Source organism: Hypanus sabinus, chromosome 2, assembly GCF_030144855.1.
Source record: "Hypanus sabinus isolate sHypSab1 chromosome 2, sHypSab1.hap1, whole genome shotgun sequence".
In the NCBI taxonomy this organism is placed as follows: domain Eukaryota; kingdom Metazoa; phylum Chordata; class Chondrichthyes; order Myliobatiformes; family Dasyatidae; genus Hypanus; species Hypanus sabinus.
In genome coordinates, this window is record NC_082707.1 from 156,981,652 (window position 1) to 157,225,444 (window position 243,793).

Here is a 243,793-nt window from a genome sequence, read left to right on the forward strand (position 1 = left end):
TCCGCTATCAATGCCAACATCTTTCCTGTAACACCATAGGATTTTATCTTATTAAGCAGCCTCATGTGTGGGACCTTAACAAATGCCTTCTGAAAATTCAAATAAATATCATCCACTGCCTCTCCTTTGTCCACTGTTTGTTACTTCCTTGAAGAACGCGAACAGATTTGTCAGGCAAGATTTCCGTTTACAGAAACCATGCTGACTTTGACTTATTTTATCATTTGTCTCCAAGTACCTTGAAACGTCATCTTTATTAATAGACTTCAAACATTCCCAGCTACTGAGGTTAGGCTAACTGGCCAATAATTTCCTTTCTTTTGCCTTCCTCCCTCCTTAAAGGGTGAAGTGATATTTGCAATCTTCCAGTCCTCTGGGAACATACCCGAATCAAGTGATTCTTAAAAGATCATGACAAATGCATTTGTTATCTCTTCAGCAACCTCTCCCAGGACACTAAGATGTAATCCTTCTGGTCCAGGTGACTTGTCTACCTTAAGACCTTGAGTTTGCCTCGCACTTTTTCCTCTTTGTAATAGCAATGACACTCACTCCTGCTCCCTGACACTCACAGACCTGAGGTACACTGCTAGTATCTTCCACAGTGAAGACAGATGAAGTACCCATTAAGGTTGTCTGCCATTTCTTTGTCCCCCATTACCACCTCACCAGCAGCATTTTCCAGTGGTCCAATATAAACGCTCACCTTCTTTTTGCTCTTTATATGACTAACAAAACTTTAGGTATCCTGCTTTATATTATTGCCATGCTTACCTTCATATTTCATCTTTTCCCTTCTTATAGCTTTTTTAGTTGTCTTTTGTTGGATTTTAAAAGCTTCCCAATCATCCAACTTCCCATTCACTTTTGCTGCCTTATATGCCATTTCCATGGCTCTTAGACAGTCTTTAACTTCCTTTGTCAGCCACGGTTGCCTACCTCTGCCATTTGAGAACTTCATCCTCTGTGGGACATATTTATCCTGTGCCTTGTGACCTATTTCTAGAAACTTCAGCTATCTCTGCTCTACTGTCAACCCTCCCCCAATATCCTCCCCCAATCCACCTGGGCAAGCTCCCCTCCCATTCCTCTGTAATTCCTTTTATTCCATTGTGATACAGATACATGCAAGTTATATTTATCCCTTTCAAATTCAATAATATTACGATCACTGCCTCCTAAGGGTTCCTTTACTTTAAACTCCCTAATAAGATCTGGGTTATTACTCAACACTCAATCTAAAATAGCCTTTCCCTGAGTGGGCTCAAGCACAAGCTGCTCTAAAAAGCCATCTCATAGACATTCAACAAGTTCCTTCTCTTGCGTTCTGACACCAACCCGATTTTCCCAATCCCCTTGCATATTAAAATCCCCTACTACAATTGTGTCATTATCCTTATTACATGCCCTTTCCAGCTCCCTTTGCAATCTCAATCGCACATCTTGGCTACTATGTGGAGGCCTATATATGACTTCCATAATGGAGTTTTTCCCTTTCAATTTCTTGACTCCACCCACAAAAATTTAACATTCTCTGACCCTATGTCATCTCTTGCTAAAGATGCAATTCCATCTGTTCCCAACAGAGCCACACCACCGCCTATGCCTTCTTGCCTATTATTTCAAACAAAGTATATCTTTTGTAGTTAAGCTCCCAATTATGGCTTTCTTTCAGCCAGAACTCAGTGATGCCTACAACATCATACCCACCAATCTCTAATTGCGTCACAAGTTCATCTACCTTATCCTGAATGTTACGCATTTTTTGAATACAACACCTTCAATCCTGCGTTCTTTGCTCTTTTGAATTTTGCCTCTTAGCTCTTTAATTAGAATTTAACTCTTAGCTCTGTCTGCATTTGTATCCAATCATTGGCTTGTCCTTCCTTACATTCATGTTACACCCATCATCTACTTGTAAACCTGCTGGCTCATCCTCAGCTCTGTCATCCTGGTTCCCATCCCCCTGCCATATTAGTTTAAACCACTCCCAACAGTTCTAGTAAATTTGCCCTCAAGAGTATTGGTTCCCCTTGGATTCAAGTACAACCTGTCCCTTTTGTACAGGTCCCACCTGCCCCAGAAGATGTCCCAATTATCCAGAATTCTGAATCCCTGCCCCCTGCTCTAATTCTTCAGCCACACATTTATCTGCTACCTCATTCTATTCTTATCCTCACTGTCACATGGCACAGGCAGCAATCCCAAGATTACTACACTTGAGGTCCTGCTTCTCAGCTTTCTTCCTTCCTAAATCCCTAAATACTTTTTCAGGACCTCCTCCCTTTTTCTTCCAATGTCATTGGCACCAATATGTACCACAACTTCTGGCTGTTCACCCTCTCTTTTCAGGATATTGTGGACGCATCCAGAAGCAACTCGGACCCTGGCACCTGTGCAGCAAATTACCATCTGTGTTTCGTTTTTGAGTCCACAGAATCACCTACCTGTCCCCTTGACTACAGAGTCCCCTATTACTGCTCTTTGTTATCTTCAGCTCTTATTTTAAAATAACTTTTTAAAAACCTTCCTAAATAGCCAAACTTACTAATCTCCCACTACCAGATCTGCATGTTTCCCATTGAAAAATATTTCATATAGGTTGTTTTCCAACAGCTTTTTAGTCTAACTACTCTATAAATTCCTGAATTTCCCTTCATCATGTTCTAGGCAAAACCTATGATAAAGGGCCTTGCAAAATCTTCCATTCTAAGGATTCCTGATCCCTGAAGCCCAAAACAGTGTAACAGTGAAATCAAAAAGGATATTGCAAATTGGAAAAAAATTGGCAAACAGATCTCAATGAAGACAATGTGAATCCACTTTGAACCTCAAAAGGAAATAAGAGTATATTTTCAATTGTGGTACTCTGCAGCAAGGACAAATGCAAAGAGATTGTTGGAGGGGTGTGGGTGGGGTAGGTGGATGATTATTAAGAGGTTAAGGTGTGGAATATTCATACAGATCACTGAGGTAGTCTGTTAGAGAAAATAAAGGCCCCAGTGCATAGGTCTGCTTTAAATCTAGAGCATTGAAGTGAAAGGTCGTAGAAGTTTTGCCACAATTTCACAACGTCCTGTTGGAGTATAGCTTGACTGCTGTCAGTTGCTCTTGGTTCCAAACCTTTGTGATGTTATATTGGCCTTGGATGATTTGAGACAGAGATTTATCACTATATTATTTGGACAGGAAGGGTTATAACTCAATTCATGAACTGGGATTGCATTCCATGAAATTTAAAAGCTGAGGATTAGTTTGAAGTTTTAGAGATATTACTAGGAGCCCCTGGGGTGGGTGCAGAAAAATAAAACTATTTCTTCTGGCCGAGGAGTATAATACAAGAGAATTAAGTCTAAAAATTAGAACCCAGCCTTCCAGAAGTGAAATCAGGGAGCATATCTTAGTGCAATAAATGGTAGATGTTTTGAACCAACAAATGAAATCGGTACTAGATCAATGATTAACTGGAAATCAGAAATTGTTAGACTTTTAAAAACCAATGTATTAAGGACTAGGAAGAGAAAGAGGTTTATAGGGAGTTAGGTGTGGTTGTTGCCATCAAGAATGAGCTGGTCCAGCACTGCAGAGATTTCCCCTGTAGAATGAGCAAACACCTCATACCCTCCAGCTCATTTATACAGAAGTAAAATGCTACATTCGTCAATGCATGTACCCCAACCCTGAAGTTTCCAACAATGCCAAGAAGGACTTTTTCCACCAACCTTGAAAATTCCTGGCAAAAAATGGAGAAACTAATCACCTTGTCTGATTTCAGTGCCAGAATGGGGAGGAACTCAATCCTCTAATAAAGTGTGATCAGCATGGAAAAAATATAGGAAAGAGCAATTCCAATAACATCCTTTTCTTGACAAAGTGCTTGGAGCTATGCTTGACATGATGAACATTTAATTTTGCCACACCCCATCAAAGTGCTGGCACCTGTTAGATCATGTTGTCTAAGTAAGGGACCTGTACTATGAATGACACTGTTGATTATTGGACTAACCACTGCCTAAACCATTTATTATTTCCATCAATATGGCCTCAAAAAGATCAGTTCAAATCTCTTAAAGGACCCAACAAAGGCACTCTTCTCAAACAGTGCTTCACAGACAACTCTGAAACCATCAAACCTGCAGTGTGACTGTAGTTTATTGGCTGCCATGAAGACTGCCATAATTGGCAACTGAGAAGACTCTAGACTTCTCTACCAAGAAGAACCATGTAGCACTCTCTACATATAGATCATTTTAACAGGATGAAGGACTTCCTTATTTCCTAAATATAATTTTACCAATTGGAACCTCCGATGTTTTTCCTTCGTCAGTTAATTTGAATTATTTGCCTGATATTTTCTTTGTTGAAAGAAATTTCTCTTTGCTTCTTTGCAGATTTTTTTCAATTAAGTTTTATCTTTAGTTTTACCCACAATCACTCCAAATTAATCATAGGAACATACAAATTCAGAACAAGTATATGTTAGTTGTCCCTTTAAGCCTGCTCCACTTTTAAATAATGATGAACTTTCTACAAGATAAAAACCAAACATCATGACACTTCACTTCCAAGTTAGCTGGATCGCTTTTATGCACACTTTGAAATGGAGAATAACACTACATCTATGCTAATCTCTGCAGCATCCAGTGACCCTGTGATTTCTGTCTCAGAGGTCGACGTCAGGAAATCTTTCATGAGGATGAACCCTTGCAAGGCATAAGGCCCTGATGGTGTACCTGGTAGGGCACTGAAAACCTATGCCAACCAACTGGTGGCAGTGGTCAAGGACATCTTCAATTTCTCACTGCTGCATTTGAAGGTTCCCACCTGCTGTAAAAGGCTGACTATCATACCAATGTCAAGAAAAGCAGGGTGAGCTACCTCAATGACCATTGCCCAGTGGCACTCACATCTACTGTGAGGAAGTGCTTTGAGAGGTTGATCTTAGACAGAATTAACTCCTGCCTAATCATGGAACTGCAAGTTCCCTATCGCCACAATAGGACTACAGCAGATGCAATCTCACTAGCTCTCTACTCAGCCTTAGATCACCTGGACAATAGCAAAACCCATGTCAGGCTGCTGTTTATTGATTACAGTTCAAGTTTATTGTCATTTAACTGAACGTATATACAACCAAATGAAGCTATGTTCCTCACCATCATGCAGCTCAGTGTTTAACACCATTATATCCTCACTACTAATCAATAAGCTCCAAATACTAAGCTCCTGTACATCCCTCTGTAACTGGATCCTTGATTTCTCATCAAGAGACCACAATCAGTGGGGATCGGGAATAACATCTCCTCATTGACAATCAACACTGGCGCACCTCAAGAATGGGTGCTTAGCCTATGGCTCTACTTCCTCTACACCTACGACTGTGTGGCCAGGCACAGCTCAAATACCATCAATAAATATGCCAACAACACAACTATGGTTGGCAGAATTTCAGATAGTGACAAGGAGGCATACGGCAGTGAGATAAATCTACTGAATGAGTGGTGTTGCATCAATGACCTTCCATTCAACGTCAGTAAGACCAAGGAAGTGATTTGGGACTTCAGGAAGGGGAAGTCAAGGGAACACACACTAGTCAGCATTGAGGGGTCAGAAGGTGAGCAGTTTCAAGTTCCTGGGTGTCAACAACTCTGATATTGATCTTATCCTAAGCCCAATATGTTGATGTAATTATAAATGCAGCATGACAGTGGCTATATTTCATTAGGAGTTTTGAGGAGACTTGGTATGTCAGCAAAGACTCAAACAAATTTCTACAGATGTACTGCGAAGAGCAACCTAACAGATACCATCACCATCTGGTATGGAGGGGCCACTGCACAGGACCAGAAAAAACTGCAGAAATATGTAACCTCAGCCAGCTCCATCTTCAAAAGGCAATGCATCAAAAAAAGTGGCAACACCATTAGAGATCCACATCAGTTAGGACATACCTTCTTCTCATTGCTCCCAGCAATGAGTACAGGAGCCTGATGACGCACAATCAATGTTTTAAAAACAGCTTCTTCCCCTCCGCCATCATATTTCTGAATGGACTCATGTATGCTTTTTGTTTTCTTCTTTCTTCTCTTTTTGCTGTGTGCGTGCTGAAATTTATAGTTTTTGTATTATTGGGTATTGCAATGTAGTGCTGCCACAAAACAGCTAATTTTGTGACATATTGACATATGCTAGTGATATTCAACCTGATTCTGATTAACTTAGTAAGTTTCCGATCTGCTTCTTACAGTACAGAACTTCACTACAGTATTCCTCTCACTTTGCCAATATATGCAAATCTGTCTAATTTCCATGATGCTTCTGAAACCAAGGTCATAACCCTGCACATGCTAGTTCGTTAAAATGAGGTTCACAGATGTCTGGCAAATTTCTGCTGCCATTTTTGCATTTTACTTACCATCTCAGACTAGTAAATGGTCTGGAGATTAAGTCTATTATAATCACATTAGGGAGAAACCTATGATTTAAAACTGCAGTTTTTACATTCATTACCAAATAAATCAAGCAGTGTTGCCATTGAAGAAGTTTATTTTAGTACTAAATTTTAATACCGTACTCAAAACCAAATCAGCTGTGGTCTTCAAGGAGGTTGATGAGCCAGATGGTGCAACTGGTGACTTCACAGGATCATTAGTTATTAAAATGGTTTAAATTTTTTACCACCATAATAAAGCTATTTTTTATTGTTCCAGACATCAGCAACAGGTAAAAGTAAATGAACTGAGCAGAATACTTCAATTCAGCATTTTAATTGAACTGAGACAAGGGGAGTAAACATATTTCTCACAGGCCCAAAATGCCTGTTGGCATAAAATATAGCCCCTAGGATCAGCGAGTTAGTTAGCTGAGCCATGACCACCTTTCAATATTTAACATCTCTAACTCCCAAACTCTCAGTCATATCCTCCTCAGACTGTCCAACAAACACCAGTGCACATTGACCAATAGACACCATGTACAGCATCTCCCCTGCCCTCTCCCTTTGATATCCAAACTCCTGACATTTTTCAGCACAGTCTGTCTGTTTGAAAGGGTATTGGGTGGGAAAACATCAAATAAATGTAAATGTACAATTCATTAAATTTGCAGAAAAGTGTTACTCTATCCTATATTCCCTGGCCTGCTTTCAACACCAACCTGCCTGAATACATTTATGAGGCAGTGCACATTATTTTGAACATTTGGCACTAATTTCTTTGACACAAAGATTTCAGTGCATGACTACAGAATCAAATTTTCTTCCATGTCAAAATGTCATCCGATTGGAATTTTTTGCTATAATCAGCTAACTAGCTGTATCTGTCAAATAACCTGTCCTCATACTGAAGTAGCATTGGCTAGTTGAGTATGAACAATGAAAGCGCCCTCAAATTTAACAGACTGCAAAGGGCAAACATGTGCAATTTCATACAGTCAATTTATATGAAATTGATTTGACCATATTATTTATGACTTTATTCTGAAGTGAGAGAGTTATGGCAGGGCATTTCATTGTTACTGCCAGCCTTTTCAAAATGGATATTCAGGGGGAGTGATAAATAAACTCTGATTCAATTTATAGTTTTAAAATATTGTTGTAAAAGCGAGACAATAATTATTGCTTAGTGCCAATGCCAATGAATGTGGGTATCAGTGGGCTGTAAATCCTAATAGGCAATGCTAGGGGAATTCTGCTGCAGTGCTCCATGCGTGCAATATAATCAAATATGGACATGGTTGGAAGTGCCACAGTAAAGTAATCTGCAGGCATCGCTGTTGGAAACTTACAGTGTGCCTTGTTGCTGAAGAAGGAACATGTGCAGAAACAGAATTTAGAGGAAAGGTGAAGGCTTGCTCCATTGTAAGTCTTTCTTTAAACTGCTTGCAGGGATGCAGTGAGGTGAACCAAGGAGCTCTCATTAGCCTTTATGCTAATTCCGATGTCTTCCTTCATTTTGAAAGTTCCCAATTCCCTGGTCCCACCTAGATTATCTTTGTCATGGACATAAAATTCCTCAGTCTGAGAGACTTTTGCTTCTTCTTTAAAGAGGACCAATGAATTTCCCTTCATCAATTCATTCATTCCTCTGGCTAAATTCATTCACACAGAACAGTACAGACCCTTTGGCCCATCATGTCTCTGCTAACCATGATACCACTGCAAACTAATCTTGCATGTGATCCATACCCCGTTATTTCCTGCCTGTTCTTGTCTCTGTCTACATACTCCTTAAGCTACTGTATCTACTTCCAGTACAACCCACGGCATCATTTTCCAGGCATCACTGTCTTTACATAAAAATACTTGCCTCGAAGTTCTGCTTTGAACTTACCACCACACCTTAAATGAATGCCCTCCAGTATTTGACATTCCCACTCGGAGAAAAAGATTCTGACATGTCTATGCCCTTCATAACGATAAACATTGTTATCATGGGTGACTAACTTCCCTAATATTGATTGGCACCTGATTAGTTCCAATGGTTTAGACAGGACAGAGTTTATTAAGTGTGTCCAGGATGGATTCCTGTCACAGTATGTTGACAGGCCGATTGGGGGAATGCCATACTAGATCTAGTATTAGGTAATGAACCAGGTCAGGTCACAGATCTCTCAGAGCGTGAGCATCTGGGGGACAGTGATCACTGCTCCCTGGCCTTTAGCATTATCATGGAAAAGGATAGAATCAGAGAGGACAGGAAAATTTTTAATTGGGGAAGGACAAATTAAGAGGCTATAAGGCTAGAACTTGCGGGTGTGAATTGGGATGATGTTTTTGCAGGGAAATGTACTATGGTCATGTGGTCGATGTTTAGGGATCTCTTGCAGGATGTTAGGGATAAATTTGTCCCGGTGAGGAAGATAAAGAATAGTAGGGTGAAGGAACCGTGGGTGACAAGTGAGGTGGAAAATCTAGTCAGGTGGAAGAAGGCAGCGTACATGAGGTTTAGGAAGCAAGGATCAGATGGGTCTATTGAGGAATATAGGGTAGCAAGAAAGGAGCAAAAGAAGGGGCTGAGGAGAGTAAGAAGGGGACAGGAGAAGACCTTGGTGAGTAGGGTAAAGGAAAACCCCAAGGAATTCTTCAATTATGTGAAGAACAAAAGGATGACAGGAGTGAAGGTAGGACCAATTAGAGATAAAAGTGGGAAGATGTGCCTGATGGCTGTGGAAGTGAGCGAGGTTCTCAATGAATACTTCTCTTCAGTATTCACCAATGAGAGGGAACTTGATGATGGTGAGGACAATATGAATGAGGTTGATGTTCTGGAGCATGTTGATATTAAGGGATTGGAGGTGTTGGAGTTGTTAAAATTCATTAGGATGGATAAGTCCCTGGGGTCTGATGGAATATTCCCCAGGCTGCTCCACGAGGAAAGGGAAGAGATTGCTGAGCCTCTGGCTAGGATCTTTATGTCCTCGTTGTCCACGGGAATGGTACTGGAGGATTGGAGTGAGGCGAATGTTATCCCCTTGATCAAAACAGGTAGTAGGGTTAGTCTGGGTAATTATAGACCAGTGAGCCTTATGTCTGTGGTGGGAAAGCTGTTGGAAAAGATTCTTAGAGATAGGATCTATGGGCATTTAGAGAATCATGGTCTGATCAGGGACAGTTATCATGGCTTTGTGAAGGGCAGATCGTGCCTAACAAGCCTGATAGAGTTCTTTGAGGTGACCAGGCATATAGATGAAGGCAGTGCAGTGGATGTGATCTGCATGGATTTTAGTACGGCATTTGACAAAGTTGCACATGATAGGCTTATTCAGAAAGTCAAAAGGCATGGGATCCAGGGAAGTTTGGCCAGGTGGATTCAGAATTGGCTTTCCTGCAGAAAGCAGAGGGTCATGGTGGAGGGAATACATTCGGATTTGAGGGTTGTGACTAGTGATGTTCCACAAGGATTGGTTCTGGGACCTCTACTTTTCGTGATTCTTATTAACGACCTGGATGTGGGGATAGAAGGGTGGGTTGGCAAGTTTGCAAATGTTGGTGGTGTTGTGGATAGTGTAGAGGATTGAAGATTGCAGAGAGACATTAATAGGATGCAGAAGTGGGCTGACAAGTGGCAGATGGCGTTCAACCTGGAGAAGTGTGAGGTAGTACACTTTGGAAGGACAAACTCCAAGGCAGAGTACAAAGTAAATGGCAGGATACTTGGTAGTGTGGAGGACCAGAGGGATCTGGGGGTACATGTCCACAGATTCCTGAAAGTTGCCTCACAGGTAGATAGGGTAATTAAGAAAGCTTATGGGGTGTTAGCTTTCATAAGTCGAGGGATAGAGTTGAAGAGTCGCGAGGTAATGATGCAGCTCTATAAAACTCTGGTTAGGCCACACTTGGAGTACTGTATCCGGTTCTGGTCACCTCACTATAGGAAGGATGTGGAAGCATTGGAAAGAGTACAGAGGAGATTTACCAGGATGCTGCCTGGTTTAGATTATGATCAGAAACTAAGGAAGCTAGGGCTTTACTCTTTGGAGAGAAGGAGGATGAGAGGAGACATGATAGAGATATACAAGGTATTAAGAGGAATAGACAGTGAGCAGCCAGTGCCTCTTCCCCAGGGCACCACTGCTCAATACAAGAGGACATGGCTTTAAGGTAAGGGGTGGGAAGTTCAAGGGGGATATTAGAGGAAGGTTTTTTACTCAGAGAGTGGTTGGTGTGTGGAATGCACTGCCTGAGTCAGTGGTGGAGGCAGATACATTAGTGAAATTTAAGAGACTACTATACAGATATATGGAGGAATTTAAGGTGGGGGGTTATATGGGAGGCAGGGTTTAAGGGTCAGCACAACTGTGGGCTGAAGGGCTGCACTGTGCTGTATTGTTCTATGTTCTATATAAAAAAATAAACTTCTGGAAGAAACCAGTTAGTCAAGCAGCATCTGTGGATGTGACACAAGAGACTGCAAATACTGCTCGATCTGCTGAGTTCTTCCAGCAATTTATATTTTTCTGTTGTAATTACCCTCCTTCCAATATAGCACTTTCAAACACGAATCAGACTTATACACAACAATCTTAAAATTTCCAGAATTATGTCTTTGTTCCCTAAGTGCTTAGCCCCCTGAAATTTAAATCCACTAACTAGGTTCATTCATCAACGTAATGTCTAGCATGATCCCATCCCTAGTTAGAATTTCTACACGTTGCTTTAAGAAACCCTCCTAGACACATAGAACACATTCTGCCCCATCTAAACTACTGGCACTAAGATAGTCCAGTCGAAACTGGAGAGGTTAAAATCTCCCAGTACAATAATCCAGCTGTTATGTAGACAAAAGAAACTGTTAGAAATATGGAGAAATAAGGAAAACATTTGAGGAACTCAATGGGTCAGGCAGCATCTATGGAAGGAAATGGACAATCAATGGTGTCTGTAATGGTGACAATATGGTAGTTCCATGTTTGGGACCATTCATCATGAAGGAGGAGAAATCCCAACCTGAAATATCAGTTGTTCATTTCCCTCCAGATTCTTCCTGACCTGCTGAGTTCCTCCAGCATTTAGTGTGTTAACCCCTGTTGTTATTCCATCTTTCCATGATCTACCTGCATGTTTGTTCCTCCAACTCCTACTGTAGAGCCTCATCATAATGATTGCACCTTTATTACTCCTGAACTCTATCCTCCTGGCCTCTATAAAGTGCTGTTTAGCGCAGTCATGACATGCTCCTTAAACAATAATGCGATTTCTCTGCTTGTTTTACATCCCTTTCTGTCATACCTGAAATATTTATACTCTGAAATTCTGAACTGCAATTCCTGCCCTTAACTCAAGTAAATTTTGGTAATGGCTACAATATGGTTGTTCCTATTCCAATCTAGGAACTAAGATCACCTGCTTTATCTGTTACACTTCTTGCGTTGCAATAAATATACTTCAGGCTTTCATTCCTGTCGTGTTCATTATTCTGTCCCTGCATGTTTTTTTTCCTATTAAACTCCATTGACTTAACCTCTACATTCTCCTCAATCACTCCGCCTGCTGACCTCCTGCACTGGTTCCTAGCTCTCAGAGATACTTGTTTAATCTCTCTTTTCTAGTAGCCCTAGAAAACCGCCCTGCAATTAAATTTGTGTCCCTTCAGTTTAGGTGCACCCTTATGCTTCTTGAACCGGTTCCACTTGCCCCAGAAGAGGTCCCAATGATCCACGTCTGAGATTCTCCCTTCTATGCCAGCTCTTAAACCATGTACTCATCTGTACTTACACTGAAAAAGCTCATTTTGCTGCATTCACCATCTCCAGATCAAAGATGTAACAATGAAACTTAAGTGCGCCCAAGTTATACCCTCTTTCTTTAAGCCATTTAAAGACTTTAAGCCACAGTGGAACACCTGGAACAGTCTGTTTCAGTCTTACTTGGGCCTTTCCCCAACTCTTTTTAAAGTACATCATTAATGGTATTGGTACTACTTCCTGCAATCATGCAAAACTTCAAATTGTTATTTTTGTTAGCCGGTTTCACCCCATTTCCACTTTCATATCAGTCACCTCAAAAATTTCCCCTCCCTCTCTGGCTCTCTTTACCACCCCTCTCAATAGACTGGAAAGCACCAAACATCCATCACAATCCCACTGTTCTCCACAGCAATCTCATCTTCCTATTCCATCTCCTTTAAGGATTCTCTTCTATTTGCACAGTTCTCCAAAGACAAAGTTGTGCAAGTCTTACTTATTATTTTGCTAGCTATCCTTTGGAGGAAGTACTGCTAGAATCATGAACAACCAGATTTCCTAAAGCTGCCAACAATATTTGCTGATGTCACATGATGATTTGCATTCATAGATCTAATCACTAATCAGGCATTCAATAGTCTCCACTGGATTATGACCACAGAGTTCAAGTGACAGAACTCAGCTGTCATTTCGACATCGGGCAAGTCTCAACATTGTTTTTTCTATCTTATTCCTAAACCTCATTCTTATCAAATACCTTATGGTGACTCCTGGCCCATTCTCAACTTTATCTGTGCTTTTCTTTGTTGCACTACTGCTTACCACTTTGTCCCCCTTTAAAAGTCTCTTGCATTTGAGTTTCATCTCATATAACAGGTTTCCCTTTTATATTTACTTTGCCAGTGGCTGCACATGGATCTGTGTCTTATGATGTAAATAACTGACCTGAAGAATTTGACATATCCTTCAAGCATCGCCTTTCAAATAGAATTAGCTTCAGTTCTAAAATGTTATATCTATCTTACATTTATTCTTAAAAGAGGCCCTAAGGGGTTCCTTCAAATGATTTTGCACAAGTCTTCTGGCTGCATTGTTTAAAGTTATTAAAAAGTCAACAGAAATGAAGAAAAACAAACTTCTCTTCTGACACTTGACAGAAGAGAATTATAGCCCATAGCTATAATGAGAACCCAGTTGAAGAATGAAAAGTTTAAACAAATCTGAATGGGATTTCGAGAGGCCCAAACAGGAACCATACTTGTTTCTTGTGTGCTTCATTCACATGAATTAGCTGTTCCAGTTAATTATGACTGATTAAGATAACCAATTTGGAGAATTATAGTCTTAAAAGACAAAACAAGCAGAAGGATCTCTTAAAGGAAGACTTACCACAATGATCAGGACAAATGAGAGTTGAACACAATAAATGTAAAGACCTTCAGAGAATTTCCTAAGCAATGTACACAAAACGCTAGCGGAACTCAGCAAGTCAGACAACATCTATGGAAATGAGTAAACAGTCAGTATTTTGGGCCAAGACCCTTCTTCAAGACTGGAAAGGAAGGGGGTAGATAGCAGAATAAAAAGATAGTGGGGGGAGGTGGGGAGGAGAAGGAGAATAGCTAGGTGATAGGTGAAGCTAGGTGGGTAGAATTTCCTGACTGTTCCCATCTCTGAATGTTGCTCAGTCACTCAGTTAATCAACATAGACCACAGCAGAACACTTAGCATTGGTTTCATAAGCCTGTTTTTTAAGTATGGGTTTCTTTTAGATCAACAATGAATACCAGTGCAGTTCTGAACTTTTACGCCATGAAGGAATTCACTCTAATCCTATTTCAAGCCACTACCAATGGCACTTGTCTTGGCAAACTTCAATCTGATCGTGTATCAAGTCACCAAAGTCTTGATTGCCAGGGGAATACAGTTGTCAAATTCTCCTGGAAAAAATGGTAAATAATACAAGACATTGAAGTTCTATTACCAAGTGCCAGATATTGTTCTGCCATACAATAGATAACAATAATTCCAGAGAAAATAGAATAACACAGCACGGAACAGGTTCATTAGGAGACCCAATCACACCTACATTTTCATCTCCAAATGCTCTAGAAATTAGCAAGTTCCACATTGATTTCCCTGTCCTCCATGTCGTTCTTGGTAAATACAATGCAAAGTACTCATTTAGGACTTCACTCATATGTTCTCTCCTTCATTCTGAGTGATCCTACCTGCTCCCTAGTTATCCTGTTGCTCTTGATGTATGTATAGAATACCTTGGAATTCATTTAATCATACTTGACAAGGACTTTTCAGGATCCCCCTAAGCTCTAATTTCCTTCTTGAGTTCCTTTCTAGCTTCTTTATAATTTCTAAGTCAGAGACCCTGTTTGATTTTACCTCTTAAACCTAACATACAATTCCTTTCTGTTCTTGACTAAATTCACCTCCTCTTTTGACTTCTAATGATCCCTTATCTTGCTATCCTTGTCCTCCGTTCTTACTGAAATATACATGTCCTGTACACTGTGCATTTGGTCTTTAAAAATCTTCCACATATCAGATGTGGACTTGCCCAAAAACAATTGTTCCCAATTAACTCTCACTAGTTCCAGCCCAATACTGTCGTAATATGGCCTGCTCAAATTTAATACTCTCCCACAAGGTCCATACTTACCCTTAGTTGCAGCAATTTTAAAACTTAAAGAGTTGTGATCTCTATTCCCTAATTGTTCTCCCACTGAAAGTGATCACCCAACACTTTGTCCACAATGGCTCCTCCTTTTGTTGGACTATATACGTGTTGATTTAAGAAACCCTTTTATATACACCTAACCACTTTTATATATACCTAACCAATACCATCTGAACCTCTTGCACAAAGGAGATCCTGGTCTACATTAGGGAAGTTGAAGTTACCCATACAGCAAACCCTGTTGTTTTATACCCATCCTAATCTGCCGGTATATCCATTCCTCTGCCTGTAGATGAGCCCTCCATTATATCCCCTCCAAGTACAGCTGTAATATTGTCCTTGATTAATAGTACAACACCCCAACCCTTTCTATCTCCATCTTTTCTAAAACAGCAAAACCCTGGATAATTGAGCATTATTCCTGTCCCTCTCTCAACTAAGTCTCTGTAATGACCACACCATCCTAGTTCCATATATTAATCCATGCTCTAGATTCATTACCCTTGCCTATAATAATCTAGCATCAAAATATACACACTTCAACCTGTTCATCCTTTTATAGTATATCTATTATCCTACTCCTGCTGGTTCTTACTGGTCATGACATCTATTTTCTTCTCAGTTCCTCTACTTTCTGAAGACCATGCTTTCATCCCATTAAGTTACAACAGAATAAAGCCCCAGCAACAACAGTGTGTCATTCTTTGGTCTTGGGTCATAATGCTAGCATCGTGTCTAGAAGTACACAAATTGGAAGAAAGGTTGCAGGGATACCATGGTAGATGGTTGGCTGGTTGGGTATCAGTGATAAACCACCAAATACAGATGCTGTCATTAGAAATCCATTGTCACTTGGAGGTGTCACAAGAAAAAGCAAAAAACTTGAATACAAGCTATTGTTTGCTTAGTTTTTTCCTTATTTTCCTAATACAGCTAGACCAAACCAATCATGAAGGCTATTGTGCAGTCTTGGCAGATGACAGAAGAGGAAGATATTATGATGACTAAAGCTGTTGTGCAGCCAGCACAAGTGGTACATCAATCATTTATCGACAGGTTTTTATCTAAAAGCTGCACTTGGAATGTTATAATTAACCATCCTATTGTCTCCTGTCTGCAATGGTCCAATCAACATACAGTTATTCTGTGTTTAAGTGGTTGAATTAATAATATAGAGTTTGACTTAATGATCCACAGCCCTGGCTCTCAACACAGCCTGCAAAGCTTAATTTCAGTTAACTAAATATTAAGAGTTTTCATGAAAATAGTTTTAGTAATTCTGATCATGAATTACAAGATTGTTTTAAAACCCATCTGATTCATTTGGTTATTTGGGAAAGGAAGTGTGCCTTCACCCAGTCTGGCCTTAACATGGTTCTTAAAGGTCGGCTGTAATAGCCCAGAAAGTTCCTCACTTTGAGCATAATGCTAAATTTTCTTAATATTAAAATTTAAAATATCACCTGGCATTAATCAAGGATACAAGCCCACTTAACAATATCTGAAGATAGATGTCCCACTGACCAGTCAAGCAAAAGTGTCTGGGAAGTTGGATGATTGGGAAGCTTTTAAAATCCAGAAAAAAAGGCAACTATAAAACTGTAAGGGGAAAGATGAAATATGAAGGCAGTCTAGCCAATAATATAAAGCAGGATACCAAAAGATTTTTTGGTTTATATAAAGGGTAAAAGGGAGGTGAGAGTTGATATTGGACCACTGGAAAACAATGCTGGTGAGGTAGTAATGGGGGATAAAGAAATGTCAGATGAACTTAATGGGTACTTTGCATCTGTCTTCACTGTAGAAGACACTAGCAGAGTACCTCAGGTCCATGAGTGTCGTGGAGCAGGAGAGAGTGTCATTGCCATTACAAAGGAAAAAGTGTAGGCAAACTCAAAAGGTCTTAAGATGAGTAAGTCACCTGGATCAGATGGACTACATACCAGAGTCCTGAGAGAGGTTGCTGAAGAGATAACAGGCGCATTGGTTATGATCTTCCAAGAATCACTCGATTCTGGCATGGTCCTGGAGGACTGGAAGTTTGCAAATGTCACTCCACTCATTAAGAAGGGAGGAAGGCAAAAGAAAGGAAATTATTGGCCAGTTAGCTGAACATCAGGGTTTGGGGAAGTGTTGGAGTCTATTACTAAGGATGAGGTTTTGAGATACTTGGAGACTAATGATGAAATAAGTCAAAGTCAGCATTGTTTCTGTAAATGGAAATCTTGCCTGACAAATCTGTTGGAGTTCTTCAAGGTAGTAACAAGCAGGGTAGAAAAAGGAGAGGCAGTGGATGTCATTAACTTGGATTTTCAGAAGGCATTTGATAAGGTGCCCCACATGAGGCTGCTTAACAAGATAAAATCCTATGGCATTACAGGAAAGACACTGGCAAGGAGAGTGGAATGACTGATAGGCGGGAGATAGCAAGTGGGAATAAAAGGGGCCTTTTCTGGTTGGCTGCATGGTGAGTAGTGGTGTTCCTCAGGGGTCAGTATTGGGACCGTTGCATTTCATATTGTTTGTCAGTGATTTGGATAATGGCTTTGTGACAAAGTTTGTGGATGATAGGTGGAGGAGCAGGTAATGCTGAAGAAGCAATGTGATTGGAAGAATGGGCAAAAAAGTGGCAGATGGAATACTGTTGGAAAATGTATGATAATGCATTTTTGTAAAAGGAACAATAGTGTGGAATATTTTCTAAATGGAGAGAAGGTTCAAACATCAGCAGTGCGGAGAGACTTAGGAGTCCTCATGCAAGACTCCCAGAAGGTTAATTTACAGGTTGAGTCTATAGAAAAGAAGGCAACCACAATGTTGGCATCTATTTCAAGGGGAATAGAATATAAAAGCAACGAGATAATGCTGAGCCTTTATAAGACACTGGTCAGGCTGCATTTGGAGTATTGTCCACAGTTTTGGACCCCATATCTCATAAAGAATGTGTTGTCATTGGAGAGACTCCAGAGGATGCTCAGGAGAATGATTCTGGGAATGAAGGGGTTAACATATGAGGAGCATTTGGCAGTTTTGGGTCTGTACTCACTGGAATTTAGGAGAATGCATGGGGATCTCATTGAAACCTACCAAATATTGAAAGGCCTAGATAAGGCAGATGTTGAGAGGATGTTTCCTCTGGGGGGGTATCCAGAACTAGAGGGCACAGCCTCAAAATTGAGGGTCAACCCTTTAGAACAGAGGTAAAGAAGATTTTTTTTAAAAGCCAGACAGTTGTAAATCTATGGAATGTTAAACCACAGGCCACTATGGAGGCCATCTGTAGGTATTTTTAAGGCAGAAGTTGATCATTTCCTGATCGATCAGAGATTAAGGATATGGCAAAAAGGCAAGTGTATGGGGTTAAATGGGATCTGGGATCAGCCATAATGAAATGGTGGAGCAGCCTTGATGGGCTGAATGGCCTAATTCTGCTCCTATGTCTTAAGGTCTAATAGTGTGATATAGTTATATTCACAGAACCTTGCTGACATTGTCCCAGACTACTCTGTTATCATTCCCAGGTATATTTTGTCCCACTTATAGGACAGAGGCAGCTTAACAATAGTATGTAGCCAGGAGGGGGTTACCTGCAAATTGAAAGTTTCCAAACCCTATCACTCAGGGTCAGACATACGCAAGGAAACCTTTGCTAATTGTTAGTCACACACAAAACTCAGCAGATCAGGCAGCATCTTTGGAAATTAGTAAATAGTCAATGTTTTCGGACTGAGACCCTTCTTCAGGACTGAGAAGGAAGGGGGAAGATGGCAGAATAAACAAGTGTGAGGGCAAGAAAGCAGGAAGCTAAAAGGTGAGAGGTGAAGCCAGGTGGGTGGGAAAGGTCAAGAACTGAAGAAGGAGGAATCTGATAGGACAGGAAAGTGGACCATGGGAGATAGGGAAGAAGGAGGGGCCCTCTTCCTAATTTGCAATTTGTTACCTGCCACCTCTGCCCTCCCCACCACACAGCTAATAAGAAGCTCCTCCATGTTGTCAATAACATAATGGAAGAAATGTAAGGAATAAGAACACAGAATATCAGGGCTTGGGAGGGGCATCATTGTTTTGTTTTAGATTGCCTGTAATGTCCATTATAGACTAAAGTTGCTCAGTGGTCCTGGCCTGGACTAGTCTGGCAGAACCTTGAAAGACAGATACCTTATTGAGTTTGTGATAAATGACAAGAGATGAACCTAGTTGATCTCACTCTCAACTATTAATAAAAAAGACTAACCGAAGCACAATCCATTGGGCACTTACGATACCCACCATCCCATTCTGTGGTAAAAGATTCAGTCCAAATCTGACAACTCCGAACTGGGAATCCGGGGGGTGCTGAGGTCTTTGTCACCAGCAGAAATGCAGGGGTCCACATTTTTCCATTTCATTGCCTAGAATATCTCAAATTCTATCGTTGCAGTCAAGCCAAGACATTGACGCAGTTTTTCAGCATAGACAGAGAATGTCTGGGAACAGCACCGAAGATAGATGAAAATGAAATGGTAAACTGGTAAGACTGACACATAAGAATACAAGCATGCAAAAGAGCAAAAGGCACAGGTTGACAATCCAGAAACAATCAATAGCTCAGAACCTGCACGTGAATAGTGACAATAAATTGAACAGCTAACAGAAAGAGGAGACTTTAAGAACGTCTTCATTCTCAACCATAGTGAAGCACAAAGGATGACCACATTCAACCAGATGTTCCACAAGGACGATAAGAGCATTTGAAGATCATGTTTAGAATCTGTAGTAAGCCCAAGAGCCTCCTGAGCCTGCTCTGAAACTGTGAGAGATAGTGACTGATCCTCTGTAAAGAGTAAGAGTAAGCAGCTTTAAATTCCTGAATGTCTTGAATTCATGGTCCAAGATAGATTCAGAATCTAGGTTAGTAAAATTGTTAGCTATGGAATTTTATGGTTTTAGTTGTTACATGTAGCTAATCCAACATGTTTTTGTGTAAATGGAACAGCTTGTGATTTTTGTGCACAAGCTTTGCAAAGTCACCTAATGTTATCTACACTTTGACCAATAATCAAAGCAAGTGTACCCATCCATCAATGAGTGTCAATAAATTCCCTTTGTAAACACACTGTGCCATCACCCCAAGTAGCTGTGTTAAATATCTGGGGAAGGTTCAGGGTAACTACATGACCTTTAGTCACAGAATTACACGTTAAATTCATTACAATTGGGTAGTTTTGAATCCAACAAGACATGTGGCTCACTGATTATGCTAATTACCTTACGGACAGAGACTTACTCAGCAGCTTCCATAGTCTTTCTCTGGAAATTATGTCAAAGGTTTTTATAATGTCAATGAATGTTCCAGGACCTTCTACATCGGTTAGGCTGTGAAATCACATTGATCCCCCTCCGGGCTGCACAAGGACAGCATTGTTTTTTTGAGCAATGTGCCATTCACAGAGTGACTGTAAATGAGGGAGTGTAATTTGATTTCGGTGACTGGGAGAAAGAAGACACCATGGCAACTGTCACAGTGAAAATTTTCTCCCTTTTTACTAATAATTGACATGAATAATGGCCACTGAGATCACTAGCAACAAATTGTTTTTACCCAAATCAGCTGCTTATCGTCAATTCACTGAATACTCCAACTTAAGCTATTACCACTTTTCATTTGAATTAGTAAAATCAAAGAAGCCGCAAAAAAAATTTCAAAAACTATCCATAATGCCTTTACTCTTGTTAGCTTTCAGTTCTTATCCTATTTTTATGATGTCTTCATACAACATTTACTGCTCATGTTTATCTCTAAAATGTTGTTGTATTTTGTGGTTCGAGTGATATATCAGACATTTTTCCTCTTGATATTTTCTACTACTTTCTAGTTCTGATAATAAGCTGTATTAGGTGGTCATTTCATTGAAGTTAAATTTGATATGCAAAATGTAAATGATTGCTTCCTGTATTCCTCAGAGCCAAACCTTTCATGCCAAGACAAAATGCTAACAATAGTGAGGGGTTTTGGCACAATACACAACCTAAATGTTGATGATGAAGAGACAGCAGTATATTTCCAAGTCAGGATAATGCACACTGGCGGAGGGGACTTTATTTATTCATTTAGTGATGCAGTGTGGAGTAGGCCCCTCCAGCCACACCACCTCAGCAACACCACAACCCCGGTTAACCCTAACCTAATCATGGGACAATTTACAATGGCTAGTTAACCTACTCAGTACATCTTTGGACTGTGGGAAGAAAGTGGAACACCCAGGGAAAACCCCGCACATTCCAAGGGGGGAGCATACAGAGACTCCCTACAGAATGGCGCCAGAATTGAACTTCGAATTCTAGAATGTTCTAAGCTGCAATAGAATCATCGTGACCGTTATTCTACTTGGACCAGGTGCCATTCCATTCTACTCACTGGTCCTCTCCTTCAAATGGTAGCAGGTTTAGAGCATGCTGTTGAGAAATTTTGGTGCTTCAGATTCATATTATTGTATTGTCCATACACACTAGGGTATAATGAAATTCCTAGCACGAGTGAGAGAGTAAACAGAATACATAGTAATCATAAATACAACAATCAATGCAGTGACAAGCTTAAACGCAGTGGAATAGTGCAAAATATAGCAGCGTAAACTAAGGCAGTGCAAACAGATGCTGAAGTGACAATAATGAAGTCCATAGAATTGAGGGTTTGAGACTACGACAGCACCAATCGGAAGGAGATGTCAAAGTGGTAGTTGTCTCAGGGGCCTAATTGCAATGGGGAAGAAGCTGTTCTTGAATTTGGTCACGCTGGCTTTTAAGCTGCTATATCTTTTCCCGGTAGGTAGAAGAAAGAAAAGGGAATAGTGAGGGCGACAGGTATCCTTGACAATACTGATAGACTTCCTAATGCAACATGCTGTGAAGATGGACTGGATGGAAGGATGTGACAGACAGCAGTGTTTATGACACTCAGTAGATTCCAGTGGTTTAAGCATTGCCGTACCAGGTTAAAATGCAAGATATCAGGATACTCTCTATAGCACATCCAGAGAAATTTGAGAAAATCCTCATGGACAGGCCAAATCTTTACTGATGTCTAAAAAAAGTACATCACCAGTCAGGAGAGCTGACTGGTAATATGGATTCCAAGAAGCCATTGACCATCTCTACAGTAACTACAATGATGAGGACGGGGTTGTGTTCAACCCTCCATCAACTACATAGACAGGATCTCCTGATGGCCACCCAATTTCAACTTTCCATTCCCATTCTGACATGTCTGTCCATGACCTCCTCTATTGCTACAATAAGGCCATACTCAAGGTGATGGAACAACACCTCATATTCCATCTGAGTACCCTTCAACCTGATGGCATTACCATTAATTTTTACCCTTTTCCCTTTCTCTCTTTCTCCACTTCCCATTCTGGTTCCCCCTTATCCCTTCTTTTCTCTTCACCAGCCCGGATCTTCCCTCTGATATTCCTCCTCTTTCCCTTTCTATCATGGTCCACTATCCTCTCCTCTTAGATTCCCACTTCTTCCTGGTTTCACCTATCACCTACCAGTCTTTACATCTTCCCCTCACATAACCTTTTTATTCTGGCTCCTGGCCCTTCCTTTCCATTCCTGATGAAGGGTCTCAGCACAAGACATTGACTATTTATTCCCCTCCATAGATGCTGCCCGATTTGCTGAGTTCCTCCAGCATTTTGGGTGTGTAGCTCAAGATTTTCAGCATCTGCAGAATCTTGTGTCTCTTTTGTCCTGCTGACACTAAGGGCCTGACATCAATGTACAAGGTTTGCGATCTCTTTCTTATACTCCATCTGAAATTGTTCTTGATTAGCCTACAACAATGATGTCATTGGCAAGCTTGAAGATGGAGTTCTATACTTGGGCAGACAGTCATGAGTATACAAGGAATAAAGCAGGGAACTGAGCCCAGAGCTCCAAGGAGCACTGGTGCTAATGGTCAGGGTGGATAAAGTGTTATGACCAACACTAGTGAATGGAGGTCTGGTCTGCATGAATGATACATTCAATACTCAGGATGCTTTACAGGAGAGGATTAATGAAAACAGAAGCTGATTAAACAGAGCTTATTGATTTATTGGAGCTGCACTCATCCAGGGAAGTGGAAAAAATGTCATTACACTCTTAATTGGCAAACAAGCACACAGGCAGCAAATATGTTGGACACAAATAGATTTAAAAGCTTTTCTGTGGTCATTTTCTGCAGTATGTTTAGGAAACCCTTAATTCTGACGTTCCTTCAAAATACCTAACAAACAAAAGAAAATCTCCAGATGCTGGAAATCTGAGCGACACACACAAAATGCTGGAGGAACTCAGCAGGCCAGGCAGCATCTATGGAAAAAAGCACAGTCGACGTTTCAGGCCGAGACCCTTCGGCAGGACTGGACAGAGAAAAGCTGAAAGGTGGGGGAAGGGAGAGAGAAACACCAAGCGATAGGTGAAACTTGGGGGAGGAGGGATGAAGCAAAGTGTTAGGAAGTTGATTGGTGAAAGAGACAGAAGGCCATGGAAGAAAGAAGAAAGGTGGGTGGTGGACGGATGAGCACCAGAGAGGGAGGCAATGGATGGGCAAGGAAATAACGAGAGAGAGACAAGGGGATGGGAAATGGTGAAGGGAGTTGGGGGGGGGGGGGGTAGAGGCATTACTGGAAGATCCACTGCTGGGATAAAGCCACACTAAGGTTGGAGGAACGACAAGTCTCCCCACATACTTTCTGGCAAACTGTAGCTGAGATTTTGAGATTTCATCTAAGTTTTTTCTCCAACAGCGGCTTTCTCTTTGTCACTCTCCAATAAAGCTGTGACTGGTGAAGCACCCAGGCAACAGTTGTTGCATGTGCAGTCTCGCCCTTCTCAGCCACCAAAGCTTGTAACTCCTCCAGAGTTGTCATGGGTCTCTTGGTGGCCTCCCTCACTAGTCCCCTTCTTGCACAGTCACTCACGTTTTTGAGGGCGGCCTGCTCTAGGGAGATTTACAGCTGTGCCATATTTTTCAATTTCTTGATGACTGATTTAACTGTATTCCAAGGGACTGGGAAATTTTCTGGTGTCCATCTCCTGAGTCGTGCTTTTCAATAACCCTTTCGTGGAGTTGCTTAGTGTTCTTTTGTCTTCATGGTGTAGTTTTTGCCAGGATACTGACTCACCAGCAGTTGGCCCATTCAGATACGAGTGTAGTTTTACTACAATCAATTGAAACACCTTGACTGCACACGGTGATCCAGAAACAGATATCCATTTAACTAATTATGTGACTTCTAAAACCAATTGGCTGCACTAGTGATGATTAATTAGGTGTGTCATATTTAAGAGGGTTGAATATTTATGCAATCAATTATTTTGTGTTTTATATTCGTAATTAATTTAGATCACTTTGTAGAGAACTATTTTCATTTTGACATTTAAAAAAAAGAGTATTTTTCTGTTGATCAGGGTCAAAAAGCCAAATTAAATCCACCATGTAAATCAATGTTGTAAAACAATAAAACATGAAAAATTTGGCGGGGGTGTGTGAATATTTTTAATAAGCACTATATGTGTACTTTGATAAATCTACTTTGGAGTTTTGTATATTTCACGCCTGCCACAAAACAACAAACTTAACCACATATGTCAGTGATAATAAACCAGATTCTGATTCTAATTCATTGTCCAACGCAAATGATTAAAGTTCACTGCTGTTATATTTGCAGTTGATTAAGATTTGTTCCTTGATCTAATATGAACTCCTGTATTTAACAGCTGTCACTTTCTGAGAAAATTGCTAGAGGCTTCAGTGCCTGGTGGGAAGCCTGTATAACTGTTCCCTAGTAGATATATTTCCCAGATCTCAGCCCTGCCTGCAATTGGGTGAATCCGAGCAGAAGATCAACAACTGTTCCCAGAATGTGCATCCACATGAGGTGAGGATAATCGGTTAAATCAGTAGTTTCATGTTTGGGGGTGCGGAGTGAGAAAGGGACACAGCACAGTATTACTCCCTGGGTTTTCCAACTAAGTGTGGCCAGCTGGCATTAAACTAGGCTCACATTGGCCAACAGCTAAGAAAATCTGCTTCCATCGGACCTTCTCAGTAGAAGGTTAGGGTTATGTTTTAAATGCACTATGGAGATGGCCATTGAAAGTTTACTTGGGAAATCATGGTTATTAGAATAGTTGTAATGGAGATAATAAAGAAAATTGTTATACCTTTTAAAAAAAGATCTGCAGGATAATGTTTGGCATGCACTCTGAATGCTTCATAGATGCCAGGTCTATCTCCCACAATTGCAACATAAATCATTTCACCCTAATGTGCAAGTCAATAACATTTTCTTTTAGCCTAATTATATGAAAGGTTGTGGCACAGACAATGTGTGTAAAACAGTCACATGTACACTCAGATTAAGAATTTGATTTATTATCACTGACATGTGAATGAAATTTGTTGTTTTGTAGCAGCCTTTCAATGCAAGTAAATAAAAATTTTAGGAAAACAAATAGTGTCAAAAAGAATATTGAGATAATGTTCATGGGTTCGGAGAGCCAATGACAGAGGTTAAGAAGCTGCCCTAAATTGTTGAGTATATGTCTTTAGATCCCTGTAGTTCTTTCCTAACAAGAAAAAGGCATGTCCTAGATGGTGAGATCTTTAAAAATGAATGCTATCTTTCTGAGGCAACACCTGTTGAATTTGTCCTCAGTGATGGGGAGGCCTTTACCTGTGATGGAGCTGGCTGAGGCTACAAACCTCTACATTGGCAATTCCATTCTAGGATGTAATGAAACCAGTCAGAATGCTCCCCACCATTCATCTATAGAGATTTGAGAGTCTTTGGTGAAATGACGAAGCAGAGCCACTGGCATGCCTCCATTATGATTGCATCAATGTGCTGGATCCAGGATAGATACTTTGAGGCATTGACATCTTGATGGATGTATATAACTGGTTTTGGTTTAGTACATTTGTGATGTATTTACATATTAGAACTGTATTGTTATGAACTTCTCTCTTGGTACTAAGGCAATGGGAATGAAGTCTAAATCTGGATTCATCCTATCATAATATTATAAATTTGACCATTTGTGTCTTTGTACAAGTATTTTCATTTTCTAAACTTTTGACTTCCTGCCTAGTACAATAATGACCAACAAAGTCTGAATTAATCACTGGTACTCACTGTTTGTTATACTCTGAAGGTATATGTCATAGCATAGGAAAGTTCCTCCCTTGAGATGGCAATGTTGCAAAAATATTGCAGAATGCATTTGTTTGGTACACAGAGTCCTTAAGCTCATTTGAAGAGTGCCAAAGCATGAAATATTTTAAGATAAATAGTGTTTTGTGCCAAGAAACATGAAAGAATTCCAGTTATTTTTTCCAAACCTCAAACTTTGAAGTTGCCTATCAATCTCATACATCATTCTGAAAAACTATTCTTATTTAGTTTCCACTCCCCATTTTGAATGAGTCCCTGCTCTGTTTTAGGCATTTTCGTTATACTCTCAAAGCACAGGCTGACATCTGTCACTCCTCCTATGACAATCAGTGAGAGCTGGAAGAAAATACCATGGTTGGATTTCATAGTCAAGCAGCTGCTCTCCAGTAGCGTGCCTCATGTGCATTCTCAGCTGACATCTGGAATTTATTGTGTGGAAGATGAAGACTGTTTTTGTTTTCTAATGTTACACTCTTCCCCAGGGAAGCAGTGTGAAGTAGTGGAAGGACTTAATTCAAGCAACCCCTTCATGTTGACACCACCTTTGGGCATTATGGTAGCATGGTTAAACCTTTACAACACAAAGCATTTCATTGGGTAGCATGACCTGTACAATGAGGAAAAGGCTAAGGATACCCACAGGCAGGAGGGCATAAAGAGATTGAGAATTTGATTAAATTGGTACCGTGAAGTATTATGGAAAAGTTGTTGGAGGCATTAATCCAAAGGACTATTTTTAGGTATGTTTTACTTTAGCTTTTTTTAAAAAACGTCTAATTTTCCATGGTTTTCATTTTTTTTCTTCAGTCTTTCTCTTCTTTTATCCTTGATGTGGCGATTCCTCAAATATAGGATACTGTTTATATTTCATCCCTTAGCCACAGAAGGCCAGTCAGGACTTGAGGCCACTTGACCACACAACACAGGAGAACCAAACCCAACCTAGTCCTCACCTAACATACAACGCAACCCTATCTGATCTATGCATTCAGCTAGCTTTCAGTTATAAGCCTTTAATTTATATGTTGCCAGTGGCTTACTTCAATACCCCAAGATGATTCATGGGAATATTATCACACAAAATTTCATCTGATAAAGTTATCTAAAAGGTAGGTTTTAAAAATCATGTGAAAGCAGAAAGGGTATCATACAGCACATATATGGACACCTTTGGCCCACTTCATCCACGTTGACTATGATGTCTATGTTAATACCATTTGCCCACGTTAGGTCTGTATCCACACATTTCCCTGTAAGAACCTGTCCAAACACCTTTTAAACATTTCAGTTTATCTGCCTCCATCACCTCAGCTCATTCCAGATATCCTCAACTCTGAGTGGAAGCTTACCCCTCTGATCTCCTTTCACCCCTCTCACCTTAAACCCATTTCCTTCAGTTCCAGATTCCCCCTGTCCTGGAAAAAAATATTCTATCTCTCCTAGCAACACACACACACAAAGTGCTGGAGGAACTAAGGAGGTCAGGCAGCATCTATGGAAAAGAGTAAACAGTCAATGTCTTGGGCCAAGTCCCTTCAACAGAACTGGTGAAAGGAAATTTCAACTCCTGCATGATTGGATATCAGACAAGCAGTCTGACAGCTTAGAAACTGTAGAGCAGCAGGAAAAGTGGCAAAATAGAGCAGGAATCACCTCCTGCTTGCCTGCAGAACCCAATGCAGTACAATTTAAAAATCTTTTGACAACAAAAGCGGTGAGACTAGGATCAAACTTTGAGAAGCACCAGTGGAAACAAAGTGAGAACACGAAGGACTGTCATTGTTTGTGATTATACTGCAGCTATAGGATGGATTAGAATAGAATGAAAAGAGATCAGTTGAATTGCTGAATAATAGTAGAAAATTTTTGGAGAGTGTTCTGGTGAATCATGTCAGGATTTACAAGCAGGTTAAGATGAACGAAGAGCAAGTTACCGATAATTACACTCACATTTCCAACTTTGGCAAGCAGCTTCTCTAATGTGAATTGAAAGCTAGAGTTTTAGGAGAACGAGTATGGATTTCAGAAGATAAGCAGACAGACATGAGGGTGATAATTTGAAAATATGGAGAGGTCAAAGTTAGTTTTCTGATAGGAATCTTGAAAGCAGATTTGTGAGAGGCCAGTACCTGATCAGTATCCCTATCAACAAGGGAGCTCATCGGGGAGCTGTATGGCCAGTTGTATAGAGAGATTAGGATCGAAGCAGAATGTAAAATGGTTGATGAAGATTGCATTGATACTGTACTTAATTCTATTTGCCTAGCTGAGTGGAGCAATTAAAGTTTGCACTTGATTTCCAGAGTACATTTTTATTACGAACAGATTTATTTAAGGCAATTTTAGGCCTCTGCTTTGAGTCGCTGCCTTCAGAAGGGCCGCTGTTTCGAGTGGCTTTCCTCAGAGGGGCCCCTAGTTCATGTCACGTCCCGCGGAGGAGCTGCTGGTTCAGTTCCCTGCCATCTCAGGGGTGCTGATGCTCCTGGAGACATTATTAAAATTCTGTGATTTATGGATTGAACTGTAGATCATATTGGCCTCTTTCAGTTCTATTTTTGTCACGTTCTGGCCCATTCTTTCTTGTTGCTGATTGGTGGGCTGGAGGTTTGGGTGATCTGTTAGTTTTTATGCGCGGGAGGGTTTGCAGGTGTTTGAGAGTTTCTGCTTTTTTATCTTTTCATGCGGGGTGGGGGGGGGGGAATAGATGCGTTTCTATCAAATACCTCTATGGTTTTCTGTATTCAATGACTATCTGGAAAATACACATTTCAGAGTTGTATTCTACATATATACGTTGATAATAAAATTAACCTTTGAACCTTTTAGTATTGTTTGGAGAAATCACTATTTGCATTTAAGCCAATGCCCTGATATATTTTATCTCCTAGTCATAGTCAATGTAACATCTAGTTTTTGGCTGCTAGAATCTTCATTCATTTTTCAGCTTCTGTCATACTGAGCAGATTTGTTTCGGTTAAGCCTTGGGAACTTTAGCATATTATTGGAAGTTAATCAGTAAAGGTATCTTTGGAGACATACATTCTGAAAAGCTCCAATTTAAAAATCAGTAAATTAATAAGATGGTTTTAATATTCACTGCTTTGAATAAACTTATTTATAAATTATTCACTTGTGACCTCAACATCACCAACCTCTCACATATCACCCATTCTTTAGATTTAATAGAATCAATTGACAAACTACTTAGGCGTACAAGGACTTGAAAACAAGTTCTAACATGCCTTAGCTGACATTCAGGAAATCGCTCAGCTAAGAATCTGTAACAGAATAAAAGATCAAAAGAATGTGTAAAATAATGTAAAGGTTCTGCATACAGACTCTGTATTTCAAATACAGTCTCCTAGGATCATAGACTGAAGTACGTGCTCTTAAAACTATCAAGAAAGAAGGAAGTGAGGGGCAAAGGCACTAGCTACTAAGGCAAGGGAAGAAGGAGAAAGGCGTTAACTATCAAGGCAAGAGATTTAATCATCAGATATTTTTAGAATTATTGGTAGATGTCAGGCAGTAGGACACTCGTCAATCTAGAACGTGGAGAATGATCAGCAGAAGAGTAATCCAGCAGATAGGAAATTAAAAGAAAATTAACAATTCATCACTTATTCTCTAGTATTATTTGAAAATGTCACTTTATTTTGAGTAAAACTGGTTTTCCTTCTCTCAAAACAATGGTGAGAAAAGTCCATGTGCACATTGGATCACATCAGAATTGTTCTGCACTGTATCAATAATAAAATTACTTTTAAAATCCATAACTTACTTTGAAAATATATTTAGTTCAGTTAAGCTCCCATATTTATTATAGTTTTCAGAGTTAATATCAAAGTCTATTGTTGTCAGATATTTAAACTACTGTTAGAAAAAGTGCATGTAGCAAATGTAAAATTTAATTGCTGACACATTATGCCATTTGTTAAACTTTTGATAAATGGGCATTACATCATTCAATAAGGATTATCTGAATATAATGGATGGAAATAATTACATTCCTCGTTACCAAGGGTAATACTTCAACATATTTAATGTCTAACCTTATCCAGCTCTTTCCTAATTACTGCATGCCAAAGGCATTTTTCAAGCATTTATGATTATTGCATACTTTGGTGTGGCATTAATTCTAACCAACCAGTGCAAAAATGGTGTCACTTCAGAAGAAACTGTAATGGAATGTGCTACAACTTCAGCTTCCAGTCACTTCTTTGTCAGCCCAAGGCTCATTTAACTAGAAACAGAGGTGGCAGCTCCTATGAGTAATTTTCCCTTCCTTGCCAACTTCCCACTAGGGAAAACACAAGTGCACGTAAACAGAAACTAACTTGATCCATGTTTGTGCCATGAATTTCCATAATGTTGTAACTTTATAAATGATGCTGTGATATTCGCATTATGCGTGAGCAAAAATACTTGAGCAGTGTTCCAAATCTGAGAGCTCATTTAAAAAAAGACACATTATTTATCCAGTGTATCAATCATTGTAAAAAGAGTCAGATTCACGAGGTGGGCAATTAGCACTCTGCGGTGGGAAGTATGGTGTAGTTTCCTCCTAGATTGTGATTGATTGACACTTGTAATTCCCCATCCCATCATGACAAGCAGCAAACATATGATGCAATGTGAAATAAACCACTGTTCTTCACCCCACACTCATTTCCCCTTGATAAAGTCCAACCATTCTCACTAAATTACATCTAGCAGCATTCCCACTTCACAGAGGCTACGTGTTAATTCAAAGATCGGGAGATGGGAAACTTACTAATTGTTGCAGTAAGTTGTTCTGTGTTGATGGATGTAGAAGTCAATCATATGTTTTTAGATTTTTCCATTTCAAACATGTTTCCCTAATACAAAGCCTGAATAAAATACTTCTGTGCTCTGATTTCAGTATAATTGTATGCAAATACAAGTTATTTGATACTTTCTATTAAAATTGAGCAGTAAAATAAGATTTCAAATGCATATTTCCATATTTCAAAGCCTAAAGGTATTTTATAATGTATAATAAGAAATGTTTTCTACCTGTAAAAACCTCTTAAATCTACCAGGAACAGTGAATTATTATCAATGTCTGTGCTCAGCCAAGGTGCTAAAAATTGGAAGAGTAGAATATTCTATGTGAAAGCAATGACTGACATTCTATTTTAGATAAGTCTTAAAGGATAAAACAGTCATAGATATTAGCAGGATTCATTAAAAATTGAAGTGACACTTGACCTTTACAAGGTCCGTTCCCAGTTAAGTGTTATAATAAAATAAATAAAAAGTTTAAGTTTTGTCTAATTACAAATTTTATGAAGCAATGCATCGTACAATGCAGTTTATCAATTTGCAATATGGCATTGAGAAATAGATTGCAGTGAATATATCCGCTCAAAGGATTTTAATTCTATGTGAATCATGCCAAGTAGTGTTCTCCCACCAAGCTCTTAAAATTGCTACCACTGCTATAAATAAAATTTGAAGTGTGGAAATTGTATTATGCTTTATATGATCCATAAACCATTCTGTGAGACAGTAGTATCTGAAATGCTGTTGATTGGCATAAGAATTTAGCTTTGAATCACCTAGTAATTCCAGCAGTAAGGCGCACTTTATAAAGTGTCAGCTGGCAAGAAACTGTATGAAGAAGCCTGGCAGAGAAGTACCACATCTTTTCAGCTGTCAATCACACATTGTCTTAACTCGTTGTTCAAAGCAATAAGCATTTTCTGAATAAAAAAATGTTAGATATGTAAAATGAAATGCTGTTCTCGTGGCAGTGATGAATTTTTAATCTGAAAAATTACAGTGATATAGCTTTTGTCACAGAAGACAAAAATAATTCACCAACCATTGTATCTAGTGCATTGTCAGATTGCATTACTTTCACCCAGCTGACTGATAGCTGTCCATGAATACTGAACTATATTCACAGATACTCAGAATCCTGGACTATTCAGCCTGTAACCTTTCAAAAGTGGTGCACAAGAAAAGCTACGTGACTGTGAGGTTCAGTTATTGATCAAATTTAAGGGATTTTGTTTGAACCTCAAGTAACATCTTTTGGTCAGGATGTCATCAGCAACAAAACTTTTTAATTATGTCGTAATCTGTAATTATTGAATTGACATGACATACTGAATAATGGCATGGCATAACATAACTCATACTGGAAGGAAGTTGCCCCATGAGTTCAATTAGTTTATCATGCTGTTTGTCTGACACGAGATGAAAATTCCCTAGATATTTTCTTCGATCCATTCATCTTAGCATCCTAACTGACCCTGAATAGCTTCAATTGCTGTATTCCTTCCATCAAGAAGACTGCTTAATTAACAACCTTCCTAACCGAGCCTGCCTCAAATCTTGGTTTAGACTGATTATATTCAGCTGCCCATAGAAATCCTCCTCAGTCGTATGCTTGCCTCCTGAAGACATGCAAGTCATGATCCTAAACATGTCTGTAAAACACAACAACTGTCAGTGAAGATGAGAGTCAAAAAAGACAGATATTTGTTTAACTATTCTCACCATGATGTTGCACATCACCTGTAAGATATTTAAGAACTAGCAAGAAACTGTAGCAATAGTGGGTTAAGCAATCTAGGACCAAACGTTGCCAAGCTACAGTAGGCATATAATGCTTGTGCTTGTAAGCTAAACTCAGAATCTAATTATTCATTGAAATGAAGACAAAGGCCTTCTAATGATCTGCTGCCATTGTTCAATGCTGCACCCCTACAGTAATGGTTCATGGCATATTTCCACGTGGAGTACTGTCGAAATTTACCGCGGCTGGGTCAGCCTTTGGTCAACTGAAGGAAAGGATGTCTGCAAATCAAGATCAACTACACAGCTCATGTTCCAGAAAGCAGGAGTGAGTTCTACCTCCAAGTGCTTCTGAAATCAGGATTTATTTCAATAGGCACTTCCAAGATATTGTTAGAATATCACTAATGCCATCTCCTCTTCATTCACCAGCAAAATAACCAATCAACATATATCCTTTACATTGCCAACATCCCTTAACTGCTGGCAATGGAATACCTCTTAGAAAGGCACACACAGGATAGAAAACGAAGGGTTGTGTGGGGTGGGGGTGGGGATCTTAGAGTAGGTTAAGAGCTCAGCACAATTTCATAGGCCAGAGGGCCTGTATTGTGCTGTAATGTTCTATGTTCCATCCCACTACTATGGCCTTCCCTCAGCCACTCTGTTGGACAGACCTTCATAGGCCCAGCACCAGACTTCTGAGACATTCTATTCCAAGCTCTGTCAAGGAAAGAGGTTATCAGGTGGAACAACCTTTTGACTCTTAGGCATCCTTGGTCAAAGTGGAGAAGAAGTGGTTGGCGTGGTACTGAGTCTATGTATCAGGAGCACAGAGACATCCAGAGCAAATAGTGAAAGAATAACACCCCCCACAAACTACCCAGATGCTCACTTCCAACCTCAACTACAAAGGAGCCCATTGGCCTTAACGGCCACATTAGATTCACATTAAGTCATACTAACCATGTGGGACTGCCAAAGACACATTAAGTCTTGTTCTTCCATTGCTCCAGAACCAATTCAGCAATCCTACTCTACAAAATTAAAATTATGATGATTATATTTAAATTCCTCCACAGCCTTGCACCAAACAATCTCCAGTCTTTAGATCTCCTAAATCTATACATTCTGCCAGTTCTTTACACAAAATTCTTTATCTTGGCAGCAGTCCCATCTGAATTCCTTTCCTAAACCTTTCCATTTTTCTATATCTCTCTTTCTTAAAACAATATTTTTCCAATCCTAATATATCCTGAAATGGTTTTCTTTTCTGACAACATTCCTTATCTTGAATGCTGAGTGACTGAACCTTCTTGACCAATGTCCCATGCGTGACCTTGGCAAATGACCTAGTAAAGTCCACGTAGACAACTTTCACTGCCATGTCTTCATCTACTTTCCTGGTACCTTAGAGCTATAGGGAGGTACCACACAAAAACAGGCCCTTTGGCCCATTTTGTTCATGCCAAAAGCATTTAACCTGCCTATTCCCACTGCCCTGCAGCAGGACCATAGCCCTCCTTATCCCTACCATCCATGTACAGCGCTTACAAACAGTTTTCACCCCAACTGGAAGTTTTCCTGTTTTACTGTTTATGACATTGAATCACTGTGGATTTAATTTGGCCTTTTTGACACTGATCAATCGAAAAGGATTATTTCATATCAAAGTGAAAACAGATCTCTACGAAGTGATCCAAATTGCTTACAAATATAAAACACACATACTCGATTGCATAATTACTTACCCCCTTCAAGTCAGTATTTAGTAGATGCACCTTTGGCAGCAATTACAGCCTTGAGACTGTGTGGATAGGTCTCCATCAGCTTTGTATATCCGGACACTACAATTATTACCCATTCTTCTTTACAAAACTGCTCAAGCTGTGTCTGATTGCATGGGGATCATAAGTGAAAACTTCTTTTCAAGTCCAGCCACAAATTTTCAATTGGAATGAGGTCTAGACTCTGACTTAGCCTTCGCAGGACATTAACTTGGTCATTTATAAGCCATTCCTATGTAGCTTTGCTTTATGCTTGGCATCATTGTTTTGCTGGAAAACAAGTTTTCTCCCAAGTCACCTTTCTTCTGCAGACTTCATTAGGGAATTCCAGAATTTCCCTGTATTTTGCTGCATATATTTTACCCTCTACTTTCACAAGCCTTCCAGGGCCTGCTGCAGTGAAGCATCCCCACAGCATAATGCAGCCGCCACCATGCTTCACGGTAGCAATGGTGCATTTCTGATGATGTGCGATGTTTGGATTATGCCAAACATAGTGTTTAGCCTGATGACCAAAAAGCTCAATTTTGATGTCATCAAGCCATGGAACCTTCTTCCAGCTGACTTCAGAGTCTCCGACATGACTTCTGACAGACTCTAGCTGAGATTTCATGGGTTTTTCAACAGTGGCTTTCTCTTTGCCACTCTCCCATAAAGCTGTGCCTGGTGAATCACCTGGGCAACAGTTGTATGCACCATGTCTCCCATCTCAACCACTGAAGCTTGTAACTCCTCCAGAGTTGGAATAGGTCTCTTGGTGACCTCCCTCACTAGTCCCCTTCTTGCACAGTCACTCAGTTTTTGAGGATGGCCTGCTCTAGGCAGATTTACAGCTGTGCCATATTCTTTCCATTTTTTGATGATTGATTTAACTGTACTCCAAAGGATAGAAAGTAACTTGGAAATTTTCTTGAATCCATCTCCTGACTTGTGTATTTCAATAACCCTTTCATGGAGTTGCTTGGAGTGTTCTTTTATCTTCATAATGTCATTCTTGCCAGGATACTGACTCACCAGCAGTTGGATTCCAGATACAGGTCTATTTTTACTACAATCAATTGGAACACTCTGACTGCACACGGTGATCTCCATTTAACCAATAATGTGATTTCTAAAACCAATTGGCTGCACCAGTGATGATTTGGTGTGTCACATTAAAGAGGGGTAAATACTTATGCAATCAATTATTTTATATTTGTAATTAATTTAGATCACTTTATGGAGCTCTGCTTTCACTTTGACACAAAAAGATCTTATTCTGCTGATTAGTGTCAAAAAAAGCCAAATTAAATCAACTGTGATTTAAGCAAAATGAACATGAAAACTTCTGGAGGATGGTAAATACTTTTTATAGCCACTGTACCTATCCATACTTCATTTGAACATTGAAATTGAGCTGTCATGCACCACCTGTGCTGGCAGCTCACTCCACATCAACCCTCTGAGTGAAGGAGTGTCCCCTCATGTTCTGCTTAAACTTATTAATATTCAACTTTAACCCATGACCTCCAGTTGTAGTCCCACCCAACCTCAGTGGAATGAACCTGCTTGCACTTACCCTATTTATACACCTCATAATTTCATCAAATCTCCTCTCAATCTTCTACATTCTAAGGAATAAAATCCTGACCTATTCAATATTTCCTTATCACTCAAGTCTTCCAGTCCTGGCAACATCATCGTAAATTTCTCTGTACTCCTTCAATCCTTTCCTGTAGGAAGGGGACCAAAACTGCACACAATACTCCAAATTAGGCCTCACCAACATCTTATACAACTTCAACATAGCATCTGATTTCCTGTGCTCATTACTTTGATTTATGAAGACCAATGTTCCAAGAGCTTTCCATACAACCTGTGATGCCACTTTTAATGAATTATGGACCTGTATTCCCAGATCTCTTTGTTCTACTACATTTCTCAATGTCGTACTTTTCACTGCAAAGGACTACCCTGATTGGCCCTACTGAAGTGTTACACCCGGCATTTGACTGCATTAGATTCCATCTGCTTTTTTTCACCCCATTTATCCAGCTGATGCAGATCCTTCTGCAAGCCATTGTAGACTTCCTCGCTATCAACTACACCCCCATTCTTGGCGTCATCTACAAATCTGCTGATCCAGTTAACCACATTATCATCCAGATTGTTGATATAGATGACAAACAACAACAATCCCTGTGGCACACCACTAGTCACAGGCCTCCAATCACTCTCTAGGTTCTCCACAAAGCCAAAGTCTAATCCAATTCACTACATCATCTTGAATGCCGAGTGGCTGAACTTTGGTGACTAGCCTCCCATGTGGGACCTTGTCAAATGCCTTACTAAAGTTAATGTAAACAACATCCACTGCCTTTCTGGTAACTCCCTCAAAAAACTCTGTAAGATTGGTTAGACATGACCTGCCATGCTGACAATCCCTAATCAGTCCATGTCTATCCAAATACTTGTATTTCCAGTCTTTCAGAATACCTTCCAATAACTTTCCCATGACAGATGTCAGGCTCACCAGCCGATAAAGACCAAGTACCCTGGGGTCAAAGCAACAACACACTGGAGAAACTCAGCAGGTCAGGCAGCATCCGTGGAAATGAGCGGTCAACGTTTCCGGCTGAGACCCTTCGTCAGGACGGAGGGTCTCGGCCCGAAACATTAACTGCTCATTTCCACAGATGCTGCCCGACCTGCTGAGTTCCTCCAGCGTGTTGTCACTGGCCTATAATTTCCCTGTTTGTTTTTAGACTTTCTCAAACAGCAGAACAACATTGGCTATCCTCCAATCCTCTGGTATCTTGTCTGTCATTAATAATGATGTACGTATCTTTGCTAGTGCCCCAGAAACTTCTGCGCTTGCCCTCCACAGGGTCCGAGGGAACACCGTCAGGCCCAGGGGAGTTTTCCTCTGGACAACAAACACCTATTCCACTGTAAACTGTATAAGGTCCGTGAAGTTGATGTTGCTTTTCCTCACTTCTACAGACTCAAAGTCTGTCTCCTGAGTAAATCCAGATGGAAAGAATTCATTTAAGATCGCCCCCCCCCCCCCCATCTCTTTTGGCTCCACGCATGGTTTATCATTCTGGTCTTCCAGAATACCAATTTTATCCTTTGCAACCCTTTTGCTTTTAAAATATCTGTAGAATCCCTTAGAATTCTCCTCACCTTGTCTGCTAGGGCAACCTCACACCTTTTAGTGCCCTCAATTTTTTTCTGAAGTGTTCTCTCGCATACTTAATACTCCATAAGATGCTGCCTGGCCTGCTGTGTTCCACCAGCATTTTGTGTGTGGTGTTTGAATTTCCAGCATCTGCAGATTTCCTCATGTTTACTCCATAAGGAGCTCATTTGTTCCTACCAAACTATACCTGCTATGCACTTCTTTTTCTTTTAACGAGAGCCTCAAAATCTCTTGAAAACCAAGATTCCCTATACTTCTTTATGTTTTATTCTGTCAGGTACCTATAAGCTTTGTATTCTCAAAATGTCACTTCTTAAGGCATCCCACTTACCAGGTACTCCTTTGCTAGAAAACTGCCAGTCCCAATCCACACTTGCCAGATCCTTTCTGATACCATCAAAATTGGCCATTCTCCAATTTAGAATCTCAAGCAGCAGACCAGACCTATCTTTTTTGCATATTTACTTTGAAACTAATGCCATTGTGGTCGCCAGGTGCAAAGTGTTTCCCTACACAAACTTCTGTCACCTGCCCTGTCTCATTCCCGAATAGCAGATCAAGTATTGTACGCTCTGTCACTGGGACTTCTACATACTTATTATGGAAACTTTCCTGAACACATTTGACAAACTCTATCCCATCCAGTCCTTTTACAATATGGGGGTCCCAGTCAATACGTGGAAAGTTAAAATCACCCACTATGACAATCTTACATTTCTTACAACAGTCTGCAATCTCGCTGCAAATTTGTTTCTCACTTGTTCCTTTAATATCAGCTCCCTGAACAAGAGACACAGCAGTTCCTCCATTTCCCAAGGAGATAGAGGAAAGCAAGGCTCCCCCCACACCCTCTGTCTTAAACGCATTTCATAGGAGCACCACTGAGAGCATTCTGGCAAGCTGCATCTTCACCTGGTTTGGGAGCAGACAAGCATCGGAGTGGAAGTCCCTACAACGGACTCTGAGAATGGCTGAGAGGATCATAGGGGTCTCTCCACAATCCATCGGGGACATTTATCAGGAGCACTGCACATGCAGGGTGTTTAGTATTAGTTGGTTCCCACCCATCCATCCAGCATCTTCCTTAACTTTCGTTCATCAGACAGGAGACTCCAATGCATGAAAACAAGACTGGTCAGAATGGGAAACAATTTCTTCCCTCAAGCCATTTGGCTTCTGAACTCCCTGCCACATCACATTCAAAGTATCACTGGTTAATCTGTTCTGTACCCTACAATATTTTTAATTTATGCACTTTAGTTTGTTTATTTACATGTAATCCATCTGCAGATTTCATCCTTACTGTCATAAGTTATTGTGTGTTATGTGTGTTGCATATACTACAGTGCTTTACACTCCAGTTTGGAGAGACGTTGTCTCATTTGACATTATACATGTGTATAGTGTTATGTACCCGTGACACGTGACAGTGGTGTACTTGTCATGTGACAGGTATTGAAGCTATACTGGACTTGAGGTAATGGTCTTATGATGGTGGAGTGACGTCATTTTCCCGCCAGTAGAGGTCATGTGGCAGGTTTTTTTTTACAGGGTATAAAAGGAGGACCCCTCCCTGTGAGGAGGGGCAGTTCGTGGCAGGATTTGCCATGTTGACTTCATGCCACTGCATGATTTAATGTTATGACGCAGTTTAGTTGAAGGATGAAGTTTTATTTAATGCCTAAAGTTTAAAAGGTCATTGCCAGCAGTTTCTATATAATACTGCTAGTTGAGAATCAGTGGAGAGTGAAGATCAGAGTTCGGGAGTTAAAAGATCGAGGAGAATCGATTTCAACGGTGCAACAGGTTCGACCTTGTTTGATCCTTATTTGAAAGGAATTTGTTGACTGTCCCCATGTTAATCCCTGTGAAATAGCAGAAAGGATTGGGAACAGTTTTGCAAAGGAAAGGTCAGTGCCTTTAAGTCGTTTCATTTGTCCATCCCTGTAAATTCTTCATGGGAAAAGTTCGATTTGGGAACCGAAGCAACACGACGTGAAAGAGAATCTAGATCATGTTAAAAAAGTCTCTCCCTTAAATGGACTGTAAGCATTTTTGAACTTTTGCAATACTACTTTGAAGAACTGTTTTTGCAACATCGCTTTAAGAACTGTTTAAGCTGCCGCACAGCAGCTGACTTCTGGTTACGTTAGTGATTTGTTTTCTTTTGGGGGGGTTTGTTTTCAGTGTTTAATAAACGTGTTGTTTGTTATAGAAACCCCTGCCTCACTCATATATTTATTGTTGTTTAAATCTGTAACAGTAGTTAAATGACAATAAACTTGACTTGACTTGACTCGAGTCAACTAAATCCCTCAGACTGTTTTATGGTCTGTAATACTGTTGCCGTAGTCATACCTTTCTTATTTCTCAGTTCCACCCATAACAACTAACTAGACGAGTTCTCCAGTCTGTCCTGATGGAGTACCGCTGTGACATTTTCCCTGACAAGTAACAGCACCTGTCCACCTTTAATCCTTCCTGCTCTGTTATGTCTAAAACAAAGGAACCCCAGAATATGGAGCTGCCAGTCCTGCCCCTCCTGCAACCAAGTCTTGCTTTTGGCTACAATGTCATAATTCCAGGTGCTGATCCATGCCCTGAGTGCATCTGCTTTTCCTACAACTCTTCATGCATTGAAATATTGTCCACTCATCCCCCCCATCCCTTCCCACCAATCTCCCTCCTGCCACTTATCCTTGTAAGCGGAACAAATGCTACACCTGCCCTTACACTTCCTCCCTCACCACCATTCAGGGCCCCAGACAGTCCTTCCAGGTGAGGCGACACTTCACCCGTGAGTCGGCTGGTGTGGTATACTGCATCCGGTGCTCCCGGTGTGGCCTTTTATATATTGGTGAGACCCGATGCAGACTGGGAGACCGTTTCACTGAACACCTACATTCTGTCTGCCAGAAAAAGCAGGATCTCCCAGTGGCCACACATTTTAATTCCACGTCCCATTCCCATTCTGATATGTCTATCCATGGCCCCCTCTACTGTCAAGATGAATCCACACTCAGGTTGGAGGAACAACACCTTATATACCAGCTGGGTAGCCTCCAACCTGATGGCATGAACATTGACTTCTCTAACTTCCGTTAATACCCCTCCTCACCTTCTTACCCCATCCCTGACATATTTAGTTGTTTGTTTTTTTTTCTCTCTCTCTGCCCATCACCCTGCCTGTTCTCCATCTCCCTCTGATGCTTCCCCCCTTCTTTCTCCCGAGGCCTCCCATCCCATTATCCTTTGTATCATGCTCTGTATCACTTTCACCAATCACCTTTCCAGCTCTTAGCTTCACCCCACCCCCTCCAGTCTTCTCCTATCATTTCGCATTTCCCCCTCTCCCCACTGCTTTCATATCTCTTAGTATCTCTCCTTTCAGTTAGTCCTGACGAAGGGTCTTGGCCCAAAACGTCGACAGTCCTTCTCCTACAGATGCTGCCTGGCCTGCTGTGTTCCACCAGCATTTTATGTGTCTTGTTTGAATTTCCAGCATCTTCAGATTTTCTCGTTTTTGCCCACTAGGATATTAGTCCTTCTCCAGTTCAGGTGCAAACAGTCCCTTCTGTACAGATCCCGCCTTCCCTGGAAGAAAGCCCAGTGATCCAAAAATCTTATGACCTCCCTCCTACACCAACTCCTCAGCCATGTGTTAAACTGCATAATCCTCCTATTTCTGGCCTCACTAACATGTGGTATGGGAAGCAATCCTGAGATCACAACCCTGGAGGCCCTGTCCTTTAACTTAGCGCCTAACTTCCCAATCTCCCTTTGCAGAACTTCATCACTTGCCCTACCCATGTCATTGGTACCTACATGGACCACGACCTCTGGCTGTTCACCCTCCCACTTGAGAACCCTAAGGACTCGATCTGAGATGACTTAGGCCCTAGCACCTGAGAGGTAACATACCATCTAGAAATCTCGATCTCATCTACAGAAACTCCTTTTCGTTCCCCTAACTAATGAATCCCCTATCACCACAGCCAGCCTCTTCTCCCCCTTCCCGCCTGAGTCTCAGAGCCAGACTCAGTGCTAAATGCTTGACGGATGTGACATTCCTCTGCTAGATCATACTCCCCAACAGTATTCAAAGTGGTATATCTGTTATTGAAGGGGATGGCCACAGGGATACTCTGCACTGACTTCTTCACCCCTTTCCCCTTCCTGACAGTCACCCAGTTTCCTGTGACCTGCACCTTGGGTGTAGTTACCTCTCTAAATGTCCTATCATCACCTCCTCAGTCTCCTGAATGATCCAGAGTTCATCCAGCTCCAACTCCAACTCCTTAACGTTGTATTAGAAGCTGCAGCTGGATGCTCTTCTCACAGTTGTAGTTGTCAGGGGTATTGGAAGTCTCCCTGCCTTTCCACAACCCACAAGAGGAGCATTCCACTATCCTATCGGGCATCTCTACAGTTCTATCTGAGCAAATGTAAAGAAGGAAGAACAATAAACTGTTATGAGGGGAACTCTACTTATAATTATTTTCCCTTCTCTCACTCAGCCCTCTTCCTTGCTGAAGCCTCAAAGATCCCCACTCTTACTCTGACCACTCTGACGATGCCACTCTGACAATGGCCACTCCGACGATGGCCACTCCGACGATGGCCACTCCGACAATGACCACTCCAACGATGGCCACTCCGACGATGGCCACTCCGACAATGACCACTCCGACAATGGCCACTCTGACAATGACCACTCTTACTCTGACCACTCCGTCGATGGCCACTCTGACAATGAACACTCTTACTCTGACCACTCCGACAATGACCACTCCGACAATGGCCACTCTGACAATGACCACTCTTACTCTGACCACTCCAACGATGGCCACTCTGACAATGACCACTCCAACGATGGCCACTCTGACGATGGCCACTCCGACGATGGCCACTCCGACGATGGCCACTCCGACAATGACCACTCTTACTCTGACCACTCTGACAATGACCACTCCGATGATGGCCACTCTTAATCTGACCACTCCGACAATGACCACTCTTACTCTGACCACTCCGACGATGGCCACTCTTAATCTGACCACTCCGACGATGGCCACTCCGACAATGACCACTCTGACAATGACCTCTCCGACAATAGCCACTCCGACGATGGCCACTCCGACAATGACCACTCTGACAATGACCTCTCCGACAATAGCCACTCCGACGATGGCCACTCCGACAATAGCCACTCCGACGATGGCCACTCTTAATCTGACCACTCCGACGATGGCCACTCCGACAATGGCCACTCCGACAATAGCCACTCCGACGATGGCCACTCCGACGATGGCCACTCTGACAATGACCACTCCGACGATGACCACTCTTACTCTGACCACTCCGACGATGACCACTCTTACTCTGACCACTCCGACGATGGCCACTCCGACAATAGCCACTCCGACAATGGCCACTCCGACAATGGCCACTCCGACAATAGCCACTCCGACGATGGCCACTCCGACGATGGCCACTCTGACAATGACCACTCCGACGATGACCACTCTTACTCTGACCACTCCGACGATGGCCACTCCGACGATGCCACTCCACTTGCCCTGCCTTACATTAACTTATTTTTGCCGATCAGTCCTGATCATATGGAATGCACTTCTAGTTTTTCCACGTGACAGTAATAAAATTGATTTCTGTGTAACAAAATGTGCTGGCAAAAAAAATATTTCTGGTATTTTTTTATTGGTAAATGGTGCAAGTGAGCTCAAATTCATTTAGAAAACAAATTAAAAATAATACTACATCTAGCTTAACTGTATTTGGGTAAAATATATTCATGTGACTGTCTTGATATTTAAATACCGTGTTAGAAAAGAATGTGAAATACTATATTTATCCCATTATGCCACCCGTCACATGAAAGAAGTGTCTGATAATGGTGGTTACATACTTCTACCCATCAAATGAAAATAGCTCAAGTTTGCCCCATATACATCCGAGAGTTTGGCACATATGTGTCTCATCCCTTGTTCCAAACATATAGTATCTCTATTATGAGCAACACACACAAAATGCTGGTGGAACTCATCAAGCCAGACACCATCTACGGAAAAAGTACAGTCAACGTTTCAGGCAAAGACCCTTTGGCAGGACGGGTTTGAACTCTTGTTTGCTCTCTATTGCAATTTCAGTTACAATCAAACTTCCTTTTGCTCTCAAAATGGCAACATCTGTGCCCAGGGGCTTTCCTTCATATTTCAAGAGGTAATCTGTCAACTACCATTATGTACTGCAGATAGCTTATTATGCTTGTATAAAGCAAGGATGGAGAAAAATAGTCCTCTAATAGCTAATTCCCCATAAATGAATGACTCATTTCTTAAAGACCTCCCGTTTACTTTAAAAGTGACATAAATGTTCCCCTGACAGCACTGAAAGCTCTGACAGTATGACCAGATAAAATATTATAAAAATAAAATAACAATGAAAGAGAATGGAAAGAAAAGAACGCCAGGAATTACCATTGAGCATAGTCCAGAGTTAATTATTTTCTTCAACACACAACTAATCTTCTCTTAATATGAGGCTTGTTTCATTTTGTTACTACTAGCATGTTGAGAAAGACAGAAACCATTCTTCAAAGTACTTTTGCAAAATAAATAATCATAGATTTTAAAATGTTATGTGCCTGTTATGTGCCAGGAATGCTGATTAATATATAAACATGCAATAAAATTATGTTGAGTCCAATTCAGCTTTTTTTTTGCCTGATATCTCAAGTATTGGTTTGAACTTTCTATCAGTTGTGTTGCTATTTCTGGTGGGAATTAATAGAAAGTTAAAAAAGTCGAATGTTTACAATTAAATAGTCTATCAAATATATTGTAGCAAATGAGTGCCAACCTGAGCACTCATTCAGGGCTTGCATACCTTACTCGTTGAAGGTGGGAATGTTTGGAGCAGTCTGAGCTGTGCGATCTACTTGGCACTTCTGATTGAAGATGCTTTCAAATACTCTGCAATTGTCTTTCGCACACTTAGCTAGCCCTGCCATCATTGACAATGAGTACTTTTAAGCCACCTCTTCTTGTTAGTTTAATTGTGCTCTATTCTTCACACCCGTATGAAGAAGGCTTGCTTCTGTTGTGAGAATATTTAGCTTTTTTACGTGCTGCTGTTTCTCTGTAGCAGGCATGCAATTCTGTGACTTCATAAGGTTGGTGTCTCATTTTTAAGTGTGCCCGAAGCTAATCTCCTGGCTAGACGACAATGGTAGAACGAACGATCTGGGGATCTGATGTTATAGGTCTTGGTTGAATACCATTTTAAGAGTGCCGATGGCTCTGGTCCCCTTGCGGATGCTTGATTTGAGCTGTTATATACAACTTGACTTTATCTAATTTGGCATGACTGCAGTGCATGAAGGAAATTACACGCTGGATACTTCTACCTCTAGTCAAGGACGGATGCACTCTGCAACATGCGGATTGGCAATGACGAGTGCGAGTGGACTTACCTCTCATACTGTCTGATGGCTGTGTCCTGCAGGAGTGAGGCCAATGGTCATATCATTCTTGGTAGTGGACATTAAAAGTGCCCCATTCAGACTACATTCTGTATGCTTGCTACTGTCATTGTTTCTTTCAAGTGTGTTCAACAGATATGATGTTTTACAGTTTGTAGAATGTATACTTTACACAGTGCTTAAATTTATGTATTGTCCCTAAATTCCACAACTATCACAAACAAATGAGCTGCAGCCTCCCTAAATGAGAAACATTCCTAATGCCTGTGGCAAAGCTGTATTAGACAATGCTCAGTTGTTTAAAATTGCTAACTTACACTTTGAGGCACAGTGGATAGAGTTTCTATAGTAACTGAGACAGTAGTAGAACTGTTCCTCTTCTCTTGAGAACATCTTTTGTCTGTTTATTTTCTGAAAAATATGTACAATAATTTGACTTTTGTTTGATTCTACTGTGGGAGGATATCTTGAAGCTCACAATCAAATATGACTTTTCAAATCATAACATTTCCCAGAATTCTTTTGGCATCATAGTCTTTTTGTACCTTATAATCTAAATATCGTAGAGTCACAGAACACTACAGCACAGAAACAGGACCTTTGGCCCATCTAGTCCATGCGGACCTATTAATCTGCCTAGTCCCATCAAACTGCACCGGGACCATAGCCCTCCAAACCCGTCCCATTCAAGTACCTATCCAATGTTCTCTTAAATATTGAAATCCAATCTGCATCTACCAATCCTGATGTCACTTGTTCCACACTCACATCATCCTCTGAGTGAAGAGGTTTCTCCTCACGTTCCCCTTAAACACTTCACCTTTCAACTTAACCCACGACTTCTAGTTCTAGTCTCATTGAAACTCAGTGGAAAAAGTTTGCTTGCATTTACCTTGTCAATACCCCTCACAATTTTGTATACTCTATCAAATCTCCCCTCATTCTTCTATGTTCTCAGAAATAAAGTCCTAACCTATTCAACCTTTTGTAATACTCAGGTACTAAAGTCCTGGCAACATTCTCTGCACTCTTTCAATCTTATTGACATCGCTCCTGTAGGTAGATGACAAAACCTACACACAATACATCTTCAACAACTTCAACATATCATCCCAACTCCTGCACTCAACACTTTTATCTATGAGGCCAATGTGCTAAAAAGCTTTCTTTAAGACCCTCAAAATCAGGCAAAACACAATTTTTCTGATACCTCCATGCCCAATGGAATGGAAGATTTTTTAAGAGATCCATCTTCTCCCTCCATGCCCAGTGGGAGCGGAACATGAGTTATAATTAGACACATAGAAACATAGAAAACCTACAGCACAATACAGGCCCTTCAGCCTACAAAGTTGTGTCGAACATGTTTCTACCTTAGAAATTAGTAGGCTTACCTATAGCCCTCTATTTTTCTAAGCTCCATGTACCTACCCAAAAGTCCCTTAAAAGACCCTATCGTATCCGCCTCCACCACTGTTGCCAGCAGCCCATTCCACACACTCACCACTCTCTGAGTAAAAGACTTACCCCTGACATCTCCTCTGTACCTACTCCCCAGCACCTTAAACCTGTGTCCTCTTGGGGCAACCATTCCAGCCCTGGGAAAAAGCCTCTGACTATCTACATGGTCAATGCCTCTCATCATCTTATACACCTCTATCAGGTCACCTCTCATCCTTTGTCGCTCCAAGGAGAAAAGGCCGAGTTCACTCAACCGATTCTCATACGGCATGCTTGTAAATCAACATCCTTGTAAACCTCCTCTGCACCCTTTCTATGGCTTCCACATCCTTCCTGTTGTGAGGTGACCAGAACTGAGCACAGTACTCCAAGTGGGTTCTGACCAGGGTCCTATATAGCTGCAACATTACCTCTCAGATCCTAAATTCAATTCCATAATTGATGAAGGCCAATACACCATACGCCTTCTTAACCAGAGTCAACCTGCGCAGCTGCTTTGAGAGTCCTATGGACTCAGACCCCACGTTCCCTCTGATCCTCCACACTGCCAAGAGTCTTACCATTAATATTATATTCTGCCATCATATTTGACCTGCCAAAAGGAACTACTTCACACTTATCTGGGTTGAACTCCATCTGCCACTTCTAAAGCCCAGTTTTGCATCCTATCAATATCCCACTGTAACCTTTGACAGCCCTCCACTCTGTCCACAACACCTCCAACCTTTGTATCATCAGCAAACTTACTAACTCATCCCTCCACTTCCTCATCCAGGTCATTTATAAAAATCACGCAGAGTAAGGGTCGCAGAACAGATCTCCGAGGCACTCCACTGGTCACCAGACTCCATACAGAATATGACCCGTTTACAACCACACTTTGCCTTCTGTGGGCAAGCCAGTTCTGGATCCACAAAGCAATGTCCCCTTGGATCCCATGCCTCCTTACTTTCTCAATAAGCCTTGCATGGGGTATCATATCAAATGCATTTCTGAAATCCATATACACTACATCTACTGTTCTTCCTTCATCAATGTGTTTAGTCACATCCTCAAAAAATTCGATCAGGTTCATAAGGCACGACCTCCCCTTGACAAAGCTATACTGACTATTCCTAATCATATTATACCTCTCCAAGTGTTCATAAATCCTGCCTCTCAGGATCTTTTCCATCAACTTAACAACCACTGAAGTAAGACTCACTGGTCTATAATTTACTGGGCTATCTCTACTCCCTTTCTTGAATAAAGGAACAATGTCCACAACCCTCCAATCCTTCGGAACCTCTCCCTTCCCCACTGATGCTGCAAAGATCATCACCAGAGGCTCAGCAATCTCCTCCCTCACCTCCCACAGTAGCCTGGGATACACGTCATCTGGTCCCAGCGACTTATCCAACTTGATGCTTTTCAAAAGCTCCAGCACATCCTCTTCCTTGATATCTACATGCTCAAGCTTTTCAGTCTGACAGTCATCATTACAATCACCAAGATCCTTTTCCATAGTGAATACTGAAGTAAAGTATTCATTAAGTACGTCTATTTCCTGCTATTTCCTCCAGTTCCATATATATTTTCCCACTGTCACACTGTCCCATTCTTTCACGTCTTATCCTCTTGCTCTTCACATATTTGTAGATTGCCTTGGGGTTTTCCTTAATCCTGCCCGCCAAAGCCTTCTCATAGCCCCTTCTGGCTCTCCTAATTTCCTGCTTAAGCTCCTTCCTATTAGCTTTATAATCTTCTAGATCTCTAACATTACCTAGCTCTCTGAATCTTTTGTAAGCTTTTCTTTTCTTCTTGACTAGATTTATTACAGCCTTTGTACACCACAGTTCCTGTATCTTACCATAACTTCCCTGTCTCATTGGAATGTAGCTATGCAGAACTCCACACAAATATCCCTTGAACATTTGCCACATTTGATCCGTACTTTTCCCTGAGAACATCTGTTTTCAATTTAAGCTTCCAATTTCCTGCCTGATAGCCTCATAATTCCCCTTACTCCAATTAAACGCTTTTCTAACTTTTCTGTTCCTATTTCTCTCCAATGCTATGGTAAAGGAGATAGAATTATGATCACTATCTCCAAAATGCTCTCCCACTAAGAGACCTGACACCTGGCCATGTTCATTTCCCAATACCAGATTAAGTACAGCCTCTCCTCTTGTGGGCTTATCTACATATTGTGTCAAGAAACCTTCCTGAACACACCTAACAAACTCCACCCCACCTAAAACCCTTGCTCTAGGGTGATGCCAATTGATATTTGGGAAATTAAAATATCCCATCATGACAATTTTGTTATTATTACACTTTTCCAGGATATCTGCTCCTTGATATCCCTGTTACTATTGGGCGGCCTATAAAACACACCCAGTAGTTATTGACCCCTTCCTGCTCCTAACCTCCACCCACAGAGACTCCATAGACAATCCCTCCATGACGTCCACCTTTTCAGCAGCCATGACACTATCTCTGATCAACAATGCCATGCTCCCACTTCTTTTGCCTCCCTCCCTGTCCTTTCTGACACATCTAAAACCCGGCACGTGAAGTAACCATTCCTGTCCCTGAGCCATCCAAGTCCCTGTAATGGCCACCACATCATATCTCCACTAATTATGATTTATAATTTAAATTTTTATTATATTTACTTCGATTTGCACTTCAGGGAGCGCCAAGCGCAGAAACAAATATCACTGTGATGATTGTACGCTCTAGTATCAATTGTTTGGTGACAATAAAGTATTTGTACTGTATTGCATTGATCCATGCTCTAAGCTCATCCGCTTTGTTCACAATACTCCTTGCGTTAAAATAAACACATCTCAAACCTTTGATCTGAGCGCATCCCTTCTCTATCACCTACCTATCCACCCTCTCGCACTGTCTACAAGCTTTCTCTGTTTGTGAGCCAACTTTCTCTTACTCAGTCTCTTCAGTTCAGTTCCCACCCCCAACAATTCTAGTTTAAACTCTCCCCAGCAGCCTTAGCAAACCTCCCCGCCAGGATATTGGTCCCCCTGGGATTCAAGTGCAACTCATCCTTTTTGTATGGGTCACACCTGCCCCAAAAGAAGTTCCAATGATCCAGAATTCTGAATCCCTGCTCCAATCCCTCAGCCATGCATTTATCCCCCACCTCATTCTATTCCTATTCTCACTGTCACGTGGCACAGGCAGTAATCCCGAGATTACTACCATTGCAGTCCTGCTTCTCAACTTCCTTCCTAACTCTCTGTACTCTTTTTTCAGGACCTCTTCTTTTTCCTACCTATGTCATTGATACCAATATGTGCCACAACCTCTGGCTGTTCTCCATCCCACTGCAGGATATCTTGGATGTGATCTGAAACATCCCAGACCCTGGCACTTGGGAGGCAAACTACCATCTGAGTTTCTTTCCTGCATCCACAGAATTTCCTGTCTGATCCCCTCACTATAGAGTCCCCTATCACTACTGCCTTCCTCTTCCTTTCCCTACCCTTCTGAGCCACAGGGCCCAGAAGGCACGGCCACTGTCGCTCCCCCCAGGTAGGCTGTCCCCCACCCAACAGTACTCAAACAGGAGTATTTATTGTCAAAGGGTACAACCAAAGGGGTGCTCTCTAGCACCTGACTCTTCCCCTTCCCCCTCCTAACCGTGACCCACCTGTCTGCCTCCCGTGGCCCTTGGGTGACCACCTGCCTGTAACTCCTCTCTATCACCTCCTCACTCTCCCTGGCCAGGCAAAGGTCATCGAGCTGCATCTCCAGTTCCCTAACACGGTCCATAAGGAGCTGCAGCTCGACACAACGGGTGCAGATATGGCCGTCTGGGAGGCTGGGAGACTCCAGGACCTCCCACATCTGACACTGAGCACAGAAAACTGGCCTCACACACATACTTCCTCCTTTCTGCAAGTAACACCGTTAAACCTACCTCGCCTCGTCCCGACTTAAATGGCCTTGTTCAAGTTCAAGTTCAATTGTCATTCCACTATACCTGCATACAGCCAAATGAAACAGCTCCGGGGCCAACAGTCACACACAACACAAGGCACATATAAGATATCAGTAAAATACAATTACAAAAAAATATATAGTCCAAGAGCCTGAGTCAATGAATGATGCAGAAATCTGCATTCAAACACAATGCAGCTTGTCTTCTGCCGAGCAAACACAAGCAGTTCTGACTCCACCTTGCACGCCGTACCACCATGCCAGCTGGACATAATTTTATAATGGCAAATTGAACACAACAGCTGATAGTAAGCAGGGAACAAATTAACATTCTGTATTTTTTTGCTGGACACCACAGTTCAATGAGGGCTATGCTGTCCCTCAACAGCACCACTGCAGGGTGTGCTGAGTACTCAAAGGATGCTATATTAAATGTAAGAAATAGGCTTCTATTTGACTGGCTTGTGGCCCAGGAGGAGTGTACCACACCAAGAAGATCAGGCTGTGCTATTGTAGAGGGAGCATCTGAGCTGAAAGTACAGATGGATAAGCCAGTTTTGATATAGACAGAGGAAGAGAGCTCTTGAAGTTATGGAAGTTGAAATTGATTAAGAAAGTGCAATATGCCCAGAAGGAAATGAAGTATGGTTGTTAGTTAACAGTGCAGGAGGCTGCAGATTGATTGGCCAAATTAGGAATGAAATGTAGAACATCACTGACAAGCAATAGGATCATCTCCCCGCCCCCTACACAACCTGAGCTGAATTTAGTGTCTGTTTGGGTACACTGTCCTAACAAGGTCCAACTTCAGCTTGAGGCACGTCAACTGTATAATTTCTTCAACACCTTATCTCCACAGCAATCCTGAACTCACCGTATCTGAAATATTCTATCTATCCTATCCATCCTTCCCACACCCTCTCTGTAAGTTAAAATAATTTCTAACAAGTCTGTTTAGTAACTTCTAGCAAGGAAACTACCTGCCCTTCCACCTATCATTGTATCATACATAAAGCCATCAATTACGTTAAGTCCATTCTTGACTCTCTTTTACTTGTTATATATCTGAAAAAACTGCTGGTACATTCTTTTATATTATTAGCTAGCTTACCTTCATATTTAATCATTTCTCTCATACTTTTTTTTTTAGTTCCTTTCTGTTGTTTTTTTTAAAAGCTTCCCAATCCTTTAACTTGTTACTAATTTTGGCAATATTATATGTTTTCTCTTTTGCTTTTATTCTCTCCTTGACTTCCCCTAGCAGCTACAGTTGCTTCATCCTCACTTTAGAATGCTTCTTCTTTGAGATTAACTAATCCTGCATCTTTTGATTCATTACCCAAAACTACAGCCATTGATGCTCTTTTATCATCCCTGCTAGTGACCCCTTCCAATCAACTTTGGCCAGCTCCTCTCTCATGCCTCTGTAGTTACACTTACTCAATTATAATACCAAATACATCTGATTTTAGCATCTCCCTCTGAAACTGCAGGTTAAGTTCTTTCATATTACCTCTTCTTCAACTTAAGCTCCCTTTCATTACACAGCACCAAATCCAGAATTCTCTTTTCCCTAGTGGGCTCAACCACAAATTGCCCTAAAAATCCATCTTATGGGCATTCTACAAGTTCCTTCTCCTGGTATCCAGCACCAATCTTATTTTCCCAATCTCCCTGCATACTGAAACCATCCATGATCATCACAACATTGCTCTTTTTACATGCCTTTTCTATCTCTCATTATAAACTGTATCCCACATCCTCACTGCTGTTCAGAGGCCTGGACATAAGTCCCATCACGTTCTTCTCACTCTTACAGTTTGTTAACTCTGCCCACAAGAATTCTACATTTTCAGATCCTATGTTATTTCTTTCTGGAGTTTTGATTTCATTTTCCTAATCAACAAAGCCAATCCGATCCCTCTTCCCACCTGCCTGTCCTTTCAATAAGGATGTATTTCACAGGCATACCGCAATAGCATAGCATAGCAGTGAGCACAACACTGTTACAGCTTGGGGCATCAGTGTTTGGAGTTCAGTTCTGACGTCATCTGTAAGGAGTCTTTTTGTCCTCCCTATGGAATGTAGGTACAGGAACCCTTAAGAGAAAGTGATCACAGTATGATAGAGTTCACCCTGAAATTTGAGAAGAAGAGGCTAAAGTCAGACGTATCAGTATTACAGTGGTGTAAAGGGATTTAAAGATGCACGAGAGAGGAACTGGCCAAAATTGATTGGGAAAGAACACTAGCTGGGTTGACAGCAAAGCAGCAATGGCTGGAATTTCTGGAAGCAATTCGGAAGGCGCAGCATATATACATCCCAAAGAGGAAGAAGTATTCTAAAGGCAAGCTGACACAACTATGACTAACAAGAGAAGTCAAAGCCAGCAAAAAAGCTAAAGAAGAGGCATATAAGACAGCAAAATTTGGTGGGAAGTTAGAGAATTGGGAAGCTTCTAAAAACCAACAGAAGGCAACTAAAAAAAGTCATTAAGAATGTAAAAGATGGAATACAAAGGTAAGCTAGCCAATAATATAAAAAGGGATATCAAAATTTTCTTCAGATATATAAAGTGTAAAAGAGAGAAGAGAGTGGCAATTGGAAAATGATGCTGGAGAGGTAGCAATGGGAGAACAAGGAAATGGTGGATGAACTGTGTAAGAGTTTAGCATCAATCTTCACTGTAGAAGACACTAGCAGTATGCCAGAAGTTCCAGAATGTCAGGGGGCAGACATGTGTGAAGTTGCCATCATTAAGGAAAAGATCCTTGGGAAGCTGAAAGGTCTGAAGGGAGATAAGTCTCCTGGATCAGAGGTGTCCACCCCAAGGTTCAGAAAAAGGTGGCTGAAGAGATTGTGGAGGCATTAGCAATGATCTTTCAAGAATCGATTAATTCTGGCATAATTGTGGAGGAATGGACTCATTCCACTCATCAAGAAGTGAGAGTAGCAGAAATTATAGGCCATTTAGTCTGACCTCAGTGGTTGGGAAGCTGTTGCTGGAGTCAATTGTTAACGATGTGGCTTCGGGGTACTTGTAGGCACATGATAAAATAGTCAGCATGGTTTCCTTAAGGGAAAATCTTGCCTGACAAATCTCTTTGAATTCTTTGAAGAAATAACAAGCAGGAAAGACAAAGGAGAACCTGTGGATGTTGTATACTTGGATTTTCCGAAGGCCTTTGACATGGTTCCACACACAAGGCTTCTTAGCAAGATAAGAAACTGTAGTATTACTGGAAAGATTCTAGCATGGATAAAGCAGTGGTTGATTGGAAAGAGGCAAAGAGTGAGAATAAAGGGAGCCTTTTCTGGTTGGCTGCCAGCAACTAGTGGTGTTACACAGGGGCCTGTGTTTGGACTGTTTCTTTTTTATGTTATATGTTAATGACTTGGATGATGGAATTGATGGTTTTGTGGCCAAGTTTTCAGGCGATATGAAGATAGGTGGAGGGACAGGTAGTTTTGAGGAAATAAGCTAATGAAGGACTTAGAGCAGGAGAAATGGCAAAGTAGCAGGTGGGATATAGTGTCTGGAAGTGTATGGTCATGCACTTTGGTAGAAAATATAAAAGGGTAGACTATTTTCAAAGTGGAGAAAAAACTCAAAGATCTAAGGTGCAAAGGCACTAAAGGCTAATTTGCAGGTTGAGACAGTGGTGGGGAAGCAAACGCAATGTTAGCATACTTTTCAAGAGGAATAGAATATAAAAGCAAAAATGTTATGTTGAAGTTTTATAAAGCCGTGGTGAGGCCTCGCTTGGAATGTTGTGAGTGGTTTGGGGCCCTTTAGCTAAGAAAGGATGTGCTGATAATGGAGAAGGTTCAAAGGAGGCTCGCAAAAGTGATTCCGAGATTGAAGACCGTTAGCTGGCTCTGGGCCTGTACTCACTGGAATTCAAAAGAATTGAAACCTATCAAATGTTGAAAAGAGTGGATGTGGAGAGGTTGTTTCCTATAGCAGGGGAGTCTAAGACCAGAAGACTCAGTCTCAGAATAGAGGGACACCCTTTTAGAATGGAAATGAGCTGGAATTTCTTTAGCCAGTGAGTGTTGAATCTGTGGAATTCATTATCATGGGCAGCTTCGAAGGCCAAGACATTGGGTATATTTAAGGCAGAGGATGATAAATTCTTGACTGGTCAGGGCATGAAGAGATACGGGGAGAAGGCAGGATATTGGGACTGAGAGGGTATGTGGATCAGCCATGATGAAAAACTGCTGATCGCGTGGGTATTCACACACTCTAGAGTTTACAGAGAAACATGTGAAAAACAAAAAAGTGAGCAGCAGTTCTGTGGGCGAAAATGCCTTGTTTTGATGAGAGAAGTCAGAAGAGGATGGCGAGACTAGTTCTTGTTGACAGGAAGGCAACAATAATTCAAATAACCACATATTCTAACAGTGTTGTGCAGAAGAGCACCACCAAATGCACAAAACGTCAAACCTTGAAGTGGCTGGGCTACAGCAGCAGAAGACCACGAACATATTAGGAAGTGCCTAATAAAGTGGCCACTGAGTGTAGAATTTCAGCAAAGTCATGTTGTCAACAATGGCATCAAGTAGATCTTGATCCCCCCTCCTCCCAGCAGCCCCCCATCATCTCTGTTCTGCCCCCTCTCCAATCTCATTCTGGTTCCATACCTCTCCCCTAATGGTTCCCATTTTCACCTCCTTTACTTATCAGAGTCCAGTACTGGTAGCCCTGTTTTGTTCCTGCAGTAATACCTTACAGTAACACTCACATCCCTCTACCTTGCTCCATCTGCCTCTCAACATTTGTCCCTCTCTCTTTGCATCTATCCAGCTGCCACTGTATCCCAGACCAAATCCTACAACTGTAGTCTCCATTATCACCTCAGCCCACAAAGCACCTTGGGTTTTCTCATCACTCCATTCGTTTTATACTGTCTATTTTGCCTCTTCGCTCTATCCTGATGCAGGATTTCAGCCTGAAACATTGGTTAGTACCTTTCCTCCTACAGATGCTTCTCGCACAAGTGCTGATCCTCCAGCAGACTAATTCTTTGCTCACACATGCTTTTTTGTGAGTATTGGACTACTGATTCTAGCAAATGAGAAACAATATATAGCGTGCCTAAAATTTTCAAATACACTGCTGGCAAGGAAGATTTTCTACTACGACCAAAGATTCAGAAGATTATCCAGCATTTGCTTGGATTACTTCAGTTCTGTAAATTTTAAAAATGCTTAAAAGGGAACTTTTGAATACCTTGTTAGTTCCAGAGCAATAAAATGACAATAATGAATTTCATAATTCATTAGGTAATTGTAGAAAATGCATCTCTATATTTGTCATTGTAAAATAACACTGAATAAGTGGAGAACATCACAATAAACTAAGGTAATTTTTTAAATCCTTTTTTGAAGTATACATCCTATCCTCTGAACCACCATTTTGAAATGCAAAGGACATATTATTGGAAATAATTAAGCGATAAATTTATATCCTCATCAAAATAAGCAACAAGTTTTGGAACTGAAATAAATGGAACAAAATGCAATGGACCCAAATAAGAAAAAGCTTATTTTAGATTTAGTCATGTGCAATTATGCAAGATTATTCTCCTGAGCGACCATGATAGGGAACTGGAGCTGCAGCTCGACGACCTTCGTCTGGTCGGGGAGAGTGAGGAGTTGATAGAGAGGAGTTACAGGCAGGTGATCACATCAGGGCCACGAGAGGCAGACAAGTGGATCACAGTTAGGAGGGGGAAGGAGAAGAGTCAGGTACTAGAGAGTACCCCAGTAGCTGTACACCTTGACAATAAGTACTCCTGTTTGAGTACTGTTGGGGGGGGGGGACAGACTACTAGGGGAAAGCAACAGTGGCCGTGCCTCTGGCACAGAGTCTGGCCCTGTGGCTCAGAAGGGTAGGGAAAGGAAGAGGAAGGTAGTAGTATTAGTGGACTTGATAGTTAGGGGTAGGATAGGCGATTCTGTGGACACAGTCATGAGACCCGGATGGTAGTTTGCTCCCTGGTGCCAGGCTCCAGGATGTTTCTGATCACGTCCGAGATATCTTGAAGTGGGAGGATGAGGAGCCAGAGGTTGTGGTACATATAGGTACCAATGACATCGGTAGGAAAAGGGAAGAGGTCCTGAAAGGAGAATATAGAGAGTTAGGAAGGGCGTTGAGAAGGACCGCAAGGGTAGTAATCTCGGGATTACTGCTGTTGCCATGCAACAGTGAGAGCAGGAATAGAATGAGGTGGAGGATAAATGCGTGGCTGAGGGATTGGAGCAAGGGGCAGGGATTCAAGTTTCTGGATCATTGGGACCTCTTTTGGGGCAGGTGTGACCTGTACAAAAAGGACAGGTTGCATTTGAATCCTAGGGGGACCAATATCCTGGTGAGGAGATTTGCTAAGGCCTCAGGGGAGGCTTTAAACCAGAATAGTTGGGGGGTGAGAATCAAATTGAAGAGTCTAGGAGAGAGGAGGTTAGTTCACAAATGAGAAAGCTAGTAGGCAGTGTGTGAGGGAGGATAGGCAGGTGATATTGAGAAGGAGAGCGCTCAGACTGAAGGTGTAGGGGAGAAGGAAGAAAAAGAAGAAAGGAAGTTGTTTGCACTGTTAGGGATAAACAGAGAGGAAGAGATGAAGAAGTTGTTAAATGCATTTATTTTAATGCTAGGAGCATTGTAAGAAAAGTGGATGAGCTTAGAGCATGGATTGATACCTGAAAATATGATGTTGTAGCTATTAGTGAAACATGGTTGCAGGAGGGGTGTGATTGGCAACTAAGTATTCCTGGATTTTGTTGCTTCAGGTGTGATAGAATCAGAGGGGCAAGAGGGGGAGGTGTTGCATTGCTGGTCAGTGAAAATATTACAGTGGTGCTTTGGCAGGATAGATTATAGGGCTCATCTAGGGAGACTATTTGGGTGGAATTGAGGAATGCGAAAGGTGTAGTAACACTTATAAGGGTGTACTATAGACCACCTAATGGGGAGTGAGAATTGGAGGAGCAAATTTGTAAGGAGACAGCAGATATTTGTAGTAAGCACAAGGTTGTGATTGTGGGAGATTTTAATTTTCCACACATAGACTGGGAAGCCCATACTGTAAAAGGGCTGGATGGTTTGCAGTTTGTAAAATGTGTGCAGGATCATTTTTTACAGCAATACATAGAGGTACCAACTAGAGAAGGGGCAGTGTTGGATTTCCTGTTAGGGAATGAAATAGGTCAGGTGACAGAGGTAAGTGTTGGGGTGCAATTCGGGTCCAGTGATAACTCTGCCATTAGTTTCAATATAATTCTGGACCCAGGGTTGAGATTTTTGATTGGAGAAAGGCTAACTTTGAGGAGATGCAAAAGGATTTAGAAGGAGTGGATTGGGACAATTTGTTTTATGGGAAGGATGTAATAGAGAAATGGAGGTTATTGAAAGGTGAAAATTTGAGGGTACAGAATCTTTATGTTCCTGTTAGGTTGAAAGGAAAGGTTAAAAGTTTGAGAGAGCCATGGTTTTCAAGGGATATTGGAAACTTGGTTCAGAAAAAGAGAGAGATCTACAATAAATATAGCCAGCATGGAGTAAATGAGGTTCTCAAGGAATATAAAGAACGTAAAAAGAATCTTAAGAAAGAAATTAGAAAAGCTAAAAGAAGATATGAGGTTGCTTTGGCAAGTAAGGTGTAAATAAATCCAAAGGGTTTCTACAGTTATATTAATAGCAAAAGGATAGTGAAGGATAAAATTGGTCCCTTAGGGAATCAGAGTGGACAGCTATGTATGGAGCCAAAAGAGATAGGGGAGATTTTGAACAATTTCTTTTCTTCAGTATTCACTAAGGAGAAGGATATTGAATTGTGTAAGGTAAGGGAAACAAGTAGGGAAGTTATGGAAACTATGATAATTAAAGAAGAGGAAGTACTGGCGCTTTTAAAGAGTATAAAAGTGGATAAGTCTCCAGATCCTGACAGGATATTCTCTAGGACCTTAAGGGAAGTTAGTGTGGAAATAACAGGGGTTCTGACAGAAATATTTCAAATGTCATTAGAAACGGGGATGGTGCCAGAGGATTGGCATTTTGCTCATGTGGTTCCATTGTTTAAAAAGGGTTCTAAGAGTACATCTAGCAATTATTGGCCTGCAAGTTTGACGTCAGTGGTGGAAAGTAATTAATGGAAATTAATTAATGGAAAGTATTCTTAGAGATGGTATATATAATTATCTGGATTGACAGTGTCTGATTAGGAACAGTCAACATGGATTTGTGCGTGGAAGGTCATGTTTGACAAATCTTATTGAATTTTTTGAAGAGGTTACTAGGAATGTTAACGAGGGTAAAGCAGTGGATGTTGTCTATATGGACTTCAGTAAGGCCTTTGACAAGGTTCCACAGGGAAGGTTAGTTAGGAAGGTTCAGTCGTTAGGTATTAATATTGAAGTAGTAAAATGGATTCAACAGTGGCTGGACGGGAGATGCCAGAGAGCAGTGGTGGATAACAGTTAGTCAGGTTGGAGGCTGGTGACTAGTGGTGTGCCTCAGGGATCTGTACTGGATCCAATGTTGTTTGTCATATACATTAATGATCTGGATGATAGGATGGTAAACTGGATTAGTAAGTATGCAGATGATACTAAGATAGGTGGCGTTGTGGATAATGAAGTAGGTTTTCAAAGCTTGCAGAAAGATTTAGGCCAGTTAGAAGAGTGGGCTGAAAGATGGCAGATGGAGTTTAATGCTGATAAGTGTGAGGTGCTACATTTTGGTAGGACTAATCAAAATAGGACATACATGGTAAATGGTAGGGCATTGAGGAATGCAGTAGAACAGAATGATCTAGGAATAATGGTGCATAGTTCCCTGAAGGTGGAGTCTCATGTGGATAGGGTGGTGAAGAAAGCTTTCGGTATGCTGGCCTTTATAAATCAGAGCATTGAGTATAGGAGTTGGGATGTAATGTTAAAATTGTACAAGGCATTGGTGAGGCCAAATTTGGAGCATTGTGTACAGTTCTGGTCATTGAATTATAGGAAAGATGTTAACAAAATAGAGAGTACAGAGGACATTTACTAGGATGTTAACTGGGTTTCAGCACCTAAGTTACAGCGAAAGGTTGAACAAGTTAGGTCTTTATTCTTTGGAGCATAGAAGGTTGAAGGGGGACTTGATAGAGGAATTTAAAATTATGAGGGCGATAGATAGAGTTGATGTGGATAGGCTTTTTCCATTGACAGTAAGGGAGATTCAAACAAGAGAACACGAGTTGGTCCCCTAATCTGAGGAAAGACATTCTTGCCATAGAAGGAGTACAAAGAAGGTTCACCAGATTGATTCCTGGACTTTCATATGAAGAAAGACTGGATCGACTAGGCTTATACTCACTGGAATTTAGAAGATTGAGGGGGGATCTTATTGAAACGTATAAAATTCTAAAGGGATTGGACAGGCTAGATGCAGGAAGATTGTTTCCTATGTTGGGGAAGTCCAGAATGCGGCGTCACAGTTTGAGGATAAAGAGGAAGCCTTTTAGGACCGAGATGAGGGAAAACTTCTTCACATAGAGAGTGATGAATCTGTGGAATTCTCTGACACAGAAAACAGCTGAGGCCGGTTCATTGGCTATTTTTAAGAGGAAGTTAGATATGGCCCTTGTGGCTAAAGGGATTGGGGGTATGGCGAGAAAGCAGGTACAGGGTTCTGAGTTGGATGACCAGCCATGATCATACTGAATGGCAGTGCAGGCTCGAAGGGCCGAATGACCTACTCCTGCACCTATTTTCTATGTTTCTATGAGTTGAGAGTAAAGGGGCAAAAGTTTAGGGGTAACACGAGGGGGAACTTCTTTACTCAGAGAGTGGTAGCTGTGTGGAATGAACTTCCGGTAGGCAGGTTCAATACTGTCATTTAAAAAAAAATTGTATAGGTATATGGACAGGAAAGGAAAGGAGGGTTATGTGCTGAGTGCAGGTCAGTGGGACTAGGTGAGAGTAAGTGTTTGGCATGGACTAGAAGGGCCGAGATGGCCTGTTTCCGTGCTGTAATTGTTATATGGTTATATAAAGGATCCTTGAAGAAAGATTGTTGATAATATGATAATCTGTCATTCTCAAAATTGATGTGAAATATTAAGTTTAAAACTTAGCAGTCTTAAGCTTAAATAAAGGAATCAGAGACAAGATAAATCAAGAAGTTAGTTAAAAATATGGCAGAGATTTAAAGTAATTTCCTGGTTCTCAATGAAAATGTATTTCACCGAGAAATAAAGCTCTGTTGAAAAATTGATTCATCCAAGAATTTTAAGGATGGCACGAGAGTGAAAAAAAATGCTTCCAGAGTGTGTTGGTGATCTCAAGGATTGGGAAATCTTTAGAAACAAGTTTAATTAAAGAATCATAGAGGAAATAGATTATGACAAATAATCAGCAAGAAATGTGATAGAAGGATTTAAGAGGCTCTCAGATAGGAACATGAATATGCAGAGAATGGAGGGATACAGACCACGTAGAAGTGGTAGGGATTAAGTGTCATTAGTTTAATTTGTTTGGCACAACATCATGGGTGAAAGGGCATGCTCCTATGAGAGACTGTTGTATGTTCTGAATACAAAACTGGATTGTAGGTGCTTCTAGTGTAAAGCATGCAGCCTAATTAATGCTTCTTCTATGAAATCTGAGCCAAGGAGATTAATATAGTGAATAATGAACTAGTTTAAAAGATATATACACATGTTGTATTTGTTATAAGTGTACTAAAAACAGTTGGTAGCTGAGGAGCAACAGAGTGAGAAAGTTGAAATGATTATAGGGAGTAGTTTGCCTAATATACTTTCTCTAACAGGGCCAGGGCTCATAAGTACCTTGTACTTCATGACCTATCTTCATGAATTACTGAGGAGGGGGATGCAGAGATAATGGATATCATCTTCCAAAGTTAATCAGTATCAAGTTTATTATCACTGTGACATGATATTTGTTAACTGAGCAGCAGCAGTTCAATGCAATACATAAACTAGCAGAGAGAAAATAATAAATTTAAAAAAATAAACAAATCAATTACATATATTGAATAGATTTTTAAAAATGTGCAAAAATATAATAATAAATAAAATAAAAATAAGTAAATCAATTACTGTATATGTATATTTAATAGATTAAAAACACAAGCAAAAACACAAATGCTGTATATTAAAAAAATGAGGTAGTGTCCAAAGATTCAACGTCCATTTAGGAATCGAATGGCAGAGGGGAAGAAGTTGTTCCTGAATTGCTGAGTGTGTGCCTTCAGGCTTCTGTACCTCCTACCAGATGGTAACAGAAAAGGGCATGCCCTGGGTGCTGGAGATCCCTAAAAATGGAAGCTGCCTTTCTGAGACACTGCTCCTTGAAGATTTTCTAGGCACTTTGTAGGCTAGTACCCAAGATAGAGCTGACTAGATTTACAACCTTCTGCAGCTTGATTCGGTCATGTACTGTAACCCCTCCATACCAGACAGTGATGCAGCCTGTCAGAATGCTCTCCATGGTACATCTATAGAAGTTTTTGTGTGACAAACCAAACCTCTTCAAACTAATGAAATCTAGCCACTGTCTTGCCTTCTTTATAGCTGCATTGATACGTTGGGACCAGAGTAGATCCTCAGAGATCTTGACACCCAGGAACTTGAAATTGCTCACTCTCTCCACTTCTGATCCCTCTATGAGGATTGGTTTGTGTTCCCTCGTCTTAACCTCCCTGAAGTCCACAATCAGCTCTTTCATCTTGCTGAGTGTGTGGTTATTGCCGCAACATTACTCAACTAGTAGGTATATCTCGCTCTTGTACGCACTCTCAACTCTGTTGAGCTACTATCAGAATCTGGTTTATTATCACCGGCATATGACTTGAAATTTGTTAACTTAGCAGCAGCAGTTAAATGCAATACATAAACTAGCAGAGAGAAAGAAAATAATAAATTTTTAAAAATAAACAAATCAATTACATATATTGAATAGATTTTTAAAAATGTGCAAAAACAGAAATACTGTGTATTTTAAAAAATGAGGTAGTGTCCAAAGATTCAATGTCCACCTAGGAATTGGATGACAGAGGGGAAGAAGCTGTTCCTGAATCGCTGAATGTGTTCCTTCAGGCTTCTGCACCTTCCAATGATAGTTGCATCATCAGCAAATTTATAGATGGCATTTGAGCTGTACTTAGCCACACAGTCATAGGTATAGAGCAGGGGTGGGCAAACTTTTTGACTTGTGGGCCACAAAGGGTTCTAAAATTTGACAGGGGGACCGGACCAGGAGCAGATGGACGGAGTGTTTTGGTAATACACCTCATAAGAGAAAATAAAATATCATGGCATATGTAGAAAACATGTGCTTTAATTTCAATTGAAAATGAACAAATGCATTACAACAAAATATCTGTCTTTGAAGTCCCACGGTATTTAGCTATTTATTGAAATGACTTTTAAAACACTGAAAATTAAATGAATAAAATACAGCTTTTTTTAATAGTAACAGTTATTATTTTAAAGCACTGAAAATTCTGTTATCCTTCAAGATATTATCATCATCACTCTCCTCCTGACTGTCTTTATTTCAAAAACGGTAGGAGATGCGGGTCTACTTGTCCTGCTCCTTCTTATTCAATTGTCCCCTATGCCAAAACTCAACAACGACCAGCACAAAGACAGAACACTGACAGCGCGCCAGTATGCAGAGCACGTTATTTGATCTGGAGCGCATTTTTTATTTTGAGAACGTACGTGCACCTGCGCACTACTCATGTCCATCACTTAACAGAAATGACATGTAACATGTAAGGCTTATTGAAAAAAATATTTTCAAATGCATTTTTTACATAACACAACAAAGAAACTTATTTTTAATTTCAGTGGGAACAGTGTTGTTGGTCTCCCTTTTTAGCCAGCGCATCAAAGTCTGGATTTAGTTTTGTTGTGGCGATTCTCAGGATGGATCTGAGGTGTTGGTCAGTTAACTTGGATCTGTGGCTGGCTTTGTTGATGTTCATGACGCTGAACGCCTGTTCACACAAATAGGTTGAGCCGAACAAAGATTAAAGCGCAAATGTGGAGTAATACGCTGCACCTCAATGTGTAGCGGTGTGCTACATGCAGCTCTAAAATTACGACACGGAGTCGGTAACTGCAGTCGAAGAAAAAAACTTTATTCGAAATCCCCAGCCTCACTTTTAAGCCTCCCTCAACCTGCCCCCCTGCGCAGAGGCTCCAAAGCTCTGTGCTCGCAAATCCCCGCAGGCTATCTCCCTTAGCCGGAACGCTGGCTAATTGTGAGCCGGTTCGGATGTGCCAGGAAATGGGTCGCCACAAATGTATATAGAGTGCGTCATCTATTGGGAAAACGCCAGAATTGTGGGGAAAAAACGTTAACAAGGTTTATTAATATAATTTCATCAAGTTCTGCAGGCCAGATTAAAAAGCTTAACGGGCCGCATATGGCCCGCGGGCCGTAGTTTGCCCATGCCTGGTATAGAGGGAGTAGAGAGGAGGGCTAAGCACACACCCCTGAGGTGTGCCAATGTTGACTGTCAGTGAGGAGGAGATATTATCACCAATCCACATAGATTGTGGTTTTCCAATTAAGAAGTCAAAGATCCAAATCCAGAGGGAGGTACAGAGGCCCAAGTTCTGTAGCTTATCGATCAGGACTGTGAGAATGATGGTGTTAAATCCTGAGCTATAGTCGAACAGCATCCTGATATGGATGTTTGAACTGTCCAGGTGATCTAAGGCCATTTGAAGAGCCATTGAGATTGCATCTGCTGTAGACCTATTGTGGTGATAGGGAAATTGCAGTGAATCCAGGTCCTTGCTGAGGCAGTTCATTCTAGCCATGACCAACCTCTCAAAGCACTTCATCACTTTAGATGTGTGTGCTACTGGACGATTGTCACTAAGACAACTTACAACTCTTCTTAGGCATTGGTAAAATTGCATTTTTTATAGTCCATATTAATGACTTAAACAGAGGAATGGAATTTAATGCATCAGATTTGCATGTGACACAAAAAATAAATGATAAACTGTGAAGAACACAATGAAATCAGCAAATGGATTTGAGCAGGTTTACTGAGTGAGTATAAAAATGGCAAATATTGTACAGTATGAGGAAGTTTGAGGTTAGATAGATACTTTTTTGATCTCAAAGGAAATTAGTGTCACAGTAGCATTACAAGTGCACAGATATAAATATTTGAAGCAAAGTAGAAAGAATAAAAAATAAGTTACCACAAACAGTCTAACAGGAGGGTGGTCATCACTTCAGTGGATAAAAGATTAAAAATTTAAATATTAATTAACTAGTATGAAGATATTGTACATTGATATTCAGAGAGACAATAAACATAAGAAGTTCGTATTCAAGTACAGCAAGATATCATCTATAAGGGAAATAAAGTGCAAGAATAAAAAATCTTGATACAGTTATACTAAGCGTTGGCACATCTGGAGTACTTTACACAGTTTTAGCTTTCTTATTTAAGGATGGATAGACTTACTTTTGAAGTGGTGCAGAAAGGTTTAATTGACTGATTTCTGGGATGAAGGATTTGACCAGTGAGGAAAGATGATGTTGTCTAAAGTTTAGAATAAGATATATTCACGAACCATGTAAGATTCTGCAATGCATTTACACCATTAGTTTATTCCAACAATATCTCCCAAACCTGCATAACTGAGTTCCCATGACATTGCAAAAATACTTTCACCCAAAGGACTGCAGCAATATAAAGAGATAGCTCAACAACATCTTCACAAGGTCAATTAAGAGACAATTAATGCTAGTTTTGCCAGTAATGACATATCCAAAAATATATACTTTTTAAAACTTGACACTTTTTTCACACTTGTTATCAAACCATATAAGTGATTCATTTCTAAAAATGAAGGAGGATCTGGTAATTATTATGCTTACCTACAAATGATGCCTACCCTGACGCCTCTAGCCCTAAGAAAAATATCTAACTACTTCTTGAATATACTTAATTAATTGTCAACTGCTTTCTGTGGTGGAGAATTTCACGTTTACTGTGCTATGAAGTATCTTCTTAACTCAGTCCTGTGTCTTACCTCATCTGTAGATTATCACCCTTGGTTCTGGACACACTGGCCAACTGGGACATTCTTCCTGCATCTGTGCAGTCCCATTAGAATTTTGCAGGTGTCTGAAATCCCCTTTCATTCTTTACAACTCTAGTGAAAATAATTCCAATCAACCCAATCTCTCCTTCTATTTTAGTGCTGCCTTCCAAGAATCAGTCTGGTGAAACTTAATTCATAGTAAACAAATCAGAAGGTGAACCCATAGTAAAGACGCCCTTCCATTAGAAAATCAAGGATGCACATAATAGTCATGGTGCAGTCTCACTAAGGCCACATATAATTGCAGCAAGACATTCTTGTTCATATACTCAAATTCTCTTGCTATGAAGCCCAGCACATAACACGTTCTTAACTGCCTGCAGCAGCAAGATGTTTACCATCAGCAACATGTGCACAAGGACTCCACCCCTTTTTCTAAATTACCACCATTCAGATAATAACCTGCCTTCCTCATATTTATCCTCATTATACTGCATGTCAAGTTTGCTCATTGCCTCAACTTGTCCAAATCAACCATGGAATTCATTCAATCCTTATCAAGGCTCAGCTTCCACCCAGCTTTGCGTCATCTACTAACTTGAAGGTATTTCACAATCTTCATCCAAATCATTGATATGTATCACAGATGGCTGGGATCTCAAAACTGATCCCAATGTTTCCTCACGATAACTACCTGCCATTCAAAAATGACTCATTATTCTTTCTATTTGTACCTTACGAATTTTCTATTCATATCAGCAACTTATCCCCAATCCCTTGTACTTTAATTTTGTACGTTGATCTCTTAAATAGGATGCCATAAAAATCTTTCCTGAAGTCCAAACATGTATGCCATATTTACTGATTCCGTCTCATCTTTTCTGCAAGCTATACCCTCAAAACATTCCAGAAGATATATCCTTCATGATTTCCATTTCACAAATCCACGTTGACATTGTCCGGACCTGTCATTCTTCTCTCAGTGTTCCGCTTGGACATATTTTATAATTGACTCCAGTATTTCCCTAAAACTAATATTTCTAACTGGTCCACAGTTCCTTGGTTTCATTTTACTTCCATTTTAAAAAAATATTGGAGTTATATTAGTTTCTTTCCAGTCCATTGGAGTAGTTCCAGGGTCTGAGGAATGATAGAAATGCCCACCAATATATCTATTGGTGGATATTTGGGCTACTTCTTTAAATATTCTGGGACATTGACTATTGAACCCTGATGATTTATTCGTCTTTGTCAAATTTTCCTTACACTATTACCCTCCAAATACTGATTTCATACAGCTCCTCCCTCTCACTGTGATTTCTGCTCACCTGAGAGATTATTTATATTCTTCTGCATGATGTATTTAATTAGTCTTCCATTTCTTTGCTCCCATACGTTCCCCTATTTCTGACTGTATTCAAAATATTTTTCTCTCAACATATCTATAGCATATATAAATACTTAAGTTTCACAAGAATCATCTGAGAATATTTGAATTGTTCTTGGTGTTGAGCAAAATTATCAGCAGGATAATAACATATGAAACTAAAATAATTTTGCTATTAGAAAAGTAGATTAATTTAAACAAAATGAAGGTTTCAGATGCAGAGGAGAGTGGTCAAAGAGATCTCATCAGAAAAGTACAAAATATTGAATTATGGGAGTGAATTTTTTAGCTTTAGTAATACATAGAACCACCATGAGACAGATAATGTCGTTCACTTTGATTCAAATTAAACAGCATGAGGAATATGTTTGATCTAATATAGCTATGGATAGATTTTCATTTTTAAGAATGGTATATGTGCAAACCAAAGTTGATATTTTCAAAGGATCAATTTTAACTTTTGTTGGTACTGTAAAACATTTAACAATCAAATCAGTCACCAAAAATCTTATCCTGTGAAATAAACAAACATGAGATTAAAAAAAAAGGCATGGCTGCTCAATTATTATTTTCTTGAGGCTATAACTGAAACTTAAAATTACTTTCACATTTTACCTTTGATAATCAAAGATAGGGAAAGGTTTGTCAATTTTGCTACTGTGTTTGCAAAAGTAATGTTTTCAGACATAACATTTTCAAAGTTATTCCTTCTCACTATTTAAGGAATATTATATTTCCCACAGCTGTGAACAGCATGAAGTTTTAAAATGTTAAAATCTCAATAGCTCTTACAACCTGCATCTTGTTTATTGCTAAGTATAAACACAATAATGCAACACACTAACCCAAATTAAAATAAAATATATGCAATTCATAAGTATTTCAGAAAATGCTTTTATTAGCATGTGATACATCACAACAAATCAGTTAGCAACTGAGGCACCAGCAAGAATTTTACTTATTTATATTTTAACTAGGGAATTTTCCATGGTGGATACTTTAAGAAGCAATATCCTGAAATTTTAATCAGAAAGCTCTTGATAAATTAACATTGATGTGACAATTGATAAAAATAATCAAAAGGTGACAAGAATCAAGAATCAGTCTGGTGAAACTTAATTCATAGTAAACAAATCAGAAGGTGAACCCATAGTAAAGACACTGACAATTGCAATTTTTAAATTTGTATTGTTCTTACAAGTAGGATTTGTTGCAGTTCATGTGGCAAGGTTAACATTTATGTTGAACACTGACAAATTCTATGTGAACTTTTTCAACAATTTTGCAAGAATCGATTATTTTGTAATACTTCCTCTGCAAGATTTATAATGGTATTGCTGAGTGCTCAATATTTCACTATAATACCTAGACATTCAGGGGTTAATCTTTCTATATGCTTAGTGTAATTAAATAAAGGTCAAGCTCAATAATCCCTTGTGTACTTCTATTTAACATGTTGTAACAGTTAAATTATATACAATCAGCAATGTTATAAATTGGGAGAGTGAATAGATTAATCTTTACTGATTTTCCATGAATGTATTTTCCACTGTTAGTGGAAAGTACCGATGGTAATTGCAGATTAAAGCACAAGTTCTTAAAGGGTAAAATCTTGTTACTTGACCTTTAGTCCAAACTAAGATTAGGAAAATGGCAATAATAATGCCACATTTAGAAGGACATGTTAATACTTAAGTCTCCAAATTATTCTGTACATAGTAAGCAAACTAAAAAATTATATCAGTTTGTATCAACAAGAAATCCATAATGGCCAGATATGCAAATTTGTTTCTTAACCACTAGGAAGTATCGCAAGCATAATACAGACCAAAACTAAGTTTTATACAGTACTGTGCAACATCTTAGGCACATGTAAAAAAATAATGAAAAGTTTCTAAATACCAAAAAATTTCTATAAAGAGCAGTAAAAAGTAAAAACCTAAATCAAATCAATATTTGGTGTGACCATCCTTTGCCTCAAAACTGCATCAATTCTCTTAGGTACACTGTCCTGCAGTTTTATAAGAAAATTGGCTGGTAGGATGTTCCAAGCATTTGGAAAACTTGCCGCAGTTCTTCTACAGACTTTGACTGCCTCGCTTGCTTCTGTTTTTCCAGATAATCCTCGATGATATTGAGATCAGGGCTCTGAGGAGGCCATGCCATCTGAAGCCACATAAAAAATCTAGGGTGCTTAAAACTATTGCACAGTACTGTAAATCAAGATAGCTTTCCATTCTTTCATGAGAGATTTTTGTTTAGTTTTGCTTTAAAAGCATATTTTGAATAGTATCCTTGTATAGATCTATCAAAAACACATCAAAGTAAATAGTCAAAGAAGAAGTAAATGCCTGTATTTGAAACCTGAATCAATGACCTTCGCTATTTACTATGGTAAATGTAATATTTACCAAGTTACATCTCAACTTTCATACATACTAAACTATGTGCTTTCCCCACAAGAATTACAAAATAACCCTGGAGAAATATTAGCAAACATTTCAATGAGTGGCTTAAAATGCTACATTTGCATTATAAATAAATAATTTAATTGTGATTCAGCTGTTGTACTATTTTAAATTTGGGATAACCTTTGCTTTACAGAAGTTGGAAAGATTTTGGAATATTATAACCTACCATCAAGGTATGCTTGCAACTCAAATTCTGTTCATAACCATGCTGCTCAATTGTATTATTCATTAAAAATTCTGTCATCGATACAGATACTTATGCAGGTATTTGTAGTTTGCTGTATTTAAAATGGATATAAAATAGAAGATGGGCAATTTAAGTAACTTGAACACCAGCAATTATTACTGCTATAAATAGTATTTGATGTCACGTTAAAGATATTACTACAAATTGTAAAAGGTAACTGGTAAAAAAATTCTTAATTGTTTCAGTTAAATTGTCACAATATTTCCCTGTGTAACTTTAAATGGGGTAAGACTTCACAGCTGATCCCTTCATTCAAAACTGAGAGTAATTTCATAGCATAATATTGCAAAGAATTTCAACAATAGTTTTCTAAAAGATTTTTTAAAGCTTGTAAAGAGTACTCTAATTGATAGAAAACACAAATCCACCTTGCCATTAATCTCTGTGCACTATTCAGCTTCTCAATATTTACTTATACACCTGAGAATTTAAACCAAATTACAGTGACTGCGCAGGTCATTACTAAACATTCCTACTGAAAGAAAACATTTTGAAATAATACTTTACTGCTAAGGTTACACAATAGCCATAAAATGATTTACAGCTTTATTTTGACAGGCCATTCAAGCATATAATGCAATATATTAAAACCATATAACTTATAAAACTATACAAAGGTCAAATTGTAGCAAAATAGGTTAGAACAATAGGATAACTTTTCTCTTTAGTTGTGGCTTTTCTGAATGACACCCCTAAAACCTGCACCCAAAAAAACAATTATTAATCACTATCTGCAATGCTGAAACTTTTATTTCTCCACCAAATTGATCACTGCCCTCCCATTACTCCCCCAAACCAGGGTACAGTGGAGATACAGCCACAATGGATTATTTTCACAGTATTTTCCAAAATGTCCTGCTTGTCCTCTTTCAATTGTTCATCAGTCAATTGGTCCCTGGAAAATTAGTTTAATGATGCCTTGTTCTCCATTCAGTTGAATAGCACAGAAAGGGCATGCTGCATGGAATGCATGAGTACCATGTGGCAATGGAATTTCTGACCAATATTTTGCTGTTTTTTCAGAGCACACATGTCCACACGGGCTAAATGTATGTGTCGGAGGACCAGCATCCACATAAAATCCTGCTTCACAACCTAGCCAAAGGGGTACGTAAGGACCCACAGTTCTGCACATGGGACATTCCCGCTCATTGGCTTCTGTATCACTGCGATGTCCCCAGTTGTGGTAACCATGGACATGTCCACAGCTGAGATAAGCCCAAGGCTGTTTCTCTTCCACAATGTCCTTACGATTAATGCTGGGAAATGCTAAGGTGTTAAGACCAACTGGGCACTGAGGTCTAGCGGCATTTATCTCCTGTCGAAGAGCCTCAATGTGTTTTTGGGTAGGAGTATGGAACAGGCCATCAGCTGTTCTCCACAGAAGTGTTGCTCCACAAAGATCAACAAGTGAACCATCCTGAAGAATATTGGTTTCAGTCTCCACCTAGGAAAATTATTAAAATGCAGTATCCATCAGAAATTCATTCATTATTATTTCACGTTAATATCTTATATACTGTATACCCGATGATCAGAGAGAAATAAATACAGTCTTGTTTTATGTCTTTCTACAGTTAAATGTAGATTTCAAGTGTGGAACTCTACACTAGACCAGTAAGATTCAAGAGTGACCAAGTGATATTGAGCAAGTCTATGTTCAAAGCTTCAAAGTGACAGCAAGTTATTATTGATTTCAATACTTCAGCAAAATCAAAAATTAGAGAGTATGTTACTGCTTAACATTATGAAATGACACTCAGCAGAAAACATTTATGAATGTCAAAAAATGACGAAACTTAGATGAGGCTGTCAAGCTCTGATGACAGAATAAGATGTCTTGCTCTAACTAGATTTACACCAGGATTTTCACTTGGCCAAGGAAATAATGAGAGAAATGGAGTTTGGCCACAAATCAACTATAACTTTAGTGAATGATTGAATAGGCTTAAGGGGATAATTTGCTTAAACCTGTCCCCATAAGCAGTAGATTGTGCTTTTATGTGGGACAGATCAGACTGACTGATTCCACTGACATCAAATGAATTCACCACAATGGACCATCCGCAGGTGACAAGCAAAATTGCAAGTGAATGAGATATTGAAGGCTGGAATCAATTCCTCTATGAGAAGAATTTAAAAAAAAACAAAGAACAGAACATTAATGAAATACTCAAATGATCAGTTATCATCTTTGTACTGAGAAGCAGAGTTAATCTTAAAGGACAGAATAGCAACAAAAGGTCATCTACCTAAGATATAAACATGAGAAAGTCTGCAGGTGCTGGAAGTCCAAAGCAAAACACACAAAATGCTTAAGCAGGTCAGGCAGTGTCTATAGAAATGAATAAACAGATGACACTGAGGGCTGAGACCCTTCTTCAGGACACAAGATGTTAACTTTGTTACACCCAAGGCTGTCTAACCAGTTGAGCACTTCCACATTTAATTTTTTGCTTTTATTTTGAACACTTAATGATCAGAGGGGGAAACTGAAGCTAATAAAGGATACACAAATGATTGCAGATTAAAAAAAATATGTTTTGCAGCATCTGTGGAGGCAACATTTTGGTCAATGCTTTGGGTCAGAACCCTGCATCAGATTGAGTGCAACCAGAAATGGTCAGTACACCAGAGTCAGAGGGAGGGGTGAAAATGAGCTCGATAAGCAATTGGTGGAACCAGGTGTAAGGTAGTGGGGGAGAGAGGTGTTGGGTTGATGAAGCCAGGTGGGGGAGAGGGAGCGTTGAGACAGAGGCTGGTAGGTGATCGGTGGAACCAGATAAGGGAGAGATGATGGGTAGGTGGAACCAATGAGGGAAGTGTAATGAGTCAAAGTAACCTTGGGAGCAGCCAATGATGCTTGCTTTCCAGAGGAAAGTGGTTCCAAGTTTCCCTTGCACAAGCAGCTTTGGGAGGGTTACAAGAATGTTTAACATTTGGAAGTACCTGTTCAAATTGTTAGGTGACAAATGTACTGGAAAAAAGTAACTTCAGAAGTGAGAGACAGTGTTTGGAGCAACAATTGTCAGTAAATAGCCCTTTTCTTTAGCATTTTATTACACAAAATAAATCTAAAGCTTAATATCAATAACTTACAAATGACAACATAAGGTGATGGAACAACATTAAGGTAATGCAGTAGTTTTAATGGACTACACCCCAGGGTTCTGAAAGAAATAGTTAAGGAGATTATGGAGGCATTAGAAGTGATCCTTCAAGAATCACTAGATGCTGGTGTGGATCCAGAGGACTGGAAAATGGCAAATATCATTCCACTCTTTAATACGTGAGGGAGGAAAAAGACAGGAAATTATAGGCCAGTTAGCCTGACTTCAGTGGTTGGAAAGATTTTGGAGCCCATTATACTTGCATGGCTAGAAGATTGGAAGACTGGCAGAAGGCAAAGACTGGTAACAAAGGGGGCCTTTTCTGGCTGGCTGCCAGTGACTAGTGGTGTACCATAGAAGTCAGTGTTGGGACTGTTTCTTTTCAAGTTATATATCAATAATTAGGATGATCGGATTGATGGCTTTGTGGCCAAGTTTGTGGACGATACAAAGATAGCTGGAGGGGCAGGTAGTGTTGAGAAAGCAGGCAGTCTTCAGGAGGGCAGATAGATTAGGAGAATGGGCAAAGAAGTTTTAGATTAATATACAGTACTTTCATGCACTTTGGTATAAGAAATAAAGGCATAACCTATTTTCTACACGGTAAGAAAATTCAGAAATCAGAGGTGCAAAGGGACCTGGGAGTCCTTGTGCAAGATTTCCTAAACTTTAAATTGCAGGCTGCGTCAGTGGTAAAGAAGGTGCATGCAATGTTAGCATTCACTTTTGAAGGACTAGAATATAAATACAAGGATATAATGCTGAAGCTTTAAAAAGGCATTGGCAAGACCAGACTTGTAATATAAAAGATATGCTGGCATTGGAGAGAGTCCAAAGGACATTGAGTTTGGGAATGAAAGGTGAAATACATTTGATGGCTTTGGGTCTGTACCTGCTGGCAGTTAGAAGAATATGGGGTGGGGAGAGATCTCATTGAAACCTATTGAATTTTGAAAGGCCTAGATTGAGTGGATGTGGGGAGGATGTTTCCCCTACTGTGGGAGTCAAGTACCATAGGCCACAGCATCACAATCTCTGTTTAAGGGACATCCCTTAAACAGAGATTAGGAGGAATTTGTTGTGCCAAAAGGTGGCGAATCTGGGCAATTCATTGCCACAGACAGCTGTGGAGGCTAAATGATTGGGTATATTTAAAACTAAGTTTGATAGGCTCTTGAATAGTAAGGGGGTCACAGATAATGGGGAGAAAGCAGGAGAATGGGACTGAGAGGGACAATAAATCAGCCATAATGAAATGGTACAGCAGACCTGATGGATCAAATGGCTCCTATGTCTTATGGTCTTATACCTTTAATGACCATTAAGAAAATTACATTTTCTTATTTAAAAATGTATAAATGTTTTATTCTAAACCTGAGACCTTTGTGATCTAGTTATAATCTTGATAGGGTATGTTCTGAAAAAGAAATCCTATTATGAACAATTGCTATAATAAGCCACCAAACAGAATCAACTCATTTGTAGAATTAAAGGGCATTGTCTTAAATGGCAGGGAAGTCCATGATAATACTGGTGTCACAAATTGTATTCAACAACAAATAGCAGCTGTCAAAGTTTAATTAAAACTACATTAACAAATATAAAATCTAATAAAGATGCATCATTTTGTGTTTCCTTCCTCCTTTGCCCCAGCTAAATGCATCAAATCTCAGGATATCAATGAAAATACAGAATTTAGTTTAGCTTATGCAGCTATCACTAAGAGTGTAACATATTTAATTATAAAATCGTATCAAGAACAACTGGATGTGAAAAAGTGTACAAGCTTAAGCTAAAATAACATGTTAAAAAGTACTGCAACTTTGTCATATTCCTATATGAAATATGATAAATATACTAGTCAATTTTTAATTAAAATATACTCATATATGCTACCTCTATCAATTTACAGAGACAGGAAGACCAAAAAGAGCTAGATTGTTCACCATCAAAATGTAAATCACAGGTTCCACTCGCAAGCAGCTTTGTGGAAAAAACATATTTGAAAGAAGTAAAAGACGTAGTTTCGTGAACTGTCAGCAGGACACCGCCGTTGGTCACATTGTTCACTGGCGTCATCTTGACTGAAATCAAGATTTTATCTTTTACCTTGATGAAAATTGGGCAGGTCAGTATTTTACCACTCATCATTAAATACCACCAAGAAACAAGTGGTAATGAATGAACTTCTTTCTTAAACTGCTGCTACCCTTCAAATTTTCTGCTTGAAAGTAGTATTAATGGGGCATTAATACTAATGGTCCAGCGGATCATTTCAGAGTGCACTTAAGAATCAACCACATGCAGTGGGCCTAAAGGCAAATACAGGCCAGAGTACATAAGGATGATAGACTGCTCCCCCCCCCCCCCCCTCCACTCCAAGAAACTTCGATGAACCAGATGAACTTTACTATAATCCTTATTTCTGTGGTCATCATTGCAAAATTAGTTGTCATTTTTTTCCAAATTCTAAATTACTGCCAGAATTGCCATACTGAGATTTAAACTTAAGTCTTCGTAATGTTACATAGTCACAGGCTTTTTGGCCCAACTTATCTGTGCTGACCAAGCTGCCTAACTGAGCTAGTCCCATTTACCGGAGAGTAGCCCATATCCCTCTAAGCCTTTCCTATCCACATATTCATTCAAAAATCCTTTAAGTATCATCCAGTACTCAAAATGTTCATCCAAGCCTCAGGATTACTAGATTGGTAGTCCCTGCTCCACCACAAAATCCTAGTTGCAGGAAAGTGAAAGGTTGAGAGAACAACAGGAATATTTGTGACAAAGAGTCTAGGCATAAAAAAATACAATATAATCTGTGATTTACTGGAAAACTCTGGTCCTTCCCAGTATTGACATTGCCTTTGTTCTTTCCATGTTTCACTCTCTGTGCAATTTAAAACATACTTGTTTGCTCATTTTTCTTAATTTCTGACTGACTGAGAAGTTCACTCTGCTCTGCATCTACAGGAGCCGATCCATAGTTCCAGTATTTAGAAATTTTATTTCACACCCATCAATATGCTTTTAATTATCAAAATGATTGAATAGATTGTCGGCTATGTTATTAAGTGTCAGATAGTCACTTTATAACATTCAAAACGCACTGTCTAGGTTTCACCAGGACTATCAGGCATTAAAACAATAAAGCCATTGTTTTAAATGGACCAAAGAAATAAATTTTCAAGTAGAGGCAAGGGTAACTGTCCTTGATATTACTGCTCTATTTGACCTACTGTGCGATAATGGATTCTTGTAAAACTGTAATTAATGGTTACTAGAAGGAAAACTTACTGCTGGCTAAATTCACAGCTATCCCAAAGATAAATAAATGTAATCTGTGGAGGCCAATCATCTCAGCCCCAAAATAGTATTGCAAGGTTCATCTCCTACTGCTTCAATTATAATCCACCTTCCATCATAAGGTCAGTCAAAATTGAAATGTCTGTAATGACTGCACAGAATTTGGTTTTATTCACAATTCATCAGAAAATGAGCTACAATGATTGTGCAAACAAGACCTGTACAAGATTCAGGTTTGGGCTGATAAGTGAAAAGTAACAGTCACAACACACTCCTACTGAACACTGACCATCTCCAAGAGGAGAGGTAATGGTTTTACCACATTATGATTCTGGAAGTATGGCTATTGAAAAATTAAGCTGATCATGCTTGATAATTTAACCTATGGGTGGGAATTGGGATGGGTGTCACTCATTCCGACCTTCCAAGTCCATCTTTAAGGTACAAAGGAGGAGCACGAAAAAATACTTACTATCTTTTTTAATGTAGAGATATAGCATGGCAAAAGGCTCTTCCAACTCAACTAGCCTGTGTCACCCAATTACACCCAGGTAACCAATTAACCTACTAACCTATGCATCTTTGGAAAGGGTTTCAGGAGGAAACCCATGCAGTCATGGGGAGAATGAACAAACCCCTTACAGACAGTGGTGGGATAGTGCTGTTCTAACTATATTCAAAGATGCTTTACAACATCCAGGACTGAGCAGCATGATTGCCACCCTACTCTCCATGTAAACAATCTCCTAATTTACCATAGATGTACTATGACTGCAGCACATAAAAAAAATAAAAGCACTGCAGCAACTCATCAAAGCTCCTTCATCATCATCTCCCAAATTCTCAACCCAATTTGCCTAGAAGGACAAAAATTGTAGGCGTGTGGGACCACCAGCTCCATGTTCTCCTCCAAGTTATACATCACACTAACTTGGGATATACCAAAAGTAGACACTTTATTCACTACCTCCTTTACTTGATAAAGTGGCCACTGGAAGTATGTCCATGGTCTTCCGCTGTTGTAGCTCATCCACTTTAAGGATTGACATGTGCGTTCCGAGATGCTCTTCTGCACACCACTGTTGTAACATGTGGTTACTTGAGTTACAGTCACCTTCCTGTCAGCTTAAAACAGTCTGGCCATTCTCCTCTACCTCTTTTATTAATAAAAAACATCCAGCGAGTGGCAGCTCAATGGGTGAAAACACCTCTCTCATTAACAAGGCATTTTCACCCTCAGAACTGCCACTCACAGGAAGGTTTTTTTTTGTTTTTCACACCATTCTTTGTAAACTCTAGAGACTGCTCTGTGTGAAAATCTCAGGAGATCAGCGGTTTCTGAGATAGTTGAACCACCTCGCCTGGCAGCAACAATCATTCCATAGTCAACATGAGTTAGATTACATTTCTTCCCCATTCTGACATTTAATTGAAACAACAACTGAAACTCTTAATCATGTCTGCTTTTTTTTTATGCATTGAGATGCTGCCAGGTGATTGGCTGATTAATGAGCATTAACAAGCAGGTGTACAGTTATCTCTAATAAAGTGACCATTGAGTGCATATTCTCATATGCTCATGATTAAATCAAAATCCTGGAACCTCTTACATTGAGAATTGTTGAAGAACTTCACCATGTTGGTGAAGTACTACCTACTTCAAACATCAGCCTTGACACAAATGCGTGAATAAATTTAGTATAACAAATGTGCAATGCAGCCTTTTATACACTCTGGTTGCCTAGAGAATTCATTTCTTATTATTACAACTGTGTACACCCAACCACAGGCCAATACCAAATGAAATTTGTGAGACCATCAATATCCATAAAATCACAAACCCAGAAGCTACTTTCATCATTGCTGGAGACTTTAACCAAGTATCGCTGACCAGAGCTTACCCAAAATTCTGCCAACACATCAAGTTATGCACACATTAAGTAAGCATACTCAACCACTGCTACTCTCCATTCCACAATGCCTACAAAGCTCTTCTCCGCCCTCTGCTTGGAAACTCTGACCATTCCTCTATCTTGCTCCTGCCCACCTACAGGCAGAAATTGATGCAGGAAGTGGGCATAATGAGAACTATCTATTACTGGTCCAACCAATCAGACTCAACATTACAAGACTGCTTCGATAGCATCACCTGCGAGGTATTTCATGCTAAAAACATCTCCAAATACACTGAGGTGGTCACAAGCTTTATTTAGAAGTGCACTGAAGACATTGCTCCCCAAAAATCGATCTAGGTCTACCCAAACAAGAAGTTCAATGCATGTTGCTTTCGGTGCAAGGGATAAAGCCAGAGACCAACAAGAGCTCAAGAGATGCCACTATGATTTACATAGAGCCATCAAGACGGCAAAACTGTAACACAGGGACAAAATCCAGTCACAACCCTGTGACAATGGCACACACAGCGTATGGCAAGGACTGTACACCATTGCGGATCTCAAGACGAAATGCAGTGGTACAATCAGCATTGCTGCCTTGCTCCCAGTCAAGCTAAATGTTTTTTTATGCTCGATTCGAGGTTAATAGGACTGAACCCCCAAGGAGAACTGCCGATGAGAGCTGCACCTCGGTTATCTCCAAGGCTGAGGTACGTAGAGCACTCCAACGTGTCAAAAGCCACAAGGCAGCAGGGTTGGACGGCATCCCAGGGCACGTCCTTAAAGTGTGTGCTGAACAGCTAGCTGGTGTGTTTATGGACATTTTTAATCTCTTCCTCTCCCAGTGTGTATTTCCTCCTGTTTCAAATCATCCATCATTGTCCCTATAATAAGAAAATCAAGGTAGCATGCCTGAACAATTGGCAGTCTGTCGCACTCACCTCATTATAAGCAAATGCTTTGAGAGGCTGGTTAAAGACTACATCTGCAGCATGCTACCACCCACACTGGACACCCTACAATTTGGCTACCGACAGAACCAGTCTAGCGATGACACCGCAGTCATAGCACTATACTCTGTCCTCCTTCACCTGGAGAAGAGGGATGTATATGTTAGAATGCTATTCTTGGACTACAGTTCAGCATTCAACACCACAATTCCCTCCAGACTTGACAGGAAATTCAGATTGTGCTCCCCAGGATTGTGTTCTGAGTCCCTTTCTCTATTCCCTTTACGCCATGACTGTACTGCCACACACAGCTCCAATCTGCTGATCAAATTTGCAGATGAAAAGACTTTGATTGGCCCTATTTCTAGTGGTATTGAGACAGCCTACAGAGGAGAGGTTGACACCCTGACACGGTGGTGCCAGGATAATAACCTCTCCCTCAATGTCCAAAAAACAAAAGAGCTGATTGTGGATTACAGGAGGTACGGAGACAACATCAATGTGTCTGCAGTTCAGAGGGTGAGTAGTTCCTTGGCATACGCATCACCAATGATCTCACATGAACTGTACACACTGGCTTTGTGACAAAAAAAGCATAACAGCGTCTCATCCACCTCAAGCGACTGAAGAACTTTAGCATGGGCCCCCCAATCCCTCAAGGCCTTCCACAGGGGCACCACTGAGAGCATACTGACCAGCTGTATCACCCCCTGGTATGGGAACTACACCGACCTTGATTGCTGGGTACTGCAGCGAGTGGTACAGACATCCCAGTGCACCTGCAGATGTGAACTTCCCTCCAGTAAAGGCATTCATAGCAACAGGTGCAGAAAGGCCTGGAAGATCGTTGGGGACACCAGTCACTCAACCATATACTGTTTCAGCTGTTTCCATTTGGAAAACTCTACCGCAGCATTAAAGCCAGGACCAACAGGTCATGGGACAGCTTTTTTCTCCAAGCCATTAGACTTTTAAATTCACATGTCTGTACAAAGCAACGGAATCATAACGCAAAGATCTTTACTCCATGTTGTGGGATGGATGTGAAATTTAAATAAATTCTATTCTATTTCCTCCTATTGGAATATACCTGATCTGGATTCTGCTTACCTCCTAGTCAAATATTGGCCTTTGCTGACATAAAGTTTTGAATACTTGCATTCCATTTAACATGACAGAGCCCCTCTCTAGCTCATTATGATTAGTTTTCATTGTGCAGAAATAAAAACATTAACTATTTTTAATCCTCTTATGTCTCATCTATATTGTAAATTTCATGTGGATTATGGATGTATCTTTACCTCGAAAAGATGAAAATTCAATCAGCATAATCTTTTCTTTTGGTTCCATATGGAAACTAAGACAGTGGTTAAATGGGGATGATTTTAAAAAGGAAGAAACCTTAGCCATCAAACTAACTGGCCAAACACTGCACAGCTAGTCTAATTAGTTGCACTAAGTGAAATTCAATGAATTGCAGCAGCACTGGCATGATTCATCTATTAAAGTGTTTTTTAATTACCTAAAAAGCAACTGCCAAAGAAATACAGGAGCTTATCATGGAGCTTTTAACGTTCCTGCTACCGTGTGAGTGGTGTCAAAATGGTTGTTGTGACACGTCTAGTGTGTAGTGTAGTGGGTAGTGCTTGTCACTCTCATTTTCAGCTTCCACTGCTGGCTAGCAGTCTCACGAAAAGGAGAACTGAATATGTAGGTCTCTCCCTGCCAGTACATAGCCTCTCCAACAGCAAACCTCTTGTATTGCCTCCTCGCTGGCGACATGCGGAAACTGAACTCCTTTCAGACTCAGGCTGAACTATAAAGGATGGGGAGGAGGTCTGGCCCCTGCACATGGAGCAGGCAGGCCCACTGGCGTGTGGGCATGTCCTGATGCTCATGAACCAGATTGCCAGCTATGGCTAAACAGCACAACTGCCTTGTGGGCAGCCTCAGGAGAAAACCTAGATAATAAATCCAGTGTGCAGCACCGAAGACAACTAGACGTAATTGAACATTCGTCTGGCAGCTCCTGCAGCCAAGCTGGTGCCAAACATATTGCTTCATAAGCTTTCCTTTGGACCACAAAGGGCCAAGAGGGGGATGTTTAGAACTGGGCAACGCAGGGTCTCCATACCTTCAGCCTAGGCTTGTGATAATTATGATGATCACCCAATGTTCTTCGAGAGACAGATGGATGCCAACCATCACCACCACTGTTTGAACAGTGAAGAAACACTTTGAATAGCCAACCTCCAACTCTGAGTTAATAGATTTCTTTTAGTTGCTAAGTTTTGATGACAACAAACTAAACTCACAAAAAATATTTTAATAAGGCTTAAAGAGAATAAACTGTCCGATTAAGGACGAGATTAAGTACTAAATTCTGATGAAATTGCTGCAGTAATTTCAAAGAATACCTAATCTAACGCAGCTACAAGAAAGAGCCCTCTGAGATTTCAATAAATCATCTTGAAGTTATAGTTTCTCAAGATAGCCTTATAAGGTGCTGGTTGAGAACTCTTAACATAAAAGGGATGACAACTGTTATACACAGCATGTCACATATTTCCCATGCATGTAATGTTAAAAGAGGCCATAATTCATATACGTGTTCTCCAAAAACAGAAACTTTATTAGGTTTGTTATGTCCACAGCATGATACTGAAAAAAATTGTATTCCTTTCTGTCAAAAACAAAATCTACATAAAGCTTAATAAAGTCTGAGGCTTGAAATCTTCCATATGCTCATTACAGAATGGTTTAAAGGGATTCTTAAAAAACTTCCAAATATGGTAGTGGCTTCCTGAATACATGCCATCCTTGACACCAGTGTTGTGTATACGATTCTAAATAAAACCTTTCTTTTTATTTAATTTGCCAAGTATTTTCAATGTATGTATAAAGTTCATAACTTGAATACTGTTTGCATTTATCATAAGTCTTTAAATACACCATGCTTAGCAAGTGTGCATGCTTTCTAAAATTTAAAGACCATGTTTACCTACCAATTTTCCTCTTTGCTGTGCAGATCTTGTTTCCCTTAGCGTATAGACATCCCCACAAACAGAAATTTCCCGCCATATTCCAGGGCTAGATTCTTCTGTAAATCCTCCCCTAGGATGCATTACTAATACTCCATTGGTTGTTAACCCATCCATATGGCCATCAGGATTTTTCCATTTTGCAGCTTTCTCCTATTGCAGTTAAGAACAGATTCAAAGAATAAAGATGTACAATATATACTCTTTAAAACAATTTGGCTTGAAGATAAATTTGTTTGCTGTATTGAAAATACGAACATTGAAAAGATTGAACCAGATTTATTTAAAAAGCTATTGAGTCAAAAAGCTGAAAAAAACTCCAAAAACAAAATATGACTGACAGAATATTGTTAATAATTAAATTGTTGAATCATGGTTACAAGTTTTCTAAAAGGACTTCAAAACTCTCCATGCAGCTGCCAGCATTTCTTAAGACCAAATAAATTTGGAAATTAAATAAGAATATACGAGTCCAAAACCTATTGGTTGAATGCCAAGAGCACTTTTCCAGCTATACTCTGCAATGACAAAGCAGGACTTCACTGATATACCCCAGCACCTACACCAGCAAATCTACTCTCAGATCCTGTGCTAGGTTAGACTTAGCATGGAATCCTTGAGCTTATTCACTTGAATTAGATTACATGGTTGCAAGGAAGAAAGGAAAGAGTAGGGCAAATTAATTTTATATTAATTATTTACATTTGCTTTATAATATTTTAATTATTTAAAAATGCTTAGCAAATTTTACGCCTGTTAAAATGCTCCTTTCATTAATCAATTTTAACTGTTCCTGAATGTCAATGAAAGTTCAAAGTAAATTTATTATCAAAATACGTATACAGTATGTCACCATATACAACCCTGAGGTTCATTTTGTGGGCATACTCAATAAATCCAATAACCATAATAGAATAAATGAAAGATCGCAACCAGCCAATGTGCAAAAGACAACAAACTGTGCAAATACAAAAGAAAGGAAAAAAGAAATGAGCACATCTACATGAAATGCTGCTGTAGGAAAGCAGCATCCATCATCAGAGACTTCCAGCACCCAGATCATGCTCAATTCTCACTGCTACCATCAGGTAGAAAGTACAAATGCCTCAGGACTCACACCACCACCAAGTTGAAGAACAGTTGCTCCCCTCAACCATCAGACTCTTGAATAAAAGAAGCTAACTACACTCACTTGCCTCATCGCTGAAATATTCTTACAACCAATGATCTCACTTTAAGGCCTTTTTATATCGTTATCTTGTGTTCTCATTATTTATTGCTATTTATTTATATTTATATTTGCACAGTTTGTTGCCTTTTGCACTCCGGCTGATTTTTCATTAATCCTGTTCTATAGATCTGCTGTGAATGCATATAGGAAAATGAATCTCAGGATTGTATAGGGTAACATATATGTACTTTGATAACAGAATTTACTTTGAACTTTAAATATGCAATAAATATCAAGAACATGAGATGAAGAATTCTTGAAAGTGAGTCCAGAAGTTGTGGGAACAGTACAGTGATGGGCCAAGTGAAGCTGAGTAAAGTTATCCCCTCTGGTTCAAAAGCTTGATGGTTAAGGGACAATAATTGTTCCTTAACCTGGTGGTGTGAGTCCTGAGGCTTCTGTTTCAGATGGCAGCAGCGAAAAAAGAGCATGGTCTGGATGGCGGGAGTCCTTGATAATGGATGCTGCTTTCCTGTGACTGTGCTCCATGCAGAAATGCTCAATGGTGCAGAGGGCTTTACCCATGATGGACTGGGCTATATCAACTACCTACAAGAATATACAGTCATGTACCCTAAGATTTCTCTAATGCTCAACACTGTACAGCATCCTATTACTTATCATATGTATACCAGTTTTTGCCTTCTTGGCAAGTCTATCACTGATTTTCAAAAGAATTCAGTGAGTGAAGGTAGGACTGTTTTGGCCCACACATGCCACATGATCAATTTGCTCCAATCCTTACTACTACTCAGGGATTCATCACTCATCTCCAGGACTACTTCAGCCAGCAAATACAGCTATTGAATCTGGGGAAGGTAAGTTTGTCAGAACAGCAAGCAACAAGTCTAACTGGTGACTCCCACTTCAGGTTCATTGTACTTTTGATTGCTAAACAAGATATAATAATACTCAAATTACACCTCCAAACTATCTAACACACTAAACTTGCTCTTCGAGCTTTTAATCTGCTTTTAGATTTAACAAAACTTGCACATGTACTTACACCAAGAAATATGTTTTTTGATGAATCAAATCCGGCAGCATAAATCCTAGCAGTAAATGGTGCATTTCTATCACAAACTATTCTACACGCAAATCTGGAGATGGTGCTCTGAGTGATTTGTGTCTCATCATTACTCTGGCAGCCAGAAACAGTGTCTGTCACCACGAAGTCAATGGGATTCTCTGTAGACCTTCCAATCTGAGAAGAAAGCAAATACAAATAATGCTATGGCATTGTTGATTATGCAAAGAGAAGTCATTGCTACATGTACACAAGTATTTTCAAAAAATTAAATATATTTTCTCTATTTAGCATACAGTATTATGTATTAATGAAAATTTAAATAAAATAGGGATTATAATTACCAGTTAGATAATATTGAACATTAAAATTCATAGTTAACTTTTAAAACTCTTAGATTTAGATTCTAATTAAGAACTATGAGTAAATTTTAACTCCAAGTCATTCTCCTCAATACATGCTATCTGTTTAGTGGGCACATTTTCATAAATGCAATATAAATGTATTTCAACAATAATTTCTCTCATTATAGAATACAAATTTACTCTGATTATCCATTTTTTTCTACAAATGTATAAATCAAACAAAATTATGACATCTTGCCAATATAGCCTAAAATTAAATTATTAGTTATTCCAACTTCAGTTAGTTATTGTCTTTAAATGCTTATTCAGTCATATTTCAATGATTTCTGCCCCATCATCCTTCCTCAGTTCCTTCCAGACTCCCACTGTTCTTCGTTTAAACATTTTTCAACATCTTTCCACTTTCTTTTGCCAGTTAATTTTCATCTGCTTTCCACAAGTTATACACTTCTCAAACAAACAAAATAGGTCCTTCATCTACATCATCTAGTCTTCAAAATTTCATTCACCTCAATTCATACTTTTTCAGCTTCTCTTGTTCCAAAGAAACAATTCATCCTATTCATTCTTCCTACATAACTTTAATTCTCTAGTCGTAGATAAATCCTCTTCTATCTCTTCTAGTTTACTCAGAGCTATTTCTAGTACTACTATATCCCCTCTTGTAGTCTGGCAACAAGAAATACTGTATACAATGTTATCACAGATAATTGACAACCTCAAACATCAGGAACTACAGTTTTCACATGGTTTCTGGACTACTCTGAAATCCACAATAATTTGCAAATATGAAGAGACTCTAGTTTTCTTAGCATCTCTACTGTAAAAGAACAGGGGCAACACACAAAATGCTGAAGGAACTCAGTGGGTCAGGCAGCTTCTATGGAGGAAAATGGACATTCGATGTTTTGGGTCAAGGCCCAAAGAAAGAAAGAAAAAAGAAGGGGAGAAAACTAGTGCAAAAAGTTCAGAGTGAAACAAGAGCTGGCAATGAAAAGTGGATGATAGACAGGTGAATGAGGGGAAGTGTGAAAGATGCAAGAAGCTGGGAGGTGATAGGTGGAAGTGACAAATGGCCGAAGAAGATGGGCTCTGATAGAAGAAGATGGTGAATTATGGAATAAAGTTAAGGTTGTGAAGAGGGAAACTGGGGAGAGGAATATGTGGGTTATGGGCCAATCGAGAGAATAGGTCAAGGGAAAACAGAAGGACTGATGGGGCCCAAGGACAAGGAAAAAAGGACAAAGGAAAGTAGTTACAGAAAGTTAGAGAAATCGATGTTTATGCCATCATCGTATGGGAGACCACTAAGGCAGAATATGAAGGAAGTGCTATTCCTTTAATCTCTGTCTAGCCTCAACTTGGCAGTAAAGTAGGGCATAAACAGACATGTAGGCTTGGGAATACAAAGTGAAATTAAAATGGCTGGTCACCAGAAAATCCTAGCTGTTACAGTGGATGGAGAGAAGGTGCTGGGTGAAGCATTCCCCTAATCTGTATCGAGTCTCACTGATGTGGAAGACATTGCACCCAGTGCAATGACATTAATGGATTCAAATGTGAAGTACTGCCTCATCTAAAAGGACTGTTGAGGCAGGAGGTGTTTTGGGGGGGGGGGTGGTGGTAAGTGTAATACTTAGTGTATTTCAGGGATAAGTGCTTAGAGGGGGGATCAGTGGGGAGAGACAAATGGATAAAGAAGTCACAAAGACAGTGATCTGCCCATCACCAACACATAATTCCCACCGGTTCCCCTCCTCATTTACTTCCCTTTACTCCATAACCCAGTGTCCTTTCCTATTAGATCCCATCTCTTACAGCCCTTTGTCATTTCCTTCTATCAACTTCCAGCTTCTTACCATTTCCACACTCCCTCCCTTAATTACCTACCATCCCCAATTCATCCAGATCAACCTATTATCTGCCAGATCTTGCCCCATCCCTTCTCACCACCTTATACCAGTTATCGCTCCTCTTTCTTTCCAGTCCGATGAAGGCTCTTGACCTGAACCACTGACTGTCATTTACCTCCATCACTAGCTTTCTCCAGCATTTAGGGAATTGCTCAAATTTTCAACATTTGTAGTCTCTTGTGTCTCTAGAACAGGAAATCCAAGAACAATTAAATTTGAAACGAAAGACTTTCTTGGATTGAAAGCTCCTTCATACCATGAAGCTCTAAGGTCAAAGTCCAATAGAAATAATAGATGGTGGATACCAGCCACTCACAGATAAATATAACCTGTGTAAATTTTTTCAATGTTTTAACACCATCTATTGCTCAAACACCAAAGGGCTAACCCCAAGACACAGATGAACACATAACGACAGACAACACTGCTGGAAGGATCATCTCAAAAGAACTTCTCAACTGTGATTCACTCCTTGACGTGAGCGTTTGCCTCCAGCACACAACAAAATATGTGGTCAAGCATGCTGACATCCCTGACTGACAAATGTGAATAGGCTATAAGCAAACTAAAACACAAAAAGTCTTGAAAGCAGATTGCATCATTACTGAAATTTTAAAACATTTTGGAGAAGAATATCAGTCACTAATTCACAGTCTCAATTCCCGTGCCTGAGAGTAAAATGCACATGTTACAGAACTGCACAGATGCTAGATTTGTGACTATTTTCAAGAAAGGAGACAAATCATATTGTAATATCTAGTTGTTTGTCACTACATCCTCCCAAAAGACAAAGGGTTACTCTCTTAATCACATTGAGTATTCTGTCAATCTAGAAGCATCATGGACATAATTTTCATAATGCATCAACTCCAAGAGAAATGTTGGTAGTGACATACAAAGGGCATCATTGACCTCATAGAAGCCTTAAAATCTATCCATAGAGAGAGAGTCTGCAGCATGCTTCTAAAATTTGGCTATCAATTGGAATTCATGTCCATCTTATATTTGCTTCACAATGGCATGTAAGACACCCTCTTAATCAAATAAGCCATATCACGCAGATGAAAAACACGATTGTATCATCACCCAACATTTTTCTCAGTCTTTTTCACTGAAGCACAGCTAACTTAGAGAACAGATAGGAAACTGTTCAAACTAGTCCAGAATCAAGGTCATCCTAACTTCAGCCACTGAACTGTAGCTCAGAGATGATATTTAAATTTGTGATTGTTGAGAGGCTAAGTTCCAAATAGTTTTCAAGTCATTCTTTCAAAAATTTGAAAGATAGTTTTCAAGTCATTTGTTGAAAATTTTTAAAGAATGGGCCTTGTACCTAACATACGTAAAATGAAGCTCCTCTACCAATCTGCCTTCAACAATAACGATCCACAACAAGACCTTGGAAAACATTCCAATAAATTGTGAACCACCTCTTGCATTGATGCATACTTTGGCCATCCGAGGAAGAATATTTGAAGATCAGGACCTCAAATTTGGCACAAAACTCATAATCTGTCTGGAAAGTGGGATTCCCTGCCCTCGTGTATGATTTTTAGACATGGACTACCTATATCAGGCAATTTAAAGCAGTGGAGAGGTATCATCTACACATTCCTCTGGATTTATTGACAGGATAAAAGAATGACTATTCATTTCCTTTCCCCGTGCTAAGGTCCTAATTGCATTCAGTAATTGCCTCTGATAGACTGGCCACGCTGCTTTCGTTCCTAATAACAGAGTCCTGAAACAAGCATTGTATTCTGAGTATCATCACTGCAAGAAATCACCGAGATCTAGGAAGAGATTCTCAAAGCCTCCTTGGAAAAGTATACTAAGCCCACCAACATGTCAAAATCACTGCCTCTTAACTACATGACTGGTCAAAATGGCAAAGGACATTCAGCGTGGCATCTACTGAGTCCATCTGGCACAAATAGAAAAAACACATTATTCCTTTAATTACACATCTGCACACACCATCAAGTAAATCCTGCTACACCTGAGGCAGAGTCTACAGGATCCTCATTCAACAATTCCTCTGCTCCTCTACCCATCAAGGTATCTGACCATTTATCATTTTATTCTTGTTAGCCTTTCTAATTGCATTATTTATCACTTCTCTATACTAAATTATATTTCATTCTTTGTGGCCACCTAACCAGTCACGATATTTTCTTTTAAACAGAACTAGCAACCGCTGTATTAATTTTAGTATCATTTGATATTTCTTCACCGCAATCCCCATTTTAAGCTACAGTCATTATTATATCACAAACACAAGGAACCAAGTACCATACACTTCAAAATCCCAATGCTAATGCTATAAATCTCTAAACTCCTTATAACTGTTATCCTTTGCTTTCTTCTACTGTGCTCATTGTTAATCAAACTTGATAATTTCCTTTTGATCCCCTGAACTTCTTTGGATCACTCCACCATTGAGGATTTTGTCAAATATCTTCCTAAAATTCATACGAACTATCAGTTGCACTTTGCTATTCATCTTCCTCTCTACCTCAAAATATTCTGTCATTAGTCAAACATAACCATTACTTAATAATTCCAAGTTTACTGTCCTTTTGTTAAGCTGTGTCTCTCTAACTGCTCATTTATACTGTTTCTGAGAAATGTTTCTAAGAATTTGTCCAACAATGTTGGGCTGACCAGCCTATAATTACTTCATTACTCCCTTATGAAATAACTGCACCATTTAAGCCATCTTCCAGACTTCCATCATATAACTAAAGAGGAATGGAAAATGATCATTAAAAGCTGTGTTATTTTCTCTATAGTTTCTTTTAAGAACTTGGCACTTTTCTACCTAACATTCTTTTCTCTCTCTTCTTTTCCAATACTTTATATTCTTTCTCTTAATTCTTCTCCCATGAAGACAGGTACAATTTCCCATTTTGGTATCTAACTGCATCTACTATTTCAATTGTTAGCCATTTTCAAGTATTATTAAAAACTTAGTATTGTCTTAATTTAATCTGCCAATGTATTTTTTTCAACGCACCACTTTGCCTTACTAATTTTCTTTTAGCTCACCTCTGCACTGTTTATAATACTCTAGGTTTTCTATAGTGCTTATCTTTTGATATTTGTCATGAGCTTTCTTTTTTTTCTATATCTTATTCTATTCTGTTTGTTCCCTGACATCAATAAGGTTTATGTTTTGGAGCACACTTCTTTAAATAAGAAATTATTGAGTCTGGGATATATCCATTCTACTGATAACCTATTTATTTTGAACCCTTAAAATCTCCTTCTCCTAACACTGATTTGCATTTTGAGAAAATCTGCAGATGCTGGAAACCCAAGCAACACACATACACACACGTCAGTCCAGATGAAGGATCTTGCTCTGAAATATCGATAGTTTATTCTTTTTCACAGATGCTGCCTCGCCAGCTGAGTTCCTCCAGCATTTTGTGTCTGGTGCCTTGATTTACTTCTAAGGCACTCTTTTGTTCTTTTTGCTAAATCTAATGTTAGGCTTGCGCTAAGTTAAAACCTTGGCTCACAGTCCACCTTTATCTTACTCACAAACTCTGCAAATCTAATTGGTTTATGATCATTGCCTACAAAACACTCTCCTCCCGATAACTTTATAATTGCCCAGGTTCATTCCTGAAAATTAAATTATTATATCCCTTTACCCCCCCTCCAACTCCACAAATCTAAGCATGCTTTATCTTGATAAAAAAGGTCTCCTCGATGGATATTAAGACCAACTCTACACCTTCTAAACCTTGTACTGTCACTGCTACTACCTCAGTTCACATTAGGAGTTGAAAGTTACAGTTCACAGAAAGCCATAAATTTTCTTATATTTCTCTACCTGATTGTTTGGGGCTATCAGCATCATAAATGGTTCCTCAGTTCAACCTATATGACGTTGATCTTCTAGCTCATCACCCTGTTCACAAATATACTACTATAAGTCTTCCCTTTTAATCACTCCAAAAACCTTGTAAGTGGAAATGCTGAGCTAACATTCTTGCCCAACCTTAGGTTGTATTTCAGAAATAGCCATATATCTCAGGTTACTACAGGAAGCAAGGAAAGAGATTGGTGCACCACTACCGATGATCTTTGTACCTTCATTGGCCACAGGAGTAGTACCAGAAAAGTGGATGATGGTAAATGTTATTTCTTTGTTCAAGAAAATTAATAAGAATAATCCTTGGAATTATAGACCAGTGAGTCATGCAGCAGTAGTGGTCAAACTAATGGAGATGATTTTTAGAGAAAGAGTTTACAAGCATTTGCAGAAGCATAGTCTGATTAAGGAGAGTCAGCATAACTTTGTGAGGGGTAAGTAGTGCCTCACAAGACTAACTGACCTTTTCAAGGAAGTGACAAAACAAATTGATGAAGGCAAAGCTGTGGATGTTGTGTATGTGAATTTTAGTAAAGTGTTCCACAAGGAACACCATGTTAGAACCTCATTAAGAAAGTCAGGAAGCACGGGATCCAGAGAAACCTGATTGTGTGGATTCTGAGTTGGCTTGGTTATAGAAAGCAAAGGACGGTAGTAGATGGAGAGTATTCTGCCTAGACGTTGATGACTAGTGGTGTTCTGCAGGGGTCTGTTCTGGGACCCCACTCTTCATGATTTTTAAAACATGAAAAGTGGCAAGGCAGCTCAGTAAGTTTGCAGGCAACATGAAGGTTAGTGGAGTTTGGATAGTATAGAAGGTTGTCGAAAGTTATAGTGGGATATTGACAGGCTGGAGATCTGGCAGATGAGGTTCAATCAAGAAAAGTGTGAAATGCTTCAGTTTCAAAGGTTGAAATTGATCAGAATCAGAATTAATATCACTGACATATGTCGTCAATAAGGTATAAATTACAATCAAGTTAACTTACATAAGTAGTACAATAAAAAGAGCCCAAAAATAGTGAGGTAGTGCTCATGGGTTGGTTCAGTTCATTAAGAAATCTGATGGCAAAGAAGAAGCTGTTCCTAAAACATTGGATGCAAGTTGATCAGCTGGTTAAGAAAGTGTATGGTTTGTTGGTCTTCATTCATTGGAGGAACTGAGTTCAAGAGCAGCAAGGTAATGTTGCAACTCTATAAAACCCCTGGTTACAACATACTTGGGATATTGTAGTTGTCCCATTTTCAGAAAGGACATGGAAGCTTTTGAGAGGGTGGAGAGGAGCTTTACCTCAACACTGCCCAGAGAGCTAGTCCAGGCAGCATGAGGATAGATTGACTGAGCTACAGCTTTTCTCTTTAGAGTGAAGGAGGATGAGGGGTGACTTGATAGAGGTGTACAAGATGTTAAGAGGCATAGATCAAGTGGATAGCCAGAGAAATTTTCCCAGAGCAGAACAGGCTAATACAAGGGGACAAAATTTTAAGACGATTGGACTAAAGTATAGGGGGGATGTCACAGGTAAGTATTTTACACAGAGATGGTTGAGTGTGTGGAACACCCTGCCAGGAATAGTGGTAGACCCAGGGTAACTTAATAAACTCTTAGATAGGCACATGGATGATAGAAAAATGTAGAACTCTGTACAAGGGAAGAATTACATCATAAAGTAGTTTAAAAGGTCGGCACATCATCATGGGCCAAAGGGTTCTGACTGTACTATAATCTTCTATGTTCTATTTATTGTTCTATTAACATAATCACTAGCCATTCTATTCTGGCACCAATGAGACAACATATGATTCATGAATTACATCCATTTAATATTGGAAATGGTGCATCAAAGATTCACAAGAATATCACCTGGTCTGGAGGACATGAATTATGGATGTAACAGTTGACAGATAACTTCACATAGGTTTATAAAATAATCTGGGGGGCATAGATACAGTGAATGGACTCAATCTTTATCCCAAGGTGAGAGAATCTGAAATTAAAAGGTAGGTGCTAACATGAGAGAGGAACAACTTAAAGGGGACTGGTGGGAAACAATTTCACATAGAGAGTGGTGGGTATATTAAGTGCTAGAGTCAGGTACATTTACAATATTTACAAAGCATGAATAGGAAAGATTTAGAAGGACATGGGCCAAATGCAGGCAAATGGGACCAGTTCGTCCTGATTCCATTCTGTATAACTCTATGATACATCCATGTTAAATGATCATCCCCTCTAATATGCCTGCATTACCCACCTGTTCTTCCTGGTTTAGCTAGTGAACACCTTTTTAATCAGAAGCTTAACCTGGGGAGACTACTTCCTGAAACTTAAGTATATATACTATAATGATACCAACCAGGCCAATACAGGAGAGTTACATATTAACAAATTTACAATCACTGTTCTTAATATTTTATTTGACAAGGGAGATGAAAGACTAATTTGCATACTAGAAAGATAAATGGACTTAAGTGTTTCTATAATAGAAACACTTAACTATATGATAGAAGTTGCACATCAACTCAAGAGCAAATGAATTCACCAAAATAAACTGAAGAGAATTTTCACTCTGTTGGATTACAACATAAAGTTTCCATACATTTGCTTTTAGGAATCTAATGATCATGTAAATTATCTTACTACAATATGTAATCTCACCTGAAACATGTCCATATCTTTGTCATGGGTATATTCTACCACCACAGTTTGGTTTCTGGATAATGTATATGAGATGCTATGTTGCCCTTTACAATTGATTACCTGTAAAACAGTAAACAGATAACGAGAATAACTTTCACTGAATTTGCCACTGGCTTTCAGCAGTGTGGGTACTGTAATAGTAATAAGCCATTATACACATTACTTTTGTAAATCCATATCATGAGCAAAAACTAAACAATTTTAGATGGTTTAAATTGCAAAATAAAAAGGGTATGTTAAATAAAATGTGCTTTCAATACATAAAAGCTCCCATGAAAAATGTTTAAAACTATTTATAATGTTCAAATACAACTGATCAAGAAGGACAGAGATTTTAACTAAAACACATCTTAAAGGCTTGAAATTACATTATACTTTCTGTATCACCTTGTTTCAACACCATTTCTTGTACATTTACTTTCTTCATTTTCAAAGCACAGATAAGTCACTTGACAACTTACATATTTTAATAAGCTGGAGTAGCTTTGTGGGAAATGATATATCTAATAACTTGATTGCTTCGTAAAGTTACTTATGAAATCAGATTCTATCGTTTTTCAAGGACGAAAAAATCTTAGTGAATATAAGTGGGAATAAAAAAGATCTTCAGCATGATATCTAATTATTGATCTACTTACCTGAGGGGATGATTTTCTTCATCTGCTCCTCTGATTTTTCTACCTATCAGATACCCTCATCATCTATTTGACCCATGCTCCATAGAAATCAGTCCCTCCTTTCCCAACTGCTCCTTATAAGTGAAAACCTTTCATTATTTAGTGTCATGGAGCAGTACAGCACAGAAACAGGCCCTTTGGCCCATCCAGTCCATGCCAAACGTAATGAAGCATCCTCTGTGTCTCAAGAACATTATTTAATTTTCCTACATTGTAGGTACAGGAAGTTCCCAGGTCACAACAGGTTCCATTCCAGTGAGTAGTTCATAACATGGAGTATCATCAAGTTGGTAGTGAACAAAAATAGTGTGTGGAAGAGGATCACAGAATATATGATGAGAGAGTGAGGGACATGGGAAGAATGCCCCCCCCCAGCCAGGCTCACTGACATAGTGAGAAAACATGGGTCAGATCAGTGCTCCCAGTTCTAAGCAGACGGAAATACCATATTCCCACCCAGCCAAAGATGCCTGCAGCTATGGAGCAGCCAGAAAATCCATCCCTATCCATCCTACCAGTCTCCTAAATGCTTGTTCGTATGTATGGGATGTCCAAATGTCAGGTATTCATAACTCTAGTGACAGCAATTACATTTTTAAAATACATAAAATTACACATTTTACCACAAAAAATAGGAAGGGACTATTTAGAAAATGGCAGAGTTCTAAAGGCTGTGCAGCAATACTGGAACTTGGAGTACAAGTAAAATAAGTAATTGAAAACACCAGGAAATGTTGAAAAAGTGATTACTAAAGCACAGTGAGTTCTGGACTCATAATAGGTGTGGAGTACGAAGGTACAGAGGCCACACTGAATTCAGTTGTACTCACTAGTCATTCAGAAGGACATGAAAGTCCTAGAGAGGGTACATTAGAGGTTTACTGCAATGGTTCTAGGGATGAAGGATTTCAGTTACAATGTTTTATTAGAATAGATGAAGAAAAATGATTTGGAACTAAGACTGATAGAATAGAGTAAATCAAAGCGGTAATAAAATAAGTGGATGGACATTTCATGGAAATAATCTGCTGGGCTACAGGAACAGAGCTGGTGTTGATAGACTATTTTACAAGAATACACTAAGTGTTTGATAGGGTAAATTGTTTTCCTTTTTCCACATAATGATTCTGTGAGAAAAGATTCTGAGAACTTCCACTTCAATGCACATCTCTGCACACCCACAGCTCTCATAACCCTCAGTTGTCATTGGTGGCTATTGCAGATTTATCAGTTTTCATATCACTGAAAATAAACTATGTTGCTTCTACCTTTGTTCTGTTCTCTCCCTCTACAATTTGGTCTAATAAACCATTAATCTTTCTTAGTTAATTATGTCTTGACCAACTATATGGCCATTTTCTGCAATATTTGCTTCACCATTTATAGTGCAGAATGTAAATAATTATTTCTCCATGTCAATAACTTTTCAATTCAAGCAAGACCAACTGTAAGCACTTTGTCCACCTGGATTTCTTCCCGGTACTCAGCTTTGTGAATTTCTCAAATAAGTACCATGGGATCTTTCTTCCAAGTTTTCAATACCCAAGCTCAGGTGTTAAACTACTTTTAAACCAAGTACATTTATATACTAATTCACATTTAGTTAGAGCACCTGCACTATAACTCCCGGCAATCATAGAATTATTTTTCACTTTCCATCAGATCAATTATTCAATTATGGATGTAATAGGAAAGCGACAAGGACAGGACAGTGTAACACTTTAATAAGACCTTAAAAAAATTGATGCAATGATGTAAAAATGTACAGGCTTGGTAAAAGCCTGACAAGCAGTTGATTTTGAACTCAAACCGAAAGGAAGAGTACAAAGTCTCACATTAATGAATATAGTCTGAATGACAAGCAGTAAAAGAAGAATAATAGAGCCAAGGTGCAGAAATGCTACCTACTTCAATTAAAGACTTAATTTGCCCAGTGCTGAGACACTTAAATTTTTTGTATGTTTCAGGCAATACAACCCAAAGGATCAATAATAATGTTGTACAGTATGATTAATGATAAACTATGCAGCCACTTTATTTGATATATTTGAGAAGCAGAATAAGGACAAACGAAGACAATGTTGTCACATATTTCCTTCCTACCTGGGGAATTGTGGTGTAAGGGAGATACACATCTGTTTTGAGCCTTTCTATTTCAAAAGTTACAATTGCTGAACGCATAATAGAGTAGCAAATCATTTTCCTAAACCAGCAAGGGAATTTAATCATGTAAATTATCCAGCGGCAAGCAACATGAGAATTATAATGAGGTGGGAATTCGCACAACAGTTTGCACTCTTTGGAAATTATCGATTTAATCTGACGGATCATTTTCATATTAAAGTCATAAAATGGTCCACTGAGAGAGGCAGTTTTCACCATAGTCAAGCATCAGTATCAGTAAATATGTACGTGTTGAGCCCTGTAGAACCCCTCTGGCCAATAACAATGCACCAGCAACAAAGGTTAAGAACTCCTGAGGCAGATGTGACAATATGTTTGATACTAAAGGAGCAGTATTGTTACAGATCAACAAATGTGTTCTCTTTATGAAAAATCCCACAAGCATTACCTTCAAGACTCTAAATAGTTATATGGTCTCCAACATACTTTACTTTTGTGAAAAAAAACTACATAGTTTTGAGCAGGGACATTTGGATTTCATACTTGCTGTAAAAGGATTGAGTATGTATGTGAAAAATAGCTCTCTTGTTAAAAATGAGTATTTATAATCAAATATATATAACCAGGCAACACTTAAAATGAGATCCACCAGAAGTTTTGTTATTCATAAAGTAGGTATACTTTTTATAGGAAGTATACTTATAGCATTAAAATCCACGATCTTTACAAGCCTTTGAACCAACTGAGTGTCCTTATTACTCAAGTTTAGAATGCCAGAAAAAGATATGCAAAAACAGTACTGTAACAGATTGCAATGAGGAAAAATAGGTGAAAAAATGCCATATCACCCTCACTCATCAAGAAACACATAATCACGACACCACAGGCCATTAAGCCCATCCTCTATGCCAACTGTGTGGCTAAGCACATCTCCAATGCCATACTTAAGTTTGGCCAAAGTGGCGTCACAACAACAAACACCTCTCAATGTCAGCAAGACCAAGGAGCTGATTATTGATTTCAGGAGGAGGAAACTGGAGGTTTATGGCGCAGTGCTCATCGGGGGAATCAGATGTGAAGAGGGTCAGTAATTTTAAATTCCTTGGTGTTATTATTTCAGAAAACATATCCTGGGCCCAGCATTTAAGTGCAATTACGAAGAAAGCACAGCAGCACCTTTACCTCCTTATCAGTTTGTGAAGATTCAGCATGATATTTAATATTTCGACGAACTTCTGTAGATGTGTGGAGGAGAATATATTGACTGGTTGTATCACAGCTTGGCATGGAAATACCAATGCCCTTGAATCAGAATAAATAGTTTAATTTAAAAAGTAATGAGGTAGTGTTCATGGGTTCAATGTCCATTCATAAATCAGATGGCAGAGGGGAAGGAAGAAGCTGTTCCAGAATCATTGGATGGAGAAACATAGAAAACCTACAGCACAATACAGGTCCTTCAGCCCACAATGCTATACCAAACATGTACTTACTTAGAAATTACCTACGGTTACCCATAGCCCTCTATTTTTCTAAGCTCCATGTAGCTATCCAGGAGTCTCTTAAAAGACCTTATCGTATCCGCCTCCACCACCACTGCCGGTATAGCCTATTCCACACACTCACCACTCTCTGCGTAAAAAACCTACCCCTGACATCTCCGCTGTAACTACTTCCAAGCACCTTAAAACTGTGTCCTCTCATGTTACCCATTTCAGCCCTGGGAAAAAGCCTCTGACTAACAACACGATCAAAGCCTCTCATCATCTTATACACCTCTATCAGGTCACCTCTCATCCTCCTCTGCTCCAAAGAAAAAAGGCTGAGTTCATTCAACCTATTCTCATAGGGCATGCTCCCCAATCCAGGCAACATCCTTGAAAATCTGCTCTGCACCCTTTCTATAGATTCCACATCCTTCCTATAGTGAGATGACCAGAAATGAGCTCAGTACTCCAAGTGGGGTCTGACCAGGGTCCTATATAGCTGTAACATTACCTCTCGGCTCTTAAACTCAATCCCACTGTTGACTCGGACCCTAAGATCCTTCTAATCCTCCACGTTGTCAAGAATCTTATCATTAATACTACATTCTGTCATCATAGTTGATCTATCAAAATGATCCACCTTACATCTGCCACTTCTCCACCCAATTTTGCATTCTACTGATGTCCCACTGTAACCTCTGACAGCCCTCCACACTATCCACAACACCCCCAACCTTTGTGTCATCATCAAATTTATTAACCCATCCCTCCAGTTCCTCATCCAGATCATTAATAAAAATCACGAAGAGGTCCCAAAACAGATCCCTGAGGCACACCACTGCAGAATATAACCTGTCTACAACCACTCTTTGCCTTCTGTGAGCAAGCCAATTTTTGATCCACAAAGCAAGGTCCCCTTGGATCCCATGCCTCCTTACTTTCACAATAAGCCTGGCATGGGGTACCTTATCAAATGCCTTGCTGAAATCCATATACACTACATCTACTACTCTAACTTCGTCAATGTGTTTAGCCACATCCTCAAAAAATTCAATCAGGCTCGTAAGGCACGACCTGCCTTTGACAAAGCCATGCTGACTATTCCTAATCATATTATGCCTCTCCAAATGTTCATTAATCCAGGCTCTCAGGATCTTTTCCATCAACTTACCAACCACTGAAGTAAGACTCACTGGACTATAATTTCCTGGGCTATCTGTACTCCCTTTCTTGAATAAGGTTACAACATCTACAACCCTCCAATCCTCCAGAACCTCTCCCGTCCTCATTGATGATGCAAAGATCATTGCCAGAGGCTTAGCAATCTCCTCCCTCACCTCCCACAGTAGCCTGGAGTACATCTCATCCAGTCCCAGAAACTTACCCAACTTGATGTTTTCTAAAAGCTCCAGCACATCCTCTTTCTTAATGTCCATACGCTCATGCTTTTCAGTCCACTGTAAGTCATCCCTGCAATCACCAAGATCCTTTTCCGTAGTGAATACTGAAGCAAAGTAATCATTAAGTACCTCTGCTATCTCCTCCAGTTGGTTCCATGCACACTTTTCCACTGTCAAACTTGATTGGTCCTATTCTATCACGTCTTATCCTCTTGCTATTCACATACTTGCAGAATGCCTTGGGGTTTTCCTTAATCCTGCCCAACAAGGCCTTCTTATGGCCCCTTCTGGCTCTCCTAATTTCATTCTTAAATTTCCTCCTGCTAGCCTTATAATCTTCTAGATCTCTATCATTACCTAGTTTTTGAACCTTTCCTAAGCTTTTCTTTTCTTTTTGACTAGATTTTCAACAGCCTTTGTAAACCATGGTTCCTGTACCCTACCATCCTTTCCCTGTCTCATTGCAACATACCTATGCTGACCACCACACAAATATCCCCTGAACATTTGCCACATTTCTGCCGTACATTTCCCTGAGAACATCTGTTCCCAATTTATGCTTCCAACTTCCTGCCTGATAGCTTCATATTTCCCCTTACTCCATTTAAACACTTTCCTAACTTGTCTGTTCCTATCCCTCTCCAATGCTATGGTAAAGGAGATAAAATTGTGATCACTATCTCCAAAATACTCTCTCACTGAGAGACTTCTATACCTCCTTCCTGATGGTAGCAATGAGAAGAATGCATGTTCAGGATGGTAGGGTGTTTTTAATGAGTTGTTGCCTCACTGCTGTTTGTGCATGTGAGGGGGGAGCTGGGGGGGGGGGGGGCTTTGGGGTTCTAACGTTTAACTGTCATTCATTCTTTGGGGCACTCCTCTGATTTCATAGATGTTTATGGAGAAAAAGAATTTCAGGACGTTGTATACATTTCTCTGACATTAAATGTACCTATTGAACCTACTAATGATGGACACTGTCTTTTTGAGGCATTACTCCTTGAAGATGTCTTGGATACTATCAAACTAGGGCCCATGATGGAGCTGACTAATTGTACAACTCTCTGCAGCTTACTTTGATGATATGCAGTAGATCTCCCCACCCCCAATACCAGATGGTAATGCAGCCTGTCACTTGAATGGAAGTATGGATGTATTCTTCATGGTGCCTGAATGGAAATTCCTTAAAATAGTAGATACATCCCAGTCCATCACGAATAAAGCCCACCCTTCCACTGAACACAACTATAGGGAGCGCTATTGCAGGAAAGTAGCATCCATCATCAGGGACCCACACCACCCAGGTCATGCTCACTTCTTGCTGCCACCATCAGAAAGAATGTACAGGAACCTTTGGATTCACACTACCAGGTTGAAGAACAGCTATTACCCTTAACCATCATTGCTGTTGAGCCAGTGGGAATAACTTCATTCGACTTCACTTGGCCCATTACTGACCTTTTCCTAAAACTTATAGATTCACTTTCAAGGACGCTTCATCTCATGTTCTTGCTATCTATGGCTTATTTATTTATTATTAATTTTTTGCTCTTTTGTATTTGCATAGTTTGTTGTATTTTTGCTCATTGGTTGTTTGCTGCCCTTTTGGGTACCGTCTTTCATTGCTTCTATTACGGTTCTTGGATTTACTAAGATGGCCCACAAGAAATGAATCTCAGGACTACATATGGTGACATATATGTACATTGAACTTTGAAAGACCAGTTCAATTGTCTCACTTGCCTGTTTTTTTCTCAAGACCTGTAATTGTTTTCTTTTCAAGTCTCCAACTCCCTTTTAAAATAACTATCAGAATCTATCTCCAATGTACTAAATGGCATCTTTTTCCCCTTGTTAGCATTACTGTTATTATTAAAACAGGGCCATTACTGGAATGGGACAAGAAAGATACAAATCAGTGGCAACTGGAAAGAGCAAATACAGCTTAAAGTGAAGGGGAAAATGTACTGTAACAAAAGAACAGTCTTTTGGAAGGAAAACAGTGCAGTTAAGGATAGTTCAATGTGATGGAGAACTATGACAAAATGCAACTTCAGCTTAGAGTAAATATGACAATAAGAATGCCAGCAGAAACTTTGAGACAACAGATCAGAACACCAGCTAGTGCTCTTTATGAGCTATAAAACAGCAACTGCTCATAATGAGACTAAATCTGAAGCAGACCTCACTGCAATATGGAATTTATCTTTTTAATGAAATTTATGTAGGAATTTTGACAATAAATGTTAACTCTGTTTCATTTTCCAAGGTGCTGCCTGATCTGCTGAGTGAGCAATTTCTGTTTGTAACAAATATTGCCTTGGTGGAGGAAATGATCCAAGAACTTTTTGTAGCTGTCATAGATGAAGCAATTAACTTGACTGATAATAGGCCAAACTACTGGAACTAGAGATCTAAATGAGTCTGGAAGTTGAGGCCCAAAGATCAAACCCATGATTGATGAGTCCTTGGGTTGATACACAGATGTTGGCAGAATCCAGAAGTAGCAGCCTGAAAATCAAAGACCGAAGCCAGCAAGCCCAAAAGGGTCAGGAGGACCGATTATCCCCCAGGTCACCAGGCAGTTGGAGGACTGGGTGTGCCCAGAGAACAGCGAAGTTCAAAGTTGGAGGCTCAATGTCTGTAAATCTAAGAGTCCAGGGCCAAAAACTGGAGGAATAGAGATGGCCTGTCCTGGGGTTGGAGGTCTGCCTGTCTGGGTGTGTGGGATAAATGGGCTTGCTTTGTTGGTGTCGTTATAGCTGCTTGTGTTGTTCTGCTGAACACTGTAGGCATGCTATATTGGTGCTAGAATACCCCCCAGCACTACCTTAGGTATGTAGTTATCATACACATTTCACTGTATGTTTTGATGTATATGTGATAAGTAATTCTGAATCTGAAATCATGCTGAATATACCTAGCAGTTCTCAAGGAACTATCAATAATTCCTATTAAACTAGATACCAACATCTTTACTTGACCAAATAGTATACAGAAAAAAAATGCACTTGCTCTGAAACATTTCAGAAATCACGTGAATCAGAAGGAAGTGCCTTAAAAATAACTTTGAAGTAATAAATTAAGGAGTCCCATATTTTAATCTGCTTATGTTGACAGTAAATTCACAATGAAGCAAATTTACTGAAACTGTTTTCACTATAAAAAATACACAAAATCTCAGTTCATTAATTGAAAACACAGCAGTTAACAATTCCTCATTGCCCAAGAGACACCATTAAACTAAAGTACTAAGAAGAAGCATCTCTACTGACACCTAAGATGTATTCTTCAATAAAATCAACAGACTGGAATTTGTGGTTGTCATTGTGGTGAACCTCTCAGAATTCATTACTTTGTGAAAGTGACTGCAGTGTGATGTAAAACAGAAACTCAGAAGCCAGTATTCCTCCAAGTGCACTGTTGCAGTCCTAATCATTAGATGTAGAATCAGCAATTTCAAAATTCAAAGTTCAGAATAAGTTTATTATCAAAGTACATATATGTCACCATATACTGCCCTTAAGATTCATTTTCTTGCAGGGACTTAAAGAAATACAGAAGTGTTGATGAAAAACTAAACTGACAACATTCAATGTGCAAAAGAGGACAAATCATGCCAATAATAAATGCAAAAAAAGTTTTAAAAAACTAAGAACATAAGTTGTACGGTCCTTGAAAGGGAGTCTATAGGTTGTGGAGTCAGTTCATCGTTAAATTGATTGTAGTTATCATGATTGAAGGATAATAGCCATGTGATGGTGTGAGACCTAAAGCTCCTATACCTCCTGCCCAATGTAGTAATGAGAAGAGAGCATGGTCTGGATGATGGGATTCCTTGATGATTGATGTTGCTTTCTTGTGGTAGTGCTCCTTGTAAACATGCTCGATAATAGGGAGGGCATTGCTTGTGATGGACTTAGCTGTGCCCATCATTTTTTGTAGACTTTTCCAGTACTGGGCATTGGTGTTTCCACACCACTCTGTGATGCAACCAGTTATGATACTCTCCACCCTGCATCTATATGATATGACTGTTAACATTTTATTCTCTACATTCTCTGTAAAAGCCAGTGAAAATGTTATAAACACTATGTTACACTTGTTGGCATATTGGGATATAATTACTGAGATAAAACAGAAAACGCTGGAAATATTTAGCAGGGCAGACAATATCTCTGAAGAAACAAATTATACCTTTCAAGTTATCGAAAGCAGTAAATATCAGAATAAAACAGCACAAAGTTACAGAGAAAGGCAGGAAAGGTAGAGACAATATGGATAATTCTTTGTATCAAAACTTGTCAGAAACCTCCTCATATCATTTTCCAGTGATGAGTGTTTACATGTTGCTTTTTGCTCCCAAGCAATATTTAAAGGTTTTATCATCATTTCTATTACTTTCCAGTTTCCTTTCATTTTCACATGATCCAACTTTTCCCTTTTCTTTCACAAGTTTTGATCAATATTTTGGGGAATAGCTTAGCAAACAGGACCTCCTGAGTAATGGAAGATGAAGCTCACGGAAATCTGTCTTTACCCAAATTCTCTCATAATTTTTTAAATGAGTGAAACAAGAGGACAGATCTCAGCAGATAGCTACATTTCCCTACAGAAATCACCAGCCCATCTCTTCATCCAGAGAGAATACTGTGGCCCATGGACGCCAAGTTAGTCATCTTCATTGAGTTAACTAACCCATGATAGGAAGGAATAGGTTGAAGTACTCAGACCTGGCAGCTGAGAGTAAGGAAACTGGCTGAAGGACCATCAGGTAGGATACCACGGCTTCATCAGCACATCAACGACAAGGTTACTCTGTGATATGGCAGTGAGGCTCAGGAGGGCCACCAGAAATTTGGCTGAAGAGGGAGAAAAGGGCAGCTTTTGGCTGTGGCTGAAGAGGAAGAACAGAAATTGGGGGACCGACTAACCCCATTGAAAGGTGCAGGGGTGGCAGGGAGACATCCCTGCCACTACTCCACCACCAGGAGATGTACCAGGGCTAAGGGAGTAAAACATCAATGAATGGTGGTCCCTGGTTGCTGATGACCTTGCAGCTGATCTAAGGGCACTGTTGGAGGTGCGACGGTCAGCAGTGCCAAGCTGGAAACAACATCTTCCTGTAAATCTCATTGAAAGAACTTTTCAAAATAGGAAAGTTAGTTACAGAAAAGCTTCACAGACTATGAAATAGGAGTACCAGTTATTTAATTCAAAACACAACCAGTCTTCAAAAAATGATATCATGTAACATCCCTACAGTAATCAAGCAGACTATATCCTTCTAAGAGGACCATTTAAGAAATATGACTTAGAAACTGACAATGTATTCTCTTCTAATGACACTTGTAAAATATTTCATTCAAACTAATGCAACACCCATTGATACTTTAAGGCCATTAAAACTTGCCACTGAATATTGGACATTGTGATTCGGTACCACATAATCACACAGAGGAAGGCAACAGATAACGACATCCATGTTAATCAACTCTCATTAAAATTATTTGTTTCTGACTTATGAAAGAATCTGTTTTCAAGAACAAAATCCTTATAACCCAGGAACTACCTTCATTTACTGTAAGCCCATTGAGTCCTATAGCTATCCTGACTACACTCCTCTCACTCTGCTGCTTCTAAGGGCTCCATTCTATTCTTCTAGCCCAGGCATGGGCAAACTACGACCCGCGGGCCATATGCGGCCCGTTAAGCTTTTTAATCCGGCCCGCAGAACTTGATGAAATTATATTAATAAACCTTGTTAACGTTTTTTCCCCGCAATTCTGGCGTTTTCCCAATAGATGACGCACTCTATATACATTGACCTTTGTTGAGGTACAGCGTATTACTCCACATTTGCGCTTTACTCTTTGTTCGGCTCGACCTATTTGTGTGAACAGGCATTCAGCGTCATGAACATCAACAAAGCCAGCCACAGATCCAAGTTAACTGACCAACACTCCAGATCCATCCTGAGAATCGCCACAACAAAACTAAAACTTTGATGCGCTGGCTAAAAAGGGAGACCAACAACACTGTTCCCACTGAAATTAAAAATAAGTTTCTTCGTTGTGTTATGTAAAAAATGCATTTGAAAATATTTTTTTTCAATAAGCCTTACATGTTACATGTCATTTCTGTTAAGTGATGGACATGAGTAGTGCGCAGGTGCACGTACGTTCTCAAAATAAAAAATGCGCTCCAGATCAAATAACGCGCTCTGCATACTGGCGCGCTGTCAGTGTTCTGTCTTTGTGCTGGTCGTTGTTGAGTTTTGGCACAGGAGACAATTGAATAAAAAGGAGCAGGACAAGTAGACCCGCATCTCCTACCGTTTTTGAAATAAAGACAGTCAGGAGGAGAGTGATGATGATAATATCTTGAAGGATAACAGAATTTTCAGTGCTTTAAAATAATAACTGTTACTATTAAAAAAGCTGTATTTTATTCATTTAATTTTCAGTGTTTTAAAAGTCATTTCAATAAATAGCTAAATACCATGGGACTTCAAAGACAGATATTTTGTTGAAATGCATTTGTTCATTTTCAATTGAAATTAAAGCACATGTTTTCTACATATCCCATGATATTTTATTTTCTCTTATGAGGTGTATTACCAAAACACTCCGTCCATCTGCTCCTGGTCCGGCCCCCCTGTCAAATTTTAGAACCCTTTGTGGCCCACAAGTCAAAAAGTTTGCCCACCCCTGTTCTAGCCTCTACCATACCAATTCTGACAATGTCACCATGACACAATCATGATAATGACATCTGTTGGCAGAATCTAGATGGTGACAAGGAGGCAAACAGGGGTGAGATAGATTGGGTGACTGAGTTGCGTCACAACAACAGCCTCACACTCAACATCAGCAAGACCAAGGAATTGACTGTGGACTATAGGAAGAGGAAGTCAAGAGAAAACATACCTTGGTCTGGTACGTGGTTTGGAAATGTTTAGAAAGGTGGTTCCCAATGTGGGCAGTGAAAGCTTCTAAGTGGATGAAAGAGATAAAGAGGGCAGTGGCGGGTGCTTGGCAGCAAGGGGGAGTAGCTGAGGGATTACAGTCTTAATTTAAGAAGTGAATCACTTATTATAAGCATTTAAATCTCAATGCCTCATAATTAATTACAATGATTACATATTCACCTCACCTCTTGTTAACCTACTGTTCTCTAAGACTCTGCTTTACCAGCACTTCACAACAAAACAGTGATGGTTTACATGCCTTATACATTTCATTGCTCTTTGTTAAATCTGGAAAGCCCTATACAATTGAAGAAGAACTGATTTTGCCAGTAGAAGTTCTGAGTACAGTTTTACACAAGTCACCAGACGAAATAATTAAAATGATTCCACTCAGTGACAATTCTGTTCAAAGCTGAATAGATGAAATGTCTGAGAATGCACGTTGTACAGCACACTTAGGACAACAGAATTTACTCTGCAATTGGATGAATCAACTTTGCCAAGGAACAAATCTTTGCTTCTTAGCTATGTTCACTTCATAACAGATGAAAGCATAGTTCAAGACTTACTTCAAGGGGACTAGAAATAAATGCAAAATCAATATTTCAGGTTGTTGAACAATTTTTCAAAGAGAAGAACATTTCACTCACCAGATGGGGCACCATCATTGACAAGGCGCTACCATAGGCTTATTACTTTCTTGAAAAAACCTGCACCTAACTGTGTAATTCAGACAACATCTTGTAAAAAACCTAAGTGATTGACTGCACAAATTATTAAATTCTGTTATCACAGCAGTAAAGAAAATCAGAAATCAGATGGCTCTCAAACTGAAACAGCCTGAGATGCTTTAAAATTCTTTGAAGACTCAACTGCTTCATTCAGTAATCAACTTAAGAATATGAAGCATGATATGGCTTATTTGTCAGAATTATTCAAGGTTTAATGAAATCAATGTTCATTTGCATGGAAATGGTGAGATATCAAAGTCAAATCAGTCATCTCCACATTTCTGTCCAAGTTAATCCTATTTAAGTGCAACATTGGCCTTCACAATCTTTTCCAATTTCCGAGCCTCTCTGAGTTGGATGCAAAAGAAAGAATACCAGATGACAATCTTCAAGTACATTGTGCCTACCTGGGTGTGGTGCATAAAGACGTGTCAGAGAGATTACAGGATCTTCTCATGATCCAAATTCCAGAATGGGTAATAAATCCATTCCTGAACACTTATAATAAGGAATTAACAGGAGAATGGAAGAATTGATCTTGCAACAAAATTACTTTGAGCTGAAACCACAGTTCAAAAAAATCATATCAAGACTTTTGCTTACAGAAAGAAATCTTTGAACACGACTGCACTGATAAAGGTCTAAGTATTCTTTACTGCCTTTCCAATGTCATATTTAGTGGAGAACAGTTTCAGTGCAGTCGCCAACTTCTCTCAAAGCAATGAAACAGACTGCAAATTACTGAACATGAGGATCTAAGACTCCTTCTGAGTGATATTCAGCCTAATGTTGAGAAGCTGATATCAGTGCACCAAACCCATCCATCTCATTCAAAGGTGTAAAAGCAATGCAGCAGTGAATAGTTGAACAACAAATGGATACTCTAAAATCATTGATGAAAATTGTTTTTACTGCAATTAAATAGATAAATAAATGTATTTGTAGTTTTAAATATGTTTGAACAATATTTGCAATTATTTGTCATTGCTTTGAATTTGCAGTTCCTATTTTCTTTCACTGTGTATTACAAATCAAAATTCTTATAGTTTTTATGTAATGGCTGGAAAAGGAGAGGGGGATGCTGGGGAAATGGTCTGGGAGCCAAGGGAGCAGTAACCCAAAAAGGTTTGGGAATCATTGGTTTAGAAGAACATGGGCCAAATGCAGGCAAATGGAACCAGCTTAATGGGCATCTTGATCGGCATGGATATGTTGGACTGATGGGCCTTCTTTTGTGCTGCATTGTTCGATGACAATACCCTTTCATTTTCCAGGGACCCATACAGATTTTCCAGGTGAAACAGTAATGGACCTCCTCCAACTAACAATAGCGAACACCATAAAGTGGCAGTCATATGGTGTCCTCTACGGCTTACAAATAGGTTTTATATCTAGCGGCAGGAATAACAAGCTCCTGTAAAGTGAGTTTAGGGAGTGAGGTGCTTAATTAAAAGACAAGGATGGTGATCATAGGATTGTTATTCATGTCACACACTATTGAAGCAAGAAGCCATATAGATGGAGCTTAGGAATAATTTGTCTGTCTTACTTGTTAGACTCCTTGCGTTAAAATAGATATGGCCCAGTCTCACATTCTTCTCATGTGCCTACTAGATTGAATTAATTTTCTTTCTATATTTGTCTCATTCCAAAATACACTCCTTCTCTGTATATCTATCCCCTGCCATATTATTTTAAAGCCTCCCCAACAACACTAGAAACGCCCACCTCTGAAACCGCAAGGATGTTGGACCAAATGCAGTTCAAATACAATCTGGCTTTTGCAGGTTCCAATTTCCCTACAAATGGTAACAGTAATCCAGAATTCTAAAGACCTTCCTTCTGCACCATCTCTTCAGCCAGGCACTTGCCCTTTTCCTATATTCACTAGCACATGGCACCAGAATAAGTCTCTGATCGAGGGAAAGTGAACAATCAGCATTAGTTGCCTCTTCAATGCAGCAGAGTGCATCCAACTATGATACTTAGCTTAGACTAGTCACTCAGTTTAAAATTACCTAAAGGCTAGAAAGTTCATTATGACAGTGACCATGACCTATATTACGAGACAATCTAGACACCGATGCAGATTTCTATAGCCACTAACATAGGAAAGACCTAACTTTTAATTATATTGATTTTCCAAGAGCTAGAGGTAAGAAAGTGGTTCCCTGCATGCTTTGAAAGATATGATCTAAGAACATATGATCATCATCTGATGGAGTCCTGGCTACTGTTTCCAACCTGCACAGAATAACAATGTTCCTGTGATTAACATTTTTAAAAACATAGCAGTTCAAATAAGAGATATGAGATTGCAAATGATGGAATGTGGAGCAACAAACAATCAGCTGGAAGAATTGTTCAGTTAAGCAGCATCTGTCAAAGGAAAGGAATCGCTGGTGTTTCAGGTCAAACACCAGCATCAGGACCAAAACTCATATAATTCAACATTCAAAAAATGCAATGCTTCACAAACTAATCTGTAGTATCTGAAAAATGTTTAAGTCAGCAGAAGGAAAAATAACTTAGGGAGAAGAAATAAGCTAATAATTAAAATGCAGCCAATGACTACATTTTAATTAATTATATTCCAATCAATCCACCTAACTACATACCTTAGAAGCCTGGGGAGTGGAAATAACATGCACTGTACTGGGCTTGACTCCATTAGCTCTTGATCGTTTAAAAAGTGCAAATCTGCTTTTCCTGCGACCCCTGTCTCCATTTGGAAGAGAACCGTTGTACCTGTGAATGAAACAGGTGTTACATATAAACTACCATTTATTGCATTTGCCAAAACTTAACCAATTGTACAATTGGAAAGAGTTATACTTAATAGGTTTGTTTCAATTGGTCAGGTAACAATTCATGCTATTGAAATGTAATAGAATACTCTAAAGAATATCCTCTTCACATCAGCATTATAAAATAATACTAAAAGCTGCATTTCCAAGGTATTGTTAAACAGCTGAATTTTACATTTACTTAAATACTGTTTCTTGTCATATAAGTGAATGACTTAAATTGGCTAAAGACTTGCAGCTGTGAATAGTGAGCCTCAACAGGAGGATGAAATGCTTTATCTTTTGCCTGAAGATGGTTAGACAAGTTAGTCATATCATTAATAATATATCTATGAAACCATTCCTTCATGTTAGCTAGTTAGTTACCACTGGTCTTCATGCCCTGCCTGATCTGCAGAACTTTAATATGATCCACTGGATCAATGGCTCTACACACAGTGTGCTGCTCAGTATGCATGTACTCCTGTACTGTAGCCTTACTGGGATGGCAACTCATCTACAGGTACTTCAAATGTGTTCCATAGATGATCAACACTGAAAAAGCATTGGTTTCTCTTTTGCAGCAGAATGTGGAATGTATCAGGCAGTGAAATAGATTTTCAGCATTGCTTATTGCAGCTCATTTATGTGCAAATTTAAGATGCTAGATCGGAGTATATCCTTTTGGCAAGATAACATAAGGTATTGCAAAAAGAGATGTCGTCATATGATGACAGCACTCGGCCGTCACAAGAGCTGTGTATTGGTTATTTCAGGCAAAACAGTTCTATATAGAGTTCACATAGATTTCTCCCCTTGTATTGATTTACCCTCAGCCTGCTCTATCTCCAGTCCAGTAGCACTTAAGATGACATATCATAGAACCTAATGTTTCAAGGATATTGCAAAAAAATTGATTAGCATCAATACATTCTTCCTTTTCCAAGATATAAAGTTTTAACATGTGTTAGGACATGTTCTGGAGTTCGGATAACAGCAGAAGATTAACTTCAGCAAACAATCTTTAGACCTGAATGAGAATCGTAGATTAAATTTAAAATACAAGACTGGACAACAGCTTCCTTAAACTGTGGACTCCAGTTAATTGAAAACCAGGCAATGCTGATTAACATTTATTTTGGGTATTTAGAGTGTGGGGTGATGAAGGAGGAGTAAAAATTATATGTAATCCAAAGGAAGCATTGTACATACACTGAAAATATAGAATTTTCCTTTGATCTTTAGCATGCAAAAGGTCATGTAACATTGGTTGAACAAGCCTCTTCCTCCGAAAGGGTTTCAATATGATGCCTGCTGCTCATTTTTGTTGAATAAAACACTACTGTATCCACTAGCTTCAGTGTCTCTCTGGAGATTATGTTCATATTAAAACAACATGGGGTTCAAAATGGCACAATAATTAATAATGCATTTGTCAATAGTTTGACACATTCGTGGTTTCAAACTGCACTATTAGAATGATCTAAAAATAATTTTGTATCACAACCAGTACCAAGGGGACAGTGTATCATCACCTGGAGTAAAAAGCTGATTTTGAGCCAGCCAGATCAGCTAATCACCTGGGTTACAAATAACTAGGCACAGAAGTTAACCAAAAAGGCAAAGATTCAGGAAAATCTTTCTGACTTTTCATCTGTGGCTAATGGCAATTCTATTCACAATCCCTTAACATACGAAGCAGCTCATACCTTAGTGAGGTAACACCTAGATAATGTTGGGTATGGGCTAAGAAGTGGAAAATGGCATTCTCAGCACAACAGTGCAAGATAATGATGAACAATCTATCCTTGACATTCAATGGATTACCATCGCTGAGTTGCCCTATCATTAATATTTAAGGATTACCACTGACCAGAAATCCAATCAGACCAACTATACAAATATTGTGGCTGTAAGAAACAGTCAGAAACTCAGTATTCTGCAGCAAGTGACTCACCTCAGTACAGCCCATGGCCTCTCTACCATCTACAAGGCACAAGTCAGAAGGATAATGGAATCTTTCCACTTGGCTGTATGGTTGCAGAACCAAACCTCTAAAGGCAGTCAATATCATTAAAGACAAATTAGGTCACATGACTGACCTAGACTGCATACATTCATTTTCTGCACCAGTGTGTATACTGTGTACCAGTGACAAAATGCACTGTTCTAATGACTGAGTTAAAGTCCTGATACAGTGTTTCAACACGAAATATTGACTATCCCTTTAGCTCCACAGATGCTGCTTGATCTGCAATAAGATGGTATGGACTGGATGGTGGGATTTTTGACAATTGATGTTATTTTCTTGAGTCAGTGCCTCATGTAGATTTTTATCAATGGTGGGGAGGGATATGTTGTGATTTACTGGGCTGAGTACACTACTATGCAGCTTCATGCATTCTTGTGCATTCAAGGTCTCATATACCAGATTAAACGAGTATCAATACTCTCTACCACAAGCTGCAATTTGGTGAGTCTCATCAGAACCCTCTCCAAAATGTCCACATCCTTCCTGTAATGTGGTCATCAGAACTGAACACTATACTCCAAATGTGGCCTGATGATAGCTTTATACAGCTGAAGATGTCTTCAAGGTGTTTCAAAAAGATGGCTCAAATTTACCCCAAGGACAATTAGGGATGGACAATAAACACTGACATTTCCAGTAACAAACATGGTGCATTAATACAGTTTAAGGTTGTGCATAGGGCTCATATGTCCAAGGATAAATTGGCTCATTTTTATTCCTATATAAATCCTATTTGTGACCGATGTCATTCTGAGATAGCGTCTTTAACTCATATGTTCTGGTCAAGTCCGCTTTTGAAAAAATATTGTAAAGACATTTTTGATATTATTTCTACGGTATTGAACATTGATTTACAACCTCATCCTATCACTGCAATTTTTGGTTTACCAATGATGGACTCACTCCATTTATCCTCTTCTGCTTGTCGAATGATTGCATTTCTTACATTAATGGCTAGAAGATCTATTTTGTTGAATTGGAAAGAAATTAATCCTCCTACTGTATTTCATTGGTTTTCTCAAACTATGTTATGTCTAAATTTAGAAAAAATTAGAAGTGTTGTATTTGATACTTCTATTAAATTTGAAAAGATATGGAGACCATTTATTCAATATTTTCATATGATGTAATATGACCCCGTTCCAAGCCTATTTGTTTTTCCAGTTTCGATTTTATATATGTTGAGAGGATCAGAGTTGACGACACTGATGATTTTGTATTGTTGTGAGATATTATAATCAGCCCTTTTTTTTCCATTTTTTCTTTTTTTCCCTTATTAGTTATTAGATTATTAGATTAGTTTTTTTGCATAATTTTTTTTCTTTTTCTTTTTTCTGTTTTTTTTAATATATATTATGATATACCTAGGTTTGCCTTGTTTATTTGTTACTTGTATCGTCCATGATTTGGGAATACTCAGTTACACTGTAACTATTGCTTATGTATTCTTTCATGTTCAATTGTAATGTGTATGTTTGTAATCCCATTATCTATGCATCAATTTTATTTTGTTGATATTAATAATAATAATAAGATTGAAAAAGAAAGTAACAAACAGATCCAGAAATTTAATTTTATAAACAGCCTCTATTCCTATTTAATGTCACTATATATAATCCTGGTTTCACAATTTTTGTTAGTTCAATAACTCTCTTAGTAGGAATATTTGGTTGCTTTGAAGCCTCTCACTAACCTATCGACCTCCCTACCACTAATGGACCAGACCACCAAAATCTATTAATTTGAGCAATACAATTTGACTCTGTCTCCCTCCTCCATAATCTCTTCCAACTCCCAACAGACCCATCTACATTCAGCTCAACTGTAATCTTGTGCTACAGATTTTTCTATCAAACGTTAGAGCTTCTAAGTTAAAAGTTTTGGATTCATTATTATATATTGAAAATTAAGCTGTGTGTTAGCTGGTACGACAAGTTAGACAGAATAGGATATTCAATGTATGAAAATATCAATTCCATAATATTTTAATAATAATCAAGACATTGTGGGCAGAGAAGGGCTTATAAAATAAAAGCAGAGGAATTAGCATTCCTCATAAGCTTCAACAAATGATTTTACATCTCCAAATGCAATATCTGGTATCCAGACAAAGCCAGATGATATTTTACTCAGAAATTAAGGAACGAGTCACACTAGTTTGGATGCAGATAAGGGAAAGACAGACTCTGGTGTCAATACAGTTGAGTTGGTTAGGTTGATAGTTAATATAGTCTTATCTTAAATAATTATCTAAATAGGGCTCTTGAGGGAAGCCAGATATAAGAAATATACAGTAACTATCCCTCATCAAGGAGGAGCCATTTGCTTCATTAAAGGGCTAGAGTTATTAGATTTGTGATGTAAAGCAGCATTTGCCAATCCCTTGAAATAAGTATTTAAGTGTGTGTGCAAAGGATTAAATTTAGCAGCTAATCAACAGCTCTACAATGTCAGTCCTTCACGTTACTCTTTGCTTAACAACTTGATTATCGTATGAAGATCTCAGAAGAAAACCACTGTTGTCACAGCTAATGCAAAGTCATCTCACTGTTTACTGCAATTAATCATGCATTAGTTAATGATTAATTAATAATTAATTACGGCATGATGAATTGCAGTAAACAGTAAAACGTCTCTATATCAGCCCCGGATATCTCAAGGGAACTAATCTGTTATGCACTGTATGGCTCTTTATACACCCCACCCCCAGAAGTTTCCATGTTTTGTTGTTCCAGTGGATTTAATTTGGTTTTTTTTTACTATAATCAACAGAAAAACATTATTTTGTGTCAAAGTGAAAGCAGATTAATTACAATATAAAATGCAAAATAATTGATTGCATAAGTATACACCCCCTTCGAGTCAGTAATTAGGAGATGCACTTTTGGCACTAATAACAGTGTGGATAAGCCTCCATCAACTTTGCACATCTGGACATTGCAATTTTCCACATTCTTATTTGTAAAACTGTTCAAGCTATTCAAGTCAGATGTATGGGGATCATGAGTGAACATTCCTTTTCAAGTCCAGCCACAAATTCTCAATTGGACTGAAGTCTGAGCTCTGACTTGGCTACTCCAGGACATAAACTTTGCTGTTTATAAGCTTTTCATGCGTATTTCAGCTTAAAACTTGTGGTCATTGTCTTGCTGGAAAACAAATCTTCTCCTAAATCACAGTTTTCTTGCAGGCTACATCAGGTTTTCCTCCAGCACTTCCCTGTATTTTGCTGCATTCATTTTACCCTCTACCTTCACAAGCCTTCCACAGCCTGCTGCGGTGAAGCATCCTCACAGCATGATGCAGCCATCACCATGTTTCACCAAAGGGATTGTGAGTTTTTGATGATGTGTGGTGTTCAGCTTATGCAATTAGTCTGATGGTCAAAAAGCTGGATTTTGCTTTCATCAGACTAAAGAACTTTCTTCCAGCTGACTTCAGAGTCTCCCACATGCCTTCTTGATAAACTCTAACCAAGAATTAATTTGAGTTTTTTCAACAATGGTTTTCTCTTTGCCACTCTCACATAAGTCTGTGACTGGTGAAGCACCCAAGCAACAGTTGTTTACACTGTCCCTCTCTTATCAGCCACTCAGGCTTGTCCTCCTCCAGAGTTGGCACACGTCTCTTGGTGACCACCCTCACTAGTCCCCTACTTGCATGGTCACTCAGTTTTTGAGGACAGCCTGCTCTAAACAAATTTACAGCTTTGCCATATTCTTTCCATTTCTTGATGGTTGACTTAACCGTATTCAAAGGGATAGTCAGTGACTTGGAAATTTTCTTGTATCCTTCTCCAGTCTTACACTTTTCAATAACCTTTTCACAGAGTTGCACCGAGTGTCCTTTTGTTTTCATGGTGTAGCTATTGCCAGGATACTGACTCACTGGCAGTTGGTCTTTCCAGATACAGGTGTATTTTCACTATAATCAATCGAAACACCCTGACTGCACACAGGTCTCCAAAAACAAATTACCGTCTTCCAGTATTTGGTCAAATGTCCTGCATAATTCTTCATCTCCCTCTAATCCTCCTACCAATTATATTGGATGATTACTTTCTAATTTTGACCCCTGGGCTAGGGAATATTAATTACCCTTCCATTTACTCTAACTAGGCATTTCATATTTTAATTCACCTAAACTCAGCCTCCCCTCTGCTTCTGTTCCAGAGAAGACAATTCCAACCTAACCAATCCAGGTATCATCCTTGTAAATCTCTTCTGCACCATCCCTGTGCAACTACATCTCTACTGCAGAGATGATCAGAAATACTAGCGATGTAGCTAGTATTGTACTCCTCTCTGGTACAACTTCCTGGTCTCATACAGTGGATTCCAGTTCATTTGGGCACATCACATCGGGACTAGTATACTTTGACCTAAATTAAGCAGCTGCTCAAATTAGCTGAAGTTTTATGGAAATATTGAAAAAGGTATAAAAGAGTCAAACCACTGTTTAAGTCAGTAACAAATTATGTAATTAAATTAAAACAAAACAAATTAGAACACCATCAATACCACTATAGTACTATAAAATTGTGTAAAATTCCTTGCAGCTATCGACAAATGAATTAATGCAGTGTACGCTGGCATGTTCTTTGATTGACTATAAGCTAACAAAATCAGCACAGACACTAGTGGAGATAATAGACCACTTTCATATAAATCCTTTCCATGATTGCATCTTGTAAATCTTCATTTTCATTGTAACATTCTAGATGACTCTTCGAATTTTTCATAGTTCCTAACTTGTTGAATTAGCAAAATTGTTTCATTTTCACTCCCACCCATTTCTGGCATCTTCTATGCCTGAATGCTTGACAGCAAGACAGTTCTGAATTGTCTCTCTGCTTATTTCTCACTAAGTATCTGCGACAAAAATCACTGCTTTTTGAACACAAACGCATGCAACTGGTGCTATTTAGAAACTGTTCGCTCTAAGCATGATGGAGTGTCTAACAAGCACACAGGAGCATGTGACTGATGTTAGTTAGAAAGTGTTCAGAAACACTCTCCTGTCCCAATTAAGTGCACCATGGCCCAATTAACTGGAAGCCACTGTATTCCACATTCTTGACTAATGAAGGAAAGAAATAAAGGGTTACCAATTTTCAGCTTCTAGTTTAACTACACATACTTAATGCCAGTTACATGGTACTGGTATTTTTACTGTCATTACAACCACAAAATCCAGCTCAATACTTCAAATGGGATCTAAACAATAAACTGTAAAGATATAATACTTTTTTAAAAACTCAATGACCCTCTTTACAAGGCAAATAACCTCATTAATTTGTTCTGCAACCTTCAAAATTTGGTCCACATCCAAAAATCTTTCTCCTATCATGTAAATTGTATTATCTCCATATTTTCCCTCTAAATTTCACGGAGTTGTGAGACAGTTCAATACCAACTTTAAAGAAAGAAAGAGGCTGAACATGTAATGATAAATGAAGGAAATGAACATAGAACGTAGAATAGTACAGCACAGTACAGGCCCTTCTGCCCACAATGTTGTGCTGACTCTTCAATCCTGCCTCCCATATATCCCCCCCACCTTAAATTCCTCCATATACCTGTCTAGTAGTCTCTTAAATTTCGCTAGTGTATCTGCCTCCACCACAGATTCAGGCAGTGCATTCCACGTACCAACCACTCTGAGTAAAAAACCTTCCTCTAATATCCCCCTTGAACTTCCCACCCCTTACCTTAAAGCCACGTCCTCTTGTATTTAGCAGTGGTGCCCTGGGGAAGAGGCGCTGGCTGTCCACTCTATCTATTCTTCTTAATATCTTCTATACCTCTATCGTGTCTCCTCTCATCCTCTTTCTCTCCAAAGAGTAAAAGAGTAAAGAGTAAAGCCCTAGCTGAGGTAGCAAACTTAGGCAATCCTAAAGGATTTTGATGAAAAATATAAATATAAATGAAATTAAAACAAACCTCCCAATTTATTGAAAGATCACATATGCAGTGATTAATACTGCCGTTCCAACTTTGTTCAATGGATGCTTTGGCAGTAACATCGCAAAATTCAGGAATGTTGTCAGTTTCTAGTTCAATTCGCATTTAAGAACAGCAGTGTGCTGGACTTTGCTCTGAGCCACAAACATCAAGAAACTGAGAAGACCTGTAGTTTCCCATAAACTTACTGTGGGGTTTTGCATAATGTGTTCCTGTCAAATAATCATCTTATATATACAACATTCTTAACGGGACATGACAGCAGTGACAAGCATGACACGGCAAGAAACTGCATATTTCCTTAACTTATCAAATTCAAGAATTATTAAATAATTGTGCAGTGTCTACATCAGGAACTGCCTGTTAGAATATCAATTATAAATCAACTACAGAAAGACATAGAGAAAAGAAAAACCAGCTTATAATAAAAGGAAAGAAAACATTTCTAATGATAAATAAAACACAAAGAGTAAAATAACTCTCCTCTTGTAGAAGTTAAATGTTAGTGTCAAAATCATTGTATTTAAGAAAAAGTTACTAAGACCTACTACTGTTAAAGAGGTTTAAAAAAATGACAAGCTAAGTCTGCATCTATGAAATAAGTGCAGAAACTTAACTTCTTCCGAAGTATCTGAATATTAAGCCAAGTAAGAAGATCACACTTCTGTGAACCTTTTGCAGGAATATAACATTTTGCATTTCTATTTCTAACTGTACATACATAATTGCAGAAAATTGCTGCCTGATTGAAACACAAAATACAATCCTTATCATTTCTCCAACTGAAAACTATGTTGTCAGTTCATCAAGAAATAAACGTTCTTGTTTGAAAATCATAATTAAAAATTGTACTGCCAAAAATATACAAGTAATACAAGACCTGACAAAAGTAGATGAAGCAACGCACACAAAATGCTGGAGGAACTCAGTAGGCCAGGCAGCATCTATGGAAAAGAGTACAGTTGATGTTTCAGGCCGAGACTCTTCAGCAATCCTGCTGAAGTTCCTCCAGCATTTTTTGTGTGTGAGTGTGTGTTTCTTGGATTTTCAGCATTTGCTGATTTTCCCTTGTTTGTGAAAAGTAGATTGAAAGTAGCTGCTTGTGGGCAAAACAATTAATTAGTCTTTTAAAAGGGGAACAGTGAGAGTTCAGGGCCAACATCTTTTATAAGTCTGAAAGATAAAGGCCGCAAACTTAGGCAATCCTAAATGATTAAGGATAATGATGAAAGATATAAATATAAATGAAGCATATGACAGATGCAGGTAACAAAAAAACAGGTTTTTCTTAAGGAATACAGACAGTGTAGGAGCGTACTTAAAAATAAAAGAAATTATCAGGGCAGAAAAGGGCTCTGAAGTATTATTGGCATACAGATTAAGAATAAACTCACAGAATTTGTAAGTGTATTGGAAGCTAAAGGGTAATCAGGAAAGATTAAGCCCTCTTATGGATCAGAGAGTCAATTTTTGCCTAGAGCCAGGTAATGTGGACAAAACTCCTAAATAAATACAACGGATTCCGGTTAATTAGGACACATTGAGCCCAGTACATTTTAGCCCAATTAACAGGCTGCCCCAATTAGCTAAAGTTTTATGGAAATAGTTAAAGGTATAAAAAAGACAAACAACCATTTAACTGAGAAACAAACTATGTATTTAAATAAAATACAAAATAAATTTAAAAACTACCAATACTACTATTACTTCCTAATAGTTATTAATGAAGGAATTCATTCAGTGTAAGCTGCCATGTTCTTTTGATTGACTAAATGAACAAAATCAATGGACTGCCTTCATACAATCCTTTCAACAATTGTATCCTCCAAATCTTCATTTTCATTGTAACATTCAGGATGATTGTCAATATGTTTAAATTCTTCATAGATTCTAACTTGTTGAAGTAGTGAAAGTGTTTCATTTTCATTCCTGGTCATTTCTGGCTTCACCATGCTTGAATGCTCGAAAATGCAGTGAACGGAACTGTTCTGAATTGCCTTCAGCTTATTTCTCACCAACCATCAGTGACAAAAATCACTGCTTTTTGAATACAAACACCCGTAACTAACACTATTTAAAATCTGTTTGCTCTAAGCACTGTGCAATGTCTAACAGCCACACAAGTCCACACAATTCATGCAACTGGTGTTCGGCAAAAGTCTACTGCCCCATTTAAGTGGCATAGTGTCCTAAATAAATAAAGGAAATTCCGGCTATTTTCTCAATTAGTTTTTGTTCTTTAAGAGTTGCTTCAATTAACCAATTTCCCAATTAACCAGAATCCACTGCACTTACATCAACATTCACCAGTAGAAAGAGACAATAGATGGAGACTTCAGGGAGAGAGACAGTGATAATATGGAGCATTTTAGCCTTATGGAGGGTGTTGGAATGCTGGACCCTTGATGTTTGTGACATACATCAATGACTTAAGGCATGCAGGAGTTTCAATTATTGCCAACCAATATAAACCTATTCAATGATCAATCTGACCTTTCCTTCATACACAGCCCGCAACTCTCCAATTTTCTTACATCCATGTGCCTATCTAAGAGTCTTTTAAGTATTCTTATTGTATCAGCCTCTACCACCCCCAGCAATGAATTCCAGGCACCCTCACTTCACTTCTGTGTAAACAAAGAATCTACCTTTGACACATTCCCCTACTCATCTTAAATGGATGTTCTCTGGTATTGGCCACTGCCATCCAAAGAAAAAGGTGCTGATTTTCTATTCTATCTATACCTTTCATAACTTTATTCACCTGTATCAAGTCGCCTCTGATCCTGTGTCGCTCCAAGAAGAAAAACTCTAGCTCTTTCAACCTCTCCTCTAATCCAAGTAGCATCCTGGTAAATTTCCTCTGTATCTGCTCTAAAGGGGAGGGTGCCTATGGCTATAATTTAACTTTGATCAGTTGAAAAGTTGGGTGGAGCAATAGCAAATGGAATTTAATCCTGACGAGACTGAAAAGATGCATTTTGAGAGGTAAACAAGAATCAAACATATACAGTAAAAGGGTGGGCCCTGAGGTGTTTTCATAAATGGAGAGACTTTGAGGTACAAGTCCACAAATCCCAGAAACTGGCGACAGATGTAGAAGGTATATAGGATGCTTGCCTTCACAGAAACATAGAAAACCTACAGCACCATACAGGTCCTTCAGCCCACAATGCTGTGCCAAACATGTACTTAATTTAGAAATTACCCAGGGTTACCCATATCCTTCTATTTTTCTAAGCCCCATGTACCTATCCAGGAATCTCTTAAAATACCCTATTGTAACTGCCTCCACCACCATCGCCAGCAGCCCATTCCATACACTCAACACTCTGCGTAAAAAAGCTAACCCTGACATCTCCTCTGTACCTACTTCCAAACACCTTAAAACTGTGCCCTCTCATGCTAGCCATTTCAGCTCTGGGAAAAAGCCTCTGACTATCCACACAATCAATGCCTCTCATTATCTTATACACCTCTATCAGGTCACCTCTTATCCTCCGTCACTCAAAGGAATAAAGGCCAAGTTCATTCAACCTATTCTCATTAAATATGCTCTCCAATCCAAGTAACATCCTTGTAAATCCCTCTGCACCTTTTCTGTGGTTTCCACATCCTTCCTATAGTGAGGTAACCAGAACTGAGCAGAGTACTCCAAGTGGGGTCTGACCAGGGTCCTATATAACTGCAACATTACCTCTCGGCTCCTAAACTCAATCCCACAATTGATAAAGACCAATGCACCACATGCCTTCTTAACCACAGAGTCAACCTACACAGCAGCTTTGAGTGTCTTATAGACTTGGACCCCAAGATCCCTCTGATTCTCCACACTGCCAAAAGTCTTACCATTAATACTATATTCTGCCAGCATATTTAACCTACCAAAATAAACTAGCTCACACTTACCTGGGTTGAACTTCATCTGCCACTTCTCAGCCCAGTTTTGCATCCTATCAGTGTCCCACTGTAACCTCTGACTGCCCTCCACACTATCCACAACACCTCCAACCTTTGTGTCATCAAATTTACTAACCCATCCCTCCACTTCCTCATCCAGGTCATTTATAAAAATCACAAAGAGAAGGGGTCCGAGAACAGATCCCTGAGGCACACCACTGGTCACCGACCTCCATGACCTCTCTATATGACCCGTCTGCAACCACTTTTTGCCTTCTGTGAGCATTGGCACACAAAATTAGAGTCGGGAGATCATGTTAAAACACTATAAATCATTAAGTCATATTTTGGAGCTTTGTATGCAGTTCTGGATGTCACACTATGGGAAGAATGTGATGGTGCTGGAGAGAATGCAGAAGAGATTCACCAGGAAATTGCCTGGATGACAACATTTCAGTTATAAAAAAGAAATTGGATTGGCTGTATTTGTTTTCTGTGGAGTCAAGGAAGCTGAGGAGCAACCTGAAAAAGATATACACAAATAAGAAGATAATGGTAATAAACATTTTCTTTTGTTGGGAGTGCCGAAGATAAGAGGTATCAGTTTAACGTGAAAGGTGGGAGGTTTCGACGGGATATGAGGGGCATTTTTTTCACACTGTGTGGCAGGAATCTGGACTGTGCTCCCAAAGGAGACAGTAGAGCAGATATAAAGATATAAAAGGCAGCAGACCTAATGTGGGTAAATGGGATTAGTGTGTATGGGTACAATTGAAGGCATGAATTTGTAACCAGAAGGGTCCCTTTCAGTGCAGTACAACTATGGGAATGCAATATATTAAAGCAGATCTCTGCATGTATGTGATAATTCACTAATATTCACTATATTGCACATTACAAAGAAAAATATTAACAAATTCTTAAGTAATATATGCAATCTATTACGTTGAGTACTCTCTAAAATCAAAGAATACTAATAATTTCAATTTCAATATCTAATTCTAGGAAAAAAGTTGCTATTATAAAGTTGTATGTTGATAGGCACAATACAACTATAGGTAATTATTCTGCATTGCAAGAATACAGTAATAATTGCATTGTATATAATTTTACTTTAAAGAAAATCTAAAATCATATTGAGAAGACCCAATTAATTTCATTACCTTTTAACTGGGGCCTTTTGTGAAATACATAATTTAAAAAAAATCAAAGTCAATTATAGTTTCAGTGACTTTACAAAAACCTTCTTAAACTGTCAATGGTAACTCCCATATAGTTATGAATAAAGAGTCACTCAAGAAATACAATGGAGAAGATGGAGAACTGTTAACAAGCATAGATTCCCATAATTTGAAACTCAATAATTAGTTCATTCTGAAGGACTCCAAATAAATCCCTAGTGTTTTATGAGTGATCATCAGAACTGAGGAAATAAACAATATAAAAGTTAAGAGAAAGTCCCTGAACTATAAAATAACAAAATAGACTATCCATGCAGAAAACTGCACAGTACATGCAATTTTAATTTTAAAACAGAAAAAATATTTGATATATACAACTACTTGTTTTTCACTTTTAAATGTGAAAATTATTGCTATTCCTAAAAGCTATTCACTCATGAAAGGAGGCTTATTTTAAATCAAGCTGTTGTCTTGAAATTTTGTAGATGCTAATTTGATGTCTTATAAAAAATGTCATTGTTAAAAGTGACCAAATGTTGCAATATAAATTAGTCTATTTTCAAACTACAGATCACTTAAGTGAGAAATAACCCAAAACAAAAAAAAACTTAATTAAGCTAATATAGTTTAAGATGTCCATAGATAGAATGACATGAGGGAAGCTCACAGACAGGGACAGATACAGATTAACTGGACAATACTGCAGAAAGTACAAAGAAAATCTTACCACAATAAAAATAAGAAAGATAACATGTTTAGCAAAAATGTAAATGGGGGGGGGGAAAGAGGATCAGAAACAGTAGGATATAGAGTACAAAATGACATGGAAAAGGGTAGCAAGGTGAAAGATGAGAAGCAACTATTGGATGGTGAGTGAATCATAGAAAATTTCAAAAATGGAAGGAGACAATTTAGCTTACCACATAGAGCTGGTTGTAAAGGGGCTACCCTCCTAATCTCAGCTTCTAGTTCATTGCCCTGTAGCTCCAGTTCTTCAAGTACAGCCAGGCACATTTTAAGTGTGGCATAGGGTGCTGTGGCAAAGTGTACGAGGGCATGTAGGAGTGTGAAGTGAAGACAGTGAACACAACAGGGAAAGTATAGGAATGCCTTGAGCAAGTGAGGAGATGGGGATGCAGTATTGTAAGGGCAATATAGAGGAGAAGAAGACACAAGGCAGAGGAATTATGGGGAGGTGGGATTATAGGAAAGGAGTGAGGAAAGGGGTCAGAGTTGAAGGCAGGTGGTGGAGAGAGAAGGGATGGAGAACAGAGGTTTCTGGTTGTAGGGAGAGTGAAGGGAAGAAACAGGCATGTGAAGATGGGAAAGTAAGAGAATGATGAGGTCTGGAAAAAGAGGATGTGGTGGGCAAGTAGATAAGAGAGAGGAACAGTAGCAGGGAAGAGAGGGTAAAGACAGGCAGAAGAAAGACAGCAAGAGCAGGTGCAGAGAGATAAAAAGTAAGAGCAAGAGTGTGGGTAGATAGATAGGAAGCAATACTACAAGAGTGAGGGAAAGAACAGTTAAAGAAGGAATGGGGTCAATGTGACTGCTCCAAGAGCTGGAATACAAATGACAGGCCAAATGATCTCCTTCAAAGTCATAATACGGACAAATAAGCAGAGAAAAGAAAGGGAGAATGGGTAACATGAGTGGGAAAGACTGGGCTGCTGGCTGTTAGGGTGATAAATGGAAAGTGAATAAGAGATAAGGAAGAAAGACCGAAGGAGAAAGAAATAGGAAAAAGGAAAAGAGAGAGACTGAATGGAAGAGTAAAAAAGGAAGACAAAGCAAAAATATGAGGGTGGAAGAATGAGTGGAAGAACAGGAGGGTGGGCAGGATAGAGGAGATGGTAGGAGAGGTCATGAGGAAGAGAGAGGATGGTGGAGTGGGAAGGTGGCAGGGGTTGAGCTGAAAGAGTGAGAGCTGTCAAATATTATATCATTGTGGGGAATGAGAATGAGGCAAAGAAACTGATAGAAAGCAACCAATTGAAGCTGGACAAAACAATTCTGAAGGAAAAAAGGTAACCACAACCAAAAAGGCACAGCTGCTCAAACAAAAAAGTGAGGACATGCGTAAACAAAAAGGAAAATATAGGAATTAGTTGTTTGCATATCCAGACAGTTTCAGACCATTAGACACAGGAGCAGAATTAGGCCATTCAGCGTATTGAGTCTGCTCCGCCATTCCATCATGGCTGATTTATTATCCCTCATAACCCCATTCTTTTGACTTCTCCCCATAACTTTTGACTCTCTGATTAATCAAGAACCTATGAAACTTCACTTTAAATATATCCAATAACTTAACATGCACAACCATCAATCAGTGGCAATGAATTCCACAGACTCAGCACCCTCTGGCTAAAGAAACTTTTCCTCATCTAAATGGATGTCCCTCAGTTTTGAGGCTGTTCCCTCTGGCTCTAGACTCCCCCACTATAAGAAACATCCTCTCCATATCCACTTTATTCTGACCTTTCAATGTTCGATAGGTTGCATTCTTCCAAACTCCCCTCATTCTTCCAAACTCCAGCATCTACAGGCTCGGAGGCATCAAATGTTCCTGATATGTTTCATATAACTGTTTCATTCCTGGGATCAATCTTGTGAACCTCCTCATGACCTTCTCCAATGCCAGCAGATCTTTTTTAAGGTATGCAGCCAAAAATTGCTCATAATACTAAAAAAAAATTTCTGACCAATGCTTATAAAGCCTCAGCATTACATCCTCACTTTTATATCCTAGTCCTCTTGAAATTTCCCCAACTTACCACTGGTTCAACCTGCAAGTTAACCTTTAGGGAATCCTATACGAGGATCCTTAAGTTCCTCCGCATCTCCAATTTTTGTATTTTCTTCCCATTTAGAAAATATTCCATGCCTTTACTCCTTCTGCCAAAGTGCACAACCATGCACTTCCCTACACTATATTCATCTGCCACCTCTTTGCCATGCCCCTAATCTGTCTAAGTCCTTCTGCAGACACCCTTCTCCCTTACTCGATGCTGCACGTATCTTTGTATCATCCACAAGATTGGCCATAAAGCCATCAATTCGATCATCAAAATTACTGACATACAAAGTGAAAAGAAGTAGCTCCAACACAGACCTCTGCGGCACACCACTAGTCATTGGCAGCCAACCAGAACATGCCCCCCCCCTTATTCCCACTCTTTGTCTATCTTCTATTCATGCTAGAACTTTTCCTGTAATACCATGATGGGTTGTTATCTTGTTAAGCAGCCTCGTGTGCAGAACCTTGTCAAAGGTCTTCTGAAAATCCAATATCCACTGACTCGCCTTTGTCTATCCAGCCTGTGACTTCATCAAAGAATTCCAATAGATTTATCAGACAAGATTTCTCCTTTAGAAAACCATGCTGACTTTGGCCTATTTTTCATTGCACCTCCAAGCACCAAAACTTCATCCTTAATAATCTTTCCAAACACTTAAGTCCAGCTAACTGCCCTATAATCTTCTTTCTTCTGTAAGAGTGGAGTCACATTTGCAATTTTCCAGACCACCAGAACCATCCAGAGTCTAGCAATTCTTGAATCATCATTACTAATGCCTCCCTCCACTATCTCTTCAGGTACCTCTCTTCCAGTATCCTGCAGTGTGGTCTATCTAGTCCAAGTGACTTATCTATCTTCAGGTTTTCAGCTTCCCAAGCACCTTCTCCTTAGTAATAGCAATGGCACTCACTCCTGCCCCCAGAATTTCTGGCATTCTGCTCGTATCTTCCACAATGAAGACTGACAGAAAATACTCATTAAGTTCCTCTGCCATTTCTTTGTTCAAGGGGTCTGATATCCACTCACGTCTCTCTTTCACTTGTTATACAGTATATCTGAAAAAAAGTGTTTGTATCCTCTTTTATATTATTGGCTAGCTTCTCTTTATATTTCTTTTCTCTCTTTATGCCTTTTTAGTTGTCATCTGTTGGTTTATGAAAACTTCCCAATCCTTCCCACTAATTTTTGATATATTATATGTCCTCTCTTTCGCCTTTACATTGTCTTTGACTTCCCTTGTCAGCCATAGTTGCTTCATGCTCCCTTTAAAGCATTTCTTCATTGCTGGGATGAAACACCAGCCATTGCTGTTCTGATGTCATCCCTGCTAGTGTCTCTTTCCAATCAGCTTTGATCAACTCCCAATTGCATGCCTAATTTCCTTTACTCCACTACAATACTGATACATCTGATTTTATCTTCTTCTCAAACTGCGGGGTGAATTCTATCACATAATGATCATTTCCTCCTAAGGGCTCCTTTACCATAAACTTCTCCAGGTCATTACATAACACCCAATCCAGAATTGCTGTTCCCCTAGTGGGCTCAACAATTTAAACAGGGGCATTCACCTCTGACAGGAAGAATCTTGACCCTAAACCAATCCACCACCACTGGTATTTGAGTGGAAGAGGGCAAATGCAGAACAAGTGAACCTGCTGAAGCGATGGAAAAGTGACAGACAAGTAGAAAATTAATGCGAGTTGGTGAGAGCATTTGAAAACAGCATTCGACACTCTGGCAGACGTAAAAAGAGCCCTGACACAGCCAGGCACAAACGGCAAACACTGAGCAGAGAAGCATGAACTGACCGAGCTGCGAGTGAAGCTTCACTGAGTGCAGGAAGCAGACAGACAGATAAAAGACTGGGGACAAAGTAAAAGTGTTGTAGACGGCACCTGCAGTCAGAGAGCAAATATTCCCCCCCCCCCCCCTATTAGAAAAGTGGAAGAGAGCACAGTGATGTGTTGGCGCAGGCACACAGGGAGACGCAGAGGAAGAGCAAGATGCAGTGATCCAGCCAGGAAACAGTAACAAACGGAGACTCCGGCTGAAGCCATGACCCCGATCTCCCCTCGCTCACCCCAGGACGATGAGTTCTCCGTACTTCACAGGATCCTTGGTGGGCGCGCTGTGATCTTCCTGACTTGATGAAAACATGAGTGGCGCTCGATTTTCCTCTTCCTCGTCGAGGTTCACCGTTCGCTACTGGCTGACAGTATCCACAGGCAGCTCATTAGTTTTATTCCTGCTGGTGTTGCCGCTGCTTTGGAGTTGTTCTGATTGTGTTTGTGCTCCACTCGCACCACTTTCCGCGTCTTCTCCGGGGTTCCGATCCGCGGAGCTCGTCAGCGCCGATCGGCCAAATGTTTCCTGTGCCGAGAAAGAAAGCGTCAACATTCAGATTAGTCAGCTGGGCGGGGGAGGGGCGGGGCGGGGCAGGGCTGGGGCTGGGTGGGAGGGCGGAGCCTCGCAGCTCCCGCAGAGCCGGGAGGCAAGCCCGAGGCCACAAAGACTTTCCCCGTCACCACTCGGCTCAGTGGCAGCCACGCAGTGTTAATAACACAGCTGGTCGTGACTTTCTTTCACGGGTGCTCTGCTCGCAGCGGCGGGGCGGGGAGAGAAAAAAGACCGAGCAGAACGCAATCCCTCCCCGCAGATGATTGTGAGTCTCGGCTCCCCGTCTGAGGGTGTTGTGTAAACAGAGCAGACGGGGCCGCTGCGGGAAGCGCGAGCGTGGCTGCGGCCAGGGCTGGTCGGCGGGAGGCCGCGTCCCTCGGGACCTGAGCGGGAGCCTTTGGGGGGGCGCGTCGGCAGCTGTCGGCTCCGCGCGCTCCGATTCGCCGCGGCAGATGTCGGCGCCCTGCCATCCCCTGCCACTGACTGTCGCCTGCTGCTGTCGCTGATGGTCAAAAGGAGCATAGATTTATATGTTAACGGCAAAGCTTACTGAACCTCGGTCCCGGAGCCATGCTGGCACTGCCAGACCCAGGGAAAACAAGGACTTCGCTGTTTCAAAACCTCTCCCATCAAGGCACGTCAGTAAAGCCACAGAAAGCACAATGTACCGGCTGTGGCACACGAAACTCTATTCACTGTTATTTAATCTTAATATTAGGGGGGTTTGGGACTTGTTAAAGGCATCCTCCACATACACAATGCTGATTAATTGGTTTAGTACGATTGCATAAATGATATGGTAATAAATCTTTTCTGGCATCATGGAATTATCGTTTCAAAGGATATGCCAGAGATTAAAAGAGACGGTATTAATGTTAAACAATGTAGACATTTTGTATTCTGTGAAAGCCTGAGGTTCAGCTGTTGCCAAACCACACAAAAAATGCTCACTTCGTAAGTTATGTGAGCCGAACACTGGAACTGTAAATGCTCCTCGACCTATCACGTATATTAAATGGTCCTTTTAATCTATTTTGAGGGTGAATTTCAAATAAGTTCATCAAACTGCAAAGACATAACGTTAGACATTAGTTGCCAAATCCTGACTTCCTTTTAAATTGTGAAGCTAATGTTGAAACGAGTAAAAAGGGAAGACAGAAATTTCGGAACTAGTGACTAAATGACAAGAGCTATCCGATTTCAAACGTGGGAAGGGAAGACGGGAAGAAATAAGGGGCTTTGGTGTTCTAGCCTAACGTCTTCTGGCCAAAATGTATGGCTAAAACTGTGGACTTTTACAAATAAAGTATGCTGTATTATGAGAAGGAAAGAAAATCCAATCTAGAGATAAAGATCTACGGAAAAATGATGAAACGATCTGGTAACCAGCTCACAATTGCATATCTACCGAAGTAGAGGTGCCGCAGGAGCTGGAAGAGGAGCTATGTGCCATTTGGTACTATCAGCAGTAGCCCTGGGGCTGTATCCAATTTTTAAGCCAAATTGGCAGACCTTACAGATGGTGTTGGAAGGCATACTTAAACCATAATTACCCTTACAATTGGCCTAGACAGTTGCTTGTCCTTTTTCATGGTGTTCTCTGTAAGCAAGATACAACCCTTCCTCAGGCAAAATCATCACCACATAGCCTCATTGTGAGCTGTCTTCCAACATGTGAAACTGATGCCCTACCTTGATTTTTTTTTGAGAGCATCTTTAAAACATTTCTTTTGGACTCCCTCTTTCTTTTATTCCATTCATATCAGGCATATGCACACAGTATCTACTCAGTTTATACAAGTTAATCAGGATTTTAGCACTGAAACAGTCACCATCTGTGAATTCATTGACATTAGTGTTGCAATAAGAAAACAGGAAATAAAACAGGAGTAGCAATATTTCCCACAGTGTCTCATTTATATATAAAAATCTATCCAAAATTATGTCAGTGATGCTTTGAAAAGTGTTCCAGTTGTTTTCTGTAGATCCCCAAGTCTCATAGCTATAGAGAAGAGTTAGGATTAATATTGCTTTGTAAACTAAAGGACTTGTATGCATTCTAATGTCATTGATATTGAACACAGTATGAAAAAGATTACCAAACAAAAGACTGGCATAATGGATATTGGATTAGTGAATCAAATTGAGACTGAAATATATGTTCAACCATGATATTATTGAATATCAGAGGTGGCATGACTAGTCAAATGGTGTACTCCTGCTTCTATATTCTGCCAAGTTAGACAGTTTCCAGTTTCTTATAATCAATGTAGAACTTCCCTGATGATTAACTACAAAGAAAGCTGCTGCAGAACTTTGCCATGGTGAAATGGCAGAACAGACTCCATGGGCCAAATGGCCCAATTCTGTTCCTATGTCTTATGGCTACGTCAATGTTGAGGGTTAGTGCAAGGCTGCTGTAAGCTGCAAAGGAGTAGTTAATGGCCATTTGCAGGTTCTCCTTCAAATGTGCAACTCAGTCACAATCATCTGCTTACAGGGTTGATTATTGTGCCTGATGTTCAGTTCTAAAAGGGAGGTGAGAAAGATTACCATCGTTGAATGCTAACCACCCCCCCAACCATGCCAGATAGTCTTGGATTAATATTTTCATTGCTGTTTGAAAAATGAAGAGGATGGCTGTAAAAGACTGGTATTATCATTTACTAACTTTATTGTTAGGATGGGCAGAGAAGCACAGCAGAATGCAACTGCTTAAGATGCACATTAGTTGCTGATTTATTTGTAGTAAGAAGACATCTCTGATTCTGTCTCCTTGATGAGCCATTCCTTCTATAATCATTGCAAGGTAGGAATTGCTGAGGAATGGTGGCATATTGGTTGGTACTGTCAATCAGCACAAACTGGCCCTATCCTTTTTATATTATTGTTCAAAGTAAATTTATTATCAAAGTACAGACAAGTCACTATATAGAACCCTGAGATTCATTTTCTTGCAGACACAGTAAATACCAGAAACACAAGAGTCAATTGAAGGCCATGCCCAATAGCGTGGACAACAACCAATGAGCAAAAAAGAAACACAAACTGCAAATGCAAAAAAAAAAGAAAATAAATAAGAAAGCAAGAAGTATCGGGATCATGAGATAAAGAGTCCTTGAAAAGTCCATTTCAGTGATGGAGCAAGTGAAGTTATCCCCTCTTGTTCAAGATCCTGATGGTTCAGGGGTAATAACTGTTACTGAACTTGGTTCTGGAGATCCTGAGGCTCCTGTACTTTCTTCCTGAAGGCTGTACTGGATCATTGAAATATTAAATTAATATGACACAAAAGCTTTATGAATTAATTTATTTCTCTGATACAGTCACTGACATGTCACATTGACAGAGTACTTTTAAATGTGAAGGTGAATTGCTGAATATGTAGAAATAAGCCATTGGTGCATCTGACTGGGAATGTTTTATTAGCAATAAGAATAGGAATATCCACTTAACATACTTGTAGAAAATATAAATAGCCTGTAAAATTTAGACCAGAGAAACACTATTATCCTGGTTGTTGCAATTGATCTGAAAATTCAGTACTTTCATTTGCATTACACAAATGATAGTAATTACATTATCGTACAACAAAACTATTTTTGTGCCGGGGAAGAATTAGTAACAATGCATTCTTTAAAGAATATCAGCAAGCCAGCCTTTGTTTTGTTTCATAAAGCTCAATGGTTTTATTTTTACAAATCATGGTAGTGTTACAACTTAAGAATGACAAGTAGAATATATTTGTAATAAAACATAACATTTCTCTATTGCATAAACATCACTAAAATAGTGATTTTTCCAACAGGACCAAAGTTACAAAATGCAAAATTAAATGAGAAGTGCTTATAATAAAAGTCTAATATAGCTGAACTTTCCTTACTATTTTTGCTGAATATGTAATCAGTATCTAAAATTTTCCTTACAATTTTTGCCAAACAGGATTTGCTGATAGTGATTACTTCCATGCAACTTGGAAGAAGAGGACAAGAAGCCTCCTAAGCTTGTCTGTTGCTGGGTCCTCAGGTGGCTGTAGAGGCATATCTGGGATCCATAATTTCTGGTGCAGTACTGTCAAGAGTAAATGGTAGCTGTGGTTGGTGGTTGAGTCTTTTGGTTTTTCATTCTCTCTTTTCACTGCTGCCGCTTGTTCTCTGCAGCACAGTGGAGATCACCCTCATGTAGTGCAGCTCCTTCTTGAACAGATTTCCTCCAGGTGCATCTACTGAGTGCTATGCCTTCCCAGTGTTTAGAGGTAATATTGAACTCCTTCCGATTGATTTTGATGCCATCTTTGAGGTGTTTCCTGATATAAAGCCAGCGAGAGAAAAAAAAATAGCAAAACCAGGTAATGTTAGAGACCTTACTGATCTTTACAACAGGATTCATTTAAATGAATCAATATTGATTCCATCCCACTGCCAGCCAAATTGACTGCCTGGTTGGCAGGAAAAACTAGCAATAGTAAGCAATTCAAAATTGGCATTTCTGTTCCTTCTGATGCACACACTTAAAACACATTGTTTTTAAACTTGGAAATAGATTAGAACTGCAGATGCTGGAAATCTGAAAAAAAGAAAATAAAATGCAGGAAACACTTAGCAAGTCAGAAAATACCTATGGAAAGAAAAACAGAATTCAGGTCAAAAACCCTTCATAGGGACTGGAAATAGAGAAAACAAGTTAATTTTATACAGGAAATTGAAGAGAAGGTCCAGGAAAGTTTTGAAACTTATCTGGACTTCTCCTGGTGGTCAGTTTGTTCCTCATGACCTCTTCATATGAAGTTGAGCAGGGTCAGGCAACAACATTATGGTTCTCCCGTTGTGTGGATAAAATGGACACAATACAGTGGCATCACAATCACGTATTAAGTTAGCCCACTCCTACTTTTAGCAGGATCCTCCTACAGGGCCTGTTTCGCCATTGTAAGTATCACACTGACTGAGAATGGAGTTGGATTTCTTCATTCTAATGCTTTAATAATAACTCCCACCATACCTGACCCATACCTGCTCAACTTTATAGGAAGTAGTTAATAGCAAATTAACCAAAAAATGCTGATTTTATTATTTCATTCACATTTGAAAGCTCTGGAGTTTGACCTGTAGCAGAAAATTGTTCAGGATTATAGCAGTTCTACTGTATATTAATTCTACACAGACCTATCATTTGATATATTCACTGTGAATTTAACTTTGGAACTGGAGTTGGTTTATTATTGTCACAAGATAGTGAAAAGTTTGTTTGCATACTGTTCATACAGATCACATTATTACATATGACATTGAGCTAGAACAAATTAAAACTATTAACGCAGAATGAAGTGCAACAGCAACAGAAAAAGTGCAGTGCAGGTAAACATTAAGGTGCAAGAACATAATGAGGTAAATTGTGAGGTCAAGTCTTATAACAGCAGGGTGGAAGCTGTCCTGGAAACTCGTGGTACACGCTTTCAGACTTTTGTATCTTTTGCATGATGGAAGAAGGAGAAGAGAGAATGTCTGGAGTAGGTGCAGTCCTTGATTATCCCAGCTGCTTTTCTGAGGCAGCAAGAGTAGACAGAGTCCACGGAGGGGAGGCCAGTTTCTGTGACGTGCTGAGCCATGTCCCCAACTCTCTGCCGTTTCTTGCAGTCACATGCAGAGCAGTTGCCATACAAAGCTCCTATGCATTCATATAGAATTCTTTCTATAGTGCACTGATCAAAATTGATAAGGGTCGACAGAGACCTGTAAAGTTTCTTCAGTGCCCCGAGGAAGTACAACCTTTGGTCAGATTTCTTGGCCATAGCATCTACATAGTTGGGCCAGGTCAGGCTATTGGTGATGTTCACTCCTGGGAACTTGCAGCTTTCAACTTCAACACTGTTGATGTAGATACAAGAATGTTCATATCCCCTTCCAGCAATCTATAGTCACCTCTCTCATTTTGTTAACATTGAGGAAAAAGGTTGTTGTCATGACACATTTTACTAGGTTCTCTCGCTGTTCTTTGAGATACGGCCCACTGCTGTGGTATTATTTATAAATTTGAAGTTAGAGCAGAATTTGGCCAGACAGTCATAAACGTACAGTGAGTAGACTAGGAGGATGAAAACATAAGCTTGGGGAGGGGGGCACCAGTGTTTGGAATAATTATGATTGAGGTGTTGCTGCTTATCCTCTCTGATTGCAGTTTGATGGTCAGGAATTCAAGGATCCTGTTGTAGAGGGAGGCATTGACTCCCAGGGTGCAGAGTTTGGTGATGAGTTTATCTTTTAGTCAGAGAAAATGAAGCTTTTCCAACTATTTCTGTGTTTCAATAAGTCATAAATGTTGCAGTAAGTCTTAAAATAATTATACAAGCACTGTATTTATTAACTATGCCATGGATGCGAAAGGAGGACGGTTGTGCATGGCTAGCAACCCAATCCCATAAAAACCTAGAGCTACAGAAACATAGGTAGAGGGTCCAGGTGGCCCATCCTTGGAAGAAGAAGGATCTTCCTCCTAGAAGATGGGCTACCTGGAACAATTTGAGGGACTCGCCCAGGAAAGAGGACTCCAATGAGCTGCTGTCAGTGGCCTATTAGTAAGGATGGTGGGCTAAAGAAGAAAAGGACTATTTATTAGACAATGTGCAAGCACTTGATTTTCCCTAAAGCACTTGATGTACCCTAAATTCACTTAACAGTTAATGGTTTTTACCAAAATTAAAGCTAATGACTTAATTGCAATCAGCTGAATGAATAAAACCAAACCTTGTTAAATTGCATTCAACTTACACAGAATGTAGAAATTAATGGTCCCTATTCCAAGGAAGAGCACACTACAGTTCTTAACTGTTGGTTCAGCATTTCACAAAAGTGATAATTTTTCTACATACTCCATTAGGTTTTATATGCTTTTGTACTAAGCAAACATTAGGTAGAGCAATATTTGCAAGATTTTGTTGGCAGAGACATCTTACTTTGGAGCTCATTAGAAGATCTTAAATGTCATTCTCAAAGGAAATCTGAGGTGAAGACAGAACTTTATAGGGTAGAATTACTACTGTGTTTTCATTAAATATTGCTTGTTATTTTTGATACAAAATCATCAGACATCTCAGCTTTGAATTTTTTCCCCAAATCAACACCATTTCACAATTGAAAAGGTTAGACTTAAATTATGAAAAAACAATCATGCATCTGAAGTACAAGCCATGACTTATTGGATGATATTTTGACTGGATAAAAATCTATTTACATCCTTCAACAAAAACAATAATACAGTAAAAATGAAATGACAACTTTCTGGCAGCAACAATTTAAAATTTTAGTTAAGGCAAAAAATGAAAGTCACAGGGAACCCCTGAAATGATAAGTCAATATACCACTGCTATTCTGAAAAGGCTGACTTCAACATCCAATGAAATATGAAGTTTTCAATGCCTACGAATATTAAAACAGGCAGGACAGATGTCTGGAGCTTGCTACTTCACGGTCACATTTTCTACATTACCACAGTGACATTTCAATAGTATTGCATTATCTTTAAAATGCTTACAAGTGTAATGGAAATTTAATTAATTTACAATCATATTTGGAATATAAAAATGATCATTGTTGTGTTCAGCTAACAGCATTCATTTTAGTTGCGCTTACTTTCAATGTCAATCCTCCCTCAATTGTTTTCTTCAGTTTGTATTTGACCTGAAGCCTGCAATTTTATTCATGTCGCATGTTTTTATCCATTTCATACTTTAAATTAAGGGCTTGTGAATTATAAAAGGTTATGCAATTGTGTTAACTAGGATAGTGCAATATGTTCTGACATGCTGAGTACTAACTACTCAAATTTCAGTGATTATGCATATCACTGGGTGAGGCACTACTTTGAAAAGAAAGAAAATATATTGGAGTGAGAATTTGTAATATTCTACCATTCTTTCTAGCAGAGTTCCAAATAACATAATTTTAAGCAAAGCTATAGTCCCTACTTTGTCAAGGACATGTCTAAAAAAACAGCTTTGGGGAACAACTTGGTTTAGAAAATGTCAAAAATATTTACCCTTCTGTTTATAGAAAATGACTTCCACCTCCCGAGTGGCCAGTTGTTCACCAACACGCTGCTCAATTCGATGACCTGGAGCAATGCAAGCTATTCATTTATGGCAGCCTTGCTTTGTTTGTCTTTCCAGCTGGCCTCATCATTGACCATCAGTAACACTTTAACTTCCCTTTCCCTTTTCCTTTTCTGCCTAGCTGTGATGTGTTCCAGTGTTATTCTAGCTTTCCCCAATCAAACTATTAATGGACTATTAATCAAATCCTTAATGGATTATAAAGAGTCTGAGGAAAATCCCAAGGGGTTTCACCTCTTCAAATGAAAAGTTATTTAAATTCTCAGCTGTTCTTTAAATTTTATATAATAATTATAAAATACCACACTTAAAGAAGTTGCACACTGCATTTCCTTCCCTAATTTTATCTGGTATTACTGACAGCTCCTGTATCCAGGATGTGTTCTATCGATATGAACCTGAGAGACGATGATTGAGAGTTTCTTTTAAGATAAGGAGGTCAATAGATACAGAACCAGGCAGGTAAATGCCGATTAGCTGCTCTTCTGTTCTGAATTAATTGAATGAATTAGGTTTAGGTGGCAAGGGAGGCAGGGTTGTTACCACTGGGCAAGGCATTGCACCTGCTTAGCGCCCCCCACCCTAAAATCAGGGTCACATGAATCCATGGGAGCAGGTGGTGCATATTACAAATCCTGGTTGTGCGACTACTGATGCCAGGCAGACAATACCTGAAGATTATTGATAATGGCTGGAGTCATGTCTTGTAAAGTCACTGCCCAGAAGGCAATGGCAAACCACTTCTGTAGAAAAATTTGGCGAGAACAATCACGGTCCTGAGACCATGATCGCCTACGTCATACGACACGGTTCATAATGATGATGATTATGATGAGGGTTAGAGTAAGTGAGGAAAGATTTAAGAGGGACACGAGCAGCAAGTTTTTCATGCAGAGGGTGATAATATTGTAGAATGAGCTGCCAGAGGAAGAGGTTGAGGCAGGTACCACGGCACCATTTCTGAAGTAGTTTGGATAGGTACAGAGAGAGCAAGTAAAAGCACATATAAAGAAAACTGATAATATGTGAGCAATGGTATAATTGGATCACCAGTGGCTGACGGCATGTAATAACTTCAGTTAATTCATTTTCCAGGCAGTCTTCATGAGTATAGCAGCAAATGCTTGAACTACTCTTGTGTGAGAAGGAAATCTAAATGAGCTATCCCTCATATACTTGTCACCTAGCAGATAACCAAATAGCAGACAGGTAATCTTATCCCCAAGGGACAAGTGATCCAGAGGAGGTGTGGAAAGGAAGTGGAAAAGAATTGGGAGCACAAACTAAATCAGATAGTGGGGGACGGAGGGCTACATTAAACAAAAATGTAGCACCAGCGCAAAGTTGTTGACGGCTAATACCGTGTAAAATAAGTATGAGCTGGTAATTTATTGTCCATTAGAAGAATGTATTGTTGGTTATAAAAATGTATGCACAGTAGGAAGAGCTCAGAAGACATTATAAATTAGTACCTGGAGAGCCCTAGATAATGACGTGCAGACAACCCAGGGAGCTGTTATGGCAGAAGGTAATCATGAGGAAAGGCGCTTTTTAATTGTTGCATTCTGTAACATTAATATCCATCCGATTACTTTGCATAAGTTATCGCTGCATTTTGAAGTTCTACAGACAGAGGAAAAGATGTATGTTCTTTTTCTTAGAAGGATTTCTTCTGGCACAGCCTCAGTAACTTCAAGACTATTGTCATGGTATTGTAATGTGAATTGAAAAAATAAGTGGGATTATTAATGCAAACTCTTGCAAAGAATTCTCCTCCTCAAACTTTTAAAAACAGTACTGGTACTCAAAGCCTACTAAACAAGGATGTCTTTGTAAATTAATGTAACAATGCAGGTTATTCAAAAGACATTTCATCTGTGCTCTAGTGCGGATATCTGTGTAAAAATACAACTGAATAAGTGAAAAGAGAACAATCATAGCTTTAGTGTTAGTGAGCTTATAGCTTTAGTATTAGTGAGCTTAGTTCAAAAGTAGCAGTTCATTGGCAGAAAGAGAGAATGGAATTTGTTTGAACTGAAACTATTTGGAAATGGGATTTAGCCCAGGAATCTGTACATGTTAAAATTACCCTGTATTAGAAAGGGCAATTTTAACATATACAGAGAAAATATTTACATCTACACTGATTTATCCTAGTTCTCAGAAGTGTTCCAAAATACTTCATAAGCAATTAAACAGCAATGAAATGAAAACCAGTTATTCTTGTTTTTTTTTGTTGGAATCTATCCCAAAATACTGAAGAAAGTAAAGGAGGAGATTGCTAGAAACTTGATGGAGATCTTTCTATCCTCTTTAGCCACAGGGGTGGTCCCAAATGATTGGAGAAAAGCCAATGTTGTTCCTTTGTTCAAAAAAATGCAGCGTGAACAAATTACAGGCCAGTGAGATTTATATCGGAGCTAGGGTAAATTTTGAAGGTTCGTAAAGGCAGGTTTTACTCACATTGAGAAAAATTCAAAGTTCAAGATGAATTTATTATCAAAGAACATATATGTCACCAATTATAACCCTGAGATTCATTTTCTTGCAGGCATACTCAATAAATCCTTGAAAGAATAATAACCATAATAGAATCAATGAAAGGCCACCCCAACATGGGTATTCAACTAGTGTGCAAAAGAGAACAAACTGTGAAAATAGGGGAAAAAATAGATAAATATGCAATAAATGTCTATAACATGAGATGAAGAATCCTTGAAACTGAGTCCATTTAAGCTGTGGGAGCATTTTGTTGATGGGGCAAGTGACTGAGTGAAGTTACCCCCTTTGGTTCAAGAGCTTATGGTTGAGGGGTAATAACTGTTCCTAAACCTGGTGGTGAGAGTCCTGAGACTTCTGTACCTTCTTCCTAATGGCAACAGCAAGAAGAGAGCATGTCATGGGAGTTGAAAGTCCTTATTATAGATGCTGCTCCCCAGCGAGATCATTTCATGTAGATGTACTCAACAGAGAGGAGGGCTTTACCTGTGACGGACTGGACTGTATCCACTACATTTTGTACGATTTTCCATGCAAGGGCATTGGTGTTTCCATACCAGGTCATAATGCAGCCAGTCTCTCCACCACACATCTATACAAGTTTGTCAAAGTTTTAAATGCCATGCCATTTCTTCGCAAACTCCTATGCAATTTGAGGCATTGCTGTGCTTTTTTCGTAATTGCACTTATGTGCTGGGTGGAGGGCAGGTCATCCAAAATAATAACACTTAGGTATTTGAAGTTGCTAACCCTCTTCTCCTCTGATTCTCAGATGCGGACTGGCTAGTGGACTTCTGGTTTCCTCCTCCTGAAGTCCACAATTAGCTTCTTGATCTTGCTAACATTGGAGTAAGATGTTGTCATTATGGCACCACTCAACCAGATTTCCAGTTCCCCTCCTATATGATTTTTCACCACCTTTGATTCGGCCAAGTTGTCAGCAAACTTGAATATGGCATTGGAGCTGTGCTTAGCTACACAGTCATAAGTGTAAAGCAATTACAGCAGGGGGCTAAGTATACAGTTTTATTCTGCGTTTGTGATGATGGAGATTGTGGAGGAGACGCTGTTGTCGACCTGAACTGACTACGGCTCGCAAGTGCGGAAATGGAGGATCCAATTGCACAAGGAGGTATTAAGGCCAAGCTCTTGAAGCTTATTGATCAGCTTAGAGGCGATGATGCTGTAGCAGAGCTGTAGTCAATAAAGTGCACCTTGATGTCGGCATCTTTGCTGGGTTGAGTGAAGAGCCAATGAGATGGCACCTGCTGTGGGCCTGTTGCTCCAGTAGGCAAACTAAAGAGAGTCCAAGTCACTTCTCAGGCAGGAATTGATATGCTTCATCACCAACCTCTCAAAAACACTTCACCACTGTGAATGTAAGTGCTGTTGGATGATAGTCATTGAGGCAGGTTACCACATTCTTCTTGGGCATTGGTATAACTGAAGCCTGCTTGAAGCAGTTGGGTATATCAGACTGCCAAAGTAAAAGGTTAAGAGACTCAATGAACACTTCTACCAGATGATCAGCACAAGTTTTTAGTTCTTGGCCAGGTACCCTCTCTCCACTGGATGTTTTTTGCAGGTTCACCCCCCTAAAGGCAGCTTGGACATCAGCCTGAAATCACAGGATCATCAGGGCCTGTGGGAGTTCATGATGGTGCCGCCACAGTTGAAGTGAGCATTAAAGACATTGAGCACATCTGGAAACAAAGCCTTGTTGTCACATATGTCCCTTGATTTAATTTTATACAAGGTGACAATATTTAAACTCTGCCACAACTGTCAAGCATACTTCACTGATTCAAGTTTAGTCCAGAATTGCCACTTCACCTATGAGATGGCTTTTCGGAGATCGTACCTGGACCTCTTGTAACTTTCTTGGTCACCAGACTTGAATACGTCTGATCTGGCCCTTAGCAGATTGCAGATCTCATGGTTCATCTCAGGCTTCTGGTTGGGGAAGACACTGATGACTTTGTGGGGATATACTTATCTACAACTGTTTTAATAAAGTACATGACAACCATAGTGCACTTATTCAGATTCACAGATGAGTCAAGCTCAGCCCAGTCCACCGACTCAAAGCAATCCTCTATCTCCTGTGACCACATCTTTATCCTAACCTCTAGAACTTTGCTCTTTTACCGCTGCCTATATGCAGGTATCCAAATGATCAGATTTACCAAACTACGGTCTGGGCATATTACGGTAGCCATTCCTCATCTTCATATAACAGTGCTCTAGTGTGTTGGGACCTCTGGTGCTAAAAGTTATATGCGATTGTAATTGGGCAGGGTTTTCTTCAAACAAGCCTGGTTGAAGACCTCGACTATGATTTGAAATCCAATGGGATAGACTGTTTCTAGTTTGGAGATGGCATCATGCAATATCTCAAGCACTTGATTACAGTCAGCTGCTGTCAGGATTATGGAGGAGAATTCGCCAGGTAAAAAACATGGACTTCTTAGGGAAAGTCAACATAGTTTTGTGCAGGGGAGGTCCTGTCTCACAAATTTGACTGAGTTTTTTAAGGAATGACAAAGATGGGACAGTGAACGTTATCTAAGAGACGTCAGTAATGCTTTTGACAGAAGCTCATGATAGACTCATCTAGAAAATTAAGTTACATGAGTTTACAAAATTAACAGTCATAGCAGGCAGAGGATAATAGAGGGCTGTTTCTCTGACTACAGGTCTGTGACCAGCAGTTTTCTGCAACTATCAATTTATGACATCTCTTATCTGTAATACATATTAATGATTTGGATGAAAATTTTGGTAGAATGATAAGCAAGTTTGCATATGACATGGAAATTGGTAGAGCTGTGGATAGCAGGGAAGGTTATCAAAAGGATACAACAGGATATACAGTGCCTATAAAAATATTCACCCTTCCCTTGGAAGCTTTCATGTTTTATTGCTTTACAACATTGAATCATGGTGGATTTAATTTGACTTATTTGACATTGATCAACAGAAAAGTCTCTTTTGTGTCAAATTGAAAAAACTTCTACAAATTGGCCTAAATTTATTACAATTATTAAACACAGAATAATTGATTACTTAATTACTCACCCCCTTCAAGTCAATATTTAATAGATACACCTTTAGCAGCAGTTGCAGCTTTGAGTCTGTGAATTTGACTTTGAATTTATTTAAATCTTACATCCATCCCACAATGTGAGGGAGTAAAAATCTTTGCATTATGACACCGTCGCAATGTACAGCCATGTGAAGTTATATGTCTAATGGCCTGTAGAAAGAAACCGTCCCATAGCCTGTTGGTCCTGGCTTTAATGCTGCAGTAGTGTTTGCCAGATGGAAGCAGCTGAAACAGTTTATGGTTGGGGTGACTGGTGTCCCCGGTGATCTTCCAGGCCTTATTTGTGCACCTGTTGCTACAAATTTCCTCAATGGAGGGAAGTTCACATCCGTAGATGCATTGGGCTGTTGGTTCCACTCTCTGCAGTGCTCAGCGACCAAAGTTGGTGCAGTTCCTGTACCAGGCGGTGATACAGCCAGTCAAGATGCTCTTGGTGGTGCCCCTGTAGAAGGTCTTGACAGTTTGGGGGCCAATGCCAAACTTCTTCAGTCGCCTGAGATGGAAGAGACGCTGTTCTGCTTTGATTTTGCCACAAAACCGGTGTGTACAGTCCAGCTGAGATCTTTGGAGACATGTATACCTAAGAACTTGGAACTACTCTCCCTCTCAAATGCAGTCCCATTGATGTTGATTGGGCCAAGCCCGTCTCAGTTTCTCTGTAATCCACAATCAGCTCCTTTGTTTTTTGGACATTGAGGAAGAGTTTGTTATCTTGGCACCACTGTGTCAGGGTGTCAACCTCTCCTCTACAGGCTGTCTCATCACTGCTGGAAATAAGGCTGATCAATGTTGTGTCATCTGCGAATTTGATCAGCACATTGAAGCCGCGTGTGGCAACACTGTTGTGGGTGTAAAGGGAGTAGAGGGGATTCAAGACACAACCCTAAGGGGTACCTGAGTTGAGGGTCAGGGGGCAAGGGTGCGGGAGCACATCCTTACCACCTGTTGGTGATGCATTAGGAAGACTAGGATCCAGCTACACAAGGTGGGATGCAGGCTGAGATCTCTGAGCTTCCTGTCAGTAAAGTCTGACTGATGAAGTACCCAGATAACGGTTGTATGCACACTCTCCCATCTCAACAAATGAAGCTTGTAACTCCTCCAGAGCTGTCATAGCTGTTTTGGTGGCCTTCCTCATTAGTCCCCTTCTTGCACGGTCACTCAGTTTTTTGAGGACGGCCTGCTCTAGGCAGATTTACAGCTGTGCCATATTCTTTCCATGTCCTGATGATCGACTTAACTATACGCCAGGGAATATTCAGTGACTTGGAAATTTTCTTGTATCCATCTCCTGACTTGTGCATTTCAATAATCTTTTCGTGAAGTTGCCTGGAGTGTCCTTTTGTCTTCGTGGTGTAGTTTTTGCCAAGAGACTGACTCACCTGCAGTTGGACCTTCTAGTTGTTTGTATTTTTACTACAATCAATTGAAACACCTTGACTGCACACAGGTAATCTCCAGTTAACTAATTACATGACTGATGAAACCAATTGGCTGCACCAGTGATGATTTGGTGTGTCATATTAAAGGAGGTGAATACTTATGCAATCAATTACTTTGTGTTTGATATCACCTTTTAGAGACCTCTTTTCAATTTGACACAAAAGAATCTTTTTCTGTTGATCAGTGTCAAAATGAGCCAAATTAAATCCACTGTGATTCAATGTCGTAAAACCATAAAACATGAATACTTTTTATAGGCACCCATAGATCATCTGGAAACCTGGATGCAGCAATAGCAGATAGCATGAGGTCAAGTGCAAGAGGAAAGGATACAGGAGCTTTCATGCACACAGGAATTTGGGGTGTACGTCAATAGTTTAGTGAAAGTGGCAATTCAAGTGGAAAGGGTAGTAAAGAATGCATATAGCATGCTCATCATCAGTCAGGGTGTTGGGTATAACAGTTGGGAAGTCATAATGCAGCTATATCAAAAAACTACTGTTCGGCCACATTCTGGAAAGATGTGGAGGCTTTGGGGAGTGTGTAGAACAGATTTTTCAGGATGTTAGAGATCTTTAGCTATGAGATTGGACAAGGTTGGTTTGTTTTTGCTAGATTGTTGTAGGCAGAGGTGAGACCTGATAATATATAAAACTATTAGAAGCATATATAGGATAGTCAAAAACTCCACCCCCCCCCCCCCCCAAAGTGGAGAGGTTAAATATCAGAGCTCAGAATTTTAAGGTGAGAAGGGGAAAGTTTAAATGTGTGAGACAAGGTTTGTTTTACTCAATTTTCTAAGGGCCTGGATCTGCTATCACTGGAAGCTGATATGATAGCAACATTTAAGAAGCATTTAGACAAACGTAATGAAAAGAGATTAAAGGGATCAGACCTTGTGCAGGGATTAGTTTGGATTGGCCACATGGTTGACATGGACATGATGAGCCAAACGGCTTGTTCCTGTGGTGTACTGTTCTACATATGTCAATTGAGGGAGAAATACTGGGCCAGAATACTACACAATTCCATTTTCCCCTGATCTTTCTTAAGATCTATAACTATATAGATCTGCTAAAAGACTAGTCTTAAAAGCAAAGACTCCCTGGCTTTCCACTGCAAATCATGGTCAATTAATCACGTTTCCTTGGAAGAAGAGGAAGACTCATTCTCTTTACTGTCATTAACTCCCAGTGCCCAGCCAGTCAATACCAGTAAATGAATGCTTAGCTGGATTGCACCCACCAATCATCCATTGTTTCATATTTTAACTTCCTTGAACAATGCTCTCACAGTTTCACTCTCAAATTATGTTGGCGCGTGGCCTAGTGGGTAAGGCATCAGACTAGTAACCTGAAGGTCACTGGTTTGAGCCTCAGCTGAGGCAGTGTGTTTGTGTCTTTGAATAAAAAACTTAACAACACATTGCTGTGCGACGACACCGGTGCCAAGCTGTTTGGGTCCTAGTGCCCTTCCCTTGGACAACATCGGTGGCTTGGAGAGGGGAAGGCTTGCAGCATGGGCAACTGCTGGTCTCCCATACAACCCTGCCCAAGCCTGCGCCTGGAAACCTTCCAAGGTGCAAATCCATGGTCTCACGAGACTAACGGATGCCTATATTACTCTCAAATCTCCACTCTTTGAGTCACAACAGCAAGGCTGTTGTCAATCTTTTAACACTTCCTCAATACTCCTTTTAATCCATTTCTCCTGCCTAGATCTCTCACTGTCTTCTCACTGAATGCTTCTCCCACCAAAATCCAATACTTCACTCAGCAAAAAATCAAACTGCAGGAGGTATTCAATAGGTCAGGCAGCATCTACAATTGTCAATGCTTCAAGAATGTTCTCAAATTTCACCCATTCACTCCAAAAACTGTGGAATGTAGTAAACAGCTAATCTCATCATTCATCATCACACTTGGCTAGGACAAGACCGATTCAAATACCAACATACAGATCATAAGACATCCAAAACACCCCTTTGCCCCACAATGTTCAAAGTACTAATTACATATACCATATACAACCTTGAGATTCAGCTCCTTGCAGGCAGCCACAATACAAAGAAACACAATCGAATCCACGAGAAACCACACACAACCCAATGTGCAAAAAATTAAATCATGCAAAAATAAAAAAGGTAAACATAAAGCATGAACTGCAGAGACCCTGAAAGCGAGTCCACAGCTGTGCAGTCAGTTCAGCACTGAGGCGAGTGAAGCCGGTCCAGGAGCCCGATGGCCACGGGACAACAACTACACCTCAAGCTGGTGGCATGGGACCCAAGACTCTCACACCACCCGCCCAACAGTAGTAGTGAGAAGAGCAGGAAACAGGTGAGAGCCAGGCAGTTGGGAAGACTCAAGTGAGGGATCTTGGCTGCCATGGAGTAGTGAACTGAACACTGGTTCATTTTCCGCTCTCGGCCTCGAAACTTTCATCTTTTTAATCTGACTTGGCACTTAAATTGCCAAAACATCAATTTGTTTTCCACTCTCAGGCTTCAACACCTTAATCTGGCCTGAAGTCCATTCCAGCAATGGCTGCCGTGGTGATGGCCATACCTGCATTCTCAAAAGCCCAGTTCACCAAATCCTTCAGGGGATCGTAAAAATGCCTTCAGGAGATCATTGAAAAGTACATTTCTTAAATGGAAATTACAGGTTGTTGTAGTCCAGAAGTAGTATATTATAAACTAATATTAAAAGTAGTATATTATAAACTAATATTAAAAGTAGTATATTATAAACTAATGAAACTGATCCTCTCTGGTCCATATCCCTTCATTCTCTGCATGTTCATGTGCCCATCTAAGAGCTTTTTAAATTGCTCCATAGCATTTGCCTCTGGCTGCACATTTCACAACTCATTCTCCTTAGCCAACTTGTCCAAGGTTACACACTGCAGGACATGAACAATCAAAATGTCCTTTCCTTCACAAGTGAACCCTCCCCTTCCCCCAACCATTAGCCTTCAAAAACAAGTGCAAACAGTTGAGGTTCTTTATCATTTAGATACATGGCGTACCCAGACACCATCTCCTAAACTTTCATTCTGTTCCCTAATCATCCTGCCTCTGCAATTTCTTTATCTACCAAGCCAACTTGATGTCTGAAAGTTTTCAGCTTCTACTATTGGTTATCATTCCTGGACAGCACCCGGCCAATCAATCGGACCTGCTGATCGTGACTTTTGCCAGTAGTATGAATGTGTGGTTTGTGAGCTGCTCCGAGAAATAATAAATTATTACAACAATTCAAAATTCAAGTCGAGTCAAAATTGTTTAACGTCATTTTCTGTACACAAGAGAAAAAACACAAAAGATAGAGAACACAATAATTTTAAAAACACAATATAAATACATGTGGTTAGCTTATATACACAGATTGATTGTATGTCCATAACGGGACACTAAGCTGTACATAAGGAGACCGACAGGATATAATAAAGTAGTGGTGAAGTTGATGGGTAGAGGTGTTGATCAGCCTTACTGCTTGGGAAAACTAACAGTTTTAAAGTCTGGTGGTACTGGCGTGTATGCTATGTAGCCTCCTCCCTAATGGGAGTGAGGCAAAATAGTCCACAAGCAGAGTGGCTGGGATCCTCCATGATGTTACTGGCCCTTTTCCAGCATCCTTTTGTATATATGCCCTTGATGGCAGGTAGGCTGGTGCTGGGGCTGCATTGGGCAGTATTGACCAACTTTTGTCGAGTGTTCCTGTCCACCACAGTGCCGTTTCAACACCAAACAGTGAAGCAGCTTTTCAGGATGCTCTCTACAATGCATTTGTAGAATGACACAAGTACGGTTGTGCAAAGTCTAGCTCTGTTCAGCCTCCTCAGAAAGTCCGGGCATTTGTAAGCTTTCCTGGCTAACTCTTTAATCAAACCCTAGACATTATAAACATCAGAGGAGTTTGTGACATCAAAATGATGAAACTGTGAGGTTACAAAAGCATGAATAATATCATAAATAATGGATGGAAGTTAAACATAGAGGCAAACAGTATTTCGAATTGATAGCAAAGGATCGAAAAGCAGCATATCAGAATCAGGAGGATATAGGATTTCTGAAAAACACCCAAATGAAATGGTATAGTTTCAGTTGCCAAGCGTATGGTGGGTGAGAATAATAGCTGGTGCTACATGCTTTGAACATAAGTGACTTTACGTCATGAAAGGGAATGCCCATTGTGGCATCCAAAAGCTCCTAATTAAGTTAAGGATTTTCACCTTCCTCTGGAATTGGATCACTGCATCTTGAGATTTATTGTTGATGAGCAGCTATCCTAAAAATTTACCTTTTATTATGTTGGACTTGCATTTACTATTTATATTAATTTTTTTGTTAAAACTGCACATGCTGGAAATCTGAAACAAACAGAAAATACTGTAAAACATTAAGTTAGGCAGCAATTAAAATTATTTGTTTTACTGTATTTTCCACACCCATTGCTATATTATACTCTTGCAGTAGCATTTTTGTTGTTATTACTGCATTTACTTACATATCTAACTTAATGCACAAAATTTACTGAATTTACTCACACTATCTCTATAGGTAGATATATTATTTATTGCTGATAGTATAAGCAGCATAATGACACGCACCAGGACAGCTTTGACATCCTGAGTTGGGATCAAAGAGTCAGCCCATTTAAGTGAAGAATGACATGGTACAATATAGTAAAATTCTGTTAATCCTGCAATCTCAGGTCATTGGTGATGCTGGAACAGCAGGTGTTCCAGACAATTGGATGTTATTGCTATTAAGGGAGCACAGCAAACAGTCCATTGAGATTCAAGGACATGTGGGAAACATGGCATCATAGTGCTTAAAGACAGCGTTGGAAAGAGAGACAGGTAAATTTAAAGGGAGAGTGAAAAAACATTACTCAGTGAGCCAGATGCCAGAGCATTGCGAAATCTGAATAAGCAGATAGTGAATTGTCATGAGCTTTACTGTAATGGATTATTAGAATCGACCAAAGGTTAATTTCTAGACCATTAATTACATGAACCAACAAAGTTAAGAAGTCTCTTCAGTAGAAATACAAAAACCCCACACACAGAACAAAGCTATTTCAAGTGTTAAGGACATCCCTCGGATTCCTCTGATCGAGAAAGGGTCTACGAAATTTTCTAGTTAGTAAAAATACGATTCTCTGAGCTACAGTTTATTTTATAATTATGAAGGAATGATAAGCATGATAAATTTGAAGAACTCTGATGCAAATAGAACACTATATGGTACAGTTTTACCTATTGATGTGAATTCCTGCTTCTTAGTAACAAGGGTAACCCATAAAGTTCCTACATTAAATTCAAATTTAATGAAAACCTATCAAAATCCAGGCAGAACAAGAGCAGGGTGCAGAACAAAAATTAATATGAGAGCTTATATATGAATTTAACTTCCTTATGCAAGAGTATTAATTTGTGCAATGATTTTACTTGTAAGAGAATTATTGTGTGTGTGTGTGTGTGTGTGTGTGTGTGTGTGTGTGTGTGTGTGTGTATACATATGTTTACTCACACACGTACATAAGAGAATGAATTGTGAGAGTTAGCATGAATGTATATTACACTGCATGTATGTGGGCACATGTGCAAATTTACACAAAGATTTCACCTCATCAGCTAAAACTAAAAGAAAAAAGTTATGGAAATAGAAGTAAGGGAATATAAACCTCATTTATGTCCTTTTTTTAAAACCGTGAATTTCCATGGCTATTATGAAGAAGTTTTGGCAGCCGACCAAAAGAACCCCCACAGAAATTCACTGTCATTTGTTTGAGCTCCAGCTGTTACAGTAAAGCTGACACAAAGTAAATCTGCCATAAATCCACCATTTCCAGGCTCTGTTTGGCAGCTGTCAGTGATAGACAGGTAATGTGCACTAAATATATTTCATGTCAGTGTGAATTTCATACAAACTCAGAGCGTGTTAAAGGAATAAATTAATTAATTATTCTGCTCTACTCCTTTGTTGTTGAATAAAACACAAATTCAATAGTCACACCAATAAGGTCATTATGGTTTACCCTTTACTTTTCATTGCCAAAGAACTGCCAATTCATACCAGTAAGACTGTGCCATATAGGATTCCACTTTATTCAGAGTTTTTCAAAATTAAATTGTTTATCATTCCTTCATAATTATTATGTTTTAAACATATACAATAAACCCAAGTGTGAAATTAAACATTTGCTTAGGTCTGCCGGTGTGAATCACAGAATCATGTACTAAATCGTATTGTTGGATTCTTGGACAGGAACCAGATACTGCAGTGGCACTACAAGGGGTCGACGCTGCATTGCCATCAAAAAGGCAGTGCAGTACACAGTTATTTCAGGCAAAAGAGCCACAATGCTTCATTGAGTGTATGCAAACAAATACTTCCATAGAAATGGGCTGGTGTCAGGTGCTGTGACCTTTATTTCTTGCCGGCTTTGGGAATTATGATGCTCAGAAGATATAGGTTTCACTGAGCCTGATGGGAAGGTATTGCACTGATTTCTTGGTGTGGTCCTGGATCATCATTTAAGCATCACCAAGCTGTTGCTAAGCTATGGGAGAGGTCAGCTTGGCAGAAAACATGTTCCCTCCCCCCCCCCCCCATGAGATTTCCGACAGAGGAAATAAAGCAGAAATCTAAGGCATATGGTTCTGCTTTGAATTCCTGTCTCCCCTCCTTCAACTGCAGTAGAATCCTTTATTTCACACACCATGGAATCTGGATAATTTTAGTGGAAATCATGCTTTAGAGAACTTATTCAATTCCCTTTGAAGACTACACCTAAACTTGTATCCACTACTTTACTGCACTTCATTTGTGATCCTTTGTTTCATTCAAGAACTTATCCTCATTGTACCCGTTTTTATCAATCATCCCACATTTATGGACTTCGGCTACCAATCCATCAGTGATAAAGTTCAAAGTAAATTTATTCTGTTACGTACCCTGTAACTGGGTGTCAGACCAGCAAAGACAGAAGAATCCGTTGGAGTCTGGTGGTACCAAACTAAAGGTGATTATTAGTAAACTGCACAATACAATATCAAAAATGCAAATATACATATATAACAAGTTAGCAGTAATAAACCTAAAAGTGTAGGAATAATAATAATCAATGATAAACAAGCTCTATCGATGTCTAGGGGTAAATGAATTGTCATAGGAAAGTATAGAGTTCAGTTCATAAATGCTGAGGTGGTTATGGTTGTTGTATTGAAATCGTTGGAGAGAGAGAGAGAGGTAACAGCAACAGCTACAGCAGGCAAACTTTCCGTTGCTTTCTTAGTCCGTCATATCGTTGTGGTCATTCAGTTATGACCCCTCTGTTCTTCAGCTCAACCGTTCTTCTGTGGTGGACTCGTCACTCTGGCATGAGTGGACACACACACAAGTCCCCACCGGCCCTACTGTAACACTGTGAGCTTTACTGACCGATCTCCTGATTTGGTCTCCGAAACCCCCACCTTTCTGTGGGTTCCCAACACTCAGTGTCCACAGGCGTGTCTGAAGGGTGTCTCTCCAGACCTGTCTATTATCCCCACTCACGGGGTCTCAGCTATCCATCAACTCTGAATGACCACGTCCATCAAATTAGGCCACTCCTGCCATCTCCTGAGGAATGTTAACAAGCAAAGTAAAGTCCTTGTAGTGGAAGGAAAATAATCCAGGAAGAGTCAAAATACGGTAAATCAACAGTCTCTCTCCCCCTCTTATCTGTAGCAGATGTTCTTGCCTGGGCTTTATCTCTCTCTCAATAGCAGCATAGCAACAGCAATAGTTTGTAGTTCTCGGGGGGGGGGGGGTGGGAATGGTTAACTCTGCACCCCATCGGGTCTGTTCATCACTCATAACAATTCAAAGTACATATATATCACAATAGACAATCCTGAGATTCATATGATTGTGGGAATACTCAGTAAGTTTGAGAAACATATCAGAGTCAATGAAAGACCAATCCAACAGGGCAGACAAACAACCAATGTGCAAAAGACAATAAACAGTGCAAATACAAAAGAGGAAAAATAAAAATAAATTTAATAAACAATAAGTATCGAGAACAGAAGACGAAGAGTTCTTGAAAGTGTGCCCTTGGGCTGTGAGAACAATTCAGTGATGGCGCAAGTGAAGTTGAGCAAAATTATCCCCATTCAAGGACCTGATGGTGGAGGGGCAATAACTGTTCCTAAACCTGGTAGTGTGAATCCTGACACTCACGTACCTTCTTCCTAATGGCAACAACGGGGAGGGGGGGGGGGGTCACTGATGATGGATGCTGCTTTCCCACAACAGTGCTCCATATCGATGTGCTCAGTGCAGGGAAGGGTTTTACCCATGATGGATCAGGCCAGATCCAGTACTTTTTGTGGAAATTTCTGTTTAAGAACATTGGTGATTCCATACTATAGCGTGATGCAACCAGTCAATATACACCCCACCACACACCTATAGAAGCTGGTCGAAGTATTAGATGTCATGCCGAATCTTTGTAAACCTCCAAGGAAGTAGAGATATTGAAGTACTTTCTTCATAATTACACTTAAGTGCCGGGCCCAAGTCAGGTCCTGTTAAATTATAGCACTGAGGTATTTAAAGTTGCCGACCCACTCCACCTTTGATCCTCCAATGAGGGTTGGCTCATGGACCTTTGATCTCCTCCAGCTGAAGTTAATAATCAACTCCTTGGTTTTGCTACATGGAGTGAGAGGTTATTATTGTGGCACAACTTTTCTTTATGTATTTCTTATATTTTTATAAGAAACATCTTGCTTTAAATTCATGTTGTTGAGATAAATTAGATAAAGATTTATCAAATTTACTTAGTCTACTTTGCGCTAAGGGGACCAACCCGTATTACTTCTGACTCCACTATGCTCTGGGACATAAAATAAGCTCCCAGCGCAAAAGCAATTCTGGTAAGTTCCTTTTCTTTATACATTAAGACTTGCCTTTCAGCAATTTGCGGCTAGTGACTTTTCTCTAGTCTGTTGGATCCTATACAATCAGGTTTTATCATGGTATGTTGCAGATAAAGTTACCAAAATAATTCATTTTGTTAAGCTCAAAACTGGCATTATCACATCACTGTAGAAAATTGGATTTATTCCTTGTGTTAACAAAAATATCATAGGATGTGAAATGAACAATCAATCAAGTATTGCATGGTTTTAGGAAAATCATGCATGTGTATAAGACATGACCAAGCATACATCACTCATTTGTGCTCTCAAAGTATAAACATGAATAACTTCACAGCATGCAGTCTTAGAGCAAAAGGGTTGGTGGGTAGTTGAAGCCCTGTACGCTGGGATAACTTAAACCCATCTTCAACTGATGTATGAATAGCTATGGACAGAAAAATGTGTAAAGAAAAATAGCAGAAGTAAATCTTTAGGCCCCTCTAAATAAGCTTTAATTTCCATGAAGATCATAGCTGACCTTTTATCTCAACACCACTATCCCACATTGTCACTTTATTCCTTGATTTCCCTAGTATCAGAACCCTTCTGGTTCCTTTATTCCCTGATTTCCCTAATATTAGAAACCCCAATCCCTTTATTCCTTGATATCACTAGTATTAGAATTCTATTCTGCCCCCTTACTCACAACACCCTTACTTCTTGATTTCACTAGTCTCAGATTCCACCCCCACCCCCCGTCCTTGTCTTGTGTATGTACATTCTCCACCCTCTGCCTTAAATAATTCCAGAGAACCAACTCTTAAGTTGAAAGTGACCCTTTCGTCTCAACCATAAAGTAGCCAATCTATTCTTCAGAGACTTTAAACCAAATTCTAGATTCCACAGCTGAGGAAACCCCTTTCATCTAGCTCAGGGGTCCTCAACCTTTTTTGCACTGTGGACCGGTTTAATATTCACAATATTCTTGTGGACCGGCCAACCGCTGGTGGGTGTTAATCACAACCAGAATATAGGTGATAAATCAACTGTCACTTGTATGCGGCTAATACACTCAATTTCGATTCTAAAAGGGTTTATCTAACAAATTTAACATTAAACACACAGCGCACATTTTCCCCATATGAACATATAAAATCATTGCAACACGCCAATATCAGTGAATCAATGGGAGCTCTGGGGTTGTTTCCCTGCAACAAGACAGTCCCATCGAGGGGTGATGGGAGACAGCGATACTTGAAGGGGGTTCCTTATGTCCAGTCTATTCTGCAGTTTAGTTTTCATTGCATTCATTGCAGAAAAGCTCGCTTTGCGGAGATATGATGTTGGAAATGGAAGCAACGTTTTCAGTGCTTTCGTGGTTATCTCAGGATATTCAGCCTTAACTTTGATCCAGAATGCTGACAGAGATGTTATGTCAAACATACTTTTCAGCCCACTGCCATTTGCAAGCTCGAGGAGTTGATCTTCTTCCTGCACTGACATGGATGACACGTGAGTAATGACCTCACGTGCGTTCAAATTCAACAGTGGACGTGACAGGGAATGAGGAAAGGTGCAGCTGACTCATAATTTCATATCGCCAAATTATATTGTTTCCTCGCAGCCCGGTAGCACATGCTTTACGGCCTGGTACCAGTCCACGGCCCAGTGGTTGGGGACCACTACTCTACCAGCCCTGCTAGCCTTTAACTTTTTTTAAAAAAAAATAAGATTGCCTCTTAGTCCTGTAAGCTTGGGAATGTGAATCGAGTCTCCTAGATTTCTCCGCATGGAACAATTTACCATGACAAGAATCAGAGAACACAAGGGAAAAGAATCAGGATCAGGCCCTTGTCCAAGCCTGTTTTGACGTTTCATATGATCATGGCTGATCTATGCTGGTCTCAACTCCTCTTGCCATTTCTCCATATTCTCTGATCTATCAAATATTTATCTACTACCAGTTTTTAGTAATCCCACTTCCAACCCCAAGGCAGAGAATTCCAGAAATTGATATTAATTAAATAGACATTTTAAATTAGCTTGGCAAGAGGAGAAGATTTACAGGAACAAAATATGTTCTCTTAAGTAGAGGCTAAGAAGTGGGAATTACAAAATTGAAGCACTAAGACACATACACAGAAGAGAAAAAGTAACTGTGGTTTGGTAGTTTACATAGGTAAACTTTAACATGAGCAATTCCGCATGTGCGAATTCAACCAACCACAAATCGCGAAAACCCGGAAATGCTCTTCCAGCACTTGTTGTTCCAACATGTACAGACTTTTTTTTCCTTGTCATTATTCCCTAAACAATGCAGTATAACAGCTATTTTCATAGCATTTACATTGTATTAGATATTATAAGTAATCTAGAGATGATTTAAAGTATACGGGAGGACGTGCATGGGTTATTGTGCATCGGGATCGAAAAAAATCGGAAGTTTTCTTACTAAGCAAGTCCGAACAGGTACATCCGGTATTATTTAGCGTCAGTTAGTCAAACGTTTGCATTCGTATAAAGTATATATTTTACCTTTCTATGCATATAAAACACTTAAGAACGTATGTTTCAGCGCCGGGCTTGCGAATGGATGAAGTTCTCGGACTCGGGACAGATCACTCCCGAGTGTGCTCTCCACCGTGCCGGGTTGATGTGGAGGATCAAAAACCCAAAACCCAATAATTAAACCACTGCGTTGCTTAGTAATAATTGTAGCTGTCATCGGGGCACAGCCTTTCTCACTTTATCCTTTAAAATTGTTCCGAACGTTGACCGATGTAGCCTAATGCTTTTCCAATGACCGATGGCATTTCACCTCTTTCTGATCGCTTTATTATCTCCACTTTATTTTCAATCGTGATTATTTTTGTGAACAGAAACACTGCGGATTCAGATCTCTGCCGCTGAGACAGATTAAATAAGGTCTGGGGTTCCACTGGGTCCTAAGGTCCACTGCATTGAGACAGGTTGAGTAAGAGACTTGAGCATCCACGAATTTTGGTATCCGCAAGGGGTCCCAGAACCAATCCCCCGCGGATACGGAGGGCCGACTGTACCTTTAACTTAAAGAATGGAAAAGACTTAAAAATTTGGGGCAGCAGAGCAGCCCAGTGGTTAGCAACACTGTTGTGGGGGCAGCGACGCAGGATTATTTCCCAATGCTGTCTATAAGCAGTTTGTAAATTCACCCTGTGACCATGTGGGCTTCCTCCAGGAGGCGTAGTTTCCTCCCACATTTCAAAAACGTCTGGGTTCATAGGTTAATTGCTCGCATGGGTATAATTGGGCGGCATGGGCTCATTGGGCCAGTCGGGCTTGTTACTGTGCTGTATCTCAAAATAAGAATAAATTAAATGCTTTTGAATTCTGTAAGCTCTTATGGGGAGTCAATTTTAACCTCCCAACTTAGAGGAAACTGCACATCTATGTATTCAGCTGGCAATAATCCTTCCTGATCCTTATTACATCCCATATGGGTTCTACTATCTTCAGTTTTAACCTGCTCTTGAAGTTAATACTACATTTTTGGACTAAGGAGTTTGAATTACTGCCAGTTGCTTGCTTCACCACAATACCACATACTGAAAGCGTTCTTTTTAAACAGTGCTTTCTCACCATACATGAGCAAGTTGAGGCAGAGTGGGTTTCTACCATTTCCAATTTCACAATGTGATCTTTTGATTTCAAGTTAAACAACTTATAGTTTCTGAAAACCCCATTTAGGCAATACATTACAGTTTTGAACTGTCTCTGTTGTGCTGTTCGATCTTGTACCATTCATTCCAGACAGAACAATCATTAACAATGAACATGAAGACAAATAGTATCAAGCACAGCCAGCCACCAGGACCAAGCAAAAACACCATTAGTTCACCACTGGACATGTCTGAAAATACAAAGCTTTATCACAGCCCTTCGTATAAGGCTGTATTACATTTATTCTATGAAACAACACTATTTAAATTGCAACCAAGTCTTCCACATAGTTCCATGATCAATGATATTGGATTTTTTTTTGGTTTACAGGGTGCAATTTAAAATAAATGCAAGTCTCCTTATAAATTTTCATGGTTTTAAAGTAACATAGGACACAGCAGTCTATTGACTGACATTGTGAATAGGATTATTATTGATGTATACAGCACAAATGTTGGTTAATGATTGCCAGACCTCCATATTATAATCCCATCATTAGTTAAGTTTTAGATTCTCCATACTCCCATCTAATGAAAACTAACAAGCACCTTCTAATAAAACATGATCATGGCAGCTCCAGAATATTCATTTTTAGACAAGCACTGGCATACACTGACATCTTATTTTATCTTACGACTAACTTTATGGCTCTGCAAAGACCAGAAAAATTCTCAGCAATTTCATTCATAGAAAATGAATTGTTTCAAAGTTGACAGATCCAAAGAAATCTTACCCATTCGGCTGCTATTTTACATTAAGCAGCTCTTATAAACCATAATACAAGAGAACCAAAATATATATTGTAATACCACTCTATTTCTATTACTGTAATGGTAGAACTAAAAATTGAGTTCCAGTATTTACCTCAACATTAGTTTTAAATGAAAGAACCTTCAGTGTCCATTTAAGCACTCCTGTACTGCGCAGAGAGATAGAGCTGGGGACTTGGAGAGAAGAAAAGTAATTGCAGTCCTCACAGTAATAACTGACCAAGGTCAGATGGTGACGAGCAGCTTGCATGGAGTGGATTAAACACACATATACTTACAAACATATACACATCAAGACTTACTCATATATACCAACCTCATTACAATAAAGACACATATAATTTTCCTTTCTAATTGTTCGCTGCACCTGATGTTAATTTTCCTGGTTTCCTATACAAGAATACCCAAATCCCCTTTAACAGTCTCTCACCAGGAACAAAAAGTGCTATTCTATTCTTGCTGCCAGGATTAAACCTCAGAGAGACCATATGTTTTGAAATAAAAGGGCACGGTTATAAAGGGGTTTGTGTGGAAGCATAAGAATTTTAATTCCACGGGGATTGCTCTCTCCACAACTCCCTTGCCTCCTCGTCCCTACTGGCACTTCTCCCTGCCACTGCCCCAAATGTTAAACCTCTCTCACCGCCATTAAGGGCTCTGAACAGTTCTTCCAGGTGAGCCAGCCCATTGATGTCATTTCTTGCATCTGATGCAGCCTCCTCTACGTTCGTGAGATCTGATGCAGAGTGGTTGATAACTTCATTGGGCACCTTTCATCTGTACACTGTGACAACCAGAATCTCCTGGTGGCCAGACATTTTAATTGCACTTCCCAACATGTCTGTGCACAGCTTCCCCACTGCCAAGTTGAGGCGAGACTAAGATTAGAGGAGCAACATTGTGTATTTTGTTTTGTAGTCTCCAACTTGATGATATCATCAATTTCTCCAACTTCCAGTAGCCATCCCCCTTCAGTAATCCCCTTTTCCTCAGGCCTTCTCTTTCCTCTCCCACACCCTCATGAACGGCCTATCACCCACACCTTCCTCCCTTTGTTCCATGGTCTACTGTCCCCTCCTATCAGATTCCATCGTTTTCATCCTTTTCCACTTCTATTTTTCACCTACTTATATCATTCCCACTTCTCTCCCCTCCCCCACCAAACCATTTTCCCCCTTTCGTTTAGATTCATCAATCACCCACCAAGACGTACTCTCCCCCCCCACCACCTTTTTATTCAGATAAAGGGTCTCGGCCTAAAGCATCAAATGTTCATTTCCCTCCATATTTGCCCCGGTAGTACTTGCATATTGCTCCATTCCAGCATCTGAAGCCTTTCTTATGTCAGAATTTTAAAGGTAAGGCTTTTGGGAACCAGAAATAGGTAATTAAATATTGGAATGATAGATAACTGAGACATGGTGATGTGCCGGAAGCAGATCCAGAACCATTCAGGTCTCAAGGTAATAAATGATGGAATGAGGGCTTCAGCAGAGAGGGTAGAGATAGGGAACAACATAAACATGGATGGAGACAATCTTTGTAAAAGGATACAGGTCAAATTTGGCATGTGGCTAAACAGAAAGCTAAATGAACCCCCATGGAGATATGCAGGTAATGACATAATTCTCCACAAGTAGTCGATTATAAGTTCCTCACTCAGTGGTTCCATTCTCACTTTGCCAACTGCAGCTCACAATTTCAAACCCCACTTCAGCAATTCAGGCTAGTGCTTCTACAAGGTACAGAGAGGTTATTAACAGCTGCCCCCCCCCCCCCCAATGACAGGAAAGGGCCCACCAGGGTACATTTTAAAGAAAGGCAGGGATATTATCCTAGTGTCCTGGGCAAGATTAGTGCTGTAAACTACATTGTTAAAGATCATCTGGTCATTTATCTTTTTGGAGTTTGTGAACCCTTGATTAGTGTAGATTCGAAGCTGGATATTTTGCATTATGATGGTGACCATGTTGGCAATGAAACATAGAAAATAGGTGCAGGAGTAGGCCATTTGGCCCTTCGAGCCTGCACCGCCATTCAGTATGACCATGGCTGATCATCCAACTCAAAACCCTCTACCTGCTTTTTCACCATACCCCCTGATCCCTTTAGCCACAAGGGCCATATCTAACTTCCTCTTAAATATAGCCAATGAACCGGCCTCAACTGTTTCCTGTGGCAGAGAATTCCACAGATCCACCACTCTCTGTGTGAAGAAGTTTTTCCTCATCTCGGTCCTAAAAGGCTTCCCCTTTATCCTTAAACTGTGACCCCTCGTTCTGGACTACCCCAACATCGGAAACAATCTTCCTGCATCTAACCTGTCCAATCCCTTTAGAATTTTATACGTTTCAATAAGATCCCCCCTCAATCTTCTAAATTCCAGTGAGTATAAGCCTAGTCGATCCAGTCTTTCTTCATATGAAAGTCCTGCCATCCCAGGAATCAATCTGGTCAACCTGCTCTGTACTCCCTCTATGGCAAGAATGTCTTTCCTCAGATTAGGGGACCAAAACTGCACACATAATATTCTAGGTGTGGTCTCAGCAAGGCCTTGTACAACTGCAGTAGAACCTCCCTGCTCCTGTACTCAAATCCTTTTGCTATGAATGCCAACATACCATTTGCCTTTTTCACTGCCTGCTGTACCTGCATGCCCACCTTCAATGACTGGTGTACAATGACATCCAGGTCTCATTGCACCTCTCCTTTTCCTAATCGGCCACCATTCAGATAATAATCTGTTTTCCTGTTCTTGCAACCAAAGTGGATAACCTCACATTTATCTACATTAAATTGCATCTGCCATGAATTTTCCTGCTCACCTAACCTATCCAAGTCACCCTGCATCCTCTTAGCATCCTCCTCACAGCTAACACCGCCGCCCAGCTTCGTGTCATCTGCAAACTTGGAGATGCTGCATTTAATTCCCTCGTCTAAATCATTAATATTTAGCACTGAGCCTTGCGGTATCCCACTAGTCACTGCCTGCCATTCTGAAAAGGTCCCGTTTACTCCCACACTTTGCTTCCTGTCTGCCAAACAATTCTCTAATCCACATCAATACCATACCGCCAATACCGTGTGCTTTAAGTTTGCACACTAATCTCCAGTGTGGGACCTTGTCAAAAGCCTTTTGAAAATCTAAAAATACCACATCCACTGGCTCTCCCCTATCCACTCTACTAGTTACATCTTCAAAATATTCTATAAGATTCGTCAGACATGATTTTCCATTCACAAATCCATGCTGACTTTGTCCAATGATTTCACCTCTTTCCAAATGTGCAGTTATCACATCTTTGATAACCGACTCTAGCATTTTCCCCACCACCGATGTCAGACTAACCGGTCTATAATTTCCCAGTTTCTCTCTTCCTCCTTTTTTAAAAAGTGGGGTTACATTAGCCACCCTCCTCCAATCCTCAGGAACTAATCCAGAATCTAAGGAGTTTTGAAAAATTATCACTAATGCATCCACTATTTCTTGGGTTACTTCCTTAAGCACTCTAGGGTGCAGACCATCTGGCCCTGGGGATTTATCTGCCGTTAATCCCTTCAATTTTCCTAACACCACTTCCCTACTAACATGTATTTCCCTCAGTTCCTCCATCTCACTAGACCCTCCGTCCCTTATTATTTCCAGAAGATTATTTATGTCCTCCTTAGTGGAGACAGAACCAAAGTAGTTATTCAATTGGTCTGCCATGTCTTTGTTCCCTATAATCAATTCACCTGTTTCTGACTGTAAAGGACCTACATTTCTCTTGACCAATCCTTTTCTTTTCACGTATCTATAAAAGCTTTTACAGTCAGTTTTTATGTTCCCTGCCAGCTTTCTCAAAATAATCTTTTTTCTCTTTCCTAATTAAGCCCTTTGTTCTCCTCTGCTGGTCTCTGAATTTCTCCCAGTCCTCACGTGTGCCGCTTTTTTTTTGCTAATTTATATGTTTCTTCTTTGGACTTGATACTATCCCTAATTTCCCTTGTCAGCCATGGGTGCACTACCTTCCCTGGTTTATTCTTTCGCCAAACTGGGATGAACAATTGTTGTAGTTCATCCATGCGATCTTTAAATGCTTGCCATTGCATATCCACCCTCAACCCTTTAAGTATCATTTGCCAGTCTATCTTAGCTAATTCACATCTCAAGAACTTTGGAATGCCACAGATTGCCAATAATAATATATAAAAGTATATTCCTTCTCCATCTGGCATTTTTCAGTTCATAAGCTAGAATTGTTGGGCCACATTCATGACTATTGACACTTGAAAGGAGAAAAAGTGGCTGTAGGATGCCAATACAGAAAGAACATCTTATTTTCAGTGTGTAAAATTCAGCATCAATTATTTATGGATAATTGCTTGTGAGCAGTGGGTGTATCAGGTACAGTGTTTAATCGAATAAGCCTGACTCTAATAATAGATGGGAACAAGTCATGTTCTGTTCAATTCCACTGAAGAGTTATCATGCTGATGCATTAAGCTTAATTTGATTCCTACCTCTCATTAATATCTGCTGCTGAAGCATGTTGGTGAGGGGTGGGGGGCCGGGGAGAAAGAGAGGGGAACTCAAGCTGCTCACAAGTTTCCTAAGAAAAGCCCCCAACAGGTCAACCAAACTCAGATAGCAGGAAAATGTATGATTGTGGCAGGGGTGAGCTCCATTATGGGGAGGACCAAGGTACCTTTGAGACAACTAGAATTGTACTCCTGCTTTTTCCTAGCTCAAGGAGAGCACCTGAACAGTTAAAATTAAACAACCTCACCTGGATATCTGATAGCTAAGATATAGCCCATTACCTGTTTTATGAGTAGGCTGGACAGTGTCCAGACGTCCATTGGGTAAAATGGTCTGGATATAATGCATGTTAATGAAATGGAAATCAATGTTAAAACTGAAGCCCAGTCAAATTGCTAAAGTGCCCATTTATGCTCATTTCAACCACATCTATTTTAAAGTGGTAGGTTGTGTAATAGTCTGAAATGAGTGGTACCAAAGTGGCAACTTAACTCTCTTCAATTCTTTTTAACCAATTGAGGTCAAAAGAAGTAGAAATTGGGAGAGTTAAAGTTGTCATCTACTTAACACTATTGTCAAAACCTGTTTTTGAAGTTGAAGTTTTTGGTATTTACTGCAGGTTATTCTGATGACAAAGTTACATTGAAAAGATATATTCTAGACATGTGTTCTGTTATTGAAAAGCATCATAAATTCAACTTTAAGACATGTAAAATTATACCCATTCATAACTAACATTAATTCAAGGAGCTATCATGCACTCCAATATTTAATAGTAAACAAAATATTAATTTACAGCAAAGGGTTTCAATGCTCCCAATATTCTTTGATGTACAGGTATTATGTAACTATTTTTGCAGATTCTGAGCAATTACTGAATCACACTACACTAAATTTTAAAAGACAGTTCTTCAATTTTGATCAGCACCAACATTTTGCATTACGAAAATGCCTTTCATGCAGAAAAAAATACCAAGGATCTACAGTGAAACACAATCATACAAAACCAGACTGAGCCAAAGCAGGGAGATTGACAAGTAAATATAAACTGGTCAAAGAGGTGGCTTTAAAGAACCTTAAAAAAAGGCAGGAGATGGAAGAGAGGAGAGGTTCAGTGGAGAAATTCCAACTCACAGGTAATGGAGTAATCTAGGTTTACGGAATGTTTTTGTAGTAGCTTCACTCTGTTTCTGTGCATCAAGCTGAACTTTGAGGCTTGACAGATGGAACAATGTGAAACCTCTTGAAATCAGATCACTTACTACTCCACAAACACCATCAGATTTCACAGAGGAAAAGCTCCACATCTTGTATGTGTTATACAATCTTAAAATGGGGAATATGCACAATGTATCTTGATTTGTTTGCTTTACTGATGCAATATTTAAATAGGTTTGCAAAAATTGCTCTTTCTGGGGGAGAAATGCATTTCCTATATGTGTTCTTCAGCTCAATTTTACTGGAAACTGGAGCTGTCTAATAACTTTCAACAAATTATACTTTGTCCTAGCTAAGGAACTCAACAAACCCTGGCTTTTATTTTTCACCAAATCCATAATCTACACATCAATCTATGGAGACTATTTCAATGAGAACAGTTCAAAATGACTTAGAACCCTTACTACTAATGCTACATACGCTTAACCAACAACATCTACATCTTACAAAAGAATTTCCTAGTTTTTACTCAAAACCTATTGAACAGCAACACAACTAAAAATATCAGAGATCCTTTTGAACTGAGGGTCATTTCAGAGGGAACGTCACTGGCAGGCCTGGAGTTACATATAAACTGAATCAGCGAAGGACAATAGATTTCCTCCTCTGAAGGTCATCAGTAAACGTTTTTAACAATCCAGCAGCTTCATGTTCATTCTAAGCAAGGTTTTTTCTCCCCCAGTTAATTTTGGGTTATCTAACTAACTGAATTATAAACTGGAATCACATTTCTAGATTATTGGCCCAGGCCCCATGTTTACAGATCTGGTACTTTAAGTACAGGACCAACTTCATATCGAAGGCGAATTTCATAATGTCTCTAAATTATATCATAGCCTCCTGACCAAAACAGCTTACACTCTGGGAAAAAAAACTTGTGTTTCATGTGATTGAAGATAAATTCCATGTAACTTATTGGATAGGAAATTGAAGATAATTATTATAGGCTTTTTAAATATTAAAACTGCGATTTCAAGTAACAGCACACGTTTTCTTTTTGCATTACTGCCATCCATAACTATACGTGAAAATAAACAGAGAAATTATTCTATTCTTAGACACAGATTTGACTTTGAAGCTCATTGTGCAAGCTTGAGCTCTAGTTTCATTTCTACAGGGGGATGCAGCCAAACTGTGGAGGGCCAGCCAGTGTGCAGAGAGCTGTCAAGGTGGAATGTGGTTGCAGTGAGTATTAGTTAGAGGCATGCAGGTAAGAAGAGCAAAGCAAGGGACTAGTGACTTGGGTACAGGGAAAGGTTGAGGCGCCCATTTAAAACATTTTAGAAGAGACAGTTTGGCAAAAGAGACAAATGCATTGTTTCATATTTGTAGCAATATCGTCTATTATTGAACAACTGAGGAGAACTGAGAGCCACTCAAATGCCACTTGAATGTGGACATGAAAGGGGTATTTTGGCATTCAATTTAAAGTCAGATAAGATCATTGGATTCAATGGGAATTGCTATTTATGATAAACTCCTCATTCTTATTGAAGAGGATAAAAAATTTAACATATCAAGAACTGGTTAAAATTAAATAGAGACACTTTGAGGAAAAGAATAACCTCTTAAAATAACAGGAACTTGACATGCGAACATGATTGGGATTTGTTCAAGCACAGATCAGGGAAATTTTTCTGTGATACTTTTTTCTGCCTTCACCAACCATCACAGGGCAATTTCACAGATTCGTCATGACTACATGCAGCTGCATCCTGTTATGCTGCCCATTAACCCCTAACGATAAAGCTCACATAAATTAAAGCTGTACTTAGATGGAACTTTTGACCCATGTTTCTGATTGACTGCACAATTTAAATCAACCAAAATGCCGCTATTGATTAAACTGCTTGTTCATAAAGGCAACATAATGGGCATTATATACGACTTGTTTATTCATGTTCATCTCTATGGAACCTTGGTCACATTATTGTACTAAAGAGCAGCATTATGAAGCTTTGGTCAATCGTTCTCTATTCAAAAATCTTACCTGAGCAAACCAGTGAGCTGCCTTGTGAAAAAAATAATTTAAGATAACTTCGGGGAAATAGGACTTCTCTTTTAGAATGAAAGGGGATTGTAATAATATTTCAAAGTTCAATGAGTATTTATTATAAAGGTTTGTTCATGTTACTATCTGCTTGCTTGAAATTCATTTTTTGCAGGCACTTGCAAGAGAAAAAACACAATAGAATTTTATGAAAAGCTATGTATAGACAAACAATCAATGTGCAAAAAATAAACTCTGCAAATACTAATACTGAAAACTTAAGTTGTAAAGAGTCCTTGAAAGTGAGTCTGCAGGTCATAGAATCTTTTCAGAGCCGTAGTGAATGAAGTTATCTGCATCAGTTCAAGAGGGCATGGACTGGATAGTGGGGGCCTTTGATAACAGATACTGCTTTCTTCTGGCAGTGTTCCATGTAACTGCACTGAAGAGTGGGGAGGGTTTTGCCGGGGATGGACTGAGCTGAACCCATCACTTTATGTAGGCTTTTCTGTTCCTGGGCTTTGGTATTTCTACAGGACACTCTCCACTGTGCATCTAAATAGATTTGTCAAAGTTTTTGGTGACACATCAATCTACGCAAACTTCTAAGAAAGCTGAATCACTGCCATGCCTCTAATTTCTGCATCAAGATCATACAAGTAAATGAGTACTGCAAGAATAAAATCCTCTACAGGGGATTACAAAATTTGATCATGCACATCACACCTTCAAGAGGAAGCATGCCCCCCCCCACACACCCACCTGTTTCAAACTTATATAAAAAAAAAGTTCTTTCCTAACCACACACAAAATGAGACAGGAAGTGGCAAAACATTGAAAATTTGGTAAGTTTTACTGCTTATTTATTACTTTAAATGACAATGTGAGATATGCATTATTAAATTTCTAAAACTTTACATAAATAATACTTCTAAATGAAGGTGCCCATGAAGCGCAACAAGAGATATTCTACTAACTGTTTGAAAAAACAAATATTTTTAGACAGTAAATTGAATTGCAAGACCTATGCAATAAATAAATATTTATTTATTTACTTATAGGCTTCCGTGTGTAGGTGGCTTGCAATCTTAGCCCTGGGACAATGGGAAGCAATCTCGAGAACAGATCCTCTGCGGGCAAAGTGAGACCAAGTGCTTTTGTGGAGTCAGAAGGAGACTTCCGCTCTTATTACCTCGTAAATATACGAGAACCACCTGCAGTTCCTCTTGTATATCTACAGTCCAGCAATCAGGCCAATTTACCCATGTTCACCTTAAGGTTGCGGTCTCCCTTTTTAAAAAAAATTATCCATTTATGAGGTATTTATTGCACATTCCTTACACTTGTTTTCTAACAAATAAACTAACCAAAATACTATATAAAAAATTGCAAGCATTCATATACCACAATTTTCAGTACTTTAAATTTTACTTTAATCAGCATGACACCAATTTATATACCCACACACATTTCATGAGTAATTAACCAAAGGGATTTTTACATGGATTCAAACACCACAATGTACAATGGTGAGATGCTCTTAATCCATGGCTTTTCCCCATAAATTGTATCACAATGTCTATATTAGGCTTCTCTCAGTATGTAAAACCTGGACTCTGGAAATATGCCAGTCTGAAACATTCATTCTTGAGCTAGTCCTGAACTCAAAGATCAGCAGATTTTACACAAACCAGAGGGTGCCTCTCATTGAATGGATGATCTTCCAGCAGCAGTGGATAGTTGCTGTTGCATGTACACCTTGGTTGAGAATGGTAGAGCATAGAGTCCTCTGTTTGGGGTGCATCTCAACAAAGACTGCTGCTCTTTTTCCAGATCACTTTTAGCAGTTTCCATTCCAGGATATGAATGGTGGTCTCATCAAACTACAAGTCCCTCAAGGCTGTAATTCTTCCTCCCACTTCCCTCTCCACGCCCCCCCCCCCCGCCAGAGGGATTAAAGACAATTTGTGGAGACTGCTGCTTGATTGATCTGTGGTCAAAGATGTTCTTTGACACAAAAAAAAATTCTACATGGGAAAGTTGGAGCCACGTGGTTCACTGAATGAAACCATCCACAACAACAACAACAACCAGAACCATCTTTGTCCACACCAGGAACAGGTGGAAGCTCAATGCGCCGGGACACTTTTGGTTTGGATACCCAGAGCCCAAATGCAGCAAGGTGCAGCAAAACCATCAGGCTGAAGATCATGTTGGGTGAATTTCTCCCCCAACTTGCTCTAGAGAAATGTACATCACGTCTCAGTGGACACAATCCGTCTTCAATACCAGATAAAGTAGGAGCTGACTCAGATGGGTACAGGATCCAGCTGCAGGCCAAACTCATCGCTCACTCAGCAGGACTGCACCCGAAAATCAAATATATTTGCACCTTTGAGAGAGATCATTGCTCCCACCAACCTAGCTTCTCTTTAACTTTGTCTATATGTTGGCACATGCCTGGCCTCTCTCATACACATTCCCTGCACATTATGGTAGTTGGACATGGGAATGAAGAAGACAAAGCCAGGCCCACTTCAATTTAAACACCTAGCAGTTAACTGTAACCCCAGGGCTAGTCTGAACTGGATTTCGATGCTCACCAAGAGCAGACATCAGTTGACCTCTGCATAAGACAGTGATCCAAGTACCTCCACTCCCACACCTACATCTTTCCTGATGGACTCTACACGATACTTGATGTGATGCGTAAGCATGGGAGCGGGAGCAGAGTTCTGGTGATAAGACATTTGCTCAAATGTCTTCAGCATTCTGCTTGAGAACTATCTGACAGAATCCACTGTTTTATTTCCCTGCAGGTCCTCAAAGATTAAGCAGGTGCTTCTCATGCTTGCTTATCATCCTGATTGACTTTTGATCAGAGGCGTTTTCCATGTAGACTTTCCTATGGAGTAGCAGCATTCCTAATTTCCTTTGAGTTGTGACTTACAAAGCCCTTGCAGAAAGTAGGCAGCGAGATTCAAGTTCGTTAATATAGATATGGAGTTATGATTATGCTAAATAGGGTGTGGATGGCAGAATTTCCACCCCCCCGCCCAAGAACATTAATTTAATTGTTTGACTTCATACTGGGTTGATGTAAATAACAGAATTTTTAAATTTTCAAGCTGTTTTGAAGGGATTCCATTTCAAAGAAAGATTAGCTTTATCTGTCACATGTACATTGAAGCATGCAACGAAACGCTGTTGTGTCAGTTTGCATCAATGACACAACAGTCTGAAGATTGTGCTCGGGCAACTTGCAAGTGTCACCACGCTTCCAGTGCCAACATAGTATGCCCACAACTCACTAACCCTAACCGTACATCTCTAGAATGTGGGAGGAAACCGGAACACCCAGAGAAAACCCATAGCTCCATGGGAGAGCATACTGCATGGTGTAAAAATAATTTCTGCAGATAATTAATTCAGATCAGTTATATCATCCTCCTATAGTTGTTATTGGGGTCCAATTACATATTAAAAATACCTCCATTCTCTAAACTGCATGGTTTCTGGAGATCTAGCATTTAGGGCACTTAAGAAAGCAGATGACTGTTGCATTTATGCTAAGCAGGAAAATTAAAATCAGCCCAGCATATCCAAATTTTTATCATCTTCTTAATGCAATGTTTTTCCATCAATTTTCTGTTGCATTTGGGTTTATTTTTAGTCATTTAAACATTTCAATATCTTATTTTCAGGCTGGACAACAAGTGAAGCTAAATCTGAAACCAATCTCAATATTTGTTTTAAAGTGGGTGACAACTAAAGTTAGTGGTACAATGGACTGAGTGAGGAATTAGCTGTTCTGGAAACTCAACAACAGAATTTTATTAAACTTTGAAAGGTTTCTCTCCATCTTACTTTTAAAACATTCTATTATCTATGAAATAATTTTTTCGGCAGAAAATGTGGACTACAAAGCTGCACTTTCAACCAAGAATTTTAAAACCCATGGGATCAATAAAAAGTAAATTCAGTTTCTCCAAAGCAAAAGTTAATCCCTTTTCTAAACTAAAGTTACAGGGTGAGCAAAAGTTCATGACTTAGTTAATAAAAGGCGGCTATTCCAGAGGAAAGGACTATAGAGGTCAATGTGATTGATCTATTTTCAGACTGATCACACTCCTTTGTTTTTTTCAGTGTCTGTCAAGTATTGACAATGTAGGAAATAATCACCAAAGAAGCCTTTGATTGTAATGACAACCATGTGTTTGAAGCCAAAGGACCTACAGGCATTCTCTGGTTTAAATTACTCAAAAAGTTGTCTTTGCCGGAGTACAATGTGAACTAAAGTGAGCAACAAGGTTTTATTCTCAAAGAAAACCAATGAATAAAATGCGAATTTTCTTCTAAGAATTTCACAATTAGCACTGGGAATATGGGTAACATGATTGCTCAATTAGTGCAAGTTATAGATAATGCATGTTGACAAAAATGATGAAAAACCATTCATTTTCTTTCTATTCCATTTAGAATATGTTTGTTTTGGGGTCAGAATAAAACAAATCAGGTTAGATTTTAACTGTTTACAAAGTGAGTTATTAGTCACATTTACATCACTCCTGACTAAACCCAAATTGATTCCAATTCAGAAAAATCCAATTAAGTTAATACATACTCAAATTTGCTGCTGGTCTATACATATACAGTGGATTCTGGTTAATTGGGCTATTGGTAAATCGGCACAGCCATTTATTCAGGACAACTCTTAAAAAACAGAAGTTAAATCAAGAAAATAGCCAGGAGCCCCTTCATTTATTTGGGGCACTATGCCACTTAATTGGGACAGGAGACTTTTGCCAAAGCGTTTCTAACTAGCATCAAGCCACATGCAGTTGTGTGTCTGTTAGACACACACCATGCTTAGAGCAAACAGTTTTTTAAATAACTTCAGTTGTGTGCATTTGTGTTCAAAAAGTAGTGATTATTGTCACTGTTAGTTGGTGAGAAACAAGCAGCAAGACAACTCAGAACTGTTTTGCTCACTGTGGTTTCAAGCATTCAGGCTTAGAAACGCCAGAAACAGCCAGGAGTGAGAGTGAAACAATCTCACTACTTCAACAACTTGGGAATTACGAAAAGTATCAACCATCATCTTGAATGTTACAATGAAAATGAAGATTTGGCGGATGCAATCATGAAGGCAGTCCATCATCATAGATGTCTACACTGATTTTGTTCATTTACAATCAATCATAAGAACACAGCAGCATAAACTGGATGAGTTCCTCCATCAATAACTATTAAGGACTAATACAGTTTTATAGTCCTGGAGAACTATTGGTAGTGTTCTAATTTATTTTGTATTTCTTTTAAATACAGCACATTAATTGTTACTCCGTTAAACGGTAGTTTGTCTTTTTTATACCTTTTTAATTATTTATATGAAACTTCAGCTAATTAGGGCAGCTATTTAATTAGGCCAAAATATACTGGTCCCGAAGTGTCTGAATTAACCAGAATCTACTGTGTAAGTATAGTCCCCAAACTAACACACTGCCACAGAAGTGGCATTACAGGACTACACAGATCAAGAACTTTATCTAAAGTCCAGTATCAAAGAAGCCAGTAAGATGTTGAAAGGATGGACATTTATTTTCAGTCAATTCTGATACATTACTGAAGTGGAAAAAAAAACAATGTTGGAAATAGGGTACAATGTGCATAGGGTTCTCTATTGTGCATTTGGTACCAGTAACCAAAGAAGAATACCATTCCTGAGTCATCGGTAATTGCAGGGCTGCATATGGTGACAATGCTGCTCCAAATCAAAGTAGGCAAGCTTGGGTAACATGACCGTCAATCAAACTAGATGTTCAAGATTTTACAAATGACTGAATTTGAGGTGAAGTACATAATTCATCTGTATGAACTTTCCACCCTCTGAATTCCTAGAAAAATATACTTTGCTTGGATGAGGATAGGCTCCCCCCCACCTAGACCTGTTTCGTGCAAATTAATGTTAGCTACACAATCCACACTTTATTACCCGCCCTGCATCCAACACAATTACTGACACAGAGTTGTCAATAGAGGTTCTGTGATGAAAGTGGGCAACTCACAGTGTCTAAATGGTCACCGGAGAACACTGTTTTGATTAAGCCATGTGAGTAACTGAAATACTCCACGCACATAGCCTTTGTTACCATGCAGCTGGAACTTTCTTAGAACTGGGCTGAGAAGTGGCATATGGACTTCAACCCAGATATGTGTGAAGTGGTTCATTTTTGTAGGTCCAATTTGAAGACAGAAAACAATATAAATGGCAAGACTCTTGGCAGTGTGGAGATCTGAGTGATCTTGAGGTCCGTGTCAATAGGACACTCAAAGCTGCTGAGCAGGTTGACAGTTCTCTTAAGGCGGCATATGATGTGTTGCCATTCATCAACCTTGGGATTGAGTTCAAGACCCATGAGGTAATGTTACAGCTATACAGGACCTTTGGTTAGATCCCACTTGGAGTACTGTGTTCAGTTCTGGTCACCTCACTACAGAAAGGATATGGATACTATAGAGAGAGTGCAAAGGAGATTTACAAGGATGTTACCTGGATGAGTACCTTTTGGGAATAAGTTGAGTGTACTTGGCCTTTTCTCCTTGGAGCAATGGAGGATGAGTGACCTGGTAGACATGATGAGGGACATTGATAGTGTGGATAGGATAGCCAGAGGCTTTTTCCCAGGGCTGAAATGGTTAACATAAAGGGGGCATAGTTTTAAGGTGCTTGGAAATAGGTACTGTACCAAGGGGATGTCAGGGGTAAGTTTTTCACACAGAGTGGTGGGTACATGGAAGGTACTGCCAGTGGCGGTTGTGGAAGCGGATACAATAGGGTCTTTTAAGAGCCTCTTAGACAGGTACATGAAAAATAGAGGGCTATGCACTAGGGAAATGCTAGGCAGTTTCTAGAGTAGGTTACATGCCAGCACAACATTGTGGGCTGAAGGGCCTGTAATGTGCTGTAAATTTCTATGTTCTATATAATGTTAATACAATTTTGAAATTATGCTAATATAATTTTGAAATCTATATTAATATAATTGTAAAATGCCCTGCAATTAACCAGTTAATGAATATAATTTATAAATTTTCTATATAATAAATGTACTACAACCTTTACTTTGAAACATTACATCGTTAGAGTTTCAAGTAACCAGACCGAGGGTCTAGTGAGATGGAGGAACTGAGGGAAATACATGTTAGTAGGGAAGTGGTGTTAGGAAAATTTAAAGGATTAAAGGCAGATAAATCCCCAGGGCCAGATGGTCTGCATCCTAGAGTGCTTAAGGAAGTAGCCCAAGAAATAGTGGATGCATTAGTGATAATTTTTCAAAACTCCTTAGATTCTGGATTAGTTCCTGAGGATTGGAGGGTGGCTAATGTAACCCCACTTTTTAAAAAAAGGAGGGAGAGAGAAACCGGGGAATTATAGACCGGTTAGTCTGACATCGGTGATAGGGAAAATGCTAGAGTCGGATATCAAAGATGTGATAACAGCACATTTGGAAAGAGGTGAGATCATCGAACAAAGTCAGCATGGATTTGTGAAAGGAAAATCATGTCTGACGAATCTTATAGAATTTTTTGAAGATGTAACCAGTAGAGTGGATAGGGGAGAGCCAGTGGATGTGGTATATTTAGATTTTCAAAAGGCTTTTGACAAGGTCCCACACAGGAGATTAGTGTGCAAACTTAAAGCACACGGTATTGGGAGTATGGTATTGATGTGGATAGAGAATTGGTTGGCAGACAGGAAGCAAAGAGTGGGAGTAAACGGGACCTTTTCAGAATGGCAGGCAGTGACTAGTGGGGTACCGCAAGGCTCAGTGCTGGGACCCCAGTTGTTTACAATATATATATTAATGATTTAGATGAGGGAATTAAATGCAGCATCTCCAAGTTTGCGGATGACACGAAGCTGGGTGGCGGTGTTAGCTGTGAGGAGGATGCTAAGAGGATGCAGGGTGACTTTGATAGGTTAGGTGAGTGGGCAAATTCATGGCAGATGCAATTTAATGCAGATAAATGTGAGGTTATCCACTTTGGTTGCAAGAACAGGAAAACAGATTATTATCTGAATGGTGGCAGATTAGGAAAAGGGGAGATGCAATGAGACCTGGGTGTCATTGTACACCAGTCATTGAAGGTGGGCATGCAGGTACAGCAGGTGGTGAAAAAGCCAAATGGTATGTTGGCATTCATAGCAAAAGGATTTGAGTACAGGAGCAGGGAGGTTCTACTGCAGTTGTACAAGGCCTTGCTGAGACCATACCTAGAATATTGTGTGCAGTTTTGGTCCCCTAATCTGAGGAAAGACATTCTTGCCATTGAGGGAGTACAGAGAAGGTTCAACAGATTGATTCCTGGGATGGCAGGTCTTTCATATGAAAAAAGACTGGATCGACTAGGCTTATACTCACTGGAATTTAGAAGATTGAGGGGGGATCTTATTGAAACGTATCAAATTCTAAAGGGATTGGACAGGCTAGATGCAGGAAGATTGTTTCCGATGTTGGGGAAGTCCAGAATGAGGGGTCACAGTTTAAATATAAAGGGGAAGCCTTTTAGGACCGAGATGAGGAAAAACTTCTTCACACAGAGAATGGTGAATCTGTGGAATTCTCTGCCACAGGAAACAGTTGAGGCCGGTTCATTGGCTATATTTAAGATGAGGTTAAATATGGCCCTTGTGGCTAAAGGGATCGGGGTTATGGAGAGAAAGCAGGTACAGGGTTCTGAGTTGGATGATCAGCCATGATCATACTGAATGGCGGTGCAGGCTCGAATGGCCGAATGGCCTACTCCTGCACCTATTTTCTATGTTTCTATGTTTCTAAATTGTAACAATAAACACAGAAGAGAAATTGGTAGCTCATTGTTAATAAACGGTCAACCCACTGTACTCAGCTATTAATATGAATTACAACAAAAGCATTGCCTCAAAAATATCGCAGCATTACCGTGAATTTATTGTTTCTGTTAAAGTTAAGACTGGTTCAATTAAGACCTTCACTGATAGGTTGAACTACATGCTTAGAATCAAAGAATGTGAAAAACTGCCAGTTCTTGTTGACATCGCTGGAATATTTCAAGCTTCTAGTGCTGACAGAAAATGTGGATTCAGTCTTATGAATTCAATCAAATGCAATTCCAAATACAGACTAAAATTGGAACATTTCAATAATCTAATGAAAATTAAGACATATCTTTCATCTGGATCGAAATTAATCTGGACAGTGTTTACAGACAATGGATTCGTAATAAAGGTGGACGAGGAAAAGTTTACAAAACAGTTTTTTTGTACTATATTTTATTATACCCTTCGTTGAGTAAATAAAATCAAAAGTGTGTAATTTTTCAATTTTAATTCTAAATATTCATAGTATGTACTTTACAAAAAAAATTAAAGCATTTGGCATTTTTTAAAACTTGTATATCCCCATCTTTGACACTATCAATGTGTTTTTGTGCTGACTGAATCTCCTGGAGAGTCGATGACTAGTGTTAGATGCCCATTTGAGTTGGAAAGGAAAACTGAGCGGCATCAAACAAACTGAACCAAGAGGTGGTCAAACAACTTATTTCTCCATCAAATGCTAATTGCACCTGAATGATCAGTACTTTTTTAAAATGTAGGTGTTTGAGATATTTTAACATGTGAAAACTACTTTTTATTGAGCAATCTTTAGTCACATATAGAGCTTGTTTTGACTTTCCTGCAGATATCAAACCAATTTACAAATAAGATACATTTTGTATTTCTGAAAATATTCAAGAAAAACTTGAAAATCATGAAAAATGCATCCTTTAGTGAGCATGTGAAATTAATAAAGTAACATATGCTTCATGTTTTGCCTATTAACAGTCTTCTGGCTTCTTGTATTGCAGACTAACTTTCTTTAAAGCAGCTGAATATTTCCAAGAAGCACAGGAGAGAACACATATAGAACAATACAGCACAGAAATAGGCCCTTCAGCTCATGATGTTGTACGGAACTAATTAAACTAGCAACTAAATGTGTAATTAAACTAATCCCTTCTGCTTAAGCAATGTCTATATCTAAAGTCAAGAAAAAGTCCAAGTTGTGTTTATTGTCATAGATACAAGTACATGCAAGCATAGGTGTGATGAAAAACTTATCTGCAGCAACATGACAGGTATACAGCATCATATCAGCAGCATTCACAAGAAAAAAAAACAAATTATAAATAACTTTTATAATAAATATTACAATTCAAATGAAAAAGTCTATTTCAATGCAAGGTGATCAAAGAGGTGAACTGTAGTGATTAGAGTTGTGTCAAATGTTTCAAGAACAAATGTTGAAGGCTAGTAGCTGTTCTTGACCCTGGTATCATGACACTTCAAGTTCCTGTACCTACTGCCCAATGGTAGTTGCAAGAAGATGGTATGGCAGGATGACGGGTATTTTGACAATAGATGCCTTATTAAGGCAGTGCTTTCTGTAGATATCACCGATGGTGGGAACAGATATGCCAGTGATGTATTCTTGCATTCCTGCACATTTATTTTGCCATACTAAACCACACTGATCCATGATGCCATCTGTCAAGATACTTTCAGCAGCACATTTGTAGTGGTTCCTCCATTCTCTGAATATTCCTGTTCCCATCTAAGAGCATATTGAATGCCTGTCATATTTGCCCACACTACCACCCCTGGCAGAGCATGTGATAACCAATTTAAACATCTACAAAGCAAAACATTGAAGACAAGATTTTATTGCCATTGTGCAATTCTGTTGGAAGACAGTGGGCTAGAAATTAGTTCACATAACCTTCAAAAACAAACAGTGATGTACAAATGAAAATTGCCTTGACATGGAATAGGGCAATTCTCAACAGTTCAAAGTAAACTCAATATCAAAGAACATACAGTATATGGTCACCACCATACCTTGAGATTCATTTTCTTGTAGGCATTCAAATGAGAACAAGGAATCACATAGGGTCAATGAAAAATTACACACAAAGAAAGAATGAGAAACAACCAAAGTGCAAAAGACGACAAACTGTGTAAACACAAGAAGTGATGATCAGTTTGGGACAGGAAAAAGACTGAATAACCACTATTGATCATTACTAACTACCTGAACTTGTTATAACAGTTAGTGAGTATAATCTTTTGAGCTTTCCTGGACTTCAAAAATACTTTACTACAAACTAAAATGATACAATTATATTGACAGATTTTCTGAACAGGCTTTCAGATACGTTATTAATGGCAAACTGACATTTTAAAGTTAGAAACAAAATCTGCAGATGCTGGAAATCCAAGCAACACATACAAAATGCTGGATGAACTCAACAGGCCAGCCAGCACATCTCTGGAAAAAAAGAGTACAGTCAATGTTCTGGGCCAAGACCCTTCAGCAGAACTCGGCCCGAAATGTTTTATTTAAAAACTATTTTTATTGAGTTTTCAAATAATTACAGAAAGAAGAAAAAAAATACCCTTCCCCCTCCCCTTAGCCCCTCCCCCCAACATCCCTATAGAAAAAGAAAGAAAGAAAGAATGCCTGGATATCGGGAGATCCCCACATGCTCCATGGAGTTCATAATAGCTTTAGTATATATTTATTTATTTATTTCCCCAAATAACCAATTATTTTATCTTCAGAGCACCTATATATTTAATCCTGTCCTTTGTAAATAAGGGTGCCAAATTTTCAAAACTGTTTCATATTTATCTCTTAAATTATAAGTAATTTTTTCAAGTGGAATACAGCTGGAAATTTCATTCTTCCAACGATCTATACTTAAGTATGCATCCGATTTCCAAGTAACTGCAATAGCCTTTTTGGCTACTGCCACTGCAATTTTTATGAATCCTTTCTGATATTTATTCAATTTGGGTTTCGATTTTATCCCTTCAATATCGCCTAATAAAAAATAATATTGGATTATGTGGAAGTTATGTTCCAATAATTTGTTCCAATAAAACTCTTAAATTTGTCCAAAAAGGTTGAATTTTAGAACAAAACCAACTAGAATGTAAAAAGTACCAATTTCTTGGTTACATCGGAAACACTGATCAGATAAATTTGGATTTTATTCATTTAGTTTTTGTGGTGTAATATATAATTGACGTAAAAAACTATATTGCACTAATCTTAACCCGACATTTATTGTATTTGTCATACTATCAAGACGTAGTCTTGACCAATTTGTTTCTTCAATTTTAATATTCAAGTCACTTTCCCATTTTTGTTTTGACTTATGGACTCCTTGTTTAATTGCCTGTTTTTGAATCAAGCTATACATACAAGAAATAAGTTTTTTAGTTTTTCCTTTTTGAATTAAAGTTTCTATTTCATTAGATTTCGACAATAACATTGTTTGACCTAATTTTTCTCTTAAATAAGCCCTCAATTGGAAGTAACAAAAAAGAATGTTGTTTGATACTTTATATTTATTCTTTAATTGATCAAATGACATTAATATACCTCCTTCAAAACAATCTCCGATATATCTAATCCCTTTTTGAAACCAATTATATAAAAGTTGATTATCGATTGTAAAAGGAATATGTCTATTTTGAATTAAAGATCTCTTTGCTAATAAAGATTTCTTTGTCTCATCATCAACATTTATCTTATTCCATAAGTCAATCAAATGTTTTAATATAAGAGATTCTTTCTTTTCCCGTATCCATTTAGTTTCCCATTTATATATAAAATCTTCTGGTGTATTTTCTCCTATTTTATCTAGTTCTATTCTAATCCATGCCGGTCTATCTTTCTCAAAAAAATCTAAGTTGATTTGCTTTATAGTAATTCTTAAAATTTGGAAGTTGTAACCCTCCTAGATCAAATTTCCATGTCAATTTTTCCAACGATGTTCTTGATCATTTTACCTTTCCATAGAAACTTCCTCACATATTTATTTAACTCTTGAAAAAACTTCTGGAGTAATTGTATTGATAGTGATTGAAATAAGTACTGTAGTCTAGGGAATATATTCATTTTTACGGTCAGCCCGAAATGTTGACTGTATTCTTTTCCATAGATGCTGCCTGGCCTTCTGAGTTCCTCCAGCATTTTGTGTGTGTTATTTTAAGTTTAGAAATGTGTTCAAATCCTTTAAATAAAATTACAGATTGAGGTGGGAAAATTAGCACCAGCTAAAAACCATCTAGATTGTACAAAGACAGTAGAGGTTCAGAATAAAAAGTTTGGGGAGGGGAAGGATTGCAACCTTGAAGAGATGGGTGAAGCCAAGTGGGTGGGGGTGGTGAGAGGAAGTGAGAAGCCAGGTGGTAAAGGCTGAAGAAGGAAGCTGATAGGAAAGGAGAGAGGATCATGGGAGAAAGGGATGGAGGAAGGGCACCAGAGGGACATAATAGTTGAGAAGAGCTAGGAGAGGAGCCAAAATAGGGGATGGAAAAAGAGAGAAGGGAGAAGAAATTATTGGAAGTTACAGAAATTGATGTTCATGCCATCACATAGGAGGCTACCCAGATGGAATATGAGGTGCTGAACCTCCAAACTGAGAGTGGCCTCGTCGTAGCAGTAGAGGAGGCCATAGACTGGCATATCAGAATGGGAATGGGAATCGAACTAAAATGGTTGGCCAGCGGGAACTCCTCCCTATTGTGGACAGAGGAAAGCTGCTCGACTAAACGGTCCCATCACCTCACCTCCAACAGATAGGAGGAGGCTATACAGTAGATGACCACAAAAGACTTACAGGTGAAGTGTTGCTCACTTGGAGGGCCCTAAATGGTGGTGAGGGAGGAGGTAAATGGCCAGGTGTAGCACTTGCACCACTTGCAGGAATAAGGGCCAGGAGGGAGATCAGTAGGGAGGGACAAATGGACACAGGAATTGCAGAGAGATGGGGGAGAGGGAGGTAAAGATGTGTTTGGTAATAGGATCCCATTGAAGATGGCAGAAGTTTCAGGGAATTACTTGCAGGAAGTGGAAGCTCATTGGGTGGTAGGTAAGGACAAAAGTAAATCTGTTGCTGTTATGGCAACAGAAAGGGCAGCATCAATGATAGAGGAAGGGAAACCATGTTCTTTGAAGGAGGAATATGTCTCAGATGTTCTGGAAAGGAAAGCCTCATCCTATGAACAGATGCAGTGGAGATGGGGGAAACTGAGAAAAGGGAATAGCATTTTCACAAGTGACAGGATGGGAAGAAGCAGAGCCAAGATAGCTGTGAGATTTTAGTAGGCTTATAAAAGATATCAGTAGACAGTCTGTCTTTGAGATGGAAACAGAGGGATCGAGAAAGGGAAGAGAGGTGTCAGAAATGGACCGTTAATTTAAGGGCAAGTTGGAAGTTGGAGGCACAGTTGATGAAGTTGACAAGCTCAGCACGGGTAGATGAAGCAGCACCAATGCATTTATCAAAGTAGTGTAGAAGGATTTGGGGAGCATTACCAATGTGACCTTGGAACAAGGACTGTTGCATGTGGCCAATGAAAAGACCGACATAACTGGGTCGCAAGGACCTGTCCCACGGCTACACCTTGAGTTTGGAGAAAGCAGGAGGAGCTGAAAGAGAAATTACCGAGTGCGAGGACCAATTTTCCCAGGCAGAGGTGAAGGGTCGTGCAGAGAATATGGTTAGGTCTGTTGTCTAGAAAGGAGATGACAGCTTTAAGGTCTTCTTGATAAGGGATAGAAGTGTATAAGGACTGGATATCCATGGTGAAAACAAGGCAAACAGGACCAGGAAATGGAAAGTTTTTGAAGAGGTTAAGAGCATGTGAAGTGACATGAATGTAGGAGTGAAGGGGCTATGCCGAGGGCGAGGGGGTGTAAAATAGAATTGAGGTATGTACCAAGGGGGTTAAAGTGGAGTGAAGGCATTTCTACTCCAGATTTCCAGCATCTGCAGAATCTCTTTTACCTAAGCATTTTAATTTTTTTTAACATAAAATTACTGTATTCGCCTAAATCCTAAATGCCATTCCACCTAACTTCTTCTCCTACTGCCTTGTTTGATCTCCAAGATTATGCTGTTCTTCATTGCTAATTTTCTGACATTACCATAACACAGAGCCAACACTGACGGCTGTACAGACAAAGGAGGAAGCAGGAAGTGATCACAGCACAAATCCTGAAGTGCAATTACATCAGGAACAAGTTCTGCAGAACTGAGGTAATGAAAGAAACACAGACCAATCATGTGACTTGTCAAAAATTGCATTACTGCAAAAAGTCAACATTATTATCGGAACACTGAAGAACTCCTTGATTGTTCCCTTGTAAACAAAACGCATTAGCCATGTGTTCCAGAAACATCTCTTTGAGGAGATCCTACAACATGTTAACTGATTGACATCAGCTTTGTACCAGAACATCAAGGATAGGCTTTGCTCCCAAGTCTTCGAGGTATTATCTTCTGATGGACGAGCAAAATTGCCATTACGTATTCTGGGGCTTACAATACAATCTCTTCGACATAGATTCACCATGTGTATATCAGAAGGCTTGAGTAATGAGCTGAGAAATATTTCAGATGACCTCAGTTTCCAAGTCACCCATAAAAGAAGTGTTGTCCCACAACATTCACCCTGATACATGAAGTGAGGACGTACTCCCAGCGAGCTTTGAAATGATTTTACTTTCATCATAGTATACCTAAAAAGTGTATATGTAAAACCAAACGGTTCTGTGAGAGATGGAGGGCAGAGTGGTACTGTCTATATAGCAGCTGTCTCATAACTCCAGTGACTTGAGATCCATCCTGATCTCTGGTGCTGTCAATATGGAATGTGCATATTCTCTTTGTGACTGTGTGGCTTCTCCTGGATAATCTAGTTTCCTCCCACATCCCAAAGACTAGTTCATTGACCACTGTAATTTGCCCTGGTGTGTAAGTGAGTCACTGAATCTGGACAGAGGTGATGGGATGTAGGGAGAATAACTTACAGGAAAAATTAGTGGGCGATGAGATAGCACTGTGAGTTGACATAGACCTAAAAGGGAATAAGGAAACAATCTACAATTATAAGAAATTCCTTTCTTTCTGTGATCTTTAAGCCACGGCACTACTGTTTCAATTTTCATCCAATTCCACACACAGTGATCAAAACAAAAATCAGATTTTGAACCAAAGTATTTCGAGCTTGGAACATCAGTAATATGATATGGCATGAACCACCCACAATATTTAATACTGTGCTTTGGAAACCAAGTATTCCCTGCCAATTGTTTGCATGAAAGCAAAATAGAGTTCAATCAGGTCTTTTGTATAATACATCCAAAGCTGAAGCAGTGATACAAAATTAAAGCTATTCTAATCTAATCAAAAGTTCTTTTTATTAGGATTCCTGTCAAATTCCCAGCATTTTCAAAACCACCCCTCACCTCCTACAGTGAAATTGTTGCAACATGACACCACTCCTCTGGAAGTTTAAAGCTAGTAATAATTATTAAACCTTGACAAAAGTACACCAAGTTATCAAAAATATACATTAGTTAAGCCAAGGAGGATCAGAAGCAAAAGCCACCAAAAAGTGAACATTTGCAGAAGTTCATCAAGAATTAATTGGAGTCATGTTTTGATTAATCCTCTGCATCATTCAAATATTGAAACTACTTAATTACACTGGTTTCATTATGTGATGCAATGCATCTATTTGTTACAGATGCACTAATACAACGGGACAACCAATACTAACAGAGAAGCTTGCACGCAGAATTCCTTGCCCAACAATTTCATACCAGCTACATTAAATTAACCATCAAGATACTGTTTTTAGGAATGGACTGAGTGTTAAAGGATTCTTCCAATTTCACAAAGGAAGAGCAATCAGTTTATGAGCATGAACGTCCAAATGTCCTTGATGTCTCAAAGATGTTTAAAAATTACTTAAATGGTCGATTCTATTTAATTGAGACAGTACAGTGGATTCCAGTAATGGGACACATTGGGACCAGTACACTTTTGCCAAATTATGTGGCTGCCCCAGTCAGCTGAGATTTCATGGAAATAATTAAAAAGATATACAGAGGCATGCAAAAGTTAGGGCACTCCGGTCAAAATTTCTGTTACTGTGAATAGCTAAGCGAGTAACAGATGACCTGATTTCCAAAAGGCCAAAAGTTAAAGATGACACATTTCTTTAATATTTTAAGCAAGATTACTTTTTTCCTTCCATCTTTTACCATTTTAAAATAACAAAAAAGGAAAAGGGCCCAAAGCAAAAGTTTGGGCACCCTGCATGGTCAGTATTTAGTAACACCCCCTTTGGCAACTATTACCACTTGTAAATGCTTTCTGTAGCCAGCTAAGTGTCTTTCAATTCTTGTTTGGGAGATTTTCACCCATTCTTCCTTCCAAAAGGTTTCTAGTTCTGTGAGATTCTTGGGCCATCTTGCATGCACTGCTCTTTTGAGGTCTATCCACAGATTTTCGATGATGTTTAGGTCAGAGGAATGTGAGGGCCATGGCAAAACCTTCAGCTTGTGCCTCTTGAGGCAGTCCACTGTGGATTTTGAGCAGTGTTTAAGATCATTATCCTGTTGTAGAATCCAACCTCTTTTCATCTTCAGCTTTTTTTTAAAAAAACAGTGCGATGTTTGCTTTCAGGATTTGCTGGTATTTAATTGAATTCATTCTTCCTTCCACCAGTGAAATGTTCCCTGTGCCACTGGCTGCAACACAAGCCCAAAGCATGATTGATCCACCCCCATGCTTAAAAGTTGGAGAGGTGTTCTTTTCATGAAATTCTGCACCCTTTTTTCTCCAAACATACCTTTGCTCTTTGCGGCCAAAAAGTTCTATTTTAACTTCATCAGTCCACAGGACTTGTTTCCAAAATGTATCAGGCTTGTTTAGACATTCCTTTGCAAACTTCTGATGCTGAATTTTGTGGTGAGGATGCAGGAAAGGTTTTCTTCTGATGACTCTTCCATGAAGGTCATATTTGTGCAGGTGTCGCTGCACAGTAGAACAGTGCACCACCACTCCAGAGTCTGCTAAATCTTCCTGAAGGTCTTTTGCAGTCAAACGGGGGTTTTGATTTGCCTTTCTAGCAACACTACGAGCAGTTCTCTCAGAAAGTTTTCTTGATCTTCCAGACCTCAACTTGACCTCCACCGTTCCTGTTAACTGCCATTTCTTAATTACATTATGAACTGAGGAAACAGCTACCTGAAAACGCTTTGCTATCTTCTTATAGCTTTGTCCTGCTTTGTGGGCATCATCTATTTTAATTTTCAGAGTACTAGGCAGCTGCTTAGAGAAACCAATGGCTGCTGATTGTTGGGACAAGGTTTGAGGAGTCAGGGTATTTATAACACTTTGAAATTTGCATCACCTGGCCTTTCCTAACGATGACTGTGAACCAGCCATTGCCCTAACAAACTAATTAAGGTCTGAGAGCTTAGTAAAACTTAACTGAGAGCTCAAATCTCTTAGGGTGCCCAAACTTTTGCATGGTGCTCCTTTCCTTTTTCTCACTCTAAAATTGTACAAAACAAAAATAATGCACTAATCTTGCTTTAAGTGTCAAAAAGAATGTTTCATCTTTATCTTTATGACTTTTAGAGATCAGTTCATCTTCTATTTAACTATTTAAATCATCTTCTATTTAACTGTTCACAGTAACAGAAATTTTGACCAGGTTGCCCAAACTTTTGCATGCCACTGTAAAAAGACAAACTAATTTCAACTAAGTAACAAACTATTCATTTGTTAATAGTTATCAATGGAGGAATTCATCCCACGTACACATGTTCTTTTGATTGACCGTAAATAAACAAAATCAGAACACACAGTGCAGATAACAACTTTAACAATTGCATCCTCAAAATCTTCATTTTCATTGTAACATTCAAGATTATTGTTGATACCTTCAAATTCTTCATAGTTCCCAACTTGCTGAAGTAGCAAAATCACTTCATTTTCATTCCCAGCCATTTTCACATCTCCAAGCCTGAAAGCTTGGAATCTGCAGCGAGCAAAATAGTTCTGAACTGTCTTACTCATTATTTCTCACCAAAAGTCAGCGACAAAAATCACTGCTTTTTGAACACAAACACACACAAATGATGCTATTTAAAAACTTCACTGTAGGCAAGATGTAGTGTCTAATGTCATAACTAGCATGCGAATGATGTGACTGATGCCAGTTAGAAACTGTTTGGCAACAATCTCCTGTCCCAATTAGGTGGCATAATGTCCCAAATAAACGAAAAGGAGCAAATAAGCAGCTGCCCTGAATAACTGACGGCCCAATTAACTAGAATCCACTGTATATTTGGAATTGGGCCAATGTTAGTAAGTATGATAAGAAAATACTACTGAACACATGTAAAAGGCAAGTACAGGGTCTATATTACACATCATTTTAAACATGAATTTCAGATTTTATAAATCAGCACCCAGCTGATACAGAACACAAGTACAAATCTTTTATAAGTAGGTATTCTGATGTTCAGTGAACCAGCTCTTATATGTTTGACAATGGTTGATAACAGTGGGAGTTTAACAGATTCATTTGATATTCTGGTAGTAGATACATTTACAGATTTGCATACAAATAGTCATTCTTCCAGTCACCACCAGTGTTCATATATGAAATGTTAAAAAATATATATATGAAGTTCTTCATGCCACGTTAGAGTAGATGCTGTTATTACAGGTGTAGCTTTTGTCTTTCAATTTTGTACCCTATCTCAATCTATTTTATTTATTTTCCTCTTCCCAACTTATGAGCTTGTGACATTACCATAACTCTGCCAGTGCTGTTTAAGAACTTCAGTACCGTATGCTGGAGTAGCCTCGTGATGTGTTATCTCTGAACTTAATAAAGTGGAGGAACAGAGCGATGAGTCTAGTCCATAGATGCCTCAAAGTTGCTGCACAAGTTGACAGGGTTGTTAGAAGATGTGGCTTGTTGGCCTTCATTAATGTGGGATTGAGTTCATGAGCCACGAGGTAATATTGCAGCTCTATAAAACTCTTAGTAGACCACACTTGGGTTCAGTTCTGGTTGCCTCATTTTATGGAAACATTAGAGAGGGGGCAGAGGAGATTTACCAAGATGCTGTCTCAAGAATATGCGTTATGAGGGAAGGTTGAGTGACATAGGGATTTTCTCTTTGGAGTGAAGGAGGATAAGACAGAACTTGAAAAAGGTGTATAAGATGATAGAGGCATGAATAGAGTGGACAGACAGTGCCCTTTTCCCAGGGCAGGAATAGCTAATTCAAGTGGACATACTTTTAAAGTGACTGAGCGACAGCTTATGGGGATGTTAGTGGTAGGTTTTTAGTTTAAACACAGAGTGGCAAGTGCATGGAATGCTGTGTTTGGGGAGGTGGTAAAGACAGATGTTGCTTGCAAAGTAATCTATGATATCTGTTTGCTGGTTCTCCAAATGAGATATAGAAATAGACTGAAGATGCAAACTTCGGCCTTTTTCTGTGCTTGGTTTCAACTCATTAAACATAGCACTGGCTTACCACTATTCTTTGATACATCTAACCAAATGTTCCTCAATTTCAACACAGTTTCTTTTTCACTGTTTATACTCTGCAGCAAAGGTTGATGAATTGGTAAAAAAAAAACAGGCTTTACCGAACAGCTGGCTGCAATGTGTGTTTAGTTCCAACTATGAATCATTCAGAAGGGAGGTGGAAAAAGAAGATAAGGATGATATATGTGTTCTGCTCTCATGTACCTCCTAATTACTGCAGGAAAAACAGTTTTGGTTGTTAGTATTTTTAATCAAAGAACAGGAATAGGGAATAATAATAAGTATGAAATATGTAACGTTTTACACAATATTAATGGTCAGAGCATTGTTGGTACAGTGCTTTAATACATAAGCAGTTTAAAGGAAGTTTTTTTAAAAGTTATATAGCACATTTCTTGGCTTCAGGACATTTCAAGATTTACAACCAATAAAGCAATGTATTTAGTAAGCTTACAGTACATACGATAGTAGGAAACATTCTAAGATTGAGTGGGTCTGTGTACTAGAAGTTATAAGCAATTGAAGAAAATGTAACTGCTCATCTCACTGGAAGTTTACGAACCCTTTATAGAATCAGCTGGATTACCTGGCTCCAGATAAAATTGAATGTATCAACTTTAGCAATTATTCGGGCTGATAATACTTCTAAGTATTAAAATCAATAAAACTCCAATGGATTTGAACATTCAACACATCAGGCAGGACAATGATAAATAGATGCACCTTCCACACAATCAATTGAATGTCAAGTACTGCATCATAAAGGAGAATTAATTTGCAACAGAGTCATCACTGGGTCAGTGCTATTGATTTTCCATTGACAGTATGAACACTGGTCTGAGAGGTTACTAACATGCCCTCTTAGTTAAATCAGAATCAGAATCAGGTTTATTATCACCGGCATGTGACATGAAATTTGTTAACTTAGCAGCAGCAGTTCAATGCAATGCATAATCTAGCAGAGAGACAAAAAAAACATAATAGTAAATAAAGTATATCAATTACTTGTATTAAATAGATTTTTTAAAATATGCAAGAAACAGAAATACTGTATGTTTAAAAAAAAAGTGAGGTAGTGTCCAAAATTCAATGTCCATTTCAGAACCAGATGGCAGAAGTTGTTCCTGAATCACTGAGTGTGTGCCTTCAGGCTTCTGTACCTCCTACCTGATGGTAACAGTGAGAAAAGGGCATGTCCTGGGTGCTGGAGTTCCTTAATAATGGACGCTGCCTTTCTGAGATGTCCTGGGTACTTTGTAGGTTAGTGCCCAAGATGCAGCCGACTAGATTTACAACCTTCTGCAGCTTCTTCAGTCTTGTGTAGTAGCCACTCCATACCAGACAGTGATGCAGCCTGTCAGAATGCTCTCCACAACTATAGAAGTTTTTGAGTGTATTTGTTACATGCCAAATCTCTTCAAACTCCTAATAAAGAGGTGGTATGGATGGAAATAGAGACAGTCACAGCGTCAGGTTGTGTGGGTGCAGACTGGCCTTGAAAATACCCAAAAATAAAACTATTGTCACAGTTTCCTTTGCAATCAATATGACGAAGACGGTACACTGGAGTGACATTTTGGAAAACAGAAATATGAAAATAGAAAACTGGCAGTTTATTGTTCAATGTTTCCTTCAAATATACTAATCTTTCCATGTAAACATATATGAAATCACCTTTTACAGAAGAATGAATTATGTCAGACAATTCTTCTTCAGTATGTGAAAGATTAAGCAGTTTTAATTTTGTAATAAAGGTGATACAGAATCACATATAGCCAAAATTCTTCAGCAAAATTACTCTGAAGGTATTTATACCGCACTACCATACTGGTTCCTCATTCTGGTTGCCATACTACATAAGCCACTGGAAAACATGTAAAAAATAATCTACAAGGGAGTTAACACAATATATACTGCATAGTTATCATGAAAGACTGCATGCGCTGAATACAATGGTGTAGATTATAGAGAAAATAAAAGTGTGGGAAGCTAAAAATTAGAATTCAAAAGCAAATTTTGTACTCAGAGAGTCGACTTGAATGCGGAACTTGCTGCTGTATGAAATGGTTAATATGAGTTACGTACATATTGACAGTCTGAGTCAAAGTAGGATAAGTGGGTGCTTATGTGTAGACCAGCATATTGGCAGCCATGACCCATTTCTGTGCAATAAACCTCTTTATAATTCACCAGAAGACTTATAAAAAGACGCAGTCCAACGTTCATACTAGAAATACTTGTGAAACCCATTCTCCATTTGTTCAGCAAACTGAGAATAAATGACACAACTGACATCTAATCTTAGAGAGACCTCACTATGCCATAAATCATTTGGAGGGCTAGAACTGTGCACGAATGTACAATGTGCATGCTCTTCCTTGTCTTTACACCATATAGCTCTATTAGACTAGTTAATATTTAACTCCTGTTTCCTTTGCTCTGTAAAATATAGAATCAGTCACAGGGTTAAGTGAGAACAGTGGATAATCTATGCTTTCTCCACTTACATAGCACTGCCACTTAAGCGATTCTTTCCCCTACCCTGTGTTCCCAGCTGCCACCCGGAAAGGTCAATACAGCGTAACATGATAACAACTGATTAACCTGTCAACACAAAGGAACAGAGGCAAAAAAAATCACTTCTGAGTAAAACAGCATCTATTGTGCCATTATCTAATACAATTTGGTCCCTATCCAAAAAATTAGCTTTAATGTGTACTGATGTTTCCTGCATTTAATTCATGCTTTCATGTGCAATCTCAAAACAATTCTCTGCTAAAGATGTTTAGGCAGAAACAAAGTACTACGCTGCAATGATATCACTGAGAAAGCTTTTTTTCCCCCTCACTGTTAAATAATCCTCCTTCAGGATAAGGAATGACTTAATGGTTCAGCCCTTTTAGCCCCTTTGACCTGCCCTGGAGCTAACCCAGCCTGATGGGCTCCGTTTCACATCTCTGTTGGCCGTAAAGGCCCGCCACGAACTCTCCACTGATTTCCCAGTGGATACGTTCCCCAGAGAGCAAACTATTTACAAACCTCAAACTGAATAGCTGTTCTCATCCAGTCAGGTCATGAGAATGGCTGGAACAGAAAGAGTAAAACTCATGATGCTGTAGGAGCATCTTCGCTGAGGCTTTTGCAGGCTAAAAATGGGGGGTGGGTGGGAAGAGGGAAGGGTGGGCAGAGGCTGCTTTCTATTTCTCATTGTCTTAGATCAAGCAATTGCAATCATTAATGACACAGATATTTGCATACAGCTCAGTTATTGTCTCAAAACAGAAAAATAACCTACATTTATTTATTAAGATACAGCGCAGAATAGGTCTTTCTGGTCCTTGGACTCATGCCGTCAGCAAACTCTGATTTAACCCTAGCCCAATCACAGGACAATTTAATGACCAATTGACCTACCATCAGTACGTCTTTGGACCGTGGGAGGAAACCGGAGCACCCAGAGGAAATCCATGTGGTCACGGGGAGAATGTGCAAACCCCTTACAGACAGCGGCAGGAAATCGAATGACAAAGTCATTAGTCAAGGTAATCTCTTAGGTTGCACCATATCTCACAGCTGCTATTTGAGTTGGTAAACAAGGGCGTTTCGCAACTCTTCCCTAATTCTAAATCATGACTGCTAATTCAGTAGATCAGAGATTGGATAGTGCAGAGTGCACAATGGCAACACTGCTGCTCACTAAGGTACAAAATCAGATCAGGTGTACACCTCTGCTCACTGCTGACTGTGCAGCATGCTCTTATGTATGGTCACAGAGTTTGCAGATGTTGTAGACTGACTACACAGTTATTAGAATGGTGCACATCCAAGGGTTCTGCCCATCTCTCTATGCCATTTTCTTAGGCCTTGGGAACCTGCTGTTCGCAGTTTGTCCATGCAAACTACCATTCTTATTTATCGGGATCATCAACCCTCTCAGCAACCATCTCCCTCTACAATTTTACTAAAACCTTTTACATCAGATCTTTACATTTCTCTCCTTTTTCTATTGTATGACTGCCTTCTAATCCAGCAAGGTCATCTGATCAAACAGAAAGATTGTCAAATAGTTAAGGAAGTGTTTTACAGGGAACGACAACAACAGAATGCCCCAAACTTCACTATAGACACACATGCAAATGAGTGCAAAGCAATTGAAAATTGATCCTGACAACAGGAAACCCTGATAAGCAAAGGGAACAAAAGGCGCCATTGTCTACAGCAGGGTATCAGAGACCATGGCAGGAAATATAGTTGCAACAGCTTGAAGAGAAATGAGCCTTTAAGAATCATATAGATTCTGAACTTTCCAATTATGATACAAGCAATATAAATCATGAATATCTGAGAAGGCACAATTTAGTTCTTTGAGATACCGCACACCTTTTATGCTTAAGGCTATACTATCTTCTGCAGATGGAAGGGTAAGACAAAGGAGCACATACCAATTCTCATAGAGGGATCAGAAGTGGAGAGAGTGAGCAGATTCAAGTTCCTTGGTGTCAAGATCTCTGAGGATCTAACCTGGTCCCAACATATCAATGTAGTTACAAAGAAGGCAAGACAGTGGCTATACTTTATTAGGAGTTTGAAGAGATTTGGCATGTCAACAAATACACTGAAAAACTTCTACTGTTGTACTGTGGAGAGCATTCTGACAGGCTGCAGCTCTGTCTGGTATGGCGGGTGGGCTACTGCACAGGACCGAAAGAAGCTGCAGAAGGTTGTAATCTAGTCAGCTTCATCTTGAGCACTAGCCTACAAAGCACCCAGGACATCTTCAGGGAGCGGTGTCTCAGAAAGGCAGCGTCCATTATTAAAGACCTCCAGCACCCAGGGCATGCCCTTTTCCCTCTGTTACCATGAGGTAGGAGGTACAGAAGCCTAAAGGCACACACTCAGCAATTCAGGAACAGCTTCTTCCCCTCTGCCACCCGATTCCTAAATGGACATTACATCACTTTTATTTAAATATACAGTATTTCTGTTTTTGCACATTTCTTAAAGACTCTTCAATATACTTAATTGATTTCCTTGTTTGTTTATTATGATGTTTTATTTTATTTTTTTCTCTCTGCTAGATTATGTAGTGCATTGAACTGCTGCTGCTAAGTTAGCAAATTTCACGTCACATGCTGGTGATAATAAACCTGATTCTGATTCAATATTATATTGTCAACCTGTTTCTCCCTACACCATCATTCCTTTTGTTCTTTAATCCCCTTGGGTTTTCTTTTGTACAATTCCTGTGCCTCTTCTCCTGACTATGTCAAAATTTTTTGTGTATGTGGTTAGAATATTTCAAAATAGCTTGTAAAATTTTATGCAACAGGATCTGAAACTCCTGATATGTGATAAAGATCCACCTTGAGAGAAGCAACACACACAAAAATGCTGAAGCAACTCAGGGGGCCAACAGCATCTATGAAAAAGAGTGAACATTTCGAGCAAGTCCCGATGAAGGGGGTCGGGATGAAACGTCGACTCTTTTCCATACATAGATGCTGCCTGGCCTGCTGAGTTCCTCCAGCACCTTCTGTGTGTTGCTCGAATTTCCAGCCTCTGCAGATTTTCTCATGTTTTCTGGTCCTCCTTGAGAGAAGCTGTAAATTAGCCCATAGAACATGCAGTGAGATTCCTGGGTATCATCATCATCTGGATTCTTGCACCATCATTTAGATTGTACAATCAAGTACAAACAGAACTGAAGTGAAGTTGAATGAAAGAAACAGAATACAAGAGGAAAAGCCTATTTACATCAAACCAAGTTCAAAATTCAAAGTAAGTTTCAAATATTAACAAAGGAATTATTTAAGTAGAGTTGTGTCTGTGTGGTAATAATCAGAAGGGCAACATTTTCGATAGGTAAAAATTTGTTTCTATTTCCTCACGTAAGATTTAAAAATCACTTATGCTTACAAATGTGTACAGGATAGCTATTTGATTAAGTAATTTTAAACATAAAAACATCTGCAGTTCAGTTACAATATATTGCCCCAGATTTTTTTTTGAGAGTGGAAATATGCATTAAACAAATGTTCAGTGGGCTGAAAAGTATTTCTATCGACAGTTTCCACTGCAACGTTCAACTTCACAGGAGGTCCCTTCATGCATCAAAATCAGCCTCCTGTAATTAATTGACTCAAGACCTTTCTCATACCCACCACTGCTGTGGAGCTAGCTGGTTTTCCAAACTGGACCCCAGATCACCATGTGTTCGAGTTGGAAGAGAGAACGAGGTAGGGGTTGGGGGTCAGGAAACCAGTCAGGAAGCAGAGCAGGCATCAAGGTTTTCATTGCAGTGTTCTGGGAAGAGACGTGTTAGAATGCTGGAAAGAAATATGGGCTTCAATCTGGTTGCATATGGAGATGGGAGGATCACAAGCAGATTTTTGCAAGGGGTTCTGATAACATGTCACTGCAAGCAATAAACTTTTACTACATTTTAATATAAATTGAAACTATCTAAAGCAGATTGTAACACCAGATTGCTAAATCTGAGACCTGCTGAAGAAGAAGAAAAAAATCACAAAACAGCATTCAAGAGTTTATCACTGACCACTATACATTTCCGGCTATCTCAGTAGATAATGCATCTCACGCAAATATCTACTAAAATTAATTTTCCAATAACAATTGTTGAGCAATACTATTAATAACTCTTGCCTTATTTTTCTCAATAGCAATCAGATCAATTAAATTGATGACTTTGCAAAATAAGAAGCTTTCATTTTGGATTCTCAATTCATTCTAGAAATCACATAATTAAACTGTCAACAAAAGGCAAATGTTTAATGTAAGTACTGCCATCAGGGAGCCTTGATCACCAGCCCCAAATATCAGAAGCCATTGACACACCAGTCATTACTGGAACCAGAACTGGAATTGGTTTATTGCTGTCACATGAGCCGAGATACAGTGAAAAACATTGACACACCAGTCATTACAAATTGCTCATCTCAAGTCCTTACAAACAAGTCAGTGTAATGTAGGCCTCCGTTAGACTCAATAGATCAAGGATTTGTACCTGGGCAAGGTTTTCTTTAAATGGAAGTTGCCCAAGCTGCAAGTCCCCCCTCTCCTCGCCACCAATGTGTCCATACAGCTTGGCACCGGTGTCGTCGCAGAGCAATGTGTGGTTAAGTGCCTTGCTCAAGGACACACAAGCAAGCCTCAGCTGAGGCTCGAACTAGCGACCTTCAGATAACTAGACAAACGCCTTAACCACTTGGCCACGTGCCAACACACTGAGGTAGTACAAGGTAAAGCAGTAACAGAAAGCAAATGGCAGAATGAAGTGTAATGGCTGCAGAGAAAGTGCACTGCAGCTAAGCAATAAGACGCAAGATCATAGTGAGGTAGATCGTGAGGTCAAGAGTCCATCTGATCATACTAGCAAACCATTTGGTAGTATTATAACAGCAATGTAGAAGCTGGCCCTGAGCCTGGCAGTGCACATTTTCTGCGCAATGGAAGAAGAGAAAAGACTGTCTGGGGGAGTGTGGGGAAGGGCCTTTATTCTGGCTGCTTTGCAGAGACAGAGAGTATAGACAGAGTCCTGATTTCTGTGATGTGCTGAGATGTGACTACACCTCTCTGCAGTTTACTACAGTCCTGCGCAGAGCAGTTAGCAAACCAGGTGTGATGCATCCAGGTACGATGCTTTCTATGGTACGTCAATAAAAATTAGTAAGGGTCAACACATCAAATTTCTTTATCCGAGGAAATAAAAGCATTAGTTAGCTTTTTTAGCCATGGCATTTTTGTGGTCAGACTAGAACAGGTTGGACCAGCTCTCAACTTCAACACCATTGACTTAGACAGGAGCATGTGCAACTGCCCCATTTTGTGAAGTCAATGGCCAGTTCTTTGGTCTTATTTACACAGAGGGAAAGATTACAGCAGACTCTAACCACTCAGTCATGAGTGTACAGGAAGCAGAGCAGCTGGATGAGGAGACAAGCTTGTGGAGCGCTAGTCTTTAGAGTCATCATACTCACCTATCCTTACTGATTGTGGTCTGTTGGGCAGGAAATCAAGGATCCACTTACAGAGGGAGGTATCGACTTCTAGGGTCTGGAGTTTGGTCCAAGAGTTTACTATAGTATTGAATACAGCTCTGCCTTAAATAAGCAATTGTCTAATGTGGGTATCTTCACTGTCCAGATGCTCCAGAAATGAGTGTAATGGCCAGAGAGATGGCATTCACCATAGACCTATTTCAGCAGTTGGGGAATGGTAGTGGATCAAGGTTGTCTGGAAGGCTGGAGCTAATGAGTGCCATTTAAATGCTTAGATGCTTCTTAAATGCTGTGAGAATATGTGCTGCTAGGCTGTACATTCAGACTCCAACAACCCTCTGGACCAGAAAAAAAACTCCTGCTCAGATTCCTTTGAAACCACTTATTTGTTACGCTAAAACTCTAACCTCTAGTTTTTGACATCTTTCTTTGGGAAAGGGCACCCTTCTATTTACCCTTAATATGGCTGAAATGACTCCAGCATTGGCTCATGAAACTATACGGAAGGAGCATCGACATACTGGCATACAGAAGAGATATGCTTGATGCATGAATTAATATTTAATTTCCTAGAAGTTGATAAGGGCTGTGGCTGGGCAGAAATGGGTGCACCATTAGTATGGCTTACCCATTAGGTGTTAATATTGCTGAAGAGTTTTATAAACCTAGATTTATAGTAAGCAGAGTTGATAGAGCAATTTTAATCCCTTGTCAAAAGATCCAACAACAATGGGCTATAAGGACCATAAACCATAAATCATAATCTTTATCCAACTACAGTGAGCAGGGGGTCTCTCAATTAGTTCATCATTCATCCTGAACAACAGAATATCTTAAGTATCAATTCCGAAAATCTCTGAAGTCTCACTTCTAAATAACTGTTCTGAGAGGTCACGGGTAAAAAGGATACTCTTTTGGAAAACAAGGGTAGATTTATCCACAAATGATTATCAACAGCACTTAAAACAGCCATAAATTTAATCAGAGGGTATTTCAGCATAATTAGCATGAAATGAAAGTGCAGCAAGGTTATACTGAAACTATGTATAACACTAGTTAGACTACACTTTAAACACACTATAACATTCTGGAAAGATGTGATTGTAGTGAGAGTAAAATGGGGATTAGGAAGATTATCACAAGAGCTTAAAATAGTAGCAATAAAGAAATGCTGTGAAGGTCAGGTTTGCTTGGGAAAGACTTCTTAACTACGTGCATGACATTATTGAGGACCCCGGTACAGCAAATAGGAAGGACCTTGGTTGGGGGTGGCGGGGGGGGGGGGGGGAGAGGAAAACAAAAAAAGAGCATGAATAATTGAAGGGATACATAACTGATATCAGAAAATGGGATTAAGCTGGATTGCATTTGTCTGCAAGTAACTGGCCCTCTATTGCAGATACTCTATAATTCTATGAAACTTCTATCATCGAAATTCACATACAATGAATTTCCATTACTCCCCAAAGGAACTTGCACGCCTGTGCTCATTGTCTCAAAACTCACCATCAACTGAAACCTAAAACATCCATTTCACAACAAAGACTCAAGGGTCCAGTTAAAATTTTCAGATAGTGTGATTTGACCCAGAAATGATCGTAAATGTGATTTACTCCAGGTTCAATCAATTTTTAATTATACAGCAATGGAAAAAGACAGCTTTGTGTGATCCAGTTTCCAGTCAATAGAAACTACAGTACTGAAGTGTGTTGCTCAGCTTAATTAAAGATGCCACTTAAACTGCACTGAACAAGTCTGATCATTTTTACCTGCCCTTATGCCATATCCCCTTTACCCTACCACTAGTCCCCTGCCCCATCATGTGATGACTTCCTCTCTTCATTCAATTTCATGAAGGTCAATAGTGTCCGCTTCAACCACTAATCTTGATAATTTGGTGATTGAACAGCAACGATTAAGAAATAACATGTTAATGTTTTAACATATTCAGTGTGGGCTAGGGATGTGAAAGTAATCTTGGAGACTAACAAGCGAGGAAGAATTCAGTTACACAGAGAGCACAGATGTTGGCCTCTGACACAGATTATGCCCTGGGAGAAAATGCATAATGTGTTCCTACAGGATTTGAGACAGTTCAACAAAATGCAATCTTTTTTAAAAAAAATGGATATCACTTGCTGAAGGAAAACATTTTTAAAATGCAGTTTGAGTAAGTTAAATGGTTATCTACATTCATTTATTGGTCTTTAAAGATTTATTTAAATATAAACTGGTCATTTAGTTTTTCTTAACTATTCAATTACAATTTTCTGATGATAAATGAACACCATCTTTGAGCCAATCTGTTGCCAAGTGTGACGATCTAATTGTCCATATCCAAGATAGGAGAGGTCATGGTATAGGTGAAGTTTAACAGATGAGAACAATATTGATAGTATCCTGTGTTCATTCATTCAAATAATATCAACATTAAACTAGAGATTCATCACACAGATGCATTTAATAGTCATGTTTTAGTTCTGTAAAATTATCCTACATCCATGTTTTCTCCCCAGTGATATCACTCTCCTCTCTAAATATTACCTGTTCTTCCTAAAAAATCATGCATTTGACTTTTTTCCCTGTACCATTGTGTGAACAACCCTCTGTTAAGCCATTTTCTCCATTCCATCGGCTATTTTAACATGACAAGCTCCTCATTCTGTTTTACACATGCAATGCATGGAAGTGGATAAAAATAAAAGTCTGTTGAGCATTAATGTCACTTAGTCAAAAGATCTGATTCTCTATCACGAGACCAGATGGACTCAACTTATTACGTACATTGTAATAGAGGTAGCTGAAGAGATTGTGCTGGCATTAGTATCAATCGCTCAAGAGTCTCTCAATTCTGGAATGGTTCCAGAGGACTGGAAAATTGCAGTTGTCACTCCACTCTTAAGGAAGGGAAGGAGACAACAGACATGAAAAGTACAGGCTAGTGGTTGGCAAGAGGTTAGCATCCATTATTAAGAATGAGGTTTTGAGGTACTTTTGGAGCCACATGATAAAATAGATCAACATGGTTTCCACAAGAGGAAATCTTGCCCGACAAATCTGTTGGAATTCTTTGAGAAAATAACAAGCAGGATAGAGAAAGGAGAATTGGTGGACGTTGTGTACTTGGATTTTCAGAAAGCCTTAGACAAGCTGTCACATGAGGCTGCTAAACTAGATAATAGCAACCAGAGGCTGCTATTACAGGAAAGGTCCTAGCAAAGACAGATTAACTGAATGGCAGAAGGCAAAAAGTTGAAATAAAGAGAGCCTTTTCTGGTTGGCTGTTGGTGACTAGTGGTATTAGAACCATAGAACACTACAGCACAGTACAGGCCCTTCAGCCCTCCATGTTGTACCAACCTATATAATCCTTAAAAAAAGTACTAAACCCACACTACCCCTTAACCCTCCATTTTTCTTTCATCCATGTACCTGTCCAAGAAGCTCTTAAATACCCCCAATGTTTTAGCCTCCACTACCATCCTTGGCAAGTCATTCCAAGCACTCACAACCCTCTGTGTAAAAAACTTACCCCTGATGTCTCCCCTAAACTTCCCTCCCTTAATTTTGTACATATGCCCGCTGGCGTTTGCTATTGGTGCCCTGGGAAACAGGTACTGACTATCCACCCTATCTATGCCTCTCATAATCTTGTAGACCTCTATCAAGTCCCCTGTCATTCTTCTATGCTCCAAAGAGAAAAGTCCCAGCTCTGCTAACCTTGCTTCATATGACTTGTTCTCCAAACCAGGCAACACCCTGGGAAATCTCCTCTGCACCCTCTCCATAGCTTCCACATCCTTCCTATAATAAGGTGATCAGAGTTGAACACAACACTCCAAGTGCGGTCTCACCAGAGATTTGTTGAGTTGCAACATGACCTCTCTACTCTTGAACTCAATCCCCGTTTAATGAAACTTAGCATCCCATAGGCCTTCTTAACTACCTTATCAACCTGTGCAGTGACCTTGAGGGATGTATGGATTTTAACCCCAAGGTCCCTTTGTTCATCCACACTCTTAAGTAACTGGCCATTAATCCTGTACTCAGTCTTCTGGTTTGTCCTTCCAAAATGCACCGCCTCACACTTGTCCAGGTTGAACTCCATCTGCCATTTTTCTGCCCAACTCTGCAGCCGGTCTATATCCTCTTATAACCTTAGACAACCTACAGCTCTATCCACAACTCCACCAATCTTCGTGTCATCCGCAAACTTACTCACCCATCCTTCCACCTCTACATCCAGATCATTTATAAAAATCACAAATAGCAGGGGTCCCAGGACAGGTCCCTGCGGCACTCCACTAGTCACCGACCTCCAGGCAGAATACTTTCCTTCCACAACTACCCTCTGCTTTCTTCCTTTAAGCCAATTTTTTATCCAAACAGCCAAGGTTCCACTGATCCCATGCCTCATGACTTTCTGGATGAGTCTCTCATGAGGGACCTTGTCAAATGCTTTGCTAAAGTCCATGTAGACCACATCCACTGCCCTACCCTCATCAATTTCCTTTGTTACCTATTCAAAAAACTCAGTCAGGCTCGTGAGGCACGATCTTCCCTTCACAAAGCCATGTTGACTATCCATGAGTAGACTGTACTTCTCCAAATGCTCGTAGATCCTATCCTAAAGAATCCCTCCAAATGCTCGTAGATCCTATCCTTAAGTATTCTTCAGAGGTCAGTGATGGGTCCATTTCTTCTCACATTATATATTAATGATCTGTTAACAGAACTAATGGCTTTGTGGCCAAATTTGTGGATGGTACAATGAGGGGCAGGTAGTGTCGAGAAAGCAGGTAAACTGCAGAAGGACTAGGACAGATTAGGAGAATGGGCAAAGAAGTGGAAAATGGGGAGTAAAGGCAGAGTTTGATAGGCTCTTATTTAGTTACATCAAACATTACAGGATGAGGGCAGGAGAATGGGGCTGAGGAAAAATATATTGACCATGATCGAATGGCACTGCAGACTCCATGGGCCAAATGGCCCAATTCTGCTCCTATGTCCCATGGCAAAACTAAACCAAGAAGACTGACAATTATTCTATTATTTTTCTACATTTTTTCAAAGAAAGTACAAACAATCAAACAAATGTTATACTCAGTGGTCACTTTATTAGGTACACCTGCTCATCATACAACTATCTATTCAGCAAATCATGTTGCAGCAACTCAATGCATGAAAGCATGCAGACAAGGTCAAGAGGTTCAGTTGTCCAGACATCAGGATGGAGAAGAAATGTGATGCGAGTGGCTTACATAGTGGATGATTGCTGATGCCAGAAGGGCATCAGAGACTACTGATCTCCTGGAATTTTCACACACAGCTTACAGAGAATGTTGGAAAAATGAAAGAAGATCCAGTGAGCGGCAGCTCGATGGGTGAAAATGCCTTGTAAATGTGAAAGGTCAGAGGAGAATGGCCAGACTGGTTTAAGCTGACAGGAAGGAGACAGTAATTCAAATAACCACACATTACAACAGTGGTGTGCAGAAGAGCATCTCTGAATGCACAACACGTCGAACCTGAAAGTGGATGGGCTACAAACAAGTACCTAATATAGTGGCCACTGACCGCAATAAAAGAAAGAGGAAGGATTTCTAGTAGTGGCCTATTTTCCATTCAAAATCTCCTGAAATTTATTTCAACTACAATATGTTCAGCTAAATTTTCTTTTCACAGCATCAGGCTTACTCATAATAAGTAACATCAAGGCCGTACTTATCACCTGAGTTTTATAAAAGTGGGCTATGTGCCCCTATCCTGTGGACAATTACTGACTTCGGATGCACCTGCTTTAGTTTTGAAAAAATCAAAACTAAGCCGGGAAAAAAAAGAACTGCCAAGTTGGTACAATGACGTATTCCACCATCCTAGGGGTTACATTGACCCGGATTCAGCCGTTGTTATGAGAGCAAAGCTGTCAGCATTTGCTGTCATTAAGCCATGAAACTGACAATAACTTCTGGAGAATACTCTTGTGCAGTAAAATGCTAATGTCCAGAAGCTAAGTGATTTCCTGCTCACACACAGGTTTGCAATTTTCCAGCTGTCTTCGGTGTGTTACGTACCCCGTAACTGGGTGTCTGACCAGCAGAGACAGAAGAATCCGTTGGAGTCTGGTGGTACCAAACTAAAGGTGTTTATTAGTAAACTACACAATACAATATCAAAAATGCAAATATACATATAAAACAAGTTAGCAGTAATAAACCTAAAAGTCCAGGAATAATAATAAGCAATAATAAACAAGCTCTATCGATGTCTAGGGGTAAATGAATTGTCATAGGAAAGTATAGAGTTCAGTTCATAAATGCTGAGGTGGTTATGGTTGTTGTATTGAAATCGTTGGAGAGAGAGCGAGCGAGAAATAACAGCTACAGCAGCCAAACCTTCCATTGCTTTCTTAATCCGTCGTATCGTTGTGGTCATTCAGTTATGACCCCTCTGTTCTTCAGCTAGATTGTTCTTCTGTGGTGGACTCGTCACTCTGGCATGAGTGGACACACACACACACAAATTCCCACCGGCCCTGCTGTAACACTGTGAGCTTTACTGACTGATCTCCTGGTTCGGTCTCCGAAGCCCCCACCTTTCTGTGGGTTCCCAACACTCAGTCAGTGTCCACTGGTGTGTCTGAAGGGTGTCTCTCCAGTCCTGTCTTTTATCCCCACTCACGGGGTCTCAGCTATCCATCAACTCTGAATGACCGTGTCCATCAAATCAGGCCTCTCCTGCTATCTCCTGAGGAATGTTAACGAGCAAAGTAAAGTCGTGGAAGGTAAATAATCCAGGAAGAGTCAAAATACAGTAAATCAACAGTCTCTCTCCCCCTCTTATCTGTAGCAGATGTTCTTGCCTGGGCTTTATCTCTTTCTCTCTCTCTCTCTCTCTCTCTCTCTCTCTCTCAATAGCAGCATAGCAACAACAATAGTTCGTAGTTCTCAGGAGGGGGGTTGGGAATGGTTAACTCTGCACCCCATTGACCATCAGGCCTGTTCATCACTCATAACAGGTTCAATCAACAGACATCACTGAACTAATGAAAACTTGAAGGGCTAAGAATTTTATGAGCATGCAGCAGTTTTATGCGCCCTGCTTGAAAGAATTTAAAACCCAAGTACCAATATCTCTATATTGTGTGTGTTAAAGACATAAGAAAAAGTATTTCTGTTCCTCTATTATACAAGTACACAAACACATGAATGTCATGGGACATGAACAGTGACATCAAATAGCATGGAATTCATGCCTTGGAATTTACATTCAACCATTGGTAAAATTTATATTCTGTTCTGGAGAGATTTATACTGCTATCATAAACACAAGATACTCTAAAGATGCTGGAAATCCAGTACAATACACAAAAAATGCTGGAGGGATTCAGCAGACCAGGCAGTATAAACAGACAAAGTTTCAGGCAGAGATTGTTCTCCAGACTGGAAAGGGAAGAGGAAGAAGCCAGAATAGCAATAGAGAAGGGGAAGAAGGAGAAATTATCCAATAGGAGAAAGGGAAGGAGGAGGGGAACAATATCATAGCAGTGGAGACTGGTGGCATGAGCATCTACTTCTCTGATTTCTGGTCATTTCTCCCCATTTTCCCATTCGTGCTTCCTTTTGATCCCTTAACTTCTCCTCCCCTGCCCATCACCTCCCTCTGGCGTCCCTCCTTCTTCCTTTTTTCTCATGGTTCACTGTCTACTCCGGTCATATTCCTTCTTCCACCCACCACCTCCCAGCTTCTCACTTCATCTCCCTTTCCAACCCACCCACCTTCCCCCTCACCTTTCACTTCCCAACTTGCAATCCTTCCCACATTCCCTATCTTTTCCAATCCTGAATATCCCAACCTGAAATGTCAACTGTTTATCCTTCCCCGTAGAAACTGCCTGACCCACTGAGTCCACCCAGCATGTTGTGTGTGTGTTGATCTTTATACTGGATGGAGAGCCTCAGTCTGCTTAACCTCTGATTTCCACTGGACAAGTTCCAAATGATTGCTTCCATTCAGGTCCACAGAGGAATGTATGAACTATGAGTTTGCACTCTAACCTTGATCACAGGAGAGCAGTCTCCTCAGCCCCATTTCCCTCCTTACTTACAAGTAGCATCACTGCTTATTCTCTCATACATCCATCAAGAATCCTTGCCCCGCGCCCACCCACTTTTGAATATGTTGCCACAAATGACTAAATAACCTACCAATTCACCTCTGGGGAAAAAGCATTTGATCCAAGCTCACGTGGACACAGGGAGACGTGCAAACTCCACATAGTCAGCACTAGAAACCCAGGACCCTGGGGTTGAGCTGCACCACCATGTTATTTTATTTTGCAGAAGATACCACACGGGACTTTATGTTGGGGAAAAAAAAAGAGTATTATTGCCTTAGGTTATAAAAACAGAGTGCTGGAATACTCAACAGGTCAGGCAACTTAAATGGAGTTAGAAACAACATTAACATTTCTGTTCAACTGCCTTTCAACAAAGCTGCCAGGTTTCAGATTTCCAGCATCTTCAGAATTTTTGAGTTATTATAATAAAACTGACAAATAATTAATAAGATAAAGTTCAGCTCCTTAAGTTTAAAGCCAAAAAGTATTCCATGTAGTGTCAGACATCATTTATTCTGCACATTTTTACAAATAAAAAAATATAAGTTAAAGGGTTAAAGCCCAACCATCAATAACTTGCATATAGCAATGGCTACATCCTCTAAAAGATGTAGTCACACTATTAAATTGTTCAAACGAATTGTAAGAATATTTCTCAAAGAGATGTCCACTGGAAACATAGACCTATAATTAACCATCTTATTACAAATTTCAGAATGAAACTGTTGTGCTGTGGAAGACTGGTGAACTGAACAGCTTCAATTCAGTTTCCAGCATCATCTGACCAGTTACCATCACAAATTAAAGAAGTCATGAAAATGAAAACAAGGTAAAATCCCCAACCCACTGGGCACCTTCCTTAACACTGAGTTACAAGGTGTCACTGCCAGGAGCTTTGGTGCAGACTGACTGCTCGGTCTCCAACGCTGAACATCACAGAGAAAGCAGAACTAAAACCAAGGAAGCTGACTACCAGAAACATAGATTTGCAAATAATCTAATCAAGGGTGCATTTATTACAATAGGCAAATACAGCTTCGGTTGATGCTACATCAACTATGATGGCGATTCAATGTGCTGATCATTTCAGAAACAATCCTTATTGGGAACAGTGCAAGTACATGGAGATTTAATACAACCCTCACAATCATGCAGGGATTTTGCACTCAAACTAAATCAAAGAGAAGTTGCATTGAAAAACCACTTCAGGCTCTTGGGGAATTCAAACCTAATCCTTCTTCCTTCCCATAAGGCAATAACCTCACCTATGGTGCTCTCCCTAGCTTTCCCTAAAGACAGAAAACACTGGATACAGACGACTGGAAAATGGAAGTAATGGCTGGTTGTCAATCAGATGTACTGTACTGCCAACCACTGTTGTCTCCCAGCTCCAGAAACTTTCTGCTGGTATGGAGCTTGTGACCAGATGGATTTCCCTGGATGCAATGATATTCTCCCATATCCCAAAGCCAGTATCGCTCCAGTGATCTGGGGCAATCCGAAATACCGGTGCCGTCGGTAAAAATTGTGTGACTAAGCGGGTCTCTTCATGGTGCCCTGTTTTCCCCCCATCTCTCTAAAACATGTGGGTTGTTAGGTTAATTGACTGCTGCAAGTTTTCCCAGTGCATAGCTGAATGGTAAAATCTGGATGGTGGAGTTGGGCGTTGAGGTCAATGTGCATTAATTCTGAGATGTGGGATTAGTGTAAAGTGGGTGGGTAGTGTAAAGTTGTCTCAGACTGAATTGGCTAAGTACTCATGCTCTGCTGTATGTGGCCATTAAATTACCCCTAGTGGAGGCTAGTGCCAAAAAAACTAAGGCAGGAAAATATGAAGGGTAACTGATCTGCTTTGTCAGAGGCTGGTATAGTCCTGGCGGGCGGACTGGCATTGCGTCATTATAAGAAAGAAACCACACCTGAATTCCTGAAGGCTAGATGTGCGACTGAGTGTTATTCTTACTATTTGAAATTCCCGCCTGGGAACACGGGCAATATCAATTCGAGTACCAGTTGATCTCGTCGTCGGAACGGTTCACAGAGAGAGGGGGCGAGTTCGGTTAAGCGAAGCTTGGATCAAGACCTTCAGTGATGAAACGTGTGGTGGAAAACCTTGGGAACACTTGTGGGCTCACACACGAGGCAGAGACCTCAGGAAGGACCGAGGAAACGTGGGTCGTGGGCAAGGAAACACACGCTTCCTTTGGATATTGTGAAGGAAACAGAGTACCTTGTGGGGTGTCGTCACAGTATCCTATCCCATTCCCTAAACAGGATTACCAAACTGCTTGTTCGCCTGTCTAGCACACCACCCCCCTGCTGGGTTACTTGGTGAATATTAATATAAACTTTTTGTAAAGAACCTGTGTCAAAATTGGATATATTTTCACAAAAACTACCTGTGATGTCATTATGACGCGATTTACATTGTACACCGAATGCGTGTTTTGTAATAGCAGCATTTAATATCCCTTTAATCATCTCTTCTAATTCCCTAGTGGGTTATTTACAAATCCACATGAAATAAAGCTGGAACATGTCCCAGTGTGACTGCAGTGCCGTCTGCACGGCGGCACTGAGCAAATTGTAATTGTATTCTTTGATAATCTTGTGCCAACACAAGCCAAGATAAACAAAGGCTAAAGTATTGTCCATTCAGCAAACTAGGCTAAACAGTGATATGACAACGAACAAACAAAGGAACTAAAAACAGAGCCTGCACGAAGTTGTTTTAAACTGATCACTTGATCCAATTCAGCACAGATTGTATTTTCATTTTTAGAACTGTACTTACAGCAAGGCCTGGCGGTCTCGGGAAAAGTTGCACAGGGGCGAATTATGCTGCTGAAGAAGAAGCTAACCTCTGGGTGAAAGTTGGCAGGTCCTGTCCGGAGCCGGTCGGACGGTGAAAGTGACCGGCAGGAAGGGCTCCCTGCAGGCTGTCCCCTCCGCTCCACACCAGCGCGTCGGGATGCCTGTTCACCGCTGATTGGCCGCCTCGATCAGCTCCGGGACGGAAACTCAAATGGTTTCATTATCTGTTCGACTGCTGAAACATTTCGTGCTATGGAAACATTTGGTGACGGTGAGGTGTTAGTACGTGGCCAACCACAGATCTATCCCCTATACGGCATGGAGGACTGCTGTAATTTCGCTACTTTGGTTGAACTGTAACTTAAACAACAGTATAGTGTTCCAGCGCCTTCTTCTCTGGTATCTTGAGGCCACGTTCACACTGTGGAGATACAGAGTGAAATTATCTGATCAAGATAACCGGTACTGGAGAACTATTTCAAAGCAATGTTTCTCTCTTTCTCCCACACACTCACCCACCCTGCAGGCGTGACATGTTATCAGTGATTACTCCTGTTTCTGTTCATTAATGCTTATCCCTTTAGTTTCATTGTTAACCTGTGTCCGGAATAATGGCCGGAAACATGAGTTAAGCTTTCCTCGAAATAGAGAGGCAATTTTTTTTTCTGTTCAATTCATTAAATAATCCTTGAGTATAAATTGTGATCATTGAAATTGCCAAAGCGTGATTTAAAAACTACCTTGTTCCATCCACAGTGAGGTCGATATCGCTTGATATGTCCCTATGAAATGGCCTAGCAAGCAAGTTGCTTTTAGTGGTTGAAGACGAGCAACTTCTTAAAGAATCTGTGGTCAATGAATCACTGGTTTTTCCAATAGTTCTCACAGATGAATGAAATTAAAATGAGGTGAATTACCTTTTACAAGGAAGAGCAGTGGTATACTGTAGCCCTCTGGAAATTTTAATTATATAATTACAAAAGTACGCTGCTAAAGTTTCCAAAGTTGGTAAAGTCACCAGAAGTTAACAGAAGTACTGGGAATATACAGGTTGTCCAAGGAAATAGTGCAGTGAGCTGGGGGGGGGGGGGGGTGAGACATAATAAATATATTTTCAGCCATACAAGTAATTCTGAGTTTCAGACACATGACTGAGTTTGGGAGTTCACTATGAAGAATATGACCAGTTGAGTCACACTGTGCAGCGTCATATCCTGCAATTAGTTTATCAATATTGGGAAACTAAGTCCAATGGTTTAGTTTGTGCTTTGTAGTTACATTTATAGTTACAGACTGAGACATGAGAAAGTTCAGCCAGGTGTGAGGATAAACAACTATGTTGGCGGCTGATTTATGTTTCCCCATTTTTGTGACGCAAGACAAGGAATCAGGTTACAATGTTACTCAGCAGACACTTTAATATTTATACTGTACCAGTATACCTGCTTGATAATGCAAGTATCTAATCAGCCGATCACATGGCAGCAACTCAGTGCCTTCATCAAGAGGTTCAGTTGTTGTTCAGACCAAACATCAGAATAGGAAAGAAATGTGATCTAAGTGACTTTGACCATGGAATGATTGTTGGTGGCAGGCAGGGTGGTTTGAGTATCTCAGAAACTGCAGTCTAACCAATTTCAGCTGGATAACAAATTGTGGGCAACATATGTTGGATTTGCAAACAACAACCACATCGTGAAGAATGATAAGAGTCAATAGATTACTTGATATTAAGGGAATCGAGGGATATGGGGTTGGTGCTGGAAAATAATGCAGAGGTAGAAGATTCATCCTGGAAAGACTGGGGGTCTTTTCCTGCTTCTATCTCTTGGGTTATATTCTCATGTTCCTTAACCACCCATGTGAGAAAATAGAAGAAAATTAAAAAGATAAGCCAAGATAAGTAATGCAACATATTCCTCTTCGGGAGAACATTAATGAGTAAGAGCTATAAAATAAATAAACTAAACCTGAAATGATGATTAAGAGATTATTTTAAGTAATGAAGCCAGTGCATTAAGAGAATAGCAGCAACCTCAAGGAACCAGAATATGAGAAAATTATTTTGTATCAAAGATAATTTCAGCAGGATTTTTTCCCATGTCATTCCCGGAAAGACAAAATAATTTAAAATCAGTTGCCTACTAACTGCGGTCTCCTGGGAGACTACCACCATTGTATAGAGAAAGAAAAAGGTCTGCTTCTCAAATTCTGGCCTTTTCTCATCCTATAGCTTGAATGTAATAAATGAGAAGACAACAGAAGTTAAATCAATTATGGCAAAACGTTGCAAAATCAGAAACAGATTTAATATCACTGGCTTACGTGGTGATGTTTGTTAACTTTACAGCAACAGTATAATGGAATACACGATAAATATAAAGAAAAACTGTTACATTATATATATGTCTATTTAATAGTTAAGTTAAAATAAGTAGTGAGGTAGTGATCATGGGTTCAATGTCCATTTATAAATGCTAAGTATACATCAAACCTAAATATAAAATGCTTTCCTGGGTCTGTACAAATTTCTTTCTTCATATTTCAATTGCAAAGAAAGTGTATGAGGAGGAAACGGGCAACTAATAGTTAAATCTTGTCCTGTTAGCTTACTTGGAGCAACTGTCCTGTGCAGCCAAATTTTATTGATGCCGTTGAAGATAATGTGTAATTTTTTTGTAAAGCTGCAGACGTACATTCACCACTGCCAAGACTCTTCCCTCTTTTGCTGTAATGTTTCCATTACACTCTTACTAAGCAGAGTGAACTACTAAAATCATGTCAAAACGTAAGTTATAATTCATAAAATATTAGGATACAGCTCTCCTTAATTGTCCTTCCATATCTAATGAAAATGTTTTCATGTCACTATTAAATCATTTAAAATAAATAGTTTTTAAGCATTTTCAAAGCTTAAAAGAAATTTTCAAAATTGTTTATAAATAGTATAAAGCATTCTTTCATTATGATGCAGCTTATTAAATGTAATGGCTTTGCTAAGTATGTAATTCCAAAAATGTTATGAAAAACTCTTTACAGAAAATGATTTAACTGACTTGTACTACATTTGTAAGATTTCTACCTCACTTTTTATTTATATAGTTCCACCATGACAAACAGAAAGATACATTATACTTTGAATCTGCTGTCCTTGTCTCTTTATTGTACATTTCCCCTGGCAATGCCATTTGCAAAAAAAAAACGGTGAGCTTGCACGTGTGTATTAATATCACTCAGCTGTACCCTTCCACCGCACCTTCAGTTCCTCCATTGTTCTTTATAAAACCATAAGACATAGGAGCAGAATTGGGCCATTTGGCCTATCGAGTCTGCTCCACCATTCAATCATGGGTGATCCTTTTTTCCCCTCCTCAGCCCCACTCCCTGGCCTCCTCCCCGAGTCCAAATCAAGAACCTATCAGTGTCTGTCTTAAACACACCCAATGACCTGCCCTTCACAATTGCCTATGGTAACAAATTCGACAAATTCACCCCCCTCTTTGCTAAAGAAATTTCTCTGCATCTCTGTTTTAAATGGTTGTGCCCTCTTGTCCTAGATTCCCCCACCATGGGAAACATCCTTTCCACATCTAGGCCTTTTAACATTTGAAAGGTTTCAATGAGATCCCCCCTCATCCTTCTATATTCCAGTGAGCACCGCCCCAGAGCCATCAAATGTTCCTCGTATGATAACCCTTTCATTCCGGGAATCATCCTTGTGAACCACCTCTGCACCATCTTTTCTCAAATGAGGAGCCCAAAGCTGTTCTCAGTACTCAAGGTGAGACCTCACCAGTGCCTTATAAAGCCTCAGCATCACATTTCTGCTCTTGGCTTCAAGACCTCTTGAAATTAATGCTAAGATTGCATTTGCCTTCCTTACCACTGACTCTACTTGCAAGTTAATCTTTAACTGCAAGAACTTCCAAGTCACTTTGCAACTCAGATTTTTGGATTTTCTCCCCATTTAGAAAATAGTCTTCACATTTATTTCTACTATCAAAGTGCATGACCAAGCATTTTCCAACATTGTATTTCATCTGCCACTTCCTTGCCCATTCTTGTAACCTGTCTAAGTCCTTCTGCAGCCTACCTGTTTCCTCGACACTACCTGCCCCATCCCTCCACCAATCTTTGTATTATCTGCAAATTTGGCAACAAAGCCATCTATTCCATCACCTAAATTATTAATATACAGCATAAAAAGAAGCAGTCCCAACACTGACCCTTGCAAAGCACCATTAGTCACTGGCAGCCAAGCAGATAACGATTCTTTTATTCTCCCTCACGGCCTCCTACCCATCAGCCAATTCTCCAACCATGTTAGTAACTTCTCTGTAATGCCATGGGGTCATAACTTAGTAAGCAGCCTTTTGCGTGGTACCTTGTCAAAGGCCTTCTGAAAGTTCTAATATACAACATCCACAGCATCCCCTTTATCTATCCTATTTATAATCTCTTATTTATAACCCTTCTTATCATCCAACTTATATCCTAATTATAATCTCCTCAAAGAATTCCAACAGGTTCGTCAGGCAAGGTTTCCGTGGTACCCATGCTGACTTTGTCATATCTTGTCCTGTGTCACCAAGTTCTCCATAGTCTCATCCTCAACTCCAACATCTTCCCAACCACTGAGGTCAGGCTAACTGGTCTATAATTTCCTTTCTGCTGCCTTCTTCCTTTCTTAAATGTTAGCAGTTTTCAAGTCCTCTGGCACCTTGGCGAGTCCTATGATTTTTGAAAGATCATTGCAAGTGACTTCACAATCTTTACCACAACCTCTGTCAGAACCCTAGGCTGCAGTTCATCTGGTCTGGGTGACTTAGGTACCATTAGGTCCTGCTCCCTTGTAATGGTAGCTAAGCTCCATGTATCCATCCAGGAGTCTCTTAAAAGACACATTCATTTTGTCTTCATTCACACGCTTCAACATCTGGCACACTGCTAGTGTTTTCCACAGTGAAGTCACAGTTGTCAGTCCATAGCTGCACCTGGCCACTGTCCTTAGTTAAACAGGGTTACTCTCAAAATCCTTTCAGTCCCTAAAATGGTTTTCAGTTGTCATATCCTTTACTTCTACTTTCCAGCATGAATTCATACTGCTCCTGAAACTCATTACACCAGACTGAACCACTTCAATGCAGAGCAGGCCAAACTTGTGTGTAAAGCAAAGCACTCTAGTACAGTTCATTCAAAGCTATGCTTCTCAAACTGCATTTCTTTCCCTTTGGCCACTGTCCCTTATTGACCTAATTTTGCTCCCAACTCAAATTTAAAATCAGAGTATGAATCAATTTTATGCATTTGCATTTCCTTCCGCTATCATTTCTTATCTCTATCACATTTACTAACTCCTCAGAACTCCTTGCTCTTTGAACCTAGGTAGGACAGCACAGGAACAGGCCCTGTGGCCCACAGTGTTGAACGGAACTAATTAAACTAGCAAATTAAATGCCCAAGTACAGAAATTCCTTCTTGCTACACAACATCACCTCTCTGAACAAGAAGACATAACTGTGCCTCCAGTTCTGAAGAAGATTGAAGCAAACAAGCCTCCAGCACCCCCCCACACCACAATCTTAACTGTTTTATAGGAGCTGAAAGCATCCTGACAAGTTGCATCTCCATCTGGTATGGGAGCAGTCGAGCATCTGACCTGATGTTCTGACAAAGGACTGTGAGAACGGCTGAGAGGATCATAAAGGTCTCCCTACCATTCTTCGGAGACATTTATCAGGAGCACTGCGTATGCAAGGCCCTCGGTGTTATTAAGGATTCTACCCATCCATACAGCAACCTCCTTGACTTTCTACTGTCACGCAGGAGATTCTGATGCATAAAAGCAAGAACAGTTAAAATGAGGAACAGTTGCTTCCCCCAGGCCATTAGGCTTCTGAACTCCCTGCCACATCGTATCCGAAGTGTCACTGGTTAGTCTGTTCCATACCTTACAATATTTAAAATTAATGCACTTTAGCTTATTCTTTATGTGTGATTCATCTGTAGATTTTATCCTTACCTTCGTAAGTTATTGTGTGCTATGTGCACTACATTGTTTTACACCCTGGTTTAAAGAAACATCTCATTTCTACATACATTATAATGTTATAACATGTATATAGTTAAATGACAATAAACTTGACTTTATTTGACCTGAATGTTCATATCCCTCCATTCTCCACACATTCATTTCCCTATCTAGACACCCGTCACTCTGTAAAAGAACCTTGTCATACGCATCTCCTTTGAACTTAACCCCTCTCACCTCAAATGCATACTCGCTAATATTAGACATTTTGATCCTGAGAGAAAGATACCTGCTGTCCATTCTATCAATTTTATAGAGCTCTATTAAATCTCCTCTCAGTCTCCGCTGCTCCAGAGAAAACAGCCTAAGTATGTCCAGCTTGTCCTTGTAGTTGCTAATCCTCTTCATGACTTTTGGCACATTGGGGGCGGCATTTTTGCTGTTCCCTTTGTTTTTTCCAAGGCTGATTTGCTAGCTCAATGTTCAACCCAGCACAGATGGGAAGTGTGCAAGGAGCCGGCCAGATTTAAATTCAAAATCTAGGGAACTTGAAATCATTGAAAGGATCAAGAACGTTTAAAGTATCACAGATGACGGTAGGAAGGTCTGAAAAAGGGGGTATGAAACTGAGTTGAGGTATGCAGATATAAGGTCAGTGGGGCAGGAGGAAGCAGAAATAATAGACAATAGATGCAGAAATAGACCATTCGGCCCTTTGAGCCTGCACTGCCATTTTGAGATCATGGCTGATCATCTACTGTGAATACCCGGTTCCTGCCTTGTCCCCATATCCCTTGATTCCCCTATCCATAAGATACCTATCTAGCTCCTTCTTGAAAGCATCCAGAGAATTGGCCTCCACTGCCTTCTGAGGCAGTGCATTCCACACCTCCACAACTCTCTGGGAGAAGAAGTTTTTCCTTAACTCTGTCCTAAATGACCTACCCCTTATTCTCAAACCATGCCCTCTGGTACTGGACTCTCCCAGCATCTGGAACATATTTCCTGCCTCTATCTTGTCCAATCCCTTAATAATCTTATATGTTGCAATCAGATCCCCTCTCAATCTCCTTAATTCCAGAGTGTACAAGCCCAGTCTCTCTAACCTCTCTGCGTAAGACAGTCCGGACATCCCAGGAATTAACCTTGAGAATCTACGCTGCACTTCCTCTACAGCCAGGTTATCCTTCCTTAACCCTGGAGACAAAAACTGTACATAATACTCCAGGTGTGGTCTCACCAGGGCCCTGTACAAATGTAAAAGGATTTCCTTGCTCTTGTACTCAATTCCCTTTGTAATAAAGGCCAACATTCCATTAGCCTTCTTCATTGCCTGCTGCACTTGCTCATTCACCTTCAGTGACTGATGAACAAGGACTCCTAGATCTCTTTGTATTTCTCCCTTACCTAACTCTACACCATTCAGATAATAATCTGCCTTCCTGTTCTTACTCCCAAAGTGGATAACCTCACTTATTCACATTAAACGTCATCTGCCAAATATCTGCCCACTCACCCAGCCTGTCCAAGTCACCCTGAATTCTCCTAACATCCTCATCACATGTCACACTGCCACCCAGCTTAGTATCATCAGCAAACTTGCTGATGTTATTCTCAATGCCTTCATCTAAATCGTTGATGTAAATCGTAAACAGCTGTGGTCCCAATACCGAGCCCTGTGGCACCCCACTAGTCACCACCTGCCATTCCGAGAAACACCTGTTCACCGTTACCCCTTGCTTTCTATCTGCCAACCAGTTTTCTATCCATGTCAATGCCTTCCCCCCGATGCCCTGAGCTTTGATTTTACCCACCAATCTCCTATGTGGGACCTTATCAAATGCCTTCTGAAAATTGAGGTACACTACATCCACTGGATCTCCCCCGTCTAACTTCCTGGTTACATCCTCGAAAAACTCTAATAGATTAGTCAAGTATGATTTGCCCTTGGTAAATCCATGCTGGCTCGGCCCAATCCTATCACTGCTATCAGACAGGCAAGTTTGTGAATCTTTGTGCACCTCTCCTTCACCATTCCCATTTCCATCTCTCATCTCACCTCCTTTCCTGCCCATCACCTCTTTCTGGTGCACCTCCCCATTTGCTTTATTCCATAGCCTTCTGTCCTCTCCTGTGAGGTTCCCCTTCTCCAGCCCTGTATCTCTTTTACAAATCAACTTCCCAGCTGTTCACTTCACCCCTCCCCACCCTCCCAGTTTCACCTTTCACCTTGTGTTTCTTTGTTCCCTCCTCCCATCTTCTTACTCTGACCCCTCATCTTTTTTTTCTCCAGTTCTGATGAAGGGTCTCAGCTTGAAACGTCAGCCATACTCGTTTCTATAGATGCTGCCTGGCCCGCTGAGTTCCTCCAGCATTATGTGTGTGTGGGCTGGATTTCTGGCATCTGCAGATTTTCTCTTATTTCCAATACTCTAGCTGAGGCCTAACCAAAATTTTACAAAACCACTATTAACTAGTCTTTGCATGAACTCAGTGCCCCAACCATGCCAAGTGCATACTTTGCCATCCTATCAACTTTTGCAGCCACTTTCACGAAGCTACAGACTCAAACTTCAAGATCCCTTTGCTAAGGATCTTGTCATTAATTGTATACAGTTCCTTGATATTAGAGTTCCCAAAGTGCAACCATTTGGCCAGATAAAACTCCATCAGTGATTTTATAGGCTCATATCAGAGACTTCTATATCCCGCTGCATCCTTTGGCAATCTTCTACTCAACCGATGATGCCACCAATCTCTGTATAGTCTGTGAATTTACTAATCCGCCATCTATGTTTTCATCTGGGTAATTTATTTTCAATTAGTGGCCACTTTTTTTAGGTAGAGGAGGTACTAAATAATGCCACTGAGTGTATTCTGTATGTGTGTGGCCTTCAGCTGCTGTAACCCATCCATTTCAAGGTTCAAGGTGTTGTGCATTCACGGATGTTCTTGTGCACACCACTAATGAAACGCTCAGTGTTTGAGTTATTGCCGCCTTCCTGTTAGCTTAAACGAATCTGGCCATTCTCCTCTGACTTCTCTCATTAAAACAAGGCACAGAACTGCCACTAACTTTTTAAAATTTATTTTTTCACACCATTCTCTGTAAACTCTAGTGATTTGTGTGCAAAAATCCCAGGAGATCATCAGTTTCTGAGATACTCAAACCACCTTGTCTGGCACCGACAATCACTGCACGGTCAAAGTCACTTAGATCACAGTTCTTCTCCATTCTGATGGTTGGTCTGAACAACAATGTCTGCATGCTTTTATGCATTGAGTTGCTGCCACATGATTGGCTGATCAGATATTTGCATTAACAAGCAGGTGTACCTAATGATGTGTCCATTGAGTGTATATCACAAACAACAGAGACCTCAGTCCGAATCCCTGCGGAGCACTATTAGTCATTGACCTTCAATCAGATTAAGTCATATCAACTACTACCCGCTGCCTTCCATAGGCAAGTAAATTCTGAATCCAAAATTAGCATGAAGTCACTGTAGATCCCATACGTTTTAATCTTTGGCTGTTGTTTTCTTCCTTTGTTCTGCTATTGAGGTTACTGCCTTCAAACGTTCAGGCTCTGATCTGTAGAATCTCTTCCTATAGTCCTCTACCTCCCCATTTTCCTCTCCTCGTTTAAAATCTATTCCCTGGTCATTATTGGCCATTGTTAATTTCCTTTCCTTTCATACCTGAATATGCTTTTGTTAACACCCTTGGAAACACTCCAATACCCTAACATCATCCTTCAAAAGTAAAGCTGCTGTTGTGAAAGATTAATCATAACTATGCCTATTATAAGGAAGCCATTTTCAGTTTTGACTTTACTGCATGTTAATTGAGACTGTGATAGGCAGATTGAATATTAGTTAAGCGTGATTAGAAATCACAATATTGAGAAAGCAGGCCCCAAAGGTGAAATGGTTACAAATTACTGCAATGATTCCAGATGACCTTAATATGTTAATACTTTTTAATTACAAATCCATTAGGACCAAGCCTACCAGAAGCCTGTTTAAATAATTATCTTCTTGTTATCAATCTATTGAATCTGGCAGTTTGTCAGCTTGGCAATATGCTTGGCTGGAGATTTGCTCTGGGAGGCTAGCCTGTCATGTTCAAAAGACAGCTGTGTGAATTTACGTGAAAAATATTTTTGATTTTCCTTATACAACGTTCACAATAAAGATAATGCAAGACTAGAGGCATGTTGCTGAATGGAAAGAGACTGAACTATTTGGAGGCAGTTCATTCAGATACCGGGAGATATATGATGACTCCATCCAGTTCAAGTATTCTACTAAGAAGATGGAGATTGAGGCCTCTGACCGGAAATCAAATCAGGATTGATGAATCTTCACACCTCTGCTTACTGTTCGGCTGGTGGTGCCAGCTTGACATTAGGAAACTTTGCAAGATGTTGCAACTTTTTTATTATTGAAATGTGCATGAGTTTTTAAATTAAATTAATCTTGTTCTATAATTCTCTACCACTATATAACTTTTAATAAACCTATCATAATATATTTATAACCTGGAATAATGTGATTTGCTTTCCCCATCAAAGCATCTGGAGTCAATTCTCTAAGCAAATTACAGCAACAGAATATCTATTCCTTCACAACATTACCATCAGAATATTGTATTAACGAAACAACATTGTCCATCGGGAGGCAATAAGAGCTTTTCATACTGGGGACAAATACCAAGAGATGCCAAAAATGTATTTGCAGTTATATTAACTGCTCTGTTATGACAAATATTTCACAACATTAAAAAGAAGCCTTAAGGAGAAAGTAAAGTGTGTACAGTTCTGGAAAAAGAAATGCTGGCAAATAGTTTCAATGAAAATGACAGTGTTAAGGAAGATGACAATCTAAAAAAAAAGCCCTAAATACAGGTCTCAGACTTTCTGCAAATACAGTGGACACACTTTTCATAACCTAAGCTGTAGGTGCACCTAGCATTCCATCTGTTCGACACAGATGGCTGTGACAAACATTAGAGGCTACTGCATCTCAGTTGCTAAATCTGACCTCCCTCCCCCGCAATTAGGCATGACCATTGGGAATATCTAAAATAACCTTTACTTACAAAAATAGTTGATTTCTTGTCATGCCATCGTACAATTACAGAAAAATGCTAATTAATTTCTCATTTCCTTGAAATTTCGGCATCAGAATTTCTACGCAGTTAGAGAAACATTCAGTGAACAAAATAATTGTTGGTTTTAAGGAATTTCGAAGAGATAGATTGATCTGTGTGTCTCCTCATAATTATTTTTTAAAAAAGGATGCTGAGTAGACTTGACAGTATTATAATCCAGGTCCTAAAACCAAAACCAAAACCAAAGGAAGTATTACATCCTTTTTAATGTATCTCCCAAGACTTTATACCAGTCGACCACCTCAAATCGGGCAATGAGTAATCTGGTTCCGCCACTGGATCGGCCATAATTTTTGCCCGCCTCATTTCAAATTTCCCACATCGCCGCGCCAACCCAGCACCACTATTTTGGTGGCGCCATGAGCAGAAATGGCTGTTGGCACGACCTTTGAAAGAAGCAAGTTGTTCCTCTGTGTTATTCTGTATTCACTTTTGTAACCTGCACTTAACTCGCCCCAGTCATGTCTTCATTGAGTAAAGGAAGTGCTTCTCTTGGTACAAAGCGCAAACACCATACATTATCTATACAAGATAAGGTGGAAGTTCTGAAAAAACTCGTCCATGGTGTGAATGTAAAATGCACATGCAACTTTATAACACTGGCTTTTCCAGAGTTTCTGAGATAAAGAAACAAAAAGAAAAGTTGCTCCAGTTCTTTGCCGACAGCAAATCAAAAAAACAGATGCACATATGGGTCACTGAATTATCAGAAAGATGTCAACAAAATAGAGAGAGTACAGAGGAGATTTACTAGAATGTTACCTGGGTTTCAGAACCTAAGTTACAGAGAAAGGTTGAACAAGTTAGGCCTTTATTCTTTGGAGCATAGAAGGTTGAGGAGGGACTTGATAGAGGTATTTAAAATTATGAGGAGGATAGATAGAGTTGATGTGGATAAGCTTTTTCCACTGAGAGTAGGGGAAATCCAAACAGGAGGACTTGAGTTGAGAGTTAAGGGGCAAAAGTTTAGGGGTAACACGAGGGGGAACTTCTTTACTCAGAGAGTGGAGGCTGTGTGGAATAAGCTTCCAGTAGAAGTGGTAGAGGCAGGTTTGATATTGTCATTTAAAAAAAATTGGATAGGTATATGGACAGGAAAGGAATGGAGGGTTAAGGGCTGAGTGCAGGTCGGTGGGACTAGGTGAGAGTGAGGGTTAGAAGGGCCTAGATGGCCTGTTTCCATGCTGTAAATGTTATATGGTTATAAGGAAAACAATGGAAGATGTTCACGACTAGATAAAGTTCTCAAAGTGGTTTAAATCTACACAGCTGATTTAAGTTGTAGAACTGTCGGGAGAGATGCTGAAGGAACAAGCGAAATTATTTCATGAAGAATTAGGGCTCGGTTATGAGAGTGACACAGTGAAGAGCGACTTCTGCGTTTCAAGCTGCGACTTGGCATAACACTCGTGCAGTGTTTCCTGCTTTTAATTTGTTGTTTCTTTTTTTTAATTATCCAACTACTATTTACAGGGCACTTTAACAGTAGGGTGAGGTATTTATTTAATCCTAACCTAACCACCTGTGATTCGGCAAAGTTACATGATCTGGCACTGCACGGGTCCCAATCATTTCCGATTTGTGGTGGTCAACCTGTAGTTGTATTTGCACCTGTTTGGGGTTCAAGGTCCTCCCTTAAACTGATATTTCAGGATTCTATCAAGAGACGAACTGCCTTTCAAAATAAATGATAAGGCGAGTCTCTGGTTCTTTGAGATGGATTTGATAACTACCATAAACGCTGCCTGGGCAGGGCAAAAAGCATTATCAGGGATGCATCTCACCCTAACCATGGACTTTTTACTCTCCTCCCATCCAGTAGGCACTACAGGAGCCTCCGCTCCCGCACCAGCAGGCACAGGAAGGGCTTCTTCCCTGAGGCTGAGACCCTGCTGAACCTCACATCACAGCGCTAAGCAGTATTGCACCCATATTGTACTGTCCCAGTACTTTTATATCTGTGTGCTGTAGCACTTACTTTCTATTCACAGTGATTTTGTAAATAACACTATTCTTTGCATTTCTGGTTAGATGCTAATTGCATTTCATTTGGCTTTGTATCTGTACTCGGCACAATGACAACAAAGTTGAATCTAATCTAATCTAACGTTTGATGGAACAATCAGCAATGGGGAGAAATAAGTAACGGTTCTGTCAATGTAACTATCAAAACAGGCAAAGCAATGACATGCTCAATGTCAAAAACAAGTTAGAATTTATTTTAAAATATTTACCTATAATTCAGCTCTGTTAAATTTGCTTTTAGATTTCCAGTGTTGACCCTGAAAAGGATGGATTACACAGGAACATTAGAAATGGGAGCAGGAGTAGGCCGTCAGGCCCTTCGAGCTGACCCAACCATTTAATATGATCATGGCTGATCTAAGCTGGCTTCAACTTCTGTGCCATTTCTCCATTCCTCTCTGTTCATAGATTCACCTCCATTTTAAATACTTCCAATGATCCAGCTTCAGCCACCCAATCAGAGAGAGAATTGCAAGGTTTCACCACCTTTTGGGAGTAACAACTTCCAAGGTACCTCAGTTATAACTGACCAGCTCTTCACCTTGTAGTTATGTCCCCTTGTTTGAGATATTCCCATTAGTGGAAGCAATACAATAAAATTACCTGTATCCAGTTGCCTGCATTAAGATAGCTATAAACTGAAACTTGACATATAATCTAATAAGTTTAAATAATACAGCTTGCTATTAGATGGATTTTTAAAATATAAATATGTGAAACAATTTATACTCTGCAGACAAAATATGTATATTTAGGTGCCATTGTTAACCACAACATGTTAAAAGAAAATCTTTTCAGATTTAGTTAAATTAATACCAACTCCTACAACAGGAATTACACCAGGAGAAGCAGAGTGCAGAGATTAAAAAATGCAATATGTTTACTGTTACACTTATGCAAGTTAAAATTGAGTTTTAATTTTTGTAAAATGTTTAGGATATTAGAACTACGGAAAGGAAATCTTTTCAAGCATGTTTTAACCCTTTCTAGACTTCCCACCAGTAAGAAATATAATTGGGAATTTTGCAATTTATTTCCACTTAGCTACCAGGTTTTATATCCTGATAACAGCATGAAACCATACTGCACCATCAGCCAAGAAATACTTGCCACTTTTTAGCTTCCCATTGATTTACCTAATTCCTTGAAATGTACCTTCAATAATCTCAGCTCTGCAAGATATCAGAATTAATGTATTAGTGTATATTCACTGCCTTCTTTACATTGAGTTACTTTTTCTCTAAGCTACGTTCAATAAGGCTGCAGAATGAGACTGAAATTACTGCTCAGCTCCACTACAAAAGCCCAGAGAATTTTATTGACTAGAGATTTGAGTTTATAGGGGAAAAATGGAAAACAATAACCTTGAAAGCACTGCAACCAACTTCTCTGTAATTTTCACCATACTAAGATTTATTTAATTCTGTTAAGTGATAAATGGTGGTCAAAATTAAAGGTCACAGAGAACAGAAAGAACCAGTAAAAAGTAATAATTATCATTTCACAGGAAGGGGAAATGAAGAGTCATGTGCCAAGCAAACATTTGATCTGGCTTGCAAGATACGCATCTGCAAATATAGCTTGTAAAGTGATAACATACATTGTAGAGTCAAAGCTACACTATGTAATTTTTACTGGTTCACATCATTTGTCTTCTGTTATAGACAGGTGGACAGAATTATAACATAATATTCAGTAGCTGCTAGATCTAAGCACTTGTCTGTAATCTCAAATAAATTGTGTGATATTTAATTAGATTTCTGCTTTGAGCTTGTTCTGAACCACAAGGTTTGATTTTAAATTTGGGTCAACAGATTATGAAGCATATTGTCGGGTCCACTGGACAGACAATGAAAAGGATGGTTTCTTGAATTTCTCCAGAATTTCATATAAACTGCATTCTCAGAAATTCTCCTGTGCACTACTTAAGCTATCCATTCAAAATATTCATTAAGACCCATTACTTCCAATTCCATGTTGACACTCTCTGGTAAAATATCAGAAAAAGCAGGAGGTGCTGTACTTAGCAGGTCAGGCAGCACTGGTGGAGAGAAAAAGAAAGTTATTAACAGTATTCAGGTCTGTGAACCTTGGTCAGAGTACAATCATTTATCACAACTTAGCTGTTTCACTCCTGCTGATTGAGGGGCTGTACAGCTCCAGCATTTTCTGTTCCAAGTTACAAGCACCTGTAGTTTTTTTTGTTTGTTTCCTTTAACCAGCTCTAATTATTCTAAGTGCTCAATTAACATGTTCAATTCTGCAGAATACATGGTAAACTAATATTTTTTCCAATTTCTTAGAGTCATAGGAGAAAGTATGGCACACAAACAGCCCCTTCAGCCCATCTAGTCCACACCAAATTATTTAAACTGTCTACTCCCATCAACCTGCGCTGGGACCATAGCCCTCCATACCCCTACCATCCATGTACCTCTCCAAACTTCTCCAGCATTCAAATTGAGCTTGCCTGCACCACATACACTGGCAGCTCATCCCACACTCTCATGACCCTCTGAGTGAAGTTCCCCCTCATGAACTTTTTCACCTTTCACCCTTAACCCATGATCCCTAGTTGTAGCCCACTCAACCTCAGTGAGAAAAGCATCCTACCTATACCCCTTATAATTTTGTATACATTTATCAAATCTCCCTTCAGTATTCTATGTTCCAAGGAATAAACTCCTAACCTATTCAATATTTTCTTATAACTCAGGTCTTCCAGTCTCAGCAACATCATTGTAAATTTTCTCTGTACTCTTACAACCTTATGTTCATCTTTCCTGTAGGTAGGTGACCAAGACTGCACACAATACTCCAAACTAGGCCTCGTCAACATATACATCTTCAACATAACCTCCTCTTATCTCCTGTATGAAGTACTTTGATTTGTATGCCAATGTGCCAAAAGCTTTCCTAATGACCTTATCTATCTGTACCATCACTTCCAATAAATCATGGAGCTGTATTCCCAGATCTCTTTGTTCTACCGTGCTCCTCAGTGTCCTACCGTTCACTGTGTAAGACCTACCCTGGTTTATCCTACCAAAGTGCAACACCTCTCCCTTGTCTGCTTTAAATGCCACCTGCCATTTTTCAGCCCATTTTCCAGCTGGTCCAGATCCCACTGCAAGCCACGACACTCTTCCTCACCGTCCACTACACCTCAGTCTTGGTGTCATCTGCAAACTTGCTGATCCAGATAATCACAAAAACATGCAGTTCATTGATATAGATGACAAACAACAATGGACCCAGCACCAATCCCACTAGTCACAGGCCTCCTGTTGGAGAGGTAACCATCTACTATTAGTCTTACCTTTCTCAAAATATGGAATTATGTTTGCAATTTCCCAATTTAAAGGAACAGTTCCTGAATGCTTATTAGAAGATTTTGGCCATGGCACCCATAATTTCCACACTTCCCTTTATCAAATAGAATCAGAATCAGGTTTATTATCAGCAACATATGTGGTGAAATTTGTTGTTTTGCAGCTGCTGTTGTTAGGCCTGTACCCAACTCTGAGGGGTGCAGAGTGGCACCCTCCTTTTTGAGAATCACAAGATCGTTACTAATTCAGGTCAGGAGACCCAGGAAATGAGAGAGAGATGTTTGGAATGTCCTGGCCCTCAGCGATACAAAGCCAACGAAAAAGCCATTGTCTCTCGGAGACAGAATTGTGTATTGAGTACTGTGCTTCGTGGAAGCCCTCAGGCAACGTGGGCTGGTTGGGGGATGGCATCATTCCACCCTGATTGACATCTGAGACCCTATGAGTCAGGATAAAAGAGGGTCTGGGGAACAGCCCCTTGACACACACCAGGAGAAGCGCTAGAAGTCCCGTGACAGCGTTTAATAGCGACAGCCGGTGGAGGGCCCACGTGTGTCCTTTCCCGTTGCCCCGGGATTGAGGCCCTACCACGGAAGGCAGTTTAGCTAAGGAAGAGATCACCACCGACGCCATTTCGAAGGATCGACATCATAAAATGGAAAACGGGCAAGTTCTAAACCGTCTCTCTCTCCAACCAAAAGCTGCAGCTTGAATGAACTTGAGTGACTTTTATATTTCCATCGGACAATACATTTTCCCCTAGACAACAATAGAGCTATTTCTTATTGATTATTATTATACCCACGCTTTTAGATTTAGTATTGACGACGTATGTTATCTGTATGTTTGCATTGATATTATTTTTGTGTATTTTTATCAATAAATACTGTTAAAAATAGTACCATCAGACTTCAACAGACCTCTCTATCTTTGCTGGTAAGTGACCCAGTTACAGGGTACGTAACACTGTACAGTGCAGATTTATAATCTAAGTTTAATAAGTCAGTAAATGAGAGCAATAACAAGGTAGTGTTCATGGGCCATTCAGAAATCTGAATAACCATCAAGCTTTATGAATTAGTCAGCTGTTAGTGACGCTACTTTTTTTTCTTACATTAATTTGAGCGCATTCCAATCCATGAATCATTATTAGTTTCCCTGGAATGTCCTCCCTTACTGTGAATTTAGCTACAAATTATTTATTAAACAAGTTTGCCATTTCCTCAGTTTCATTTGTTACATCACCACCATCTGTTTTTAAAGTACTCACATATTAAAAATCAGAAAATATCAGGGAAATCTTCTTTTTGGCCTGATGTTGTTTGGAGCCTGATCCTTGGGCCATATTGTTTGTTTAGCAGGGTCTCCGACACTATCTTCTCCAGGGAGATGAACTCCTGGCACTTTATGGCTTCAGTCAGCAGAGTACCAAAGGTCATTTTGACAACTGGTGGTGTCCCACCTACGTCACAGGCTCACTAGCTGTCAGAGGTGTTAGTGTGATCAGGTCAAATGAATGTTTGCAAAAGGCTTTGACATTCAGTTATATCTGTGACACCATTAAAGTATTGTCAAAAATTAAGATTAATTTAAATCATGAAACTAGCACATAAATAGTTAATAGTAATTATACCTTTCACCCAGTGAATGTGGAGTTCACTTGAATAGAGAGCATTAAGCTTGGGCTCCTCTACCAGTACACCACAGTAATGGCTACAGCAAACAGCAGCAGAAAATGCTATTGCTGGCTTAGCAGTGATGGAAGCTAGGAAGCTCCAACATAAACTTTGGCTTCAAGGCAGAAAAGATGCCCAGATGTGTCAGACTTGATATCCCTCTCATCCTGTGTCATATTCCCTTGCTCATCTTGTTTCCTTTTTGGTCTTCCTTAGTTGTTATTTCAATCTCCAGTCCCATTGATGACTCTAATCTTCGCTTTCATCCTTGCTCTTTAATTTTGTTAAGCCTCCTCTCTCATCAAATATTGCTCTTTTGTTTGTCATGAGGTTGTTCAGGCTTAGTTCCTTCTTGTCCATAGAAATGTTGTAACAGTGAGGCAGATTTTAAGATCAACAATAAAAGCATCCATCACTGACTGATACATAAATAAAAGCGATCCGTAATTTGTAATCCTCCCTAGGGGAACATGCAGAACCCGCTGGGTGGAGTTTTTATTTGCTCTAAGGAGCAACAAGTAAGTTGGGTAAAACTAGACCTGCGCACTGCATAAAAGTATGACAATCCACTGATACAAACTACTAATACTTAATTGATATTAATGTCTTAAATCATTAAAAACACTAGGAATATTTCTGGGACATTAAAAACTACACAACATGCATAAAACATTAAATTTTAAAAGCAAGAAGAAATAATGCAGGTGTAAACATGGCAAAGTTGTCATCAGATTTACAGGTTAAAAATGGCAAACACTGATAACTTCACCATGATTACTATGCAAAATCCGTTGTAATATTTTTCACCTAGGAAGCCATAGCCCCTCCAGTGTTCTGTCCTTTGTTAAATCTTTATAATCTAAAATAATTGCTACTGCATTTCTTTAATGGGCACTATATTGTCCTCTAAAATAGACTTGTTTAATTATAAACACAAGAGATTCTGCAGATGCTGGAGATCCAGAGCAACACACACAAAATGCTGGAGGAACTCAGCAGGTCAGGCAGCATCTATGGAAATGAATAAACAGCCGACATTTCATGCTGAGACCCTTCATCAGGTTTGGAAAGGAAGGGGGGAAGAAGCCAGAAACTTGGAACACTAATGACTTTATTTGATACACTCTCTATCTGCTACATGTGTATTTGGGGCAAGAAGGACGAATGTGTCTTTCAGTCCTGATGTCTTCCTTCCTCTGTTTAATTTAAACTATTTTATTTGCTTTCCTTATGCCTTCACATGGATCATTTACTGCTTCTAGCCTGTAATCTGCTCTTAGACCTCCTTTTATCTGAAGACTACCATTTTTCTACTGTCTCTGGACCCAGTTATTAATTTCAGTCACTTTGTACTATCCGATTTATCCTTTTCATCTGAATCATTGTTCCGGCTGGTTCGGGTGGAGCTGATCCAAATCCTAAAGCTGCCTCCCGTCCCAATACTGGTGCCAGCATCCCATACAAAGGGAGCCTCTTGTAACTGCACTCCCCAAGCCAAATGTTCACTTTCCTGTTCATTTGGCACCATGCCAAATAGTTAATGAGAACAGCATCTAGAAAATAAAATTAGATGAAACAGGTAAATTTACCTGAAGGGTAAATGAAGGGGAAAAATCCAGATGGTTATCACATCTGCTATTGCCAACAGAGTACAATAATTTGCACTGCCATGCTCTTTAACAAACATTACCCTCACGTTTATTATTGGAGTCTAGAGACATTAGATTTCACAATATTGTTGGAAATATTCTCCAGCATACTGTAAACAGTAAAGAATTCAGTCCCATGCCACACATTACTTGTTGCTAGCAGGGTCATTTCAGTGATTTAAATGAAATGTCAGTATTCTCTCACTTATTATGTAATGGCAACAATGTACAGTCCAAAGCAGATTTTCTTCCAGAAATTGAAGCATGAAGTGTATTCCAGGATATCTAGTGATCTATACAGAAATCTAATATCTTGGCCCCACCAGACAATTCATAAAACTTGTTTAGTTCCATACTCAGCATTAGCTTCATTGTGCCTTAACTTGTCATGTTAATAGCTATTGATAGACATTACTTCCTACAAAGTGAAACCCAATAGCATGAATTCACTACCAGATGAACTCAGTGCCTTCTATGCCGCTTTGAAAGGGTGAACACAACTACAGCTGTTGAAGATCCCTGCTGCACCTGATGACCCTGTGATCTCTGTCTCAGAAAACCTGTGCCAACCAACTGGCGGGAGTATTCAAGGACATTTTCAACCTTTCACTGCTACGGGTGGAAGTTCCCACTTGCTTCAAAAGGGCAACAGTTCTATCATTGCCTAAGAAGAATAAAGTGGGCTGCCTGAATGACTGTCGCCCAGTAGCACTCACATCAACAGTGATAAAATGCTTTGAGAGGTTGGTCATAACTAGACTGAACTCCCACCTCAGCAAGAACCTGGACCCAATGCAATTTGCCTATCGCCACAATAGAACAATGGCAGATGCAATCTCAATGTTTCCTCACACGGCTTTAGACCACCTGGACAACACAAACACCTATGTCAGGATGCTGTACATCGACTATAGCTCAGCATTTAATACCATCATTCCCACAATCCTGATTGAGAAATTATAGAACCTGGGCCTCTGTACCTCCCTCTGCAATTGGATCCTTAACTTCCTAATCGGAAGACCACAATCTATGCGGATTGGTGATAACATCTCCTCCTTGCCGACGATCAACACTTCAGGAGTGTATACTTAGCCCACTTCTCTACTCTCTATTCTCTACACACATGACTGTGTGGCTAGGCATAGCTCAAATAGCGTCTATAAATCTGCTGATGATACAACCATTGTTAGTAGAATCTCAGATGGTGATGAGAGGGCGTACAGGAGAGAGATATGCCAACTAGTGGAGTGGTGTCATAGCAACAACTTGGCACTCAATGTCATTAAGATGAAAGAGTTGATTGTGGACTTCAGGAAGGGTAAGATGAAGGAACACATACCAATCCTCATAGACAGATCAGAAGCGGAGAGAGTGAGCAGTTTCAAGTTCCTCAAGATCTCTGAGGACCTAACCTGGTCCCAACATATCGATGCAGTTATAAAGAAGGCAGGACATTAGCTATATTTCATTAGGAGTTTGAAGAGGTGTGGTATGTCAACAAATACACTCAAAAACTTCTATAGATGTACCGGAGAAATAGCAATCATGAAAGACAAAGGGATGTCAGTGGGTGTTGTTTACTTCGATTTTCAAAACCTTTCAACAAGGTGCCATGCACGAGGCTGTTAAGGTAACATGGCATGATATTACAGGAATGATACTAGCATGGACAGAATATTGGCTGACTGGTGTTATGTCCGCAGCCCCCTCCTTTGTGAGAATTGCAAGAGCACTAGTTGGGGGGGGGGGGGGGGGGTCAGTAGACACAGGAAATGGGAGAGAGAGAGAGACGTGCCGAATACCGTGTTCCACCCGGGATGCAAAACAAGGCGACATTGACTATTGTCTCATGGAGACCACGTGTAAAGCCCTCGGGCAAGGTGGGCTGGTTGAGAGAGAGATTGCATCATCCCAACCTGATTGACACTTGCGACCCCTGGAGGAAGTATAAAGGAGGGTCTGGGGGGGGGGGGGACAACCCCTTCAGATGCACCAAGAAGACATGATAGCGATCCCGCAGTAGCAGGAAGCCATTTTGAAGGAAGTCACTTGCGTTAGATTCCGGGCCTGGAGTCTGTGGCTGGAATCACGGAAAACCGCTTTTAACTAACATCAGGGGGAGCCCGCTCCCCTGATTCAAAGGATTTGCTTCATAAAGACCCGGGCAAGTTTTCCTTTTCTCACCAATCTCTCTCTCTCTCTCTCTCCAACACGTGAAACCCAGTGATTCCCAAAAGGCTGAAGCCTGCAGACTTCTGAGTGACTTTTATATTTCCAACGGACAATATATTATCCCCTAGACAACAGTAGAGCTTATCTCTTAATGATGATTATTACTATACCCGCGCTTTAGATTGAGTATTGATGACATATATTATCTGAACGTTTGTATTAACCTTACTTTTGTGCCCCCTTTATAAATAAAAATGTTTGAAGATAGTGCCATCAGACTTCAACGAATCTCTCTATCTTTGCTGGTAAGTGATCCAGTTATGGGATACGTAACACTGGCGGGAAGCAAAGAGAGGGAATAAAGGAGTTGGCTGCTGGTGACTAGTGGTGTTCCACAGAGGTTGGAGTTGGGACCACATCTTTTCACATTATACATTAATGATCTGGATGACTGAATTGATGGCTTTGTGGCTAAGTTTGCAGTTCTTGCAGGTGCAGGTAAGTTGACCAAGCAGGGAGTTTGAAGAAGGACAGATTAGGAGAATTGGAAAGAAGTGGCAGATGGAATGTAGTGAGAACACTTTGGTATGAGGAATAAAGGTGTAGAATATTTTCTAAAGAACATCAGCAGTGCAAAGGGACTTGGGAGTCCTATGGCAGGATTCCCATAAGGTTATCTTGCAGGTTGTGCTAGTGGTAAGGAAGGCAAATTCAATGGTAGCATTAATTTCAACAGGACTAGAATATAAAACCAAGGAGGCTATATAAGGCATTGGTCAGACCAAACTTGTGTTTTGTATTGTGAGCAGTTTTGAGCCCCTTGTTTAAGGAAAGATATGAGGGTGTTGAAGAGGGTCCAGAGGCGATTCACAAGAATGATTACAGGAATGAAATGGTTAACATTTGAGGAGCGTTTGATGGCTCTGGGCCTGTACTCACTGGAGAATGGGGTGGGGGGGGGGGGATCTCATTGAAATCTATCCAATATTGGAAGGCCAAGATAGAATGGATGTGGGGAGAATGTTTCCTATAGTGGGGGAATCTAGGACAAGAGGGCACAGCCTCAGAACAGAGGGACCTCTATTTGGAATAGAGATGAGGAGGATTTTCCTTAGCCGGAGAGAGGTGAGCACGGTCAGCTGTGGAGGTTGTCAATGGGTATACTTAAAGTACAGGTAGGCTCTTGATCAGTGAGGGCATCTAAAATTACAAGGAGAAGGTAGAAGAATGGGGTTGAAAGGGAAAATCAATCAGCCATGACCTGATGATACAGATATCCCATTTCTGCTCCTATGTCCTCTTATAGTAAAGTCTTAGCATCCCTTAGTAGATTTTCCACTAAAATCAATGGCTTTGATGCTCCTTTATCAGTTTTCTATTTTCTATTTTTGATTCTAGTTTCCAACACCTTTGAAATTCATGTCTGTTTTGTCTCTTTGCAGGCTCGATAATGTTAGTAGTTCATGAGGAGGATTGTTTTTGTGGTAAAAGCTGTTTCACTTACGTATTAAGGTACAAATATTTGTGTTACCAGTAGGCTGCTTTAACAGGATCTGAAAAAAACTTTTTAGGGTAGCTAGAGACTGTGAGTGAAACTTCACAGCAACAAAGTCAAAAACATGACGTGTGAAAATGTGAACACTCTATGAACACTGCAACTAGGACACTACAGGTGAATGAAAACCTCAGCCACGAAATATGGTCTTACCATTTTATTTCAAAATATAAAATGCTAGGGAATATACCTGGAATTATCAAAAGGGACCATAGCTTTAGAGTTATCATGCTATTAAAAAATATACTCACTTGTAAGCTTCAGAAGCAAGAACAGACACCTCAAGGCATTAGGTACCATCAACCCTGAGTTTTCAAACTCTTTCAACTCACGGCAGTGGACAAATGTCTCCCTCTGACTCTAGCCTGCTGCTCCTATTGCCTCTGACCATCAGCACCAAAATTTCCATTTTACAAGTTGAACTTGCAGACATTTTTCACCAATCTGGAAATTATAGTTTGTAACTCTTGCACATCCTCTAGTTCAGGTTGAGAGGTGCTTGTTTCCAGTTCTGTGGGTTCTAAGATAGGGATGAAGAGTACACTTTGCCACTGGTGTGTCATGAAGTGCCTGCTGGGCTGGGAGAGTAGGTAATATGGAAGGAAGGGCATTCCTGCTGCTGCTTTTGTTGGTCTTCTACATTCTCTGGACAGATAGGTTCAAGAAGCTCAGTCCCACTTCAGTTGTTCTTTGTAACACATGCGAAATGCCGGAGGAACTCTGCAGGTCAGGCAGCATCGATGGAAAGAGATAAACAGCTGACGTTTCAGGCTGAGCCACTTTATCAGTACTGGAAAGGAGGGGAGAGAAGCCAGAATAAGACGGCACAGGGGAACAGGGGAAGGGGAAGTAGTACACAGTTTTGGGAGGGGTGAGAAGGGGGGATGAAATGAGAAGCTGGGAGGTGATAACGTGGAAAAGGGAAGAAGGAGGAATCTGATAGGATAGGAGAGTGGACTGGACTATGGGTGAAAGACAAGGAAGAGGATTACTGAGGTGACAGGCAGGTGAGGAGAAGAGGGTACTCAATGGATGGGGGAAGGGGAAATGGGTGAAAAGGAGGAGGAGAAGAGGGGTCGGGGAAAGGAGGGGGTGAGGGGTGTGGTGAACTACATATACCTGTCTGGACACGCCCCCTGCTGACTGCTCCTGTGGCCCCTCCCACTGACCTTGGCTCCTCCCACAGACCCTGGTATAAAGGCGATTGAGGCCTGAGCCCGGCCTTCAGTCTCCAGGGTGTAGTATGGTGGTCAACTACTGCTTGTTCTTTCTTCCAGTCAATAAAAGCCGATATCCCGCCTTCACGTCTCAGAGAGAGTTATTGATGGTGCACCAAGGGGAAAAGGGAGAGAGTGAGGGAGAAAGGGGGGAAGGGAGAAGGATAGGGGGGAGGGGGAAAATTACCGGAGGTAATCAATGTTCATATCTGGTTGGAGACTACCCTGACGGAATATGAGGTGTTGCTCTTTGAACCGGTGAGTGGCCTCGTTGCCCTGTTTTGAGGAGTCAGGGGACCGGGATTCCCAGATTAATATATAACAAGTGGGTTCTGAGAACAACTGTGAAATGTTTTAGATGTACTGATCATTTCTTGACAAAGCATCAGGTTGGGGAGCCTGGTGTCAATTATGCCAACAATGTGGCCCACTCATCTGAGCTAGTCAAGCATAATTACTTGGGATATTGGCCGGGAGGGAACACTAAACATAATTTGTTGCAATGAGTTAAAGGATTTTGAAGACTCAGCATTGATGATGCCTCTCCAGTACCTTGAGGTGTCTGATGAAAGTAGTTATCATCTCTGAAGCTTACAGGTGAGTAAATTTTTAATAGCGAGATAAATCTTAATTACTGCCAAAGTGTTCAGTATGCACTGAAATGTTGCTTTTGTAAGTGTGGAGTTTCATATTCAATTATGGTTGGAGATAAAATAAAACAAACTTTTTCTTTGTCTCATTTATCATAGATTTGTATCTTTTTTTCTGTATATTCCCCCTCTACTGTACATCATTTCACATTTAATTCAACATTCTAACCATCAATTCCTCCCTCAAGCTTTGCTTGCTTCAGGCACAGATTATTCAATTTAGTTGCATGGAGGTTTGCCAGTTTTAGATTTGTTAACCTACATCCAAGACTCCTCCAGAAGACTGAATACTCAAATAGATTTAAGGTGACCATACGTTTCACTGCATTAGCCCATAGAAAGTCTGTGGGAAAGCATGTTATTGAGAATGAACGGTGTCCTTCATTCATCACTGGGAGAAAGCCTACATTAGTAATATGATCATTGGGAAAGATAAAAATTAAACACAGGTTCACAGAGATTCAAATTGGACAAAGTAGTCTTAAAAATGAAAACTAACCTGATCGCAGCCTGATTCAACAAAACAGAACAACTCAAGTACAATGAATGGCATTTGAAAGGCTTGAGTTTTAAAAACTGCTTTCGTAGCCTCAGGACATAAGTGTTTTGACTGGTGTTCACTTTTATAATGCAAGTTCCCACCATTCCCACAAACAGCAACCTGATGAAGGATCAGAAAATCTGTTTCTCATCATGTTTTTCTTTAATCATATAACCATACAACAATTACAGCATGGCAACAGGCCATCTCAGCCCTTCTAGTCCGTGCCGAATGCTTACTCTCACCTAGTCCCACCGACCTGCACTCAGCCCATAACCCCTCATTCCTTTCCTGTCCATATACCTATCCAATTTTACTTTAAATGACAATATCGAACCTGCCTCTACCACTTCTACTGGAAGCTCATCCCACACAGCCTCCACTCTTCGAGTAAAGAAGCTCCCTCTCATGTTACCCCTAAACTTTTGCCCCTTAACTCTCAACTGGTGTCCTCTTATTTGAATCTCCATTACTCTCAATGGAAAAAGCCTATCCACGTCAACTCTATCTATCCCCCTCATAATGTTAAATACCTCTATCAAGTCCCCCTTCAACCTTCTACGCTTTGAGAAATAGTCTACAGGAAATGTTTCACTCAGAGGTAGATAAAAATACACTTAGGATAAGGGAACAGATTTACAGGGGACACCAGGTTGAGTTTATTTCACGTGCACAAGTATGGTAAGGTACAGTATAAAAATCTTGTCTGCAGCAGCACCATGGGCACATAGGGACAGAGAACTCTACAGAATATAGATTATACATAAATGATACATGAAAATTACACTATACAATGTAAGCATTCAAGAGCTTAGTGTTAAAAAAGGCAGAATCAAAGACAGCCTATGATAGTGTAAGAAGTATTGTGGAGGTAGGGTTAAGGTTACTTATGTAGGGTCTCACCTGAAATTAGCAACTGTTTATTCTCCTTCATCAATACTGAGTCCCTCCAGCATTTTGTGTGAGTTAAATCTTGCCTGATGGCAGCTATCAAATGTCTTGGGACATATTGTTATCATACAGCAACCTATAAGTACAAATTCCCATTGCTATGTTGCTCCAGGTCAAATACACTTCTCATTTGCAGGCCAGTGTTAGTTTAATTGTTTTAAGTTGTCACGAGCCCTATGTAGCCTGATATTCTCTACAGCTGATTCAAGATGGATCATCAGTTGGTCATTTTGTTTACACACTAATCAATTCTGCATATAGTATTAAATCTTTTATAGTGAAAAATTATGAATTATTAAAGAATTTGTTGGCTATTCTAGTCCATCATTTGACTTAATGCATTTTTAACAGATGCCTTGGGTTACACTTGAGGGAACTTAGATTGGATCAATCTTAGCAAATGATCTGTAATCATGATGGAGTGACAAATTATGATATTCATTGCAAAATAGTTATTCGAGCAATCATACACCATTCTGAAAAAGAGCTAGGTTGACAGTATCAATGTAGTATAACTAATTTATAAATTCATCCAAAGCACTAAAGCACTATCTTTAAGATGGTTAGTGATATTATGGCCCAATTAACAATTTTCAGAAAGTAGTATTTGGATTATATTTAGTGGTATAAGATGCACAGCTTAATTTTACATTAAGGTAATGCTCTCATTTAAATTAAGTGCCACTTGGCTTTACCGTATAAATGAATGCAAAGCTCCCCTTACATTCAGTTCCTGTATTCTGTACTGTCTCTCCCCACGGATTCAAGTTCCACAATTCCAGCATTGTGAGCATAGAAGTCTTGCCCGGGCCTTCTATTTCATTGCTCTGCTCCAAAAGTGGAAGCACACTTTTTATCTTCTTTTTCAGCCTCTTGCGGTTTTAAAGATTCTAATCAAATAACAACTCAGCCACACCTATTCAAGAAAATATTGGAGAACCTGCCTCAATTTTCACGTTTAGTGATCAGAGCTCTACATACTACTCCAAGCACAATCTTAAAGGTTTATTAACAGTTCAGCAAAGTTCCCAGTTCTCTCTAGAAATAAAGTAGTGTTTGCTTTATATTTATGGTCCAACTGAACTGTATTACAACTTATCACTATTTGTGTATTTGTAATCAGAGATCCCTTCGAGTTCTTTTAAAATTCTCACTGAAATTTAATGTGTTAACACTTATTTGCCAATAACATGCCTGTTCCAGTCCCCATCACGACTGACAACCACTAAATGTGTCATGCACAAATTTAGAAAAGTAGATTTTGACTGCAAAATCTCATTTGTTAGTAGAAATTATGAACGTACAGCTGCGGCAATGATGCTATGAGGTTCCACTTTCTCCATTTGAAACTCTGAAAAGGAACTTTTTACTCTTACACGCCATTTTGTTTGGTAACCAGATAGGAATCCATACTTCTATTATACCCTTCTCTCTACATGCTCAGTAATTATGTTATGTATGACATGTTATCAAAGCACAGCCCCATCAAAAAAGCCACCTACTCCATTACTCTTAACTGCTCTCTCCCTCTTACCTCTTCGAAGTATTCTCTGAGACTAATTGTTAAAATTTTGTTTTGAGATCCATTCTCAATTTATTATATTTGTACATTCTCTTTAATCAAGATTCTACTAATTTTCCTACCACTGTTTTTAATCAGAATCATGTTTAATAACATTGGCATATGTTGTGAATAATGTTGTTTCAGCAGTTAATTGAAATACATAATTTCAAAAACTATAAATTACAATAACAAATATATACAGTATGTATATATGAGTGTATGTGTACACACACACACACACACACACACACACAATGCAAAATTAAATAGCACAAAAAGAGAGCAAAAGAAAATAAACTAATGAGGTGGTGTACTTGGGTTCAATGTCCATTCAGCAATCTGATGGCAGAGGGGAAGACACTGTTCCCAAAACACTGAGTGCGTGGCTTCAGGTTTCTGTACCTCCTCCTTGATGGTAGCAATGGGAAGAGGCCATGCCCTGAGTGATGGGGATCCTTAATGATGGATGCTGCCTTTTTGAGGCATCACCTTTAGCTGAGGCTGGGGAGGCTAGTGGCCACGATGGAGCTGGCTGAGCTGACAACTTCCTGCAGCTTTTTCTGGTCCTGTGCAGTGGCCCCTCCATACCAGACGGTGATGCAGCCAGTTAGAACGCTCTCCATGATATTCCTGTAGAAATTTGGACAAATCTTTGGTGACGCACCAAGTTTCCTCAAATTCCTAATGAAGTATAGTCAACAGATTGCTATATATATTATGCCATTCAGAATTCTGATGACGGCTCATCAATCTAAAATGGCTCTTTAATGGTGCTAATTTATCTGATGATTATTTCCAGCATTTTTTATTTATTTCAGCTCAGTCTAGGATTATTTAGATGGATTAAAGGAGGAACAGCCCAATGTCTGTCAACAAGTTAAAAAATATAAATCAATGGGAAGAAGTAATTCAAAGCTTTTTTGTGTTCTCACAAGGGAAATAGTCCCAAAGGCTTTTTCCATACTATCTGGTTGTAACAGTACACTTACAATTCTGAAATCCAAAACAAATGAAAAAGTGGCTGCATATGGCAGCACAGAGCACCAGGCCAACCAAGAATCACTTTGCTACTGATCTTTGAGGCTTTTTAAGGCATTGGTCAGAACCCAGTAAAGAGTATTAGGAACAGTTTGGGGCCCCATATCATTGGAGGGAATGACCGTAGAAATGAAAGGGTTAATGCACAAGGAGCATTTCATGACTCTGGTCTTGTACTTGCTATAGTTTAGAAGAATGAATTGGGATCTCATTGAAACCTGTTGAATATTGACTTGGTGAGGACGTTTCCATTAGTGGGAGAGCCTAGGACTAGAGGGTACAGCCTCAGAATACATTAATAGCCCTTCAGAACAGAGATTGGGAGGAATTCATTTAGCTGGAAAGTGTGAATCAAATAATCATATTAATTGTTCTTAAATATGGTAAACAGATCAGATTTTATCCTGGAGTATGCAATTCATTTCATTTCTAGGGTCATTCCATCTAATGATATGGGGCCCCAAACTGTTCCTAATACTCTGATGGCAACACAAGTGAATCTGCAGATTCTGGAAATAAATAAAAACACAAAATGCTGGCAGAACTCAGCAGGACAGACAGCATTTTGTGTTTTTATTTTTTTTATCTAATATTATGATACTGGGTTCTGACCAATGCCTTAAAAAGCCCCAGTAATACATCCTTGCTTTTATATTCTAGCACACTCAAAATGAAAGGTAACATTGCATTTGCCTTCCTTAGTTAGCCTACATTAATTCAACATACCAGTTATTCATGTGCTTCTAAATATCCCAAAACCTCATCCTTAATAATCTACTCCAACATCTAACTAACCACAAAGGTCAGGCTAACTGGCTCCTAATTCCCTGTCTTTTGCCTCCCTCCTTTCTCAAGGAGTAGCATTTATGATATCTCAGTCCTCTGGAACCATTCCAGAATCTAGTGATTCTTGAAAGATCACTACTACTACTGCTTCCACAATTTCTTCAGCTACCTCGTTCAGAACCCTGGGGTGTGGTCCATCTGATCCAGGTGACCTTTCTACCTTCAGACCATTTAGTTTCCCCAAGCACAACTCTTCAGTAATAGTGACTACACTCACTTCTGCCCCCTGACACCTGAATTTCTGCCAAACTCCTGGTGTTTTCTACAGTGAAGTTTGACGCAAAACACTTATAGTGGTGCCAGAAAGTTTGTGTATAATTTTTTCTATTTCTGCATAAGTATGACCTAAAATATGATTAGATCTTCACACAAGTCCTAAAATTAGATAGAGAACCCAATTGCTGTAAATGAATAACACAATAAACATTATACTTGTTCATTTATTTTTTGAGAAAAATTATCCAGTATTACATGTATTTGTTGGAAAATGTATTTGAACCTCTGGGAAAATGTATGCCTTCTGCAAAAGCTATTTGGAGTCAAGTGTTCCAATCAATGAGATGAGATTGGAGATGTAGGTTGTAGAGGTGCCCTGTCTTATATTAAAAAAAAGCACACAAAGTCAGGTTACTCACAGAGCCCGCTCTTCTCAACAGAGATCTATTTATGTGCACCATGCCTTGATCAAAACAACTTTCAGGGGACCTTAGAAGAAGAATTGTAGAGATGCATGATGCTGGAAAAAGCTGCAAAACACCTGAATGTACGTCAGTCCGCAGTAAGAGTTTGTCTATAATTGGAGGATACTCAGTACTGTTGCTACTCTAGGAGTAGGCATCCTGCAAAGATCACACCAAGAGCAGAATGTGCAATGCTGAAGGAGGCAAAAAAGAACCCAAGGGGAATAGAAAAGGACCTGCAGAGACCTCTAGATCTTGCTGAAGTCTCTGTTCATGTGTCCACTATATTAAAAAAAACACTGAGCAAGAATGGTGTTCATGGAAGGACACCACGGAGGAAACCACTGCTCCAAAAAAAAAACACTGCTGCATGTCTCAAGTTTGCAAAAGTCTACCTGGTTATTCCACAACATCTCTGGGACAAAGTTCTGTGGACAGATGAGACAAAAGTTGAACTTTTTGGCAGAAATGCATATCAACAACAGAATGGTTTAAAAAGAAGAAAATTCATGTTTTGGAATGGTCACGTGAAAGTTCATATAGAAAAGTTGTGGAAGGACCAAGCAATTCATGAAAGGAAGCCCACCAACATCCCAGGGTTGAAGCAGTTTTGTACAGAGGAATGGCCTAAGATTCCTCCAAGCCAATATGCAGGACTGATCAGCAGTTACTGGAAATGTTTGATTGAAGTTATTGCTGTACAAGGAGGGTCACACCAGTTAATGAAAGCAAAGGTTCACATACAAAGGTTCTCTTTATCTTGTTTTAGTTCTAGTGTGCGTATCTGATCACTTTTTAGGTCATACTTAGACAGAAATAGAGAAAATGCTGCAGGGTTCATAAACTTTCTAGCACCACTGTAATTCAATTCATCCACTATTTCTTTGTTCCCAATAACTACCTCCCCAGCATCATTTTTCAACAGTCCAGTGTCCTCTTTTACTCTTTATATACTGTATCTGAAACAACTTTTGGCATTCTCTTTTATATTTTTGACCAGCATACTTTCGTATTTCATTTTTTCTTGTAATTGTTTCTTTTTAATTGGAAACATGAAAATTATCCGTTTTAATTGTCAGTGAAATTTGTTTGCAAATTACTCCATTGCCAAACAAATATTTAAATGTCCTGAATTCTACATTGTGTGAAATCATTGACTATTAAATACCCCTATAATATCAATAATGCTGTCCCTCAAATAATTACCTCTATATACAAGAGTTATTAGTCAGTCTCAATTAGTTAAACCCTGTCACATCTTTGGATGAGGCTATATAAATCTACTATGAACTAATCTAATGGACCTTCAATGGAAGTTTTCATGTTTTGTTGTTTTACAACACTGAATCACAGTGATCTAATTTGGCGTTTTTTCTGATCAACAGAAAAAAGACTCTCCTGTGTCAAAGTGAAAACTGATCTCTACAAAGTTAATTACAAATATAAAACATAAAATAATTGATTGCATAAGTATCCCCATCCCTTCAAGTCAGTATTTATATGTACCATTGGCAGCAATTATAGCCTTGAATCATTGTGGACAGATCTCTATCAGTTTTGCACATCTGGACACTGCAATTTTTCCCCAGTCTTCTTTACAAAAATGCTCAGGTTCTGTCTGATTTCATGGGGGTCGTGAGTGAACAACCTTTTTCAAGTCCAGTTGCATGTTGTCAATTGGATTGAGGTCTGGACTCTGACTTGGCCACGCCAGGACATCGACTTTATTGTTTTTCAACTATTCCTGTGTAGCTTTGGCTTTATGCTTGGGTTCACTGTCTTGCTGGAAAACAAATCTCCTCCCAAGTCACAGTTCCCTTACAGACTGCATCAGGTTTTGCTCCAAGATTTCCCTGTATTTTGCTGCATTCATTTTATCCTCTACCTTCACAAGCTTTTCAGGGCCTGCTTGCAGTGAAGCATCCTCACAGCACGATGCAGCCACCACCATACTTCACAATTGGGATGGTATGTTTCTGATGATGTGTGGTATTTGGCTTCCCTGAAGCATAGCGCTTAATCTGATGGCCAGAAAGCTCAATTTTGGTTTCATCAGACCATAGAACCTTCTTCCAGCTGACTTCAGAATCTCCCTCATGCCTTCTGGCAAACTCTAGCCAAGATTTCATGGGAGTTTTTTTCAACAGTAGCTTTCTCTTTGCCACTCTCCCTCGAAGCTTGTGACTCCTCCAGACATGTCATAGTTCTCTTGGTGGCCTCCCTCACTAGTCCCCTTCTTGCACGGTCACTCAGTTTTTGAGGATGGCCAGCTCCAGGCAGGTTTACAGCTGTGCCATGTTCTTTCCAGTTCTTGCTTGAAATCTTCGTGTATCCATCTCCTGACTTGAGCTTTTCAATAACCTTTTCAAGCAGTTGTTGGAGTCTCCATGACATAGTTTTTGCCAGGATACTGACTCACCAGCAGTTGGACTTTCCAGATACAGGTGTATTTTTACTACAATCATTTGGAACACCTACACTGCACACAGGTCTCTATGTAGCTAATGATGTGAATTCTAAAATCAATTGGCTGCACTAGAGATAATTTGGTGTGTCGTATTAAAGGGAATATTTATGCAATCAATTATTTGGTGTTTTACATTTGTAATTAACTTAGATCACTTTGTAGAGATCTGTTTTCACCTTGACATGTAAGAGCCTTTTTCTGTTGATCAATGTTCAAAAAACTAAATTAAATCCACTTGTGGTTCAATATTGTAAACCATGAAAACTTCTTTGGGGGGGGGTGTGAATAATTTTTATAGGCACAACCATCTTGAATGTTTTTGCTGCTTCCTTTCTGTAATTTGTTTTCCCTCTTCAGTTACCAAAAATAACCAAACTGAATCTTTGAGCATATTTTTTAAACAATGAATCTGTAATAGAAACATAGAAAACCTACAGCCTTTGTGGCCCTTTGACCCACAATGCTGTGCCAAACATATACTTACTTTAGAAATTACCTGGGGTTTCCCATAGCCCACTGTTTTTCTAAGCTCCATGTACCTATTCATGAGTCTCTTAAAAGACCCTATCGTATCCACCTCCACCACCGACAGCCCATTATTCCATGCAGTCACCACTCTCTGCGTAAAAAACTTACACCTGTCATCTCCTCTGTACCTTCTTTCAAGCACCTTAAAAGTGTGCCCTCTTGTGTTAGCCATTTCAGCCCTGGGGAAAAGCCTCTGACTATCCACACGATCAATGCCTCTCATCATCTTACACACCTAATCTTAAATAGAGGCATTCTTTAATATACAATCCTGAAAAGATTAAATGAGGAAAGGATGATGGAGTAATTAGCTATTAAAAGCTTAACAATGTTGCCTTAACATCCAATTTGAGGCAAATTCTGTCAACCTATGTTAGATAATCATGTTAAATGATTATATATTAGTTATGCTGAACCAGACTTTAGTCTGCTAGTTTTCAAAACCAAGACCTTATTCCATTCCTGGTACCCTTTTCCAGCCCCTCAGAATTATTTAAAAAATCTTACTTTTACACACAACTGTCTTACTGCTTATTGTTTTAGTTCCAATTGAAAGTCTGCATTTTTCCATTTAATTAAATTCTCATAAGGTTTTTTAAATTTTCACTTTACCCCGGCCGAAAGTATTGATTCTATTTTCATGTAGAGCCAAACTGAAGAACATTATACTTGCAACTAAATTACTCATAAAATTTATTTGAAGTTAAACCAAACAATATTAGATAAAGAGACCAACTTCCACAAAAATCGGCTCGCAAAATCTAAATTCAAAATCAATCAGCTCTGGAAGTTATTTTTGTTCAAAAAAATTCACGTCAGTAGCTGTTTATATTAGTATATTCTGACATAAATAAACTCAAATTTGAAAAAAGGCAGCAACACTAATAGAAAGTAGTTAATAAGAGAGCGCATGGAGCGCGCAACAGACGTGTTCCAGAAAAATTCTCCAACATGTTAAATGTAAGATGGAATAAATAAAGTCAATAGAACCGACAAATTAAGGTCAATATAAAATGGCCAGCTCATTTGATTTCTTGCTACATGTTCTAAAACACCCGAATTCGGTGAGTATTAGCACATGTGGCACTCAACATAGTTTTATTCCTTTCCTCCGGATGAATTTTAATCTTGTTTTCATATGAATAACCTGTTTCTGAAATAAAGTCCTGAGTAAGAGTTACACACAAACAACTCTTTTGTTAGTTCCACCTAAATTTTAACTCTCACTTCAGTTTATCAGCTCACTCCTCGTCGTGTTTGTTCTATTTGATGAGGCGATGCCCTGCAGGAAAGAATGGAAGAGTCAGATCTTCCTCCTACTGGCCTTTCAAAATAGCACAGTGTGAGTTCTTTTGCCTTCTGGTATACAAACTGGGTCAGTCATTTGTGAAACGGAAGTACTGCGTATTAGTAAAAACAAGGAGAACATTACTGTACAAGTTGGAACAAGTTTCACATCCCAACTCTGTTCCCTTATCACGCGGATTGGTTCATACTAGGAGTCTCTTGGATACTCCTCCGCAAATCAGCACGCCCGACATCTGCGCATGCGCACTGCCGAGCTGGATTCGTGATCACGTGGGGAGCTCCAGGTGTGTCTGATCTCTCTCTCCTCGAGACGGGCAGGTAGGTTTAGGGTCCCATTCATTCCAATGGGATCACCAGCCCGAAATGGCAAGGGAAATATGGGTAACTCTTTTCATTCCCGCCTTTATTTTAGCAATGATATTAAAGTTTATTAAACTATATTTCAATTATTTCAGAATCAGGTATAATATGTCATGAAATTTGTCTTTGCGGCACCAGTACAATGCGATACATAATAATAGAGAAAAATTAATTACAATAAATATATATTAAATAGTTAAATTATTAGTGGAAATTAAAATAAACAAGTCATGTGCTCAATGTCCAATCAGGCAATCGGATGGCAGAGGGAAAGAAATTGTTCAACTATATTTACGTGATTCAGAGGCTTTTAAAAATAATCAGGTCTATCTGAAATGCCTCCAGCATTTTGTGTGCGCTGTTCAAGATTCCCAGAGTCTGCAGAATCTTTTGTGTTTACGATGGACCTCAAGCTTAGCTACCCGTAAAAGTTAAATAAACTTTTGGAGCCCGCAAGAGTCAAAGCGGCCGTGAAATGAAGTGGTTATGAGCGTGACGTGGACTAGACTTTGCTTTTTCTGTACCTTCGTTCTGTTTTTGAAGAGCTGCTATCGATTTCGCTACTCTCATATCACTCACGAAAAAAATGCTAAATTTTAAAAGACGGTAGTTAATATATGTAAACGTGAAGAAAATAAGGGAATTGATACAAGTACCGTACTTGTATCCAGTGCACAACAGCTGTTATTTTCACTGATCGAGTGATGTGCAAATCACAATAAAGTCAGTATTTCACTGTGCAAATCATTCGCCCACGAGGGACCGATGCCCCATGGCTTCACTGTATCACTCTATTAAGCAGGCATTATATTGTGGTGTTACTTATGTTTGCTGATATCCCCGGGGTACTTTTATTGCTGCAGCAAATATTTTCAACGGAGGAACTAGTTACGTCTTCCACATTGATTTTATGTAATTTTGCAGGCTCCAGTGTTTTATATTGTACTCTTCATATTTCGTAAAATCCAGACTAATGTATAATTAATAGCCAGATTGCATGAAAAAATCCACGTTTTCCTGATCCCTATTTGTGTGAGATCGTGAAATCGATTAAAAGTTCATCACGTCACTTGGAAAACGCTGACACATTTCCTAACAAATGTTTTATGGCTACTTGTATAGTTCCCCTAAGCCAATACATTAATTATACATGGCAAAGGGATATTCCCCTTATTTATAATACTGAGTGTTTAACATTACAGCTTGAAAGGGAATATCAAACGATTTTAATTAGTGGTAGCAAAGGAAGGATTTGAAACAGTTTTAATAAGGATCTCACTTTAAAGGGGTTGTACTAACATGCAACTGGGAAAGTTATGAGGGCATTTTGAAGGTTTTAAGATTATGAAGTACTTTGAGAAAGTGATTGGGGATTCATATAAAGTTTATGAAATGAATTGAGAGATGGTTGAAAGCAGAAGTAGAGAACATGGGACTCTGAACTTCATATAATCAGCAGGATTGTGGGGATTGGCTTTGATGTGTTCCAACAAGCAAATGGTACAAAACATAATGAATTGGATTTCTTTTGTTAGGGTTTGTACTGCTGTATACATGTATGGATTTAGAAGACCAAGTTTGTAACGCTAACGCTTTCACCCGGCTGGCCACCCACTGGATGCTCAGAGCCGCTCGTAGATCAATTACCAACGCGGCTTTCACTCGTGGAGGTGACACTTGCTCAGTCTCAGTGCTGACTCCAGTTTGGAAGACAGCGTCAGTTACCAATGACTGAAATCCCTTTTCATTTCACTGACCGCATTATCAAATCATGTCAAGCAACCGAGTTACAAAATATTCGACAGATGGCGATGGAGTAACCAAGAGGAAGTGCAGGTGGACAGACCGGAGCTCAGTCACGATGCAAATTACAATTGTTAGTTTTTGTGTTTGAGCCAAGGACAGCATTTCTTGCAGGCACCCTGGAAGTATTTATTTAGAAAATAGAGAAATTGAGGTTAATTGACTGGAATATTTAGGTGATTTCACAGAATAAACACCAAGATTCATTTGCAGGATTTCATAAATCTGCATATCACCTTCACATGAGGTACTCCTTCCATCACTATCTGTTCAGTCACTATGCAGTGGATAATTATGACACAGCTCTCTTTTGCAATAAACAACTTCCTTGCAAAGGCCTAAGGAAATTATTGCTTCACACATCTCCAATGTGCTTGGATAATAAGTTGGGTTATAGTGCAGTACCTGATCCTGTTGCAGTGCATTTTCCCCTGTTGTTATTATCACCCATGATCTAAGTTCCTTGCAAATATCTGCTCACTTTCTTCAAACTGTAACTTAGTATAAACATGTTACAACATCAGTCCCACAACAGACACCAACTTGCAGGCTGAGGAATACTAAAATCTTCCTGTCTCTTCACATTTCATAATGATTGACATTTAAGATTCAGGATTGTTTAATGTCATTTCCAGTACACAACTGTAAAGGAGATGAAATAATTATTACTCCAGGTTTAATGCAGCAAAAACAATATTAAAACTAACATAATAAATATAAATACAAAAGATAGCTTATATACATTGATTATATGTTTGTAAGAGTGTATGTACATGTGGTGACTCTGACAGGAAATGATGAGGTATGGAAGGGTGGGTTGGTGGGTAAAGGTCTCGATCAGCCTTACTGCTTGGGGAAATTGACTGTTCTTGAGTCTGGTGATTCTGATGTGGATGCTATGTTGCCTCCTCCCTGATGGCGGTGGGACAAACAGTCCATGAGCAGGATGGGTGGGATCCTTCATGATGTTACCGGCCCTTTCTGTACATATGTGGTTGATGGTGGATAGACTGGTACCAGTGATGTGTTGGGCAGTTTCGACTACACATTGAAGCATGTTCCTGTCTGCCGCAGTGCAGTTTCCGTACCGTGCAGTGATGCAACTGGTCAGGATGCTCTCTGCTGTGCATCTGTAGAACGGTATGAGTATAGATGTGCATACTCTAGCTTTATTCAGCCTCCTCGGAAAGTAGAAGCATTGGTGAGATTTCCTGGCTTGATAGGATGAGAGTTTGTGTGAGATGTGCACTCCTGGAGTTTGACACTGCTCGTAGTTTCCACTGCTGGGCTGCCGATGTAACGAAGGGTGTGTGTGGCGCGAGTTCCCCTGCAGTCACCAACCATCTCCTTCGTCCTGTTGATATTGTGGAAGTTATTTACCATGCTCTTCCTCCTCCTCTCTGCAGGCCGTTTCATTATTGTTGATGATGAGCTCCACCTTTGCTGTGTCGTCAGTGATTACTGGGGTGTTTGGCCATGTGTGAGCAGAGAGTACACAGGCACCTGGTTTCAGGGGAGGGAGATGTGGATGTGCATCCTGACTATCCGAGGTCTGTTGATTAGAAAGTCCAACACCCAGTATGCATTTAGACTGAGAAATAGGAATTTGTTGATCGGGGTCTATGGGACAATAGTGTTGAATGGCAAACTGAAATCCAGAAACAACATTCTGATATAAGGGTCCTTGTCTTCTTGGTGTGTGAGGGCCAGGTGCACGATAGATTCTATGGCATCTGTCGTAGAGTAGTTCCGTCAGTAAGCATATTGGTGAGAGTCTGATGCGGCAGGAATGGAGTTTTTGATATGTGGCATTACCAACTGTTCAAAGCACTTCATGATGATTGACGTCAGTGCCTCTGGGCAGGAGTTGTTTAGTTTTGAAAGTGTAGAGTTCATTGGTACAGGGATGATAGTGAAGCATGTGGGGGGGGGTCACATAATATTGTCAGAGCAGTTCATAATGCAGTCATCAAATATGAAATGTACTGGTGTTATATTGATACATAAGTGTTAATTTTTATCTGTTTTTGTCCCCATTTTCAGTCATTGCATTAATTGGGTTATTTTGTTTGGAAGCAACTTGAAAGGGTTTTTAAAAAGAGCCAGCAGAAATCAGATTTAGATATTTGAATAAATATAATCATATTTTTAGCTGTGTCAGACATAGAGTCAGAGCTGTACAAGCTTTATAAAAGACCCTTTGAGCCACTGCCTCTATGATGACCATCATAGCTGTCCGTGCAAATTCCACTTGCATATTCCTCCAGGCCTTGTTCATTCAAGTACCATTCGAGATGCCTCTTAAATGCAGTTACTGTTTGTGTGTCCACTGTTACGAACCCTGTAACTGGGTCACTTACCAGCAAAGATAGAGAGGTCTGTTGAAGTCTGATGGTACTATTTTTAACAGTATTTATTGATAAAAATACACAAAAATAATATCAATGCAAACATACAGATGATATACATCGTCAATACTAAATCTAAAAGCGCGGGTATAATAATAATCAATAAGAAATAGCTCTGTCGTTGTCTAGGGGATAATGTATTGTCCGATGGAAATATAAAAGTCACTTTAGTTCATTCAAGCTGCAGCATTTTGGTTTGAGAGAAAGACGGGTTAAAACTTGCCCATTCCTTTTATGATGTCAATCCTTCGAGAGTCGTTGGGAGTTGATTTCCCCGTTGTTAGCTAAAAACCGTTCTTCCATGGTAAAGGCACACCGATTCCGGGGCAAATGGAAACGGACGCATGTGGCCTTCCCACCGGCTTTCGCTATTACGGGATCGCTAGTGTTCCTTCTGGTGCGTCTGAGGGGCTGTTCCCATAGACCCTCTTTTATCCTGACTCACAGGGTCTCAGATGTCAATCAGGTTGGGGGTAATGCAATCCCTCCACCAACCTCCTTCTTGGTTCACTGCCTGGGGCTTCGATGCATCGTACAGGATGCAATACACAAGTC

The 243,793-nt window shown here is 39.7% G+C and overlaps 1 protein-coding gene and 1 long non-coding RNA gene across 5 annotated transcripts; one reads left to right on the forward strand and one right to left on the reverse strand.

Moving 5' to 3' along the window:
• Window positions 1–67,863: 67,863 nt before the first annotated feature.
• Window positions 67,864–221,235, reverse strand: LOC132385391 (E3 ubiquitin-protein ligase pellino homolog 2). Of its 4 annotated transcripts, none has more exons than XM_059957445.1 (9): window positions 221,096–221,235; window positions 216,703–216,750; window positions 203,310–203,683; window positions 127,255–127,544; window positions 109,127–109,256; window positions 93,078–93,179; window positions 84,237–84,434; window positions 81,964–82,152; window positions 67,864–71,144 (listed from the first exon to the last, which is right to left on the reverse strand). In XM_059957445.1, exons 4-9 carry the CDS (start codon window positions 127,329–127,331, stop codon window positions 70,578–70,580), a joined length of 1,263 nt encoding a protein of 420 aa, XP_059813428.1. In that variant the 5' UTR covers window positions 127,332–127,544; window positions 203,310–203,683; window positions 216,703–216,750; window positions 221,096–221,235; the 3' UTR covers window positions 67,864–70,577. The 4 variants fall into 4 exon arrangements, with proteins under 4 accessions (XP_059813428.1, XP_059813418.1, XP_059813424.1 ...); XM_059957435.1 differs by having other exon boundaries at window positions 203,243–203,683; XM_059957441.1 differs by lacking the exon at window positions 216,703–216,750 and having other exon boundaries at window positions 203,243–203,683.
• On the forward strand, window positions 153,948–165,237 carry LOC132385407 (uncharacterized). The gene is made up of 3 exons (XR_009509180.1): window positions 153,948–154,114; window positions 162,972–163,064; window positions 164,906–165,237. It is a non-coding gene; the product is annotated as an uncharacterized LOC132385407 (long non-coding RNA).
• Window positions 221,236–243,793: the final 22,558 nt, after the last annotated feature.

Coding starts and splice junctions, on each gene's coding strand:
- LOC132385391 (XM_059957448.1), bottom strand. CDS start 127,331: ATGTTTTCATCAAGTCAGGAAGATCACAGCGCGCCCACCAAGGATCCT. Junction 109,257..127,254: donor GGAGAACTCATCGTCCTGGG/GTGAGCGAGGGG, acceptor TTTCATTCACAG/GTACAACGGTTCTCTTCCAA. Junction 71,145..81,963: donor CACAGCAAAGAGGAAAATTG/GTAGGTAAACAT, acceptor TAATTTTCCTAG/GTGGAGACTGAAACCAATAT.